Raw genomic sequence first — 259,716 nt, forward strand, 5'->3', positions numbered from 1 at the left:
AAGTTACTTTTAAAAGCTCACATACATAGTTTTATGGAATTTCTTATACCGAGGTTGTGTGTATTTTATTTTATTGTATTTTACCTTATTTAATTTTATTTAGCTTTAGTGTTGTAAAAAAATCAGCTGATGTTTATTTTATTTTATTTTATTTTTTGTATTCTATTTTTTGGGGGGCTTTCTATATTTTTCACCCATCCCAATTTAGTCGTTATGCCAATTCCCTTCCTGGTTGTTGCACGCATTGCCCCACTGTCAGCCTGGGGAGGGTGTAGAACTACCACATGCCTCATCCCATACATGTGGAGTCGCCAGCCGCTTCTTTTCACCTGACAGCGAGAAGTTTCACTGAGGGAACGTAACGCGTGCGGAGGTTCACGCTATTTCCCCCAGATCCCCTCCCTGCTGAACAGGCGCCCCGACCGACCAGTAGGAACCGCAGTTTACAACGACCAGGACACATACCCCACGGTTTCCCACCCGCTAACACTGCCAATTGTGTTAGTAGGGACGACTGACCAAACCGGAGGTACCGCTGACAGCTGGATTAGATCCCAGAGTCTCTGCGGTGGTAGGCGAGTTGCTGATGTTTTTTAACCTCACTGTGTTGAGTCATGTGATGTTGAAAACAGTGACTGTAGTGTTATTGACATTTGGACTTGAAGATACTGTACTGTGTGCCTGTATTGTACTGTGTTGCACAACTTGTAGTCTCGGCCTGAAAGACAGGGGAACTTGACCGTCTCAGCTATTCAAAACAACATGAGACTTCTGGCCAGAAAGGAAAACACATATCCTCATGAAGCACATGCTTGATGGTTGATTGATTGATTGATTGATTGACTGATTGATTTGTTGATTGATTGATTGATTGATTGATTGATTGATTGATTGATTGATTGATTGATTGATTGATTGATTGATTGATTGATTGAAATTCAGCTTCATCAGGAGACATCATATTATTGGAAATTGTCAAAAGGATGAACAAAATAAAGCCCAAGAGCTTATTTACATTGCTGGGAGGAGTATTTGCGTTTCTCATCTCCGTGTTATCTGCCTGGCTGTCAAAAGATTGAAACAAAGCAGCTGTAGTGGTTTTAAATAATTTATTTTGTGCAGAGCAACAACTTCTGGTAAAACTCTGAAGAGCTTCTCCAAACATTTTGAAATCTCACTTTTTCTCCCTCTTTTTTAAATTTCTTTTTTTACTTTATAGTTTTTAACCAAGTGCATAAAGCAGTTGTTTCTACTGTATATCAGAAAACAAGGTTTAACACACCAATGCAAACCAATGCGGACCCGAGCAGCCAGCTGCTCACTTTTGGTCCAATCAAGCTGGATTTTCTAATGACATTTTCCAGATCTCCAGTAACCAGAGCACTGTGTTGTGTGTTGTGCATGTTGTGTGTTGCATAAAGCTCACACAATACCTGTATCTGTTGTGATGGGCGGTGATGACGTGTTCGGTGGTGTTGCGGAGCAGCTTGTCTTTGTAAGCCCAGGTCAAGGTACTGGGCCTGGGGTAGGCCTCAAACTCTACCCTGAGGCTCAGGCTTTCTCCCTCTCTAACGTCGGTCTGGCCAGGCCCTGGGATCCCCACCATACTGATGAAGCCTCGGTCTGCAGCACAACCAGGGGATACACAGTATGTTGTGAAACGCTAAATCTGACTCAACGACCGCAGCAGACTACAGAGAGTGGACTTCCCACTCTCCAGGACATAACAAGCGTTGCAGGGCCAAGGCTAAGAGAATAACCAAAGACTCTCTAGTCACCCAAACAACTGCCTCTTTGAACTGCTGCGGTCAGGCAAGCGCTACCGGAGTCTCATGGCCAGTACAGAGAGACTCAGAAGGAGCTTCTATCCCCAGGCCATCATGATGCTCAATGACTCCATGTAACAACCCATCATCTACATTCTACACTCATTGCACACACATCCACATGCACACACTCACTTTTAAACAAACACTCACCTTAACACTCACTTTAGACACTTTAACACTACATTATATGTATGTATTATTAACTCATTCTGTGCCAACCACGTAATATTACGCGTTTGCTCGCCAACCGTTGAACGCCAAACACGTAAAATTACGTTTTTAGATAGTTTTTTCTTTTTTCCGATTTTAATATTCTATACTCTCTCACGGACCTCTGTTATCATTGGAACTCATTCTGAGACCCCGAGAGTGCAATGCCGGCCGAATCCTGCTAGGTGGCAGTATCGCCTACCCTTTGAAACCTTATTTCACACTGTGTGTTACATTTTATATGGTCCGGGCGGAGAATTTGGACCCAGGCAAGTGAAACGCTTCATTCGAGCACCTTGGAACATGTCCAGCACACTTGATGCATATTTTGTGCCATTTCATGTCAGGGACCCGATGGACATCAATACTGGAAATCGCGATCAGACAATTGGAATATTCATTTTGGAATAACTCCTAGCAAAGGTAAGGACTATATGACATCAATCCAATTTGATCCTACAATGATTTCACATCGATCGCAACGATCAACGTATGTATTCAAAACGTATGCCGTTGCTGACGATCAGAGCATCACAAAACGAACCCCCCCCCCCCCCATTGATGCTTTCATGATTAAACATAATACCTATTATATACCTTTGATTTGGAAATAATATCGTGTCCAGGCGAGCAACGCAAACGACTTTCGCAAAATGCACATGCACATGCTCCATAACTCAGCTTCCAGGAATTAGCACGGATCACTCTGAAACTATACAATATTCACCACGGGATAACACGCAAACGTATACATGAAAAAATTTACTATTTTTTACATATTGGACTACAAATAGTGTCTGTCAAATGAGCCGGACTATTTTCTCCATAGCTATAATATACAATATACAATAGATCCGCAAAGATCGTGACATGTTGTGAAAATAGGCAATGGAAAGCTGGCGCTAGAGAGCAGAGATGGGGCGTGGCTATGGCGTTGAATGAGTTAAAGAGATTTGCATTCATACATTCATACCTCATTTGCAATTGCACCTTACCTCAAAGTTTTGTACCTAATTTTCAGCATTGTACCTCACTGTTTACTCATTTTTACTCACTGTACTTAGACTGTACCTAGGTTGTACTTTAGACTGTATATTGTACTGTATATTGTATGCATATTGTATATTCCTCTTTACTTACTTTTTACTTACTTTCTTACTTACTTTTTTTACTGTATGAAGCACACTCTCAGGGGCTCATACAGAACCAAGCATTTCACCGTAAAGTATGTGTATTTTATTGTGATAATTAATAAACAAACTTGAAACAAACTTGAAACTTGAACTCAAACACATGGCAAACTGAACAACACAGAGAAGTATGAAGATCACATTCCTAGAGAAACACCCCCTATGACCCGCTGCACAGCATGCAAAAGACAAAGTTAATAATTCATAACTGAAAAATAAGTTGGTTAAAAAAAGAAAAAGCAGGTGAACTGCACTGAACTAGATAATAGCATGCACATGTGCACACGCACTCACACACACACATACACACACACACACACACACACACACACACATGCACACACACACACGCACACACACACACACACACACACACACACACACACACACACACACACACACACACACACACACACACACACACACACACACACACACACACACACACACACACACACAACAACCTTCAATGCTCACCACGGACATCCAGCTGTAGTGCTGCAGCAGTGGCACCTCTCTCATTGTGGGCGTGACATCGGTAGGTGCCTGAGTCTGATTGGTTAACTGCAGTGATCCAAAGGGAAGCAGAGCGTTTGTAACCACGGGAACCCGGCAGGATGTTTGAGGTGTGGGCTTTCAGAGGACTCTGCAGGGGGTTGAGTAAAACGGGGATTGGCACTATAAATAAATGTACTATCAAACATGATGTCCTCATTTATATGATTTGGCATATACATGTTGAATAATATGCAATCAACAGCAACATTATTGTAATAGTTAATGCTGCAGTAATTCTGACCACTAGAGGGTAGCAATGTAAACAAACTATTTTGTAAATTCAATACATTTTTGTCTTTCTCCCAAAATACAAACCTTGTCTTGTTTCACCAAAGTGATCATTGTAAATATATCTTCTTTGTCAACAAATAAATTCAATTTTAGAATAGATCAAGACTGGCTGCTGGTGCAGGGTTGACCCAGTAGGACATCATGACCCAAGAGACTTTCTGATGGCAGGTGGCCATAAACGTTTTGAAATTGTGAAATTTGAAAATAATTACAATTATTAATAAATAATAATTGCAGCATTTATTTTTCTTCCGTTTTATTTTATTATTTCAAAATGGTTTAACATGAAGGCCAATAAATCGATATAATCAAAAGCAAATATATTAGTATTAAATTCATACTACACTATAGATAACTCAAAAAAACTTTAGCTCACTGTCCATATACTTATGCTATTGATTGATGATACTGTCTATTGTATTTTGCAGTGATAAGTGCCCTAGTTGGGAAAAGGCAGATAAAGAACACTGTGGGGATCCAGTACAGTATTAATATTACAGTAACGTTACATAGAGGTTCATTAAGCACAGTCTCTGGAGCGTAACAGAAAGAAGCATTTTGTATAAAAGTATTCTGTACTTTATGACAACTAATAAAGAAACTTGAACTTGAATGGGCACTCTAGGAATTGTGGGTTTGAGAGAGAAACTGAAAGACTGATGGACAGACATACAGAGAAACTGTCTACCAGCTACTCAGCCATCCAGCCAGAATGATGAAGTAACAGATGGACAATTGGACATATAGATGGACAGACGGCAAAACACGGATAGACGAACAATAAGACAGCCAGTCAGCCACAGACTGACAGGTGGCCAGACTGACTGAGAAACAGACAGCTAGACAAATACAGAAGACAGCCATATACAGAAACAGACAGACAAACAAACAAACAAACAAACATGAGAGGTGTGACGCAACCATTTCTATCTGACCAGTGGTAGTAAGTATTTTTACTCAAGCACTGTGCTCAAGTACAGTTTCAAGGTACTTCTTCTACTAAGTACGTTCAATATCAAATACTTTTCTAATTTTACTTAAGTAGACATTTGAATGGAGGACTTTTACTTTGACCAGAGTACTACTATTTTATCTGGGTATTTCTAGAGGAACTGTGTACTTCTTCCACCACTGTATCTCACCGCCGCTGAGGGGACGTCCCATCTGAGGCTGAAGTCTGGGCTGACGTTGGATGAGCTGCAGATTACCTCAAACAGCTCTCCTCGCCTCAGGATGACGTGCTCCCTCTGGGACAAGAGGATCACTGGAGGCACCTCCGCCACTGGGTCAGGGAGGACAGGAAGGACGTGAAGAAGACACTGAAGTTGAATGTCAGAGTATGATAAAGGCTCAAAGGGGCACTTCGCCAAAAAAACAAGGCTGATTTACTTTGCACATAATCTCGACACACACACGTCCAAAAACTCCGAACAGGCATTTCGTTTGACAGTTGTTGAGAGTAAATGAGTTTGACTATGGCCACCAGTGATGTCATCAGGCACATTAAATCCGTAGTGTTAATTACAGCACCATGAAATTATATATATATATCCACTGCCCTCCACTCAGCTCTCACCCATCTGGACACAAAAAACTCATATGCCAGGATGTTGTTCATAGATTTTAGTTCAGCATTTAACACTATCATCCCCCAACAGCTGATCGTGAAACTGGACCTGCTGGGGCTGAGCACCTCGCTGTGCAACTGGCTGCTGGACTTCCTGACCGGGAGACCACAGGCAGGTCGGGTTGGCAACAACACATCCAGCACCATCATCCTGAAAACTGGGGCCCCCCAAGGATACGTGCTCAGCCCCCTACTCTTCACACTACTGACTCACGACTGCACACCAAAATATAACACCAACCTCTTCGTCAAGTTTTCAGATGACACAACTGTGGTTGGGCTCATTAACAACAATGATGAGTCTCACTACAGGGACGAGGTGAGCCAAATGACCATGTGGTGCCGGAACAACAACCTCATTCTCAATGTGGAGAAATCTAAGGAGGTTGTTGTCGACTTCCGGAGAGCGCACACCCAGCACCCTCCACTGACCATCAATGGACATCACAGAGGACCTCTCCTGGAACACCAACATTGCATCACTTGCCAAGAAAGCTCAACAGCGCCTCTACTTCCTCCGCAAACTGAGAAGAGCTGGAGCCTCAGTTCCCATCTTGTACTCCTTCTACCGGGGCACCATCGAGAGCCTCCTGACCAGCTGCATAACCGCGTGGTACGGCGGTTGCATGGCATCCTGCCCTGCCCTGCAGGAGAATGAGGAGCCAACGAGCTAGGACTAGCAGACTGAAAGACAGCTTCATCCATCAGGCTGTCAGGAAGCTGAACTCTCTCCCAGCTCCCCCCCCCCCCCCCCCCACTGACACACACACACACACACACACACACACACACACACACACACACACACACACACACACACACACACACACACACACACACACACACACACACACACACACACACACACACACACACACACACACACACACACACACACACACACACACACACACACACACACACACACACTTTACTAACTCACTGCCACTTTATGCCCCTTTATTTTATTTACTGCTGCTAGAATATTTGCACTAAGTTCTATTTGAGCTCTTTTATTTAATTCACTCATTCATTTAATTTTAGCTACTGTTTATATTGTACATGCAGTAGTCCTGTATATTGTGTGTTGTATATTGTGTCCTATATGTTACTTTATGTTTATATTGTCGAGATATTATTTATTTTTTATCTACTTTTTCTCCCATTTTTCTATTTTTCTCCCATCCCACTTTCGTATCGTCCAATTCTACCCTCCCCTGTCTCGAACGCTGTTAGGCCATGCCTCCCACAAGCCGGCTGCAATGTGGACTAAGCCTTACATCACGTGTCCCCTCCGGTACTCGAGGAAGCAGCAGTCGCATCTTTTCACAAGCACAGCGCAATCTCTCAGCGTCGGGGGTCTGCGTTTGGAGGGCACGCCGCCCCCGTCGCTTCCTGATTCTGCTGCGCAGGCGCACCAACCGACCTGTAGGAGTCGCTGTCCACAACGTCCGATCCCCACCCATCAGCTTCCCACCCCCTAATACTGCCAATTGTATTAGTATGAACGACCGGCCAAGCTGATAGCAATGCGGAGAGCTGGGCTCGAACCCAGCGTCTCCTGCATAGGTGGTGAGTGCCTTGCCCACTGCACCACCTAGCCGCCCATTGTCGAGATATTTTTATATACACCGTGAACGTAATTACATTTTTCTGTATGTCTTGCACATTATGGGAAATGACAATAAAGTTGACTTTGACTTTGATATTATGAAAAAATAACAATACCTCATAGGGACTGCTACCTTATGATTTAATTGAGCTGTAATTAAACAACACAATGATTCAATATCGCCGATGATATCACTGGGTGGCCGTATTCAAACTGTCAAAGTAAATTCATTTGTGCAAAACGGTTTAGAGTTTTTATGCGTTTGAGATTTTGTGCAAAATAAATCAGCATTGTTTTTTGGTGAAGTTCCCCTTTAACCTGCTGTTGTGTGGCAGTGAAAGGGTTAACCTTCTGTGTATTGTCACAGTGAAAGGGTTAACCGTTTGGTAGTGCGGCAGTGAAAGGGTTAAGGGACACCTTTAAGTTCATCATTTGGGATTCCTAGCCTTTCCTACTTACTGCTGTCAATTGGCAGGGTTTTCTCTCCACACACTCCATTCTGTGTGACATACTGGACACCTAGTTAGCCACAAAACTAATGTAAAGTAATGGGGCCACTCTTCTTCAGTCTGTACAGAAAACATTTTGTGGCTTTCAAATATGTGTTGCTAACAAGCAAGATCTGGGAATTGATAACACAGCATGGATTGCGCTGAGAAACCCATCGACAACATCATTGATGAGTAGGAAATGGGGCTAACTGAAAATCATGAACTTATCCTTTGAGGAAATCCATAGACGGCTTTTGCTATGTTTCACCCATTTCAGCCGAAACTGGCCCCACACGCTAGCAGGGCCCCCGGATTGACAAAGCAAATGCACCCTGGATTGAATGTGGATAATGTGGAATGTGTGGTGGCCAGTGGCCAGCTTCCCGCCAGATGCGACATTTTCCTAAATAACTTATATTTTCATTGGCTTCCAATTGTGATTCTGGGTAAGGTAGAATATAGTGCAACTTTTTTTTGCTTCATTTCATGTTGAAAATGGCCCTGTGAACCTTAAGGCTGGCTATGAGGAAATCCTGCACACTACTCTTGCAATACAGATCTCTTAATGTCTGTGTGGACTGAACGGCTAGTCTACTGATAAAACAGTGTTGTATTGTTGAGTAGTGTGCAGGATTTCTGAAATGTCAGCATAGATGCTTCATTCTGACAAACCTACATTGAGAGGGTTTGGATGTTTCCCTGTGTCTTAAAATGTCAGAGTGAAGGAAAAAGTTGATGGAATTTCTTAGTCAACTAACTGGTTGCCTTGGTCTTAGTTCATTAGTTGTGGTTTTTTGTTGTGGAAAATTACAAGCACATCTCTGATAAGGACAAGGTTTAAAGAGCTCTTTCTGCATGTGGCTAACATCGTTTTACAGAATTTGGCAATTAAATCAAGTAATAGATGAGTCATTCACAGTGTCACAGATTCTGCAATCTGTTAATAAACTTTTCAATCAATCAATCAATAACCTGCACAAACATGGATGCCAACTGATGATGGTTCGATTGTGTGTAGAATGGGATCGTTTTCACAATGTTTAACCTGCACAAACATGGATGCCAACTGATAATTGTGTGTAGAATGGGATTGTTTAATCCTATGTTTACCCAAAGCAGTGACTTTCATGCTGTTTCAAACCCTCATTCTTTCACAGAGCTGCTCTCCTCACTTGATCTCCTGCTATACATCCTCCCCATTTTCTCAGATCTCCATCTCTCTCTCTCTCTCTCTCTCTAGCTATTTCTCCTTCCCTCTTCCATATCATGTGAGCATGAGGGTTGGGGGGTGTTTGGGAAGATGTGGGCTTATACTGTATAACATCGCTCTCTGTATGATTGTGGAAGAGGAGACAGTTTTTTTGTTAGATAAATGTATCTAATTGTATCTAGATCTAGATCTAGATCTATTGTATCTAATTGTAATTGTATTGGATGTATCTAATTCATCTGTATTTACTGTATAGACAGGATTTATATGTATTACTGCAAGTTCAAGTTCAAGTTCTTTATTTGTCAAATACACAACAATACACGGGAATTGCAGATTTTTGTGTTTTGAGCTCAGACTCAACAGTGCACAATTAAGAAACAACAATGGGGCGGCTGGGTGGCGCAGCGGACATTGCGCTTGTCACCAACGCAAGAGACACCGGGTTCGAATCCGGCTGTCGGCGTTGCCTCCGGCTTGGGCCGGCCGTCATACTGGCTCAATTGGCAGAGTCAGCGGGTGGAAGTCGATGGGTGGTAATCTGGACGTTGTGGACAGCGACTCCTACAGGTCGGTTGGGGGACGCCTGCACAGCAGAGACAGGAAATGGCGGGGGTAGTGTGAGCCTCCCACACGTTACACCTCGCCAATGAGAGTCCGCTCTGGCAGGTGAAAAGATGTGACAGGCTGCCTCCTCGTGTACCGGAGGGGACACGTGATGCAAGGCTTCTATCCTCCCTACAACCGACCAGTGGGGGGCATATGCGAGCAACGTTCAAGACAGGGGAGGGGAGAATTGGAAACAGCGAAATTGGGATGGGAGAAAAAATAGAAAATAAAGAGAAAAAAGTGGATATAAAAAATAAAAAAGATTAATAGAAGAATAGTAACAATACGTAGTAGTAGTAAGATAAAATATAAAATGAGGTAAGATTAAATAGAATAGTCAATTATTTACAGAAAGTGTCCTGTGTATAAGTGTATGTGCATATACATGTGCAGGGTGCATGTGTGTGTGTGTGTGTGTGTGTGTGTGTGTGTGTGTTCAAGAGTTGTTAAGAGGTGTGTGTGTTCAAGAGTTTTTAATATCTCCTGTTCTTGTCCTTGTTCAGGAGTCTTGTGGCTTGTAGGAAAAAGCTGTCCCTGAACATACTGGTTCTTGTGCGGATGCTCCGGTACCGTTTGCTAGACAGTAGCAGAGTGAACAGTTATATTTCGTATGGCTTATCGCGTCCCGCTCAAGCCTATTGAGATACCCCTTATCTCCTGTACCTACTGTACTCCACCACAAACACAACGTATACACCCACACCTGACCGAGTCCCGCCTCTATGGAGGCGTAGCCTATAAGACCATGGTCCTGGTCACCAAACACCCTTCCTCTATTTTCGTTCCATCATATTGGATGCAATGCACCTTATGTAACTAGTAGTAGTATGAAAAAGATTGGAGGAATTGCGTAATGTTGAAAGCTTACCGGAGGTTTGCGTGCCCCTGGCATCTTCGAGGCATGTTTCAGCGACACGACGGGCCTATGTTGATGTTCTTCATCTGTCGGCAGCCAGATCAAGGTGCAGCGTACAAGGTTGGCTATCGAGCCGGGTTGTACAACGGTGAGCCCTGTGTCATTAGGCACGGGTATTAGTGTTAGTAATGCTGGGTTGTTGTTACACAACTATGTTGTGTGTCGGCGCCAGGGGGGGATGGTTTGGTGAACGTTCACTGCGGTGAACGGGTTCCAAACGGTCCTGCAAGCGTGCTGTTAAACAACTAATGCTAGCTACATGCTAATACTAATGCTACATGCTGAACTCTACTGCTACGCTGTTCTAATGTCTCCGCCGTGAGATGTTGTCACTTCTCCCTCCTCTTGCCCGGTTCATCAATGAAGGTCAGTCGGTAGCTGATGTGGGGGTTTTGGTGAGTCCTATTTACCTTTTTACGGGTAAATGGGTTGACAACAGGGTAGGCCGTGGCTAGGTAGCCTAGCCAGGTACGTTACCTTTGTGTTCCGGCGGGGTCTGTTGAACGGTGTCCCCATCTGGGAGCCGATGCATGAGCTCGGCGGTGTAGCAGTAGAGCTATACTACTGCAGGATGGGACTTAACGGCGGGTTAGGGCTCAGCTGGCTAGTTCCTATCCACATTGGCGTCGGGTAGTGGGGCTATGGGTCCAGCCGACATTGTAAACATGTTGCGTGTTGTGCGCAGGCGGTTGTTGATCTGGGTTCCATATCGCCTCACACTAGGCTGTAGTAGTGTAGTGGGCTACTGTTTTGTTCTGTCACTCTGCTATGAGAAGGTCTGTCTATGCTACAGCTTTCTCTCCTCTCAACCATTCATGCTGACGGTCAATCAGTGTCTATTGGGGGAGTATGCGGGGGGGGCTTTGTTTACCTTTTTTGGTAAATGGGCTAAGCTAGGGCTGGTGTGCTGTTGTGAATATTTTGAATGGCGGGACTAGTTCGCTCTGGTCCGCCTCCCCTTAACGTTGTGTATATGGATTTGCTCATTCTACAGTATTTTGTGGTTTAGTTCTTTATTCATTTAACCCTTTCATGGTGCACACCACAGTGGAGGTTGCTGTTTGCAACCACAAATGGTGCTCCGTGTTAACATCAGTCCTTTGCTTTTGACATATTGAAACAGTGCCCCGCCCGGCCGACGCCATGGGTGGGTCGGCCTGGCGAGTGGCTGGTGGGCTGCTAAAGCCTGTACCGCCACGGTATGGAATTGGCAGCGATTAGAACTGTGTTCGAATTGCTGTTTTTTCTATTAAAAAAATTGTGTCTGGTGGCGGGGCCTTGAGGGCCAGCCGACGTCGACACATCGCGCGAGGTTGTTGACGTTATTAGCTTTGACCCAGCCGCAAGCTATAACCGCTCAGGGTTCCCCTCTCCGCAGGGGATTTTGGTCTTCTGCTGGAGCGCGGGCGGTATTGTCCTAGGCCCCACACCGCCTCACACAGCCAGAAGAAGAGAGAGCACGGCCTCATCAGCGGCGATGACGAGGCCCTCGACAGGCGGCCATGTTTTCCCCCGCCGGAGGTATCCTGGGCGTTGAATCGACAGGTGTCCACAAGGCCGACAGCCTTGGCGGCCGAGGGATCGGCCATGTTGGATGGGTTCGGCTTGAACAACAAGCCGTCACCGTCCTGCCGCGAGCAGCCCGCTCTCCGATCACTCCCTTCCCCAACACCAGCGGAAAAAGTGGGCTCTGATTGTTTCCTTTGGCTGCGGGCCGCGTGCCTTCGTTGAAGCGCGGGCGGCCCCACTTTTCGCTTCTCATGGGGACAGGGGCTGACACCCAGTTGATGGCTGAGCCTGGGTCTGTCCGTGTCCCCCACACCATAAGCTGTGTTGGTTGAGCCTGGTGTTACGTCTGTCAACTATAAGTGTTGTCAGCAGGGGGGCTCGAAACCTTTTGAGGCACACAGTGCGGGCTTCCCCGGCCTCGCCTTCGCCAGGCCAGGTATCATGTTGGTGCCTCCCACTCCTGAAAGATTGGCAGTGGTCTCGCAGGCACGCGTGATTTGGGTGGTAGTAATATCACTGCAGGGCTACGGTGTGTAGGAACCCATGGGGTCCTTACACCTTGCATGTCCGGCTGCAGAACAACTCCTCAGCATGTTCTGGAGGGGTGTTCAGTGGGGGGGCTTTTTTCACCTAGAAAGCCCCCCGTATCAAACCAGCCCTTTCTGTCGGGGTCCCCCCTTGGGTGCGATTGCCTCATGGGTGGTGTCAGGGTCAGATGTCCCGACACGGAACGCTCTGCTCGCACGGTTCCAGGGTTGGCTACGCACAGCGGGTGGGACCGGGCCAACTATCTACAGTTCCTGGCGGACCTGCGCCACATGGCGGCGGGTGCGTTGGGAGTGTCATCACATATGACGACGGCAGTACCATATGTCGAGGTGGATGGAGAGATCGCTGAGGCGGGGACTTGTGTTTACACAACCCCACCCGTTTTCGGGTTTGGTACAGACCCTATTGTCAGGGTCTCCAGCAGTGACAGCTCTGGTCAACGAGATCCAATCTCTGTGGACGAAGCAAGCCATCGTCGTGGCGTTCTCCTCCCGGTGTTCTCTGGTGCCTGAGAAATTGGGAGGGGGGGGGGTGTCAGACCCAGGCTGGACCTGTCCCATGGGAAGGTTCAGCATTTTTTGGATCGTCTCCTACCTGTTGAACACTGTCAGGTGGGGGTCTGGTTCTCCTCCATAGACCTGTAGGATGCGTATGCGCATCTCCGATCTTCCATCCTAGGGCTTACCTACGCTTCCTTTGCAGGGTTAGCGTATGAGTACCAGAGGCTGCCGTTCGGTTTTCTCTGGCTCCCCGCATCTTCACCAAGTGCGTGGAGGCCACACTGGGGCCTCTGCGTCGTCAGGGGTTACGGAGTGTATTCTGCCCTGACGACGTTCTGGTCCTTCGCGGTCAAGGTGGATCGTCAGGTCTCGTACCAGGCAGGTCCCTACCAGCCTGGGGTTGCTGTAGACTGGAAGTAGAGTACTCCTCTTCCCAGTCGACGGTTGGAGGGCTATGGGCATCCCTCTCAGAGCGTGTTGTCCTAGGACGGTTACGGCGCTGTCTCACGTCACGTTTTTTACCGACGCCTCCCTCGCTGGTGACGCGTCGGGCCAACGCAGTAGGGGGCAGCTGGCAAACCATGCTGCCCGGTCTGCGCTACGTTCAATGTGTTGGTGTTGAAAGCGGTCCTTCTGGTCCTCAAACGGTGTTGATCAGGACGGACGATACGACGTTCTTGATCCTGATGGTGTTACCGTCCGGAATGCGCATGCTCCCTCCACTGTCACGCTTGTTGACGTATGTTGACGTATGTTCCAAGTGTGGTGTAAGGCGGGGGGCCGGGACCCAGTCTCCTGCCCCCTGGATGCTGTCCTTAGTTACCTCCAGTCTCTCCTTGATAGACTGTCGGCTTCGACAGTGAGGGTATATGCAGCAGCTATATCCTCCTATCATGAGGGATTTGAGGGGATGTCTTGTTCAGCCACCCTCTTGTGAAGCGTTTCCTGCTTGGCGCTCGACGCGTTAAGCCGGTGCAACGCTCCTTGGCTCCGACTTGGGATCTTCAATTGGTCCTCGGTCGGTTGTCCTTGGCCCCGTTTGAGCCACTCGAGCAGGCGCCGTTGGAACAGCTGTCGTTCAAGACCGCGTTCTTGCTGGCCGTCACCTCCGCTGACGCGTGGGTGTGCTTTGTGCTCTCTCGGTACATCCAGAGTGCCTGTCTTTCGTCCGATTGCGGTGCCACTCTGCGGCCTAATCCTGCCTTCGTGCCTGTAAATATCCGGAGTTCTTCCGCTCCAGGGATATTGTGGTTCAGGCGTTTCATCCGCCTCCTCACGGTAGTGAGTTAGATGCGGGCCTTCACCTGTCATGTCCGGTCCATGCTTTGGGAATTACCTCAGCCGTACTCAGGACCTCAGGGTCACCGTTCAGCTTTTTGTCTGTCACGGTGGTTCTCATGCCGGTAAGGCACTATCGAACAACGCCTGTCCCATTGGTTGTGCGAGGGCATTGCCCTCTGCTACACGTTGGCTGGGCAGGATCCCCCTGGGGGCGTCAGGGCGCACTCCACTCGTGGGGTGGCTGCCTCTGCCGCTCTCCTGGGTGGGGCTTCGGTGGAGGATCATGGTCCTCCCCGGGCCCCTTTGTAAGGTTTTACCTCATGGACATGACCGGGGGGTTCTGTCTCCAGGCGGTTCTGGGGTCTGTGGCCTTTCCTGCTTCCCGTCCTTTGGTAGGGTAGCAGGAGTGTGTGGGTATGGGCCACAGTGTGTTAGGTCACACGTGGTTCCGCCTGTGCTGTGTGTTCAAGGGGTTCTAGTTCCCTCTTGTTCGCACTCAGGTGGAGTTGACTGCGCCCCCCCTTCGTTAGGAAGGATGGGGTGACAGGGCTCCCCGCACCCCTTGATGTGGGCTTACGGGTCCTCAGGGGGTACATCTGTCGGGTCTCGCGTCCGCTCTAACCCATATCTCAATAGGCTTGAGCGGGACGCGATAAGCCATACGAAATATAACGATAGGTTATGTATATAACCTAGTTATATGAGTATTGGCTGAGCGTCCCGCTCTAATCGGCCCTGAGTTCCCTTTTGAGGGATCTTTTACTGGAACGGGATTTTGGCGAGGAAGGGCGTTTGGTGACCAGGACCATGGTCTTATAGGCTACGCCTCCATAGAGGCGGGACCCGGTCAGGTGTGGGTGTATAAGTTGTGTTCGTGGTGGAGTACAGTAGGTACAGGAGATAAGGGGTATCTCAATAGGCTTGAGCGGGACGCTCAGCCAATACTCATATAACTAGGTTATATACATAACCTATCGTTTGTGACTGTGGTCTCTGATAATGCATAGGTGTCACAACTGCATGATAAAGGCTTGTTAAAACTCAACCCTCCCCTCCCCAGCAGACCTTAAGTTAATTAGCCCCTATTCCACTTTTAAAGTCAAAGTCAAGAGCTGGATCAGGAGAAGCAGAACCTGGGTTTAATTATATTTTATTTATCTTAGTTTGATTTTATTTCATTTTAAGGTATTTCAAAAAAAGATTACTGTATTTTATCTCCCTATGTTTTCCTCCCACAGTGCACAGTTTGGTTCTAAAGCTAGAAGATGCCAACCCCCATGTAACTACCCCCATGCCAAGGTGTCTGGAAAAGAGAGGGCCAGCACCTGCTAGCTGCCATGAGTGTTGGCCATGAAGGCAGTTTATTATTTATTAGAGACACACTTTCTGGGCGGCGTTTTTTGTGCGACACTGGGGCCACTATGAGCGTTGGCCAGAGGCCGCTCCCTGCCGACATTGCACGAGCATTCATCGGCACCTGGGTTGCCCGTTTTGGTGCTCCATTGAGGGCCTCAGTTCACATCGGAGCTCTGGAATGCTGTGGCCCAGGGTCTCAGGGTGAAGCTGCACCGCACAACAGCTTATCACCCTCAAGCCAATGGACTGTGCGAGAGGTTTCATAGGTCAATGAAGGCCACATTCAGGGCCAGTCTCCGGGACAATGGGTGGGTTAGACTTCCGTGGGTCATGCTGGGCCTCCGATCAGCCCCTAAGGAAGATCTTCAGTCCTCCTCAGCCGAACTGGTTTATGGGCAGCCATTGCGAGTCCCTGGGGATTTTATACCCAACACCACAACGCCTTGGACTGCTGGCCACCAACGGTCTGTTTTCCTGGACAATGCCAAGGTATTAAGGCCGGTGCCTACGTCACAACACATTATATTCCACCTGATCTCCATACAGCAAAGTACGTCTTTGTCCGCCATGATGCCCATCGGTCGCCACTACGGCCACCATATGAGAGGCCTTTTTGTGTTCTGGAAACAGGGGACAAGTCATTTGTAGTTGAAATAGGAGGGAAACCGGACCACATTTCAGTGGACCGTCTGAAACCAGCTCATGTGGACCTGGACCGTCTGGTTCCTGTAGCTCAGCTGCTGCGGCACAGCCGCCCTCCGGCCATCAAAACCTCAGACCACCCTCCGGGGTCTACGGGTTCCACCATGACACAGGGTGTTCCCGTCGCTACACAGACTCTGGACACCCGAAGCCGTTTCGGCAGGATTTTACTGGGTCCTCAACGGCTCATGCTGCCAGTTCTTGTGAATTCTGGGGGGGACGCATGTGGGGGACAATAATGGACAATAGAATTCACATTCACATTCTGTCACATCCACGTTCAATGTTATGCACAGGGTGTGGTTAGAGGGCATTGACGTTGTGTATGTAGTCTCACACGGGTTGACGTGATGACATATTAGATTGTATTAAGGAAGTGGAAGTAAACATTGCACTTCACGTGTATTGCATCTAACAACCGTCTGGCAGTCCGTTTGTTCCGCACTCCTACATTCTACATCCGACCTACAGTGTAGATCATTACACCTGGGTAAAACAGAGTCCATTCTCTTCGGCTCAAAAAACAAACTCAGCAAGACCGACGGCTTCTCAGTTACAGTGGGTGACAATATTGTCACAAGGAAAGATGAAATTACATACCTGGGTTCCATCCTAGAGGCAAATCTTTCCTGTGACAAAATGGCATCCAATGTAATCAAAAAAGTCAACCAACAAACTAGATTCTTGTATCGGATCTCCTCTCTGGTAAACAAGAATACCCTGAATACTCTGGCAGGAGCACTCATTCAAGGGTACTACGACGATGCTTGCACCTCATGGTACCAAAGTACCTCAAAGGCACTAAAAACAAGATTACGAACATCACAAAACAAACTGATCAGACTACTACTTGACCTTACTCCTAGAACCCACCTCACCCCTGCCCACTTTGACAACCTAGGATGGCTTAGAGTAGACGACAGAGTACAGCAACTTGCAATAGGCCTGGTCTACAAGATACACTACACGACTAAGGTACCCATGTACATGTCAAAATACTTCCCAAAGGTCAGTGAATACCACGACCACAACACCAGAGGGAGCTCCACAAATCATGTTCATCAATGTGGAACGCCCTACCCAAAGCTGTAAAGGAATGTGAATCACTACCCACTTTCAAAACCACTCTCAAAGAGCACCTACGGGAGACTGCAATTTGAAACTGGCCCCTGTAAATGTCCTAACCCAAACCCCTCCAATGTACAGTAAATGTCCTAACCCAATAATACATGAGACCCTTTTCTTGGAACCAAGTAAGGTTTTGTCGATATTCCAATGTACAGTTTTTCTTGTACAGTTGTACAGTTTCCCCCACCCCGCCTACCCAACCCCCCCACCCACCCCACCCACCCAACCACCTCCAATGTACAGTTACCCCCAACCTCACCTACCCAACCTCCTCCAATGTACAGTTTCTTCCCCCTCAAATGTATATACTCTCTTTTATAGACTCTTTTTGTATCACAAACAGTACTGTATTTGTAAATCTGGTATGTCATAAATGTATAGATGTAGCAGTACTGTCTATCTGTATGTCGTGTATGTCATATATGTTATGATGAATTGAAAATGGGGGACCCTGATGTAAACAAGACGAAAGTCTTTCTCTGGTCTGCATCCCCTTAACAATTGTGTGTATTGAGCGGTACTGTATTGTACCCATTCTGCAATCTGTTAATAACATTTTCAATCAATCAATCTGAACCTGCCCTGTTCTAACTTTGCTCTCTGTGTGTAGGATCGCACAACCCCGGACTACTCCACACCCGTGGACGTCTCCAGCCTGGACGCTGCCTGGGATCACATGGAGTGACCTGCTTCTGTACATTTCATTATTTCACCTTGTCAATGCCTGGTACCTAATTAAATACCCTAAACCGCCTCATTCTCCTGTGCCTTATGTTCTGCTCTTGGGTTCCAACCTAGACGCCACCCTAACACATGACAGTAAGGATAGTTAGGGTTAGATGAGGCATACACTCACCAGTGCATATTACTCACAGACATCTAAAGGACCGCAATGGAGCTGTAAGCTGTAAGCTTTCTTGCGTTTTTATCCCTTTGATAATGGTGGGCCTCTATATGTATATTATGTTTATTATCAATAAAGATCTCTCTCTCTCTCTCTCTCTCTCTCTCTCTCTCTCTCTCTCTCTCTCTCTCTCTCTCTCTCTCTCTCTCTCTCTCTCTCTCTCACTCACCGAGTCGCACGTCCACCGTGTACTGGCTGGACTTCACTGTGGCCCTGCCGAGACTTCCCACACACACATAGCAGCCTTCATACTCCTCCTTGGAGTTGGTGATGACGATGCCTCGCTGGGGGTTGCTATGGTAATGCAGGTTGGAGGGCAGAGGGCGCCCGTCGCAGGTCTCCAAGGCCAGCAGGGTGACGTCAGGGTCAGTGACCAGACAGGGAATGGTGCAGTTCTCACCAGCACGGACCAGTATGCCGTCCACCATGGTCCGCTGGAAGGCATTGAGGCGGTCTGAAGGGTAGGTGGGGAGAGAGAGAGAGAGAGAGAGAGAGAGAGAGAGAGAGAGAGAGAGAGAGAGAGAGAGAGAGAGAGAGAGAGAGAGAGAGAGAGAGAGAGAGAGACTGATTTTATATATAGGGAGAAGCACATATCATTAACCTATAGGCTACAGATCAAAACAAACAAATATCATTAGAGTAAAAGGTAGCCACACACACGCACGCACGCACACACACACACACACACACACACACACACACACACACACACACACACACACACACACACACACACACACACACACACACACACACACACACACACACACACACACACACACACACACACACACACACACACACACACACACACACACACACACACACACACACACACACACACACACACACACACACACACCATCCCCCACCTCAGACTCACCTTTCACATAGACATAAATGGAGCGGTGCTCCAGTGTGTTGTTGTTGACACACACGTAACGGCCCATGTGGTAGGCCTGTGCCGCGGACACCTTGATATAAACCACTCCCCCCTCCTCCACCTCTCCGTCCAGCCTCCGGGGCCTCTCCCTCTGCCACATTACCCCCGCTGTGGCGTCATCGTCGTGGCAACGCAGCTCCAGCCTCCCGCCCCTGGGAACCACCGTGTGAGGCCCATTGGGGGAAATGACCGGAGTGGACCAGCCTGGAGGAACAGAGGACACACAGAGCATGTTATGGTGTAGGTATTGTTTAGGTTATGTTGTGATACATCTCTGAACAGAGGACACACTGAGCATGTTATGTATGGTGGGCGTATGGTTTATGTTCTTTATGATCTCCTTGTATTTCTTGAGCAGTGTATGAAATGTGCTATATAAATAAACATGACTTCCCTTGCTTTCTGATTTTAAATTCTATATAAATTCTATAAATTCAAATTTTTGTATTCTTACAGGTGCAGCTCGATAAATTAGAATATCGTGGAAAAGTTATTTTATTTCAGTAATTCAATTCCAAAAGCGAAACTCTCGTAGATTATAGATTAATTACACACAAAGTGAAACATTTCAAGCCTTTATTTGTTTTACCTAATTTAGATGATTATGTCTTACAGCTCATGCGCCCAAACTTCTGTATCACCAATACAAAATTAAAAATAAATTTATTTTTCTTTTGTATATAGAAATGTCGGCCTTCTGAAAAGTATGTTCATGTATGTTCACTCAGTACTTGGTTGGGGCTCCTTTTGCACAAATGACTGCATCAATACAGCTAAATATATAGACTTTTCCACGATATTCAAATGTATTGAGCTGCACCTGTATAAGCGTGTTTGTTAGAGGCGGATCCCAGCCCCTCAGGTGAACTTGTCTGTTCAGCAGTAGACAACAGCAGAATAGAACAGAGTGCAACCTCTTAAGGCAGGCTACTATCATGACGACCATGGCTCATTGAAGGATCAATAATGACCTTTCTACCTCTGAGTAATCATCAAGAACCCAAACCATCAATAGGGAGGGGGGCTATGTGAACATCTGCGTCACAAGCAGAGTCTCTGCTTCCTCTTTTGTAGATTTTCACAGGATGCGGCTCCATTCCAAGAACAGAACATCCATGTGACTGTTGTGCCTTCGGGCCAGGCAGTACAGCAAAGATGCACACAAAGGAGGAGAGAATTCTACTAAGTAGAATATGGCCCACATACTCTATATTCCATGTTACTGGCCTCCTGTAGCTACTGTAGCGTAGCAGCCATAACTGTCAATAGTTTCTATTTTTCATTAAGTCATTGTATGTAATTGAATGATTGATTGATTGATTGATTGATTGAAAACTTTATTAACAGATTGCAGAATGGGTACAATACACAGCTCAATACACACAATTGTTAAGGGGATGCAGACCAGAGAAATACTTTCGTCTTGTTTACATCAGGGTCCCCCATTTTCAATTAATCAGGAATAAAGAGTCAAACGGTAAAACCAGACGATAACCCATTGATTGATTGATTGATTGATTGATTGATTGATTGATTGATTGATTGATTGAAAACTGTATTAACAGATTGCAGAATGGGTACAATACAGTACAGCTCAATACACACAATTGTTAAGGGGATGCAGAGTTTGCAGACCGAAAGACGTTCGTCTTGTTTACATCAGGGTCCCCCATGATGACCAAACAAAAACTCCTGTGTTTGGTCAATTTAGTCTAGACTATTATAGTATAATGGCCTACACCTCAGGCAGCGTGAGAAGGCGCGCAATGTAATTTCACCATAATAAATAATAAATTGCTCACGTCACGCAAATAGGTGCACACACACACACACACACACACACACCTGTTGCCCAGGGGACCCGGACGTAATGAAATGAGCCAACAGGTCGAGCAGCTTACCGTTGAATATTTAACTATGTAAACATCAAACACGTATTCCAAGAAAGCGTGTGGGAAGGAACCCTAATGATAGCCGTAGATAAAACTGCGTGCGTGATCGTGGTGACAGATTTAGCCAAACAGTGCCATCACCTCCTGGTCACCATTAATTAACCAACCGTTATTTTAAATAATTAAGTCACCTATTGGGGTGATTGTTGTGGTTAAACCCATAGATAGCACCTGCATGCTGTAGTTCCTACCTGTACAGGGTAGCAGAAGGAAAGATGTGGCAAATATAATCCAGTAGTGTCCCATGGTAAAAAAAAAATGATATTGTTCTACCCCATACGTTTCGGAAAGCAGGGGCTAACCAATCTGATCATAAATGGGATTCCGTAGCTGAAAGGTCCCTTAACAACAGCAATGAGGGCACACAAGCACAATTAAGCAACAGCCAGCCCAGTACACTAGCCTACATGATACGACTCCCCGATGAATACCAGAGGTTCTTACTGTAGATGCAGCAGCGCCTCTCCTTGCTCTCTGTGTCGCCCCCTCCCTCCCTCCCCATCTCTACACAGCGCTCTGCGCCGCATTGGTTGGAGACCTGCCAAGCCCAAGGAATGAGTCCGTTATTACCGGAAAAATAATAACTCGCCAACAGTTTTAATGTGGCGCGATCGTCGTAAAAATAATATCACCGGAGAATAAATGCTCAATTAAAATCTCACAAGAAGAGTCTTCTTGGACTGTGCTGTCCTGTGATCTGTTCCCCTATTCGTGTGTTGTCCTACTGTCCTACTCTCTGAATACTGTCTTGTCCTGCTGTGTCTTTTTGTATTTTTGTATTTTTGTATTTTATATTAGGACATTGATTTTAATCATTGATTGTACAGCACTTTGGTTGGCTCTTGGGCTTTTAAACGTGCTATATAAATAAATTACTTGACTTGACTTGACTTGACTCTGTGAGGAGATACATATTTGTGTCGTTGCTGTGCCTTTGACTGCATGGTCCCTAGAGCTTGTTATGCGGTTTCACGTTCCTTCTTTAATCAATATTGCTTTTAGAAAGTGGTATGTGTGATTGTGAAAGCGTGTGAAAAGAGGGGTTTCTTTTGGGTGAAGTTAGTGTTTAAAACATTGGAATCTTTGTAGCCTATTCTGTGAGCTCTCTCCCACACAATTACATAGGCTATACTGTACTTCATGTCCTCTGGCACTTAGATGCCATCTACATGGGGGTTAAACTGACCAACATTTGCAGAACAGTACTTGCTTTGTCGGTGTATGTTATTCTATACAAAAATAGATATCTCCCCTATTTCAGTTCAACATCAATATTAAACCAATACATTATCAAGAGACTACTCCAGTCAACAGAGAAGCAAATTTACACACATTGACTATAGATTTTTGTACTCTCTTTAATGCCACCCTCTGTTCCTAGCCCTATCTACTTCCCTATAAGGTACACACTACAGAGAGGTGGACGGTCTCCTCTCATAAACAATAAAAACAAGAGAGAAAGCAATTCACACAATCTTGGAACATGTCATTGTTTTAAGCGCTTGCGCCTGGACAGCTAACAATGAAACCATTGCTCTCAATCACATGTGCTAGATAGCCTGGTATGACCCCCCACCCCGTGACCCCACCCCCTCCAAAAAGAGAGAGGGACTATCCAATAACAAACCACGTGGGTTATTATGAAATATGTTTTTGATGATGGCTGCTGTAGTGGTTCAATGTGTTTATTTCATAGCTGTATTACAATAGGTTTTGTTGTTTCACACATTCATTTAACATTAAAGGCCCAATCTGTGATTTTTGTGTGTGTGACCATATAACTTTATTCACACATATGTTTGAAGGGTTCTGTCTGTAGATGGAAGATAAACTATTTAGAACTTTCACAGTGTGTACATTAGAATATAGATCTGTTTTTACAAGCAAACCATTTATATCCACAAAATATAGCAAATTAATGAAAAACCCATATCTACCTATTGTCTAGTGTGAGTATGTCAAGAGAATGAAAACATGTCTACATTTCTATTTCTCAGTTTGGTTAGCCTAGTACAATGAATGGAAGCGGACATGACCGGTTTCCCTTCGGGAGAGGTGTTAATTGGACAATGCCTATAGGCTAACCGGCCATGTCCACGTCCATTCATTGTGCTAAGCTAGGCTAACATGCAGCCAGATAGTTTTTCTACTGAAGGCACAGAGAGGAAACTGGTATCTATCTTCATGTCTCTCTGGAGAAGATGATAAGATGATTTCCCCAAATGTTGGCGTGTTCTTTTAAAAGCCCAATCACTGATTCAAACCAAAGAAAAAATCCCAAACTGAGAAATAGAAATGTAGACATGTTTTCATTCTCTCTAAAAACTACTTTACCCAAATGTATTGGAAGTGCAACCCAGTGCACTATATTTCACCCTCTGTAATATAATTCATATTTAAATGTATTTGAATCTCTTTATTGCCAAGTACATTTTTACATGTACCAGGAATTTGCCCTCTGTATTTAACCCATCCTAACTACTTAGGAGCAGTGGGCATGCAATTTTTCGCTAACCGCTACTCCAATGAGTAGTTGAAACTATTAGTGAGATTCTGTCACTACCACATTATAAACGGTTCATCAGAGTAATCTCTTGTATGTCCTGGTCAATACATCTATTGAATAATAAGTAACAAGTTCCCTTCAGACAAAGGCAAACTGCACCTTCAAGTGTTAAAGCACACCTATTCAGCACAGGCCAGCTGCTCATAATATTCTGGTCGATGAGGAGGTCATTCAGTCTGTGTGTGTGTGTGTGTGTGTGTGTGTGTGTGTGTGTGTGTGTGTGTGTGTGTGTGTGTGTGTGTGTGTGTGTGTGTGTGTGTGTGTGTGTGTGTGTGTGTGTGTGTGTGTGTGTGTGTGTGTGTGCGTGTGTGTGTCCATCAGGTTTAACCATATGCCCATATGCCTCTGTCCACTGCGTCTAACATTAGATGTCATTTGAGCAGTTTATATGCCTGTCTCTTTTGCATTATTTATTACTGAGGTGAGCGTCAACGCTGACTCACTATGATTGTGCACGTGCGTGTGCACGGGAGTGTGCGTCTGTGCCTGCAGTGTGACTCACTCTCTGCTTTTAGACAGATGAGGATGGCTGTCTCACAGAGGGCAGAGGAGGTTTTATGCAAGAAAAATAGCCACTTAGATTAGATTACATAATAAAAATCTCTCCCTCTCCCTCCATTTTACTCTCTCCCATAATCTCTCTCTCTCTCTGTGATGCACATTGTAATTTAATCATATATGAATGCAGCTATCTCTCACACACGCACACACCTTCTTTGCCCCCCAACACACACACACACACACACACACACACACACACACACACACACACACACACACACACACACACACACACACACACACACACACACACACACACACACACACACACACACACACACACACACACAGTCACACACACACACACACACACACACAGCTAAATGTTAAGCGTATCATTGCTTCTGATGGAATCCAACTCTGTTCTCTGTCTGGCTGTCTGCTGACTGTGCACTACAGTACAAACCTGATATCAATGTCCATTTGTTTAGCCCTCCTTTAATATTGTCAGTGTGGTGAACGCTATTCGACCCATTCGCTGTGGCGGCTAAGTGTTCCTCCATGGTTAAACTGTGGTCATAGTCACGTCATTCATGGCCCGTTGGAACTGAACCGACCCTATGGGCGTTCATTTCCAAAACCTTTCCTCTGAGGAACACGTCAAAGGCCTTCAATTCAGTTCAATCAGATCCAGTTCTATTCAATTAAATTCTTGTTTATTCAGCCTCCATGTCCGTGGATAGATGAAAAACAGGGGACAAGGGCGGCCGGGTGGCGCAGTGGGCAAGGTGCTCGCCACCAACGTAGGATATACTGGTATCGAGCCCAGCTCTCGGCGTTGCTTCCGGCTTGACCGGCCGTCGTACTAACACAATGTGTTAGAGGGTGGGAAAGCCGGTGGGTGGGTCCTGGTCGTTGTAAACAGCGACTCCTACAGTTCGGTCGGGGCGCCTGCTCAGCGAGGAAAGGATCTAAGGGGGGTAGTGTGATCCTTCCACACGTTACACCCTCTCAGTGAGAGTCCGCACTGCCAGGTGAAAAGAAGCGGTTGATTGGCTACACATGTGTCGGAGGAAGCAGGTGATAGCCTCCACTCTCCCAGACCGACTGTAGGGGGTATGTTATGATGGGGTGGCGAGAGAGAAGGAAAGGAGAACACAATATGCGGAATGGAGTGGAAGGAGGAAACGGAGACGGCAGTTTGCTCTTCTCAAACACTGTGTTCTTTTTATTATAAGAACCACAAGATCGATAATAGGTCACAAGACCAAAAACACAAGTAACGAAGCAGATAAATAAACAAACATAAAGATGGGCGAAGGCACGTTACAAAAGAACATAAAAGGATCGAACTGAGAACTCGAAAATAAACAGGCAACAAAACGGAACACTAATATACACTTACTTAGACAGTACAACACTACAGGGCAAGGACGACGTCGACAGGAACAGGGTTAACGGAGGAATGTCACCACACAGAGAAGCAGACCGAACACACATATATACACAGACTAATTACAAGTGGCCACACCTGGCCAGGCCAGTCTAAAACACGCAACAACCAACTAAACACAAAAGCAATTACAAAACCACAAACAGACAGGGGAAACACATCACACAAGGGAAGGGACATTCAATAACACACACCATGAAATAACATTAATTATATTCATCAATATAGTCAATATCGGTGTGATGATTGCCTGCACCATTTGGGTCATCTGGCCACTAGAGGGAGGTAGGAGACCAGGTAGGAGACCACTGTTCCCACTGTGACCACAATTTACATTGTGGCCACTGTTTCCATTGTCCTCCCTGGAACCGTTACAGGGTAGGTGCGCAGCGACCAGGAAGGGGATTGGGAATTGGCATAACGACTAACATTGGGATTGGAGAAAAACGGAAGAAAAAGGAGGGGGGAAAAGATTAAAAAAAATAATAATAATAAAACATTGGACATTGTCAGGTTACCCAGTTACCCCTAAATTACACGTTTCTTGTGGACCAGCAACACAAGACCAAAATGAATCACTATAATCACATATGTTAGTTATGTTTAGAAAAAACAACTGTTTCTCTAATCATATTTGCAACTTTGGCTGGAATGAGTCCACGCATCACTTGTTATAAACAGATGGATCTTTGTATTTCCAAACAAAAGAAGACAAACTGTCATACTGTATGAAAGGCCCATGCATGGATTTGCACTTGTAAACAAAGTTAAGCAGAGATAACCATATGCTTGATCCACAGAGATGGTGCGGATTGAGAAATGTGGTAAAAGCAAATGTCTGAGTAAGATAATACCAGTGTCTGTAATCACACATAGTCCAATGATCGCCCTCCCTCTGGATAAACATGATTAGCATCGACTAGACTGTAATCTACCCTAATCCGCCGCTATGAGAGAGGGAGGGAAGGAGGGAGGGAGATGGGAGGGGGCAGAGTAGAGATGGTGGAGGGAGTGTGATGGAAGGGAACGGTGGAAGGTGAGATGGGAAGGATGAAAAACAAAAGAGGGAGGGAGAGGGCAAGGCAGAGGAGAGGGAGAGGAATACAAGGAGACAGGGAACAGAGTAAACTATGGATAGGATAACAGGAGAGAGAGAGAGAGAGAGAGAGAGAGAGAGAGAGAGAGAGAGAGAGAGAGAGAGAGAGAGAGAGAGAGAGAGAGAGAGAGAGAGAGAGAGAGAGAGAGAGAGAGAGAGAGAGAGAGAGAGAGAGAGGGAGATGATGGAAGAGAGGCTTAGAATAAATACATAAGGAGAGTAGAAGAGGCAGAGGAACAAAACATGATGGAACTAGGTTCTGGAATTTGCATGAACAGTTTGAGTACAGCATTATTTGCATTATCCGTGGGTGTGTGTGTGTCTGTGTGCGTGCGTGCGTGTGTGTATGTGTATGTGTGCACGTGCATTTGCATGTTGTTGCACTAAGGTTAATACAGGAGTCAAGCTCAGACAAGCGCTCACAGGTATTACTGAAAAGTGCATTAACATTTTTGTTTCACCTAAAGGGAAGGGGGAAAGCTATAGGCCCATTTAGCAGTAAGGATTAAAGTGGAACTCCCTGGACACTACAGTATCCATAGTGATTTCACAGAGATATGGGTACCTTTTCTAATTTGGATGTAATAGCTCAAACAAAAATTCTATGAGCCCACAAAATCAGTCACCAATGACACTTGATGACATCGCAAATTCAAGTCTTGAGGCTCTTGTTTGGTAAACAGTTGCTTAAACAAGGAACACACCAACATGTTGGCAAATTAGCTTACCATCTTCTCCAGAGAGAGACAATAAATATGCTAGCCTAGCTTAGCACAATGAATGGAAGCGGACATGGCCGGTTAGCCTAGGCATTGTCCAACTAACACCTCTCTGGAAGGCTAACCGGTCATGTCCGCTTCCATTCATTGTGCTATTCACGGTCTATACAGAGTATCTTGATGACATCATCACTAGAGTCATGCCTTTCAGGTTTGTTCATGTTCACAAATCAAAATTAAGCTATACAATATAATAGAAATAATATAGGCTACTGTATGTGAATTATATTTTAGGGTGTACCTCCCCTTTAAAGTAATAATCTAAAAAAATGTCATATAAATAAATGTCTATTTTCCCACTCTCAATCGCCAATTGATATAACACAATAGTGATTCTACCTATAACCACTTCATGTTTTTACATTTGCTGTTCTGGGCTGTTCTAAACATTTGTGTCTGGTAGGACATTCCTGGCAAAATCATCCAGTAACAGCAGTTTATTTGGAACGAATAGAAGAGTAACTCAGTAGTTAGCATGAATCGCAGATTCAGCCACTAGAGGTCACTAGAGCACCAACATCTCAGACCAAAACCTGACATATAGCATTTTAGAATGCACTACTTCATAATCATAGCTGTCAACATTGGGATTTGAAAAAACGGGAGATTTCGCCCCACCCCGCCCCCCTCCCCCGCCCCCTCCCAATGTAGTCTCCTCCCCCTCGTATATATATATATATATATATATATATATATATATATATATATATATATATATATATATATATATATATATATATATATATATATTATATTGTTGACAGCTGCTCTCTGCTGAGCTGCCTCGTCGCTGCCATCTGCTGGTCAAAACCTGTATGTACCCAAGGAATGGGTGAACTACTAATTGCTACATTAAATTAATCAGATACCTGGTTGAAAGTGAAATGCTGTGTACATCCCTGCATTAAATGAATGGAAGTGTCAGTGTTTCTGTTAGAGGAGATGGAACGCCTGCTCTTGTCGGCACTGCGCAGCCGTGGAATCGCAAGGCCATAGATTTAGAATAAAATGAAGGGCACATTGTGGTGTATCATAATTAATTTGTTGAATACAATAGGATTTTTATAACGTTGACACAAATTAAGGAATATTTACACTAAGTTCTCTTTTACCTCTTATTTAATTCATTAATTAATTTAATTGTAGGTACTGTTTATATTGTACATAGTCCTCTGTGTTGTATATTGTGTCCTATGTTACTTTTGTGTTTATTGTCTCTTTCTATATACACCGTGGGAAGGGGGGCACATAATTGAATTTTTCTGTATGTCTTGCACAAATTGGAAAATGACAAAGTTGACTTTGACTTTAACATGTGTCTATTGTGTCAAACACTAATTGTAATGTTAAAAACGGATACTGCTGTAATATAAAGTGAAATTCTACCATGCCTCAATGTATCAACTTTAAACATACACTAAATGTTAATGTTAGAAATGTTCATTTCCATTATTTCCACCATGTGCAACATTTCCTAAGAACAGCAATGTCCATTCTATCAACTCCAAATCTGTGCTATGAGCTCAATTATCCCGGTGCATGCAGAAGTAGAATTGCTGTCTTGTTTTGGATGAATGAGTAGAAATGAAAAATGAATGAATGAATGAAAACTTTATTTAACAGATTGCAGAATGGGTACAATACAGTACGGCTCAATACATACAATTGTTAAGGGGATGCAGACCAGAGAAAGACGTTTGTCTTGTTTACATCAGGGTCCCCCATTTTCATTTCATATTGACATTTATGACATACTCAACATACATGACATTTATGGCATAGGGACATAGGTATTTAGTACTGATACATTTGTGACATATACGGTATTCAAATATACAGTACTGTTACTCATAGATCCTGACAGAGTATATACATATGGTGGGGAGGGGACTGTACATTAGGAGGGGGTGGGTGGGTGGGAGAGAAATATACATATACGGCGGGGAGAGAATATATACATGCGGTGGGGAGGAGACTGTCTATTAGGAGGGGGTGGGGGTGGGGGGTTTGGACATTTACGGTGGCCAGTTTCGAATTGCAGCCTCCCGTAGGTGCTCTTTAAGAGTGGTTTTGAATGTGGGTAGGGATTCACATTCCTTTACAGCTTTGGGTAGGGCGTTCCACATTGATGTGGCATAATTGGGAAACGTGTTTAGTCCCTTGTTTGAGCCGAATCTGGGTTTAACATGATTTGTTGAGCTTCCTCTGGTGTTGTGGTCGTGGTATTCACTGACCTTTGGGAAGTATTTTGACATGTACATGGGTACCTTAGTCGTATAGTGTATCTTGTAGACCAGGCCCATTGCAAGTTGCTGTACTCTGTCGTCTACTCTAAGCCATCCTAGGTTGTCAAAGTGTGCAGGGGTGAGGTGGGTTCTAGGGGTAAGGTCAAGTAGTAGTCTGACTAGTTTGTTTTGTGATGTTTGTAATCTTGTTTTTAGTGCCTTTGAGGTGCTTTGGTACCATGAGGTGCAAGCATAGTCGTAGTACCCTTGAATGAGTGCTCCTGCCAGAGTCTTCAGGGTATTCTTGTTTACCAGAGAGGATATCTGGTACAAGAATCTAGTTCATTGGTTGACTTTTTTTATTACATTGGATGCCATTTTGTCACAGGAAAGATTTGCCTCTAGGATGGAACCCAGGGCCCTCATTTATCAACGTGACGTACGCACAGATATGTGCGTAAGCCGTGCGTACGATCATTTCTAAGCAAAGTGTGGGATTTATCAATTTGAACTTGTGCTTGACTTTGTGCGTATATTTAAGCACAGGTCGGACCATGCGTAGTTGGCGCCCGGTGGTAGAATATTTTTACAACGCGGAAATAAGCACTGACTGTGCTCCGCGTAACTCAACTCGTTATTATTTTGCGCATATATTGCAGAAATACGGGAACGTTTTGATTATATTTAAAAGGCTTTGCCATTGTTAAACGTAATAAGTGGAACCCCGAAGCTGTAAGCAGAATACAAGTCATATGAACACCCACGATATAAACGCATTGCAACGAGAACAGACAGAGGTTATTTGTTGAGTGTATGTGTATACAAAACCCTTGCAATAAATGTGTCTTAAATGAATGAAAAGCATACATGCTCTGGACACAGAGCATATATCGTGTGGGTGATATCATGACTTGTATTCTGTGTCAAAGCCTAAATCAAAACGTCCCCGTATTTCTGCAATCTAGGCGCAAAATAATAACGAGTTGAGTTCTAACAAAGAACGTATTACATGCTGGTAGGCTGATAGAGTAAACTATGATATGAATATGAATATGATATGATATAAAGGTATACTGGTCCGTCCGCGAGGATATCGAGGACTCGAGTTGGGGGACCCTGATGTAAACAAGACAAAAGTATTTCTCTGGTCTGCATCCCCTTAACAATTGTGTGTATTGAGCCGTACTGTATTGTACCCATTCTGCAATCTGTTAAATAAAGTTTTCATTCATTCATTCATTCAGCCATTAAATGCAATTTGAGAATATAGGCTAAAGCGACGGCCTATAGCCTATACATATTATTTAATGTTTTCATAAGCGTAAAGATACAACAGCTAGATTAATGATCAAGTTAGTTTACTGTATGCAGGCTTCGCAGGGCTGTGTGTTATTATATGCGCAAGTTACTGTTGCATAATGTAGGCTATGGGCTGGCTGCTATTATATGTACTTCATATAGGCTGCCTAATACCAACAACAAAATAGATTGTATCATATGCCTCTACACACATTATATTATACACATCATATTATATCTTGGTTCGGCAGCGCCTCTGTGAACAATCTCTCAGAGTTTGCTCCATCAGTAATCAGTAATGTGAACGGGATTCCACTTGGTCAATGTACAGATAATCTGCGATGCGCATTTTGGCTGATAATGTGCCGGTGGCCGGAGTCTCATTCATATTCACTTAAATGCAGATCATAGTTATCCACTGAAGCCATATGACTCTGACCAGAACGGGCTCATGACGAGCGCACATAGGCATTAGAGCGCAGAGTTGTCTGTGAACTTGGCAACTTCATTGGATTTATTTATTCTCTAAAAATATCTATAATCATACGATTAAATATTGTTTAAAATAAAACGCTAAATACTATTATTCTGTGTGTCATGTTTCCAAATAAGATTGTTCACAACGGGAAATGCTGTATACGTTCAATTTGTTGGTTGGACCTCGGTGATCAATCTCGCTCTCAGTGAAGTCTCTCAGAGTTCGCTCGGGTTAGTCCACTTTTCCACATTTCATGGGGGTGTTCCATTACCGTATATGGTTAATCGGGGCGGTTCTGGTATGCAAATACTTAAAACAGTGCACAAGCTCAAACGTAGGATCAAAGTCATATTTATCAAGACAGGTGTGCGTAGGACCTGTGTACGCACGTGTGATAAGTCCCGTTTTTTTTGTGCGTGCACACATTCTAAATTCTGTGCTTACGTATGAAAATAGAATGCTGTTAGAGAAAAATTGATAAATGAGGGCCCAGGTAGGTAATTTCATCTTTCCTTGTGACAATATTGTCACCCACTGTAACTGAGAAGCCGTCGGTCTTGCTGAGTTTGTTATTTGAACCGAAGAGAATGGACTCTGTTTTGCCCATGTGTAATGATAGTTTGTTATCAGCGAGCCATATGCAGATTTTGCCTAGTTCCGAGTGTGACGGATCAAACTGAGTCTGCGTTGTGTTTGATGTTAAATGAGAATGTCCCGAGGGGGAGTCGAACAGGGGGCTCCCGCGTCCGCGGGCGACGACACAGGCCGCTGCACTAAGAAGTGAATTCACTCCTAACTACCGTACCTATGCGTCTGTTAACCCTGTTATGGGGAAGTGAGTTTAATTTACGAGCCCGCACTGCCACAGTCACTCGTCAACACACCTGTTTCCGTGACTGTGGACATACCCACGGGCTTCCCCGTTACACTCACCTCCCTAAACTCACGCCCCTCAGGACATCCGGGTCACTGGGCACCACTGTGACGGATCATACTGGGTCTGCGTTGTGTTTGATGTTAAATGAGAATGTCCCGAGGGGGAGTCGAACAGGGGGCTCCCGCGTCCGCGGGCGACGACACAGGCCGCTGCACTAAGAAGTGAATTCACTCCTAACTACTGTGGTATAATATAATGTCCTCATATAAAGATATTCCCCGCCCCTGTGTCCCCTTACCTGTGCCCCCCCCCCTCTCTGTGGAATAAGACAACCCCCCCCCCTTTCTCCCCAATCCTGTGCCCCTCTCCCCAAACCTGTATCCCCCCCCCCCCCCATTTGACCTATCAAATGGGGCCACATCCCCCCCTTGTTAACTATATAAGTCTCCTCCCGAGATCAATCCAGGTCTTCTTACCTGGGTGATTTCAGCTGACCACCTGGGGAGAGCCCTCAGCCATTCTCTCTATGTACTCATGTATATTTCTATCTGTCTGGATAATAAACCATATTATCTTGACCTCGGTTGACTGAGAACATTCTTCTTCAGGATATCCACAAATATCCCACACTACCGTACCTATGCGTCTGTTAACCCTGTTATGGGGAAGTGAGTTTAATTTACCAGCCCGCACTGCCACAGTCACTCGTCAACAGTGATGCCACAGATTACTTGTAAAAGTAATCTGATTACTGATTACTGATTACTCCTTTAAAAAGTAATCTAAGTTACTTTACTGATTACTTGATTATCAGAGTAACTTAGTTACTTTGAAAGTAACTAGGTTACGAAGTCGTCGTCGTTCCCCCAACAGTTTTTTTTAAACGCTTTATTGAAAGTGCATAAATAGTTTTTAACTTGTTTCTCTGCACATAACGTAAATTGTTAAACTAGTGCTTCAGCTTCTGTACCATCAAGTATGGTAAAGCAACAGTCTATGATGCTCACAGCATTAGAGCAGCCAGCCAGTGGTTTTACAAAACCAGTGTATCACATCTAACAAATGCAGGCTGAACTATTCAATTATATCAACTGTAACTATTAAATTGTTTTTATAAATGTCTCTCTATAAACATACAATCAGTCTCTCTTTAACATGTAAATTAACTGTAAATCTGGCAAATAAGAGCTTTTGCTCTGCCACCATCAACCCTCCTGTACCTAGTCGAAGCGTCGGCTAGTGTTGTGATTCCAGATGCTTTCAATGCAATTGGATGTGCTGTTTTTAGCGGTAGACAGTATTTTGTTTCCTCCGCCGTGAAGTAGTGACTGAGGCTACGTTTAGACAAGCGTTTTGGGGTGGAATTCTGAACAGAAACCGCAAAAGTCATCTTGCGGTTTCACTTTTAATTTTGCCAAGCGTTTTGGGGTGGAATTCTCCGACGACGGAGCCCTGCTGTCACACGATTGGCGCATATGTCACATGACGTGCTGTGAAGACCCGCCCTACTCTGCCTCTGATTCGCAGACTGTGGATGGGGAATGTGATTGGACCAAAGCAGAGTCACTCAAAGACAGAGGGACCAGTCACGCCGCGGGACACATTCTTGTATTTAACCCTTTCACTGCCACACCACGTCACTCCCAAAAGAAAAACAGCTCAAAATGTATTTTTGACTGTTGAAAACGAAATAAAATACTGCATTCCGCCTGCATTATGAATTTATAATGAGATAGTAACGAAATAGTAATGCACAGCCACTTGGACAAGTAACTGCAATCAGATTACTGGCTTTTAAAGATTAACGCGTTAGATTACTATTTTCGGGGAAAAGTAATCAGATTACAATAACGCGTTACTGGCATCACTGCTCGTCAACACACCTGTTTCCGTGACTGTGGACATACCCACAGGCTTCCCCGTTACACTCACCTCCCTAAACTCACGCCCCTCAGGACATCCAGGTCACTGGGCACCACTGTGACGGATCATACTGGGTCTGCGTTGTGTTTGATGTTAAATGAGAATGTCCCGAGGGGGAGTCGAACAGGGGGCTCCCGCGTCCGCGGGCGACGACACAGGCCGCTGCACTAAGAAGTGAATTCACTTCTAACTACCGTACCTATGCGTCTGTTAACCCTGTTATGGGGAAGTGAGTTTAATTTACCAGCCCGCACTGCCACAGTCACTTGTCAACACACCTGTTTCCGTGACTGTGGACATACCCACGGGCTTCCCCGTTACACTCACCTCCCTAAACTCACACCCCTCAGGACATCCGGGTCACGGCACCACTGTGACGGATCAAACTAGGTCTGCGTTGTGTTTGATGTTAAATGAGAATGTCCCGAGGGTGAGTCGAACAGGGGGCTCCCGCGTCCGCGGGCGACAACACAGGCCGCTGCACTAAGAAGTGAATTCACTCCTAACTACCGTGCCTATGCGTCTGTTAACCCTGTTATGGGGAAGTGAGTTTAATTTACCAGCCCGCACTGCCACAGTCACTCGTCAACACACCTGTTTCCGTGACTGTGGACATACATACCCACGGGCTTCCCCGTTACACTCACCTCCCTAAACTCACGCCCCTCAGGACATCCGGGTCACTGGGCACCACTGTGACGGATCATACTGGGTCTGCGTTGTGTTTGATGTTAAATGAGAATGTCCCGAGGGGGAGTCGAACAGGGGGCTCCCGCGTCCGCGGGCGACGACACAGGCCGCTGCACTAAGAAGTGAATTCACTTCTAACTACCGTACCTATGCGTCTGTTAACCCTGTTATGGGGAAGTGAGTTTAATTTACCAGCCCGCACTGCCACAGTCACTTGTCAACACACCTGTTTCCGTGACTGTGGACATACCCACGGGCTTCCCTGTTACACTCACCTCCCTAAACTCACGCCCCTCAGGACATCCGGGTCACGGCACCACTCTGACGGATCAAACTGGGTCTGCGTTGTGTTTGATGTTAAATGAGAATGTCCCGAGGGGGAGTCGAACAGGGGGCTCCCGCGTCCGCGGGCGACGACACAGGCCGCTGCACTAAGAAGTGAATTCACTCCTAACTACCGTACCTATGCGTCTGTTAACCCTGTTATGGGGAAGTGAGTTTAATTTACCAGCCCGCACTGCCACAGTCACTCGTCAACACACCTGTTTCCGTGACTGTGGACATACATACCCACGGGCTTCCCCGTTACACTCACCTCCCTAAACTCACGCCCCTCAGGACATCCGGGTCACTGGGCACCACTGTGACGGATCATACTGGGTCTGCGTTGTGTTTGATGTTAAATGAGAATGTCCCGAGGGGGAGTCGAACAGGGGGCTCCCGCGTCCGTGGGCGACGACACAGGCCGCTGCACTAAGAAGTGAATTCACTTCTAACTACCGTACCTATGCGTCTGTTAACCCTGTTATGGGGAAGTGAGTTTAATTTACCAGCCCGCACTGCCACAGTCACTTGTCAACACACCTGTTTCCGTGACTGTGGACATACCCACGGGCTTCCCCGTTACACTCACCTCCCTAAACTCACGCCCCTCAGGACATCCGGGTCACGGCACCACTGTGACGGATCATACTGGGTCTGCGTTGTGTTTGATGTTAAATGAGAATGTCCCGAGGGGGAGTCGAACAGGGGGCTCCCGCGTCCGCGGGCGACGACACAGGCCGCTGCACTAAGAAGTGAATTCACTCCTAACCACCGTACCTATGCGTCTGTTAACCCTGTTATGGGGAAGTCATTTGCATAAATTAGGAACAGTAGCGGTCCTAGTATGCTTCCTTGTGGAACACCACAGCTCACTGTGAGGGGAGGGGATAGAGTACTGTTTACCTCCACCATCTGTTCTCTCCCCTCCAGGTAGGATTGCATCCAGCTCACTGATAAACTATCAAAACCAATTGCTTTTAGCTTGTCAATCAGAATGGAGTGATTGACAGTGTCGAAGGCCTTTTGTAGGTCCAGCATGACCATGCCGCAGTATTTGCCCGCGTCCACCTCTTGTTTGATGTGGTCGTTCAAATAGAGAAGGCATGTGTCAGTGGAGTGGGATGTTCTGAAGCCAGATTGGAATTCGTAGATTCGATTTTTTTCCGCCAGGTACTTTTCGACCTGTTCGTAGACTATTTTCTCCATGACTTTCGAGATGGAGGTAAGAATAGAAACAGGGCGGTAGTTGCCTGGGTCTAATTTGCTGCCCTTTTTGTGCAGAGGGGTCACTCTTGCCATTTTGAAGTCCTTGGGGACGTGTCCCTGTTTTATGGAGAGGTTTATTATGTGTGTGATGACTGGGGTGATGGCGGCTGCTGCGTCTCTGAGGAATTTGTATCACTGTCACTCGTTATTGTGATATTGTAACTGGGATTAAAATGTCAGAGGAGATGCGCTGTTTGACGGATTTGATGACGTGGACGTGACTTGAGAAAATGAATGAGCAATTGCAAGCCTTTGACATTTGATGTATGAATTTGAGAATATGCATTTATCTGTTCAAGCACTGTTATCTGATGATGAACAAGAGGGTGATTAACATGACTGGTGTCACTGGTATAAACCAAAGGTTAATCAATTCAATGCATGTATGTGTAGCAGGGTGGATTATCCCTGCTTCGTGGGAACGGTTGCTGGCAGTCACGAGGTAGCTGGACACAGTAGAACTCTGTCTGACTGCACCCTCGTCTTTGGGCCTGGGGCATCGACTGGAGGCTGGTAGTGTGAGTGGATGGGGCCCGGGATTTACCAACCTGGTCTGGTACTCTGGTCTTCCTTCCCTGCAGCAGGGCGGTCAGCAGTACTCCCTAACACGCTCCCACTCCCCCCAGTTGCTCCTTAAATCCTCCCACACCTTGTGATTGAATTGTAATTAAATACTCTGAGTTCCCCCCGCATGCAGTACCCTCCCTCAATGACCCTAGAAACCTTACAATGAAGAGGGAAAGGTGGAATAGGAAAGGGTTAATTATATTAACGTACCCACACCAAAAGAATTAATACTGGGCACAGGAATGGACACGCACACAGAACCCCATTCAAGTCTTTATATTAATTATACTGTCAGTTACAATTATTTAATAGGAGTGGTCGAATGGACTGAAGTCCTACTATAGCTCCTGTGTGTAACTCAATACCTCATAAACACGTATATTATACACCCACCTCTGGGTTAATATCAGGGATAATATACTTCACTGTGTTTGACTCATCACCCACGTCTGGGTCTTCACCCTGTATAATACCTCAAAAGGCTTTAATTATACGGCCAGAATAATACCTCAAAAGGCTTTAATTATAATGCACCAGGTCTGTAACTTCCCCACAGGGAAAGGGTTAATTGAATGGGAAAATATTATTAAACACACATGTTATCACGCTCAAAGGAAAGGAACGAAAACAAAAGTGTGGGCCCACTAATACCTTGCAAAAAGCCCTATTCTAATGCCGGCATATATAGTCTGGGGTACCCCTTAGACACTGGTTGTTAGTGTTCACTTCGCCCGCAGGCCGCACCACACTGTGTAACGTGCAATAGATCCTGGGCACCGAAGCCCTAATGTTACTCTACCAAAATGGCGGCCGCGCCGCTCCACCACCGTCCTGGTGGCAAGATGGCGTCGAACGCTCTCGTCGCAGGTGCTAGCAGGCGGAGCTGGGCAGAGAGGCAGTGCTGGCTGAGAGTGTGTGCTGGGCGATGACGACCTCTGCTGGACGGGACGACTCCCGTGCTGGCTGCTCACAGCCGGTGCAGAGCTGATGCAGAACGCCGGTGAAGACAGCTGCTGACGGCCGGGGCAGACTGTTTGTAGATCTGCCCCTGCTGGTCCCGCCTGCCAGCTCCACAGGGAAAAGGACTGTAGAATATGATCCAGTAATGTCATTTATAATCCATCTTCCAGTGATAGAAGAAGGAGACGCCTGTGTCATTGTTCGTGCGAATATAAATGAAACCAATTCGAATGTCTTGGTGTACAAAGGGGAGGTAAAAGGCAAGTTAGCACATCTGAATAATAGACTATTTTCAGGTCGCTACATATGGATGATGTACGAAACAGATTAAAACCTGATTAATAGTGAAACTGTATAGCAAGCCTCTCTGACACGTTATTTCGGGGGTCGCGCCTTGAAAACTTTGGGAACCATGTATTTATATAGTGCATGATACCTAACCACATACAGTACAGATATCCTCATAAGTGTCTATTAATTCGTATCAATTAGATATTCTTTGGGCTTGTTTTTAATCTACTTATTCTGAAAGAGTTGAACTAATTATTTTCGCTAGCAAGATCTCATTTGATTATTCATTCCATTAAGCCTACTGCCAGCAGGCACATTTAAATAAATATAATCTGATTGATTGGGGTAATGAGGGACTTAATATTAGCCTATAGATTATGCATTTAACTTGTCGGCGAGGCTATTGAGCCGTACTATATTGTACCCATTCTGCAATCTGTTAATAAAGTTTTCAATCAATCAATCAATCAATGCCGTTAGAAAATCAGGATTTCTGCGATCGACACCTGCTGTCTTTTCAGGTGAGGCGGCCGCGCGCAATTTTCCTGAGTATCAAGTCTGGTTCGAATTAACGAGACTGAATCTGCGTTCGAGGAACAGGAAAAGCCTAGATTCAAACATCAGGTTAATGGGACTTTTGATCGACTTAGTTGAACTAGGTACGGGGAATAGGGCCCTGGTAGGGGAAATAATAAACCAAACTACAAATAAAACACTAACAAACAAGACGGACTGTACACGAAAACAAAAGGTGGAAAACAGACTAACACTAGGAACCTTACTATGAGACGCACAGGATCACAGGAGACAGAACAAGAACATGGACAGTTGGAACTGTTGAAATATGACACGTATATCACGTAAATTTATAGCAGAGACATTCTCCCATTATTACACTATACAAAGCCTAGTTTGTTCCCTTAAATTCTCTCTCTCTAGCCCAGCCAGATGGCCACTCACAGATTCTTATCAGTGACCATAAAAACTCACACACACACGCTGTAATATCCTCATCTGCCCCCAAGACACAAAGACACATTTAAACAGCTCCGGAACATATAGCCTTAACTCAACTGAAATGCCACAAGTGACTAAATAATGATTTGCCTAGGATTATCCCGGGATTAGAAGACAGGGCCAGGTAGAGTTTAAGTACCAACGATAAGACACATACACATATAAATCTCCCTCCCACTCTCTCCCTCCCTTTATCACACAGTCAGGCCAGAACCCCCACTTTAACTCTCACACACACACCAACACACACACACACACACCAACACACACACACACACCAACACACACAGACACACACACGCACGCACACACACCAATTATATGATGTGCCATGGAGAGGGAAGATAAGGACACAGACGGAGAGGATCTCTTCACTTTTTCATTTTGGAGCACACTTGGCCGGCCGGTCAAATCACTCTGTGTTCGAGAACTAGTACTTTGTTTATTTCACCTATTATACCTTATTCACTTTTATACCTTGTTCATTCATTTTTTATATAATAAACTACTGAAGTATTATCCATTAATATCTATCATCTCTGTGATCGTATAGTGGTATTTACCCTTCTCTCTGCATTAGTTGCATTTCAATTGTTCGGTTTCAGGAAGGAAGCGCGGACGAGATGTTTTTGAATAAAGCAAAGCTGTGTTTATTCCATTTCAATAAACACAAACTAGATGAATCAAATAAGTATTGGATCTTCTTTCTATATCTAATCATCGTCTTCGGTTTGGCAGTCGATCCATGTCTGATCGGCTGATGCCGCTCCGTGATCTCAGAGCTGGGGGGAGAGCTCGTTTCGTCTTCTCTCTCTGTGGATCCCTGCTGCGAGTCGCCTCTGTCTCCGTCTGTGTGTGTGGCTGTGTGTCTCCATCAGCTTCCACCTGCAGTTAAGAAGAGAAAACTCCTCCCCCTTTTCCTGCGCCGTTCTGTGACGTCAAACCAGAGACCTCGCTTCTCTATTGGCTGAATACTTATAGAAGGTATCCCTTTTAGTGACACGTCATCCTGGTCTTGCGAAACGGCCTTACAAGGTTTTCATCAATTCACTTGTTTTATGAAATGCATTGTTTTATACGGAATTGCATGTTTAGATTTCTGTCTATTTAGTAACTAGAGTAATACCATTCTTTCTTCCGTTTTCTATAGCCCAGTATAATCTCTTTTAACCTGTTTTTATGGATCTGATTAAACCTTATGTTACATGGTGATAGCGTATTGAGTATTTTGGATCGTGACCCCCTTGTTTCTAGGAGAGCGACCCTCGTGTCATCATCACCAAGTCTGGTTTCACCAAAAATGCCTGACCAGGGCCAGACAGCAACTGCGATTACAACACCGGAGGATAAACTGTCTCTGGGCCTAGGAGTAACCTGGATGAAGAAAATAACGCTCCAGAGAGGAAAATGGGACGCTATAGATGACGGCCAACGATCTCAGTTATATGCAGGAAATGGCAGAATGATGACAAATGAAGAGCTTAAGTCCCCAGCCAGTTGGCCTGACATAGTGGGAATAAAACCCGGGAGAAGACCTTATTCTGACCCTTTCACCAGGATGCCGTACGAGGACTTCTTCTGCTTGGACGCTGCGTCAGAAGAGAGAGAGAGAGATGTTCTGGTGGGAGGTAACTGGGCCGGTATCCTCCCGGCCTGGGTGAAGATCTACATGGTTACCCGAGAGGGTGACACAAATCTCGGCAAGACATGGGCGACCGTCAAGAGCTGGGGAAACAGCTGCGAATATTATAGGGTGGATTTGGTCTTTTACCCTAAGATGAGCACGTGTAACATCAATGTTCTATCTGGAATCCGTTATGCGCGGAGGGATCCGAAGATTTATCCTGTCCTGCCCTCCACCGAGCACAGTAGTGTGGTCGGTCAAGAAGTCAGGGGAGGTGAAAAAGGTCAAAGCCTGCCAGACCCAAGATCCATGGCCTCTCGACCCGGGGGGTCAAGACAAGAAGTCCCCAGTACAAGTACCTCGCCACCATCTACCAGAGGCTGGGCGGACTACGAGAGGCCGAAGAAAGCACGAAAGTCATCAAAATATCCAACAACACCTTACCAATGACATAAAAATGTTGGTAGAAATATAATCAAAAAAAAAGCAAGAGCCCTGTTCTCTAAGAAAGAACAGTGATTACTATTTTTAAAAGCAAAAGCCCTGTTCTCTAAAAAAGAACAGTGATTTCTATTTTGATTTTTTTTTGTTGTTTATGTAACAATATAGCCCTATTTACCTATTTTTCACATGTAATCATATGCTTCATTTTTTCAATTATTCAATTGACGATGGACAAAGACCTCACAGGATGGCAGAGTGGGTGTAAAGTGTCACAAAACAAGTGACACCTTTTGAAATAGACATCCTGATTCGTTCCAATACAGCCCTATATATCTATTTTTCACATGTAATCATATGCTTCATTTTTCCATTATTCAATTGACGATGGACAATGACCTCACAGGATGGCAGAGTGGGTGTGAAGTGTCACAAAACAAGCGACACTTTTGGACAATGACATCCTGAGTCGTTCCTGTGTGACCAGTATAAATCTTTAAACTGAACTCTGGAAAAATAGCTCTATGATGGCTCTACTTATAAAAAAATGGAACTGAACCTTTAATATCTCCATAAAGAGAGGTCTGTTCTCCACAGTTCTTCACAGGCAAAAGGGAGGAAACCTGCGGAATGTGGGCCCCAGCAACAGTGAGATAGAGAGCTGTAAGATGTTAACCCTTTCAGACAGGAAGGGGATTAAGGGTTGAGGGTTGAAAGACGGAGTCCGGAAACTTTTGAGGAGATTGTTGTGGAAAGGTTGTTTAACACAGCAGGAGACGATATTTCCAATTGTAACAAATAGGTAATTTATTTAAGAAAAGAAGTTCTTTAACAGCAAGAGCTATGGGTCAAAGAGGATCACCACGGCTTGAACAAAAAACACTCTACCCTGGATCCCTTTGCCTGTCCCTAAATCCCCTCTCAGTCCTGCCCCCCCATGACAGATATGATGACGTATAATATCATGTCAGATCTGACATGACGTACATTAAGATGATACGTAGATTTAACATCGGAGAGAGAACATGAAGAGAGATAAACAAGATATGATGTCCACACACGATATGATGTAGAGAGTGAGATGTGTGTGTGTGTGTGTGTGTGTGTGTGTGTGTGTATGTGTGTGTGTGTCTGTGTGTGCGTCTGTGTGTCTGTGTGTGTGTGCTGTGCCTGTGTGTGTGTGCTGTGCCTGTGTGAAAGAGAGAAAATAACAAGATATGAAAGCGATACAATGTCCGAGATTACCAGCACACAATGTGCCGTACTGAAATGTCCCTCTGTCCAAGTTGTTTTAAGAACATCAGCCAGACCGTCTTTCAGCACTGCTAGTTGACCTATATTAAACTAGTCCACCCCATACATTTTCCCCAACATTCCCCCATTTGGGGCTATCCCTAGTCCCACCCAAATCATATAACCAAGAAAATGTGAACGTCTAACTAAACGAGAAACCATATTTCATTCACTGGACCCCTAACGGACCAACAAAGGCTGACTACCGTTCTCACAATAAACACAAAACCGCTCAAAACAAGAGTAATAATAAAACATCAAAAAAAAATACCCCAATTTATAATCCTAACCTGACAGACAAATCCCCCCAACCTCCACCGCTTACCAAATGAGCCACAGTTCCGGCCGGAAACCGCGACTCTCATCAGGGAAAGGAGAAATTGACCGTCAGAACTAAACATAGAACATCCCTCCCAAAAAAAATGACATTGTCTCTTCCATAACATTGAGTCCCAGTGTCCATCGCTCAGCCCCCCTTCCATGCCCACGCCATAGTCTCCTCACCGTATTGCCAAAAGTCACATTTTGCCAATACAGCAACCACCACGCCACACCTCCAGTCCTCGTAGAAGCATGTCCCCATGCCTGGACGGGAGGCGCTGGTACCGACCTCACCACGTGTCCCCCCATCTTCGACGGGAGGTGCCCATCTTGCCCACTGCGTTAGCCCCCCCCTTTGTCCCTCCAGTCCCCAGAACCGATCCCCAGACCACTTCTTCTCAATGCTTCCTCAGGCTCAGAACCGACACTCTGCCGATGCCCCTTCCCATTCCGGTTTGACCAGGACCACAAGTAAAATAAACAAAAAATAATAAAAAAATAAAAAACAATGCAATGATTTTCAATGGTTGCAATCTCTATGCCGAAGGATCATTAGAAAATCAGACTAAAATTCCTAGTTAAAGGAATAAACCAACAAAACTGCACTCAGACCATCCCCCGTCACTCTTAAAGGAAAGAACCAACAAAAAGAAAATGTCCCTACCTCACCATACCCCTAATCCTCTATCCCCTCGTCTCCCTCCAAGGCAGCATAAAGCTGAGGATATGGCCCGATTTGTGGCTCAATCTCTTTCTGTCCCACCATCAGCATTTGGCTCGTTACGTGTGAAGTTACCAGCCTACCCAAGAGAGGCATACCACAACAGAAAAGGAGAACCAATATCAACCCTGCCACCCCGATGGATATCCCCGTCTGCATCACTATGCTTCCCCACTGTCCCAATCTTTCCAACACCCCACTCCCCCACCATTCTTCATTCCGGCCAGAATTCCCCCTCAACTCCTCCCTCAAATCCTTCAGCTTAGCCATGGCCTCGGAGAACTTTCCCCCTGGCCCCACATTCGTCGGAATGAATGTGCAGCAGTACTGTCCAAACATGGAACAGACTCCACCCTTCTCCGCCATTAACCAGTTCAGAGCCTGTCTATTCTGCCACGCCACCGTACTGGTCGCATGCATCTGGTCCCCCATTGCATCCAACGCCTCCTCGGTGTAATTGAGATACCGCTGCTGATTGTAAAACAAATAGTTGATCGACCCGGTGTTCTTATTGACCGATATCCATGGCAGAATAGACTCAAACCCTGCCGCAATCTCATTCTTAGCCATGAACTCGGCTGGAATGCCCCTTGGCTGTCCTATGCTGTCCAGATACACCCTTGGGTCTGCCTTGTAGCTACGCTTCGTTCGAGAGATAGGAGACTCAGAAGGTCCTTCCGTCACTGATAATGGTAGGACCACCATTGGCATGATCGCCTGAACCCGGGCACATCTACCTGACCAATCTAAAGGAAGTGTATTCCTCAACCTCCTACCGCCGCAGAGCCAGTATTGGTCCGCCAGTGCCATATCCTGGACATGAAAAGGGCAAGCTACAGGCCGTGGGTTGGTATCCACTCCCTTTAACACGACCCCGTGTCCACACTTTCCTTCTTTCGTACAGTTAGTCGTGATGCTCCAAATAGTAGTGCCCCGCCCCTCTGCCACCTCCCCTACATCCCGGGTCCCCTCCTTTTGCAAGCACTCGAAATCCTTGGTCAGCCATAGTTTGACACCTCTGGGTATTGGCAACCCCGTCGCTACCCCCTGCACACGTACATCCAATTTCCTACAACGTTCCCGCATAGTGACATCCTTGAAATCCGTGACGTTTCCTGCCGCCTTAAAACGACTAGAGCCGAGAAACCCCAAACACTCTGCCTCGCACCAAGGGCGACTATTATGGGGCCCCTCCCATGCCTCTGCGTCCCTGTCACACTGAGCCCAACTGAACTTCGTGCCCTTCACCAGCAGCCTATCCGGACGTGCCTTGGAGCAGACATAACAATCCTCTATCTGATTCTGCGCGCTCGTGTACTGGACCCACTTAAACCACTCATTCCCTAAAGCCGCCCTATACATCGGGTCAGCCTCCGGGTCTTCCTCGTCATAGTCATAGTCGCCCCCATCCTGTTCCCCGGAAGGAAGCAAACCCCTCAACCTGGCCCAGAGTGAGCCCACTGAGTCCCTCAACGTTCCGGCTGTCCTCTGGAACATATCCTGTCCCCCCACATGTCCACAACCTTTTCCATTTCGCCCCGTATGTCCACTGGCTTCATATATTTGACACGGACTCCGTGCTGTGTCCTTTGCGGGTCACCCTTGGGTATGAATTTTTCCTTTTCGTACAGTAGTATCAAGTCTTTTGGGGATAACAGGGGTTCCGAATTAGGTGGTCCTACCACTCCTGATATCCCATGCTTCTCCCCTGTTCCCATGAGGGCTCTGGTCCCATTACCTAATTCCACTTCTATGGATCCGGTAATGGGTGTATTTACATGCAGGGAAATTTCCGCTCCGGTGTCTACTAGGTATTGGTCGTTTCCCACTTGACACGTTAACTTCCCATCCGTCTCCTGTGTCTTGAGTGCAATAGCATTCAGTAGGGGCCTCTCCTGGGGATCTATATTGAGGGTTAATAGACTCTCTGTCACTCTGTCTTCTTCCCATGTTCGAGTGTCATGTGTCACATCACCAGGAGGCCAGGATTCTATTCTCTCTCCTTCCGGGATTTGAATTCCTCCCTTGTTGCCCTCCTTTCTGCTTGCTTTTCTGGGGTTAATGCGGCCCACTCGTCGGGAGGTAGGTACATGTAATTCTTCTTCCCTTCCTTGTCCTTGGTTATCCTCGGGGGGAACTCCTGGGAGCCCCCCCTTTTGTCGTTTTTTGAGTAGGTAGGTTTAACGTTAGCCGCTGGCTGTTGCTGGGCTCTGGGAGGCCGAATTTGAGCCTTCTCCTCTCGTGGGTTCTCCCCTTTCCTTTCACTTTTATTGTATTTGGTTTGAGAAAGCATTTTGACTTGGTCATACAGCATGCATTCCGTCCGTAACTGATCTCGGGACCATGCTGCGCATTTGGCTGCAAGACGGTTACCCCCTGGTACTCCTATGAACAAAACGACCGTTCACAGAAAAGCGAGGGCTCCCTAGCCCAGAGACACTGTTTGTAAGGAGGGGAGTGTGGATGTGAAGCGAAGTCAAAACGACCGTTCACAGAAAAGCGAGGGCTCCCTAGCCCAGAGACACTGTTTGTAAGGAGGGGAGTGTGGATGTGAAGCGAAGTCAAAACGACCGTTCACAGAAAAGCGAGGGCTCCCTAGCCCAGAGACACTGTTTGTAAGGAGGGGAGTGTGGATGTGAAGCGAAGTCAAAACGACCGTTCACAGAAAAGCGAGGGCTCCCTAGCCCAGAGACACTGTTTGTAAGGAGGGGAGTGTGGATGTGAAGCGAAGTCAAAACGACCGTTCACAGAAAAGCGAGGGCTCCCTAGCCCAGAGACACTGTTTGTAAGGAGGGGAGTGTGGATGTGAAGCGAAGTCAAAACGACCGTTCACAGAAAAGCGAGGGCTCCCTAGCCCAGAGACACTGTTTGTAAGGAGGGGAGTGTGGATGTGAAGCGAAGTCAAAACGACCGTTCACAGAAAAGCGAGGGCTCCCTAGCCCAGAGACACTGTTTGTAAGGAGGGGAGTGTGGATGTGAAGCGAAGTCAAAACGACCGTTCACAGAAAAGCGAGGGCTCCCTAGCCCAGAGACACTGTTTGTAAGGAGGGGAGTGTGGATGTGAAGCGAAGTCAAAACGACCGTTCACAGAAAAGCGAGGGCTCCCTAGCCCAGAGACACTGTTTGTAAGGAGGGGAGTGTGGATGTGAAGCGAAGTCAAAACGACCGTTCACAGAAAAGCGAGGGCTCCCTAGCCCAGAGACACTGTTTGTAAGGAGGGGAGTGTGGATGTGAAGCGAAGTCAAAACGACCGTTCACAGAAAAGCGAGGGCTCCCTAGCCCAGAGACACTGTTTGTAAGGAGGAGAGACTGGATGTGAAGCGCAGTCAAAAAGACCGTTCACAGAACTGCAAGCTAACTAGCTCACCATCGGCTAACAAGCCAGTGCTAACACCCATGAGCTGGCCCTAGCCAGACGGAAGCTAACTAGCACGACATCGGCTAACAAGCCAGTGCTAACACCCATGAGCTGGCCCTAGCCAGACGGAAGCTAACTAGCTCGCCATCCGCCAACTAGCCAGGAGTGAACTGAATGCTAACTGGATGGCTACCTAGCCCGAGGCTACGTGACACGAAGCCAGACGGAAGCTAACTAGCTCACCATCGGCTAACAAACCAGTGCTAACACGATGTCTCACAATCATTCCCACATCATAGAGGAGGAATTACCCTCGGAGGAGGGATTGGGAGTGTTTATACCCGACCTGGGTCTGGACTACCCAGGAGAACGGGAGGAACGCCCTGAGTCCCCTGATACGTTTGCGGGAAGTGAGGAATTCACAGAACCAAGCGAATCCCTATATCCAGAGCTGCCAGCTGTACAGCAGGCCGTAATTGGAACACGAACGGTCCCGACGGCTACGGCCCCTGCATACTGGCCCGAAGGCCTGGGACTTCAGGGACAGTGGAGCCCCCTGCCCCAAGTCCCTACAACAAACTCTACGCCAGAAGAGCAGACCATGCCCCCTGGCATGTCAAGGTTGAATGAAATCTCATGTACTATCAAACCCAGATCTCAACCAGGAAACCCTAAGCATATACAGCACCTATGGGTCTGCTCCATATGGTTACAAAATTTTGTACCAAAAGGAAACCACACATTTGTGGTTAACCCAGCCAACAGAGGCCTACGTAATGGGGGGGGAATGGCAAAAGCCATACAAGACATGGCAGGACCCGGCTACGCCGACTGGTGTGCAAGAGAAGTGGCCAGACAACCTCATAACCTCCTTAAGGATGGCACAGTGCTGGTAGGAGTCCCCTACCTACTTAAAAATAAGGGTTACGAGGGGATACTGACAATTGCCATGCAAGACATACTGCCCGGAACAGACCTTGAAGGCCAAACCCGAGTACTCCTGGCATATTACAGGAGCATTTTCAGACAAGCCCAGAGAGTAGGCATAACAAGCCTAGTCATGACACTGTTCGGAACAGGGATTTGGCACTATGACGTCAACACGAGCATATGGTGCTTCTTGGAAGCCTACCAAGAAATACCGGCTGCATCCATGGCAGTGGTCTTGCTAGTCCCGGACAAATACCAAGCAAACACAGTGCGCAGAGCTCAAATGGAGGCATGGCCATCACATTACCGAAATGGCTGGGGAAATCTGTTCGAAGAAATTGAGCCCACTATGGTCGGAGACCTCACACAGGTCATGAACGAGGTGGCATACAGAAACCAGACATGGTCTGGTCCTCAGGGAACACCGCGGGAAGCGAGTCACTCAGAACAGAGGGCCCAAATCACGTGGCCCCCGTCTGGACCCGGGAGGATGTATGAGGAAATACCAGACACTCGGCCTCCCAGCACTGAGAGAGAAGGCTCAGGGGGTTTCACTAACCCTGGAAGCCCTGCACTCCAGTTTTCCGGTGCGAGGCACACCCAGGAGGGGGTGATGCAGGAACGTAGTCAGGACTCAGGAGCAGACGCAGACCAAGCACGGCCTGTACCCCCTCACAAGTACATCAGCCAGAGGGAACCCCGCTCCATTAGTGACCCCTCTGGATGTGAAATGAGGGAAGTTACTAGCGGGGGACAACTACAGACGCTGGGGGGATCAGCTACACCAATGGCTACATCAACCCCAGGGCGAGATTACTCCCTGGGGTACTTAAGCCCAGGACCACGTGTTCACGAGGAAGTGAAACAAGCGAGAGCAGCCTACACCTCTCGCCGTGGTGAACACTCAGGGGCGAGAGGAATATCTACAGACTCTCACAAAGAAACACCAGACATAACAGTCACTAACTACCCAGTCTGGACCGACAACTCTGACGCACCATGGTCAATTCTCACCTTCACTGGACCATCTTTGACGAGCTATGGTAGATGGGAAACGAGCATGGTAGCGGCAGGAGGCGCTTATTACCGGAACCTGAGGAAACAGTTGATGGAAATAAGGACCAAAGAACCCCTAAAACCGGGCAAGGCAGTAATCACTGAGTGTGATTATAATGTGTTTCACGCGGAGAAAGTTGTCCATGTGACACTAAGCCAAAACAGGTACAATAAAGTACAGTCCTCACAAAAGAACTGGGACAATCTGGTGTCCCGGATGAAGGATCTACTGCAGAGAAGAGAAATCTATGCTGGCCATGGTACCAAGGACATGCCCTACCGACTAGCTATAAACCTGATGTGGGGCAGGTCTCGAGTATATGGCCAAAGAGGCATATGGTTGGGGGAGGCAGTAGTCCGCGCAATCTCAACCATAAGAAGTGCAAAACACACGGAAATCTGCCTCATGGTAGAACCCAAGGACCATGAGGGAATAACCCAGGCCTTGACTGAAGCAGGAGAGAGTGAGGAGGATGAGGACAGTGAACCGGCATCGGTACCCCTCGATCCCCCTCCAAACCCTAAGGGGTCGGGAATTGGACCCAGGAAGGAAAAGTCCAATTCCCAGAGCTCCTCCCGAACAACAGAAAGAGGGAGATCATCCACTCCCCGGAAACCAACAGTACAGTTTGAACCAGAAAGGGATGGACTTGCCAAATCCCCGGCTAAGAGTATTCTTAGACGACTAGGCTGTCCCCAGGAGTCAGGGGACGACCCGACAGATAGCGGACCGGAGTATACTGATCCAGATCAGGACTCAGAAGAAGAGGGAGACCGGGATCGGTCAAGCTCCAGAGCCTCCTCAATGTCCTCATCTCGGTCAAGATCTAGGGAGAGAGTTCGGTACCCAAGGGGCGAACCTCCTAGGCCTCGGAACAAGAGAGCCAAACCGGTCAAACTGAGACCTATAGGCCCCGGGCCCCCCCTGAAGGGCACCGCCTTCCAGTCACCTTCAGGCTTGACCTGGAGCTCAGGATTGGAGGACGTCTCCGACGAAAGTGAAGGAGAATTGGCAGGAGAAGAAACAGGGGATATTATGCCAGCATATCCCGTGACATGGAGGAAGGCTCGGGCCTTAGCACGGTCACCTGAGGCAGAGAAAGTGTTGTCTCACCCGGGAATAACGGAACCATACAAGCATGCATATTTACATGCTGGCTATGACGTACTGCGCGAACAAGTGTACAAACGGGACAGGGCCATGGCCGAAATAGCCAGGAGAGAAAGACACTGGTTGAACAAAGCCCCGTCCATAAGCCCAATCCGAGCCCTGAGACACAGCACAGAGGAACACCGCCCGGAGGTAAGCCCTCACTCCATACTGGCCCAATCTCCCGGAGACATATACCGACCAAGAGGAAAGAGTTTACATACCGACAGGAGTCTGTATGACAGTGCCCAATATGGAGAAAGCAACAAAGCACAAGAATTATTGAGCAAAACCCAAGTGCTCAAGAAACTGGCCCCAGAAATGAATCATGGGGAGACCCAGGCTGCTTATATCCATAGGATTGCTCAGATTTTCCATGGGTCCCCTCTCTACGATGACCCGGATGCCGCTCGCATTTTGCGACACCTCAAAGGACTGGAGATCCCCGAAGGGGCGTCTATGGCCCAAATGATGGAAATAGAAGTGAGAACCCCCGGTCAAGATCCAGGGGAAAATATGGTGGAGAAACTAATCCCACAGGTGAGAGACGGGAGTGTGTCTCTCACTGTTGCAGCGGAATCAGTCATACGTGGAGGACCTGTGCAAGGATCAGGCTTACTACTTGAAAAATTGTTCATAGGAGTACCAGGGGGTAACCGTCTTGCAGCCAAATGCGCAGCATGGTCCCGAGATCAGTTACGGACGGAATGCATGCTGTATGACCAAGTCAAAATGCTTTCTCAAACCAAATACAATAAAAGTGAAAGGAAAGGGGAGAACCCACGAGAGGAGAAGGCTCAAATTCGGCCTCCCAGAGCCCAGCAACAGCCAGCGGCTAACGTTAAACCTACCTACTCAAAAAACGACAAAAGGGGGGGCTCCCAGGAGTTCCCCCCGAGGATAACCAAGGACAAGGAAGGGAAGAAGAATTACATGTACCTACCTCCCGACGAGTGGGCCGCATTAACCCCAGAAAAGCAAGCAGAAAGGAGGGCAACAAGGGAGGAATTCAAATCCCGGAAGGAGAGAGAATAGAATCCTGGCCTCCTGGTGATGTGACACATGACACTCGAACATGGGAAGAAGACAGAGTGACAGAGAGTCTATTAACCCTCAATATAGATCCCCAGGAGAGGCCCCTACTGAATGCTATTGCACTCAAGACACAGGAGACGGATGGGAAGTTAACGTGTCAAGTGGGAAACGACCAATACCTAGTAGACACCGGAGCGGAAATTTCCCTGCATGTAAATACACCCATTACCGGATCCATAGAAGTGGAATTAGGTAATGGGACCAGAGCCCTCATGGGAACAGGGGAGAAGCATGGGATATCAGGAGTGGTAGGACCACCTAATTCGGAACCCCTGTTATCCCCAAAAGACTTGATACTACTGTACGAAAAGGAAAAATTCATACCCAAGGGTGACCCGCAAAGGACACAGCACGGAGTCCGTGTCAAATATATGAAGCCAGTGGACATACGGGGCGAAATGGAAAAGGTTGTGGAAGAGTCCGAAAGCCACGAGAAAATCCTCATACGAGAAATACTCAAGAGAGGCTTATATGCTGCCCACAAGAACGACGTGGGAAGGGTGGACCCCAAGTATACACACACTATAAAGGGGACCATACCACCGAGACAAGCACAGCACAGGGTGGACCCGAGGTGCAAAAAGGAGCTGACAGAAACCATCGCGGAATTGGAAGAAATGGGCGTGTTGACTATGTTGGACTCTGCTCTAACAAATACCCCTGTAATGGGAGTCCCCAAACCTGATGGGTCATGGAGATTAGTGCACAACTTAATTGCCCTGAATGCTAGAACATGCTCAGATACCAGGACAATGATAAACATAGCACAGACAACCAGGAATCTGCCCAACAAACGTTGGAAGTCTAGCATTGACCTGGCTAATGGATTCTGGTCAGTACCTATCGACCCCCTATCCACCCAAAAGACGGCGTTCACCTGGAACGGGCTGTCCTATGGATGGACAGTTTTACCACAGGGGTATAAAAACTCCCCGAATGTGTTCCAAGGAGTCATAGAGGACATCCTAAGAGGCCTGGACGTCACCATATACATCGACGACGTGTATTGGACCAATGACTCGGAACAAGAACACTTGGAACTACTGGACCAGGTAGTGACCCGCCTCTCCAGGGCCGGGTTAAAGATAGGCCTCAAGAAGTGCGAGATCGCGAAACATACCCTGAGGTATCTGGGTTTCAACATCACGGACACCGGAAAGTCAGTCAGCAGGGAATACCTGGATCAGGTAGCGGCCATTGAGAAGCCTGTGTCCCTGAGTCAGCTGGACTCTGCCATGGGAAAATGCGGCCACATTATGACCCATGTGCCTGGCTATGCGACAAAAGCATCCCCGCTCCACAAACTGAAAGGCAAAGCTCTCGAGGGAAAAAACCCTAGGAATAGGAACATCCCCATAGAGGAAGTGGAGCCAGGCTGGACGGTGTTCAAAACCCATGTGCTGGAAAACTGCAAAGATCTGGAAAAAAGAGACCCCACCAAACATCTAGAAGTATTCCCACAAGTGGAGGGTACGCAAGGGATAACTCTGAAATGTCAGAATAGAAAGGGGAAGACCCCTTGTCTACTTTTATCCATGCAGTTCACCAATACGGAGGAGCGGTATACGGAAGAAGAACGAATCCTATGTGGAGTATTTAGATTCTGGAATGCCCTGAAGGACTTGGCTCAAGACAAAGATATAATAGTAACCACAGAATTTCCTGCCCTGCAGAGTGCCTCGAAGGGAACTATTACAGGCTCGAGGGCCATGACCTCACGATGGGGACATTGGTCAATGATGTTAACAGATCCTAAAATGAGATTTATCACAACAGGAACCAAGTGTCCCCTAGAAACGAAAACCAAGCTCACCGAGCCTGAAGCCGAACCCAACTGGGTACTCTACACAGACGGAAGTCAGCACAAACAGGACGGAACAAAGGCCAAGTGGGCCTATGTTCTAAAACACAACAATGAGAACATCAAAACAGCGAGTGGCTGGACCGAGGGATCAGCCCAAACGGCGGAGGTAACAGCTATACTGGAGGGCATAATAATGGCCAAAGGGAAGCACATACCGAAACTACTTATTGTAACCGATAGCCAATACTGTTACAACGGAGGAACAGAGAACCTGGAGTACTGGAAAGCGAAAGGATATGAAACCAGCACAGGCAGACCAATGGCCCATGGTGACCTCTGGGCCCTCATAGTGGAACAATTCCGAGGCATGAAAATAGCTTGGAAATGGCTAAAAAGCCATACGGAGGAAACCGGGGTCCACTACCAGGGAAACAAAGAAGTCGACACCCTGGCCCAAAACCGCCCTGAGGTCAGCGGGCTAAAACTCAAAAGACTGGCCTTAGTCACGCCCACTGCCTGGGAAGACAACGGCACGGTGAGAGTACCGGAGGACGAGGCTACTCACATGATCCGACTGGTACATGATAACCTTGGACATGTTGGAAGTAAGAGGATGTTGGTATACCTAAGAACCAACCACATTCACATACCTAAAGCGAAACAAAGAGCGATAACAATCCGGAAGGCCTGTGAACAATGTGCGCTGGTGAGAGGGACAAAACCTGAGCCTGTGCCACTGGGACAAATAGCAGTATCGGAAGCAGGGCTGCATTTTTCCGCCGACGTGTTTGGACCCATGTCGGAGGGGACGAAAAAGAAACACAGGCAGGGACTGGTGATAGTGGACAATGGGCCAGGTAGACTCAGAATGTACCCTATCCCCACTCCGACGGCTGCAGTAATATGCGACTGCATATCACAGTTCCTAAGGGAAGAGCCAAGGGCTACATCGCTCAGGATGGATAATGCCACCTACTTCACTCACGGAACAGTGAAGACACTACTGGAGGAAGCGGGTGTAATGGCCCAATACTCGGTGCCCTACCAGCCCAATACGAACGGAGTGGCCGAGAGGGCTGTGCGCTCTATAAAAGAGCAGATAATCAAGGAGGATATGTTGCGATCCTGGGATGAACCAATCTCTCTCCTTAGGATACACCAAGCTGTGAACTTGGGAAGAGAGGATAAGAGATGTGTTTCAGAAGATAACACGGCTGTCTCTTCTCCCTTCTCCTTAGGTGAAGCCGTGTGGGTGCTCCGAAAACCCCTGGCAGGAAATCCCAGCAAGAAGTGTGAAAGCAAAGATACCATCGTTGAAATACTTAGTCCCAGGCGATTTAGATTACAGGACCTAGGTATAGTGCACGTAAATCAAGTCCGCAAAACCGGGTGAAGAAAGGGAAAGATGGCTGGGATCTCAAGCTCTACGCCACAGAAAACGGGAAGCAAGATGGCCCAAAGGGGTGTACCGGGACTTAGAGAATCCATGCCTTTCGCCTTGGAGTGCGCCAGGCACAAAATATTGATCTGTATGGCGCCAGGATTGTCCCCTTTGAATGGGGACGCTGGAAACATACGAGGCGCCAGCGTTTTTATGGGTGTGGCTGATGGAGCAGTTAAGGCGGCGAAAAAGGGGTATCTGTCGGATAACAGATCACTAATACGTCACCCCGACACCCCGGAAGCAGAACCTGTGGAGGGACCAGGAGGAAGTATAATCAGATGGACGAAATGGGGACACAACCTGGATAAATGCACCTTGTGCCTCGTCCAGGTGACTAACCTACTATGGCAAGGACCATCACGGAATCGTCCAGAACAGGTCCCCACGGATCACAAACCTCTATATCGCCCAGGCGATGATACCTACACCTTTGGGCCAAAAGAGGGCCCGAGGGGATGCAGAATAATTGTCTGCCAAGCATGTTATATGGAATACGGACCCTGTATAGTACTGGCAGCGTACCCTCCTATGACCCCACAGTTAGCATCCAAGTGCGGGTGCTCATGGCTGGGTTATGCTCTAGCCAAATGCCAAGACCATACGGAAGTGAAACTAGGGTCAGGAATATACCTGACAAAGGGCAGTGGATACCTGCAAGATGGGGATGCTCCAGTCCGCAAAGGGGCCGCGGGCCGAGGAGGTATAGCCTTCAAGGGCAGCACGGAAAACCTGGCCAGCCTGATGGAAACCTATCTTGAGAAAACCATAAACACCTGTTTCCCCAGGGCAATGCCTTCAAGGGGGGATAAGATGTTCCTGGTGAAAGGACCAGACACATTCTGGGTGAAGGATACGGAGGAGAGGTCAAGACTGTTCACCAAGGGACAGGAGGTCATGACCAATGATAGACTAAAAGTAAATGACCTTCTACTGGATGTAGCCAGCCTGGTGCGCATGATGTTGGCTAAAAGGGCTGTGCTACTAACCTCGGGACTGATCTCCTTGCCCTTCCCCAGCTCTGGACACAGACACGGTGGTGAATTCGATTGGTTGACCACTATAAGTGGAGAGCTCAGAGAAGGGTTCCGTGAAACCCTATCACTAGAACTACTGGTGAGGGACGGGCCTGGAATAACTAAAACGGGCACGAAAGGGAAGTCTATATCCCCAGGAGATACAGAGAGACCCGTGAATGGGAAAGAATACCAATGGGTGATACTCTCTGTCACGCTGAGTGTGGGGCATATGCCACATCCTATCAGAGGCCTCTCTGTGGAGATTGCCCCGGGGAAAGACACTCCTGTGATCGGAAGCATTAGGAAGGGGTCCATGATCAAACCAAAGAGGGTACACTACCCCGACGGCATGGGACCAGGCTCGAGGGCGCCCAGTATATGGGATCGCATCAGGCGAAGATCAGAAGCCTTGACCAAGTAGTACATGCTCGATGCGCACAGGCGATAACCGTCTCACCTTTTCTTCTCAGGCAGCGAAGGAAAGGCGAGAGGGAGGAATATGGCCTACCTGAAGAACCCCACAAACACCTATAACCTGGTAGCCCCGGAGTACGGGGAACAACCCATACCCATGCGCAGTGGGCCTAGTCCCGAAGACACACTGGGGCCCAGTACCCAGACATCAGAATATTGGGCACCACCCAACCCAAAATACCATGACCTGCCAGTCATAAGCAGACAACCAACGCATATGGGCAGGGACTATATATATGAGCACATGACCTGTCTAAACAAAGGGGCATATGCGGTGCCCCGCCCAAATGATGAATCCGCTCGAAGAGAGATCATGACCTGCTTGACAATGGATATAGACCGGGAATGGGAGCAGTCAGATTCTGACAATGAATCCGAGAACAGGGCCGCTCCCAACATAGAAGAGATATCGCCAAGCCTGGCGACTCAACCCAAGAAATCCGCCAAGGCTGTGGCAAGTAAATGGATACTAAGAGTGACTCTGGTAGTACTCGTCATCACACTAACCCTGGGATTTATAAGGGCAATTGATTATCCCAGGACTCGTACTGAATGGGAGTTTGAAGAACCAACGGTTAAGGACACTCCTGAGGAATACCAGTGACCCACTATAGGATGGTCACTCAGGTCCCGTGTGAACCAAGAAACGCATCAGAGAGATGGGAGGCCTGGTCGGACTATATATCTACCTCTTTTAGTGACACGGGTCAGGCCAAGGAACAATTCCCTGACTGCTCACTGCCTGATCCGGAACCACAATGCTGGTTACTAAACCCAGAGGAGGGATGTAATCCATACATGACATGGAAAGATTTGGCCGCTCAGAGGGACGAGATATGCCTCGGTGCGGCAGGAGCGGAGGTGACAGCAGTATACCCTTCTAGCCCCAGAGGCGAAATCTCAACTAAATTGAAACTAGCCAAGGGAGAGGCACGGATATACCCCTGCATCAGGGTCAGAGCACACTCCAGGTATCAGGGTGACCCGGAGTGGGGGCCTTGGGAGGAATTATCTAACTGTTCTACTACAAGACTGAATGGGACCCGAGCAGTAGAAGTGACCCTGGGCAGGAAACCCAGTGATGACACAGGAGAATCAACCTTGACCAAGGTGACCCTGTATACAAAATGGCCCCCGGCATGGGAACGAGAGGTTGAGGCCTTTTTTGGGTTCTTGACCCCCAGACAAGACACTCAGCCGGAGGCTCAGGTCCAGGAACGGCCTGAACAGGATATACCTCTCACAGCTACTGACCAAGCAGGAGGATGTCCTTTTCAGACTACCGCTACATGGTTCAAATGGACTGTGGCGGTAACCAACCCAGGACGGGTAAAAATCAAACCATACCCACCTACACTTCCATGGGTGCGCGGTCTCCCCCTGGCGGGGGGGAGGACCTTATGGTACACAGACGTCCCAACCTTGACCCCGAGCCAGGTGGAGAAACTTGAGGGAAAGTGGGGCACGCAAATACTAGACTCTCTCCTCGATTGCCTATCTGATAACCTGGCAAAAACTGACGAGGTATGGAGGGGTCTTACCACCATTGAAGTGGGAAAAAGAATGATGAGAGAAGCGGGTGAATTAGTCCCTATATGCCGAGAAGCACGGAATATGGGGGTCCCACGCCCATACTCGAATGGAACTCTGGGCCAGGAAGCCACCTGTCGTGTGAATTTCAGGAATTATTTGAGGAGGTATAGAGTATACCCAGAACCCTCAAAATTCAACAGATACCACAGCAGGTGGGCAAAACGGCCCCTCAATGAATGGAAGGCCTATGCAGGAATAGGCCTCACGGATGAGGAGGTCAACCTGGTGGCGGCATGCTGGCAGAAGGAGCCAGATACGGAAGAGACCAAGTTGACCCTGTTCATCCACCAACAGTTAGCTGCTCAGGTTTTGGGGTTCCAACTAAATGTGGGTAGGCATATAGACCCAAATTCCAGCACCCCATACCCCGGAGCATTGGTAGTGGCGGTGGGGAGCAATAACAAAGATCCCCCAAAAGAAAGCAAACCTAATCCAAACCTCAATCCCGATGGATCAGAAAAAGAGGATATATTGGAGTGGGTACACGATTGGAAAGAAAAGGATCCACAGCTACCATTCACTATGGTAAACATTAAAGAGAGACAATTAGGCGAAATCCTACTACCCCCACCTCTTATTCTCACTAGAAAGACCTCTAGTGGCTACATAATGAGGTGGGGTCTGGAACCAAGCTTCAGAGCGACGGGGGCCCAGCTCGGGGCCTACCCCGGAACTACTTATGGTAAATGGGGGAAACAGTATTGTACGCAGAATGATCAGAGTCTGTGTACAGAGAAGGATACTTATCCGCACCTACATGTGGAGGAAGCTACCTCAGCTATGGTAGACCTAGCTTCTACTAGGACCCTGACTAGGGGGAGATCCCGGGATGGGATTAACAGTACGTGGATCCATTGGGGCACTCTCCCTCTGGCTAAGGCTCAGGAGATAGGATGCGACCCTCGAAGAATGGTAGAAAGGTACTACATTGTGCGTAACCCTCCGCCGCAAGAACATGCATGGAGTAATATGCACTGGTTTGACTCTCCAACCTCACGGGACACCAGTGACCTAATGAGATGGAGGGCAGTTTCGGGGGAGGGTGGAACACTGTATTATGACTCAAAATTCCCCCGGCAGGTGAGCATCCCCTTGATAGTGGCTAACTGCTACCGCTCTTCTCCCACTGCGCGATGGGGAGCTAGACAGAATGAAGCCACATGGCAGGCAAAAACTTCAAAATGCGGACCCCTAGCAACGCTGTTTGAACACACCCTGGATAGAGGATTCCCCTACTATTGGCCACCGGAGGCATACCTGTTGAACCGATGGAATTTCATCAATACCCAGTACTGCAATAACAGACGGGGAAACAATCAACATCTGTTTAACACCTGTACGGGATGCAACAAGGCCCTGTTTGACTTTGTATCCCCATGGAAACCCATATCTGATTATTTGGAAACGGGAGGAAAGCTGAGTCCAGAGTTTGGCTGGACAACAAGAGGATTCTACCTGGATGGTGTTTTTCCCATTTCGCATGCTAACAACATGACAAACGGGTCCTGTTCACAGGATCGAGCACCGCATGTGGACGAATGGAGCAGGAGGAGGGACATAACTCAATTTGCGATAGTACTCGGTACCATTATCGGGCGTGCAGCTGAAGATATAGGAGGGGCCGTGGCGGATGGAGTGGGTGATGTTTGGAATTTTGCCACTTCCATGGTACAAACAGCCAGGGCGGTGATGATGGGGATTGTGAGGTGGGCCCTCCCCTGCATTGTGATAATAGGGGTCATTATTACAATAAATCTACTACGTCGTATGGGCCTCCTCTCCCGGTCAGGGAGGGCCGTAAATTATGCAAAAAAGAGAATGTGGCCTTCAACTATGACGGAGCCTCTTCTGAAATGAAGATAAAAAGGACCAGTGCTGTCTCTCTCGCACACTAGTCAGAGACGCTGGGACGCATAGACACCACAACAACTAACGGAGAATGGCGGTTAAGGAATATACCATCTCAGACGAACTTATGTTACATGGTGATAGCGTATTGAGTATTTTGGATCGTGACCCCCTTGTTTCTAGGAGAGCGACCCTTGTGTCATCATCACCAAGTCTGGTTTCACCAAAAATGCCTGACCAGGGCCAGACAGCAACTGCGATTACAACACCGGAGGATAAACTGTCTCTGGGCCTAGGAGTAACCTGGATGAAGAAAATAACGCTCCAGAGAGGAAAATGGGACGCTATAGATGACGGCCAACGATCTCAGTTATATGCAGGAAATGGCAGAATGATGACAAATGAAGAGCTTAAGTCCCCAGCCAGTTGGCCTGACATAGTGGGAATAAAACCCGGGAGAAGACCTTATTCTGACCCTTTCACCAGGATGCCGTACGAGGACTTCTTCTGCTTGGACGCTGCGTCAGAAGAGAGATCCAGTGTCGCCCATGTTCTGGTGGGAGGTAACTGGGCCGGTATCCTCCCGGCCTGGGTGAAGATCTACATGGTTACCCGAGAGGGTGACACAAATCTCGGCAAGACATGGGCGACCGTCAAGAGCTGGGGAAACAGCTGCGAATATTATAGGGTGGATTTGGTCTTTTACCCTAAGATGAGCACGTGTAACATCAATGTTCTATCTGGAATCCGTTATGCGCGGAGGGATCCGAAGATTTATCCTGTCCTGCCCTCCACCGAGCACAGTAGTGTGGTCGGTCAAGAAGTCAGGGGAGGTGAAAAAGGTCAAAGCCTGCCAGACCCAAGATCCATGGCCTCTCGACCCGGGGGGTCAAGACAAGAAGTCCCCAGTACAAGTACCTCGCCACCATCTACCAGAGGCTGGGCGGACTACGAGAGGCCGAAGAAAGCACGAAAGTCATCAAAATATCCAACAACACCTTACCAATGACATAAAAATGTTGGTAGAAATATAATAAAAAAAAAGCAAGAGCCCTGTTCTCTAAGAAAGAACAGTGATTACTATTTTTAAAAGCAAAAGCCCTGTTCTCTAAAAAAGAACAGTGATTTCTATTTTGAATTTTTTTTGTTGTTTATGTAACAATATAGCCCTATTTACCTATTTTTCACATGTAATCATATGCTTCATTTTTTCAATTATTCAATTGACGATGGACAAAGACCTCACAGGATGGCAGAGTGGGTGTAAAGTGTCACAAAACAAGTGACACCTTTTGAAATAGACATCCTGATTCGTTCCAATACAGCCCTATATATCTATTTTTCACATGTAATCATATGCTTCATTTTTCCATTATTCAATTGACGATGGACAATGACCTCACAGGATGGCAGAGTGGGTGTGAAGTGTCACAAAACAAGCGACACTTTTGGACAATGACATCCTGAGTCGTTCCTGTGTGACCAGTATAAATCTTTAAACTGAACTCTGGAAAAATAGCTCTATGATGGCTCTACTTATAAAAAAATGGAACTGAACCTTTAATATCTCCATAAAGAGAGGTCTGTTCTCCACAGTTCTTCACAGGCAAAAGGGAGGAAACCTGCGGAATGTGGGCCCCAGCAACAGTGAGATAGAGAGCTGTAAGATGTTAACCCTTTCAGACAGGAAGGGGATTAAGGGTTGAGGGTTGAAAGACGGAGTCCGGAAACTTTTGAGGAGATCTTAAAAAATAAACTATATAACAATTAAATGTTTGATGTGTACAGTAAAAGTTTTCAAAATGGCATGCTTATAATTGACTGTCAGTAGAGAATAATACTAAAAGAATAATGTGTAAAAACTGTTTGTCTGGAGGGATTCTTTAAGAGATACTATGGAGAGGCCTCGTGCATGGTACGATGTCACGTGGTCACCACAGACAAAGCCGTTGTCTGTTTTGAAGGAAAAAGGGACTTTCTGTTACTTAAAAATCACTAGGTAACTAGCAGTAACGATAGTACAAAGAAGGAGGAGTCCATAACGAATTATGTATTGTATGTTGGTTTGCTAAACAGAAATGACGACCATTTGACATCACTGTGTTTAGACCAATCAGAAATACGGTACAATGTCAAATAAAAGAGACGGTTGCCGATTCAAGAGGCAGACTTTTTTGAGAGATTTTGAGGAGATGACTGAAACCTGATATATTGTAAGCTGAAAACTTGTGTACTTATATAAATGAAACTGAACCTTTAAATGTAATTTTCTACTGTTAAAAAATAAAAACAATCTTCTTTTGGAAACAACGTTTTGCTTCTATTTTTCCCAAAAAGACGGGTAAGCATGGAGATGTATTTTTGCATTGTAACTTTACCAGTAATAATAATAATAATAATAATAATGATAATGTGCCTGAATGTGCCTGTAATGTGCCTAATTTATGATGTAAAAAAGAACTTTATGAGTGTGGTTTTCCCCAGACGGAGGAGGAGGAGAAAGTATATCATTGTGATTAAGGAGAAAGGTGGGTTCGGCAAGCCTGGTTTTATCAAGTAATGCCATACAGTAAACTCAACGGCGAACCGAGTAAATTAAAGCAAAATTAAGAAAAGTAAATATACCCCCTTCTTTTTATGATGTAAAAAACCTCCTGAGTAAGGCTTTAGCCAGACGGAGTATTAATGATGTAAAGATTCTAGAAGTGGGGCTTTATCCATACGGAGTCCTAAGAGAGAAATATATATCAAGTAAAGCCATATAGTGATAATACGTGTAACGGATTAGGGAAATGGACCTCCTCTGAATATAGAGAGTCCTTCCCAGTGCAAATAAAATAAAATATACCCCGCAACTCCATTCAATCAACTGTATTACTGGAGGGGACGGGGGGTGCCTGTGTGTGAGCCGAGGTCTGCTGAGTTTAAGCCCTGAACGTTATAGACAAATTGAGTCCTAGATGTCCCACACTTCGCGGGACGCTGCTTGAAGCTGGGATTCGGACTAATGAGTTATGGGATAATCAATCTGACCTCGGTTTACGACCGGTGCTTAACAATTTAACTTTTATTTATCCCTGTTTCTCCAACTACTCATGCTTTTCTAAACAATAGTCTAATGTGATTCTATGTTTTGTTTTACATCTTACTTTTAACTCTGAATTGATCCATATCCTTCTATTTTAGTTCTAAACTAAAATGGTTTAGTCTTCAGATTATTGGTTCTATTGGGCAGAATATTTCCTGATCATTCTGTCTTTATTATTTGTATTTAGATTAGTTATAACACTATTTTACCTCTGTTTTCAGCAGACAGAGTCTCTCCTGAGTTTTACTGTTGATCCAACTTGTAGTCACTTACTTAAAATAGTTTCCTTTTAGAATGAGTCAACCAGGTGTCCCTGAACGCGGCCCCCATAAAGCTTGAAATAGATTATCTACTCAAACCTAACAGTGGGTATTTCAGAGTGGCCTGTTTGGTCTTCTAGCTAAAGTAAACAGAAACTCTTCCCTGCTATCTCCCTCCGGCCTTCAGGCTGCCATTTTCTGACCTAAAGTTAGTTAGTGGGCCTACTCAATCACTCTCCGTTGGGTGAGGGAAGATTTTCCTCCTAGTGGTATTTGTTCTGTTTTATCTGTGGCCTTGCTATAGAAGCTATGTGAACGGGGGATGGTTGCACTGTTAGCTTTTGGCTTTCCTGTCCTGCTCCTTTTGGCAAAGGAGACAGCTAGATGAGTTTGGTCCATATTCCTTACAACTTACCACTTACAACAGCATGATCCCCTGCACATGTACATTTCCTTGAGATTTTACATGTTTTATTTTGATAATTCACAACACTACCTCAAAAGTGTTTCATTCTTTACTTCTTTTTTAAATCTTATTACCGATCGGGTTTCAAAGTTTGCAAACTCGACAGAACACAACAGTAACAAACGATGAACCGACAATGGAGGGTAGGGAACACACCAGATATAGTGGGAACAATTAACACTAGAGAGACAGCAGGGCAATTAGGAAAACGAGACGCACATGGGGTGAGACAACCAGGAAGGAAACACACAAGAAAAGACTGAACACCCTGGGGTAAAATACTGAATAACACCACAAAACACACTGGGGACAAAACACTAAAGACAATAATCACAAGCTATACCAGAGAAGAGAAAGCAAGAGGTACACAGGAGTAGACAGCAGGATGGTGAGAACACTCAGAAAGACAGACCGTTTGAGCAGACATAAATGTACAAGGTGCAATGTTGAGAATTGTCCATGGAAAAGTATGAGCAAAGGTGGGGGCTGTTTTTTTTTTAATTTTACCTTTATTTTACCAGGTAGTCACTTGAGATCAAAGATCTCTTTTTCGAGCAAGACCTGGACAGGTGGACCCTTACAGTAATAGTGCAGTGCAATAGTGTAGTGCAATAAAACAGTCAAATAGAATAGACAGAGTAAAATAATGCAATAGTGCAGTTCTGAGAATAGACCTACACCAAAATTGAATAGACACAAACCACATATTGGTGCTTAAGGACTTTAAACCATATTGTTTGTTGCTTGAGGACTTTAAACCATGTATGTACTTATATGTGTGTGAGTGTAAGTGCAGATGTGCACACCATGTCTATGTCAATTTCTCTTAGACACCATAAAACAAGATACATATCAATGTTGTGTTTGGGAGAGAGAGTGACAGAGAGAGAGAGATAAAACAACAAAACTATAGATTTCTTCATAGTCCACTTACGTGGGCTATAGTGGCCCCACTTAGCTGTTCGATGATCATGAATGCATTAACAACCCTCTGTGCATTATAGAGCATCCTATCTTCCACACAGAACCACAAAACTAATGAGCAGTCAGCTTATTGCTGATGACCCTACAGTAGGTCTCTTTGCATTGATGTAGGCAACAGTGGCTAAGGAGGTAGAGCGGTCGCCTGGTAATTGGAAGGTTTCCGGTTTAATTCACGGCAGCATGTTGAAGTGTCCTTGAGCAAGACACTTAACCCCTAACTGCTCTTGATGAGTTGGCACCTTGCATGGTCGTCTCTGCTGTCTGTGTGTGAATGGGTGAATGTGAGACACAAGAACCACAGTGGTTCATCATCAAATGGATAAAAGCATTATATGAATGCAGTCAATTCACCATTTACCATAGTACCATGTCTGAAAAGTTATCAAACTAGGCATTGCAGATCAAATATGAATCAAGATCCAGCAATTGTATGTCCTTTCCAGCATAATATGCATTTATTGAATCAGGTGCATTCCACATGGGGAAATGGGAAGTAGGGAGACATGTATACATATATATGTACGCGTGTAAATCTTTGTTGTTTTCCGCTATATAAATGTTCAAAATCTCAGATTGTAGTACACTAGGTACCATGTCTGAAAAGTGCAGGGGGAAAAAAGATTCCCCAATTTTCTGGGGACCCAGTGGAACCTCCTAAAGGGCGGCTTGCTGAGAACCACTGCTCTACCCTACTTGTTTTGTGGTGCAAGGGTCAATGTTGGCAAGACAAAAGAGCAGGTGGTGGACCTCTGGCGAAACAGGGAGCCACTGATCCCAACATCCAGGGTGAGGATGTGGACGTGGTGCAGACCTACCCGGGGGTCTACATCAACAATAAACTGGACTAGTCTGACAACATTGACGCCCTTTACATTTACATTTAGTCACATTTTACATTTAGCTGGCACTTTTATCCAAAGTGACTTACAAGTTCTGTACTCTTTCAGCTGAGTAACAATGTTCAACCAGTGCTGAAACTTGGGTGGTGCAGTGTTGAGTGCATAGTTGTAAAGACATATTATTAGTATAGTAGGAAGAGTGCATGATAGAGGACAGTAAGAAGGTTATTTTTTTTATTTATTTTTTTATCCATTTCAGATATTTATTGAAGAAGTGTGTTGGTCGATGGCGAAAGATTGGTCAGGTTTCGGCTGTCCTAACTGTGGTGGGAAGTCCGTTCCACCATTGTGGAGCGAGGTCCGAGAATAGGCGGCTTCTCTTTGATGACCTTACCGGAGCTCGGATAGGAGTGGGTCAGAGGATGTAGAGCGGAGGGGTTTTGAGGGTGTGTAGTTAGAGACCATTGACCGGAGGGAGCCAGTGCAGGTCCCTAAGAAGCGGGGTAACAAGGAAGGACAAAGCAAGATGAAGCTCATTCAACACATGGCCATTCTACTCTTTGCCTTTGTGTGCTGGGAGGGTAACATCAAAACAAGGGAGGCCAACAGGCTCAACTAACTGATCAAGAAGGCCAACACAGTGTAGAGACTGGACACTGTGGAGGCTGTGGTGGAGGAACAGGTCCAAACTAATCTCCATCATGAACAATGCATTTCCTGGTGAAGCCAAGGTGCTCCTTCAGCCATAGACAAATTACCTCAAGGTGTGCCAAGGAACGCTTCAGGCACCCATTTGTACCATATGCAATGTCTCTACAATAATACATGTGGCAATGGCCCTGACCTTAGCCAGCTGGGGTGCCAGTCTGTAGCCTGGACTTCATCAGTCACACATGCACACGCACGCACGCACGCACGCACGCACGCACGCATGCACGCACGCACGCACGCACGCACGCACGCACACACACACACACCCACACACACACACACACACACACACACACACACACACACACACACACACACACACACACACACACACACACACACACACACACACACACACACACACACACACACACACACACACACACACACACACACACACACACACACTTTTATTATTAATTCTGGAATGGATAATAAAAAACAAATTGATTCTGAATGTAGGAAAGACTATGATTGAAAATGTTATTAACAGATTGCAGAATGGGTACAATACAGTACGGCTCAATACACACAATTGTTAAGGAGATGCAGACCAGAGAAAGGCTTTCGTCTTGTTAACATTCATAATGAATTGTAAGTAAGGGTGCAATTAGCACCGTGCAATCCATTCTTTGTGGATCCCGCCCTAAATGTATAATTTTTGGCTCAAACCATGTATTGAGGCTTCAGAACCAATTAAAATTATCCATCAAAGGCAACTATATAGAACAGGTTACTGAGGCTAAACTTCTAGGAGTCTTACTTGATGAACAGCTAACGTGGCAGAATCACATTGACAAGGTGACTAGTAAAATGGGGAAAGGAATATCCATGATAAGAAGATACTCCTCTTTATTAACGCCACTTACCCTCTTACAGGTTATTCAAACCTTGGTGTTATCACACCTTGACTACTGCCCTGCAGCAATCTGGTCAAGTGCAGCAAAAAAATATCTTAAAAAACTTCAGATTGTGCAGAATAGAGCAGCTCGTCTTGCACTCTGTGTTCTATGAGAACAGGTGTAGACCAAATGCATAGGGATCTTGCGTGGTTGAAAGTAGAGGACAGATCGACACGCAGCCTACTAACACTATTCAGAAATATAACTGTCTAAACAACCAAGCTGACTGTACTCAAAAATAGCCTTTTCCCAAGACAGACATGAGCCTTCGACACTGTCAATCACTCCATTCTGATTGACAAGCTAAAAGCAATTGGTTTTGATAGTCTATCAGTGAGCTGGATGCAATCCTACCTGGAGGGGAGAGAACAGATGGTGCAGGTAAATGGTACTCTACCCCCCCCCCCCCCTCTCACAGTGAGCTGTGGTGTTCCACAAGGAAGAATACTAGGACCGCTACTGTTCCTAATCTATGCAAATGACATGTCGTCAGCTTGTGACTGCAACTTGTTCTTATTCGCGGACGACTCAGCCCTGCTGGTCTCTGACAAGAACAAGTTACAGGTTGAAAAAACCCTCAGCTCAGAACTCGGCAGAATCTGCACCTGGCTCGCTGATAACAAACTATCATTACACCTGGGTAAAACAGAGTCCATTCTCTTCGGATCAAATAACAAACTCAGCAAGACCGACGGCTTCTCAGTTACAGTGGGTGACAATATTGTCACAAGGAAAGATGAAATTACATACCTGGGTTCCATCCTAGAGGCAAATCTTTCCTGTGACAAAATGGGCATCCAATGTAATCAAAAAAGTCAACCAACGAACTAGATTCTTGTACCGGATCTCCTCTCTGGTAAACAAGAATACCCTGAAGACTCTGGCAGGAGCACTCATTCAAGGGTACTACGATATGCTTGACCCTCATGGTACCAAAGCACCTCAAAGGCGCTAAAAACAAGATTACAAACATCACAAAACAAACTGGTCAGACTACTACTTGACCTTACTCCTAGAACCCACCTCACCCCTGCCCACTTTGACTACCTAGGATGGCTTAGAGTAGACGACAGAGTACAGCAACTTGCAATGGGCCTGGTCTACAAGATACACTACACCATACAGGTACCCATCATCCATGTACATGTCGAAATACTTCCCAAAGGTCAGTGAATACCACGACCACAACACCAGAGGGAGTTCCACAAATCATGTGCAACCCAGATTCGGCACAAACAAGGGACTAAACACATTTTGCAATTATGCCACAACAATGTGGAACGCCCTACCAACAGCCGTAAAAAGATGGGAATCCCTACCCACATTCAAAACCACTCTTAAAGAGCACCTACAGGGGCTGCAATTCGAAACTGGCCACCGTATATTGTCCAACCCCCCCCCCCCCCCCCTTCTAATGTACAGTCTCCTCCCCATCATGTATATATCCTCTGTTAGGATCTATGGGTAACAGTACTGTATATTTGCATATCGTATATATCACAAATGTAACAGTACTATATACCTGTATGTCATGTATGTCCCTATGCCATAAATGTCATGATGTCATGTATGTTGTGTATGTCATAAATGTCACTATGAATTGAAAATGGGGGACCCTGATGTAAACAAGACAAACGTCTTTCTCTGGTCTGCATCCCCTTAACAATTGTGTGTATTGAGCCGTACTGTATTGTACCTATTCTGCAATCTGTTAAATAAAGTTTTCATTCATTCATTCATTCATTCATTCATTCATTCATTCATTCATTCATTCATTCATTCATTCATTCATTCATTCATTCATTCATTCATTCATTCATTAGTTCATTCATTCATTCATTCATTCATTCATTCATTCAGGTGATATCATCAGAGAACATAATGTAGGTTTCCATAGCTATGCGGATTATACACAACTGTACATATCTGCTGAACCAAATTATACAGCGATTAACTCCATTACAGACTGCTTACTGGCAATAAATAAATGGATGAGTAAGAACTTCCTGAAACTAAACGAGAACAAAACTGAAATTCTAATTATCGGCCCCAAAACAAAAAAAGAAACGTTAATAAAGAACCTGGGAGGACTAACCCCTTGGATAAAATCTGAGGTCACTAGTCTCTGGGTTATCATAGATTCAGAACTGAACTTCAATTCTCATATTAGCAAAGTGATGAAAACATCGTTCTTCCATCTCAGAAATATAGCAAAAGTACGACCATTCATTAATCAAAACAATGCTGAGAAGCTAATTTATGCATTCATATCTAGCCGGTTAGATTACTGTAATGCACTTTTCACAAGTCTCCCTAAGAAAACCACAGAGAGGCTTCAGCTAATCCAAAACTCTGCAGCCTGACTGCTAACTAGAACCAAAAGGAGAGAGCACATTAGTCCAGTCTTAGCTGCTTTACACTGGCTTCCTGTAACATTTAGAATTTACTTTAAGGTCCTTCTCCTTACATACAAAGCTCTAAATGGACAGGGACCTAGCTACATCGCCAACACTCTAATAAATTACAGGCCAGCAAGAAGTTAAGAACACTGCGATCATCAGCTGCTGGACTACTAGAGGCTCCCAGAAACAGTCAAAAGAGAATCGGTAATACAGCCTTTATCAACTATGCCCCAAAACTGTGGAACAAACTACCCCAAAACATCAGGGAAGTCAACTCGCTAGTGTAACCCAGGGTTCAGATTCATAACTATTTAGTCATAGGGACATAAATAGTTAATGCTATTGTAAGAACAATATGTAAGTGTGGCGGGTGGCATTAATGATAAAGGAGGAGGGGCCTCATTAAAACACCGGTTATTGTTATAACTCTGTCTCTGGTCTACTATTCTTTTAATTGTGCATATTACTCCTCTCCTCATTCGAACCTAGAACTGTGCCCGTGGTGAACAGCTGTTACTGTTAGTGACACAGGTGCTACACTTGACATCTTCAAAAGACAGCTTAAAAGCTATCTCTTTGCTCAGGCATTTCAATGAAACATCAGGGATATCCTGACAAATTGTACCTTACCTGCACTATTCTTACCCTACCTACTTTCATACACATCCAATCAAATTCATATGTCGGTTCTATGATGTTAGAGCGATGCTCTGTTGTTGTGAGCGACGCACTGCTCTGTTGTTCTATAAGGTAATTTAGAACTGTACTTTGTAAAGAAACTCAAATTGTTAAGAGCGATGGACTGCTCTGTTGTATGTTAGAGCGACGGACTGCTATGTATATGTTAGAGCGACAGACTGCTCTGTTGTATGTTAATAGTGACGGACTGCTCTGTTGTATGTTAGAGCGACAGACTGCTCTGTTGTATGTTAGAGCGACAGACTGCTCTGTTGTATGTTAATAGTGACGGACTGCTCTGTTGTATGTTAGAGCAACGGACTGCTCTGTTGTATGTTAGAGCGACAGACTGCTCTGTTGTATGTTAATAGTGACGGACTGCTCTGTTGTATGTTAGAGCGACGGACTGCTCTGTTGTATGTTAGAGCGACGGACTGCTCTGTTGTATGTTAGAGCAATGCTCTGTTGTATGTTAGAACTTTGTAAAGAAACTCAAAGTGTTAAAAGCGATGCACTGCTCTGTTGTATGTTAGAGCGATGCTCTGTTGTATGTTAGAACTTTGTAAAGAAACACAAAGTACTAAGAGCGATACACTGCTCTGTTAAATATATCTTTTTTTTATTGAACAGTCTTATCACACTTTTTTACTGTCCGTTCTATTTTATTATTTTTAGCCTATTTTAAACTGAATCAAACCGCACTTTTTTACTCTATCTAATCTATTCTATTTTATTATTTGTATGACTGAAGAAGTGTGATTTGCCTTACCTTGCTCTTTGTATTTAAATTTTAAATTTTTTATGCTAGGTTATGCCTGTATTTTTTACTGTTGTGAAGCACTTTGAACTGCAACCTCTGTATGAAAAGTGCTATACAAATAAAGTTATTATTATTATTATTATTATTATTATTATTATTATTATTATTATTATTATTATTATTATTATTATTATTATTATTATTATTATTATTATTATTATTATTAATTATTATTATTAATTATTTATTATTATTATTATTATTATTATTATTATTATTATTATTATTATTATTATTATTATTATTATTATTATTATTATTATTATTATTATTATTATTATTATTATTATTATTATTATTATTATTATTATTATTATTATTATTATTATTATTATTATTATTATTATTATTATTATTATTATTATTATTATTATTATTATTAATTCAGCACAGGACAAGACAAGTTACCATGGGCCATGTTTCAATTCCTCTACAGAGATCAAATGCAATGAAAATAACTGCTATGTATAGGGCCATCTCACAGTGGAATAGGTTGCCATATGCAATTACTCAAGCAACAAGCAAAGAAAGCTTTAAAAAGCAAGTAAAGAGGTTACTTTTGGGTACAGGCACAATGCTTGACATATAACATTTCATTATTTTACATTACAGTATAAATAAATAATATGTATAGTGTTTCGTATGTTTGTTATTGTTGGTTTTATTTTTAATTATGTTTGTTTGTATTTATTGTTTTCTGTGGACCGGAAGAGTAGCTGTTGACATTTGTAACAGAACAGGTACTGCATTCAAGGGGGCGCTGTCGATTTTCCAGAGACACCAACCTTCAACATCTCAATCTGCTTCCGGGGCACATCATCCCGTGTTGGAGATGAATGTATGAAGGTATTGTTTTTTTGCACATTATTATTGCAACATTCAAGGAGCCCTTGAAGAGATACCCTACACGTATGTCGTCTTCTGTTATCAATAAGCGTCGTTGAACGTCTTGCTGATACAGTATCAGCTTGTAGAGCTGTTTGTGCTGAAGGAAGTTTTCTGAGCAGCGCGAGCTAAAGATGTCTGCCGAAGAAGCGGACAAAACAGCCACCACAGATGCAAGTGGTGGCGACGAGGAGGAGGAATGGCTTTACGGAGGTAACAACATTATTGGGTAGCAAATGGAGATCTCGAAGAAGTACGCAATTGACACTGTTAATGGCTAACTAACCTCAACAACACGAAGACTAGCACGTTAGCTTTAGCCACAGCAGCAGAGGCGCGCTCTTTCCGCGCGACGGTGCTTTAGCAAGGCACTAATACTGTAGGTGCATTTAAAACCATTTCCATGATTTATGTTGTTGATTTGGATGCTGGCTTACAATTCAGGAAATACACCTTTTCTAATGTAACGTTACCTAGATATGTCCATTGAGACGTGTTTAGCTTAGCCCCTAATCGAGACAACTGAGGCCAATCCTTGCATGGACCGTTTATTTATTTATGTTCCTGATTAATTGAAAATGGGGGACCCTGATGTAAACAAGACGAAAGTCTTTCTCTGGTCTGCATCCTCTTAACAATTGTGTATTGAGCTGTACTGTATTGTACACATTCTGCAATCTGTTAATAACGTTTTCAATCAATCAATCAAGTAGTTATCTTCCCGTATGGCTGCCTGTGACCATTGGTAACCACTTTCAATAGAAAATGCATTCTTTTTGCAGTGGTAGAGCAGGTAAAACACTGGAAAAACATGTTTTAATGGTGGCCGTTATGGGCCATGCAATACATTCATAGTACAAGTATTGGGATTGGGTTTAGTCATCGAGCGGGTTATCGTCATTAGGGAACAGGTATCTTGTGTTTTATTATAAATTCAAGATCAAGTAAAGTATATAAGTAAAAACCAAATTATAACTTTTTGTTTTATTTATCATATATGAACACATAGCAACCATAGTCAATTCCACTAACATGTAGAAAACATTAGTTGATATAAATGGACAGCATTTATATAATGCTTTTATCCAAAGCGTTTAACAATTTGTTCCTCACATTTTACCCATTCACTCACACACTGACGGCAGAGGCAACCGTGGGGTTAAGTGTTGCTCAAGGACACTTCGACACGCTGCCCAGGAGGAGCGGGAACCTCCAGGATTACCAGACAACTGCTCTAACTCCCGAGCCACTATTTTACAGGCAGCCATGTTGGAAGACAACTACACAAGCATTACATGCAAGGGCTCTATTGACAAATCTTGATGGACGCTTGATGTACACAGTTGTTTCTATGCAGCCATCTCTTCTGCATGGAGGGAATGCTAACCCAATCTCATCCTAGATCTTTCCTCCTCCCTTGCAGCAACTGTACTCAAAGTTCCTTGAGTTGACGTTGTACAATATCAACCTGAATCTACTTTTAATCTCCTTAGTTAGCTAACTGTTACCTTCAGGGGGCACATACCCTTATTTTGCCTCTTCACAATAAAAAAAAATAACGTTAATCGCACAGTTATCACATATTAGAACTCTGACAGTTCTCTATTGCAGTTATAATGCATTAATTGATCATCAGCTATTTACAGATTCGAACAGATAATTACTTGTTATTCATCAGTATGAAATTCAAATAATACATATCATTTGGTATATCTGAGAAGTGTGCGCTTCCCAACAGTTTGCTGATTAAGGACATGGTAAAGTACTGAAAGTGTAAAACATTTTGATTTTTTTTTGATTTTTTTTTTGATGGGCTGGGATTGTACAACCTTAAAGTGCCTTCTGAGCCAATTAGCATGTGAAAGACTGAGGCTGAGATGCAGTTAGCATTCCTTCCACACAGAATAGATGGCTGCGCAGAGACAACTGCGTAAGCATCCACCAAAATGTACCAATAGACAGTTGTCTCTATTAGGGGCTATGGGGTTAGCTCAGCATGCATTTAGCTCGCTATCTTCAAACTCTAATGACTGTTGCTGCTAACGTCCTCAACTGCAATTCAGTCAGGTACTTTGTCTTTCAGATGAGTCCGAGAGTAAGGACGAGGACGAGGAAGCTAAGTTGAATGCAGCAATCAGGTAAGTTACCTACACTACTATATAAACCAATAGTAAATTGCTTGTTTTTTTGAGTAAGTAAGTTTGGTAAGTGTTTTGAATGGAACCCTCCTTCTCCATAGTACACCTGCCGACGCCCCCCTTCCAGCAACACAGGAAGCTCCTGCCACTGGGAATGGAGTGGCCTCTGAGGTAGGCAGTTTACACACTCACACCCAAGGAAACTATAAAAGAAGGAAGGGTCATCACGTCAGAATACCAGTGTTCTATGGTCTGATTGATGCCAGACCTTAGTGCCAGTTATATTGCCATAAAATACAATGTAGGTTGTTTCTTTACCTTTCTGTGAACGTCTAGAAAAAGACAGCGTCTCAATCTGATGAAAAATAGTGGAGCTATTTACATTATAAAAAATTAACTGTACTTACAGTAGATTTAATTCACAGTCTTTGCTGCCCTGTACTGGGTGCCTGGTGGTACTAAATCCAGATTTAACTATATTCTATATTCATATTTGAAATTGCATTTGAAATTGCAAAATTCAGTACTGTATCTACAAAAAAACGTTATTATATATATATATTTATATATAATAAAAAAAAGAAGATATATATATTAGGGCTGGGCGATATGGAAAAAAATCATATATATATAACGATATGATAATGTTATCATATTTCTCGATATCGATAATTATTGAATTGTTATAAGTAGGCCTATATAATTTTTTTTATAAAACAACAGATGTATGTTTATTTAGCAGCAATTCTTTGTCATTGCCGCCATCTTTAGTGTTACATCCCCGCACACTCCAGTTCTCAGGCTGCAGCTGGTTTAAAAGCGAAAGTAAACCGGCTTCTCTGCTGGCTGTGGCTCCAGGGGAGTTGAACAGTTCTGGCTCTGCTAGTTTATTTTCGATCTTTTGGCGCTTTTTTGGTGGACAAACCACCGCACATGTGCACCGTGACTCGTGACTGGAGTCTAGTTCTGCTAGCACACATAGCCTACTGTGTACAGACGGTTTCAAACTGTATTTTAAATTAGAAAGCAAACAAAATAAATGGACAAGAGAAAAATAAATCTCAATTTGGTCAGTATTGTCATTTGGACAAGCAAAGCCAAGAAAGACAAGTCTGTCCACTGTCTCTGGTTTTAAAACTGCCCTGTTGCAGGTCACAAAAAAAAAAAAAAAAAAAAAAACGATTTTTCGATTTTTTTAAAAATTTTGATATTCGATATAGATTATTAAAAAATATCGCGATATTTATCGTTATCGTTATATCGCCCAGCCCTAATATATATATATATATTCTCATTTGGTTCATTACAATTTACTCAAGCCTTGTAACGGACACAATATTTCTGACACTGGGAATACATTCCCTGAGGTCCATAGATGTCCCTAGATACAAGGACATGCAAATGGACCTTGTAGAAGTGGAGCAATCTTCCATTTACTTGGGTATGTACTTTTAGGTGAATTTTCTGTAAATATGGCTAGGGCTTAAGAGGTTAAATTACATCATAAAGGAGGAGATAGCTGATCCCATTCAACTCAATGTCAGCCGTAGCCAATTCAACAATACTTTGTCTAATTGTACTATGTTTGTGTGTTTTGTTTAGTCTGTATTGTACTGTATTTATGTTGAGCCGTTTTGTGTTTGTATTACAAACTATTAACACTTTAACTGCCACACACGAGATATCTCGGGTTTCCGATAGTTATGTTGAAAGCCACTCACTCACGAGATTTCTCGGATTTTTTTTAGCGATCTGAAATCATATTTCATCACGCAAGCCTACCCGAGTATACACGAGCGCCGCCGGCGATCATATGTGGAAAAAAACGCCCCCTATCGTCTCCCAGATGACATAAGGGATTTTGGAATGGACTCAATGAAAATGGATGGGGGGAAAAAATCCGGTACTCCACATTTTCCAGTCCACTGATCCAGCCGGGGTTACCACAGTTCATTCTGGAGCCTCTCAGCCCCGTGGAATCATGTGTACTACTGTATCACGTTGGATCCATACACTTATCGATTTTTTTTAATGGTGATCACGAATTGGAATATACCAGTTGGATACATCTGATGTCGGGTAAGGAATCTATGTTATCAGTGTTAGGATAATCACACTAATTTTGATGAAGATATTGGCTGTTATGTGAAATGGGCTCTTTCGGTTTTACTGAAACAATCCATGGGGAAATGAACGCGCCGATTATCCGTGCGCGGCGCGAATGTGCTTGCGCGCACGTATAATATTGATCATCTAGCGTTTATTTGAAAACGATTCATAAATAGGCCGACGAATATCAGCGTTCTGGAATATTCCAGTAAAAGACGATTATCACAGAATGGTCTAGAATGAACTGTTTTTTATTTCAAAACGGGTGCTTTTCAAAATGCTCTGAAACGGAAATGAAGCGATAAAAAACCAATCTGCCTTGACAGCACTGACTGGAAAATGATTATTTGATAAGTGACGGGCAGATTAGACACATAGCCATAATTTAAAACATAGATTAGGCGATATTAACGTTAACATTGAAGTGGACCGTGGCACCAAGGGGGTAAAAAGGAAAACCCGGCGTGGCACTCAAAGTGTTAATAATACATTTTTTTTTAAGTCAGCCGAACTGAAAGTTTCTACACTTGGAACTAATGTGCGTTCATGCAATACACAGTGATGTGATGGTTTGATTTGTAGCTTGCATGTTTGTGTGTGAGTAGGTGAGTGGAGGACGTGGAGGGTGGCTATGTGAACGATTTCCTCATTCAGTGTCCATCTTTCTCTCTCTGTGTTGATGATGGTGGTCATATGTCTCCCCCTCCTGTTCTCTCTTGTCAGCCATCTGGAGAAGCTGCCGGTGAAGATGAGGACAGTGACAGCGACAGCGATGATGACGATGATGATGTCCGCGTCACCATCGGCGACATCAAAACCGGGGCGCCGCAGTACACGTAGGTCCTGTTATTCAAGGCACCCCGGTGTCTAGTTGCTAACGGGTGTTGATGCACAAATGCTCACTGACCTTGCAGTTCAAGTACATCAATTAAAATATACAAAACATTATTTATATATATATATACTGTATATACGGTATATGATAGAGAGGGTATACAGCACTTCATTTAGGATTGTTATATATACATATATATATTAGGGGTGTAACGGTAAAAGCCACGGTTCATATGTACCTCAGTATATATATATATATATATATATATATATATAGAGAGAGAGAGAGAGTAAAACAGCACTTCATTTAGGACTGCCTTTCTCTTTGGTTGATAGTTTTCTGACCGTGTTCTTTTTACTCAGACCGTATGGAGCACCACCTGTCAACCTCAACATAAAGACTGCAGGCAACAGACCCTATGGACAAGGTACACTGCTCAACACCTTCATCCACTGTTCTTCTGTTTTTACAGAGGTCTTCTTTCTCTTCTCTGGGGCCTACATGTGTGATTCCTTTTGCAACTCTTGATTCTAACTGTGGTGAAATTGGAATTATTTGTGAGAATTGCATTTAGTATTTTTATTTAACACATTCAGCGCCAGATGTCGCTGTGGGCCGTATATGGCCATGTGTGCCAGCGCTGTAATGAATGGGGCTACATGTCGGTGTTTGCAGTGCTAAAACTATATTAAATATTATAGCTATGGATCTAATAATATAGTCGATTGTCATTGAGTTTCTTCCGGTCAAGATGCAAAAAACAGATAATTATTTCATCCATACATTCCCGTTTTATACCGTGGTGAATATGAGTATAGTTTTAGAGTAATTCTGTGTAATCCCAGGAAACGCTGCTAAACAGCGTTTAGTGCATGTCACTAGAAACCGTGCCATTCCTCGCTTGGATCAACAATCAATTTGAAATCAACGCTATATTATCGGTATTATGTTTCATCATGCATGCATAAAAGGGTGGGGGTGGGTGGGGGGGTTGTATGCTTTGATCGTCACCAACGGCATACGTTGTGGAGTAACGTTACAATAACACTTTCGGATCACAACGAAGGCATGCTCGGATTAACGCAAGATTGATACCATATAGCACTTACCTTGACTAGGATGTACTGCAAAAAGAATATTCCAATTATCTGATCGCCATTCCAAGTATTGATGTCGATCGTGGTGCCAACGTAATCCACCAAAGAACATGAATCGGCGGTGGTTGAGTCTCCCCAATCCATGTGTTATAAATGTTACTCATGCCCGACAAGGAAAACCCGGACCGGAATTTTTAGATCGACGTACAGGCTGAGCCAGAGAGTTTCCAAGGATGTGCAATACCGGCCGCAAGGCTTTGGGTGGCGGTATTGGACGTTTGCGATCTCAGACCCATTCCCAATGATAACATCAGGCTTCCTGCATGTTTTATGAATGGAAATATCGAATAAAATAAATAACGATGAAAACCCGACTTTTCTCGGGTTTGGCGCCCAAGGGGGCAAATCGTCCTCAAGAGTATACGGGGCCTTGCACATTCGTTTTTATTTCTACGGCACAAATTGGCTTTTGTCCAGTAATAGACATTTAATACCAGAGCATAGCAGCATATTAACAGGATACCAGCAGGACAGTGAGATAAAATCACCAGAGTATAGTAGCATACATTATGATTATGGTACTGTATATATCCAGCAATGAGAGATATGTGAACAGAGTTTTGTAATGCACCTCTTAATAGCTTATTGTGTTTTCCCCAGTAGCAAAGATGAAGGGAGTGGACCTTGAGAACCCAGGGAACATCAATGGAGTTCCAGTAATGGAGGTGGACATGGAGTCGTTTGAAGAGAAACCCTGGAGGAAGCCAGGTGTGTGTGTGTGTTGAACCCTTGCACTGAATAACCATAATATAATATAATATAATATAATATAATATATATATTATATTATAAGTCCATTTTGAAGATTTTCTGACGGCTCATGTATTTACAGTTGTAAAATCTGTCCAAATTACTTGGGAGTTGTGAATGTGATATATATATATATATATTAATAACAAATGAGACACAACCCTGTAGAATTTAAGCTATTAGCTATATCACCCGTTTGGACTATTATAACATAATAACACCTGTTTAAATAAGTCTGCTTGGCCGCTTACAAATTGTCCAAAATGCAGCGGCTAGACTTTTAACTAGAAATAATAAGAGGTCTCATATCACACTTATTTTAGCCTCCCTACACTGGCTCCCATTAAGTTTGAGTTTATTTTAAGGTGCTGCTTCTTACTTTTAGAGCCCTTCATGGTCTATCACCTGGATACATTGCAGACCTTCTTACACCTCAGTCAACTAACCGGGCCCTTAGATCTTCTGACAAACCGTTACTGTCTGTCCCTAGAACACGTCTTGTAACCCGGGTGACCGGGGTGCATTTCAGGTAGCTGCTCCCAAATTGTGGAACGCCCTCCATTTCTCTTTGAGATCAATAGAGTTATGCGACTCTTTCAAAAACAGCTAACAACTATTTGGTGTGTTCGATTTGTTCTATGTATATGCTGATGTTTTGATATTTTTACTGGAAAGCACTTTGTGATCCTGTATCTTGAAAGGTGCTATATAAATACATTTACTTACTTACTTACTTACTTACTTACTTACTTACTTACTTACTTACTTACTTACTTACTTACTTACTTACTTACTTGCTTGCTTGCTTGCTTGCTTGCTTGCTTGCTTGCTTGCTTACTTACTTACTTACTTACTTACTTACTTACTTACTTACTTACTTACTTACTTACTTACTTACTTACTTACTTACTTACTTACTTACTATCAGCTAGCTATCTTAACTGGTTGATGATGGCTAGGATTGTACTTGATAACATTACAATTGCCAACTAGAAATAACATTTTCTCTGGAGTTTATTTTTAATTTATACATAATATTTAGTTAATTGGCCACATGGAGCGCTGGACGGCTATGCCAATGTTGTGGGAGTGAATATTTACCAGTACCGTGTTTGTAGGAGCGGACCTGTCGGACTACTTCAACTACGGCTTCAACGAGGAGTCGTGGAAGGGCTACTGTGATAAGCAGAAGAGGCTGCGCAATTTGGGTCTGGAGGTCGCCACCATCGGCTCGGTAACAAGCAAGATCACCGTAAGAGACCATCAGGCAGTCTCCATCACTCCCTCTCATCAGCTCTCTCACTCCCCTTTATTTCAAATGCCTCTTAATCTCAAGCTGCTATTTCCTACATTTTTTGATGATATTTAAACAACTTTTGGAGCTGTCGTCATTCAGTGGCTTGTCTGTTGTTGTTTTGATTACTTTGATTGTAATGTTACACCTGGCTGTCTCTCGTTGGCTGAGCTGCAATGCTGCTTTAGGATGAGCCGACATGATCCAGTGCTTTGCACCAACACCACACTCATCCAAAACAACATAGCTATTGCTTTCCACCACTGGGAAGCTCTCAGAAGATATGGGATCCAAATTAGCCCATTCCCCCCCTCCTTGTCTTCCCCTTAGCGAATCCTCTGGTGATGAAGTTCCTGACGTACAAGTAAACCCTTCAGTTTCTCTGAGGAAGGGCAAGGAAACTCCACCAGCGGAAAGCAAACAGCCCTTAGGTCTCTTTGGAATATGTGCAATATTAAAGATACAGTACAATGAAAATCTTGTTTTTCAATCTCATTTGCATTTCTTTTACAGAAGGTATGTTGATGTAACATTACCCAAAATGTTAGAAGTGTTGTGGAAATGAGGTCTAAAGCCCTTTGATATCTATCCCCCCCCCATGATCAACAAAATCAAGCCATTTCAGATATCCAATTAGCTTCCTCTGACATATTGCATAATACTCACGGGTTACTCTTGGCCCATCTGTCACATCTAGTTGCTCTGATCAGTCACATTTGGTCCTGCTCCTCTGCATCAGAGTTGGCGTCTTATCGAGCATCTATAGTGTATAGTGAACCGAAGGCTACTGAGAGTTGGCTGTTCAGAGAGGTGACCCAAAACACCTAGAATAAATCAAATGATGCATCTGTAGCTGAAATAAATGCTACTCATGACATTAACATTCCACAATTAACACTTTATGACTGAATTAAAACATCATTGTACTGTATCTTTAACACATTGTCTGCCATGCATTGTACCCATCCTTATGCCCAGTCTGCCAGTGCTGTAACCCTATGGAGATGTTTACCTTCTTTGCAGGGCTATAACTTTTTAAATATTATAGCTATATCGACATTACTATGGCCCATTCAACATCGGGTATCTATCGTTCCGGATGTGGGAACGTTATATTTTTTCATTCATACATTGTCGTGTTAGTACCGTCGAGAATATACGTATGTTTTTAAGGTTTTCTGCAGTAATTCCTAAAACGCGAGTTAGGCCCTGACGCATATGATAGATTATCGATTGGCGTTTCTTTCCTATACACGCTATATTAAAAAATTCAAATGTATATGATCGGTATACATTATGCTTCATCATGCGTGAAGGAAAGGGGGGGGGGGGGGGGGGTCGTTTATAATTCCTTGATCGTCAGTAGCGGCTTTATTTAGTATGGGTTGATATGTTGATCAGATGGATTGCCGTGAAATGAATAAACAATCGTGCTGAAAATAACGTTATATTCCTTTTACCGTTCGCCGATGAGACTGGAGGAAAAATATTCCAATTATTTGACGTCGATCTGCTAGATCATTTCCCGTTTGTATGATGCAATGAACGCCGAAATCATATTGATTATTGCTTTTCGAAAGCGATCCCATGCACTCGAGTGTGTATCTAGATCCATGTTACAATATATTACTGCCGGAGGAATTTCCTTAATGCACAGAGTGCCACTTCCGGTTTGGCTTGGTGTGTAACTCGCCCGACATCCACCAGGCGGCGGTATTGAGGCGTTGCAATATCAGACAGGGTCCAGCTGCAGTCCCGGAGGGAGGCTGGATGAATTATGAATGCAATGGCGAAAAAATGAAATATTGATCCCAAAAACGAGTTTATTCGTTGTTGGCGCACAACGCATGGCGGGCAATAACGAATTATCATGTTTTTGGCGCACAATGTGTTAAGCTTTTATATTTATTTGTTTTGTTTGTGTTTACAACCGGAGTGCCTTCAAATGTATGCAGGATATGAACAGACAAGTAATTCACTTTAAATAAAGAAACAAATATCAACTGAAAGTTAAATATATATATATATTATTCACGATTGCCATCATACTGTTGTTTGATTATGCATGGATCCAGGGACTTGATGGAGCATTCGATTGTTGGATACACTGCATGTAGGAAGCTATTTTATACCCTTCAAAGAGGCGAGGAAAAATGAGGGATCAAGGGAATGTAAATGCTCCCTTCCTTCCCCAAAGTTGGAACCGAATCCCACTTTCCCAATGTTTAGGCATTTTTCATCTGGGCATTTTGGGTATTCCCCATCGAATCGAGGGACGACGACACTGAATACAGTGTATCGAGGGGTGAGAGATTATTAGTATGTTTAGTTGGTAATCAAATGATGCATCTCCAGTGATGACGGGTGTCACAGAAAGTTATTTACATTTCATAAAATGTGTGCTCTAGGTCTCCTCATTTATCTCCTCCCTCCTTTCTTTGCCCCCTTCCTTTCCCGCCTATATTCTTTGTTGTAACATGCAGCCCAATATTGACCTATCTCAAACCCGCCCTCTTTTGTTGCTCCTCCAATCACAACTGTTGCTTTCTCGAGGCAACCATTGTGATTGGAGAAGCAACAAAAGAGGGCGGGGATTGAGATGGGTCAATTCAGTCTAAAAGCACCTAAAACAGTAATAAACAGAGATGTTTGACTCCTTCGCAGGTTCAGCAGGGCAGGACGGGTAATGAAAAGGACATGTTGTCCAATCCTTCTGTCCACACGTCCAAGCCAGACTTCACCACTCCAGCCACCCTCTACAAGCCAGGTCACCAGGTCAGCCAGGTCACCAGGTAAAACATCTGGAGCATCTTACCAGACGATCGGACTGAATTAAATAAATTTGTCAAGAAAATAAACAACAACAAAGGCTTAACGAAAAAAAGATACAGTCTGATGTGACTTGGAGGTTAAAATGGAGACACATTGATAAAACAGAACTAAGTATGAAAAATGATGACTCTCTCCCCCTCTTCTGTTTTGGAATGGTAGGATCTCCCCCCCTCAGTGGTCTGGCCCGCCTGTCCAAGACATGTCCTATTATACGTAAGTGGGTGAAATGGGCATGAATATGTCCTTGGTGAGAAGTGCCTGTGTGAGGCCTGGAGTTTTTCTTCACCGAAATTCAACAGATGGTTAAACTATTCACAGTATTCTCATCATTTGTTTTGATTATAATCACCTGTTTTGCGACCAAGTTGTCTGCGATCGAATACTATGAATTGTTATATCATTCTTGATTTGTAAAGAAAAACACCAGTTTCTCAAATGTTTTTAATAAACCTTTATAGATAAGAAAAGTAAGCCTTCGGTAATATAAACATGATTATTTAAGTTGGTTAAAAGTTGTTGGTCAAACATAACATGATCCATCATCGATGCTGTATCAAGTTTTGATAATTGAAATTGAACACTCATAATTTTCTATTTAATATTGAAAGCGTTACACCCCTAGTATTGCTGCAGTGGATTATCTTCCCAGCATATTATACAGTCAGGGCCATAAATACTTGGACATCAACACAACTTTCTTAATTGTGGCCCTGTACATGTATTTTAAATGAAACAATGGACCATTGGTTTTAGATGAACTTCACCTTCTACCTGTTACATGAGGCATAACTAGAATGAAGTGCATTGATGATGGCATTTGTTTTGTGACTAAATGTGTGTGTGTGTGTGTTAGGAATGCCACGGTTCTCAATATAATATTTGACTGTACGGTGCGCCATCCACGGTTCAATGCGCACCTGTGAATTGCGGCATTTTCGGTTTTGCAATTACATTTCATGTTACTAGTTTCCATGCATTGTATTTCTCTCCCAATTGGCTCTGTATGTGTCTGTGTCAACGCTCTGGGATGAGGAAACCCCTCCCTGCTCAGATGTTGGGGTGACGGCAACACTGGAGTCAGATTTCACACTTGAACATGGCGAGTGGAGTCGAGAGGCAGCAGTTTGAGGACATTTCGGTTTTAGAGTTGAACAGAAACAGAAAAATCTCTCTACGAGCATTGCTGCTTCACACGTGTCTCCTACATAAATGGAAACATTTGAATATTATAGATATATAGTGCTGTCAGGCGATGTATCTAATGTATCTAATTAATTACAGGATTTGTAATTAATTAATCTAATTAATCACATTTTAATCGCATAACCATTTTAGGCCTGATATTCTATATTCTATAATCATATTTCAAATGGCATGTGTCCGGATGGCAGAATTCAGTACTGTATCTACAAAACCTTCTGTTTAATCATCTTCCATTTATTCATTTGCTTCGATTTTTCAGGCCTGGTCAATTTTAGCATGGTGTTATTCACAGTCAAAGATAAAAAAATGTTTTATTGATATTCTCATTTGTTTCATTACAATTTACTCAAGCCTAGTAACAGACACAGTATTTCTGACACTTGGAATATATTCCCTGAGATCCATAGATGTCCCTAGAATCAGATACCAAGAACATGCAAATGGTCCATATTAAAAAAAAAAGTCTGTAAATGTGTATTCTACGTTCTTATGGAATTAATGAGATTAAAAAAAAATATATATATATATATATAAAAAAAACGTGATAATTTGCGGTGTAATTAATTAACGCCATAAACTGACAGCTCTAATATATATATATGTGGCACCACCACCCAGCAATATCACTGTCTGGAAGCAGGACAGTCGAACAGTAAGAACACAGTCACTGAAAAAACAGCAATCACTCTAATGCCTTCCAACAAGCCTGTCCTACCGGTTCAGAAAAACACTAGAAGATAACAAGTGCAGTGGGGACGTTCATTTCGGTGGTTAGAGATGTGGGCTTTCGTCACCTAATGAAAATGCTCAATCTGTGTTACACTGTGCCCTCTCATACTCTATGAAACAACGCACAAAGGCATTGAAGAAGAATTGGCTAAATCACAGAGCCTTGAACTCACCACAGATAGTTGGACTTCTCGGGTAACAGTTACCTCACTGTGACGGCCCACTGTATGTCGCGTTGGGAGATTCCACACTCCTCCCATGTATGAAAGTCATACAAGCGCTCACTCGGCAGAGGAATTGACAAATGCAGTGACTGTGTGAAAGCCAAACATGACACTTTATTTTAATTAGCAAAATAAAGACATCATTTTAGAATAAATAAATAGTAGCATTCCCCCCCCTCCTTACACACAAAATGGAACCGAAACCGTGACCCAAAAATGGAGGTACGTATTGAACCGTGGGCTAACTGTTGTTGCATCCCTAGTGTGTGTGTGTGCGTGCGCGCGCAAGTCCACGTCACTACATCCTGTGTCTTTTGAGTATTGCTCAGTGTGCTGCTGTTGTTTCACCTCCCAGGAAGCCCAGTGGTACCATAGATGTTATTGGTGGAGGGACGGCCACCATCAGCAGGGTAGAGGGACGACGCAGACACAACCTGGAGGGCAATAATATCCAGGTACACACACACACACACACACACACACACACACACACACACACACACACACACACACACACACACACACACACACACACACAAGCAAACTTGCACTTTTCTGCTGCTGACCATAGCTCTTTTGTAACTTTGTATGTATTTATTTATGCATATACAAGTAAGGGATAATGTATAGCTACGAGGTCATGGTAGCAAAATAATTGACCGACACAGAGTTTAGAACACCAAGGCGCAGCCGAGGTGTTTTAAACGTCAGTGAAGGTCAATTATTTTGCGACAATGACCGAGTATAGGCTATACATTATCCCGCTTATTACATGGCTAACTTACTAACAATATACCTAATTCATCGACAAGACGAGATCAAATGCAGACACAGTTGTTCTGTGGCTCTGTCAGCCCAAATAAAGTGATTATTATTATCGGCAGCCGGCAGGTCTGGTCTGTGGTCTGATTGCATGACTGAGTGCAGCTGTGCATATGCTGAGCAGCACTGATACAGTGTGTGTAGTGGGCTTGATTGGTCCAGCTGCGCACAGCGGTCATTATTGTTCGGCAGAGGTCCGTTATCGAGTAATATCGGACCTCTGGCGAGTGCTATTGACCAATCACAAGCAAGCATTTCGGCGAATGTGAAAACGCCATGTAATAAAGCTCTATAATGAACCGCCACAGATTTAGTCAATAACTCTTCCTAATTATTGCAAGTTCACATTGTGTTTTTGAAGGGATCAACAAAAAACAGTCTTGACAAAGGCCGTGGGGTGAAAACACAAGCCGCTGTAAATACAGTATAAAATTACCCTTTTCTCTCCGAAGTCTCCTTTCAAATCCTCCAGCCGAGAGGATTACCGGAAATGAACAGCTCGGTTGGAGGATTTGAAACGAGACTTTGAAAGGGTAATTTTATTCTGTAAATCTTCTGGTACTCTCGGATTGAAAAAGTACTCAAAACACCCTTTTAAAGTCTGTTTTATGATCTCTAATCATGTTATTTGTTTCATTACTTATTCATTTTTAATTATGCTTCAAATATTTTTTTCTTATGCTCCTTTTTAAAATATTGTTATTGTACTGTATTTTGTTATTGTACTGTTTCTTGAAAAGTGATTCCTAAATGTATTATTATTAAAAGTCAAGGTCCATAAAATTCTATATACAGATAATAATAATAATAATAATAATAATAATACACTATTTGTATAGCACCTTTCATACAAGAATTGCAGCTCAAAGTGCTTCACAGCAGTAAAAAAAAAAAGCATAAAATGGGCACAAAATTGGCAGATCAAGAGCAGTGCATAAAGTCCAGACTTAAAATATAAAAAAAAGTATAAAATGAGCAACAAAATAGACAAAGTCAAGGGTAAGACATAGAAGACTAAATCAGTTCTTTGTTTATTTTTTTTATTTTTATTTTTTAATTATCTTTTTCCGATTTTTCTCCCATCCCAATGTTTAGTCGTTATGCCAATTCCCAATCCCCCCTTCCTGGTTGTTGCGCACTCTACCCCCTACCGTCGGTCTGGGAGTGCGGAGACTATCACATGCTTCCTCCGACACATGTGTAGCCAGCCCACCGCTTCTTTTCACCTGGCAGCGCGGACTCTCACTGGGAGAGTGTAACGTGGAAGGTCACACTACCTCTCCCAGATCCTTCCCTTGCTGTGCAGGCACTCGACCAAACTGTAGGAGTCGCTGTTTACAACGACCAGGACCCACCCACGCCGGCTTCCCACCCGCTAACACTGCCAATTGTGTTAGTATGGACGGTCGGCCAAGCTGGAGGCACCACAGCCGGATTTGATCCCACTGGCTCTGTGGTGGTAGACAGACGCTTAGTCCGCTGCGCTACCCGGCCGCCCCACAGTTCTTCATTTTAAGATCTAACATCCCAATAGGCCTCTTTGTTTACGGTTTGATCATCACACATAATGTAGACAATTTTAAAATAGGCATCAGTTGTATATCGGCACAATTTACCTGAAACCTGCACTCTTTTTTTTAGGTCAATAACGATTGTGCTGTTCCGCAGGTGATCTCTGAGCACTCGACGTCGGAGTCGGAGCCCCCCCCGGCCAAGATGCCTCCCTTCTTCCCCCCCGGACCCCTGCCCCCTAACATGCCCCCTCCTCCCTTCCTCCCCCCTCCCCCCAACGTCAGCAATGCGCCCCCACTCATCCCCCCACCAAGTAAGTTCACCTGCCTTTCTTCTCTCTCTCTGTTTGTCTTCTCTGTCTGTCTTCCCTATCTCTGTCTGTCTTCTCTCTCTCTGTTTGTCTTCTCTCTCTCTGTTTGTCTTCTGTGTCTTCTCTCTCTCTGTCTGTCTTCTCTCTCTCTCTGTTTGTCTTCTCTCTCTCTGTTTGTCTTCTGTCTGTCTTCCCTCTCTCTCTCTCTTAGTATGTCTTCTCTCTCTGTCTTCTCTCTCTTAGTATGTATTCTCTCTCTGTCTGTCTTCTCTCTCTGTCTGCCTTCTCTCTCCATCTGTCTCCATCTGTCTCTCCATCTGTCTTCTCTTTCTCCATCTGTCTTCTCTCTCTGTCTATCTTCTCTCTTTCCATCTGTCTTCTATATGTCTGTCTTCTCTATCCATCTGTCTTCTCTCTCCATCTGTCTTCTCCATCTGTCTTCTCTCTGTCTATCTTCTCTCTCCATCTGTCTTCTATATGTCTGTCTTCTCTCTCTCCATCTGTCTTCTCTCTCCATCTGTCTTTTCTCTCTCCATCTGTCTTTTCTCTCTCCATCTGTATTCTCTCTCCATCTGTCTTCTCTCTCTCCATCTGTCTTCTCTCTCCATCTGTATTCTCTCTCCATCTGTCTTCTCTCTCTGTCTGTCTTCTCTCTCTGTCTGTCTTCTTTCTCTCCATCTGTCTTCTCTCTCTGTCTGTCTTCTCTCTCTCTCTGTCTGTCTTCTCTCTCTCCATCTGTCTTCTCTGTCTGTCTTCTCTCTGTCTGTCTTCTCTCTGTCTCTCTTCTCTCTGTCTGTCTTCTCTTCGGGGCGACAGTGGCTCAGGAGGTAGAGCAGTCGTCTGGTAATCTGGAGGTTCCCGGTTCGATTCCCGCTTCTCCCGGGCAGTGTGTCGAAGTGTCCTTGAGCAAGACACTTAACCCCTAATTGCTCCCGATGTGCAGGTTGGCACCTTGCTAGGGCTGACCCCTATTAGTCGATTAGTCAACTAATCGGTCGAAAGGAGCCGTAGTCGACTGCCAACCTCTTAGTCTAATACAATTTTTTTTTTCTTTTTAATTTTTTTTAATCATTCTATCCAAAAGAAAAGAGGCCCACATGGCTAACGCTAATGGCACGCATACCAGAGGCTAACTGCCTAAGAAAACAGGCACAGAGGCACTGAAAGAGGATTTCACCCATTTAATGAACACACTAGACTAGACAAATATCAAGATGTATCCATCAGTGGACCAATTGCTGACTAACGGCAAATTTTGGCCAATCATAGTCGACTATCCAAATCCTTAGTCAGTGACAGCCCTACACCTTGCATGGTTGCCATCAGTGTGTGAGTGAATGGGTAAAATGTGAGGAACAAATTGTAAAGCGCTTTGGATAAATGCGCTACATAAATGCAGCCATTTACCATTTATTCTCTCTCTGTCTGTCTTCACTCTGTCTGTCTGTCTTCTCTCTCTCTCCGTCTGTCTTCTCTCTCCATCTGTGTCACGTTGTATTTCAGTCACTGTTTCTAAATTGTTATTAAAGTTTTTAAAGATATTTATGCCCTTGTTTTGCTCTGCTTTTATCAATATATTTAATGTAATGCAGCAGATCATACTTTTATGTCACTGTATGTAATCCATTCATTATTTGGTCTCTTTCTCTCTCCTGTCTTATTCTCTGGCTGCTTATTTGTTTCTTATGTCTTTCTCTCTCTCTCCCCCCCCCCTCTCTCTTTCTCTAGGATTGCCCATTAATGTACCTCCTCCCGGGTTCCCCCCTCCCCCTAGTGGTCCCCCTCCCTCTCTCATACCCACTATGGACAGGTAACACACACACGCACACACACACTTACTTAGATTAAGACATATAGATATGTAGTTGATGACCTGTCTTGTTTTTGTGTATTGTAACAGTGGCCACCCTGGAGTTTATGATGGGCGCTCTGTCCCGCCATATCCCTTCCCACAAGGTAGGGGGCGCTATGAGACCTATGCTCTTCATTCATTGTTTCAATTGAATTCCTACTGAATTCAAGAATGTGGGTTTTCAGTTTTATTTTCTTGCATTCCTTTCTTGTGTCTACATGATGTTCTGAATGAATTAATGAATGTCACTCCAACAGAATACCTTTAAGTAAAGTATAATGTCACTTCAACAACATAATACCTTTAACCTCTTGTACCTATGACATCACGTGATAAATCATTCTCTCTAGACTGTCTGACATAATTATCGGTTTTCTTTTCAAACGTATTCAAGAGTAAACATCCTAACCATGTCACAACAGCAGTCATAGTGTATATTTTCAGCAATACGTTTGTTTACCAATAGGTTAAAGTGTTATTAGTGAGATTTTAGTTTTTGAAATGTGTTGTTTTGATCGCGGAGATCCGCTATTTTGAATTAGCGGCCGTCGCTGAATGATGACGATTGTAGTCATTTTGAGAAGAGGACATCCAGAGCTCTCAATGAGTGTTGGAATTTCTAAAAACGACACTTCCCAACGGATTCTAGCTGCCTTCAAGCAAATTACTTGTTTATGAATTTCTTTTATTTCTCTTATTACTTGGGATTATATACCACAAAACTGAACGTTATTGGCATATATTGGAGCGCAGTTAGTTTGAATCCCCTATTGTGAACATTTAGCAACCATCCGATTTGAAATCAGTTTCAAAATGGCGGAGCTGTCGCAAGAATAAGAAACCTACTGTACATACAGTAGATTTCATTCTCTGTTCTTCATGCACTGGTGATACTAAATCCAAATTGAAATTGAAAGTTGGCTATAATAAGGTAATTTATAGGCCTCATATTCTATATTCTATAATCATATTTCAAATTGCATGGGTCCCGATGGCAGAATTCAGTAATGTATCTACAAAACCTTCTGTTTAATCATCTTCCCTTTATTCATTTCCTTCGATTTTTCTTTTGTACACGTGATCATAATTCATATTCTCCTTTGTTTCATCACAATTTAAGCAAGCCTAGTAATATACACAATATTTCTGACACTGGGAATACATTCACTGAGGTCCATAGATGTCTCTAGATACAAAGAACATGCAAATGGACCTTGTAGAAGTGGAGCAATCTTCCATTTACTTAGGTATGTATTTTAGGTGGATTGTCAGAAAATAGGGTTCCGGGCTTAAGTTTAACCTGTTAAGCCCTAGCCATATTTTATACCCAAGGAAATGGAAGATTGACTTCTACAAGGTCCGTTTACATGTTCTTGGTATCTAGGGACATCTATGGACTTCAGGGAATGTATTCCCAGTGTCAGAAATATTGTGTCTGTTACTATGCTTCAGTAAATTGCAATGAACCAAAGGAGAATATAAATTGGAATACATTTTTTTCCATCTTTGACGGTGAATAACACCATGCTAACATTGACCAAAAGTGAGACTTTTCAAATCTAAGCAAATGAACAAAGGGCAGATGATTTACAGGGTTTTTTGTAGATACAGTACTGAATTCTGCTATCCGGACACATGCAATATGAATATAGAAATATCAGGCCTATAAATGACCTTATTATGGCCAAGTCATACATCTATGGATCGGCCCAAATCAGAGTTTAATCTGGATTTAGTACCACCAGGCGCCCGGTACAGGGCAGCAAACACTGAATGAAATCTACTATAAGTACAGTTAGTTTTGTATAATGGCCATAGTTCTGCAATTTCTTTTTACAGATTGTGACACGTTTTTTTCCCCTAGACGTTCACAGAAAGGTAAAGAAACAATATACGTGGTATTTTATGGCAATAACGTTGAGGTTTGTTCGACCCGTGCGATATAAACACGACAATCACGTCAATATTTGTAAGAGAAAAATGGTTAGCCTTCCTATGTCTGCGGCTGGTGTGAGCTGGGTAGTGTTGTTTTATGAAATTTCGACGTCCATCAAAAGCCCTGGGTCTCCTCTTTTTTAGGACTGCAACGATTTCATGACGGCTTCCTGTCCTCACGTCTAAATCATCCGGTTTCCATTGCAATGCTTGCGCAGAGATTTTTATAACTCATATTTAGCTAATAACACTTCAAATTATTGCTAAACAAACGTAGTGCTGAAAATATACATGTTGACTGCTGTTTTGATAGGGTTAGGGTCTTTACTCTTGGGTTACATTTGAAAAAGAAACGCAACATCACTTAATACGGACTGTATTGATCTATTTGTGACGTGAAATAAATCTCGGCCCGGTACCGGGTAAGAGGTTAAGTACAGTATAATGTCACTCCCAACAAACAGTCAATCGGAAACAGTCCAACCTCTCAAATCTAAGTTTATTTTAAATATTCAATTTGTTATAATTTTCAGGATTTTAACATTAACTTCATTGTGTTACCCTCTGAATCTTAATGAATTGTATTTTCCGCATTGTATGTCCCTTTTTTAATATATATTTTTTAATGTCAAATAAATCGAATAAAACAAAAATGTCCCAGTGCACATTTCAATAGTTTCCCTAGCAGTGACAGTCTTGCCCTTCCTCGCCCCTCCTCTTCATCTCTCAAGGTGCATACCCTCCCCCCATGCCCAGTGCTGTGGCTCCCCCTTGGCCCCCGATGATGGACAACACCAAAACCTGGGACTACTGTAACTACCCTCGCCGAGAGGAGAAGAGGGAGAAGGAGCGAGAGAGGCCCCGGGAGAGGCCGCATGAGCGCGAGAGAGAGAGGGAGCACAGCCCGTCCGCTATGGCCTACAACAGGTGAGAGTTTGTTTATCAACCTGATCATTCCTTTCACCTTGCCTTTGAAGTAATAATCTCAAATATTTTCATATAAATAAATGTCTATTTTGTCACTCTCTATTGCCAATTGATATAACACAATATTGACGAAATACGATCGCCAGTCACTGATGGACTTAAACTCCGGCCTGAAAGACGGGTTTAACAACACTTTTTGCCAAAACTGGCCACTGGAAATTCGACGAGACAACAACAACAACAGAGACAATGGCGGTGCGATCAAACGGAAACATAGAGGACGCAGAAGCGGAATTAGGAAGAGACTGAAAAGTTCTCCTTACCGGCCGGCGATTCCCTCAATTCTGCTGGCAAATGTCCGTTCGCTGGAGAATAAGATGGACGATCTCCGTGCGAGGGTCCACTTCGATCGAGACGTGAGAGATTGCAACATTATGTGTTTCACAGAGACATGGCTGAAGGCAACAACTCCAGATCACATCATCTCTCCATCGGATTCCTTCTCCGTCTTCCGAGCGGACCGTACAGAAGAATCCGTTAAGAGCATTGGCAGGGGACTCTGTCTTCTGACCAACAACAACTGGCTTAACCCGAAGGAAGTAAAGAGGGATGCCCCGATCGATCGGCCAGCGATCGGTATCGGCTGATATTCAGTATAAATATGAGATCGGTGAATTCCGATAATGCTTTATTTTCGCCGATCGTGAAAACCGATCGAAAAACATGATCCAATTCTTAGCGGAGATCTCACTCGCTGAGTTCTGTCTCAGACATACGGAGCTGCAAACTGCCGCTCCTCTCCTCCTCCTGCCCCTCCCTTCCCCGTGTAAACAAGCTCCAGCAATAGTCTGCTCTAGTGCATGCAACCTCTGTGAGCTAACGTTAGCTACCGTTACTGTTTAAACAAAATTACCCAGTCAACTATTCACTTTTAGTTTAATACATGAGGCATTGTTAACGGTATCTAGCCGGCTAGCTACTGATAGCTCCTGATATCAACAAATGCTCCAGCAATAGTCGAGTGCATGATAGCTCACGTTAGCTCACGTTAGCTCACTGTTCAAAACGAAATGTCCCATTCAACTAAATAGTTCACTGAGGCGTTGTCTTAACGTTATCTAGCCGGCTAGCAGTAGCTACAGATAGCTCCTGATATCAATGTCTTATAACATTGATTCGATGCGTATTCGAGCTGAGGGCACGCTGAATGTGATCAATAGGGTCCAGCTGCAGCGCCGGAGAATCCTGGCCGTAGCTGGAGGCTACTCGAGTACACACAGACAGTGGAGCTGTTTGCAGATAGCGAGCATTTTGACTTGTTGCGTGGTGGCGATGTCTCTCAGATAATACAACTACACGTATGATTATATAATATATATTTTTTATTAAAAAAAAGAATAATAATTATATATAAAATATATTTTTTTATGCCAAAACGATCGATATTGGTATCGGCCGATATGGCTCAAGACGATCAGTGATCGGTATCGGTGTCAAAAAACGTGATCGGGGCATCCCTAAAAGATACTTTCCCGTTCATGCTTGCCGGACCTGGAACATCTGTCCATACAATGTCACCCGTTCTACCTCCCCCGAGAATTCACCGCCATTATCATGACGGCAGTGTACATCCCACCACAAGCAGATACCGCCAGGGCCCTGGCGGATCTACAGGGACATCTAAACAAGCAACAGATCAAGCACCCAGACGCAGCAATGATCATAGCCGGCGACTTCAACCAGGCGAATCTGAAGAAGGTGATGCCAAACTTCTTTCAGCACATCGCTTGCACCACCAGGGGAGGAAATGCGCTTGATCATTGTTACACCCCGTTTAGAACCGGTTACAAGGCAATACCAGCCCCTCCATTAGCTGGTTCAACAAGCACATCGGATCACGACGCCATCTTGCTTATCCCCGCCTACCGGCAGAGATCACGTAACGCTGTCGTGTCACGTGAGGTAAAGAAGTGGTCCGCCCAATCAGAGGCCACGCTACAACTCAACTCCTTCTACGCGCGGTTCGGTGCAAACAGCGGCGACGCTAGCTCACCGACTAATGACGTCACTGACGCGCCGGCCGTCATGGAGGGTGGGGGGGCACTCTCTCATTGACGGAACACAGTGTGAGAAGAGCATTTATGCGGGTGAACACCAGAAAGGCAGCTGGCCTAGATGGGATAACAGGACGTATACTTAAGTCCTGTGCTAACCAGCTAGCCCCAGTGTTCACCACCATATTCAATCTATCCCTGGCTGAGTCCATGGTCCCTGCCTGCTTCTCTCTCTGTCAACGTGTCTACGTGTCAGCTTTGTTTCCTAGTCTGACTCAACCCGGAAGAACCCCCAGCTATAAAAGTATTTCCTTAGCAACGGCTATTAGCCATAGCAACGCCGCTCTCTCTCCCTCTCTGTCACCTCTGACACACTCTAACGTCTCTCCTATCTCTTCCCCATAGCAACGGTTTCTCCCCTCCCTAGCTGGCCAGCTATCTCTGTTGATATTAACACCTCGGCCGATGACCTTGGCTCTATCCCTCGCAGGGCCTGAGTGAAGACACACACTGGCTGTCTCCTCATTTAAGATCTATAGATCTGTCAGAGTAGATGTCATCTACAGATATTTACATTATGTACACATCTGAAAAACAAGTGCTATTCTTTCACCCTTTAACCTAGTTCATGGCGACACACTCACTCCATGTCGTTGAAAGTTTTTTTGTTGTTGTCCTGATCTCCATAGCGACGAGGAGCGGTACCGTTACCGTGAATACCCTCCAGAGCGCGGCTACAGGGCGAGCCGGGAGAAGGATGACAGACACAGAGAAAGACGGCACAGAGAGAAGGAAGAGGGACGCCACAAGTCCTCGCGCAGGCAAGTTGTTTGACTTAAAACACACACACTCACTCACTCACTCACTCACTCACTCACTCACTCACTCACTCACTCACTCACTCACTCACTCACTCACTCACTCACTCTGATGCTCAGGTTGGGATTTCTTTCCACCCTGTTCCCAACCTGAGCATGACATACAGTAAGAGCAAAATCACATTTGTTTTAGTCCACCCAAGAAGCACTATAGTATGTTCCAAGAATCTTATTGGAATTTACATTGTTGGTATTTGTTAGCAATGTAATGTAATTGTTTTTTTTTAGAAACATGCTCCATACCCCCATTTTCTGTTTCCAGTATCTCAACAACCAAAATAGTTGAGTGTTAAGAGTTTTGGGATGGACTGACTCTCAGATTATGATTATTGATCTTCAAAAACAACTATCATCTTAAAGGAACACAAGTCAAGTCAAGAGTTTTATTTGTCACGGCATACAAGCATACAGTGAAATGCGGGATTACACGCCAACATTATAGGAAATGCGCTTACCGTCTTCTCCAGATCTGATCCGTATCGGCCTCCATTCATTGTGCTAAGCTAGGCTAGTTAGCAGCCGGATAACTTTCTACTGAACGCACAGAAATTGTATCTTGTATCTTATTCTCTGTATCTTCTTGTCTGACTCTGTAGAACACTATGCACATTTCCCATAATGTTGTTGTGTTCCTTTAACACAAGGTGGTGTTTAGAGCAACTTATATTTTTCTCTCTAAGAAATAAAAAGAATAGTAATCCAAGATGTATCTGTTTTTCTCCATCTCTCATATTCTGCCCCATTCCCCCTCCTATCAATCTCCATTCCATCCTCCCACCTCCTCCTCATCGCTTCCACTCCCCCTCCTCTCTCATTCCTCTTCCCCTCCTCTTTCTTTCTCTTCTTTCACCCTTCTCTCTTTCTCCATCTCTCCCCCCACCCCCCACCTCCTCACGCCCGTACCGTCCGTACCAGCAGCAGTAGCAGGAGGCGACATGACAGCGAGGAGGGCGACAGCCACCGGAGGCACAAACACAAGAAGAGCAAGAGGAGCAAGGAGGGCAAGGAGGCCGGCGAGGAGGCCGGCCCCGACCAGGAGAACCAGGAGGCCATGGTGTGATCGCTCCAACTCCACCCGTCTTCATTCATCCCTTCCTGTCCTCCCCCCTCGTCTCGCTCCACCTCATCGTCTCATGTCTCTCTGATCCCTTGTCCTCTCTTCTCTCCATACCTCCCAGAGGAGAAAGGAGGCTAGAGAGGAGGTGACGCCATAGGCCGTGGAGTGATGTCCTTCTTCTCGTTCTTCACCTGTATGTCCCTCTCCATCTTTCCATCCTTCACTGAGAACTAAGGAGACATTAATCCCCCCACAACATTAGATTATGCTCAGAGATTCCTTGTTGTTTCCTATTCATTTTGTAGTCAGGACAAACACTAGCTCTGTCTTTTTCTGTTGCTTTTTTTGTTGTCCCTTTATCCTTGTTCTGTATTAAGACTCTTGCATACATTTGTCAAATTTGTTAAAGTGGATAAAAAAAGAAAAAAGAGCTTTTGATAAGATTTGTTGTGCTGTCTTTTGTTATTTATGCTTATTTGGATGCATTCTCACTCAACACTGCAGGATGCATACTGTGATATAGCATATTGGAGCGGTTTTAGAACAAGGCGCGTCAGAGTACTACACTAGCTAGGACCAGATAGAACAGTGTGCCATAGGGGGCATTCGGGAAGATGAGTGGAGACAGTTGTTAAACCCTATTGAATTAGTTTTGCTAGGGGAGGCTGTCATTTTAATTTAGAACGTGAAGAATCTGGAGCAAATGACCTAGCCTACTGTTTTTAGCTAAACTCAGAATCCAGTTAGAATTGACATCTTTGTATTTATGTATTTATAAATACAGGTGACTAACTGTAAATCATGTACTAATTATAAAGATCCGCTCCATTCAAAAACATGTTTTCCCCCCAGGGGGCAGGACTGGTCACTCAAACGTTTGCTAGAACACATGCGCAGGTCATGTAGGAATCAAGGCACAGCATTCTGAATGAGCTGTAGCTGCCCAAGTACTTTTTTGGGCATATCTGAAAAGAGACTATTACATTAGTGGAATTAATAATAATAATAATAATTTATTCTTAAATGTATATAGCGCCTTTCAAGGAACCCAAGGCGCTTAACAGAAGAGTTAAACAAACTAAGGGGAAATAAATCAGAGAGACATATGCCTATCATATAAATAGGGAGATAAACTAAGGGGAAGGAAATCGGGGACTATTGGGTAAAGGAAGGAAGTCAGGCAGAGGAGTTAATACATTTGGTGAAGAGGTGCGATTTGAGTAGTGATATAAATGAGTCCAGGGTTGTAGCGTTGCGGATGTCTGGAGGGAGGGAGTTCCAGAGGGTGGGTGCGGCAACACCGAAGGCTCTGGGAACGGTTGGTGGTAGGGATGGAGAGGAGACCAGAGTCAGAAATGAAGGTGTGAATTTGTAAAAAAGAAAAAAGTCTTGTTTAGACGTGTATCCTTGTGTGTTGGATCCCAAAGCTGTCTACAAGATGGAAAACTGTTTTATAATCAGATTGTGATTTGTTGCAACTTCAGATTAGATTAATTATAACCGGTGAGAAACACTGAAAGAGGTAAGACCACGGATAACCTATAAACTTATAACCATACCATGTGGGTTCCAAGTGAATTCTTGCCTTGATACAAAACTCAAGATGCTTTGTTTAGAAGTTATTTCCCCCATTATTTTCTCCTGGTCCACCACTGCCATAGGCTTCCATTTGATCTGGAAATGTGTCAAACACCACATAAACCCACGAAAGTCACCTTATCTGACAAAAATAATACCACACTATTGACATCTGATTCCACCAGTTGTTTTCCGTGGTCTACCGGGTCTTTTGGTGTTGCTAAACCAGTGTTCTTTCTTTTGAACAATGTTTAAAACAGCTGATGTGATTGCTATCTGAGCGTGTTTTATTGTTTTAGTTTTTCAGCCTACTGATGGCTTACTTTTTTGATTGATTGATTTTTATTTATCTCGAACCAACACACAAAAATATCACAACAAATTGATAAAAGCAAAAACAATATACATATATCTACAAACACATACTGTACGTATACACACAAACACACTCACACATACAAATAAAAAGAAACCAAAACATAGAATTTGGTTCGAGAAGGGGCAGAAAGAAGCAGTGCTTATCTAATCCTGCCCCTTCCTTACATCACACAATTTACAGATTCTTGCTCTCTTATCTATAGTAAATGATAAAAAAACAGAAGAAAAGAAAGCAGTATTTGCAAGGAATAGAATGTCATAATCATAACAAGTAACATTACTTCTCTAGAGTTTTGAATATATATCCGCAATTGCCTCAATTATTACTTCACTGATAGTGACAGCTCTGGACTTCATATTGAGAGTTGACAGCAACAGATTCCAAATGAAAATACGAAGTAAAAGATTATTAAAAAAAAGAAGCGTGCCTTGATTTTTGTATCATGGCAAGAATGACATCAGGATGTGTCTGGTCTGGTCCGGTCCTTTAAAGAGTCTGGTCCGGTCCTTTAAAGAGACATTTGTACATGTTGAGTAGTTTACACAGAATACGGGCTGTCGGAAAAACTAGAAATTATTAATATATAATAAATGTTTAATAAATCATTTGTTAAACATAAAAGTCTAGTGGTGGATGTTAAAAGCACAAGTAATGTGCTCATTTGCTGTTAAAATGTCTTCAGAAACTAAATTATGTAACTGTTTGCACCACTCTCCTGGGTTGTTATAAGATAAGATATTCCTTTATTGATCCCCTTGGGGAAATTCAGGCATCATAGCAGCATGGGGGAGGGGGGGGGGGGTACAGGTAGTAAAAACAACACAAGCAGTGTAAACAAATAGGTCAATATAATTTACTATCTAACTGAAAAATATATTCAGTGTCACATAAGGTGCAGTATGCATAAGGTAGTGCTATAATTTGCTATCTACTGAAATATACATTATTCACAGTATCACAGTATCCACTGAAATATACATTATTCACAGTATCACAGTATCCACATAAGGTGCAGTATGCCTAAGGTAGTGTTATTGTCCTCCTTGGGTTCTTATTAGTCCTAGGTCAATGTCTGGCAGCAGTCGCTGCCCCCTGTTGTGGAGCCTGGAGGCCGCTGGTATGAAGGACTGTCCGAGGCGGTTAGTTGGGGGGGGGTATGAGTCTGTGGCTGAACGAGCTTCTCATCTTGACTAGCTCGTCGTAGAGGGGGTGGTAGGGGTTCTCCATGATGGCAGCCAGCTTCCTTCTCATCCCCCTCTCTGCCATCACCTCTAGTCTAGGTAGCTCGACTCCCACCACGGAGCTAGCCTTCCTCACCAGCTTGTTGAGCTTGTTGGTGTCCCTTGAGTTGATGTAGCCTCCCCAGCATGCCACAGCATAGAAGAGGACGCTGGCCACTACAGACTGGTAAAATGACTGCAGCAGTCTATTGCACACGTTGAAGGACCTGAGTCTCCTCAGGAAGAACAGCCTGCTCTGTCCCTTCCTGTAGAGGGCCTCTGTGTTATCCGACCAGTCCAGTTTATTGTTCAGGTGTACCCCAAGGAACTTATATGAGTCCACCACCTCCACCCCTCGGATGGTGATGGGAATCGGGGGGGGCCTCTTCTTGCCCCTCCGGAAGTCCACCACCAGCTCCTTGGTCTTACTGGTGTTGAGTTGGAGGTGGTTGCTGTCGCTCCACCCCCAACAAGTTATGGCTAACTTGTACTGACATTTCTAAGATCGTTCAGAGTAAGTGGTGAGATTACTGTAAAATGTAAGATACTGTACAAAGTATCTCAGCACATAGGTCATAGGTCTCGAAGTAAGTGGTGGGATTAAAAGATTTACAGTTTTCTTTCGATTGCATGAACACTCAAATCAAAAGTATTACACAATTATCAAAACCTTACACTCAAGGAGCAAAACATGGGACCAGATTTGCACCACTATAAGCACAATTTCAGTCTCACTTTTTGCAAAATACAATAAAAAGCTGTCAAAAACAATAAACAGTGATTTGCAAAACACTAAACACACTTGCATTACATTAGACACAGAATGTCAAATTACCACACATGAGCCAATTGGTTAAACACAGCCATCAGGTGCACAAACTAATTATTGCTTAATTGTAGACACAGCAATCAGGTTTAAGCACTATACAAACGCAGCAGGTGAGTTCACCTGTCTTCAACCAAAATGGAAGGAGAGTGAAGTACAAATATACAATACAGTAGATTCACCAAACACTACACAAGACCAATGCTGCAGACTGATGAAAATATAATACATTTCTCTCCATATACCCAAATCTGTCAACATGGAGAATCACAACAAAACATTGTCCCAGTTTGTTAACAGAATTCGGCTATAGGGCGACAATAATGTGGTCAAGAGGCATGGTTTCTATCTTGAGCCTTAACTGGCGTGGTTTATTTATTCACATGAAGAGCAGCAGTTCTACAGGTCTTATGTCTTCTCTCACTGAGAGACATGGGGGGAGAGAGAGAAGTGGGAGGAGACATAGCTACTTATACTCGCCACCTGGTAGTACTCCTGAGTGTCTCCTGAGCGCCCTCTAGTGGACACAGTTATATATGCAGGTAGACAGTTAATAGTGTGAACAGTTATATATGCAGTTAGACAGTTACTAACAATCCTACACAGAACCTCTGCCTTCAACACAGTTTCCCATAAATTCTCTGGCCAGATCCAGCTAGGGCTATAGGCGATGAGATAATGGCTAGTATTTTCTGTACTCTTATTTAATTTTTGTTTTGTTTTTGTTTTACTGTAATTGTAACGTGTACTCGATACAGTATTTTATGTGTGTTCGATATTTGCTGAGCTTACGGTGTTATACATACTACTGTAGTAGCATGGAAACTGGGACATGTTTTGTTGTGATTCTCCATGTTGACATTGTCACAAACCGGCCATACAGCAATGACAAAGAGGGAGACACAGACAACCAAAGTCAATTAACAAATGATTTATTTAACTACTAAAGATAAGGACAAGGAATAATTAACAAAACTAAACTAACAGTGGCATATGAAGTCAGTGAGATCAGTAGTGTAAGTGAGTGCATGCATTGTAAAGTGTATAGGTGTCATGTTGTATAATGCAAACACAAATCATAAACACTAAACTAACTAACGAGAGCCCCCAGCAACTAAGACCACGAGTGTTTTAAAGGGAGCATGGGGACACCGGGCCGCGTGAATACTTTCGGCAGCCAACATACCCTTCCGCGTTGCTCTGATTGGCCGAGCGCGCGCATGCGCATGAGCCACGACACGCTCCTCTGCCAGGCAGGAATCTTAACGCAATTTATACAAATGGAAGTATTGATTTCGCCGTAACGAATCATTAAAAAAATATACCGTTAACTGGAATATGTTGTGCCTTTACACATATGTTGGATTATGTAATTGGTTTGTCATGACAAACCAATAAAAAATCGCGAATTAACCGGTGGCTACAACAACACACAGTAACTACATGCATCATTGTTTACAATGAATGGAAGGACTGGACACGGACGCGTTAGTTGTTCACCAACAATCTACAGACACAAACAAACACAGAACCGGACTGTTATATTAAATGACTTGATTGCTGTTTAACGCGTCCGTGTCCAGTCCTTTCGATTAGCCCCACCGTTCATTGTAAACAATGATGCATGTAGTTACTGTGTGTTGTTGTAGCCACCGGTTAATTCGCGATTTTTTATTGGTTTGTCATGACAAACCAATTACATAATCCAACATATGTGTAAAGGCACAACATATTCCAGTTAACGGTATATTTTTTTAATGATTCGTTATGGCGAAATCAATACTTCCATTTGTATAAATTGTGTTAAGCGGAGCTTAGTATTCCTGCCTGGCAGAGGAGCGTGTCGCGGCTCATGCGCATGCGCGCGCTCGGCCAATCAGAGCAACGCGGAAGGGCATGTTGGCTGCCGAAAGTATTCACGCCACCGGGCCCAGGTGTTTCCCATGGTGCTGATTAGTGCTCCAGCCACGCCCACCTCCAGTACCGGTCAACACAACACGCAATAGGCGGACAATGGAGACAGAGTGGAGGGGGTCATAACATAAGACGGTGGTCCATAGGAGAAAGAACGAGAGTTGAACTACATTAGCACTTTGAGATTTTCACAAATATAAAGTGTGGTACAAATTGAATTTATTATTATTATTATTATTATTATTATTATTATTATTATTATTATTATTATTATTATTATTATTATTATTATTATTATTATTATTATTATTACACTGGAGCTCGTGACAGTGCGTCTGCAACCACATTGTCACCGGTGTCGGATGTCCAGATAGGCCGCACAGCCAGCCAGACCAGCCACCACACGGTTCATTAAATGTTGAAAAGTAGCTGGTGCATTTTTCCATCTGGGCCCCGTTCCATGTACCGGGATAACCGAGTTAGCCGGATAACTTTATCTGGATAACTGTGTTAGCCTGACTTTCCGATTTCATGTACGTGGATTTCCCAAATCACCATGACAACATATCCAAAAGTTTGAGCCTGCTCGAAAGCAGAGTTCAAGTTCAAGTTAGCCTGAACTATCGCCACGCCCCCGCAAAGAAGTGACAGCCCGTTTCCTGAAACTATTCCCACAGTCTACGATCTGCATTATACCATTCTGAATTACGTTTTTGTGCTCCATTCTTCCAGAGGGGGCTTTTGAAATGTAAAATAGACCCAAAATGCTGATATTCAATTCACTTTGTCCTAAATAATGCACGTTATATATACCGTGGCGACGGTGGCGCTCGCTCGTGCGATGTACACATGATGTGGTTATTTTAATTGTAACTGGGATTAAGATGTCTGATGAGATGCGCTGTTTGACGGATTTGAGAAATTGAATGAGCCGTTGACGTCACATTAATGAATGAGGATAAAGAGATAAACTTCATTCAAAACAACGGATATTCTAAACACGGGTCTCTCGTTCATTAATGTATAAACAATGAATTTATCCCATCTGGCCCAGTGGCCCAGCGGTAGTGCTCATGCCTGCCAATTCAGCGACCGGGGTTCAAATCCCCGTGTTTCCAATATGATTTTTTTGAATATAATATTAATGATTATACGCCAAAGTAGCCTGGTTTTAAGTTAAAATATTATAAATCTACATGCATTGAGGATGTCATTCTTTATATAGCTCTCAACGTGCACCAAATTGAATTATTCCTATATTGCAAAAAGAAGGAAAAGACTAGGGCCTTGAACCCCGGTCGTCCGTGTGAAAGTCAAAAGTAGAACCCGTTACACCACAGAGAAGATAAGTAAAAGATTGACTATACATCAATCAATGGGTAAGAGAGCCGTATCGTAATTCTGTATAACAGTTAACTAATAATTTTCGCTAGCAAGATCTCATTTGATTATTCAATCCAGCAGGCAAGTTTAAAGAAATATAATCTGATTGATTGAGGTAATGAGGGACTTAGAATTAGCCTATAGATAACGCATTTAACTTGTCGGCGAGGCGATTGAGCCTATTGCAATCTGTCAATAAAGTCTTAAATCAATTAATCAATCAATGCCGTTGAGAATCAGGGTCTCTGCCATCGATACGTGCTGGCTTTCCACCTAAAACGGGAGCGCGCATCTAGCCTGACTTGAGCCTGACTCTCAAGTCTGGCTTGAGTTAACGAGACTGAATCCTCCTTTGTGAAACAGGAAAATCCCGGCTTTGAACATCGGGTTAACTGAAGCTGGATAATGGACATGTTGATCGACTTAGTTGAACCACGTACATGAAACAGGGCCCTGAAGGGCATCACTTTGTTGACCTTTCGGAAGTCTGAACAAAACCTTGGTGTTTTGTCACTCTTAGGCACCAAAAGAAACAGAGAAGCGCAGCTTGATGCTGAAGGCACCGCAATATCATTGTCTTTTTTTTATCCACTTTTTTCCTTATTTTTCTCCCATCCCAATTTCGCCTCGCCAATTCTCCCTTCAATTCTCCCCTCCCCTGTCTCGACCGTTGCTAGACTATGCCTCCCACTGGTCGGCTGCAGTGAGGACCAAGCCTTGCATCACGTGTCCCCTCCGGTACACAAGGAGGCAGCTGTCGCATCTTTTCACCAGACAGCTCGAACTCTCAGTGGCGAGGAGTAACGCGTGGGAGGCTCAAGCTGCCCCCGTCACTTCCTGATTCTGCTGTACAGGCGCACCAACCGACCTGTAGGAGTCGCTGTCCACAACGTCCAATCCCCACCCACCAGCTTTCCCACCCCTAACACTGCCAATTGTGTTAGTATGAACGACCAGCCAAGCTGGTAGCAACGCAGAGAGCTGGGCTCGAACCCAGCATCTCCTGCGTTAGTGGCGAGCGCCTTGCCCACTGCGCCACTTAGCCGCCCTGCAATATCATTGTCAACCATGTATTTCACCTCTGCGTCTAAATATTTACGCTTCTCAGGCAAAACTCTGTAGAAATGCTGATGTATTCGTCAGCCAATCCCGCAGCCTCTGTAACAGTTATTTTTTTTACGTTCATTAAGGTATGTGGCAAACCCGCTGGGCAGATCGTTTTTAAACTGTTCCAAGGTGACCAAATCACACAGATTCTCAAAATCATTCACATTCGAGGCCATACGCCAACGATTTAAATGACTTATCAGCTCTCTCGCAAACTCCATATGCGTTTGATTTACCCCCTTTTCCCACGTCCTGAAGCACTGCCGATATGCCTCTGGGACCAACTCAGGCCTTCAGTACCGCAGTCTTAACTGACGGATAGGATAGATTATCATTGCCTAAAGCCGCATATGCCTCCTGTGCTTTTCATGACAAAACACACTGTAATAATAATGGGTAACACTTTATAATAACACTCAGTTATAAGACCTTTATAAGGTATTTGTAGATAATGAACTAACCATGAACAAATCATTTATATACATTCGTAAATTATTATTAAATCATTTATAACTATATTTGTATAACATTTACAAATTAGTTCTACATTATTTATAACTCATTATCTACATTGTTTGTACTTGATTTGTTCATCATTAAATAGTGTTGTTTAATGTGTAGTAACACATTTGTAGATGCTTTGAAAAATGGATATGAAAAACTACTATACTGTACCTCCATTTATTTGTTCATGTTCAACAAATGATTTGTTAAGACATTCATAAAACATCTATAAATCATTTGCAGATGCTATTGTGTGCCCTAATCTGAAGTGAAGCCTATTCATCATTAACAAATGTCTAATACAGTTAATTATTTGTTTACTTTTTCATCACCTGTTACAAATGTTTTGATTGATTGATTGAAAAGTTTATTAACAGATTGCAGAATGGGTACAGTACAGTACAGCTCAATACATACAATTGTTAAGGGGATGCAAACCAGAGAAAGACTTTCGTCTTGTTTACATCAGGGTCCCCCATGTTGTAGACAGCTTTCGGATACACCCTTCTTTGTGACATCAAACAGTGACAGAATTAGGACTATAGATAAATGCAATTTTATTAACATATAAAATACATGTGCATGACATATAGTGTGACGTGTGGGGGGCACTAGGACCCAGGAGTACCCTGGCCAGGGATTGACAGAGTATGTAGACAGAAGTCTCACGTGAGTGAGACTTGACTTCGACGTGTGTTGCCGTCTGTTGAATGGAAATCTATTCCATCATTTCCGACCTACAACTCTTGTTGTGTAGACGTACTTGATGTGGTGGGCGCTAACGTTACATTTGAATTATGTGTTTGTTCCTAATGTGTGCTCAGTATATTGCGATATGTGATGTGGTGCCAGCTGCCGCTGCCTGGAAACGTGCTATATAAATAAAAATAAATAAATGATGACACGACACAAGGGTAATAATTATTTGTATTTTCAGGCTGTATAGGCTCCGATACAGCCTGAAAATACAAATAATTATTACCCTCGTGTGTCATGTCATCATCACATATCGTACGTCTACACAACAAGACTCTAACAACGACGAGAAGGCCTACCGGGAGGAGGTTGATGTACAGCCTACTCCTGAACATTGGTAAAACTAAGGAGCTGATCATGGATTTTAGGAGAATACAGCCACTGTGGATAAATGGGGCTAACGTAGACAGGGTGAGCAGTTTTAAGTACCTGGGAGTCCACATCACAGAGGACCTGACATGGACAACACACATAGACTCTGTGGTAAAAAAGGCGAAACAGCGCCTCTATCACCTGAGACAGCCTCTTAACATGCAAGGGCCCACATGTGGGCCCTTTTTAGGACGATTTGCCCACCGGCACTTTGGCGACCACTAGTGGCTCGGGTGTGCATTGTCGATAGCCCTTTCAGGTGACGAAATCCGTTCAGCGGTTCTCGAGTTACATGCCGGTATTTGAGGCTTGTGCAAAGTGCACGGTATTGCGAAAATACCACTCCCGACTCTTGGGGCTCTAGTTCCGTCAATCATTTGGCAATCTCAAAAATGATTGTGGAGGGTTGTAGCCAATGAATGTGGCTTTCCAATGATACCCCAGCTGGGGGTGTATGAATCAGGGATCTAGGTGAAAAAGTAACAAGCGAAAACAGGAAGAGAAAAACAGCCGAATTAATTGAAGTCTATGAGAAGACTGAGTTTTTATTTTGTACACAGTTTACCAAAACCACTCCTAATCACTCATTTATGAATGGATCTTTATGAAATTTGGACATGTACTACATAAGGCTTCAGGCTATGGGTCCGTGTGGAACTGTAAGCCATATCAGACATATGTTACTCTATTTCATTAGCACTAAAAGTGATCTCTCTTTATTGTATCATAAACTTCAGAATGTTATCTTTCAAAAGAGACCAGGCTCATGCATGTGCTATAAGGATAAAGTATAGTATTTTGGTTTGCAAAAAAAGTATGCAGTCCTCAAAAACGAAAACAAATGGCAACTTTTGGGGGCGCAGGTTAAGAGGTTTTAAGGAAGTTCAGAGTATCGGGGAAGATACTCCACTCCTTCTATTCCGGGGCTGTAGAGAGCATTGTGACTGGAAACATAACTGCCTGGTTTGGAAACAGCACGGCCCAGGACAGGAAGGCCCTACAGAGAGTGGTGCGCTCAGCAGAGCGTACTACGCGTATTGCACTACCACCCCTGAAGGACTTATATAACAGGAGGTGCAAATCCAGAGTGTGTAGAAGAATGAAAGACCCCCACCACCCCAACAACAGCCTGTTCAAGCTGCTGCTGTCAGGCAAGCGCCTACGCACACACACAACAAGAACAGAGAGACTACGGCTCAGCTTCTTCCCCCAGGCCATCAGAACACTGAACACTGAACTCTCCACACACACATGACACATGAGCACACACACAACACACATGCTGCAATCGCTCACACAAACGGTCACTTTAAACAAAATGGAAAGGACACTTTAAAGGAACGAGGAAAATAAAGGTCACTTTAAGGAAAGAACCGATGTGGTTCTTGTATAGTATAGTTTTAGATATAGCAAGTATAGCATAAGGATATTAAGTAAAAACTGTATATTGTATAGTAGTGTACATAGGACCCAGTGCCTTAATTTAAATCCGTAGCTAACATTGTATTGCACTCAGGACTTTAGCATGTCTATTTTATCATGCCCATTATGTCTTTTTATTACCTGTCTATTTTATTATTAGTATTATTGCACAATCAAAGCGGGCATGGCCACCCGCATTTCACTGTATGCCCTGGTATTTATGTGACAACTAAAACTCTTGAATCTTGAAACAAAATTCCAAAACCAACAGACAGTGCTGCCAAGTCAACTAGTACGTACAAAAGGAATACTGGTGTGGAAGTCCCTCTCTACATAGACTGCCTATCAGAAACTACACTACACTACATAGACAGCTCTGGATGTGTACCCGAGGCAACTGCTCTAACCGCACACCACACAAAAATAACAAGTAAAAAAATAAAACAACGAGTCCACGGACTGCACTACTAATGCCTACGCAGAGCGACTCACACACAAGCCCAAATAATATATAATGCAGGACTTAGGAAGTCTTTATTTGGCATGCAAACGACACACACATGCGATGGGTGGCACACACACACAGGAACACACACATGCAATTTCTTGGGTCGCCGATGCGATTGAGTCTCTGCACTTGACCCATCCCGTCGTCCTTCCCCCCAAGGGCAGCCGGGAGCAGATAGGGCGTCGGCGTGGGCCACGCCCCGGGGACCAATCCAAGTGATCCTGCCCGTCTTCGTCAGGGACGCGACAGCGTTAGCGATCTGTTGTTGTGCATGTTTTTCCATTGGGTTTTATCTTATCGGGGGGGAAACCCTTACGATCACACACAAGCCCAAATGTACGCACCAGCGAACCCTACAATCACCACTGACAGTTGACACCTGCTCGCCTATGCCGACTGCAGGACAAACTCTGCTTTACCTGAAACATAACCAAACAAAAATAGCCAAATCAAACAACCAAATCAAATGATCAAATCAAATGTCCGCTCCAAACTGCATCTCCCACTCAAAATGTAGAGCAAAATACTACCGCAAAAGAAAACCAAATAAACGGCGTCAAACAAATCAAAATAGGACGAGCCCCCACTTGTCACAAACCGGCCGTACGGCCATGACAAAGAGGGAGACGCAGACAACCAAAGTCAATTAACAAATGATTTATTTAACTACTAAAGATAAAGACATGGAATAATTTACAAAACTAAACTAACAGTGGCGTATGAAGTCAGTGAGATCAGTAGTGTAAGTGAGTGCATGCATTGTAAAGTGTATAGGTGTCGTGTTGTATAATGCAAACAGAAATCATAAGCACCAAACTAAACTAACAGCGTCCCATGAGGAGAGCGCCCAGCAACTAAGCTCCACAAGTGTTTTAAAGGGAGCATGGGGACACCGGGCCCAGGTGTTTCCCATGGTGCTGATTAGTGCTCCAGCCACGCCCACCTCCAGTACCGGTCAACACAACACGTAATAGGCGGACAATGGAGACAGAGTGGAGGGGGTCGTAACAACATGTTGACTGATTTGGGTATATGGAGAGAAATTATTTATGTTTTCACAGTCTGCAGCAGTAGTTTAGTGTAGTGTTTGGTGAATGTATAGTATATTTGCACATTCTCTGTGTACTTCACTTACAGTACTCTAATCACTGAGAAGTAGAATTGCTAAAAGTGTTTTAGGTTAAGCACAGCAGTGTAACTGGTTCAAACTGAATTAACTCATGTGAAACGTGTGTTTCATATGGTAACAAAATGTATATATATTTTTTTATTATAAATTAGTGTATAGTTTTGTATAATTAGTGTATACAGTTTTTCATTTAGCAAAGGGTCTGAGGTGTTCTGCTAATTGTGTGCGTGGTTGTGCTAATTGTGTGTAGTGTTTTGAAACATTCGGCCCGTTTAAAAAATCGTGCTTAAGCAATCGAAAAAAAGCCTGTAAGATACTGCTCTCTCTCTCTCTCTCTCTCTCCCTTGCTCTCTCGTTACATCATTTCCGTAAACATTATTTGCCTTGAGAGGCCATGAAGGAGGTGGAGTTAAATAGCTTCATTTGGGCATACAACAGAGACATTGTAAGTTTGTTGCACGGGTAGTGAGGGTTTAGATTAAGGCAACAGGAAAAGAGGAATTTAGAGGAATAACTAACTGGAATACACAAAAGACATACAAACTGAGCTGGAAGACATTGACAATATAGAGCCATGATGAGGATCTTGTGTGTTCCTGTGATGCTGTGCCTCCTTCTCTCAGAGGGTCAGTCTGCTCCTTTCACCAGCTGTGAGAGTCTGCTCAAACCAATACAAATAAGCAGCCAACAGGTAAATCCATCATGATTATCTTCATCTGTTACGTAATGAAACTGAATCCAACTATATTATTACTATTGTTATTGTGCTATTCATATAATTTGGGATCAAACACAATTAGGGTAAAAAGTCACATGTCAAAAAGGGGAGTCCTTTTAATCACTTCACATTACACATACAAAGTTAAAGGTACTGTAAGTGGTATTTATTTAGTTAAATTAAGTAGCATGCGCCGACCCGCATATGGGACGTTTTTAGGATGATTTGCCCACCGGCACTTTGGCAACCCCTAGTGGCTCGGGTGTGCATATTTTGTAATACAATATATAGATCGAATTGAAGGCTTATTTGTTGCCTGTCGATAGCGACAATATCCGACAAAATCCGTTCAGCGGTTCTCGAGTTACATGCCGGTATTTGAGGCTTGTGCAAAATACCACTCCGACTCTTGGCGCAGTAGTTCCGTCAATCTAGATCCGATCTCAAAAATGATTGTGCATTTTTGTAGCCAATGAGTGTGGCTTTCCAATGATAACCCACGGGATATATGAATATAAAAAACTAAAAAAACAGGAAGAGAAAAACAGCCGAATGAATTGAAGTCTATGAGAAAACTCAGTTTTTCTTTTGTACACAGTTTACCAAAATCACTCCTAATCACTCATTTCTGAATGGATCTTTATGAAATCTGGACATGTACTACATAAGGCTTCAGGCTATGGGTCCGTATGGAATTGTAAGCCATAGAACCCTAGATATTTTTACTTATTTCAAGAAATCTTGCCAAGCCAAATTTGCTTACCGCACTGGCTCAAATATTCTATCCATGGCACTATGGATTATCTATTGTGTTCCATATGGCTGAAAGTTGGAAGGCCCACCCTCTGCCCCTTTGTCGTACCACCTTCTGGATTGTGTCAATTGATTTCCCTTAAATGTTGTTAATCATTGTCATCCCCTCTTTAAGATATCCATGAACAGTGACACATGATACAGAAAAGGCCCCCTGGACAGTGTTTGTCAATGACATTGTATGCCGTCTCTCTCTTCCAGATGTTGGGACGTTGGCTGTACATCGGGTCGAGCTCCAACCTGCCAGGGAGTCGTTCCCTGGGCCACCTGCTGACCAGCGCCTGGGTGGACATCACTCCCACTGCACAGAGCAATGTCCTCACCCTCATCCAGACCCAGAGAATGTAAGAGAACCTGACACGCTGAAACCACAGAACTAATCACTATTGACATGTACTGTAAGAGAACCTGACACGCTGAAACCACAGAACTAATCACTACTGACATGTACTGTAAGAGAACCTGACACACTGAAACCACAGAACTAATCACTACTGACATGTACTGTAAGAGAACCTGACACGCTGAAACCACAGAACTAATCACTACTGACATGTACTGTAAGAGAACCGATAGGTTATGTAGATAACCTAGTTATATGAGTATTGGCTGAGCGTCCCGCTCAAGCCTATTGAGATACCCCTTATCTCCTTGTACCTAGTGTACACCACCACGAACAATTTATGCACCCACACCTGACCGGGTCCCGCCTCTATGGAGGCGTAGCCTATAAGACCATGGTACTGGTCACCAAACACCCTTCCTCGCCAAAATCCCGTTCCAGTAAAAGATCCCTAAAAAAAAGGGAACTCAGGCTCAGCCAATACTCATATAACTAGGTTATCTACATAACCTATCGTTATATTTCGTATGGCTATCGCGTCCCGCTCAAGCCTATTGAGATATGGGTTAGAGCGGACGCGAGACCCGACAGATGTACCCCCTGAGGACCCGTAAGCCCACATCAAGGGGTGCGGGGAGCCCTGTCACCCCATCCTTCCTAATGAAGGGGGGGCGCAGTCAACTCCACCTGAGTGTGAACAAGAGGGAACTAGAACCCCTTGAACACACAGCACAGGCGGAACCACGTGTGACTTAACACACTGTGGCCCATACCCACACACTCCTGCTACCCTACCAAAGGGCGGGAAGCAGGAAAGGCCACAGACCCCAGAACCGCCTGGGAGACAGAACCCCTGGTCATGTCCATGAGGTAAAACCTTACAAAGGGGCCCGGGGAGGACCATGAAGCTGCAGCACAGATGTCCTCCACCGAGGCCCCACCCAGGAGAGCGGCAGAGGCAGCCACCCCACGAGTGGAGTGCGCCCTGACGCCCCCAGGGGGATCCTGCCCAGCCAATGTGTAGCAGAGGGTAATGCCCTCGCACAACCAATGGGACAGGCGCTGCTTCGACAGTGCCTTACCGGCACGATAACCATCGTAACAGACAAAAAGCTGATCGGTAACCCTGAGGTCCTGAGTACGGCTGAGGTAAATTCCCAAAGCACGGACCGGACATGACAGGTGAAGGCCCGCATCCAACTCACTAGCGTGAGGAGGAGGACGAAACGCCTGAACCACAATATCCCGGGAGCGGAAGGAACTCCGGATATTCTTAGGCATGAAAACAGGATTAGGTCGCAGAGTGGCACCGCAATCGGCCCGAAAAGACAGGCACTCTGGACGTACCGAGAGAGCACAGAGCTCACCCACGCGTTTAGCGGAAGTGACAGCCAGCAGGAACGCAGTCTTGAAAGACAGCCGTTCCAACGGCGCCTGCTCGAGTGGCTCAAACGGGGCCAAGGACAACCGACCGAGGACCAATTGAAGATCCCAAGTCGGAGCCAAGGAGCATTGCACCGGCTTAACGCGTCGAGCGCCAAGCAGGAAACGCTTCACAAGAGGGTGGCTGAACAAGACAGTCCCCTCAAACCCCTCATGATAGGAGGATATAGCTGCCGCAAATACCCTCACCGTCGAAGCCGACAGTCTATCAAGGAGAGACTGGAGATAACTCAGGACAGCATTCAGGGGGCAGGAGACTGGGTCCCGGCCCCCCGCCTTACACCACTCTTGGAACGCACGCCATCTGCCCGCGTAAACCGCGACAGTGGAGGGAGCATGCGCACGCCGGATGGTATCAACCACCGAAGGGTCCATCCTCTCCAGACTCACCCTCCCACCAGCCACACCAACAGCCGTTGGCCCAACGCCGGAAACTGGAACAGTGACCCGTCGTGCTGTGAGAGGGCCATCGCCGACCAAGGAATGACCCAAGGAGGAGCGACCAGAAGCTGGATCAAGACCGGGAACCATACTGACTTGCCCCGGTCCGGCGCGACCAGGATCACCGTCCTGCGCTCCCTCCGTATCCGCTCCAACAGCTGACTCAACAGATGTACAGGAGGAAAGGCGTACAGAAGACCGGGCGGCCATGGAAAGGTCGAGAAGGCATCCACCCCCAAGGGGGGATGATCTGCTCGACTGAGCGAGAACCACAAGGGGCACTTGTGAGAGCATCGGCACGCAAACAGATCTACCGAGGCCTCCCCGAACCGATCCCAGATCTGTCTGACTATGTAGGGGGGAGTTCCCACTTGTCGTAATGAGGACCGCCCCGAGACATCATCTCCGCCCCCACATTCTCTGTACCAGGAATGTGGAGCGCCCTCAGACTGCGCAGCCTGCGAGATGCCCATAGCCAAAGTTCGACCGCCGCCCGGAGCAGGCGGATGGAACGAGTCCCACCCTGCCTGTTGATATACGCCGCTGCCGTCATACTGTCTGTCCTGACCAAAACGTGTTCGCCTACCACCAGATGGTCGAACCGTTTGAGGACCAGGAGGACCGCCTTCAACTCCAACACATTGATATGCGGGGTAGCTGGGCCAGCATGACCCGTCCAGCTGCCCCCCACTGCGTGGGTCTGACACGTCCCTCCCCAACCCGTGAGAGAGGCGTCGGTGAAGACCGTGACGTGTGAGCTCCTGCTGCCTATGGGGACCCCAATGGTGAGGATACCCAGCCTCCTCCAGTGGGCGAGATCTCCCCATATCGACAAAGGAACCGTCAACCGTTTCCATTTGTCCCTCACCGGATCTATTCTCATAGAGAGAAACCACCTCTGTATCCTCCTCATGAAGAGGAGGCCAAGAGGAACCACCGTGTGAGCAGATGCCATAATGCCCAGCAGACGCATCACTTGCAACGCCGTGACGTCCCTCCCAGACGGAACCCCCTGAGCGCGTGACGGAGAACCACCCGACGCTGCTCTGAGAGGGTTGCAATCATGGGCCTTGACCTCAACGTCAAGCCCAAGTACTCCACCTGTTGACTGGGAAGAGGGGTACTCTTCTTCCAATTCACAGCAAAACCCAGGTTGGTGAGGAATTCCACCACCAGCCTGGTATGAGACCTGGCAACCTCCTCCGAACGACTGAGGAGTAGAATGTCGTCGAGATAGAATAGAACTCGTAACCCCCGACGACGTAAGGGCTCCAGTGCAGTCGCCACGCACCTGGTGAATGTGCGGGGAGCCAGAGAATAACCGAACGGCATCCTCTGGTACTCGTACGCTACGCCCTGAAACAGGAACCGTAGGAATTTCCTGTGAGGAGGGTAAATGGGGATGTGAAAATACGCATCCTTCAGGTCTATGGAGGTGAACCAGTCTCCCCTCCTGACAGCAAGCAGAAGGAGTTTGACGGTCAACATTCTGAACGGTCTCGCTACAATCAACCGATTGAACGCGGACAGATCCAGTATAGGTCTGACCCCCCCTGTTTTCTTGGGCACCAGAAAATAACGGGAGTAGACGCCTGACATCGCGTCCTCTCTCGGAACCACGACGACGGCCTGCTTCGCCAACAGAGATTGGATCTCGTCGGCCAGGGCTGTCACTGCTTCTGACCCTGACAATAGGGTCGGCACCAAACCTGAGAACGGAGGGTGGGGTTGTGCGAACTGCAAAACAAGCCCCCCCCTCAACGTTCTCTCTATCCACCCCCCCAAACGGCATTCTTGTCGCCAATTGTGAAAATAATCCCACAGCGCACCCGCCGTCAACTGACACTGGGCCGCAAGGAACAGTAGATAGTTGGCCCGGTCCCTCCCGCTGTGCGACACACCCAAGGGGGGACCCCGACAGAAAGGGCCGGTTTGATACGGGAGAAGCTGTCATCAAACTGGTTGACACACACCCCCCCCCGAACACCCCTCTAGCGCATGCTGAGGAGTTGTTCCGCAGCTAGACACGCAAGGCATGAGGACCCCATGGGCTCCTACACGCCGAAGCCCTGCAGTGATATTGCTACCACCCAAATCACGCTCGCCTCTCCTTTGCAGACCACTGCCGCTGTGACGGGAGTGGGAGGCACCAGCGCAATACCCCGCCTGGCGAAGGTGAAGCCGGGGTAACCCCTGCTGTGCATTCAACAGAAGAGGCCTCGAGTCCCCCAGCTGACCACTGTCGCCAGTGGCAGCTATAACACCAGGCTCATCCAACACACAACGTGTGGTGCAGGAACCGCGCAACGGAACATTCTCACGGACAGACCCAGGCTCAGCCATCAACTGGGTGTCAGCCCCTGTCCCCATGAGAAGTGAAGAATGGGGCCGCATACGCTTCAATGATGGTTCGCGGCCCGCAGCCAAAGGAGAACGATCAGAGCCCCGCTTCCGTGGGTAACAGAGAGAGGATTGAACGGGGAGCGGGCTGCTTGCGGCAAAGTGACGACGGCTTGTTTTACCAAACTGGAATTCACCCAAAATGGCCGATCCCTCGGCCACCAAGGCTGTCGGCCTTATGGTACCCTGTTGACTCTCTACCCAGGGCACCACTGGTGGGGGAAACATGGCCGCCTGTCGAGGATCTCGCCACAGTCGTTGACGAGACCGTGCTCCCACCTCTGGCTGCACAGCGTGAGGCGATGTAGGACCCAGATCAACAGCCGCCTGCGCCTCCACAGAATGCCCAAAAAGACTATCTGTGGAAAAAGGAGTCGTGAGGAGAGAAAACCTATCCTCTTCCTCAAGAGGAGATTGCTCCAACCAAACATGCCTAACAACAAACATTGATAGCATCCTAATCCTCCCCGCAGTTATAGCTTGCGACTGAGTCAAGATCTCTATAACACCACAAACATGCAACATGTTTACAATGTCGGCTGGACCCAAAGTCCTACTACCCGACGCCAATATGGATAGGAAACTAGCCAGCTGAGCCATAACACTGGCCGCCGCCAAATACCATCCTGTAGCAGTATACAACTCATCCGTCCATACTGCCACCCTCCGAGCCGATTCGCTATCAAGCATCGGCCGGGCGGGACGTCGTTCATCCCCGCCGGGGCACAGGAACAAAGCTACCTGGCTGCTTAGCCACGGTACACCCGGCCTGCACCCTGTTGTTAGCCCGTTCACCTGTAAAAAAGGTAAATAGGACTCAGCGAAACCCCCCACATCAACCACCGACTGACCTTCATCAATGAAGCTGGTAAGAGGAGGGAAAAGCGGTATCCCGCGGCAGGGATTATTAGAACAACGACCCATTTCAGCGTCAACGTTAGCATTAGCATAAGTAGCAGTAGTAGCATTAACGTTAGCAGCGTGCTCCAGGATTGCCAGGAAACCGTCCACTGCAGTGGAACGATCACCAAGCCGCCCCGGCCCTGGCGCCGAAACATACTCCACAGCATTACCAATAATGACATTGATGCCTAATGACACAGGCCTTACCTTTGTACAAGCCGACTTGATAGTCAAACCTTGTACGCTGCCCCTCGGTCTGCCGTCGTCAGCCGAGGAAACATCAGCACCGGCCCAATGTGTCGCTGAAACATGCTCCGAAGATTACGAACCTTCTCTAATCTTTTCATACTACTAGTTACATAAGGTGCACAGCATCCAGTATGATGGAACGAAAATAGAGGAAGGGTGTTTGGTGACCAGTACCATGGTCTTATAGGCTACGCCTCCATAGAGGCGGGACCCGGTCAGGTGTGGGTGCATAAATTGTTCGTGGTGGTGTACACTAGGTACAAGGAGATAAGGGGTATCTCAATAGGCTTGAGCGGGACGCGATAGCCATACGAAATATAACTGACACACTGAAACCATAGAACTAATCACTACTGACATGTACTGTAAGATAACCTGACACACTGAAACCACAGAACTAATCACTACTGACATGTACTGTAAGAGAACCTGACACGCTGAAACCACAGAACTAATCACTACTGACATGTACTGTAAGAGAACCTGACACGCTGAAACCACAGAACTAATCACTACTAACATGTACTGTAAGAGAACCTGACACACTGAAACCACAGAACTAATCACTACTGACATGTACTGTAAGAGAACCTGACACACTGAAACCATAGAACTGATCACTACTGACATGTACTGTAAGAGAACCTGACACACTGAAACCACAGAACTAATCACTGTACTGACATGTACTGTAAGAGAACCTGACACACTGAAACCACAGAACTAATCACTACTGACATGTACTGTAAGAGAACCTGACACACTGAAACCACAGAACTAATCACTACTGACATGTACTGTAAGAGAACCTGACACACTGAAACCACAGAACTAATCACTACTGACATGTACTGTAAGAGAACCTGACACACTGAAACCATAGAACTAATCACTACTGACATGTACTGTAAGAGAACCTGACACACTGAAACCACAGAACTAATCACTACTGACATGTACTGTAAGAGAACCTGACAAACTGAAACCACAGAACTAATCACTGTACTGACATGTACTGTAAGAGAACCTGACACACTGAAACCACAGAACGAATCACTACTGACATGTACTGTAAGAGAACCTGACACACTGAAACCACAGAACTAATCACTACTGACATGTACTATAAGAGAACCTGACACACCGAAACCACAGAACTAATCACTACTGACATGTACTGTAAGAGAACCTGACACACTGAAACCACAGAACTAATCACTACTGACATGTACTGTAAGAGAACCTGACACACTGAAACCACAGAACTAATCACTACTGACATGTACTGTAAGAGAACCTGACACACCGAAACCACAGAACTAATCACTACTGACTGTAAACCCAACACACTTCAAGATTGTTTATTGTCATGTGCACAGTTAAACAGACAGTTTGCCATACAATGAAGATCTTACTTTGCTAGTCCGCCCTTCACACAAAATCACACAATACTTAACTAAAACATATTTAAATACAAGCGAGTGCTAGAAAATAAGTGAAACCTGACTGACTGCTGAGTCACTAAGTAAGTGTTTTGAGTAGAGCACAAAGTCTCACAATAACAATATTTACATTTACATTTACATTTAGTCATTTAGCTGACGCTTTTATCCAAAGCGACTTACAAGTTCTGTACGACAAGACAGCAAGAAGGGTACAACTCTATCAGCTGAGTAAAAATGTTCATCAAAGTGTTGCGTGTTACAGTGAAGGTTAGTCAGGGTTCGATTTTTTTTTAATTTTTTTTTTATTATCATTTCAGATAATGGTTGAAGAAGTGAGTCTTTAGTCGACGGCGAAAGATTGGACGGGATTCGGCTGTCCTAACTGGGATGGGTAGTTCATTCCACCATTGTGGGGCAAGGACTGAGAATAGGCGGCTTCTCTTTGATGACCCTCCGCGAGCTTGGATAGGAGTAGGTCTGAGGCGGCCAGAAGATGCAGAGCGTAGGGGTCTTGAGGGTGTGTAGTTAGAGACCATTGACCGGAGGTAGGCGGGAGCGGTTCCCTTTGCCGCACGGTATGCTAGGTCGAGGGCCTTGAAGCGGATACGTGCAGCAATGGGGAGCCAGTGCAGGTCCCTAAGAAGTGGGGTGACATGGGCCGACTTCGGTAGGTTTGAGATCAGGCGGGCCGCTGCGTTTTGAATGAGTTGAACTGAGCTTGGTGGCAGTGGCCGGGAGGCCAGCTAGCAGTGCGTTGCAGTAGTCGAGGCGGGAGATGACTGTTGATTGGACGAGGAGTTGGGTGGCTTCTTTTGTCAGGAAGGGGCGTATCCTTCTGACGTTGCTCAGGAGGAATCTGCAGGTTCTGGTTGTCGCTGCAATGTGAGCAGAGAAGTTCAACTGGTCGTCGAGGACAACACCAAGGTTCTTGGCGGTCGGGGACGCGGTCACAGCTGCATTCTCGACTGTGATGGAGAGGTCGGTCAGGGGGGAGGATTTGGCCGGCAGGTGGAGCAATTCTGTTTGGCTTAGGTTCAGTTTGAGGTGGTTGGTCGTCATCCAGGCGGAGATGTCGGACAGACAGGCCGAGATCCGCTCAGAGACGTGGATATCTGAGGGAGGGAAGGAGAGAAAGAGTTGAGTATCATCGGCATAACAATGATATGAGAAGCCATGAGACGTGATAATGTTACCCAGTGATTTAGTGTAGAGGGAGAAGAGAAGGGGTCCTAGGACCGAGCCCTGGGGGACACCCGTCCGCAGGGGGCGGGTGGCCGACAGAGTCCCTCTCCATGACACTTGGTAGGAGCGGTCGTTGAGGTATGATGTCAGCCATGTCAGCGCAGATCCAGCCACTCCCATTCCTGCGAGGGCCGCGAGGAGGATCTGATGGTTGACTGTGTCGAAGGCTGCAGATAGATCTAGGAGAATCAGGACAGAGGAGAGGCCTTTCGCTTTTGCTAAGTGAAGTGCCTCTGTGACCGCAATGAGGGCCGTTTCTGTGGAGTGGCCAGTCCGGAAGCCAGACTGATTGGGGTCTAGGAGGTCATTCTATAAGAGATAAGCAGTAAGTTGGTTGGATACAGCACGTTCAAGTGTTTTAGAAAGGAAGGAGAGAAGAGAGACAGGACGATAGTTGCCTATGACGGTGGGGTTCAGGGTTGGTTTTTTTATGAGGGGCGTGGCTCTGGCTTGTTTTAGGGAGGTGGGGACCACCCCCGAGTTGAGTGAGGAGTTGATGGTTGCAGTTAGGAATGGGAGGATGTCCGGTGCTATGGTCTGGAGGAGTGGGGAGGGTAGCTGGTCCAGCTGGCATGTAGTCGGACGGTTCGACGTTACCAGTGTCAGGGTCTCGGCTTCTGTAATGGGAGAGAAAGATGACAGAGTGAAGGATGAGGTTCTCGATTCAGTGTTTGGAATGGGTGGGGGTTGGGAGAAGGAGCTGCGGATGTTCTCCACTTTTTCCTCAAAGAAGATCGCAAAGTCTTCGGCAGAAAAAGATGAGGGAGGAGGGGGTGGGGGGGGGGGAGTGAGGAGGGAGGACATGGTAGCATGCAGTTTGCGAAGATTCTTGGCAGAGGCCTCGATCCTATGGTGAAAGAAAGAAGCTTTGGCATTAGTAATGGTTTTGGAGAATGTTAACAAGAGGTTGTGATATGTGTCGATGTCAGCAGTGAGGCGTGACTTTCTATACTTCCTCTCAGCCGCTCTCAGGACCTGTCTTTGTTCTCTCACTGCATCCGTCAGCCATGGACTGGGTGGGGAACGGCGGGCAGGTTTCTCAACGAGGGGACAGAGCTTGTCGAAGGAGGTTGCAAGGGCTGAGAGGAGGGTGGAGGTTGCCATCTCTGTGGGGAGAGCAGAGAAGGTGTCACTCAAAGGTAGAGCGGATATTATGTCAGAGGAGAGGGTGGAGGGGGATAGGGAGGGCAGGTTGCGTCTGAGTGAGACGGTTTGAGTTGGGGTGAAGACCTTTCGATTAAGCATGAGAGTTAGTGAGAAGGATATGAAGGAATGGTCAGATACATTTAGGGGAGTTACCGTGGTGTTAATGATGCTGGAGTTACGGGAAAATATGAGATCCAAGGAGTTGCCTGCTTTGTGGGTGGGAGGCATGGCAGTGGGAGTCAGGTCAAATTGTTGTAGGAGGGAGATCACTCAGATGAGTCAGGCAGGTTGAAGTCGCCCAATAGAAGGAGAGGGGTACCATCTTCCGGTAAGGAGCTTAGAAGCATGTCCAGCTCATCTGTGAAGTGATCGAGGGGACCTGGAGGGCGATAGAGTGTAACAATGGTGAGATTGAAAGGATTAGAGACAGATACTGCATGATATTCGAGGGAGGAGAGTGACAGTTCTGGGAGTTGTGTTAGGTTTGTAGCCCATGAAGGAGATGTCATGAGGCCAGTGCCTCCATATTGACAGGGCCAAGCAAGCCATTGGCTAGATGTCATTTAGCTGACGCTTTTATCCAAAGTGACTTACAAGTTCTGTACAACAGGTCAGCAGGACGGGTACAACTCAGCTGAGTAACAATGTTCATCAAACAGTGTTGAAACTTGGGTGTTTTATTTTCTCTTTTTCTCCTTCATATCAGATATTGATTGAAGAAGTGTGTTTTTAGTCGACGACTAAAGTTCAATTAATGTTTGTACACATACACACAGCTGCCCTTGGAACACCCATGCCTACCAAATTGCCGTTTACATATTTTTTTTGCCCTACTTGAGTTCTACTTTGATTCTTTTCTTTCATTTTACTGTTACTTGTCTCTCTCTAAATTGAGGATTCTTTTGTGATGTAGCCCAGTGTTACGACCCGGTCTTAGGGTAAAAGACCCAGGTGCAACATTAATCTCCCCTCTCCCATCTCCCCTCTCCCAAGACCCGCCAGTGATAAGGTGTTGAAGGTTTATTTCTAACAGTAGCGTCAGCCTAATGGCAAAACAATAAACAGAAAGGAACTAAACACTATTAACTACAAACAATAAAGAAAAAGGAACTCAGGCTAAACAACCTAGAATTTACTACAAACAAAATAATAAACTAAAACAAACTCAGGCTATTAACTACAAACAATATCTCAATCTAACTCCTAACGCAATAAAACAGGAAAAAACCCATGCCTACTGTTACAAAGGATCAGATTAAACCGAATATATATATTTATTGATTGATATATATTGCATAATATTTGTATATCGTTTGATATCCCTTGTATATTCCTTGTACATATACACGGAATATCCCTTTAGCCTAGTACAGACCATAATATTTCATTCTCCTATTGGACAGCGGTCCACAGGCGCCAAGGCCATGCCTCCAGAGTCAGGTTCAAAGCCACCGTCAAGACATGTCTGTACATGCCCGGCCTTGCCCAAGAATACGAGACAGAAATGAGGTTGGCACTAGATTGTTCGCCGTGCATATAAATATGGCGCAGGTGAATACAGAAGCACTTAGAGAAACTTAGTGTTGTTACCCAATAAGTTGAAGCCTCACCCACGATACTCCGTGCGGTGAAGTATGGCCTGTTTGGCCCCAAATAAGAGCATTGAGACCGCGTGCGAATTAATAACTGAATTGTCAGAGTTTTTTATATTATATACATATTTCTATTAAGTCAGTAATAGTCTATTTGTGTATAGTGTATCGTGCGGTTAAAGTTCTACAGTGACCAGCATCACCAACGCTTCCTCGTATCAGCTAGAGAGCTTATCCAGGCTGGGCTGCTTTCATGGCGCTTTCACCCGAGGAGCCCTAGACGAGAACCGTGTGGACATGTACACTGGATTAATCTACCCGACGACTACATAGCCCTTTGCGGCTGGATTATATTTGCTTTTGGTCCTGTGATTAATGGAGCGGAGAATCGCCGACGCCTACACGTGTGTGGGATTTACCCTGTGAGGAGCCACGTCGAGCCTGCGCCTCAGAGAGCCTGAGGCAGGCTAGCTTTCTTCCCTGTGGATCTACAGGCTACGGAGAACAGCTGTATTCGTCTGTGGATCAAGATCTTATTGCACCGTCTCCCGTACTAAGAGTCTCCTTATCATCGTTGACCCAGGCTCTACTACCGACAGATCCTCTACCCCTGCTGGCTTACAACCGGGGGGACCCTTCCAGTATCTCCCGCTATATATTACTAGTGTACCATAGATATAATTCCCTAAGATTCAGGTTGTATAATTACCTCCTGCGTAACCAGAGAATGGACATTCATTATTGATTTGCCTACGCACATTCCTTTGCCTTATAAGCGCATCCAAAGTAAAATAGAGAAGTATATTATGTACCTTTTGCTGCAATAAATACTTAATTACAACTTTGTGTGGAACCGATTCATTGTGGGAAGTGTTCATCATATTTATATATCATGTACTGTATGGCCAGTAATTAAAGTACATAAGACGGTAGTGGTTTAATGATACCATACTTATCAATACAGTCAGGGAATTGTACCCCTCAGTTACAATTGGTCCTTCGAGCCGGAGGGTAACTAGTGTAATATTAATATAGTGGTATTAATATTGACATGGCCAATGATGAACACTCCACAAAACGGTTCTCCTAAAGTAGATCGCCCGCAGCGTAGACGGCAGACACCTCAGTACTTAGAGGATTACGTTGCCAATATACTACCTAGCTTTCTACAGACGGTAAACGCGGAAAAAGTAGATAGTAAAATTATGTCCGACCCTATCGACCAGGCTACCCCGCCAATAGAGGCCCTAGTGGGTTCTAACGTAACTGACCAAGCTCACGGTAGGGACCAGGAGGGACCCGACATGACTTTACCCCCCGCCAAGACCGAAGAAGTAGTCCCCGGAGAGCTCCAGGATAAAGACAGCCCTCCAGGGATGGAACTCGACCCGCTACAAGAAGAGGCGAGCACCCCGGAGATGGATCTCCAGGACTCGCCACAGGAGAACAGATCTCCAACGAGTACTGCCAGGAGCGGATCACCTCAACCAGCGTCTTCCCCCAGCGAGGCGGACAAGATGCTGGCACAGGCATTCCTCGCCAGCCTAGCAGCCTCAACAGAGCGCGATCGACTCCAAGCACAGACGCTTAGTGAGCGCGAACATTCTTCCATGGAAAGAGAACGCCTTCAAGCGCAGCAACGGAGCGACGAAGATCGTATACGTCTAGAGATTAGACGCCTTCAGACGGAAGAGAATATGGTAAGGGACCGGGCCGAAGCCCAGCGCGCCGCCGCCGAAGCCCAGCGCGCCGCTGCCGGTGCCCAAAGAGAAGCAGAGCGCGACCTCGCTCTCACCAAGCGCGAAGCCGAGCGCGACCGATTACAAGCGCAGATAATGGAGCAGCTGATCACCAGGGCAACACCCCCTCCCTCCGCACGGGGTTCCAGGGCCTCGTCAAGACAAGGGTCAAGGGCACCCTCCCCTACCCGATCAAGCGACCATGAGCCCGACCACCAGAGAGAGCCTATACCCCCCTCCGAACCCCTTCCCCGACCGGTCCAAGTGAGACCCAGCTACAAGGAAGAAACGGTCTACACCGCGGAGAGGATAAATAGATGACTACAGGATCTAGAGCACCTGCCAGAGGAAGAAGAAGAGGGAGAGGAGGAGAGTCAAGCCCGACAGCAGCACAGTACTCCACAGGACCAGGAGGTCCAGTACAGCCCAGGCTCTACCCCCGCGGCTCTGCGCTACAGACCCCCGACTCAATTCACGGGTGAGCTTGACGCACGACCAGCCCCGAGGAACAGCACCTGGATACGCGGGCCATGGTACCCAGCAGGTACCAGCCCACCAAGAGGCGTAAGAGGAGACTCGCCTAGGAGGCCTCTCTTCCAACGCTCACCGATGTGCCAGCCATCCATGGCATCATACATTGGCACACCGACGTTTCCGGACTTCACCCACGAGAACAGAGCACAGTACACGGAGCTACGAATGTGCTTAGAGACAATGATGTCCGATGTAGCTGATGAACCGTACAAGTATGCTATCCTACTGAAGCACCTCAAGGTGCCCCGAGCGCACAATATAGCGCTGGCCTATGCCACCTCTACTACCCCATACACAGCGGCTCTAGCAGCACTCGACCAAAGATATGGACGCATATGGGACTACGTAATACAAGAGATAAGGCATATTGACCGCCTACCCCCAGCCACAGACAATCGCTCACTAGATGACCTGTCTATCAAGGTACAATCCCTGGTAGGGATGCTGGGGGCGCAAAGAGAAAAGGGTATGCACGAACTGTACGCAAACTCTAATATCGAGAGGATTTTAGAGAAGCTTCCGCCCGCCCGACAAGAGCGCTTCAGGTGGCAGAGAGACCACCGTGATCCTAACGGTCCCGAGCCATCCCTCCTAGACCTAGCCGACTTCCTGGCGAGAGAAGTCAACAGCCTACGGTTGGATACGTTCATGCGGAGCACACCAAGCTCCAGAGAGGGACCTAGGAGAGCAAACGATGGCCGCAGATTGGTGACCGTCATGCACCAATCAGAATCAGTACCGAGCAGCAAGAACCACAGTACCCCCTCGATGAAAGAGAAGTGGAAGATGGTGTGCCCGTACTGCGAAAAGGAACACTGGTTGTCACAATGTGACACGTTCAAGAAGATGACCGCCGACGAGGTGAGTCAATGGATAAAGTCCAACCGACGCTGTTACCGATGTGCGCGCAGTCACATGGCAGCCGATTGCCGCTTAAAGAAGAGTAACAGAAGAAAGCCTGCACCCTCAAGCAGCACAAAGGCAAGTGTTATGTACATTGACCCCGCCAGCAGCGGGGGCGCCCGGGTGCTCTTAAAGGTGGTCCGCGTAACACTGAGTTACCAAGATAAGGTCATGGACACTTACGCCGTCCTTGACGACGGGTCAGAGAAGACCCTTCTCCTCGCGTCCGCTGCGGCCCAGCTGGGGCTGCGGGGGAGCGAAAACCAGATGACGATTCGGACAATAAGAAGAGATCTAAAGACGATAAAGGGCGAGAATGTCTCCTTCACTATCGCAGCAAGCGGGCAGCCAGAGAGACGGTATAGGATTACTAACGCTTTCACCAGCCAAGAAATAGGCCTGTCGCAGTACACCTACCCCATCGCCAAACTGATGGATAAATATGTGCACCTGCGTCAACTACCTATACCGCTCATAGACGGTGCCACCCCGACCCTGCTGATAGGCTCCGACCATGCAGACCTCATCGTCCCGATAGACCGGGTCCACACAGGGCCCAGAGGCTGTCCTGCAGCAGTCGAGACCCGCCTAGGATGGACATTACAAGGCCCCCTCGCTAAGTCTCTTAACCGAACAGCAGCCACTAACTGCCTCCACTCCAGAGTGACAGAAGAAGACACCACCCTCCTACAGCATGTCGAGAGGCTATGGACACTAGAGACAATGCCCTTTAAGAACGAAAAGAAAGACATTCGTTCCAAGGAAGACATTTACGCTATAGCCCTCCTCGAGCAGGGGACAAAGAGAGTCAAAGTCAACGGAGTGATGAGATACGCAACTCCACTCCTGAGGCGAGAGGGTATGCCTACCTTCCACGCCCCAAAAGAAGCGACGGAGCGGTATCTATTGAACACAGAGCGGCGCCTAGCCAGAGACCCCGCTCAAGAGACTGTGTACCGCGCTGAGATTAACAAGCTAATCACAGCGGGACACATAAAGAAAATTGACATTAAAGAGGCCGATCAGACGACCGAATCATGGTACGTGCCGCACCACAAAGTCCACCACAACGGCAAGGATCGTATTGTGTTCAACTGCAGCTACCAGATCGGATCACAAAATCTGAATAAAGAGCTCTTGCCCGGCCCAACACTCGGCCCCTCTCTACTAGGCGTGTTACTACGTTTCCGCCAAGACAAGGTGGCCATCAGCGGAGACATCAAAGGGATGTTCCTGCAGGTGAGACTAGTGGAGGAGGACAAGCCCCTGCTGCGGTTCCTATGGAGAGAGAGGATCGGGGATGAGCAACCAGCCATCTATCAATGGGAAGTCCTCCCTTTCGGAACCACATGCAGCCCATGCTGTGCTACGTTTGCACTGCAAAAGCACGTCGCAGAGGATCCAGCAGCTGATGAAGAGGTCCGACAAAGTGTAGGAAATAGTTTCTACGTGGACAACTGTCTGCAAAGCGTCTCGATGCCAGAAGAAGCCGAGGCCCTTCTACTCAAGCTCCGCGCCTCCCTGATCAAAGGCGGCTTTGATCTCAGGCAGTGGGCCAGCAGCGACCCGCAAGTATTGCGCAGCCTCTCCCCCGAGGACAAGGCAGCAAGCAGCGAGACCTGGATGGCGACCATCCCAGGAGAAGCCCAAGAAATGACATTAGGACTAGTCTGGCGCATGGGCGGCTAGGTGGTGTAGTGGGCAAGGCACTCGCCACCAGTGTGGAGACGCTAGGATTCGCGTGTTCGAATCCAGCTCTCCACATTGTTTTCAGTTTAGCTGGTCGTCCGCAGTAATACACATTGGCCGTATTACAGGGAGGGAAACTGAAGGGTGGGGATCGGGCGTTGTGAACAAGCGACTCCTACAAGTCGGTTGGTGCGCCTGCGCAGTAGAATCAGGAAGTGTCGGGGGCAGCGTGAGCCTCCCACGCGTTACTCCTCGACACTGAGAGATCGAGCTGCGCAGGTGAAAAGATGCGACTGCTGTTACCTCAAGTACCGGAGGGGACTTGTGCTATGTATGACTTAGTCCACATTGCAGCCGGCTTGTGGGAGGCAAGAAACAGCGTTCGTGACAGGGGAGGGTTGAATTGGATGATACGAAATTGGGATGGGAGAAAATATAGAAAAATGGGAGAAAAACTGGATCAAAAAAAAAAGGACTAGTCTGGCGCTTCAAAACAGACTCGCTCCATTATAAACACACACTCCTGACCAAGGAGCAGGGAAGGTCGACTGCACTACCGACCACCAGACGGAGTGTATACAGAACACTCGCCAGACAATATGACCCGTTGGGATGTATTCTACCTTACACCACCAGGGCAAAGATGATTGTAAGAGCGCTATGGGACAAGGACCAGGGCTGGGACGACCCCATACCCGAGCACCTTGCGTCCACATGGAGAGAGTGGGAGACGGAACTCAGCTCACTCCCAGGTGTCAACATACGCCGCAGCTACTTCCCACCCACAGTGAGGCCGGAGACGTGCCAGATGGACCTGCACGTCTTCAGCGATGCCTCCGAAGTAGCCTACGGTTCGGTGGCCTACTTGCGTGCCCGAGAGGAGGGAGGAGAAATACATACTGCTTTCATCCTGGCTCGCTCAAGAATAGCCCCACGCAAGCATCAGTCTATCCCGCGTCTAGAGCTCTGCGCAGCCCTAGCAGGAGCGCAACTCGCCACGCTAATCCAACGTGAACTCACCATTCCGGTGCAAAGAACAATCTTGTGGTCAGACTCCACGACAGTACTCACATGGATCCGGTCTGATTCGTGCAGATACAAGGTCTTCGTGGGAGTCAGAGTCACAGAGATTCAAGATTTAACAGAAGTAGCAAGCTGGAGGTATGTGGACACAAAACACAACCCAGCTGACGTCATCACCCGGGGAATGTCCCTGGATGACCTCACCCGTCACAACCTATACAGTGACGGGCCAGAGTTCCTCAAGCTCCCGGAAGAAGAGTGGCCTACACCCACCCCACGGGAAGCGAGTAAAGAGGAGGCCGAAAACAAGAAATCTATGTTCTGTGGATTGAACACACTCGTCTCCACAGACCCCGACATAGACGATTGCCTCACCCTAGAGAGTGCGCAGCTAAAGACATTCCTGTGGCACCACCCAGAGGTTCAGCTCACTACTGACATTACAGCAGCTGACTACGAAGAAGCAGAACTTCTTCTACTACAACGAGCCCAGAGAGACTCGTTTCCCGATGAGCTAGACTGTCTACAGGGAGCAAGGCCCGTCCCATCAGACAGCAGACTGCTCCACCTAGCCCCCGAGAGCGACGCCCATGGTCTCATCAGAGTGGGTGGTCGTCTGCGGAGAGCTCCAGACTTACCGGATGACGTCAAGTACCCGATAGTCTTAAACAGCCGACACAAGGTCACAGAGCTGATCATAATGAAATACGACGAGGATGTGCATCACGCCGGGGCAGAGAGAGTCTTCGCGGAGATCAGACGTCGTTATTGGATACTGCAAGGGAGAGAAGCAGTGCAGCGCTTCCACCGAACCTGTCTAGACTGTCGTAAGTGGCGAGCGCAGCCCAGTATACCCCGGATGGCTGACCTACCTCCCTGTCGCCTCCGACTCGGCGACAAGCCTTTTCACTCCACCGGTATGGACTGTTTCGGCCCGCTGTATATAAAGAAAGGAAGAGGAACCGAGAAGCGGTGGGGTATTGTATTCAAATGCATGACCACCCGAGCGATGCATATAGAACTCCTTCCAACCATGAGCACAGACTCATTCCTTATGGCCTTCCGAAGATTCACATCGCGGAAAGGCAAACCGTCTATACTATTGTCTGATCACGGGACAAACTTCAAAGGCGGAGAAAGAGAGCTGAGAGAGAGCTTCCAAGCTATGGGCCCAGAACTTAAGACCCACCTCGCTCCATCCCAGATTGACTTCCAGTTTAATCCCCCGAACGCACCTCACTTCGGTGGAACTTGGGAACGAGAAGTACGTTCAATAAAGACAGCCCTGTACGCCATGCTTGGGGCCCAGACCGTGGCGGAAGAAGTCCTAATGACAGTCCTCACGGAGATCGAGGGAGTATTGAACTCAAAGCCCCTCGGTTACGTCTCAAGTGATGTAGCAGATGTCGACCCAGTCACCCCCAACACACTCTTGATGGGGCGGCTGGACCCCGCGCTACCACAGACAATGTACAGGCCTGAAGAAGCGAACGGCCGAAGAATGTGGAGGTACAGTCAAGTATTGGCTGACAAGTTTTGGAACAGCTTCCTACTCCACTATCTACCGTCTCTACAGACCCGCCAGAAATGGGTGAAAGAGAGAGACAATTTGACAGAAGGGACAGTCGTCATGATTATCGACCAGTCACTACCCCGAGCTATGTGGCCGGCTGGCCGCGTAAGCAAAGTGATCACCGGTGCCGACGGAAAGGTCCGAGCAGCCGAAGTGCTCGTCCAGGGACGGATCTACACCGACCCGTGGCGAGGCTAATAGAACTGCCAAGGCTCCCCGATACTATCGATGACGACCATGACCCCATGACTTTGTGAACTGCCCGACCCCTCACAACAGACATTGAGTAGTGGACAGTGAGGTTAATCTGTCTCTGCTTAGCTAATTAGGTGGGACTAATTAGGAGGCGGCTGTTACAAAGGATCAGATTAAACCGAATATATATATTTATTGATTGATATATATTGCATAATATTTGTATATCGTTTGATATCCCTTGTATATTCCTTGTACATATACACGGAATATCCCTTTAGCCTAGTACAGACCATAATATTTCATTCTCCTATTGGACAGCGGTCCACAGGCGCCAAGGCCATGCCTCCAGAGTCAGGTTCAAAGCCACCGTCAAGACATGTCTGTACATGCCCGGCCTTGCCCAAGAATACGAGACAGAAATGAGGTTGGCACTAGATTGTTCGCCGTGCATATAAATATGGCGCAGGTGAATACAGAAGCACTTAGAGAAACTTAGTGTTGTTACCCAATAAGTTGAAGCCTCACCCACGATACTCCGTGCGGTGAAGTATGGCCTGTTTGGCCCCAAATAAGAGCATTGAGACCGCGTGCGAATTAATAACTGAATTGTCAGAGTTTGGCGCTATACCGTCGAGTGCGACATATTTCTATTAAGTCAGTAATAGTCTATTTGTGTATAGTGTATCGTGCGGCTAAAGTTCTACAGTGACCAGCATCACCAACGCTTCCTCGTATCAGCTAGAGAGCTTATCCAGGCTGGGCTGCTTTCATGGCGCTTTCACCCGAGGAGCCCTAGACGAGAACCGTGTGGACATGTACACTGGATTAATCTACCCAACGACTACATAGCCCTTTGCGGCTGGATTATATTTGCTTTTGGTCCTGTGATTAATGGAGCGGAGAATCGCCGACGCCTACACGTGTGTGGGATTTACCCTGTGAGGAGCCACGTCGAGCCTGCGCCTCAGAGAGTCTGAGGCAGGCTAGCTTTCTTCCCTGTGGATCTACAGGCTACGGAGAACAGCTGTATTCGTCTGTGGATCAAGATCTTATTGCACCGTCTCCCGTACTCGGAGTCTCCTTATCATCGTTGACCCAGGCTCTACTACCGACAGATCCTCTACCCCTGCTGGCTTACAACCGGGGGGACCCTTCCAGTATCTCCCGCTATATATTACTAGTGTACCATAGATATAATTCCCTAAGATTCAGGTTGTATAATTACCTCCTGCGTAACCAGAGAATGGACATTCATTATTGATTTGCCTACGCACATTCCTTTGCCTTATAAGCGCATCCAAAGTAAAATAGAGAAGTATATTATGTACCTTTTGCTGCAATAAATACTTAATTACAACTTTGTGTGGAACCGATTCATTGTGGGAAGTGTTCATCATATTTATATATCATGTACTGTATGGCCAGTAATTAAAGTACATAAGACGGTAGTGGTTTAATGATACCATACTTATCAATACAGTCAGGGAATTGTACCCCTCAGTTACACCTACCAAACTTGAGCTGTCAGTATAGCACACAGTTATATAGCGTACTTGCATCGCGTCCCGCTCTTAAGCCATACCGAGATATACCTCATCTCATGTACCTATTGTACTCCATCAACGAAAAAACCAAATACACCCCTCACCTGCCAGGCCCCGCCCCTAGTGGCGTGCTACTTAGTACTGGGCATGGCCACCACTCACTCTTCCTCTAATTTCGTTTCCATCATAGCGGATGCAAGTCGCCCTATGCAACTAGCTGTTCGAAAAGTTTAGATAATATTGAGTGCTTACCGAAGATTTGCCTACCCCTGAAATCTTTGCGGCATGTTCTGGCGGTTCTGCGACTCTGCAGCGGGATGCATTTTCGATGCATCTCAGCGTCGAGTTCGGTAGTTTCCTTGTCTTGTTGACAGCAGACAGGGGACAGCGTGTGAGGTGTAGCTATCGAGCTACCTCGCACAAGGTAGGACTTACGCCACTAGGCATTATCGCTGGTGTTAGTAAATGCTGCTTGTTGTGAGTTGTATTTTGCGCCAGGGGCAGGATGTTTGGGTAAACGTCCCTCTAAGAGGTGGACGTTTCCCAGGCTGTCCTGGAGCGCGCTGCTAATACTAAAATGCTATAAATGCTGGGTCAATGTTCTACTGTTCCCCGCTGTGGGATGTCACTAGGCATGACAAATGCTGGCGTTTGTGATGTGCTCGGGTTGTCCCGAGAGACAACCGAGTGTGTATTGGCGCAAGCGGCGGGATATCTGGGTAAACGTTGTTGTTTTCCCCGTTATCCTGAAGCGCGCGGCTAACGCTATGCTATTTTTGGGCTACTGTTTCTATTCTGTCTCTCTGCTACGGGAATGTCTGTCTATACTACAGTTTTTCCCTCCTCCCAACCATTCATGCTGACGGTCAATCGGTGTCTACTGGGGGAATAGTGCGGGGGGGGGGCTTTGTTTACCTTCTTGGGTAAATGAGCTGAGGTCTAGGGCTGGTGTGCTGTTGTGAATATTATGAATGAATGCGGGACTGGTTCTCTCTGGTCCACCTCCCCTTAACGTCGTGTGCATGGGTTTGCCCATTCTACAGTATGTTCGTGGTGTTAGTTCATTTATTCATTAACCCCTTCATGGTGCACACCACAGTGGAGGTTGCTGTTTGCAACCACCACTGGTGTTCCGTGTTTGCATCAGTCCTTTGCTTTTGTCATGTTGAAACAGTGCCCCGCCCGGCCGACGCCTTGAGGTGGGTTGGCCCGGCGAGTGGCTGGTGGGCTGCTAAAGCCTGTACCGCCACGGTATGGAATTGGCAGCGATTAGTAACTGTGTTCGAATTGCTGTTTTTTCTATAAAGAAAATTGTGTCTGGTGGCGGGGCCTTGAGGGCCAGCCGACGTCGACACATCGCGCGAGGTTGTTGACGTTATTAGTTTTGACCTGGCTGCAAGCTATAACCGCTCAGGGCTCCCCTCTCCGCAGGGGATTTTTGTCTTCCGCTGCAGCGCGGGCGGTATTGTCCTAGGCCCCACACCGCCTCACACCGCGCAGCCAGAAGAAGAGAGAGCACGGCCTCGTCAGCGGTGATGACGAGGCCCTCGACAGGCGGCCATGTTTTCCCCCGCCAGAGGTATCCTGGGCGTTGAATCGACAGGTGTCCACAAGGCCGACAGCCTTGGCGGCCGAGGGATCGGCCATGTTGGATGGGCTCGGTTTGGAATATACAAGCCGTCGCCGTCCTGCCGCGAGCAGCCAGCTCTCCGATCACTCCCTCCCCCAACACCAGCGGAAAAAGGGGGCTCTGATTGTTTCCTTTGGCTGCAGGCCGCGTGCCTTCGTTGAAGCGCGTGCGGCCCCACTTTTCGCTTCTCATGGGGACAGGGGCTGACACCCAGTTGATGGCTGAGCCTGGGTCTGTCCGTGAGAGTGTTGTGCTGTCAAGCGGCTCCCACACCATAAGCTGTGTTGGTTGAGCCTGGTGTTATGTCTGTCAACTATAAGTGTTGTCAGCAGGGGGGCTCGAAACCTTTTTGAGGCACACAGTGCAGGCTTCCCCGACCTCGCCTTCGCCAGGCCAGGTATCATGTTGGTGCCTCCCACTCCTGCGAGATCGGCAGTGGTCTGAAAAGAAAAGGTGCGCGTGATTTAGGTGGTAGTAATATCACTGCAGGGCTACGGTGTGTAGGAACCCATGGGGTCCTCACGCCTTGCATGTCCGGCTGCAGAACAACTCCTCAGCATGTTCTGGAGGGGTGTTCAGTGGGGGGGCTTTTGTCACCTAGATTGATGTCAGCTTCCCCCGTATCAAACCGGCCCTTTCTGTCGGGGTGCGATTGCCTCGTGGGTAGTGTCAGGTTCCGACCCGACTCCACGGAACACTCTGCTCGCAAGGGTCCAGGGTTGGCTACGCACAGCGGGTGGGACCGGGCCGACTATCTACAGTTCCTGGCGGACCTGCGCCACATGGCGGCGGGTGTGTTGGGAGTGTCATCACATATGACTACGGCAGTACCATATGTCGAGGTGGATGGAGAGAACGCTGAGGTGGGGACTTGTATTTACACAACCCCACCCGTTTTCGGGTTTGGTACAGACCCTATTGTCAGGGTCACCAGCAGTGACAGCTCTGGTCAACGAGATCCAATCTCTGTGGACGAAGCAAGCCATCGTCGTGGCGTTTTCCTCCCGGTGTTCTCTGGTGCCTGAGAAATCGGGAGGGGGGGGTGTCAGACCCATGCTGGACCTGTCCCATGGGAAGGTTCAGCATTTTTTGGATCGTCTCCTACCTGTTGAACACTGTCAGGTGGGGGTCTGGTTCTCCTCCATAGACCTGTAGGATGCGTATTCGCATCTCCGATCTTCCATCCTAGGGCTTACCTACGCTTCCTTTGCAGGGTTAGCATATGAGTACCAGAGGCTGCCGTTCGGTTTTCTCTGGCTCTCTGCATCTTCACCAAGTGTGTGGAGGCCGCACTGGGGCCTCTGCGTCGTCAGGGGTTACGAAGTGTATTCTGCCCTGACGACGTTCTGGTCTTTGGCGGTCAAGGTGGATCGTCGGGTCTCGTACCAGGCAGGTTCCTGCCAGCCTGGGGTTTGCTGTACACTGGAAGTAGAGTACTCCTCTTCCCAGTCAACGGTTGGAGTGCTATGGGCATCCCTCTCGGAGCGTGTTGTCGACACGCTCTGGAGGTTCCGTCCTAGGGCGGTTACAGCGCTGTCCGTGATACGCCTGCTCGGTATGATGGCATCTGCTCATTCCGTGGTCCCTCTTGGCCTCCTCTTCACCCCAGGAGGGGGTTACGGAGGTGGGTTTTCCAGTATGGAAATAGACCCGGTGAGAGGCAAGTGGAAGCGGCTAAGGTTCCCGTGTCAGTACTGGGGGACCTTGCCCTGGGGGGTTTCCTCACCAGGGGGGTCCCCATGGGCAGTAGGCTGTCACACGTCACGTTTTTCACCGCTGGAGACGCGTCGGGCCAACGCAGTAGGGGGCAGCTGGCAAACCATGCTGCCCGGTCTGCGCTACGTTCAATGTGTTGGTATTGAAAGCGGTCCTTCTGGTCCTCAAACAGTGTTGATCAGGACGGACAATACGACGTCAGTGTCGTATATCGACAGACAGGGAGGAGTACGCTCCCCCCGTCTGCACCGGGCGGCGGGCGGCTGGCTATGGGCGTCCTCCATCTGCGCGGCCTGAGGGCTCCTCACATCCCCGGCAGGGTGAATGTGGGTACAGGTGTAATGTCGCGGGGCGGTCCTCATCCTGACGGGTGGGGATTACGTCTGGACATAGCCAGGCAGGTCTGGGACCGATGCCGTGCCGCCTGGGATTCTTTCCCCATACATCTGTTAGGTCAGTTGTTGGGACGGGTATGTTGAGGAGCGCAGGTCCTTGATCCTGATTGCGCCAGACCGGGGTGCAGCTGTGTGGTTCCCGGTCCTGATCCAGCTACTGGTAGCTCCGCCATGGCCTATTCCTTGGTCAGCGAAGGCCCTCACTCAAGCACACGGGTCGCTGTTCAGCACCCGGTGTTGTGCCAACGTCTGATGGTTTGGCTGGTGAGAGGGTAAGTCTGGAGAGGATGGACCCTTCTGTGGTTGATACCATCCGGAATGCGCATGCTCCCTCCACAGTCGCGCTTACGCGGGCAGATGGCGTATGTTCCAAGAGTGGTGTAAGGCGGGGGGCAGGGACCGGTGTCCTGCCCCCTGGATACTGTCCTTGTTACCTCCAGTCTCTCCTTGATAGACTGTCGGCTTCGACGGTGAGGGTATATGCAGCAGCTATATCCTCTTATCATGTGGGATTTGAGGGTGATGTTTTGTTCAGCTACCCTCTTGTGAAGCGTTTCCTGCTTGGCGCCCGACGCGTTAAGCCGGTAAAACGCTCTTTGGCTCCGAGTTGGGATCTTCAATTGGTCCTCGGTCGGTTGTCCTTGGCTCCGTTTGAGCCTCTTGAGCAAGCGCCGTTGGAACAGCTGTCGTTCAAGACCGCGTTCTTGCTGGCCGTCACCTCCGCTGAACGCGTGGGTGTGCTTTGTGCTCTCTCGGTACGACCAGAGTGCCTGTCTTTCGTTCTGATTGCGGTGCCACTCTGCGGCCTAATCCTGCCTTCGTGCCTAAAAATATCCGGAGTTCCTTCCGCTCCAGGGATATTGTGGTTCAGGCGTTTCATCCACCTCCTCACGCTAGTGAGTTGGAGGCGGGCCTTCACCTGTCATGTCCGGTCTGTGCTTGGGGATTTACCTCAGCCGTACTCAGGGCCTCAGGGCTACCGATCAGATTTTTGTCTGTTACGGTGGTTCTCGTGCCGGTAAGGCACTATCGAAACAGCGCCTGTCCCATTGGTTGTGCGAGGGCATTGCCCTCTGCTACACGTTGGCCGGGCTGGATCCCCCTGGGGGCGTCAGGGCGCACTCCACTCGTGGGGTGGCGGCCTCTGCCGCTCTGCTGGGTGGGGCCTCGGTGGAGGACATCTGTGCTGCAGCTTCATGGTCCTCCCCGGGTCCCTTCGTAAGGTTTTACCTCATGGACATGACCGGGGGTTCTGTCTCCCAGGCGGTTCTGAGGTCTGTGGCCTCTCCTGCTTCCCGTCCTTTGGTGGGGTAGCAGGGGTGTGTGGGTATGGGCCACAGTGTGTTGTGTCACACGTGGTTCCGCCTGTGCTGTGTGTTCAAGGGGTTCTAGTTCCCTCTTGTTCGCACTCGGGTGGAGTTGACTGTGCCCCCTCTTCATTAGGAAGGATGGGGTGACGGGACTCCCCTTCCCCCTTGATGTGGGCTTACGGGTCCTCAGGGGGTGCATCTGTCGGGCCTCGCGTCCGCTCTACCCCATATCTCGGTATGGCTTAAGAGCGGGACGTGATGCAAGTACGCTATATAACGAGTTATAGTACTGGCTAAGGGTCCCGCTCTTAGCGTGCCCTGAGTTCCCTTGGGGAAACTTTTCTTTGGAAACGATTTTTTCCGAGGAAGAGTGAGTGGTGGCCATGCCCAGTACTAAGTAGCATGCCACTAGGGGCGGGCCTGGCAGGTGAGGGGTGTATTTGTTTTTTTCGTTGATGGAGTACAATAGGTACATGAGATGAGGTATATCTCGGTATGGCTTAAGAGCGGGACGCTTAGCCAGTACTCATATAACTAGGTTATATACATAACCTGTCGATAATCACACACAAAAAAGGTCCTCATAATGCTGGCTGGCAGGCTGGCTGGAAGTGGAGAGGAGAGCCCACATGAGCCAGGGGAAGCCCGCCCTTAAAGGAAAACTCCAACATTTTGGGAAATGAGCTTATTTAACATCTTCCCTGGAGTTAGACATGCATTAGGCTTAGGGAACGCCCGCACCTTTAGCGTAGCTTAGCTTCATCACTGGAAATGGGTCAGACCTTTACCCTGAAGTTCCTTACAGTCCCCTACAAGGCCTACAGTCACGAAATACACTCCAAATACAACTCCAAAACGTTCCTGTAAACATGTTGTAACTTGTGACCTGTGTATTTACCACGTGGAGAAATAAAAAATTATTGAATTCGACATTTACATTTTCTAAGCAAATATACTCGGAACAATTTTTTGCCGAACTACTCCTCTCTGGGCTCAGTGATTTCACGTCACCAGTGCTACTTTCTAACGTGAGAGCAGTGTTTGTTTACATTTTCATTTCATTCAAAGGATCTGAACCGATTGAAGTTTATGGATACCATGACTGTGGTAAGTTTTAAGGGGCTAGCGTTACACAATAAATGAGTTATAATAATACCACAAGTGTGGATTCACTCGCCCAAACCCTGTAGCCGTGCATCGCAGTCATGAAAGGGGCTAACTAGGTCGATAGTCCAGCAACGTTGTGACTGTCCTATTCATCAATCTCACAATATTCGCTAACGTTAGACAGATGGAATACAGCCTTCCATCTAAAAACATAAAGGAAAACTTACCACAGTCATGGTATCCATAAACTTCAATCGGTTCGGATCCTTTGAATGAAATGAAAATGTAAACAAATACTGCCCTCACGTTAGAAAGTAGCACTGGTGATTTTTACAGGAATGTTTTGGAGTTGTATTTGGAGTGTATTTCGTGACTGTAGGGGGACTGTAGGGAACTTCAGGGTAAAGGTCTCACCCACTTCCAGTGATGAAGCTAAGCTACGCTAACGGTGCGGGCGTTCCCTAAGCCTAATGCATGCATGTCTAACTCCAGGGAAGATGTTAAATAAGCAAATTTCCCAAAATGTTGGAGTTTTCCTTTAACCCACAGGCCTGGAGGCTGGAACCAATCAGCTCCCTGGAATCTGACACACTCACACAGTCCAATCATTCACTCAACCAATCACCAAGAGAGAAGGCTTCTACCTTTGGTGTCACATAATATCTAGTGCTGTCAGGCAATTAAAAAAAATGATCTAATTCATTAAAGGATTTGTAATTAATCGCATTTTAATCGCATAACCAAAAAACGGCGTTGCAATCTGATGAAACATGGTGGAGAAATGTACATTATAAAAAAAGTGTACTTACAGTAGATTTCATTCACGGTTCGTGAATCACGCCTGATGATACTAAATCCAGATTGAACTCTGCCATTGGAAAGGGGAGATTTGGCCCGATCCATAGATGTGCGACTTGGCCATAATAAGGTAATTTATAGGCCTAATATTCTATATTCTATAATCATATTTCAAATTGCATGTGTCCGGATGGCAGAATTCAGTACTGTATCTACAAAACCTTCTGTTTAATCATCTTCCCTTTATTAATTTGCTTAGATAATGTAATTGATATTCTTATTTGGTTCATTACAATTTACTCAAGCCTAGTAACAGACACAGTATTTCTGACACTGGGAATACATTCCCTGAGATCCATAGATGCCCCTAGAATCAGATACCAAGAACATGCAAATGGACCATTTAAAAAAAAGTCTGTAAATGTTTATTCTACGTTCTTATGGAATGAATGAGATATATAAAAATATATTTTTTTTTAATAGATTTTGCGCAAATTTTCATAACGCGATAATTTGCTGTGTAATTAATTAATCTAATTAACGTGATAAACTGACAGCCCGAATAATATCATAACGTTTACCTCTATTCTTCTGCTCACAGGTATGGGCAGTGCTCCAGTTTGATTTTCAATGTGACGTTTGAAGACAGCACTATGTTGATTGGTGAGTACTGAAGCAAGAAACAATGTGAATACTTTAAAGTAGGGCTGTCAATCCATTAAAATATTTAATCGCGATGAATCGCTTGATTGTCCATAGTTAACTGTGATTAATCACATATTAATTGTGAAATTTGTATCTGTTCAAAATGTACCTTAACTCATTCAGCGCCAGCTATTGGTCGGGGCCCGCTGTAACTAGGCTGTGCTTTAAACGATAGGAGTGCGTCACCTTGTTTGTAGAGCTATAACGATAGGTTATGTATATAACCTAGTTATATGAGTACTGGCTGAGCGTCCTGCTCTTCGCCATCGAGATATACCTCTTCAGTACCTAGTGTACTCCATCAACGAATAAAAAACAATACACCCAGCACCTGCCAGGCCCCGCCCTAGTGCTACGTACTATATAGCACTAGGCGTGGTCACCACTCGCTCTTCCTCGGAAAAATGTTTCCCAAGAAAAGTTTCCCCAAGGGACCTCAGGGCAAGCTAAGAGCAGGACGCTCAGCCAGTACTCATATATCGTTATATTAGTCGTACTGGCGAATCGCGTCCTGCTCTTCGCCATCGAGATATGGGGACAGAGCAGACGCGAGAACCAACAAATGCAGCCCCTGAGGGCCCTAAAGCCCACATCAGAGGGGAGGGGAGTCCCGTCATCCCATCCTTCCTAATGAAGAGGGTGCGGCAGTCAACTCCACCCGAGTGCGAACAAGAGGGAACTAGAACCTCTCAAACGCACAGCACAGGCGGAACCACATGTGACACAACACATTGTGGCCCACACCCACACACTCCTGCTACCCCACCAAAGGACGGGAAGCAGGAGAGGTCACAGACCTCAGAACCGCCTGGGAAACAGAACCCCCGGTCATGTCCATGAGGTAAAACCTTACGAAGGGACCCGGTGAGGACCATGAAGCCGCAGCACAGATGTCCTCCACCGAGGCCCCACCCAGTAGAGTGGCAGAGGCCGCCACCCCACGAGTGGAGTGCGCCCTGACGCCCCCAGGGGGAGCCAGCCCGGCCAACGTGTAGCAAAGGGCAATGCCCTCGCACAACCAATGGGACAGGCGCTGTTTCGACAGTGCCTTACCAGCACGAGAGCCACCGTAACAGACAAAGAGCTGATCGGTAGCCCTGAGGCCCTGAGTACGGCTGAGGTAAATCCCCAAAGCCCGGACCGGACATGACAGGTGAAGGCCCGCCTCCAACTCACTAGCGTGAGGAGGCGCCTGAACCATAATATCCCTGGAGCGGAAAGAACTCCGGATATTTTTTGGCACGAAGGCAGGATTAGGCCGCAGAGTGGCACCGCTATCGCAACGAAAAGACAGGCACTCTGGCCGTACCGAGAGAGCACAAAGCTCACCCACGCGTTTAGCGGAGGTGACGGCCAGCAAGAACGCGGTCTTGAACGACAGCTGTTCCAACGGCGCTTGCTCAAGAGGCTCAAACGGGGCCAAGGACAACCGACCGAGGACCAATTGAAGATCCCAGCTCGGAGCCAAAGAGCGTTTCACCGGCTTAATGCGTCGAGCGCCAAGCAGGAAACGCCTCACAAGAGGGTGGCTGAACAAAACAACACCCTCAAATCCCACATGATAAGAGGATATAGCTGCTGCATATACCCTCACCGTCGAGGCCGACAGTCTATCAAGGAGAGACTGAAGGTAAATAAGGACAGCATCCAGGGGGCAGGACACCGGGTCCCTGCCCCCCGCCTTACACCACTCTTGGAACATACGCCACCTACCCGCGTAAAGCGCAACAGTGGAGGGAGCATGCACATTCCGGATGGTGTCAATCACCGAAGGGTCCATCCTCTCCAGACTTACCCTCTCACCAGCCAAACCATAAGAGGTTGGCGTATCACCGGGGGCTGAAACAGCGACCCGTGTGCTTGAGAGAGGGCCCTTGCCGACCAAGGAACAGGCCACGGCGGGGCTACCAGTAGCTGGATCAGGACCGGGAACCACACCGCTGTGCCCCGGTCCGGCGCAACCAGGATCACGGTCCTGCGCTCCCTCCGTATCCGCTCCAACAACTGACTCAACAGATGTATAGGGGGAAAGGCGTACAGAAGGCCGGGCGGCCATGGATACATTGAGAAGGCATCCACCCCCAAGGGGGGATGGTCTTCCCGACTGACCGAGAACCACAAGGGGCACTTGTGAGATTGTCTGCTCGCAAACAGATCCACTGAAGCTTCCCCGAAGCGATCCCAGATCTGCCTGACTACGTCTTGGCGCAGTTCCCACTCGCCGGGACGAGGACCGCCCCGAGACATCATATCCGCGCCCACATTCTCCTTGCCAGGGATGTGGAGCGCCGTCAGACTGCGCAGCCTGAGAGCTGCCCATAGCCAGAGTTCGACCGCCGCCCGGTGCAGGCGGGTGGATCGTGTTCCACCCTGCCTGTTGATATACGCCGCTGCCGTCATACTGTCCGTTCTGACCAGAACGTGCTCGCCTACCACCAGGTGGGCGAACCGTCTGAGGACCAGGAGGACCGCCCTCAATTCCAACACATTGATGTGCAGGGTAGACCGGGCAGCATGGATCGTCCAGCTGCCCCGCACTGTGTTGGTCCGACACGTCCCTCCCCAACCCGTGAGGGAAGCGTCGGTGAAGACCGTGACGTGTGAACACCTGCTGCCCATGGGGACCCCATTGGTGAGGATACCAGGCCTCCTCCAATGGGCGAGATCCCCCCATATTGACAAAGGAACCGTCAACCGTTTCCATTTGTCCCTCACCGAGTCTATTCTCATACTGGAGAACCACCTCTGTATCCTCCTCATGAAGAGGAGGCCAAGAGGGACCACCACGTGAGCAGATGCCATCATACCGAGCAGGCGCATCACTTGCAGCGCCGTGACCGTCTTTCCAGGACGGAAACCCCAGAGCGCGTGGAGGATAGACACCCTCCGTTGCTCCGAGAGGGTTACAATCATGGGCCTTGACCTCAATGTCAAGCCCAAGTACTCCACCTGTTGACTGGGAAGAGGCGTACTCTTCTTCCAGTTCACAGCAAAACCCAGCTTGGTGAGGAATTCCACCACCAGCCTGGTATGAGACCTGGCGACCTCCTCCGACCGGCTGAGGAGCAGAATGTCGTCGAGATAGAATAGAATTCGTATTGACCTGATGACGTAGAGGCTCCAGCGCAGTCTCTACGCACTTGGTGAATGTGCGGGGAGCCAGAGAATAGCCGAACGGCAACCTCTGGTATTCGTACGCTACGCCCTGAAACAGGAACCGTAGGAACTTCCTGTGAGGAGGGAAAATCGGGATGTGAAAATACGCATCCTTCAGGTCTATGGAGGTGAACCAGTCTCCCACTCTGACAGAAAGTAGCAGGTGTTTGACGGTCAACATTCTGAATGGTCTCGCCACAATCAGACGATTGAACGTGGACAGATCCAGTATAGGTCTGACCCCTCCCGTTTTTTTGGGCACCAGAAAATAACGGGAGTAGATGCCTGACATCGCGTCCTCTCTCGGGACCACGACTACGGCCTGCTTCGCCAACAGAGATTGGATCTCGTCGGCCAGAGCTGTCACTGTTGCTGACCTTGACAATAGGGTCTGCACCAAACCTGAGAACGGAGGGTGGGGTCGTGCGAACTGCAAAACAAGCCCCAGCCTCAACATTCTCTCCATCCACCCCACCAAACGGCATTCTTGTCGCCATATGTGATAATAATCCCAGAGCGCACCCGCCGTCAACTGACGCTGGGCCGCAAGGAACAGCAGATAGGTGGCCCGGTCCCTCCCGCTGTGCGTAGCCTCTGAACCCGCCAAAGCGGACAGGGCGGTCGCACCCAAGGGGGGACCCCGACAGAAAGGGCCGGTTTGATACGGGAGAAGCTGCCATCAAACTGGTTGACACACACTCCCCCCTGAACACCCCTCTAGAGCATGCTGAGGAGTTGTTTCGCAGCTAGACATGCAAGGTGTGAGGACCCCATGGGTTCCTACACACCGTAGCCCTGCAGTGATATTGCTACCACCCAAATCATGCGCGCCTCTTCTTTGCAGACCACTGCCGATCTCACAGGAGTGGGAGGCATCAACGTGATACCCCGCCTGGCGAAGGCGAGGTCAGGGTAACCCGTGCTGAGCATTCATACGAAGAGGCCTCGAGTCCCCCTGCTGACCACTGTAAATAGTGGCAGCCGTAACACCAGGCTCACCAATCACACAACGTGTGGCGCGGGAGCCACGTGACAGCACAACATTCTCACGGACAGACCCAGGCTCAGCCATCAACTGGGTGTCAGCCCCTGTCCTCATGAGAAGCGAAATGTGGGGCCGCATGCGCTTCAAAGAAGGTTCGCGGCCCGCAGCCAAAGGAAAACGATCAGAGCCCCTCTTCCGCTGGTGACAGGGGAGAGGAGTGATCGGGGAGCGGGCTGTTCGCGGCAGAATGACTACGGCTTGTAACTTCCAAGCCGAGTACATCCAACATGGCCGATCCCTCGGCCGCCAAGGCTGTCGGCCTTGTGGACCCCTGTTGACTCTCCGCCCAGGGTACCACTGGCGGGGGAAACATGGCCGCCTGTCGAGGGCCTCGCCACAGTCGCTGACGAGGCCGTGCTCCAACCTCTGGCTGCATAGCATGAGGCGGTGTGGGACCTAGATCAACAACCGCCTGCGTCTCCGCAGAACAACCAAAGAGTCCCTCTGTGGAAAAAGGAGCCGTGAGGAGAGAAAACCTTTCTTCTTCCCCAAGAGGAGATTGCTCCAACCAGAAATGCCTATTAACAAGCGTTGATAGCATCCTAATCCTCCCCGCAGTTATAGCTTGCGACTGAGTCAAGATCTCTATAACACCAAAAACATGCAAAATGTTTTCAGCATCGGCTGGTCCTGTAGCCCCACTACCGACGCTAATGTGGACAGAGAAACAGTCAGCTGAGCCACAACACTGGCCGCCGCAAAATTCCATCCTGCAGCAGTATAACTCTCATCAGTCCATACTGCCACCCGCCGGGCCGACTTGCTCTCAAGCGTCGGCTTCCGGGTGGGACACCGTTCAACCCCGCCGGGGCACAGGATCGATGCTACCCGCCCTGCACACCCGCCCTGCACCCTGTTGTCAACCCATTCACCCATAAAAAGGGTAAATAGGACTCAGCAGAACCCCCCACATTAGCTACCGACTGACCTTCATCAATGAACCGGTTAAGAGGAGGGAAAAGCGGCAACATCCCACGGCGGGGAACATTAGAACAGTGACCCAGCATTATAGCATTAGCGTTAGCATTAGTGTTAGCAGCACGCTCCAGGATCGCTTGGAAACCGCCCACTTCAGGGGAACGTTCACCAAAACATCCCGCCCCTGGCGCCGACACACAACTCGGTTGTGTAACAAAACAACCAGCATTACTAACACTAGCATTAATGCCTGATGACACAGGGCCTACCTGTGTACGAGCCAGCTCGATAGCCAAACCTCGCACACTGTCCCTCGATCTGCTGTCACAAGACGAGGAAACATCAGGATAGACCCGACGTGTCGTTGGAACATGCCGCGAAGATTCCAAGGGTAAGCAAATCTCCGGTAAGCACTCAATATTACGCAATTTCTCTAAACTTTTCATGACAACTAGTTGCATAGGGTGCACGCATCCGCTATGATGGAAACGAAAATAGAGGAAGAGCGAGTGGTGACCACGCCTAGTGCTATATAGTATGTAGCACTAGGGCGGGGCCTGGCAGGTGCTGGGTGTATTGTTTTTTATTCGTTGATGGAGTACACTAGGTACTGGAGATGAGGTATATCTCGATGGCGAAGAGCAGGACACGATTCGCCAGTACGACTAATATAACTATATTCTATATTATAGCTATGGATACAATACTATGGCCCATTTGACATCACCTATCTATCGGAAAAAGAATACATTTTTCCATCCATATGTTCCCATGTTATACCGTGGTGAATATAAGTATGGCTTTAGAGCGGTCTAGGGTCATTCATGAAATGCTGAGTTAGCCTTATACGTCAATTCCACTATAGATGTTGCCATTTCTTGCCTGTACACGCTATTATTCCGAAATCAAATCTATATCATAGGTATTATGTTCCATCATGAATGCATGAAAGGGGGGGGGGGTCGTTTCTCATTATTTGATTGTCAGTAACGGCATTCGTATTCACTAAAAATGCTTATCAGCCCGATCGGTATAAAAGCATTGCAGGATCAAGCTAAAATTGACGTCAGATCGTCCTTACCTGCAGGCATGTGCACACATAGAGCCCAAGGGGGGCTTGAGCACCTGCCTTTTTGAGCCTCATAAAAAAGTGCCCCTTAAAAAAATATATATATATATAATTTTTTTTTGCCGTTACGCATATAGACTGCCCTTCCAACTGAAAAATGTCAGGATAGAATCAAAATATTAGGTAAAGAGAGAGAGATGCCCCATATTCCATTACAGTTTGCACGGCCTCCTCAGCGTGCCTCTCCGCCGACCTATATTCTATGCATAGCGTGGGTGGTGATGATGATGATAATAGAAACCGCTGTGGCGCATACAGTTGAATGCTGGTATTACACTCATTGAGGGACACGAAGAAGTCAAGTCCGATGGGATTTGGGAATCTCAAATACAAATCGGGATTGGAATAAAAAATGCATTTATATTAAACAATACAGAATATACAGCACTTCTTGGGGTCTGTAGGGTAAGCACTTATTCCCTCCCCCCTGAACATTTCTGGAGATGTATGGGCCTTTTAAGTCAGTGATAAAAGTGTCTTTCAAGGATAAGTGAGCTCCTGCACTGATTATTATAGTTCAATATTCAATATTTGATCACCAAAACCCCCCCGCCCGAAAAGGGCCCTTAAAAATCGGGCTCGGTTAAAACACACACAGGTATAGTGCCCTTTTCAGCCTTTGAGCACCTGCCCCTCTAAAGTCCTGTGCACGTCCCTGCTTACCTGTGATTGGGAGTATTACAAAAATAATATTCCAATTGTTTTTGGATTTATGCAAATGTATGTTTATTACATAAGAACAAAGGTACTGCATTTAGCATAAAATAAATATGCTGCAAATAACCATAACATGGCAAAGCCCAGTAGGCAAAAACAGATGGCCATATTGACCTGCTAAATGTAACATTACTCAGTAATATGAGTACTTACACAGTAGTGTCCAACTTTACTCTTATAAAGGTTCACTAAAACATCCCCTGTTTTTGTAACCATTAAAACCAAATGATGGACCTCAATACATTACAACAACAGACACACTGTACAACAGGTACATTGGTAAGCTAGACTTTCCATTACTCAAAGATCATTCCCTGAATCCCTCACACATCTAAAGCAAATCACACAATGTAATTGTGTCCAACCTCACATGGGGAAAAATAAAGGGTCACAAAAACATCCCTTTATACTACATGGAATCAAAACAGTGTCACAAATCCAACTGAATGGAGTCCAATGTTAATCTCTTGCCAACCTTTTACAAACTAACTTATTCTTGTACAGTAAAACTTAAGTTATCGCTCTCACACAGTATCATGTGAGAGGTTATTTTCATTGTCTATCATTTCTTTTTTTTATCTACTTTTTCTCCCCTTTTTTCCGTATTTTTCTCCCATCCCAATTTAGTCGTTAGGCCAATTCCCTTCCTGGTCGTTGCACGCTTTTGCCCCCTACTGTCGGCCTGGGGAGGGAGAAGACTACCATATGTCTTCCTCCGATACATGTGGAGTCAGCCAGCCGCTTCTTTTCACCTGACAGCGAGGACTCTCACCGGGGGAGTGTAATGCGTGGGAGGATCACACTATCTCCCCCTGATCCCATCCCTGCTGAACAGGCGCCCCGACTGACCAGTAGGAGTCGCTGTTTACAACGACCAGGATACATACCCCACCGGCTTCCCACCTGCTAACACTGCCAATTGTGTTAGTAGGGACGACTGACCAAGCCGGAGGTACCGCTGACAGCTGGATTCGATCCCAGAGTCTCTGCGGTGGTAGTCGAGCGCTTAGTCCGCTGCGCTACCCAGCCTGCTATGACTGAATGTTTGTACATTTTTACAATTAAATGTTTTTTTGTTGTAGTTTTTTTTAATGTTGTTATGCATCAAAAACATTTGTCGTTAACATTATTAGCATGCTAACAGCCCTACTTTAAAGCCATAATGATTAATTGTGGTGCCTGCTGGCCATGAGCGGTACTGTCACAGTGTTTACAATACATTTACCATGAGCTCTGTTGCATCTGTGTGCTTGCAGACTTTCTGTTGAGCTAGTTCTTGATTTCTTGGCAGTCAAGGCGGCTGAATATTCGTTTTCCAAAGTTGCAAAAAATCCCCTGCGTTCTGTGTGCAAAGAAACTATCAGGTGTCGTTCGTTCTAGACATACATGTACATACGTCTGGTATCGCGAGAAGGCTGACCAAGCTGGTCACGCCTTAATATTGGAGGCCAGAGCAGCGAAATAGTGTCGAAGTGACGGTGGTCTCAATTTGTTCTGTACACGCTCCGTAACTAGATTTTTTAAATGGAAAACATTGTTGCTTATACATTATACATTGTTGCTTAAAAAATAAATATGCAGTCATTCACATACGTGTGTGTGTGTGTGTGTGTGTGTGTGTGTGTGTGTGTGTGTGTGTGTGTGTGTGTGTGTGTGTGTGTGTGTGTGTGTGTGTGTGTGTGTGTGTGTGTGTGTGTGTGTGTGTGTGTGTGTGTGTGTGTGTGTGTGTGTGTGTGTGTGTGTGTGTGTGTGTGTGTGTGCATTTGTGTTTCACAGTGGAGCCGTTCTACATGAAGGAGGTCTACCTGAGCAGTGACTGCCCCGACTGCTTGATTATCCATGAGGAGTTAATCTCTGGCAAAGATACCTTCACGAGTCTTATGCTCTTTGGTAAGCAAACATGTTTTAATTACATATCTTTATTGAGACATTGGTTTGAATCCCAATGTCTGAACTCACCAAAGACGTTAGTATGCAAAAAACTAGAGTATGCACTTCCTATCTACTAGGCCTGTCCCTGACTAAGGATTTGTATAGTCAACTTTAATTGGCCAAAATTTGCAGATAGTCGACTGGTAGTAAACAAAAATATATATATATATATTTTTTTTTATCATTCCATTTGGGCTGTGGGGGGTGCTTAATGTCTGAGTCGACTGAAGGCTTCTTGTCCTCTGCGAAAGCATGCAATTGGTCCACTGATGGATACATCTTGATTTTGTCTAGTCTAGTGTGTTCATTAGACAGGTGAAATCCTCTTTCAGTGCCTCTGTGCCCGTTTTCTTAGGCAGTTAGCCTCTCTGGTATGCGTGCCATTAGCGTTATCCACGCTAGGCCTCTTTGCTTTTGGAAAGAATGATGTTTTTTTTCTTCCATTCGACTAAGAGGTTGGCAGTCGACTACGGCTCCTTTCGACCGATTAGTCGACTATTCGACTAATCGGGGTCAGCCCTACTATCTACATGTCATGTATATCTGTATGTCATGTATGTCATGATTAGTTTAGATTAGATGATTAGATTCGATTTTTATATCTGTATATCTGTATGTTGTATATGTAATAAATGTCATTATGAATTGAAAATGGGGGACCCTGATGTAAAGAAGACGAAAGTCTTTCTCTGGTCTGCATCCCCTTAACAATTGTGTGTATTGAGCTGTACTGTACTGTACCCATTCTGCAATCTGTTAATTAAAGTTTTCAATCAATCAATCATACACAGTACAACCAACGCGTTCTCACTTCTACCGAGCCATTAGAGGCAAATTCATAAATCTACCTTCAGCTGCTTTCTACCCAGAAGACAACACTGCTTCTTCCTCATTCGAGATGCAGTGGTGGTTGGAACTGTTATGGTTTGTAACCGACCCCAATCGCACAACACAAGACAGGTATGATGGTTTGCCAAGAAACAGATATTTATTTAGAACAGGGAAAAAGGGCACTGTCCCTTTAAGGGAGAAAACACAAAACACTGGAATAACACAAGAGGGGAAGGTAAAGTGCCTTTAAGAGGCGGGCAGGAAAAGGGAACACTATGGGAAGGTAAGGGAATGCCTAAGGGAAGGTTAAGGGAACGCCTAGGGAACAGAGGAACTAGAGACTAGGAGAACTAGGGAAAGAGGACTAGGGACTAGGAGAACTAGGGATAGAGGACTAGGGACTAGGTGGAACTAGAAGGGGAGAACTTGGGACAGAGGGGACTGAGGCCCGCGGAGGCGGGCTGGGGAACAGGGAGGAACTGGGGACAGAGAACCGCGGAGGCGGGCTGGGGACAGGGAGGAACTGGGGACTGGTGGGAAAACATCTGGGCCGCTCTGCAGAACAGAGGAGAGGGTTAATATTCAAAGGGAACAAACAGAGCAGATGCAGAACAGTCCAAATAACAAAGTAACAAAGTAAATACTATCTTCGTGTGAACAAACACACAGTGGGAGATGAAATGTCCAAAATAATATCCACGAGAGAACAAAACAGAGTGGGAGATGAAATGTCCAAACTAATAACTAAGTGAGAACTAAAGGAGGCAATACGCTGGGTGAGTGACATCACAATCAAAACTCACCCAGGTGTATGCGTAATGGTGCAGGAACAGCAGCGGGACTAGGGCAAGGGGCATTACGCTGAGTGAGTGACATCACAATCAAAACTCACCCAGGCGTATGCGTAAAGGTACAGGGACAGCAGCGGGAACGGGGGCAAGAGGCATTACGCTGAGTGAGTGACATCACAATCAAAACTCACCCAGGCGTATGCGTAAAGGTACAGGGACAGCAGCGGGAACGGGGGCAAGAGGCATTACGCTGAGTGAGTGACATCACAATCAAAACTCACCCAGGCGTATGCGTAAAGGTACAGGGACAGCAGCGGGAACGGGGGCAAGAGGCATTACGCTGAGTGAGTGACATCACAATCAAAACTCACCCAGGCGTATGCGTAAAGGTACAGGGACAGCAGCGGGAACGGGGGCAAGGGCACTACGCTGGGTGAGTGACATCACAATCAAAACTCACCCAGGCGTAAGCGTAATGGTACAGGGACAGCAGCGGGGCGAGGGCATCGCCACCGGGTGGCTGGCTGTCCGAGCCGAGGGACAGAGTGCTGGAACAGTGGCGGTGGCGAGGGTGTCGTCCACCGGGTAGCCGACTGTCGGAGCCGAGGAACAGAGTGCTGGAACAGTGGCGGTGGCGAGGGTGTCGTCCACCGGGTAGCCGCTGTCGGAGCCGAGGAACAGAGTGCGCGCCACACCTTGGTGTGCGCGTCGGAACAGTGGCGGTGGCGAGGGTGTCGTCCACCGGGTAGCCGCTGTCGGAGCCGAGGAACAGAGTGCGCGCCACACCTTGGTGTGCGCGTCGGAACCGAGAGACGCATCTGGTGCGTCTGCGTGGAGGAGTGTGCCAAGCAGGAAGGTCTGGAAGATGCACGTCGGCGCGCTGAGGTCTGGAGAGCGTGCCAAGCTCGAAGGTCTGGAAGATGCGCGTCTGTGCGCTGGTACGGAGGAGCGTGCCAAGCTCGAAGGTCTGGAAGATGCGCGTCTGTGCGCTGGTACGGAGGAGCGTGCCAAGCTCGAAGGTCTGAAGTGGAACACTGGAATACCTCCCGTAGAGGATTAGAGAGCGCAGTACAGTGTCTCCCTCCAGGCAAACGGCGGCAGGTGGCGAAGGCTTGAGCGCATCTGGCGCGCTGGTCTGGAGTGGAACACTGGAATACCTCCCGTAGAGAATTAGAGAGCGCAGTACAATGTCTCCCTCCAGGCAAACGGCGACAGGTGGCCAAAGCCCTTGAAGATGCGCGTTGCGCGCTGGTGACTGGAGAGCGTGCCAAGCCCTTGCAGATGCGCGTTGCGCGCTGGTGACTGGAGAGCGTGCCAAGCCCTTGCAGATGCGCGTTGCGCGCTGGTGACTGGAGAGCGTGCCAAGCCCGAGGGTCCGGGAGATGCGCGTTGGTCTAGATGTGCGTCAGGACGAACAGCTGCGCTGGGGTCTGCAGTGGAACGCTGGGGTGCCTCCCGTGGAAGTTACAGGGAGCGCAGAACAGTCTCCTCCACAGGCTACGGCGACAGCAGACGAAGGCTGGAGCAAAACATCTCAAGGCTGGAGAAATCCATATACAGCATTGGTAGACCAGAGGATCTCCCGAAAGAGTCTAGATGTTAGAGGAAATGACTCAGCATGAATACAACACGACCCCACGCCGAAAAGAGGGGAAGAGCCCTGGTATTTAAAGCCCACAGGGGAACTAATTAGCCTGCCACCACAGGTGCGAGAGGTAATTGATAATAGTCCAGGTGTGGCCACTGAGAGTAAACGAGAGTAAAGAACGAGAGGGTGGGGGCTAGAGAGAGTGAGTGAGAAGGGAATTTCTAACAGTAGGCTTTAAAGAAACAGAGAAAAGGTGGTGAGCAGCGGGCAAAACCTCACAGGAACACTGGATTCTTCCACATTACTACTACCTGTAGCGTCTGTGTCACTTGCCTTTGGGTGAAGTTCCCATTTAATTGAAATATTTAACGTAATACATGGTTGCTGAGCCAATCTTTTTTTTATAGAAAATTATATTAATAATAGTGAAAACGAGCAAGGGTATGTGCATGCGGTAACAACCGTGAGACCTCTCCGTCACCCATACCTTGATACCTTGATTGCAATAGCCTACACCTGTGCCTTTATTCAAAACCCATGCGCTCCGCGCTGCCACACAGTGATGAACTTAACAACTACAGACTTAACACAAAAACAATCAAATAACTCCTACACTACCACTTAGTGGAAAGAGTGACAGGGATCTGTAACCTATTTACAGAATAAATCAGAACCTCCAGGGGGCGGTGTACAGTCCATTTACCCTACTTGCGTTTTAGAGGTATCTGACTCAAATGCCGTCGGGTTATTATTAGGAATAGTATTTTTGAAAGGTATGCACTCTGTTCATCTCTATGGGCCTCACAGACTTTGAGTCACGTCCAATAGTCCATGAGGGTTCTGAAACATTAATATGCTATTCACCCTGATGATATATATACATTTATTTAATTAAAGTAAAGTAATTCAGTAACGCTAATGGGAACCAGTACTCATTATATTACATCATGATGCTCCACAATGTTGGAACCACAGTCAGGACAGCTGAAACCACCACAGTCAGGACAGCTGAAACCACCACAGTCAGGACAGCTGAAACCACCATAGATGGGAGGCCGAAGGTCTCTAGAGGCTTCCGTTAATGAAATGATTGATCTGGTTTTACAGAGTATATGTTATTGTAATATGAACTACATAATATACTATAATAACACATTTCCGTTTGTTGGCAACGGTTTTTGGGTCATATCTTTATGAAAATTAATGTGTTAAGATAAAAACGACCTACGTTTGTGAAAAGGGGCGTTGCTGCGGAACCAATCAAAACGCGTTACAACATCAGGTGACTTGATTTCTCCCAATGACATTCCTCAAGCTCCGGAAACTAGGAAGTAAATTTGCGACTCGTCTGTTGACAACACTGGATTTAGCTCTGCATCGGTAAGCTCTCAATACTCATATACATTACTATTGAAATGCATTTTTACTTAACTTTACAGCATTATTCAAACGTGATAGGAAGTTATGAGTCATCAGCTGTTTATATGCAGTCCGTTTTGACTTCCGATTACACATTGGAAAATGTTGTAGCCAGCTCACAGACTAACGTTACGTTAGCATTTTAACTTTCTCAGATAGCAATCTAACATTACGTTAGTGTAAATCAAACAACTCTAACCCAATACTAATAATAGTAACTTGTTTCACATCTATTTATGACATACCAGATTTGTAAATACAGTACTGTTTGTCACAAGACGTTGTCACAACCGTTACATATGTACAGAATATACTGTCTCATAAATATACTCTTCCAATATATAAATATACATATAAATATATTGTTTTAGATGCTGTTGTCACTATGAATTACAAATGGGGGGCCCTGATGTAAACAAGTCTTTCTCTGGTCTGCATCCCCTTAACAATTGTGTGTATTGAGCTGTACTGTACTGTACCCATTCTGCAATCTGTTAATATGATGAATAACGTTATCTATTGTAGTAACAATGTTCCAAAATGTATTGATTGTTTTTCTGTTTCCCCAGATGCTCAACCCTGGACCACACGACAGATATATTCTAGGCCTAATTAACCCTAGCCTGAGGGTTCTATAGTAATCAATCATGCAAGCTCAAAGATTGAGCTCTTGAGGTGACTGGCCCTGCTCTATATCAAGAACCATTATCAGAGTGGCAACTGCAGGACCTGTATTTCCCAAAACAATGAATATCATGATTGAATGAGAGGCCATGGTAAACAGCACAGTGAATAAACAATGTGCAGTCCCCTTATATATTGTTCTGGATAGAAGTGGGGCCAGGCTAATCTGCAAGAGCTCAACTTTTGAACAAGGATGGTCATCCTCTCACATAAGCTGTCCGGGGACGACTCACACAGCTCTCTACTCTCTGGGCCCTGGACTGGACACCCCTCCACTGTACTAGTTACACATTACACACATACAAATGACAATAACACTTTGTAACAACCATCAAATGCACTCACAGCACACACATCCACACGCACACACTCACTTTAAACAAACAACTGACTGCAGCACCCACTTTAGAACACCTAAACACACTTTATATTTATTGGCAAAGAATTTGCACTACAACCCATACCTCATTACACCTTACTGTAAATTGTACCTCATCCCATTTCTGCATTGTACTGTATAGTATATTGTATTGTAACTCAGTTACTTTTCTACTCTGCATTGTACATTGTATGTATATATTGAACACTTGTCTACGTACTTGACTTCTATTTTATACTTATCTATTTTTATCTAGCACAATCTCTGGAGCAAAACAGAAAGAAGCATTTTATATAAAAGTATGACAACTAATAAAGAAACTTGAACATCAAAAAATCAACATTCTGTTCTCTATGCCAGGCTAGATCTGACCTTGACTCATGTTACAGGATTAATACACACTTTATACACAAATTGCATATAGCATTCTCTTTGATAGCATTCATTCTGTGTTTATTGTGTCATACTGGGGAATAATATTAATATTATTATGTCCTATTGGGGACATAATTTTAAATTCTGAGCAATTCAATCGTTTTTTTTATAGAGGACGTCTGACATTGATTGAAAACGGTTAACAGATTGCAGAATGGGTACAATACAGTACAGCTCAATACACACAATTGTTAAGGGGATGCAGACCAGAGAAAGACTTTCGTGAGAGACCAACAAAGTGAGGTATGTAATACATTTCGAATCAAATTGTGGTCGGTTAGATCTAACGTTAATATCACGTTATCCATCTAATGGATAGCAAGCTCACCTGACGTCGGTATGGCTTGCGAAATACAATCTTATAGTAAGAAACAAAACACAAGTTGAACATAGTTTTGAACGTTTTATTACAATAGTATTTAGGTCGGACCGTCGGATAGATCTAACGTTAATATCACGTTAACCATCTAAAGCTCATCTGTGACGTCGTTATGGTTAATACAGTGCGAAATACAATCTTATATAGTAACAAAACAATACACAAATTGAACATAGTTTTGAACGTTTTATTACAATAGTATTTACTGTCTCATGTTGTGTATAATCCAGCTAGCGTTCCAGTCAGATCCATTCTCCGTTGTTCTTGTTGACAATTTTGGGGTCCCGAAATCCCGTTTCTGTATCCTGATTGGTTTATCAGCTAGAGGTGTCCAAAGATATGCATGAGCAAACATTTAATTTAAATGTAAGATTACGAACACCGATGACCAACAGACGGCTGGCCAACAAACGTATTTTGACTCAACATAATAACTAGATATCACACACAAAGAATTGTGTAGTCTGCCAACATGGATCAATCAAGTTCACTTTAGACAGACTCGGCCTCCCATCTACCACAGTCAGGACAGCTGAAACCACCACAGTCAGGACAGCTGAAACCATCACAGTCAGGACAGCTGAAACCATCACAGTCAGGACAGCTGAAACCACCACAGTCAGGACAGCTGAAACCACCACAGTCAGGACAGCTGAAACCATCACAGTCAGGACAGCTGAAACCATCACAGTCAGGACAGCTGAAACCACCACAGTCAGGACAGCTGAAACCACCACAGTCAGGACAGCTGAAACCACCACAGTCAGGACAGCTGAAACCACCTCAGTCAGGACAGCTGAAACCACCACAGTCAGGACAGCTGAAACCACCACAGTCAGGACAGCTGAAACCATCACAGTCAGGACAGCTGAAACCATCACAGTCAGGACAGCTGAAACCACCACAGTCAGGACAGCTGAAACCACCACAGTCAGGACAGCTGAAACCATCACAGTCAGGACAGCTGAAACCATCACAGTCAGGACAGCTGAAACCACCACAGTCAGGACAGCTGAAACCACCACAGTCAGGACAGCTGAAACCACCACAGTCAGGACAGCTGAAACCACCTCAGTCAGGACAGCTGAAACCACCACAGTCAGGACAGCTGAAACCACCACAGTCAGGACAGCTGAAACCACCACAGTCAGGACAGCTGAAACCACCACAGTCAGGACAGCTGAAACCATCACAGTCAGGACAGCTGAAACCATCACAGTCAGGACAGCTGAAACCACCACAGTCAGGACAGCTGAAACCACCACAGTCAGGACAGCTGAAACCACCACAGTCAGGACAGCTGAAACCATCACAGTCAGGACAGCTGAAATACTAACAGCTCCTTCCCAAGTCTTTCACCACCAAGGCGAAGACCACAGGGTCCTCAGTGAGTCCGGCGCAGAGCGCCGCTATTACTCATATAACTATGGTTATAGGATAACCGTATGTTATATATCGTATAGCTTACGCTCTGCACCTACTGGAATACAGGAGCTGAGCAGAGCGGAAGCTCGACAAATGTACCCGCTGAGGCACCCCACAACCATCAGAACTGGGGAGGACCCGAGCCCCCGGACCCCCCTAGTGGAGGACGGGAGGGAATCGGATCCGACTGTGCGAAGAAGGTTTAGCAACTCAAACGCACAGGGTGAGCAGACCGTGGGACTTACCTTCCCACAGAAGAACCCACGACTACACAAACGTGCAACCCACATGCCACTAGGGAACGAACGGGAAGAAACAAAACCCCCATCACAACCCCTAATATCACGGGGTCAAGGGCAAAAACCCAACCCTGTGGCAAGGCCGTAGCAACGACGCCGCAGCATCGAGACGGTCACTAGTGACACCACCCCCCACATCGCCAGCGTATCGGACAGGGCCCATCCAAGAGCAGGCCCTTCCCCCCTACAGCACGCCACCCACAGCGGGACCAGGCAGTACACCGGGGAGACAACCCCCAAAGAGGTCAATCCCTCAATCCAGGTAACGGGTCAAAAAGACTCGACCTGAGCCTGGAGCACTACGGACTAGACAGGCGCCAAAGGGGTCTGCTGAAAACAGCACCCTGGCGGAAGGGGCGTACGGTATGCTGTGCACCATGTCGCAGCCTCCACAAAAAAAACCTGACCCTCTAGAGGGGCCGAGGCAGAGAAGGCAGACACGATTGGCAGACGTCATGGTAGGTGCGGGGGCACACTCACAGGCAGACGGGGTCAAGCCTGGCCTAACCCGAGAGTCGACTCCGCTACCAACACACCTGGAAACCAACCACCACCTAACAGGAGGCGGTCGTTCCTATAACCCCCCCAAGAAAAAACTCCAAAACACAACTGCGGGTATACACCGGCTATACAGCAGTACAAGTGTTTCAGTTCTCAAGAAGGGGTTAACCCAGGCCAACAGGTAGACGAGAACGAGTCCGGACCTGGGCCCGGCGGACCGGGACGTACACAGGGATGCCAGAGGGGTACAAGAACCACCTCGACAGCCCCCTCCCAGCCCCGCCAAGCAGGAGAAGAGAGGGGCGAAAAATAAATGGGGAAGGACCAGGCTCCTTTAGCACAGCGCAAGGTACAACACAATATGGACCAAGCAACAGTGAAGGATAACACGCAGTGACATAACCACGAACCCCCCCCCCCCCCCTGAAAAAGCACAAGTCCCTCAGGGTACCAGAACAGCAGATCTGCGCCCCGGCGGACAACGGGTTAACTGACCTGGTCCGGTGCGACCAGAACCAGTCCTGTGTCCTAATCACACCGCCATCCCCAGTCCCAGGAGGGGGGTAGGTACGCGTATCGATCTAAAACATCACAGAGGGCGCCACCAAGCCGCTCCCGGTGGCCCACCCCAAAGGCGTGAGACCCCTCCGCCAATGCTTTGATCTATTCCGTTATCTCCCCCCAGAGATGAACGATAATTCATAGAGACTAACCTAGTACACTGGCGCTCGGAAGAGACAAAACTCCATCCTAGTTGCCCCATGAAAACACCGTTTCAATGATGAGCAACCAAGGCGCGCAAGCCCATGCGTGGTTCCACACAGAAGCACCCAGGGCCAGCACTATGTACACGTCGAGACCCAAAACATATCAATGGTAATTCTCCCAGATAACGTTCCCTCCAAGCCGCCTGGGAGAGCGGCAGGAAGCCGGCCAAGACACAGATATGGGTCCCATATGACGCGTCCGAGGGAAAACACCCCTGTCAACCCTGCCCTATAAAAGAGAGGAGACAGGGAACCCCCAGAGAGAGACTTCCCACGTGAGTAATAATTGAAAAGATATATGCAACATTGAGCTATGTGTCCAAAAAGATTCATGTAACAATTGGACTAAGACTATCTGAGGAGGAGGCTCTGAAACTCTGAGGAGGCTCTCTCACTGAGAGGGAGGTTCTGAAACTCACAGAGGAGGCTCTGAAACTCCCTGAGGAGGAGGCTCTGACCCAATATACACTACTAGTAGGGAGCAGAGCAGAAGAACAAATTGTCTCTACTGCATTGCATCACCTACCAAGCTCAAGACACATACAACAGAGCGCAGAGAAGAACTTCTTTTTAAGTTCTCACGCACCGCATAACTCATCATGACAATAACAGAGGTCCACAACATGGAGCCTGGAAAGAACTCACGGAAGTCTCACAACCAATAGAAACGCACCCAGTGACGTACTCTATGGCGGGGAAAATTCCGGGACCCACCGCCCAAATATGGCGTGGGACCAGGGAACTCCCCCCCCCCTCCCTACCTTGCGACGTGCTGACCCAGCAATGTGACAGGAGGTCCAACCCCCTGACCAATCAGAAAAAAAGGGGAGGGAGGGTTTATCAGTTCACCCCCTCATGACCCCTCACCCCTGATACGATGCAATGACAAAGCAGAGCCATGACACCAGTCATAGCGTGCTACATGAAGCGCATGTATACCTTTCAAGGTAACAGCTTCACATAGGCTCATGTACGAACCTGCCACCTGAATTTTTACACCTTTTCCTAAAGGAAGAAAGAAAACACAGACCAAGAGAGGGCCAAGGGCCCTGGTACAAGAGCTTACACATGTAACTTCTGTAGGCCAACACCTAACCCAGTTGAGGATCTTAAATGTGAAACGACACACACAACCCTCCATCACAACAAAAAAGGGCGAAAGTACACTCTCACTACTGTAAGAGGAACGCCGTTTTCCATGACGAGAGAAGACACAAGTCCTCGATTAAGTATTGCTCACAGTCCACATGACAGCGACCAAACAATTTTCAGAAAAAAATTGCCTCTCTAAGCAAGAGCACAACCCCAGCAGAAGCTGAGGGGTTACACCGTATCCCCAAAAACATAGTGAAACAACACACATATTGTAAACAAAATCATGTTTGAGGGGAGGGGGGGGGGGGGGGGCCCAGGGGAAAACCGGGGAAAACCGGGGAAACCCACCCCTCACCACCTTACCCCTGATACGACGCCAATGTGTAGAGTAAGCTTTACATCATGCACGCCAGCACAGCCGAAGACCTTGTTTGAACAGGCACAGCCCTGTTCATGTGTGAAAAAAACTTGCCACTTGTTATTGTCAACACAAGCTGAGAGAGGGACTCATCCCTCGATCACATGCCACTATGCACAGCATTATAGGGTAACCCAGCCAGTTGTGGGCTCAGCCACGTTGTCTAACATTACATGAACACACACAACTTCTCATCATACAACAAAAACCCAGTTCATTTTACTCGCGTAAAAAACAACGCTGTTTCTAGGTAGAGAGAAAAGCACAAGCTTTGGTCAACGTTAACCAAGCTATACAAGCGACCAAGACAATTCACACACAGCACATGTCGTATCTCCAAATGTAGCGAAGTAACATACGTTTTGGAAAAAAACATCGTTATCAACAAAACATTCGGGAGGGGAAGGAAGGAAGAGTGGGGTAATGTCCAATGGACATCTTACCTGCACCAAGGAACGCAGGACGAAAAGGCCGCAACACAGGCTGGTCTCCACGTTGACGAAAGGCCTCTCGCTGGCGGGGCAAAAAGAAGCTATGGCCGGAGCCTCGCTCCGGCGAGACACCCCCTTCCTGCAGCCGGTCATGGTGCAGGCCCAACTACATCTTCAGTCAAAGATGATGTCGTAGTCAGAGTGCCAGGGCCTGCTATTCTCACGGCTAATGTTTAATGGTTGTAGCACAAGCTAACAGCTAACTCTAGGCTAACTGATAGCATCAAGCTAACGTTCCCAGCCGAGCGAACGTAACGGGCAGCTAACGTCATAGCTAAATAGCTAACTGGCTAACAGTTAGCTCAACCCAGCTAAGAAGCAAGCTAAGTGGCTACCACTGAACAACAGTACAACGTGAGAAAGCAATACAGGCCAACACTTCAGACAGCCGCTATCTTTCCCTCTTCTCATCCGAAGAGAGAAGAGAAAAAGAAGGCAACACGTCCCACTACAGAGCGGTGTTTACCAAAGCGGTGCCGGCAACAAGTCTCTCGCGGACTATAGCTGACTTGAGCATGGAGATATTCTCATAATGAAACACCAAGCTCACCTCCCTCGCACCGGGTGCTTTTCATCTTTGAAAATCGGGGCCAGCGCGGTGAGGGATTTGGGGTGCTTTTTCAATGTATGTGATGTATAGATTGGGGGAAGATGGTAGCATCTAACGGTGCCAGGTCAGAGAGGGCAGAAATGTGTTTGGCTTAGCAGAGGTTGGTTCAGAGCGAGTGAGCACCACACTGAGCAGGGTGTTTTGTTTGTTGACATTCCTCGTAAGAACATCTGAGATAAGAGCGAGTGTCTCCCAGAGCAGGAGGGAGAGAGGTTCATCTTAATGAAACGTGAAATGTGTGTAAAGGTTATTAACGCAGTTGTCATGACAACACGTCGCATGACAACCAGAAGGCGGGGCCGTCGTTGCGACGACGAACATCTATAAGTCGAACGGTGTTTCCGGGTGTAAGGCAGACTAGAATCTGACCAAGAGCGAGTAGGACTGAGATCACACAGAAGACACTCTCTCCTCTCATTGAGAGGGGGGGGGGGGGGGAAGAATGCCACATCATCATTAGCTCCGGCTAACGCGAGGAGGGTTAGGCTAAAGACCAGGCCTGAACACTATTGGACTGAATAACAAAAGGACGATAGACGAACACACCGAAAGATCATTAGAATAGACTCTTCAAGGACGATACAATTTGATAACATCTGATAACATCTGATTATGAGGTTCTGTTTATAGCAATAAAACGACGCTTTTCCTCATAAGGTATTTCACGGTGTCGAAGTGTCGAATTCTTACGGAGGTGGAGAATTAGTATGGTTTATGGATTGCACTAACGGGGGAGATAAGGATCTTATCAGCCAGTGTCGGAGAGACGTCAGGACAATTAAAATGACACAACGCAGAGGAATTGGATGGAGAGCCAAAACAGATGAAGACGTGATACTGGCCAGTTTGATCAGGATCTTACAGCGGCGACAGAGGGTATCCGTTTGTCCAGAGACCCGGGGAATTGAACCGCAGATTCGGAATCACGGTACCAGTAAAACAAAGCTCCCAATGAGGAGCTCATGTTAACATGGGCATCAAACCAGAACCCTCTCCACGCCGCTAAGAGGCAGCAAAAAAAGGATACCAGCCTGGAGCAGGACCTTCGTAAGCTGTGTAGCTGTTCCCCCCACAACCAACACACCTGGCGCCCGTGTTGCAAAAACATCCCCCGCCCCAGAGAGGCCGCCAGCCCTCACACTGCAGAGCGCCTCCCAAGCAAAGTGTCCAGCTGCAGAGCCGGAGGTAATGCCGGCGGGGATTGCTCAGCGACGTGAGCCCCTACTACGAAGCTCCAATGGAGGTCAGAATGATCACCATCTTCTATCTAGACACTCCGGTGGCGAAGACATTGTCGCTGTATTTCCTCTAAAATAGTGAGAGAGAAAACAAAGATATAATGTCAACGCAGCTCCTTCTCTTCAACGTAACTCCTTTCCAACCATTTTACACTAAACTCAAGTGGTGTATACAGACACTCGCCGTGGTGAAAATAGGGAAGGAGCTGTTAGTATGGCCACAGGCGGATGGGTGTGTATAGGTACATAGGTATTTATTCAGTATATAGACTAATATGGGATATATTCCAGTAGGCGCAGAGCGTAAGCTATACGATATATAACCAATGTAGTGACCACTGTTCAAGTTTCAAGTTTCTTTAATAGTTGTCATACAGAAGTACAGAATACTTTTGTACAAAATGCTTCTTACTGTTGCGCTCCAGAGACTGTGCATGACAAGATAAGTATGAAATAAAAACATAGTAAAAATTAGAAGTAAAAAAAGAGGTCACAGTGTTCAGTTTAGACATATGTACAATGTTCGTAGACGTAGTTACCATACAATATACAATACTGTGCAGTGTACTAATATACAATACTATATAGTGCAAGGCATAAATGGACGAGGTGCAGTTTAGGTACAATTCACAGTAGGTGAACGAGTTGTAGTGCAAATCCTTTATCAATAAATATAAAGTGTAAGTGTGTTTGTGTGATCTAAAGTGTGGAGAGTGGGTGCTGCAGTGTGTTGTTTGTTTGAGTGAGTGTGTGCGTGTGGGTGTGTGTGCTGTGTGCATTTGATGGTTGTTGCATAGTGATTATTGTTCGTTTAGCGATTATTGTTCGTTTAGCAGCCTGATGGCCTGGGGATAGAAGCTCCTTCTGAGTCTTTCTGTGCTCGCCATAAGACTCCGGTATCGCTTGCCTGACGGCAGCAGTTCAAAGAGGCAGTTGTTCGGGTGGCTCGAGTCCTTAATAATTCTCTTAGCCTTCCCCTTGCACCGCTTGTTGTAAATGTTCTGGAGGGTGGGAAGCCCCCCTCTAATTGTGCGTTCGGCTGAACGTGTCACTCTTTGTAGTCTGCTACGGTCTTTTGCAGTGCTAGCAGGATTCTATTTATACGAATGAAACGTTTAGAATGCTAGTCCCAGTCAGCCTCAGAGTTGTTTATTTCCACATCGGTGACTAAATCTTTGTAATATGTAAACCTTGAATGGGACCACCCATGGCCACCATAAAGCATTTTCCACCATTTTAGTCTGTTTTGAAAAACAGTTTTCTCCCCAAAGGTCTTAAGACTATTGCCCCTATGAACAGAAAATTTGGTGCAAAGCCTCTGGGGATAAAATGGTCTGCATACTGTATGCACCCAATCAGATACAGTAGATCAGTGATTCTCAACCTTTTTGGTCCATGAATGAATGAATGAATGAATGAATGAATGAATGAATGAATGAATGAATGAATGAATGAATGAATGAATGAATGAAAACTTTATTTAACAGATTGCAGAATGGGTACAATACAGTACGGCTCAATACACACAATTGTTAAGGGGATGCAGACCAGAGAAAGACGTTTGTCTTGTTTACATCAGGGTCCCCCATTTTCAATTCATAGTGACATTTATGACATACACAACATACATGACATTTATGGCATAGGGACATACATGACATACAGGTATTTAGTACTGTTACATTTGTGACATATACGATATGCAAATATACAGTACTGTTACCCATAGATCCTGACAGAGTATACATATGATGGGGAGGGGACTGTACATTAGGAGGGGGTGGGTGGGTGGGAGAGAAATATACATATGGTGTTGAGAGAATATATACATACGGTGGGGAGGAGACTGTACATTAGGAGGGGGTGGGTGGGTGGGAGAGAAATATACATACGGTGGGGAGAGAATATATACATGCGGTGGGGAGGAGACTGTCTATTAGGAGGGGGTGGGGGTGGGGGGGTTTGGACATTTACGGTGGCCAGTTTCGAATTGCAGCCTCCCGTAGGTGCTCTTTAAGAGCGGTTTTGAATGTGGGTAGGGATTCACATTCCTTTACAGCTTTGGGTAGGGCATTCTACATTGATGTGGCATAATTGCGAAACGTGTTTAGTCCCTTGTTTGAGCCGAATCTGGGTTTAACATGATTTGTTGAGCTTCCTCTGGTGTTGTGGTCGTGGTATTCACTAGATTCTTGTACCGGATCTCCTCTCTGGTAAACAAAAATACCCTGAAGACTCTGGCAGGAGCACTCATTCAAGCGCGATTTTTAACCCTGGTGGTTCTTAGGGGTGCCCATGTTGTTAAGTATTGTTGTAAATTTGGTTTTGAATCCAAGCCATGTTTCTTCAACCTGTGTACCACTGAGTTCATCTGACCAATCCATGCTCTCCAGTTCTTGGTTAAAGGCCTCTCTACAGGCCATGACCCCTAAAAACAGAGGAATGCTATACCTACATAGTCAATCATAGACAGAATGGTGACATACAGGCCTGGACTGGCCATCTGACATACCGGGCATTTGCCCGGTGGGCCGATGCATATTTGGGCCGTTATGATTTGATTAAAAAAATATATATAAAAATAAAAAATATATATATATTTTTTTGTCAACAACCGGTCCACTACTAGGCTGGGACAGCGGCCCATTGGTACTGACTGACACTGGGCTGGCCCAATCACATATCTTACTAAGCACTCCCCCACCAGTCGTGCAGGTACATGACTGAGAGGGGGGCTGGTACATGACTGAGATGGGGCTGTGGTACATGACTAAGAGGGGGCTGTGGTACATGACTGAGATGGGGCTGTGGTACATGACTGAGAGGGGGCTGGTACATGACTGAGAGGGGGTTGTGGTACATGACTGAGAGGGGGCTGGTACATGACTGAGAGGGGGCTGGTACATGACTGAGAGGGGGCTGGTATACAGGACTGAGAGGGGGCTGGCTGGTACATGACTGAGAGGGGGCTGGCTGGTACATGACTGAGAGGGGGCTGGTACATGATTGAGAGGGGGCTGGTACCATGTATTGGTACTGACTAACACTGGGCTGGCCCAATCACATCTCTTACTAAGCACCCACCCGCCAGTCGTGTGTGGTACATGACTCATAGGGGGGCTGGTACATGACTGAGAGGGGGCTGTGGTACATGACTGAGAGGGGGCTGGTACATGACTGAGAGGGGGGCTGGTACATGACTGAGAGGGGGCTGGTATACATGACTGAGAGGGGGCTGGTACATGACTGAGAGGGGGCTGGTATACAGGACTGAGGGGGCTGGTACATGACTGAGAGGGGGCTGGTACATGACTGAGAGGGGGCTGGTATACAGGACTGAGAGGGGGCTGGTATACATGACTGAGAGGAGGCTGGTACATGACTGAGAGGGGGCTGGCTGGTACATGACTGAGATGGGGCTGGTACATGACTGAGAGGGGGCTGGCTGGTACATGACTGAGAGGGGGCTGGTACCATGTATTGTGCATCGATGGTACTCGTCGATTCTGGTGGCCCACCATGAGGAACGACGTCAAGGAGTTTGTACTGGCCTGCGTGGTCTGCGCCCGCAGCAAGGCCTCCCACCAGGCACCCTCCGGGCTATTGCAGCCGCTTCCCATTCCGAGCCGCCCTTGGTCCCATGTGGCGTTGGACTTCGTCACGGGTCTTCCTTCTTCCCAGGGGAACACGTGCCTACTGACCGTGGTGGATCGGTTCAGCAAGGGGGTTCACCTTGTGGCCCTTCCCAAGCTTCCCTCGGCGGCCGAGACGGCGGACCTCCTGACACGTCACGTGTTCCGCCTCCATGGGTTTCCCCAGGACGTCGTCTCGGACCGGGGGCCCCAGTTCACTTCCCAGGTATGGCGGGCTTTTTGCAAGGGATTGGGGGCAACGGTCAGTCTTTCCTCTGGTTATCATCCCCAGACTAACGGACAAACGGAGAGGATGAACCAGAGCGCGGAGTCTGCTCTTCGGTGTGTGGCTGCCGAGAAACCCGCTTCTTGGAGCCGGTTCCTTCCCTGGGTCGAGTACTCCATCAACTCCATGGTCAGTTCCGCCACCGGCCTCTCACCTTTTGAGATATCCCTGGGCTACCAACCGCCTCTTTTCCCTGCACAGGAGTCGGAGGTGGCAGTTCCCTCCGTACAGGACCATCTCGACCGGTGCCGTCGGGTCTGGGAGATCACTAGGACTGCGCTGCTATATCAAATGCAAAGTACATTTTTCTGGGGGGGATTATTACAGGCTAGGCATGTGTCAATGATTAGCAGCAACACATATTTTGATGGATTTTTTGTAATGTCAGATTTAACACCAACTCTTTTCAGAAAAGTGGGAGTATTTCATTTTTTATCTGACATTACAAGAAATCTAAAAATAAATGGTTATGATCAGGGCTGAAGTTGAATTAAAGATGTATGACTGTTTAGACTGCATTACTCTCTGTCACAGTGATCTCCTGGTTGTTCCCCACTTAGATTATCTAACTATCGCGCCGTCGCAACCAGAAACACTGGCCTGGCCTGCTTCTAAGTTCAGTGGCCTGACTGCAAAAAAATAAAAATAAACATTTCCAAAAAAGCAAAAAAAAAAAAAAAAAAATTTGGCTTTTTTGGAAATGTTTTCAAGTACCACCAGCAGTACCATCAAGTACCACTAGTGGTACGCGTACCACAGTTTGAGAACCACTGCCTTAGAGTACAGTTTGATATCGGTTCCGAGGAGGCTTAAGGGTCTATAACTACCGCACTCGGTGGGGTCTTTGTCTTTTTTAAGGAGGACTGTTATGAGTGCAATATTGTCGTTCTTATGGAAGTTCCCCTCCTTGACTGAGTATAAAATCATATTAAGTAATAGGGGTCCAATTATGTCCCAGCATGAGAGGTACATTTCTGGCGGGATACCGTCTCTTCCAGGAGCCCTACCACTTTGCATTTCGGATATGGCCTTCCTGAGTTCCTCTAGTGTGATAGGTGTTTCTAACTGTTTAGCGTCATCCTCCGAAAGTTTGGGGAGGTTAATTTGATTAAGATATGTGTCCATTTTGTTTTGATCGAAGGTCGTTTCTGATTTATACAAGTTGGAGTAGAACTCTTTGAATGTCGCGTTTATTTTTTTAGTGTCTGTTACAGGTCCTTGTTGTGCTTTAATGGTAGTTATATCTGCAAATTTTGCGTTAACTCTTAATCGCATAGCTAGTAGGTGACTTGGTTTCGAACCTTGAGAGTAATACTGTTGTCTTGTGCTACGTAAACAACAGATTGTTGTTTATAAATGGCGTTAATCTCTGTTTTTAGTACATTAACTTGAGATTACAGTCGAACCAAGTCGTTGTATTGTAAAGAAGTAAATAACGTAGAGTAAAGCGTTTCCAGTTCCGCCAGTTTTGAGCATCGATTCTTGCGTATTTTGGAGGATTTCAGTGAAATCCTTGATCATTCCCTTTACCGACATCCATAATATTCTAGGGTCCGGCACCGATTTCACATTCTCTAGTAGGAATACTGAAAGAGCTTCTTTGAGTTGTGTAATGAATTCCTTGTTATTCAGCAGTATCGTGTTAAATCGCCATCTTGGGGCTCGGGATGACAGTATACCAAATGATCCTTTTAGGAGTAAATAACAGTGATCTGATAATGCATTGGGTACCATCTCCACAGCATAGTTATCAAATAGTCTCGGGGTTGCGAAAACATAATCTATTCTGGATGTGTTTTATGTCTTGCTGATCGACAAGAGTACTTCCGGGTCGTGGGGTTGAGTGATCGCCATAGATAATTTACACCTGTATTCTTCGACCAATCCTTTAACGCGTTAGATGCATTTTTTTGTTCGTTGGAAAAGATGGGATAAGATTTATCCAACCCAGGATCCCAGATGGCATTAAAATCCGCACCAATTATAAATGAGTATTCTGGAAGGTCTAACATTTTTCTGGTAAGTGTAGTGTAGAAATCAGCTTCGTATAGATTTGGGGCATATACCGCTACCAACGCTATTTTCCTATTGTTGTCTTAAGATTAAGAGTTAATCTCCTTTTTCAACATTTTAATTTGAGACTCCAGTCGACACGAGTAGTTGCGTTGTAAAGAGGAGAACAACGAAGAGTGAAGCACTTCCAGTTCTACCAATCTGGAGAGACGTTTCTTGCGGAGGTTGGAGGCAAAGATAGTAGTGTTATTCCTGATAAAACCCTTTACAGAGTTCCATAAAGTTCTGGGGTCTTGTACCGAACCCGCATTAAACTGCAGGTATTCAATGAGTTTATCTTTAAATTGCAGGATGAATTCATTGTTTTTCAACAGTGTCGAGTTAAAGCGCCATCTTGGGGCTCGGGATGTCATTCTACTGAATGAGGCCTTTAGGAGTAAATAATTGTGGTCTGACAGTGCAATGGGCCCCAATTCAACGTCAAAGCTATCAAATAGTCTAGGGGATGCAAAAACATAATCTATTCTAGAAAATGTCCTGTGTCTTGCTGAGAAAAAGGAAAACTCTTGCGCCGTTGGATTGAGCAATCGCCAACAATAATTTAATATTCAGGGAGATTTAGCATCGCTCTAGTGAGTGAAGCGTAGAAGTTAGCGTCATAAACATTAGGGGCATAAGCCGCTACCAAAGCAATTTTCCTGTTAAAGTAATCTATCTTGGCAATAGTTACTCGACCATCTGCATCAGACCACACGTCCAACAATTTAATATTCAACTTCCGTTTCACTACTATAGCTACACCACGGGATTTGGTGTCAAAGGAGGAGTAGCTTATGTTTTGATATACTTTATCCGCCAGCTTTACATTGTCAGCCAATAAAAGATGTGTTTCACTTAAAAGAGCCACATCAACCTGTTGTCTTTTCATCCATGTTAAAACGCTTGTGCGTTTATGTTGAACATTAAGACCCCCAGTATTCCAAATCAAGATATTTAAATTAGCCATAGTCTAAACAGGTTGCAGTATGTCTGAGTGTAATTCGTCTGGAGTAGCATTTCATAATAGATATATATCCAACTGTTAAGGTCCTGTTGAGATCCGAGCTTGAGCATAAAAACAAACATATAAAACAAAAAAACATATAATCCCCTATTCCCACCCCCCTCCCACCCTTTAAAATACTTAACCAGTATCCCCATATTGAGCATATCAACCATAACCACCCTATGCAAATTGCCATAGGGTATAAACCTCTCAAATCTACCATAAGTAGATTATTCTCTCAGTGGCTGCTGGCCACACTCCCTTAAAATAAAAATAAAATAAAAATATATAAAATGCCTCAAAAAGTAGAGTACATTCACTTAAACCTTATATGAACATGGCTAAGTTTAAACAAGAAGAAGAAAGAGTAAAAAGAAAAAAGCCTAGAATAGAAATTATTGCAAAAGAAAGGGGTGGGGGGTGGTTATAATACGTGTGCAGTGCGTCCACCAGGCCAGGGGAGGGCGATGTTCAGCTGTGAAGTCTGTTGTTTCCTATGATTCATAGAGTAGAGGTTACAAAATATTCCAGCATTGTCACAGTGTAATTAGACCTCCGTGCCAGAAGAGGCGCTGTACAACAGTTCGTCTTATTTTCTTTTTTATCGACTAGTGGTCACAGAACATTCCGGCCTAGTAAAAGTGCAATTAGACCATCGTGTCAGGTGAGGGCGCTGTGCAACAGTTTCTCTGACATTTTAGCATCTTCTCTGTGTAGTTCCAATTTTAGTATATGTCTAGCCGGAGATTCTAGTATGTGAATGAATGAATGAATGAATGAATGAATGAATGAATGAATGAATGAATGAATGAAAACTTTATTTAACAGATTGCAGAATGGGTACAATACAGTACGGCTCAATACATACAATTGTTAAGGGGATGCAGACCTGAGAAAGACGTTTGTCTTGTTTCCATCAGGGTCCCCCATTTTCAATTCATATAGACATATATGACATACATGACATACAGATAGTCAGTACTGCTACATCTATACATTTATGACATACCAGATTTGCAAATACAGTACTTTTTGTGATACAGAAGGAGTCAAGAAAAGGGAGTATATACATTTGACGTAGAAACTGTACATTGGAGGAGGTTGGGTGGGGGGGGTTGGGTACATTGGGATATTGACAACCATACTGGGTAATTTACATTGGAGGTGGTTGGGGGGGGGGGGGGGGGGGGCGGGGGGCACACTGTATAAACAAGCAAAACTGTACATTGAGGGGGGGGGGGAGGAGACACTGTACAAACAAACACAATTGTACATTGAACTATTGACAAAACCATACTAGGTAAATGACTGTACATTGGAGGGGGTTGGGTTAGGATATTTACAGGGGCCAGTGTTGAATTGCAGTCTCCCGTAGGTGTCCCTTGAGAGAGGTTTTGAAAGTGGGTAGTGATCCACATTCCTTTACAGCTTTGGGTAGGGCGTTCCACATTGATGTGGCATAATTGCGAAACGTGTTTAGTCCCTTATTTGAGCCGAATCTGGGTTTAACATGATTTGTGGAGCTCCCTCTGGTGTTGTGATCGTGGTATTCACTGACCTTTGGGAAGTATTTTGACATGTACATGGGTACCTTGGTCGTGTAGTGTATCTTGTAGACCAGGCCCATTGCAAGTTGTTGTACTCTGTCGTCTACTCTAAGCCATCCTAGGTTGTCAAAGTGGGCAGGGGTGAGGTGGGTTCTAGGAGTAAGGTCAAGCAGTAGTCTGACCAGTTTGTTTTGAGATGTTTGTAATTTTGTTTTTAGCGCCTTTGAGGTGCTTTGGTACCATGAGGTGCAAGCATAGTCGTAGTACCCCTGAATGAGTGCTCCTGCCAGAGTCTTCAGGGTGTTCTTGTTTACCAGAGAGGAGATCCGGTACAAGAATCGAGTTCGTTGGTTGACTTTTTTTATTACATTGGATGCCATTTTGTCACAGGAGAGATTAGCCTCTAGGATGGAACCCAGGTAGGTAATTTCATCTTTCCTTGTGACAATATTGTCACCCACTGTAACTGAGAAGCCGTCGGTCTTGCTGAGTTTGTTATTTGAACCGAAGAGAATGGACTCTGTTTTGCCCATGTGTAATGATAGTTTGTTATCAGCGAGCCATATGCAGATTCTGCCTAGTTCCGAGCTGAGGGTTTTTTCAACCTGTAACATGTTCTTGTCAGAGACCAGCAGGGCTGAGTCGTCCGCAAACAGGAACAAGTTGCAGTCACAAGCTGACGACATGTCATTTGCATAAATTAGGAACAGTAGCGGTCCTAGTATGCTTCCTTGTGGAACACCACAGCTCACTGTGAGGGGGGGGGATAGAGTACCGTTTACCTCCACCATCTGTTCCCTCCCCTCAAGGTAGGATTGCATCCAGCTCACTGATAGACTATCAAAACCAATTGCTTTTAGCTTGTCAATCAGAATGGAGTGATTGACTGTGTCAAAGGCCTTTTGTAGGTCCAGCATGACCATGCCGCAGTATTTGCCTGCGTCCACCTCTTGTTTGATGTGGTCATTCAAATAGAGAAGGCATGTGTCAGTGGAGTGGGATGTTCTGAAGCCAGATTGGAATTCGTAGATTAGATTTTTTTCCGCTAGGTACTTTTCGACCTGTTCGTAGACTATTTTTTCCATGACTTTCGAGATGGAGGTGAGAATAGAAACAGGGCGGTAGTTGCCTGGGTCTAATTTGCTGCCCTTTTTGTGCAGAGGGGTCACCCTCGCAATTTTGAAGTCCTTGGGGACGTGTCCCTGTTTTATGGAGAGGTTTATTATGTGTGTGATGATTGGTGTGATGGCGGCTGCTGAGTCTCTGAGGAATTTGGAGGGGATGTTGTCATGGCCAGTGGCCTTGTTAGGTTGGAGGGCGCTCAGTTTATTGAGTACCTCATCTGTTGTTACCATTTCCAGCTTGAAGTCGTCCTTGCGGACCCCTAGGTTTTTGTAGTAAGCTACTATGTGTTCTACCCCATAAAGCCCTGAGTGGGAGGGTAGTTTGTTTACCAGTGTTGTGGCTATGTTTGTGAAGAAAATGTTTAAGTAATTGGCTACATCCAGCTTGTCTGTGATGAGCGTGTTGTCCGTTTTTATGTTTATGTTTGAGAATCTGGTTTTAAGTTTTTTACTGCATCCTAGTTGATTATTGAGTAATTTCCAAAGTTCACGTGGTTTGTTTTTGTTTTCCTCAGTTTTGTCATTGATGAAATTCTTTTTTGCAGTTTTGATCATGGAGTTTACGTCGTTTCTTAGTCTGTTTCTTTCTAGTTTGAGTTCAGTCACGTGGGCTTGGAGTTCACTGCTGTCCACAACAAGTGAATGGTAGATGATGAGGCTGGTGGTGGACACCACTATATTCCGAGTGAGTGGCTGGTGGAACGTGTCTGAAACGATAATGGATCTTGAAGTCCAATAAAAATATGTACACACACAAAGAATACATTAAAAAAAAACTTCACGGACCCACGGAGGTATTAAGCCAAGTCATGGCTCGACGTAAATGACATGCATAAAAGTCATAGATCATTTAAACAGAGCAAACGTTTATCTCCCCAGCCTTAGTGGACGTTCAATGATTATCAAAATAAAACCGACCAAAACCCCCCTTATATCAGATATAGCGAAACATTTAAATAAAGTATCTAGACGATATCCAGCATCACATAGTTAACCTATTTATAAAAACAAAGTTATCGAAATTATATGACGCCGCTTGGCGTTTAAGCCATAACGAAGTGCTAACTGCACAAAAACAGTATACTGTAGCCTATGACGTGGTGTCCTCTTGGTTCTTCAAGAAGGTTGTGGCTTCCTTAGGCGAGGGAATATGTATCCTCGCTCCGTCTTTGGTGATGAACAGCTTCGCAGGGTACTGGAGAGAGGTTTGAAACCTAGATTGTAGAGTGAGGCCATGGCGGCCTTGTAGCGGGAACGCTGCTCCATGACTTCGGGGCAGTAATCTTCATAGATTTGGACTATGTGCCCTCCGTATACCAGTTTACCCCTCCTCGTCCGTGCCTCTCGAACAATTATTTATTTTATTCCAATTTGATGTAAGCTAGCAATAACTACTCTAGGCCTGGTGTTATTTGCAGCTTTGGCCCCGATTCTGTAACACTGATCCAATTCGGGTGTCGTAGGGAAGATCCCCACCCCCAGAATTTCAACCAGTACCTTTGCAAACAAGACATTGGGTTGGTCGCAACTCACGGACTCATCCAGTCCTATTATGCGAATATTAGGTCGACGGAGTCGGTATTCGACGTCGGCTAGCTTAGCCATTCGCTTATCGTTGATTCCTTCTAGATCTCCACATCTAGCATCTATCACTTCCACCTTGTCAGTACAAGTACTCAAGCCAGTTTCCATATCGTTTAGACGAGCGGTCTGTGCACCAACCGTTTCCCATAGGTTGTCGATTTTGGATTCGATAGATTCTTTGGTAGAGGCAACCTGGTTGGTTAGGGAGTGTAAACCGTCCATTAAGGTGTGCTCGAGCTTAAGCTGGGATTGCGTGAGCTTGATCTGGGATTGCGTGAGCTCTTCGATTAGCTTAGCAATGGATTCCATATCGGTGGAAGCGTCATCTTTCTTTGTTTCGCTTGTTTTCTTCGGTGCCATTGTGGTTCTTTCAGTCAATATAGTTAGTTGGAAACCTAAGGTGATGTATACACAGGGCCGTAGCCAGGGTTTAGAAATTAGGGAGGTCCATTTATTTTTTTGGCCCAGACCGGCCCACTATAATCGGTCGGACACCACCCACCAGTACACCATCCTTACGGTCCCCTTAAATATGCGTACCTACTGTACTATCCCCCCCCCCCCCAACCCATTACAAAGCTGGGTAGTAAGTGCCATGGACAAGTGGACCAGTGTACTCACTCGCTCTTGGCTGAACCTTGTTTTGGGTGGTGATGTAAAAACACCTGCATCATAGCAGGCTCAGGATGGGCAACGTAGTCTATAGCCTGTTCATCCCTGTCTCTCTCCTTCATAACCTGGCTTGACTAGACATAAGGAGAGAGATGATTACAATTAACTGGTACATTCAGGTCCAGAATTGTTGGAATCCCCTGACAAAGATGTGCAAAAAGCTGTACAATTTAAACAATACCATACTGGTAATGAGAAAATAGTTGTTTATTCAATGAATGCATGGAGCAGTTCCATCTTATTTCATTTGATACTAACTACTCAGTTCATACAGATTTCAAGTATTCAAATATCAATGATGAATATTGCATAAGGTTTACACAGTTAATAGATCACCTTCTTGTTTTATATTCATCTTATATGGCAATTAAATCAATGGTGTGTTTGTTTGGGGAGTTTGACCTATGTGCCTACCACGTGAAGGTGCATGATCAATGGACAGCACAAAAACAATTTGTGTAGGTGGAGACTAGAGCTACCACAGATAGTAATAAGTTATTAAGAGTAAGTAATCCATAACATATATATCCTAATAGTTACCTTATTACCATACTTGGCTGAAAACAAACTTTGCTGCCTGTTGTGAATGTGTTTTTCCCTGTAGGCTAATACATAAGTAGGCATACATTTTTGCAGTTGAGGAAAAATTTGCAGTTGAGTAGGCTATAATGTGCTGTGTTTTTATGTCTTCCATCGAGGACCACCTTGGAAATAAGTGTTAATGCTTGTTAATGAATGCTTTTAGGTGATAACCTCAGGAATACAAATTGGTCAAGATCATTTGTTTTTATGATGTGTTTTTAATTTCCAAATAAATCTAATCAAATAAAAAAGCAGTTTTTGCAGTTGAGCTACTGGTGTGAATGAATGAATGAAAACTTTATTTAACAGATTGCAGAATGGGTACAATACAGTACGGCTCAATACATACAATTGTTAAGGGGATGCAGACCTGAGAAAGACGTTTGTCTTGTTTCCATCAGGGTCCCCCATTTTCAATTCATATAGACATATATGACATACATGACATACAGATAGTCAGTACTGCTACATCTATACATTTATGACATACCAGATTTGCAAATACAGTACTGTTTGTGATACAGAAGGAGTCAAGAAAAGGGAGTATATACATTTGACGTAGAAACTGTACATTGGAGGAGGTTGGGTGGGGGGGGTTGGGTACATTGGGATATTGACAACCATACTGGGTAATTTACATTGGAGGTGGTTGGGGGGGGGGGGGGGGGCCGGGGGGCACACTGTATAAACAAGTAACACTGTACATTGAGGGGGGGGGGGGGAGGAGACACTGTACAAACAAACACAATTGTACATTGAACTATTGACAAAACCATACTAGGTAAATGACTGTACATTGGAGGGGGTTGGGTTAGGATATTTACAGGGGCCAGTGTTGATTTGCAGTCTCCCGTAGGTGTCCCTTGAGAGAGGTTTTGAAAGTGGGTAGTGATCCACATTCCTTTACAGCTTTGGGTAGGGCGTTCCACATTGATGTGGCATAATTGCGAAACGTGTTTAGTCCCTTATTTGAGCCGAATCTGGGTTTAACATGATTTGTGGAGCTCCCTCTGGTGTTGTGATCGTGGTATTCACTGACCTTTGGGAAGTATTTTGACATGTACATGGGTACCTTGGTCGTGTAGTGTATCTTGTAGACCAGGCCCATTGCAAGTTGTTGTACTCTGTCGTCTACTCTAAGCCATCCTAGGTTGTCAAAGTGGGCAGGGGTGAGGTGGGTTCTAGGAGTAAGGTCAAGCAGTAGTCTGACCAGTTTGTTTTGAGATGTTTGTAATTTTGTTTTTAGCGCCTTTGAGGTGCTTTGGTACCATGAGGTGCAAGCATAGTCGTAGTACCCCTGAATGAGTGCTCCTGCCAGAGTCTTCAGGGTGTTCTTGTTTACCAGAGAGGAGATCCGGTACAAGAATCGAGTTCGTTGGTTGACTTTTTTTATTACATTGGATGCCATTTTGTCACAGGAGAGATTAGCCTCTAGGATGGAACCCAGGTAGGTAATTTCATCTTTCCTTGTGACAATATTGTCACCCACTGTAACTGAGAAGCCGTCGGTCTTGCTGAGTTTGTTATTTGAACCGAAGAGAATGGACTCTGTTTTGCCCATGTGTAATGATAGTTTGTTATCAGCGAGCCATATGCAGATTCTGCCTAGTTCCGAGCTGAGGGTTTTTTCAACCTGTAACTTGTTCTTGTCAGAGACCAGCAGGGCTGAGTCGTCCGCAAACAGGAACAAGTTGCAGTCACAAGCTGACGACATGTCATTTGCATAAATTAGGAACAGTAGCGGTCCTAGTATGCTTCCTTGTGGAACACCACAGCTCACTGTGAGGGGGGGGGGATAGGGTACCGTTTACCTCCACCATCTGTTCCCTCCCCTCAAGGTAGGATTGCATCCAGCTCACTGATAGACTATCAAAACCAATTGCTTTTAGCTTGTCAATCAGAATGGAGTGATTGACCGTGTCAAAGGCCTTTTGTAGGTCCAGCATGACCATGCCGCAGTATTTGCCTGCGTCCACCTCTTGTTTGATGTGGTCATTCAAATAGAGAAGGCATGTGTCAGTGGAGTGGGATGTTCTGAAGCCAGATTGGAATTCGTAGATTAGATTTTTTTCCGCTAGGTACTTTTCGACCTGTTCGTAGACTATTTTTTCCATGACTTTCGAGATGGAGGTGAGAATAGAAACAGGGCGGTAGTTGCCTGGGTCTAATTTGCTGCCCTTTTTGTGCAGAGGGGTCACCCTCGCAATTTTGAAGTCCTTGGGGACGTGTCCCTGTTTTATGGAGAGGTTTATTATGTGTGTGATGATTGGTGTGATGGCGGCTGCTGAGTCTCTGAGGAATTTGGAGGGGATGTTGTCATGGCCAGTGGCCTTGTTAGGTTGGAGGGCGCTCAGTTTATTGAGTACCTCATCTGTTGTTACCATTTCCAGCTTGAAGTCGTCCTTGCGGACCCCTAGGTTTTTGTAGTAAGCTACTATGTGTTCTACCCCATAAAGCCCTGAGTGGGAGGGTAGTTTGTTTACCAGTGTTGTGGCTATGTTTGTGAAGAAAATGTTTAAGTAATTGGCTACATCCAGCTTGTCTGTGATGAGCGTGTTGTCCGTTTTTATGTTTATGTTTGAGAATCTGGTTTTAAGTTTTTTACTGCATCCTAGTTGATTATTGAGTAATTTCCAAAGTTCACGTGGTTTGTTTTTGTTTTCCTCAGTTTTGTCATTGATGAAATTCTTTTTTGCAGTTTTGATCATGGAGTTTACGTCGTTTCTTAGTCTGTTTCTTTCTAGTTTGAGTTCAGTCACGTGGGCTTGGAGTTCACTGCTCGTGCTTTTAGTAAGCTTTGACTGACTTTTACGAAACTCAGAGCATTTTTTGTCTCTGGTTTTCATAGCGGCCAGTATTTCGGAGTGCATCCACGGCTCAGCGCGATTTTTTACCCTGGTGGTTCTTAGGGGGGCCATGTCGTTTAGTATTGCTGAGAATTTGGTTTTGAAACCAAGCCATGTTTCGTCAACCAGTGTACCATTGAGTTCATCTGACCAGTCCAGACTCTCCAGTTCAAGGTTGAAGGCCTCGCTAGAGTAGGTTTTGAGGTCTCTAGATGTGACTGTTTTGTGGCAGCCAGCCTTTTGTTTTAGTTTTTTTCGGGTACAGAATATCATATAATGATCACTTAACCCACATGCTATAACCCCTTTATTTGAGATCTTGGACTTGTCGGAGGTCAGAATGAGGTCAATGGTAGTCTGAGTTGATTCACATACACGTGTGGGTTGGGTGATTAGCTGGCTGAGGCCATGCAGATCACAAAACCTACTGAAGGCCTTGAAGACGGGTGCATCTTTTCGTTGCATATCCGTGTTCCAGTCTCCAATAAGAATTTTGTCTACATCCTCAACTCCAGCTAAACACCCATCCAGTGTATCATAAAAGCCACTATGATCTGGCGGCCTGTAGACTGTGCCAACCAGTAGGGATTTCGCCCTTTCGAATAGGATTTCCACTCATACAGTTTCAATTGATTTATGATTCAGGTCATTTCTGTTGATGAATTTGGTGTCCTTGTGTATGTACATACAGACACCACCTCCATGTTTGTTCCTATCATTCCTGATTATTGAGTAGTTCTCAATCTCTATCTCTGGATCTTTTACAGAATCGTCGAGCTTAGTTTCTGAGAAGCACAGTATGTTTGCCTTACCATTTATGAATATTTGTTTGATTTCATCCAATTTGTTTTTTAAGCTGTTAATGTTAATGTGAAAAATGTTCAGTCCATTGGCGTTGGTTATTTCATTGATGTTGGCAGGTTCGAAGTATTGTTCGTTTGTGATCTGTTCCTCTGTGTTGTTGTGGGTGGGAAGGGGGGAGGGGGGGGTCGGGTCCCGCGCCGTGCTGGAACAACAAAGAAGGGGGGAGGGGGGGGTCGGGTCCCGCGCCGTGCTGGAACAACAAAGGAGGGGGGAGGGGGGGGTCGGGTCCTGCGCCGTGCTGGAACAACAAAGGACTCGTTCCTGGTTGTTTTCGTTGTTAGCTCTGCTAGCTAGCCGGCTATCGGGCGTCGAGATGTTTACATCCCGCGTCGAGATGGTCGTCATGGTTTCGACCCTCGGTTCACCTCCTCTCGTCACTGCCTCACGTGTGCTCGTCTGCTGTGGCGTCATTGGGGGAGCTTCGCCGCCCGCGCTGTGGATGTAGCCACAGGTTGCGTTGTTGATGCTGTTGGTCGCGATGGGAACCTCCATCGCTTCTTGCTGTAGTCTCTGGTTCCGTGTCATTACGGGACCAGGGTTCTGATGTATGTCACCCGACATGAGCAGATATAATAAAAACATTGATCTCTTATTACACTTGCCTGCCGGGGGTAATTTCTTTCGTTCCGGATTTGCAGTAAGTACTGCGTGGATCGCCGTGGCTCCGAAGGCTGGATGTTTCCTCTCCGTGCCCGTTAACAAGTAGAAGTCGCAATGGGACTGCTGATTTACGTTTTCGCTACCCTCCACTTCTGTCTGGAGTTGCTGCTTGAGTTGTGAATTCAGGTACAAATCCATAATCCACAGGAGGGAAAGTAGAAAATGCGCAAAGTACTTTTTTGTTGTTGCTCTGTTGTGTTGGTTACGGGAGCTACGTAAAATGCGACCGTCCATGTTGAAGCCGGATGTAATGTCCTGGTGTTGTATATTATACAGCCTTTTCATGCATCTTTATCAAGGGAACCCTTATCCTAATGATTTTTAAAAAAAAAATATTATTTATGATGATACGATATGGACCTAGTAGTTGGGTCATCTGTGGCACTTCGTTTCTCAATGGATTTTTTAAAAAGGCGGGGGAAATTTGTGAGAGACCAAAATCCAAAATGGCTGCCATGGAAATTAACTTTTTAATGGTTTGACCTACAATGATGCCCATTATACAACGGCATGCAAATTTCTCGATTCTGATTGGCTGAAACAGTCCATTTACACGTCTTTATTGGCAACAATCCACGGTCCTGGGCTCAGGACCCGCCCACAACCGAATCACATATCACTCCCCGGCTCACTCCGGGAGAATGTTGATAGCGCCAGAATGTTGATAGCGCCATAACGACTAAATATGAAGCGATTCTGTCAAGGGGAATGTGTTAGTCCTTTAAACAATGTTGGATGATGTAATTGATGGGTCTTGAGTCAATCTAGAACAAAAGAAAAATCGCGGATTGATTGATTGATTAATTGATTGATTTAAATTTCTACTTCCTTCCCACTGACTGCAGCGTTCACTCTCACACTGTCCGACGCTGGCGTACCCACAAACACACACACACACACACGCACACACACACACACACACACACACACACACACACACACACACCTACACACACACACACACACACACACACTGTGACACACACACACACACACACGCACACACACACACACACACACACACTCTTGTCTGCAACAGCGGGGGAGTCAGACTGAGAGAGAAGCAGCGCTGTTTTAAGTGAGCATGGTCTAACTATTGAATTGATTGATTGGTTGATTGCTAATTTTATTACTGTACCCCTGGTTTCCAACTGGTTAAGTTTAGGCTAAAAGAAATAAATAAATAAATAGGGCGAAGAAAACGTTTTTTTCCTATAGGGCAAAGAAAACTTTTTAATTTGTTTTACCTACTTTATATAGACGCATCTAAGAATGAAGTTCTATGGAAAGTAGGTCTGCATTCCCTTAACAATTGTGTGTATTGAGCCGTACTGTATTGTACCCATTCTGCATCTGGTAATAAAATTTTCAATCAATCATTCCAATAATACACAGTTGGATGTGTTAGTTGGTTGGATGCACTTCAAGCTGCTTCCACATGAGGCAACTTCTCTCAATCATTCCAATAATACACAGTTGGATGTGTTAGTTTGGTTGGATGCACTTCAAGCTGCTTCCACATGGAGGCAACTTGTCTTTTTTGTAGTTGTGGGAACTACTTTTTCTGGCGGATGGTTTTTTCAATAAATCTTCGATTAATGTGTGTTTATTGTATAGAAATAAGGTTGGATGAATCTGGCAGTTGTATAAAAGCTTTACACCACTTGCAGTCGTGATTTGTGAACAATAAACCATGCCTAGGGGGGTCTAACGACCACCCCTAGGCATGGTTTATTGTTCACAAACCACTCCTGCGCGTGATGTAATGCTTAAATACATGGTACCAGCCCCCTCTCAGTCATGTACCAGCCCCTCTCAGTCATGTACCAGCCAGCCCCTCTCAGTCATGTACCAGCCCTCTCTCAGTCATGTATACCAGCCCCCTCTGTCATCTACCAGCCCCCTCTCAGTCATGTACCACAGCCCCATCTGAGTCATGTACCAGCCCCCTCTCAGTCATGTACCAGCCCCCTCTCAGTCATGTACCAGCCCCCTCTCAGTCATGTACCAGCCCCCTCTCAGTCATGTACCAGCCCCCTCTCAGTCATGTACCAGCCTCCTCTCAGTCATGTACCACAGCCCCATCTCAGTCATGTACCATAGCCCCATCTCAGTCATGTACCACAGCCCCCTCTCAGTCATGTATACCAGCCCCCTCTCAGTCATGTACCAGCCCTCTCTCAGTCATGTACCAGCCCCCTCTCAGTCATGTACCAGCCAGCCCCCTCTCAGTCATGTACCACAGCCCCCTCTCAGTCATATACCACAGCCCCCTCTCAGTCATGTACCACAGCCCCCTCTCAGTCATGTACCAGCCCCTCTCAGTCATGTACCAGCCCCCTCTCAGTCATGTACCACAGCCCCCTCTCAGTCATGTACCAGCCCCATCTCAGTCATGTACCAGCCCCCCTCTCAGTCATATACCTGCACGACTGGCGGGGGGGGTGCTTAGTAAGAGATGTGATTGGGCCGCGTGTAACTGTTCCGCAACAGTAAGTGACTTCCGGGGTAGGCCTGATTGGCCCCGACAAGGCACGTGACGCGCAACTTTCTCTGCCGCGCGGCACGCTCCGCGGAGCCGAGCGGCAGAGCTTACGGAATTACGTAACCGTCCAAATACGCCATGACTCTCATTCGGCGCTATAGTTCACCTGGCAGAGCAGCGGTCCTGCGATCCTGCGGTCCGTTGTTGGTGAGTTCGAATCCCATCAAAACTTTTTTTTTTAACGTGATTTTTTTTTTAACGTGTATTCTTTCGCCGGTTAAGGTTAGGCATGGTTAAGGTTAAGGTTAAGGTTAGGCATTGTTTCGGAGTTGGTTAAGGTTAGAACGGTTAAGTTTAGGCGCTGTTAAGGAGCTGGTTAAGGTTAGAGTTTGTCTTAGAGAATGGCAATATTCTTTCTATCATGGTTAAGGTTAAGGTTAAGGTTAGGCATTGTTTCGGAGTTGGTTAAGGTTAGAACGGTTAAGTTTAGGCGCTGTTAAGGAGCTGGTTAAGGTTAGAGTTTGTGTTAGAGAATGGCAATAGACAGCCTATTTCCGCGCGACAGCTCTCAGCAGCCTCGTTGCGCGTCCTGAGTTTGCCGCGTCACGTGCCTGTCGGGGCCAATCAGGCCTACCCCGGAAGTCACTTACTGTTGCGGAACAGGTACACGCGATTGGGCCAGCCCAGTGTCAGTCAGTACCAATGGGCCGATGTCTCAGCCTAGTAGTGGGCCGGTCGTTGACAAAAAAATATATATATATATATAATTTTTTTTATAAAAAAAAATTATATCATTTTTTTTTTTTTTTAATAGTTACAAATAGTTATCGAGGTCCGGACCTCGGTGACCTCATAGCTGGCTACGGCCATGTGTATACATACAGGTTTAACCGAGTTGAGAGTATAAAAAGAGGCTTTTAAAATATATAAAAAAAGGGAGTAGCAGCTTACCAGAATGCGACCTCACATCCTCGACCCGGAACCAGAACCCCCTGGATTACTTACTCTTATAACTTATTACTATCTGTGGTAGCTCTAGTCTCCACCTACACAAATTGTTTTTGTGCTGTCCATTGATCATGCACCTTCACATGGTATGCACATTAACTGTAGGTCAAACTCCCCAAACAAACAAGCACACCATTGATTTAATTGCCATATAAATCACATACAAAGATCTAACTATTACTCCTCTCTGAACATGAATATAAAACAAGAAGGTGATCTATTAACTGTGTAAACCTTATGCAATATTCGTCATTGATATTTGAATACTTGAAATCTGTATGAACTGAGTAGTTAGTATCAAATGAAATAAGATGGAACAGCTCCATGCATTCATTGAATAAACAACTATTTGCTCATTACCAGTATGGTATTGTTTAAATTGTACAGCTTTTTGCACATCTTTGTCAAGGAATTCCAACAATTCTGGACCTGAATGTACCAGTTAATTGTAATCATCTCTCTCCTTATGTCTAGTCAAGCCAGGTTGTGGAGGCGAGAGACAGGGATGAACAGGCTATAGACTACTTTGCCCATCCTGAGCCTGCTATGAGGCAGATGTTTTTACACCACCCAAAACAATATTCAGCCAAGAGTGAGTGAGTACACTGGTCCACTTGCACTGGTACACTTGTCCATGGCACTTACTACCCAGCTTTGTAGTGGTTTGGGGGAATAGTACAGTAGGTACGCATATTTAAGGAAACCGCAAGGATGGTCAAGTCAAGTCAAGAGTTTTATTTGTCACGGCATACAAGTATACAATGAAATGCGGGTGGTCTTGCCCGCAACGATGTGCAATACAGTAGTACAACATATAATAGAATCCAATAGACAACATTGTGCAATAAACAGGTAACATAGTGGGACATCACAGTATTTGTACATAGTTATTTACAGAGCATGAAGGACATGCTAGGTCCCTTGGTAGTGCAATACACTGTTACTATTCTATTTTTAAAGTGACCTTTCCGTTGTGGCCATAAGTGTGGGCGTATGCAGCATGAGTGAGTGCTTTCTCATGTTAAAGTGGCTGCTAGTGTGCGAGCGTGCACAGCGTGTGTGTGTCGTGTGTGTGCTAATGTGTGCTTGTGTGTAGGGTTCAGTGTTCTGTGACCCTCAGTGTTCATTGTTCAAGGCTCTGATGGCCTGGGGGAAGAAGCTGAGCCGAAGCCTCTCTGTCCTAGTAGCTGGTGTTCACAGGCGTCTGCCTGACCTCAGCAGCTGGAACAGGCTGTTATTGGGGTGGTGAGGGTCTTTCATTATTCTGCAGGCTCTGGATTTGCACCTCTTGTTGTATAGAACCTGCAGGGGAGGTAGTGCAATACCCGTGGTACGCTCGGCAGAGCGCACCACTCTCTGTAGGGCCTTCTTGTCCTGTGCCGTGCTGTTGCCATACCAGGCAGTGATGTTTCCAGTCAAGATGCTCTCTACAGCTCCGGAGTAGAAGGACTGGAGTATCTTCCCCGATACTCTGAACTTCCTTAACTGTCTCAGGTGGTAGAGGCGCTGCTTCGCCTTTTTTACAACTGTGTCTATGTGTGTTGACCATGTCAGATCCTCTGAGATGTGGACCCCCAGGTACTTAAAGCTGCTCACCCTGTCCACGGTGGCCCCGTTTATCCTCAGTGGTGTGTGTGTCTCCTGCTGTCCTCTTCTATAATCCACGATCAGCTCCTTGGTTTTACCAATGTTCAGGAGCAGGCTGTTGTCCTGGCACCAGCGTTCCAGTACCTCAACCTCCTCCCGGTAGGCCTTCTCGTCGTTGTCCGAGATCAGCCCCACCACCACCGTGTCGTCTGCAAACTTCACTATGGAGTTAGAGCTGAACTTGGCCACACAGTTGTGTGTGTATAGTGAGTACAGCAGGGGGCTCAGAACACAGCCCTGGGGGGACCCGATGCTCAGGGTGATGGTGTTGGAGGTCTGACCCCCCACCCTGACCGCCTGGGGTCTTTCACTCAGAAAGTCCAGTACCCAGGTGCTCAGAGCGGAGCTCAGACCCAGCTCGATCAGCTTGTCCACCAGTCTGGTGGGGACTATGGTGTTGAACGCTGAGCTGTAGTCAATGAACAACAGTCTCACATAGCCCCCCTTCTGACGGTCCAGGTGAGAGAGGGTGCTGTGCAGTACTTGGGAGACCGCATCGTCAGTGGACCTGTTTGGCCTGTATGCAAATTGCATAGGGTCCATATCACTGGGGAGGGAGGCACAAATGTGATCCTTGACCAGCCTCTCGAAACATTTCATGGCCACAGAGGTGAGTGCCACCGGTCTGTAGTCATTGAGACCTGCTGGGGAGGGTTTCTTTGGTACCGGGATAATGGTAGACATCTTGAAGCAGGCAGGGACCACTGACTCCTTCAGGGATCGATTAAATATGGTGTACTGGTGGGTGGTGTCCGACCGATTATGGTGGGCCGGTCTGGGCCAAAAATGCCAGGGCCGATTTTTGGTCCCAGTCCAGCCCTGGTGACATATAATAATGTTTTTTATTTCCACTTTCAGGCAAGGAATGATTGGGGCAGGGGGGCTTTAGACTTCAAATATTCATTATTTCACAAGAACAATTAATCTAGACCAAACATTATAAACACAATAACGTATTTGTATACCTCATCATGACCATCATAAATGGCTGCATTTATATAGCGCTATTATCCAAAGCGCTTTACAATTTGTTCCTCTCATTTTACCCATTCACTCACACATTCACACACCAAACGGCGGAGGCAACCATGCAAGGTGCCAACCTGCTCATCAGGAGCAATTAGGGGTTAAGTGTGTGTGCTACCTTGAACACAGAGATTCCGTCATAGATGTATTGTTCCTCCTGACTTTGCTGCTTTGGGTTCCAGGGAGGAGGAGGAGCGCCTTGGCCCCTGCCCTGGAGACGCTCAAGAAGCAGGCAGAGTGTCTCAAGTTGCCATCACTGCTAATGATAGACCAGAACTATGGTGAGAATATTGACTGATCTTTTTCTTTATTCCTTCAACGTGTCCAGCAGACAGAGTGATGTTTGTTAAATCAAATCAAATAAAAATGTATTTGTAAGGCCCGACAAGACACGTTAATATCCCCATGGGCCGGACATGTCTTCTTTAAACAAGTCAAGAAGGAACATCACAATAAATCAAGAACAAAACAAAAAACACCATGAAATCCAAAATAAAATGTAAAATAAATAAATGCAACACTCCCAGACATACCCCAGCGAAGGTAAGGAAAAACTCACCAAAAACCTAGCAATAGGAAAAAAGCACCACAGGCAATGTGGAGGGGAGAAACCTTAGAAGGACCGTTCAAGAGGGGATCCCCCCTCTTGGATGTCGGTGATAGTAGTGTTGCTATGGATGATCAATGGGTGGAGAATAAAACAGGCAAAATAGTTGGTATGTATGTATATACGTGTAATAAAACACAGATATGTACATGCAACTGGGGTACATAAGAACATTTTTGAAAGATCGAAATAGAATAGAGCTAAGAACAGCAAGAACAAAAGGAAAGCATAGGGAAATGAGCTATGTTAGGATAACGGCTAAATGTCAAGGCTCGGAGCTCAAAATATCAGTCATATTCCGTTTGCACATGAATATGTATTCCCTTCTGATCCATTTGAGGTATGGGGGTGACATAGAGAGGATCGTATCCTCTTGGCCATCACCACGGGACGTCCACCGCTTTGGTCATCACCATGAGACATCCATTCACAGGGAGACAGGGAGACAGGGAGACGGGGACAGTTAAGTTACTGATGGTGATGTCTCTCTCTCTCTCTCTCTCTGTGTGTGTGTGTGTGTGTGTGTGTGTGTGTGTGTGTGTGTGTGTGTGTGTGTGTGTGTGTGTGTGTGTGTGTGTGTGTGTGTGTGTGTGTGTGTGTGTGTGTGTGTGTGTGTGTGTGTGTGTGTGTGGTGTGTGTGGTGTGTGTGGTGTGTGTGGTGTGTGTGGTGTGTGTGGTGTGTGTGGTGTGTGTGTGTGTGTGTGTGTGTGTGTGTGTGTGTGTGTATAATCAGATATCTGCCCTGACCCCATCTCACCCACTGATGGTCTGGCTGCCCTCAACTCTCTATTGGCAGCTAAAATGGGGCATGGAGTTGCGAGGCTGCTGGATTCATTTTTCGACATGTTCGTGAACTGAGGCCTGTCTGGAACGCTGACCTTTACCTGGCCTGCTTTTAAAGGAGACTGACTTAAGAAATTGTAATAGATGTTTGGAAATGTACAATGAATGCGACCTATGTGAATTCACTTCCCCTTTTTCACTTCACTTCACTTTTCAATTTCACTAATCTGACTAATGTGATACTATCAAATATAAAAATAGGGAAACAATGTCCAGGGACGCACTCCAGGTTTTTCCAAATTTATTGGCAGCCTGTAATCATGACGTTTCGGTGTGAACACACCTTCTTCAGAATGGCTTGCATCTATCAAATAAAAATAATCTATCAAATAATGGATTCCCGTTTTCTCCTCTCTGTCCTTTATAGCCCGGTGAGTTTGTTCTTATTTCATCACTCACTCTCAGTTCTCTACAAGACACGTTACAGTGCTCTTACATTTCATGTAGCATCAATTTACTGCCTGAATTGTTATAGTGTATTGTTCATAAATGCAGGAAAACAATCATCTACTGGACAATTTGGTTAAATTCTAATTGGATCAACTGGCACATGGTGTCCAAAAGCCGGCCATGGATTACTTAGTAGGATCAGCCACAAATCAAGTCTCAATGTCACACGGTGGCCTATATAAATCTCCAATGGAAATGTGTGGCCATGGCAAATTGATGTCAGATTTGGCTTTTGTGGGAGCTAATTCTATTGACTGTGGGACAGGGTCCAAACCAAAGAGAGACTCTGTTACAGTCACTGTTTTTGCTATTATCAAGCTATCTTTCTCAGTCCCTCTATTGATAACAAATGAGATTAGATTTAGATTAAAATGTATTGTCATTATACAGCACAAGTACAAGTGGGGCAACAGTGGCACAGGAGGTAGAGCGGTTGTCTGGTAATCTGGAGGTTCCCGGTTTGATTCCCGCTCCTCCTGGGCAGCGTGTCGAAGTGTGCTTGAGCAAGACACTTTACCCCTAATTGCTCCCGATGAGCAGGTTGGCACCTTGCATGGTTGTCTCTGCCGTCGGTGTGTGAGTGAATGGGTAAAATGTGGGAAACTAAATTGTAAAGCGCTTTGGATAAATGCACAATTTACCATTTTTACCATTTACAAGTACAACAAAAGAAGATTGACATCCAACCAGAGTGCAAATGTAACAGTAAAGTGCAATAGTGATATACAATGTACAGGTGATTAAACTGGGTATAAAATATATAAATGAGTACTACTGAGTGTAGTGTTAATCAGATGCATGTACACTGTACAGAGTTGTAATATTAATATATACAGTGATACAGGTATAAAGACAGTATGGTAGTACAGATACAGCATAGTAGAGCGTGGCCTTACATGCACAATAACAATACTTAACCAGACTCTGATGCAGTTGGTGAATATGCTTTCTATGGTGCACTGGTAAAAGTTCACCAGAATCTCAGGAGACTTTCCTCAGTCTCCTCAAGAAGAAGAGGCACTGGTGACCAGTGACGAGGTGTCAAGGTTCCAAGAGAGGTCCTCAGAGATGTGGATTCCCAGGAAATTGAAGCTGGAGACATGCTCAAACTCCATCCCGTTGATGTGGACGGGGCATGCCCCTTGTTCTCAGTTAACTGTTTTATTCATATTGTATATTCATATTTCTATTACATATGTATATCAATGTATTGTCTTTCTATTACCCTACTCATACCTGTACCTCCCCCCTCCTGCTATGATGCCTGGATTTCCCCCAAGGGGATCAATAAAGGAATATATTATCTCATCTTATAGAAACACATGACACATAATTCAAATCGTTACTCTCTCACTCTCTGCCAAATATTACTCCAGGGTAGTTATTTTGTACAGATTACAACACACATATAAACAACCCAGATTCCTGTCCTACAGGGTGGGATGAGCTTTTAAGAAGTTTGAAACATTAGTTTGAAAGCAGCTCAGTCAACAGAGGAGACATGTGTATAATAAGAAACACAGTTATTCCTTTAGATAAAGAAGATCTAGTGAGACATGATGAGGGTAGTTTGTGTTGCTCTTGTTCAGCTGCTTCTATAGATCCGTCAGAGTAGATCCTGTCATCTACAGATATTTACATTATGTACACATTGAAAAACCAGTTGGATCTCACAAGCTGCTGAGTCTTCTGTCAGTGGGTCAGTCTGATCAGGCCACTGGAGAACCCAGGCCTAGATATGGTAAGACCTGCCTTATTCTCTCTGAATGTTTTTCAGCCCCTTGATTTAGCTAGTATCCATTTGTTGGTAAGCCTAATAAGACCCCCTCCCCAACTCTCTCCATGCTTGTTAGATTTCACTATATATATTTTTTCTTTTTTGTGTCCAAACTACTTTAGGATCTCATCTATTTTATGTTTCAGATGGTAGGCAAGTGGATCTACATAGGAGAGAGTTCTGGGCTTCCATGGGTAATGGGCTCGGGGAGGCCTTTGTCGAGAGTGGAACTGTAGATGCCACCACTATTACCAACAATATCCTCCATGTCTGCCAGGTCAAAGAAAATGTAAGATGAAGCCTACTTAATTATTGACCATTTTATACTGATCCACTGGCACAACATCCAACAACTGATTTGTGGATTTCACTTATGAGTGTAGATTTTAAGAATCTTTCAGGGTGGTTCAAAGCTCAAGGTCGGCAGTAGGTGCCACATACACCATTGGAAAATTGGTACCCTGAGGAATCATTTGAGATGCAGCTCAACACTGTATATTACTATTTTATGCAAATAAATGTTTTGAATCTGGCCTATTCAAAATTCTGAAAATTGTTGAGTGTATATAGGCTTGCAACATTTATGATTAGAGGGATTTATAAAGCAATTCAAGTAGTGAGTAGGTGATACACTAGTGATACAAGTGGGAATAGATTAACAATATAATGGTCAACGGAATCAACAAAACTAGTTAGAAGGCTAGTTGTAGTCCGGACCGTCACTAAACTACGTTTAGCAACAACACCTAGGTTCCAATTCACAGGTCTATAACCCACAACTAGGCTACAGAAAAAGCATTGTCAAAATCGGACTCAACCCCTCATTTTACTGCATGGGATTAGCATAAATTGGCAGTGTCTGTAAAGGATGTAACCCACTCTAAAGAGGAGAAAGAGATATTCCAAAGAGAGGGGGAAGTTCAGCTACATCTTTTAATTTAGATCATTCAAACCCAAATTATGCTCAATACTAATTTAGCAGACCAACTGGTTATGCAAGCACAATGGTAATTTCAACACAAACTTGTAAATCCAACTGGCTTGCCAGGTTGTCCTTAAGCACATTGTAGTAACTAGAAAGGAAAGACAGACACATAGCATTGTTTATGGGTAGTTTATTTCTGTACATACACCTGCTCATGGGTCATACACACACACATATTACATCTCTCACACATATACATTCAGAATATTCTACAGATTATATAAAAAGGATCGACTCTCATTCGCTGGGCAGGGTCCAATCATGGACTGTGATCTACTGAGAACATTTGTGTCCATGTCCGCAGAAGTACGCACACACAACTATCTGCATATTATGGCCTTACACCTTGATTTATAGGGGGATCAGACAGAAAGGTAGAACAGTGACGTTTGCACCAATACGCAACACAGAGGTCATCAGGTCAATGAGCACATTAGTTTGAAGAAAGAAAAAAATATCACATTTCTGAGACTACTGTATTTTCTTTGTAAGAAAAAAAGATTATTACGAGTGGGCCATTTTACATCCTTAAAAGGCTAGGTTTCTTCCTCTTTGGGCATGTCAAATTCAAACATGCTACAAATAATTCAAGATTAAAGTAATGTGCGTTGTTGAGTACATTTGACACTCGTATTTCTGAACATACCCTAAAGTGAGATTTTCTAATGCTACATTGCAGTTTTAGTTTTTTACTTATAATAATCCCCGTAGTGTGACCCATACCATCAACACAGTAGAGCACCGTAAACCTCAGTGGCTTTATTCATATTCTTATAGTTAATATACTGTATATCTGGATGCATTTCTAAATACTTGTGTATTGAGTTGGGAAAGAGATTAGCTGAATCCCATTTAAAAATGGCCTCCTCTCCTAATTATTCATTTGAAACTGGCACAGTAATATTGCGTTGCACTTTCATAACAGGCATGAATTCACAACAGGTGAAACCTTTTTGCGACAGACCACACCCATTGCCACACTCCCCTTTAATCAATTGGCATGAACACACACACACACTTGACCTCCACGGCCAATTTCAGCCTCCTAGGGCGAAACCTGTGGCCGTTAGTGGAGAGGTTTTTGTGGACCGACTGGAGCTTGCAGCTAAAACCAGTGAGATATTGCCTGATAAAAACAAAAGAGGAGCTGACACGCAGTCATCCCAGACCAATGGAGGAGTAGTACGTTAGGGCAAGTCAGATGAACCCTTCTGAAATGGAACACATCCAACCTTGAACAAACACACACACACATAATAGGCTGAGGTCAGCAGACAAGGAGAGGAGGCAGAGTGAGAATGCTAGGGACAAAGCCACAGTGTGCTTTAGTGTTGACACAGGACCACAGTGCATCAGAGCCCAAAACATAACAGCCATACCATACGTTATGCAAAAAACAATCCAGACCCATTTATTGAATACATACATTGCACAAACATGCACGCAAACACACACACGATGAACAAAAGTAACAAAATCAGTTATGGCAAAGTGATATTTCAAAGACAAAAACCCTGCTTCAGCAGTTTCAGCAACAAGGTTTAAGAGTATGTCCACGTCTGATTTGTCTGTTTTAACTAACATCCTCTCAAACTCAAACAAACACACACACACGTCCCCCTTTCACTGAACAGGTAAACAAAACTAAGAATACTAAAAAAAGCAAAACAAAAAAGATTCTGATCTGCATCACATATGAGCTCTTCTTCCGCTCATAATATTCAGCTGCCACATAGCAGCAGTTGCCAGGCAGCCAGAGACTATGGCCCGTCACCTGGATGCAGGTAATGTTAAAACTATATTGTTCCAGGTTCAGGTGTAGCATAGAGGTCCATACGTCTTATGAAGAGTACAGTCAGACAGTGTGATTGTCTCTGGATCGAGTGACGCACAGTCAAAGTGGTGCAGGGGGGAGGATGAGTCGATAGTAAGAGCCGAGGGGGCGACGATTTCGTTGTTTTTTTCTCCTCCTCGGCTGTTGGCCTAAGCTGTTCCTATAAGGCTGGCCAGTTTGCTACAAAGCTGTTCTGAATGGAGGTTCCTGGATGTTCTGAGCACGAGGACCACAGAACGTTGTTCCGATGAGCGGATCCACAGCACCAATTCAACTGCTCCCGACAGCACTGGGGGTCTATTTTTTTCTTTTGCGAGTAGAGATGGGGTAATGAAAGGGACGTGAAGATAGTGTTTCAAGAGTTTTCTCATGTTCAGATTGTGCCTTGTATTCAGGTCAGGGAGGGGGGGGGGGGGGGGTGAACAGAATTCCAGTTGTAGCACACAGAGAACCCACTTCAGGAGTCCAAAATCTCCAGTTCCAAGTTCCATCATGCTGGCCAAGGCTGGGTCTCCCTTGATGACCCGCAGGCTGATGCCAGACAACATGGCTCAAGGGTGTCAGAAGGTCACGGCTCCTGCGAGGGCTGCGTGGTGGGTGCGCTGGGCTTGTAAACAAGAGTAGGGAAGGAATGAACGGGTGTGGGGGGGGTGTTGGTCGGGGGAAGAGGGAACATGGTACCCTGTAAACAGAAAATGGTGGTGTGTTTGAGGGGCATAATGGCCATTGTGGATCTGTGATGGAGCCCAGAAGAGAGGCAGCACGGGAAGGTCTTCACTGGGCCGCAGTTTGGCTAGTCTGGTCTGAAAATGGGGATCTTGGGTAGGAACTCTATTAGGATCACCTGGTGGTGAAAAGAGGGATGATTAGTGGCGTGTGTGTGTGTGTGTGTGGGGGGGGGGGGTGCAGAATTGTGGGATATGCTCGTCTGACACCAAAACCATGGTTACTTACATATTCCATCATGTTGTTGGTTTCACACTTCCTCTTGCTCAATCTCCAATGCAAGCATAACTGTGAGAGAGAGAGAGGGGAGGGGGAGAGAGAGGGAGAGGGAGAGAGGGAGATAGAACAACACGAGAGGAAGAAATAGTTATCAACAAAACTGCCCACATCCTTCCCACTCTCTCACACCTGCATACACACACAAGAATTATGGTCCTTTTCCATTACCTGGTACCGGCTCAACTCAACTCGCCTTGTTTGGTTTTCCATTGGGCAGAGGTTGTGGATACAGTCCTGGTACTTCTTTTGGTATCGCTGTCGCGGCTCCAAGCGAGCCGAGGTGAAACCAGAGGGCCTGGGGCCCTCACCAGGGGGGTCCCCATGGGCAGTAGGCTGTCACACGTCAAGTTTTCACCGACGCCTCCCTCATTGGGGACGCGTCGGGCCAACGCAGTAGGGGGCAGCTGGCAAGACCATGCTGCCCGGTCTGCGCTACGTTCAATGTGTTGGTATTGAAGGCGGTCCTTCTGGTCCTCAAAAGGTGTTTTGATCAGGACGGACAATACGACGTCAGCGTCGTATATCGACAGACATGGAGTACGCTCCCCCGTCTGCACCGGGCGGCGGTCGGCTGGCTATGGGCGTTCTCCATCTGCGCAGCCTGAAGGCTCTCCACATCCCCGGCAGGGTGAATGTGGGTACAGGTGTGATGTCGCAGGGCGGTTCTCACCCTGACGAGTGGGGATTACGTCCGGACATAGTCGGGCAGGTCTGGGACCGATGCCGTGGCCGCCTGGGATTCTTTTTCCCCCATACATCTGATAGGTCAGTTGTTGGTGCGGATACGTCGGGAGCACAGGACCTTGGTCCTGTTCGCGTCGGACCGGGGCACAGCTGTGTGGTTCCCGGTCCTGATCCAGCTTGTTAGCCCCGCCGTGGCCTGTTCCTTGGTCGTCGCGGGCCCTCTCTCAGGCGCACGGGTCTCTGTGTTAGTTCCCTGTGCTGGGCCAGCCTCTGATGGTTTGGCTGGTGAGAGGGTGAGTCTGGAGAGGATGGACCCGTCTGTGGTCGACACCATCCGGTACGCACATGCTCCCTCCACTATCGCGGGTTACGCGGGTAGGTGACGTATTTTCCAAGAGTGGTGTAAGGTGGGGGGCTGGGAACTGGTGTCCTGCCCCCTGGACGCTGTCCTTTTCCTTCCGTCAGTCTATTTTGGCTTCGACGATGAGCCGTGGCTATATCCTCTTGTCATGAGGGGTTTTGAGGGCGTTACGTTGTTCAGCCACCCTCTTGTGAAGCGTTTCCTGCTTGGCGCTCGCCGCCTTAAGCCGGTGAAACGTTCTCTGTCTCCGAGTTGGGACCTCCAACTGGTCCTCGGCCGGTTGTCCGAGGCCCTGTTTGAGCCTCTTGAGCAGGCGTCTTTGGAACAGCTGCAAGACTGCATTCCTGCTGGCCATCACCTCCGCTAAGCGCGTGGGTGAGCTCTGTGCTCTCTCGGTGTGGCCTGAGTGCTTGTCTATTCGTGTCAATAGCGGTGCGACTCTGAGGCCTAATCCAGTCTTCGTGCCAAAAAAAATATCCGGAGCTCTTTTCGCTCCAGGGATATTGTGGTTCAGGCGTTTCATCCGCCTCCTCACGCTGGTGAGTTAGAGGCGAGCCTTCACCTGTCGTGTCCAGTCCGGGCTTTGGGGGTTTACCTCAGCCGGACTCAGGACCACCGATCAGCTCTTTGTTTGTTACGGTGGCTCTCGCGCTGGTAAAGCACTGTCGAAACAGCGCCTGTCACATTGGTTGTGCGAGGGCATTGCCCTTTGCTACACGTTGGCTGGGCTGGCCCCCCCTGGCACTCCACTCGTGGAATGGCGGCCTCTGCCGCCTTGTTAGGGGGGGCCTCGGTGGAGGACATCTGTCCTCCCCGGGTCCCTTCGTTAGGTTTTACCTCATGGACATGACTGGGGGTTCTGTCTCCCAGGCGGTTCTGAGGTCTGGACTTCCCCTGCGTCCCGCCCTTCGGTGGGTTAGCAGGGATGTGTGGGTGTGTGCCACGAGGTGATGTGTCACACGTGGTCCCGCCTGTGCTGTGCATTTTAGGGGTTCTAGTTCCCTCTTTTTCGCACTTGGGTGGAGTTGACTGCCGCCCCCTCTTCGCTAGGAAGGGGGGGGTGACGGGACTCCCCTCCCCCCTGGTGGTAGGGCTTGCGGGTCCTCAGGGGGTACATTTGTCGGGCCTCGCGTCTGCTCTGCCCCATATCTCGATATGGCGAAGAGCGAGACGCGATTGCCAGTACGAGTATATAACGATAGTACTGGCTGAGCGTCTCGCTCTTAGCGCGCCCTGAGGTCCCTTGAGGGGGTTTTTTCCTGTTGGAAAACTTTTCCTGAGGAAGGGCGAGTATGACCACGCCTGGTGACTTATAGGAGGTCACTGGGGCGGGGCCTGGTCAAGTGCAAGGGTGCTTTGTTTTCGTTCATGTAGTACAGTAGGTACTGGTTCTCTTCCTACCTTGCTGATAGGGTGCAGCGGGTTGAGGTCAGTGGCACTATGTCAGAGGCCAAGCCCATTGTATGTGGGGTCCCACAAGGAAGCATGCTAGGACCTCTCCTTTTTTTACTGTACATAAATGACATGTGAGCAGCATGCTCATGTAACTTGTTTTTATTTGCAGACGACTCAGCCCTGCTAGTCTCACACAAGGATCAGAACAGATGCTAGGTGAAGAACTTGCAGGGGTCAACAGGTGGCTTTCGGACAACAGGCTTTCTCTTCACCTAGGTAAGACAGAGGCAGTACTATTAGGCTCCAAGCCCAAGCTCAGGAAAGCACAGGAGTTTAACATCCAGCTAGGAGCTGTAACCCTAAAACAGCAAAAAAAAAGTATCTAGGCTGTATGATAGACGGGAGCCTAGATGGGGAGGCTATGGCCTCCCAAGTACTGGGCAAAGTCAACGCCCGCACCAGGTACTTAGCTAGGAAAGCCAACCTCCTTGGCAGAGATAGCCTCAGGCTACTAGCAAATAGCCTAGTACTCTGCCACTTTGACTATGGTAGTGTGTCGTGGTTTGAGGGCCTGACAGTGAACATAAAAAAGAAGCTTCAGGTTTCCCAAAATAAGCTGGTAAGGGTGGTAATGGGTCTTGGCCCTCGCACCCACATAGGGAGGAGTCACTTCCAGGAGCTTAACTGGCTTCCTGTGGAGGCCAGAGTTACCCAGCTCAGACTGAACATAGTGCACAATATTGGTAGTGCACAATATCATAAACCAAAGGTCCCCTAGATACCTCCAGAACTACTTCACCCCGGTCAACGAATCCCACAACCACAGAACTAGAGCAAGCATAGCAAACCTGAAGCCTGTTTCTTTCCGATCCAAACTGGGCCAGTGCTCCCTTACTTTCTCTGGAGCCCAGGATTGGAACAAGCTGCCTATCCCCATCAAACAGAGCTTGAGCCTCCACAGCTTCAAGAGAAGCGTCAGGAAGTGGCTCATGGACAGAATAGAGGAATAGACCCCTATAGTTTGAATGGGTTTCCAATCAGTTTTTAGTTATTGTGGGGTATACAATTTTAGCGATAGGTTAGTCTTTTAATGTTTTAAATGTATGATTTTTGTGTTATTGTCAGTTTTTAGTTATTGTGGGGTATACAATTTTAGCGATAGGTTAGTCTTATAATGTTTTAAATGTATGAGTTTTGTATTATTGTCGTGTTTTTGTTGTGGCCTAACAGCCCTGGGACCATGACGGAAATAAGGGTTTTACTCTCTCATGTTATCCTTTGGATCCTTGTTGTGTGTTTTTAATCCATCAATAAAATAAAATAAAATCAAACGTTATCAAACGAAGAGAAATGGCCTCCCCCTCCCCTCATCCTAAATCGGTACTAGAGTAATGATTTTTTTTACAAATTAAGTGGTAGTTACACAAGCAGCTGCACTGTTTGTTGTACAGAACTTGTAAGTTGCTTTGGATAAGTTGCTTTTTTAGTATCAGCTAAATGACTAAATGTAAATGTAGACGAATCAGTGACAGACATCCCTGCAAAACCCACCCCCATTGACTGGGGTTCTACCTACAGTGGAAAATGAAGTAACTGATACCAAAAGTGAGTAGATTCGAGTAGAGCCGGTACCATGTCATGGAAAAGCGCCATTATCTTGCCTACTCACCTTGTGGTAGAGTCTGCTGTTCTCCCACTCCAGCAGCTTCTCTATGGATCTCCCTGTCTGCAAGGTAAAGAGTGATACAAATAGTCAGGGCCATACATATTTGGACATCAATGCAATTTTTGCTCTGTACACCACCACAATGGATTTGAAATGAAACAATCAAGATGTGCTTTAAGTGCAGCTTTAATTTGAGGGTATTACATCCAAATCAGGTGAACGGTGTAGGAATTGCAACAGTTTCTATATGTGCCTCCTCCATTTTAAGGGACCAAAAGTAATTGGACCATTGGCTGCTCAGCTGTTCCATTGCCAGGTGTGTGTCATTCCATCATTATTTCATTTATAAGGAGCAGATAAAATGTTAATTTCAAGTGTTTATTTGCATTTGGAATTGTTGCTGTCAACTCTCAATATGAGGTCCAAAGAGCTGTCACTATCAGTGAAGCAAGCCATCATTAGGCTGACAAATCTAAACAAACACATGGACAACACAAAGAAGATCATGGCCGACCCCTCCCACCCCGGCATCTTCACCCTGCTGGCCTGCTACCCTATGGGAGAAGGCTGCGGATACCGAAGGCTGTGAAAGCCCGACATAGACTGAGCTTTTTCCCCTCAGCCGCCAGGCTGATCAATGACTCAGGCACCCGCGCCGCCAATTGACACTGGCAAAATACTGCACTGGTCTTTACTGGAACTCTGCACTTTACACATATATATATATTTATTAGTGCTGTCAGGCGATTAAAAAAAAATCTAATTAATTACAGGATTTGTAATTAATCTAATTAATCGCATTTTAATCGCATAACCATTTTATGCCTGATATTCTATAATCATATTTCAAATTGCATGTGTCCAGATGGCAGAATTCAGTACTGTATCTACAAAACCTTCTGTTTAATCTTCCATCTATTAATTTGCTTAGATTTTTCAGGTCTGGTCAATTTGAGCATGGTGTTATTCAGTCAAAGATAAAAAAAAATGTATTGATATTCTCATTTGGTTCATTACAATTGACTCAAAATAAAAGTTTCATTCAATCAATCACCGCGCAGATTGATTGATTGAATGAAAATGTTATTAACAGATTGCAGAATGGGTACAATACAGTACGGCTCAATACACACAATTGTTAAGGGGATGCAGACCAGAGAAAGACTTTCGTCTTGTTTACTTCAGGGTCCCCCATTTTCAATTCATAATGAATTGTAAGTAAGGGTGCAACTTGCACCGTGCAATCCATTCTTTGTGGATCTAGCCCACAGTATTTCTGACACTGGGAATACATTCCCTGAGATTCATAGATGTCCCTAGAATCAGATACCAAGAACATGCAAATGGACCATATTAAAAAAAAGTCTGTAAATGTGTATTCTACATTATTATGGAATGAATGATACAAAAAAAATTATTAAAAAAAAATACATTTTTTTGTAATTAATTTTGAGTTAATTTTCATAACGCGATAATTTGCTGTGTAATTAATTAATCTAATTAACGCGATAAACTGACAGCCCTAATATTTATTTAAATGATTAATCCTCCACTACACTGTTTTTGTCCTGTTGTTATTGTGAAAAAAAAATAAGAAAAATGCATACACTACTGTAATGCCGCAACAATTACCTATGTGTTTTACACAAATGGCTTAATAAAGGAATCTGAATCTGACATCAGAGAGATAGCAAAAACATTAGGGGCTAGATCCACAAAGAATGGATTGCACGGAGCAAGTTGCACCCTTACTTAAAATTCATTATGAATTGAAAATGGGGGACCCTGATGTAAATAAGACGAAAGTCTCTCTGGTCTGCATCCCCTTAACACATTGGTAGCTAAAAACGGCGTAAGTCATTATTGCCCGCCATGCGTTGAACGCCAACAACGGCGTAAATCGTTTTTGGGAGCAATATTTCATTTTTTCGCCATGACATTCATAATTCATCCAGCCTCCCTCCGGACTGCAGCGGCACCCTGTATGAGATTGCAACGCCTCAATACCGCCGCCTGGTGGATGGTCGGGCGAGTTACACTCTTGCCAAAACCGGAAGTGGCGATCGTGCGTCGAGGAAATCCCTCCGGCAGTCATATCTTGTTACGTGGATCCAGACAAACACTCTAGTCCATTGGGATCGCTTTCGAAACGCAATAATCGATATGATTTCAGCGTTTATTGAGCCATACAAACCGGAAATGGATATAGGAAATCAACGTCAAATAATTGGGATCTTTTTCCTCCAGTCTCATCGGCGAACAGTAAGAGGAATATAACGTTATTTATAGCCCGATTGTTTATTTATTTCACTGCAAACCATCTGCTCAACATATCAACCCATACTAAATAAAGCCGTTACTGACGATTAAGGAATTATAAACGACCCCCCCCCTTTCCTTCACGCATGATGAAGCATAATGTATACCGATCATATACATTTGAATTTTTTTATATAGCGTGTATAGGAAAGAAACGCCAATCGATAATCTATCATATGCAGAAAAACATACTTATATTCTAGACGGTATTAACACAACAATGTATGAATGAAAAAATATAACGTTCCCACATCCTGAACGATAGATAATCGATGTTGAATGGGCCATAGTAATGTCAATATAGCAATACAATTTAAAAAGTTATAGCCCTGCAAAGAAGGTAAACATCTCCATAGGCTTTCAACTGTGGCAGACCGGGTACAATGATGGGCACAACCCCCGGCGCCCAATGTGTTAACAATTGTGTGTATTGAGCCGTACTGTATTGTACCCATTCTGCAATCTGTTAATACAATTTTGATTCAAATCAATCAATCTGCACGGTGATTGATTGAATGCAAATTTTATTAACAGATTGCAGAATGGGTACAATACAGTACGGCTCAATACACACAATTGTTAACACTTTCAGAGCCCTTGCTTAACCTTGATTTACCTGTTGAATGCCACCATCCACTTCAATGTTAGCGTTAAAAACGCCTAATCTATGTTTTAAATTATGGCTATGTGTCTAATCTGCCCGTCGCTTTATCAATGACTCGTTTGCAGTCAACATTGTCGAAGCGGATTGTTTTTTTATCGGTTCATTTTCGTTTTATAGCATTTTGAAAAGCCCTTGTTTTCAAGAAAAATATAAAGATTCCATGATAAAAGACATTTACTGGAATATTCTAGAATACACAAAAACTGTCATTTTTCGGCCTATTTATGAATCGTTTTCAAATAAACGCTAGATTATCGATAGTATATGTGTACGTATGCACGCTATAGACGCAAGCTGAAAAATCGATTCTCTTATTTCCTCATCAGCGATCGCACACACAGACACATCACACATAGGGCAAATGCTGAGATCTCAGCGAATACAACTCTGATTATCCCAAGACTGGTAAAATAGATTCCTTACCTCAGATCAGATGTTCTCCAAAAAGATTATTCCAATTCCTGATCGCCATTCCAAATATCGATCACGCTTATTGATTGATTATTGGCTGCTGTGAATATATATTCCAGGCTGATTCCCGTCCCGCGATGACATCCATGTTGATCAGACTTCTTGCCAGCACATTGAGCCAGCTGGCTCCGCCTCTACAGATCCCAGGTCAGTCTAAGCGACTGACCTGCAGTTACACAGGGATAGACGATAGGGGGCGCTTTTTTCCATTCTGAGCTCCTGTAGGGGCTGGTGTACCAACGGGAGACTCAGTTGATGAAATATGATTTCAGATCGCTAAAACGATATTTGTCGTCGTGGGCACTCAACGGGGGGGCTGATCAAACGAGATATGTCGTCCGTGGCACTGAAAGGGGTTAAGGGGATGCAGACCAGAGAAAGACTTTTGTCTTGTTTACATCAGGGTCCCCCATTTTCAATTCATAATGAATTTTAAGTAAGGGTGCAACTTGCTCCGTGCAATCCATTCTTTGTGGATCTAGCCCCTAGGTGTGGCCAAATAAACCGTTTGGTACATTCTTAAAAAGAATGAACACCCTGGTGAGCTTAGCAACACCCAGAAGACCCCGGAAAACAAATGTGATGGATGACAGAATAATTATTTCCCTGGTAAAAAAAAAAATCCCTTCACAACAGTTGGCCAGATCAAGAACACTCTCCAGGAGGTAGGCATATAAAAGACGGTTGAAACGGGTATGTCAACCGGCAGTGGAATGGTTTCTCTGGAAGCCCATGGTGTTACCAGGGCCGGTGATGGCCAAACACTTGCAATCATGCCAGTTTCCAAGAGAAAAAATTATAAGAGAAGACGGAGCAGGGAAACCTGGGAAAGCCGGCTGAGACTTCCTGATCGACTTACCGCGGACAGTCCTGTTGACCCTGATAAAGAACTAGCACGTTGGAACGACCGATCAGTGGGCTATGCTTACTGGTTCCTGCCTCAGAATAAGGCATGTTGTATAATTAAAAAAAAAAGGAAGGCATTATTTCTTTGGCTCGAATAGATTTAGTTTGTTTATATTTTTAGAACAGTACCCATAATAATGGAACCAGTTCTTGGACCAAAGCCTGACCAACAGCCTAATGCTTTGAAATACTTTGAATGTTATTGAAATACCTTGACTGTTATTTGAATCACTAACTATTTGTTCTTCCCATGCACAGGGACAACAAGTGGAAACCAGGACCCAGTCAAGCTTATTTGTGTTTAGAACTATGATTTGAAATTGGTTATGTCTGTAGCTTCTTTGATATATATATATATATATATATATATATATATTTTATTTTTGTAATTGTGTTTTAATGCACAATTAAGGGGCGGTATGTAGAAGCAGAAACCAACTTGGTGGATTTATATTGTTAGAATATTAGAACTTACATTGTTTAGACTAGAGGTTGTTTTATGTTTGAACACTAGGGGGCACACCACCTCCATTATAGCACCTCCTCTATAAGTAAAGTAACCTAGCCGATTACTGTAATCCATGCACCCGTTATGGAGATTAGTTTTCCTACCTGTTTCACTGTTTGGAACTGATAGACAGAGCAACTGACAACTGCTCTAATTGAACCATTTATTCACTATCATTCACCTTTGGACAATAAAACCCTGTAAACCGTACCAGCCGCAACTTGGGACATTCTTCTATATTTACATCACAAATTTTGTTACTGAGTAGAGAACTAATTATGGGTGCATCGTGACTCCTGTCAGCACATTCGGGGAGTGACAGTCGGCCACTACAATCATGAGAAGACTTCAATAAAGTAAACCATTGGAGAGCCTTAAAAACAGGAAGACCAGATTAGAGTTTCCCAGAAAACATGAAAAAAAACATACAGTTCTGGAAGAACATCCTATGAACAGATGAGATAAAGATCAACTTGTACCAGAATGATGGGAAGAGAAGAGTATGGAGAGGAAAGTAACTACTCATGATCCAAAGCATATCACCTCATATCAGTAAAGCATGGTGGTGGTAGTGTTATGGTGTGAGCATGTATGGCTGCTAATGGAACTGGTTCCCTTGTATTTATTGATGATGGGACTGCTGACAAAAGCAGTAGGATGAAGTGTTTCTGGCAATATTATCTGCTCATATTCAGTCAAATGCTTCAGAAGTCATTGGGCGGTGCTTCACAGTGCAGATGGAAAATGACCCGAAACATACCGAGTTTTTTAAGGCAAATAAGTGGAATGTTGGTCACGGATTTCACTTGCTGAAGACAAAACTGAAGGGGAAATGCCACAAGAACAAGCAGGAACTGAAGACAGTTGCAGTAAAGGCCTGCATGAAACCCAGTGTCTAGTGATGTCTCTGGGTTCCATACTGCAGTCTGCAGTCATTGACTGGAAAGGATTTTCAACCAAGTATTAAAAATTACAATTTGATCTATGATTGTTAATTTGTCCAAATACTTTTGGTCCCCTTAAAAAGGTGAAAGCACATGTAGAAACCTTCTTCGTTTTTTTTATTCATATGGTGTTTTATATGGTGTTTTAGCAGATCTCAGCTTACCTTACTAAACATGCATACTGCTATTGATGTTGAAAAAGGGTTGAGAAATACACTACAAGACTTTTAAAGTTGTTTGAAAGTCGCTAGGCATGTGGGTAATTCACCCTTGTGACAACTAGGGCTGACCCTGATTAGTCGACTAATCGGTCGAAAGGAGCCGTAGTCGACTGCCAACCTCTTAGTCGAATAAAAAAAAATATATATATAATTTTTGTATCATTCTTTCCAAAAGAAAAGAGGCCTAGAAGCGTGGCTAATGGCACGCATACCAGAGGCTAACTGAACAGGCACAGAGGCACTGAAAGAGGATTTCACCCATCTAATGAACACACTAGACTAGACAAATATCAAGATGTATCCATCAGTGGACCAATTGCATGCTTTTGCAGAGGACAAGAAGCCTTCAGTCGACTCCTTCAGACATTAAGCACCCTCACAGCCCAAATGGAATGATTTAAAAAAAATATATACTTTTTTTTCTTTTTTTAGTCGACTAACGGCACATTTTGGCCAATCATAGTCGACTATCCAAATCCTTAGTCTGGGACATCCCTAGTGACAACCACCGAGTGGTTTATTTGATTAACGACACGCTACGTTACTGTACGCTCTGCTACAGTACAAGCCATTCAAATCAGCACGTCCAACTTTCACTTTCAGTTGCTATTAACACATCAAGTGCCGTTCATGGATCCGAGTGGCTTGTAGCAGTGATAATGTATACTAGTCAGTGGTTTTCAAAAGGGTGAATTGCCCATGCCTAGTAAGACCTGCTAAAACACACAGGGTATACACTTATGAACACAAAATTACAATAGTAAAAGTAAAAATTAGACCAGTATGGTCCTTTAACTATTTCCCTACACTGTTTGTTTATTTGGTTTTTCTATGAGATAACCCCAAAGGCACATGAATATCATGGTGGTTATGTTCAAGCATTGGGGCACATATATGCACGTGTGTGTGTCTGACCCTTTTGCTGAGGCAGATGACTGGCCAGAGGCTGAAGCCCAGTGTGCAGCAGCAGCAGAGGCAGCCACACAGGAGCCAGCGCACATTCACCGGTAGCGTCTTCTTCAGGCAACCATTCACGCGGTTGATACTGGCCTTGAACTCCTCTGGTGCCACCTAAAGATGTGGTTGAAATAACATAAGCCATTTTGGTGGTCGCTTTCTTTCCAAAGCGCCTTACAATAACGAGTGTGTATACATTTCAAGCACGAGTGGCCCCCAGTGTGAACGGTTGTCGTGGATAATGGTGCAATCAAAATGCTCGCATATACAAAATGACAGACACAAAAGTCTAGTTGGTTTGAATGTATTATTTTACGTCCATTTCTGTATTCCTTATATTGTTAACATAATCAAGTCACACTAAAAAATAGATCTCAGCGTCATTGATATTAATCAACAGGGCTGCATGAATAATCGCATCCGATACTGCAACCCAAAATCTTTGAGAGGACAGACGAGCCCGCCTTGCAGGTTCCCGTCAGCGATCATCTAATATCAATGCAACACTCGACTGAGAAGGTCCAGTATGAATGTTTTGCTACAGCCCCCACCCCAAAAAGTGTCAATCGGGGTCAGGTTTCAAGATGGCCTGTAAGGCTGCCAGTGCCAACCTCATCATCAATTAATGTCTTAATTTGTCACACATTTTGTTAGACAATTAGTCTCATATATATATGCTGTCATCACATGAGCACTAAAATTAAAGAGGACCCTGCCTTTGCATGACAAGATGTAGGAAATACAAAGATGCATCAATTAAATCAACTAACCAATTAGTTGGACAAAGTTCACCAATACTTGTTTTAGTCAAAGACAGTCCTATTGGTCTGAGCTAGAAGATAATGCAACAACGCCTATGGACCGGTGTTCAGATAGGTAGGTACATATTGGACACTTACCTTCCCTGTAAGTGCTGAGGGAAACTCGGACTCAAATTTGTTACTGAGTCCAAACCTGTGAGCAGGGAGACAATGATTATATTTCAATGATAAAAACGTTACAGTTAGTTAACCTCGAAGATAAATAACTAAATGAGCCAGCAGCCAGTACCATGGCTCACAGCGGTGCTATACAGCGTTAGTTAGCTTACAACATAAAGTTAGTAGCTAGCGTTAGCTAGGTGACCGGATCACGTTATGGAGGACGACATACAGTCAGCCAACTGTCTTGGTTTGACATGAACACATCGGTACTTTATTTCACACAACAATGTTACTTTACACACACGACTAAATTGGCCAAGGCCTTGAGAAACGAACATTAATGCAAGCTAGCCACTTAACCACATTCGAGGTTGTTAGCTGGATAGCTGCCCCTCACCAGGAGGTAGGTGATCGTTAGCTTGGCTAGTTTACAAGCCGCTATCCCACAGCAAGGTAATCACTTTGTTATCATTTCACTGTTAGTTTTAAATCGTTTTTCAATCCTCGTAAACCCCGTCGGTTGCTTACACGGTGACGTGGCCGGACCCTCGCACCACCACCGGGTCCGGAGCGTACTTTAGCAGCTGCTCCTCCGCGGCCCTGTCCTCGTCCTCCTCCTCCTCCTCCTCCTCGTAGATCTCGTCAAAGTCCTCCATCATCGCACGACTCGGCCTCGCGCTTCCCGGGAGAGGCGCCGGGAGAGACACGGTGCCGCCTTTTACAGTGAATCCTTACCCGAGAAACGATTACAAAAAAGAAACGGGAACGACAACAACCACAAAATCTCCGTCCAGCAGCGACGACAGTTCACATCGTTCGATCGGTAAGTTTCAGGCTCCAAAACAAAACATCAACATCCGCCGCAGTACCCAGACGACACCGGAAGGGGGACCGACGTGCTTGCGTCATCAACTCCAGTCTAGTAGAGCGTGAGCCACTCTCTAGTCAATGGGGTCCAGCTGCAACGCCGGGGAATCCTCTCACTGGGCAAGCCACGAACCTACTTTCTATAGAAGCAGATTGATTGATTGATTGATTGATTGATTGATTGATTGAAAACTTTATTAACAGATTGCAGAATGGGTACATATTGATTGATTGATTGAAAACGTTATTAACAGATTGCAGAATGGGTACAGTACAGTACAGCTCAATACATACAATTGTTAACACTTTCAGTGCCACGAGGTGGCGCCAGAGTTAGCTCTTGAATGCCACCAGCGGCGCCAATGTTACGCTTAATATCGCCTAATCTATGTTTTAAATGTGTCTAATCTGCCCGTCGCTTATCAAAGAATCCTTTTCCAGTCAGTGCTGTCAAGGCAGATTGGTTTTTTATCGCTTCATTTCCGTTTGAGAGCATTTTGAAAAGCACCCGTTTTGAGGTAAAAAACAGTCCATTCTGGATCATTCTATGATAATCGTCTTTTACTGGAATATTCCAGAACGTTGATATTTGTCGGCCTATTTATGAATCGTTTTCAAATAAACGCTAGATGATCAATATTATACGTGCACGCACGCACATTCGAGCCGCGCACGGATAATCGCTGTGTTCATTTCATCTTGGATTTTTACAGTGAAACCGATAGAGCCCATTTCACAAAACAGCTTATATCTTCATCAAAATGAGTCTGATTATCCTAACACTGATAACATAGATTCCTTACCTGACATCAGATGGTATCCAACTGGTATATTCCAATTCCTGATCACCATTCGAAAAAATCGATAAGTGTATAGATCCAACGTGATACAGTAGTACACATGATTCCGCAGGGCTCAGAGGATCCAGAATGAACTCTGATAACCCCGGCTGCATCAGTGGACTGGAAAATGTGGAGTACAGGATTTTTTCCTCCATACATTTTCATTGAGTCCATTCCAAAATCCCTTATGTCATCTGGGAGACGATAGGGGGCGCTTTTTTCCACATCTGATCGCCGGCGGCGCTCGGGTAGACTAGGGTAGGCTCGCGTGATGCAATATGATTTCAGATCGCTAAAAAAAGAAAAGAAAAAAATTTCGGAGAAATCTCGTGAGTGGCTTTCAACGAGATATTAATAATTCCGAGAAAACTTGTGAGTGGCATAGAAAGTGTTAAGGGGATGCAGACCAGAGAAAGACTTTCGTCTTGTTTACATCAGGGTCCCCCATTTTCAATTCATCATAACATATATGACATACATGACATACACATAGACACAGGGAGCGAAATTAAAGCCCGCAAAGCGCCATTGGCGAGCAGATTTTACGTTTGGCGGGTGGGACTGAGAGGTCTGTCCGCCATGTGGCGGGCAACGAAACAGTCATGTGAAAACCGATCGAATAACATGATCCAATTCTTAGCGGAGTTCTCACTCGCTGTCAAGCACACAGACATGCAACGCGCTGCTCCTCCCTCCTCCAGCCCCTCCCAACCCCATGTAAACAGAGAGGCTAGAGTCTAACGTTAGCTACCGTTACAAAATGACCCAGTCAACTATTCACTTTTAGTTTAATACAAGGCATTGTCCGTTATCTAGCCGGCTAGCTACTGATAGCTCCCGATATCAACAAATGCTCCAGCAAGTCTAGTAGTGCATAATACCTCCGTTGGATAGGTAGCTACCTAGTACACGTTAGCTCCAGTAGGGTCCAGCTGCAGCGCTGGAGAATCCTTGCTGGAGCTGGAGGCTACAGTATAGGGTCCAGCTGCAGCGCCGGAGAATCCTTGCTGGAGCTGGAGGCTACTCGAGTATACACACAGACAGTGAACATTTGCAGATAGCGAGCATTTTGACTTGTTGCGTGGTGGCGATGTCTCGCAGATAATACAACTACAAGTATGATTGTATAATATATATATTTTATAAAAAAAAAATTAAAAAAATTGGCTGGTAAGAAATATGCTTGGCGGATAGATTTTTCTCATCTACCAGCCACTGGCCGGTGAGTCAAAAAGTTAATTTCGCTCCCTGCATAGACAGTACTGCTACATCTATACATTTATGACATACCAGATTTGCAAATACAGTACTGTTTGTGATACAAAAAGAGTCCAGAAAAGAGAGTATATACATTTGACGTAGAAACTGTACAACGGTAGGTGGGGGGACTGTACATTGGAGGTGGTTGGGTGGGTGGGGGGGGGGAGGTTGGGTAGGAGGGGTGGGTGGGGGACAGTTGTAGTACAAGCAAAACTGTACATTGGAATATTGACAAGACCATACTTGGTCATTTACTGTACATTGGAGGGGGTTGGGTTATGACATTTACAGGGGCCAGTTTCGAATTGCAGTCTCCCGCAGGTGTTTTTTGAGAGTGTTTTTGAAAGTGGGTAGTGATTCACATTCATTTACAGCTTTGGGTAGGGCGTTCCACATTGATGTGGCATAATTGCGAAACGTGTTTAGTCCCTTGTTTGAGCCGAATCTGGGTTTAACATGATTTGTGGAGCTCCCTCTGGTGTTGTGATCGTGGTATTCACTGACCTTTGGGAAGTATTTTGACATGTACATGGGTACCTTGGTCGTGTAGTGTATCTTGTAGACCAGGCCCATTGCAAGTTGCTGTACTCTGTCGTCTACTCTAAGCCATCATAGGTTGTCAAAGTGGGCAGGGATGAGGTGGGTTCTAGGAGTAAGGTCAAGCAGTAGTCTGACCAGTTTGTTTTGAGATGTTTGTAATTTTGTTTTTAGCGCCTTTGAGGTGCTTTGGTACCATGCGGTGCAAGCATAGTCATAGTACCCTTGAATGAGTGCTCCTGCCAGAGTCTTCAGGGTATTCTTGTTTACCAGTGAGGAGATCCAGTACAAGAATCGAGTTTGTTGGTTGACTTTTTTTATTACATTGGATGCCATTTTGTCACAGGAAAGATTTGCCTCTAGGATGGAACCCAGGTAGGTAATATCTTCTTTCCTTGTGACAATATTGTCACCCACTGTAACTGAGAAGCAGTCGGTCTTGCTGAGTTTGTTATTTGAACCGAAGAGAATGGACTCTGTTTTGCCCATGTGTAATGATAGTTTGTTATCAGCGAGCCATATGTAGATTTTGCCTAGTTCTGAGCTGAGGGTTTTTTCAACCTGTAACTTGTTCTTGTCAGAGACCAGCAGGGCTGAGTCGTCCGCAAACAGGAACAAGTTGCAGTAACTGAGAAGCCATCGGTCTTGCTGAGTTTATTTGAACCGAAGAGAATGGACTCTGTTTTGCCCATGTGTAATGATAGTTTGTTATCGGAGAGTGCGCTGTTTTAAGTGAGCGTGTGTTATTGGATTGATTGAACATTTTATTAATGTCCGCCTTGTTTCGAATTGGTTATGCTTAGAGTTTATCTTTAGTAGTCTGGTCAGTTTGGGGCAAATATGGGGTCAAGGCTGAAAATCATGATTAACATTTGAGCCAATGTTTTTCTGTTCATTTAGGGTCCAATAAAGAAAAAAATGCAAGGAGCCCAAAAAATTAGGTAGGCGAAGTCTCTGAAACGACCACGCCCACTTTTTAGACCTGAAATTGTGTATCTTGGCTCCTGGAGGTCCCTTTTTTTTTCTCTGAATTGATCAGCGCCCAAGCCACTTCAGCCAAATCTGCTCATGAAGGCCATGCAGTTAGTTTGGGCCAAAGTTCTAAATCTACTCTCATGGGGCATACTAGTGTTTAGGTTGAGGCTTTGTTATAAGATGAGGACCCCAACAACCACCCAAGAAACAAAGCAAACCACTTGAAGTCCAAAAAAGCGTACATTTTTTTCTCCACTTTTTCTATTTTTCTCCCATCCCAATTCCACTGTGCCAATTCTTCCCTCCCCTGTCTTGAACATTGCTCGCATATGCCCCCCACTGGCCGATTGTAGGGAGGATAGAAGCCTTGCATCACATGTCCCCCCGATACACGAGGAGGCAGCCTGTCACATCTTTTCACCTGCCAGCGTGGACTCTCATTGGCGAGGTGTAACGTGTGGGAGGCTCACACTACCCCCGCCATTTCCTGTCTCTGCTGTGCAGGCGTCCCCAACTGACCTGTAGGAGTCGCTGTCCACAACGTCCAGATTACCACCCATCGACTTCCACCCGCTAACTCTGCCAATTGAGTTAGTATGACGGCTGGCCCAAGCCAGAGGCAACGCCGACAGCCAGAGTCGAACCCGGTGTCTCTTGCGTTGGTGACAAGCGCAATATCCGCTGCGCCACCCAGCCGCACCCAAAAAACTTGATTTGAACACATCACACATCCCATCACACAGGATTCAAACACTTGCTGAGGCATTTGGAATAAATGAGACATTTCATCCCCCTGCCAGCACAAGAACATGAGGTGCATTTATTAGATCTGCAGCTACACACCCTTGTTACTTGAGACAATGCGTCTCCTGCGGAAACTGTGCTCCACTTGACGAAGAGTTTCTCCCCATCGGTAGTCCATCCCCATTCAACAACTGGGGGACAAGGGAGTTGTAGAAGGCTGTTCCCCCACAGCCATCCTGCCTGGACTGTATCTCTCAACAGATGCTAGAAGTGCATCCTGGCTTGGGGGCAGGTCTCGCAGCTCATCTTTAACTGACTGCTTGAACAGCTGGAATCTGAGTCCATCTATACTTGCACAGTCGTACAGTCCAGCCTTGTTGTACCAGCTAATTACCCAGGGTTCAATAACTTCCATGCTGTTCTTAACAGTCTCAATACTAGGGCAGCAACTTAGTCCTCTCAATGCAGCAGTGAGCTCTGTCAACTTACTGTGGTTCATCCAGGCTTTGAATTGAGCATTCTTTGAGTGGCCAAAGAAGGCGCTCACAGAATCACAGCCACTGAAATAATGGAACACAGGCATGGCATCAGCCACATCTCCACCAAGCTTCTTGTGTGATTGAGTAGAACTGGCATTTGTCCCGAACAGCAAAGTCGATGAAGTTGCAAATCACAACATACTGACAGGAACTTTGTAGTGAACCCTAGTAGGATGGCAACTACATCGGAGTCGACTGTTCTAACCATAACTGACTTGATCCCCTTGTTTAGCATGTCCATCTCATGGCAAATGATGCGGTTGTTAGCCTCCTCAAGCATCTCTATGCGGTCATAAAGCTGGATCTCAACATTTTCGCCAACGTTTGCAAGGATCTTCCTGCCGTAGGTGATGCTGAACTCCTTGCTCCAGTTCCATGCATGTTCTTTAGCAATCCTGGCAAACATTAAATTCAGGGCTACCTTGTTGTCTTGATTAGACAGAAAACCTTCAAAGAATTGCTTAGATTCCGGCACGGTGTCATTCTCGCTGAAGGCCATCTGTGAACTACCTGCTGACCCCCGATTATTCCTTAATGTTCATAGTTCATAGGTAGAGGTCAGCCACAATGTCAATACGATTTGCTCACTTCTCATGACCAATCTTGGCAACGCTGTTCAACACCTTGATGACAAAGTCCCGGAATGTCATGCCTTTGGTGAGAGACTTCACCAGGATTCATACTTGCACAGATAGATCTATCACAAGTCCCTCTGAGGCTGTAGATTGAACTTATACTCCGATGTCCTTCAGGATTTGAGACTTTTGGCTGTGATAAATGTCTCCATCCTTTCTTGACAGGGCTTCTGGTAAACCTGTGATTGAAATGAATAGTTTTACCAAAACTAAATTAGCACTGTCAAATCAATTCACTTATAAAATGAATAATTGAACGTCACTGTATCGAGAATCTGGTAAGACGAAAGTTGCCTGCGTCTAAAACATTGAATAACTTTGAAATTATATCAACTAGATTTACCTGTGAATTCACCACCAAAGAGCCTCCTTGTCTCTGTTTCTCTTGATCTGTAGGCCTCCTTCAGCTTTGCAAAGGTTCCTTTAGGTGGCTTGATTGCAGGGCTAGCAAGCTGGACTTTTGCACCTGAACATGGGAGTTTCAGGGCATTTCGGGAGATTTTCGAACTAACATCCTTCTGAGCATATACAAATTGCTCCTGCACAAATTGGTCATGCTGTGTTTTGCCAACTGTAAAAACAAGGCTGGCATCTTTAGTTACCACATCTGGGAAGGGAATGGATGAGTTCAACCTCATGAACTGAGCTTGGTTGAAGGGGTTGGTAAGGATCCCCTGATACACCTTGAGAGTGTGGCTTGAAAACGTTTCCTTGAAGGAGTCCAGCATTTCTTTGTGTCTGTGTGCTAGATCTTGACCTTCAACCTCAGCTAGGTAGCACTAGATTTCGGGTAGGGCAAGTTCGAGTTTCCTGAAGAATTCCTGATCTTCCCGATTGATGATATCGACGTATCCAGTGTCAGACTTGATGACCTTTATATTATGCTCCTGCTTTTGATCATATGCAATCTTCGAAAATCGGTTACCTCTGGTGTTTACTGCGAAAGAGCCTGATATAAATTCCTTGAACAACTCTGGGTGTCTCCATTTGAGCTCTTTGATATCCTGAAGAAACACTGATGTCCATCTGGCATAGTGTGTAAGATAAAGTGCAAAGTAAAGAGGAATGAGCTGCTCAAGTGCACTGACCATCATGATGAAGTTGGCCTCCCGAAAGTATCTGATGAAGATAAGATCCTTCTTGATTGCTTCAAGGACATTGGTCCAGTAGTGAAACATGGGTCTGTTTTCATTGGCCACCCAATTGCTCCAAATCAAACTGTTGTCCTCTAGATGTTTTGCCTGGAATGCCTCGTCTCTCTTATTGGCCAGGACCACAGCCAGGATTTGAATGCAGTATCTAGCCTTCTTTATGGAATTCACATCACATACAGTAGTTGTCAGACCACTGATGTTCAGATTAGCTGAGGTTAAGATGGTATCCAGGCCAGTTCCTTTTATCAACTGGCCAACACAGACCAGAGAAACCTTCTCAAGGTGCAGGCCACCCATAAAAGCAAAGTATGAATGAGAAAACTCTTCTCCCATGATACGCGATACACCCAGAGCGGTTTTGAATTTCGGCCGTAGCCAAAACGGGCGTGGCGGAATGGCAGCGATTTTTCACAAATATCTGAAAAAGTTAAGGTTTTAGGGCATATGTTTGTTCATAACACTAATATAAATGTGGTGTTTCCGCAACTTTTGAGCCCAAAATCAACTCTCTGCGACCTTCAGGAGCCGAGATACAAAATTACAGGCCTAAAAAGACGTGGCCGTTTCAGGGACTTCGCCTAGCAAATTTTTTGGGCTCCTTGCATTTTTTTGTTTATCAGGCCCTAAATTAACAGAAAAACATTGGCTCAAATGTTAATCATTTTTTGCAGCCATTATGCCTAAACTGACCAGACTATAGAGCAGGGCGATAGACCACCAACCCTGATTCCAAACTCTAAGCATAACCGACTTCGAAAGAGGGCGACTTCCAAAGGGGGCCTAAGCACAGTGATGCGTTCCTCATGGGATGGGGTTGCACGCAGTGCAGCCAAAGTTTTGTGAGCAGAAGCGCGCGCACGCACATGCACGGATGTGCACGGCACGCGCGTGCACACAGTAATGCGCTGCACTTGCCAACTCGCTAAGTACCCACCTGGCCTACTTTGCATATCAATAGTGCCGGTCGTCAGGTGTGTTAAATACGTTCTCAGATACATTCACACAGAACTTGTGAATGAAATGTGTTACATTCCATTCGTAGAGGCAATTAGGCACTGTCTTTAGTCTGTGCTTAAACGAGGGAAAATGTATGCGCACGCGCCCGGGAGCGCGCGTCATTAGCGTGCGTGCAATACTGCCTAAGCATAACCAGTTAGAAACAAGGCAGACATTAATAACATTTTCAATCAATCAATCAATCAATCCAATAACACACGCTCACTTAAAACAGCGCACCCACCCAACCACCTCCAATGTACAGCCCCCCCCACCCACCCACCCAACCTACCCAACCTCCTCCAATGTACAGTTTTTACATCAAATGTATATACTCTCTTTTCTGGACTCTTTTTGTATCACAAACAGTACTGCATTTGCAAATCTGGTATGTCATAAATGTATAGATGTAGCCAGTGGTGCAGTGCTGGGCAACCGCGGTCAAACGGCGTTTGGGCTTCGAAGTGCGTGCATCCTATTATTATGCAAAGTCTAGGTGATAAGTGCCTAGACTTTGCATAATAATAGGATACCGTTTGGCCTCCGCCCATATTACGACTGCACCCCTGGATGTAGCAGTACTGTCTATCTGTATGTCATATATGTCCTGATGAATTGAAAATGGGGGACCCTGATGTAAACAAGACGAAAGTATTTCTCTGGTCTGCATCCCCTTAACAATTGTGTGTATTGAGCTGTACTGTATTGTACCCATTCTGAAATCTGTTAATAAAGTTTTCAATCAATCAATCAATCAAAGTAGGTTCGTGGCTGCCACAGGCTTGCCCAGTGAGAGAATTCTCCGGCGCTGCAGCTGGACCCTATTGCTCTAGTTTGCATTTGAAAGGCAGCTTCTTCCGCATTTCTACTTTAGGCAACTTTGTAAGCAGCTATATTACTGTGGATATCCACAACATTACACGACTAAAATGATCTCACGGGCTGTTTTCAAAGACGTGGCTCACCAATTCAAAGGATATTGCGCCTCTAGCCTTCCTGAGATCACAAGTGGCATTCTAGCGTTAGTCTTGTTATCCTGTGGTTTATTTGCGATCAAAACGTATTTCACTTTAACCCAGGACGTATTCAGTCTTGACGCGAGCGTGTTTTTGAACGGACATGTGCACAAGCTCCTCACATACTCCTACTACCACAAGACCAGTGTACAACTTCTTCTGAGCATCGGCGCTCTGGTGCTCCTCTGCGGGGGCGTGGAGAAGAGCGTCGGCACCGTGCGGTTCTTGTTCCTGTTCGTGCTGCTCTCGACCTGCACGGGCTTCTGGTTTGCCTTTGTGAGCGTCTTCCAGGATAACATCAGCACCACACGAAGCCACGTCGAGGGGTTTGTTCCCATAACTCTTGCCCTGGTGGCAGTGACTACTATGCACACTCGTATGGCCAAAGGTTACCTCTTTGGGGTCAGTTTTCCCACCATGGCTCTCCCGTGGGTGTTTCTCATCATCATAACACTCGTCATTCCCCACAGTGTGCTCCTCTGCAATGTCATTGCTATTTTGACCGGATGGATCTATGGCAAGGGATGGTTCTCCTTTCTGGAGATGTCCGAGGCCAGGGCTTCTGTTCTGGATAAGAAGATGCCTTTCAGACTGCTGAGGAACATCGGTGGCGTTCTGTATGTCCCAGCTTCCACAGAGGAGAGAAGGAAGACCCTCCATCCACCGATCAACCCGACCCCAGGCTCCTACCCGGTCCAAGCCTATGCTCCATTGTCCAGCATCAAGACTGAGACCCCATCCACGACGTATGAAGGCTGGCCCCACTCCACCTATGCTCCATCTAGTCCTGTCCAACATGGACATGGCCCAGCACAAGCGGATAGCTTTGGCCACAGCTGCAACCACAGTCATAGTCATGGACACGGGCATAGTCATAGTTCTGACCAGCTATAATTATGGTCATGTTTGCCCTGCAAAGTTCCACTTGGTTATTTTAAATATTCTCTCCTCAGACAAGCAATTTGTCCTGCATCTATTGCTCAAGTATGCCAGTCAGTGGTATTCCATCGAGGGGCACTACTACCAGAAACGAATTCTTGCACATTTAATTCAATTTAGCCTTCTTGGATTTTTTTTGCCTGCATCAATATTCCTGGTTGATATGCATAAGACAGGCTCTAAATGTTGAGGGTTAATGCTTTACAGATTTTATATGCATATTTATTTATACTTATCTTGCATCTTTTGTATTTTGTGTGTGTGAATAGGCAGCCATGCACAACTATGCAATTTGAATCTTTACAACACTCTTTGGGGGGCAGGGTACTTGTATAGTCCTGCTCTTCTTTCCATTTTTACCTTTGTAACTTTTTTGCTGCTGTAAAATAGTCTACTTTTGCTTTTGTTAGAGAAATATAGCATATCATCTTGTGCATAATATATCTCTGAATATTCAGTCTCACTAGAGATGGGTATTACAGCTTTGGAATTTAACTGCAGAAGAAGGTATTACTAAGATGTTGGAAGCAGTCCCTTCTTTTGAAGAGTGGACAGGGTCTATGTTGAGTGGGCCGGCTTTGACATATTTAAAGGAACACTAACATTATGGGAAATGTGCTCAGTCTTTTTCAGAGTCTGACAAGAAGATGGATACCAATGTCCTCTGTGCGTTTGGTAGAAAGCTATTTGGCTGCAAGCTAGCCTAGCTTAGCCTAGCTGTTGGCCAAAACACCTCTCCTGGGGTTTTATGCCATGTATATATTTTCTGTTAGTATCTCTGGGTAACAGTACACTGTATATTTGCATATTGTATATGTCACAAATGTAACAGTACTATATACCTGTATGTCATGTATGTGCCTATGCCATAAAGGCCATGACATTGTTATGTATGTTGTGTATGTCATAAATGTCACTATGAATTGAAAATGGGGGACCCTGATGTAAACAAGACAAAAGTCTTTCTCTGGTCTGCATCCCCTTAACAATTGTGTGTATTGAGCCGTACTGTATTGTACCCATTCTGCAATCTGTTAAATAACGTTTTCATTCATTCAGGCTAGTGGTCTGTATCCACTTCCATTAATTTGTGCTAAGCTAGGCTAGCTTGCAGCCAGACAGGCTTCTACTGAATGCACAGAGAGGAAATTGGTCTTGTCTGATTCTGGAGAAGACAGTAAGTGCATTTCCCATAATGTTTGTGTGTTCCTTTAAGCTACTTAGGTTGGTTATTAGTTTATTTGAATCCCAATTGAATATAGGTATTGGCCCATTTGAATGGCTCAGCCATTACAGGAGTCTGTCTGCCTTCTATTACATCAACAGGAAAGGCTTAGGGTTGGAAATTACATTATTACTGTGTTAGGTTAGGTATGTTATGTGTTCTTTATGCAATTTCGTTTTCAGGATTTAATGTGTAAAACAGGCTCTGAATGTTTTGCAGCTTTTACATTAATTAGTGTACTGTATATATATATAAAATTATATACATTTACATTTAGCTGACACTTTTATCCAAAGTGACTTACATGTTCTGTACGACAAGTCATCAGGAAGGGCACAACTCTATCAGCTGAGTAACAATGTATATATGCCTTTTTTATCTTTTGTATTGTGTTTCTACAATTACTGAGATTTCAATAAACAATTGGGCCACTTCTTGGCCTTGCTGTGTAGAAAAAAATACTTCATAACTTCTTCCTGCTGTACTGTCGCCTAATCCACAAATTATCAAATGTGCCTCATGCCATTTGAAAGCTTTAGTGGGACCAGGATTGGGTAGTAATGTATTACATGTACCTTGATTACAGTAAATACAAAAATGTGGTAATCAGTTAGTTACTCAGAAAAACCATAATCAGATTAGATACTTTTGAAAAACTAGTGATTAGCCTTCATGTTGGATTGCATATACAATTTTAATCATGCACCTTTTTGGTTCATGACCCCTAAAAACAGAAATGCCTGTTTGTGATCCGCCTACATAGTCAAGCATAGAAAGAATGGTGAACTGTGAGACAATGATTTATATTTAAAATGTTCATTAATTTGAAACTATAAATTCTCTACCATAAAAGTTATTCCCCATACACAAAAATGCTAAATTAGTCATGTTGGAGCAATGTGGTTTAATTGACTCATCGCAAACATTCATACAATTTCAAGTTACTTGCGACTAAAACAACCAATGGACATAGTATGTACAGTAGAATCCGCGATCCCAGCCAGGTAAACGTGACTCAATCCTCCCATGTGTCCCCATACATGTTCTTCTTTGCTGCAATAAAAAAGAGAAGGGACTGTAAGAGTGACTAACATCTGTTGTTGCAAGGACCCAACCTATACTGAGAGCAATGTCACAAATTAAATGTTTGTGTTCAGATCCTCCCTTGTAAAATGATCCTTGTACCTGGCATGCAGATGTCCAAAAGGGAAAATGTGTTGTTGAATTGATTGATTGAAAAATGTATTAACAGATTGCAGAATGGGTACAGTACAGTACAGCTCAATACATACAATTGTTAAGAGGATGCAGACCTGAGAAAGACTTTCGTCTTGTTTCCATCAGGGTCCCCCATTTTCAATTCATCATATGACACACATGACATACAGATAGACAGTACTGCTACATCTATACATTTATGACATACCAGATTTTCAAATACAGTACTGTTTGTGATACTAAAAAAATCCAGAAGAAGAGTATATACATTTGACATAGAAACTGTGCATTGGGGGAGGTTGGGTAGGTGGGGTGGGGCTGTACATTGGAGGGGGGGGACACACTGTACATTGGAATACTGACATACATTTGACATGGAAACTGTACATTGTCATAAATATAATCCAAAAACAGCCCATGTGTAGTCAGCCCTACAAAGGCAAATGGCAGTAACTTGTGTGAATGGTGAAACAAGAGAAATAATGACATCAATGTTTATCCCCTCTCTCTTTCTCTCTGACTGCACGTCATTGTTGGTACAAAAGTAGATAGTACAGTAGTACAGTATTATTTAGTATCATTATATAGTACCAACTAATGTACTGAGAATACATTTGAGACGGGAGATAGCATTTGAATACATTTTGCTCTGTTCCAGTATTTGCGACTGTTTTATGCTTTGGCCGCTCACAGTCTGTGTTCAGTGCAGGTCTCTCTGACTCCCTCTCAGGTGTTGGTTTGAGCAACGTCTCCGCTTTCTGGGTGAGCGTGACCTCGTAGTTCTCCCTGTTCTTGGTTCTCAGGTCCTCGTAGAGGATGGGCCTCCTCCTGGGCTCCTCCTCCTCCACCACATATGATTGGGCTAGAAGGGACGGGGAGAGGGTACAAGGCTCAATCCCATTGGCTGGAATTGGGGGCTCAGACTTCGAAGCACATTCCCATTAACCCTTTCACCACCTCAGTACCAAAGGGTTAACCCTTTCACTGCAACAACACAGAAGGTTAACCCTTTCACTGTCACCTGACAAAGTGTTAACCCTTTCACAACCACACTACAGAAGGTCAACCCTTTCACTACCACACTTACAGACGGTTAACCGATATGATATTCTTTATTCTATTGACATACAGCTTGCCATTTCATTTTACATAATGTATATGCATAACCTGTGGCTTTATTATCATCCCATATACACAATTTCCTGTAGTTCTGTCCACTCAATACATTTTTACAACAACATTCTGATAGTGTACTGCACAGATGATTCTGCTGATTCAGAGGGGGAGGGGCTGTTCCAAATACTCTCCCTACTGGAACCATTTTACCCTCTTGGGCTCCTGAAATTCCAGTTATTTTCAACCCTATTTTGCTACTGTCTTCTGGAATCATACTGATACATTTCGACCAAACCACTATTGAGCAAGTTTTGTATTTCTGGGCAAGGTCATTGTTGTTCAATGTTGCTGCTGTGAGCTCAGTTTCTTAAAAACATTTAGACACTAAGATCAGCGTTGTCCACTGGCTTATAGAGGAAGGAAGAAAGATTATTAGCATTATTATTATTATAATTATTATGTTCTACTCTTATTATTATTACTATTATGATCGTTTGTCCTGCCTGTACCTCACTTCCCCCTCCCCTATGCTGCTATGCCACCTGAATTTTCCCAAGGGGATTAAAAAAAAAAAACACTTGACTTGATGCACTTCATGTTAACATGTTTTTGATGGTCGTCTACATTAACACACCTGGAGGGTTGAAGTCATCTACCCTGCTTGTCTGGGGTGGCTCTGTGTCGTATCCGTGCCCAAAGTCCCCGGGAGTGGGAGAGATCTGGGAATCGGACTCCGCTGGCAGGAACATGTTGTCAAATGATTGGCTGTCTGGGTCACTCAGCTCAGACTGCGGGCCCATGGAACTAGGAGAAAGAACATAATGAGTAATCAGTAATTCAGTAATCTGAAAGGCTTATGAGAGAGTAAGGTGAAAGGGAGGAAGACTTGAGTTCAACTAACACAACCCCTCCTCACACTACGGTGGCTAATTTAAGCATTACATCACGCGCAGGAGTGTGTTATAGGAATTAGATCATGCCTAGGGGTGGTTGTTAGGCCCGACGCACAGCGGAGGGTTGTTAGACCCCCCTAGGCATGATCTAATTCCTATAACACACGACTACAAGTGATGTAATGTCTTTTATACAATGGTGGAATTCACCCAACCTTATTGCTATAGAATAAACACACAGTAATTGAAGCATAATGGAGATTTATTCACAACCATCCGCAGAAAAAGTAGGTAAAAAAGAGAAAAAAAGTTGCCTCCGTGTCTAGAAGCAGAGGGAGGTGCGGTGCTTCAAAGCATGCCACCTAACAACAAACTTCATATAAATCCCGCAATGTATTATTGTTTTGACAATGGGTCATGACAAACCAATTACATAATCCAACATTGTGTAAACAACTAACATTCCAGTTAACTATCTTTTTAAAATGATTCGTTACGAATATATCCATATATATCCGGGACACCCAGTGAAATCGCTTCGTGCAACAGTGTCCTTTTGCAGAGGGAGGTTGCTACAAAGCATGCAATCTAACTACAAACTTCATATAAAACTCTGCTATAGAGCCACACTCCGTTATGCACAAGTTTACAGACATACATGACATACAGATAGACAGTACTGCTACATCTATACATTTATGACATACCAGATTTACAAATACAGTACTGTTTTTGTAGGGTGATTATGGTTTATTTACATTGAGGTTCTGGGGTCACGTGGAGTGTGTTATACGAAATACCCCCCCCCCCCCCTCCACCCCACCTACCAATCTCCTACCTACCAACCTCCTCCAATGTACAGTTTCTTCGTCAAATGTATATACTCTTCTTGCATCACAAACAGTACTGTATTTGTAAATCTGGTATGTCATAAATGTATAGATGTAGCAGTACTGTCTATCTGTATGTCATGTATGTCATATATGTTATGATGCATTGAAAATGGGGGACCCTGATGTAAACAAGACGAAAGTCTTTCTCTGGTCTGCATCCCCTTAACAATTGTGTGTATTGAGCTGTACTGTATTGTACCCATTCTGCAATCCGTTAATAACATTTTCAATCAATCAATCAAACAACAACCGGACCGGTAACATCACTGTGCTTCTTAAACAATGATTGGTGTAAATCGTGTCGGTGCCCACGGCTTTACATATTCGGGGTAACATCATACATGTACATAGATCAACATGTACAATGATAAGTTCGTTTGTCAAAGTATTTTTTCCTTCTCCGGCTTCTCCGGTTGTATAAGTTTCCACACTTATATTATTCAATGAGACTGCCAGCCAGATTTTGCGCGACGGACAGAGAGCACTCAGCCTCAGAACCACCCGCGATTTATATTTTGTTTTACAATAGGTCATGACAAACCAATTACATAATCAAACATTGTGTAAACAACTAACATATTCCAGGTGAATGTATCTTTTTTGAATGAGTCGTTATGACGCAATCAATACATCCATTCATAAAGATTATTGTCCGCCATCTTGGTTTCATTTGGAAAAGACGAATGGCGGATTCATTAGAAAGAAAAGTAATTCGGTTGTGGGTGGGTTCTGGGGTCACGTGGAGTGTCTTATACTAAATAACAACCGGCAACTTCACTGTTTCAGCCAATCAGAATCACGAAATTTGCATGCCATTGTATAATCGATCACACAAATGGCCCCTCCACACCACCAAAACTGAACTGAAACCATGACCCAAAAACGAGGTACATATTGAACCGAGGCCTAACTGTATTGTTGCATCCCTAGTAGTGTGTGTATATGTGTGTTACTGACTGTACAGCTGGTTTTCCTGTCCTCTGTCTCAGGGCATCTCCCAATGGTGAGTTTTTCAGCTTCTTAAACTTTTCCTCGCACACCCGCATGTACGACAATCTCCCGGCAAGGTAGCCACAGAAGCCGGCAACTGGAAAGACAAATATTACATACACACTTTGACTGTCAAAATAACCCTGAAAATTAAACCGTCTTGGATGCTATACAAGTATATAACTACCTTGAAAAGGGAGACTTACAGACAACTTTGCGGAGAGACCCGTACTTTCCAGACGCAGAGAGAATTCCTATAGAAAGATACAGGAGGAATCTAAGAATTATAATGGCTTTTGGAGTAGGCCTCCCTTCTAAATGCATTTTTGTTTCCCCTCATGTTTTTGATATTTGGATGGACACTATTTCAAAAGCCACAATTTCCAATCTGGCTGACCGACGGTGCTTTCACATAGGACACGGATCTGAGCTGCCGTTGAGAGCACTGGGTTCAGCGCACATCTCACTACAGTAGATCTCACGGAGGAGAGAGCAAAATGGGCAGGGTTTTCAGGAGAAGAGTAGAACGATAATAACATGTACATTGCATTGGTCAAACATACCGGGCATTTGGTTTGAAATCGGGAAATTGTGATAGTATGATAGTATCAACGTTCCCTCCTCTGCCTGGATGGATGCCTTTCAAGTCTATTGTTCTATTGGTGTTAGAGCCAAATGTATGATTTTGAAATTAACTATTATGAATTATTAATGTTTATTATTGGTATGAATGAAGTCATGACTTATATAAATAATGGGTTTTGTGATCATGTATTGTTGTGATTATTATATTTTTGATAAGCTAATTATGGAGATGCCAATTGGGATGCATGTGGCTAATTTGGGGAAACAGGCATCAGGTGTTTAAAATGGGCTGGCCATCACACAGCCAGTGTTCTAAAAATGTTTGGTATGTGGCGACATGTTTTTTTTTTACCGCTGCAGAGCAGCCTATGTTTTTGATTGATTGATTCATATTGTAAGATATACATTTCCTAAATTTCATTGTGGGGATTATTGGAATCCGAAGATCTGCAAGGAAAATCTGAAAGGAAAATAAATGGCATATAAAATCCGATCTCCAGAGTGCTGCTATCTGAGCGTGTCAACCAAGTGCATACCAGTATAACCAGAAGGCGCATTTACGTTGAACAAGGACTGCATCTTTAATTGGAGTCACATGAATTTGACAGCATGCAGTGCTCAAAGTTCAACCTAGGTGAACTGGGCGCTCTCTCGCCAATTGGATGCTAACTGTCATTTTTCTGTAAGGGCCAAAAGTATCATTCTAGCATCCATAGGGGTCGCTCTGTGGTTGCTCTAACTTGCTGTAAAAGTCCTACTACTTTGTGTACTGTTACAGTTTAGTTGTCATTTGGTGATTAATGGTCTTAGTTTTTCACTATTAAATTTTGTGGCACAACATTTTAAGCTGATAGGCACACGGAAGATGTCAGAAGACACAAAGTGTCAAAGATAAGCTTCAGGGTTATCTACCTAGTCTGATACATGCCACTCTCTGCCACTTTTTCAGAGTATAAATGGTACTTGTCCTGACTTCCATGCATTCCTGTATATAGAGTGTCACCAGGAAACCTGCATCACCCGGTATCATCCTAGTATTGTGCCACAAAAGTTCCTATTGTGAAAAGACTAGGCAATGGAGCATGGACTCAACAAACCACCCCTAGAGCATAGGTGAGCTAAATTGAAAGCTGTGGCTTTGGAACAGTGTCATCCAAATATCACCAAAGGCACTGCTGGCAGTTACATCGTTGATGATGTGTTACCTTTAACAACCAGGGCCTGAGTGACAGCCATGCTGGTCAGTGAGAAGGGTACACCTACAGGTAAGAGAAGGAATGGAGAGACAGACATGTCAGAATCACCTGAAGAAACATGCTTGAAACATGAGTGCTTGCCACTTTAGTATGTCATCATGGTTATTTTATTCAGTTTCAGATAGAACAGATGAATGAATGAATGAAAAATAACAGATTGCAGAATGGGTACAATACAGTATATTGATGAATATGATTAATTGAAAATGGGGGAGATTGATTGATTGATAACTTTATTAACAGATTGTTAAGGGGATGCAGACCAGAGAGACTTTCGTCTTGTTTACATTAGGGTCCCCCATTTTCAATTCACCATAACATATATGACATACACGACATACAGATACAGTACTGCTACATCTATACATTTATGACATACCAGATTTGCAAATAGAGTACTGTTTGTGATACAAAAAGAGTCTAAAAAAGAGTATACATTTGACGTAGAAACTGTACATCGTTTCTTGAGCCTGATGTAAACAAGACGAAAGTCTTTCTCTGGTCTGCATCCCCTTAACAATTGTGTGTATTGAGCCACTGTATTGTACCCATTCTGCAATCTGTTAATACAATGTTCAATCAATCAATCAAGTACGGCTCAATACACACAATTGTTAAGGGGTTGCAGACCAGAGAAAGAAGTTTGTCTTGTTTACACCAGGGACCCCCATTTTCAATTCATAGTCAAGATACAATAGAGTTTGTGTGCATGTGTGTGTGAGAGAGAGAACGAGGGAGCCTAACTTACACCTGGACCAAAAGCTCTCCCGGTAGCATTCTTTCATGACCCTTTGCTCATCTTCCGTCAGAATGTACCGCGGCTGCTCCGCGACCGACGAGTCCGACATCCCCTGTCAACACGCACACATTGATACATGTTACATGAGACTAGTTAATAACAAGTCCCAGCAAAGACATTGTCTAACGTTAGCAGGCAAAGTGACTGTTGCAGGCAAGGCGACATCGGGACTACAATTCTACAGTTAACATCAGTAGGAATTTAAGGTTAGCTAGTTCAGATTGACTTGCTAATTAATGGGCAATATTTACCCGTGGTCCGTCTTGACGTTCCTCCGTAAAAGCTGTGGTGACGATGTCAGCTCCCATTTATGCTTTCAAACCATGTGAATTAAAGTTTAAGTGTACGCCACACTTCGGACTGAGCTACTAAACATTTTGGTACAATGTCATAGCAAAAACGGCCGTGACCCGGAAACAAATGAGACATTTGTAAACTAGCTAATGTTAGCCATAGATATATATACAAACATTAGATGACTCACCCGCGCTGCTGGCCAACGGAGACCGACCGGCGTTGCCACAAGGCGGCCATCTTGCTGCAGGGCAGCACACCCACTCATAACATGAACGTATAGTGCACTGCATGTACTATTGAAATAACCATAGCGTGCTAAAATTTCAAACGTTTGTTAAAAATGTCAGAGATGTAGTTATCATACTGCATACTTCCATGCATGTCCATACTTATATGGACTTTCATATAAAAAAATGTAATACAAATTATTCCAAGCAAGAATCATAGCCACGTTAATAACATTTGTACAGTTCGTAAATCTGTCAAGATTTCAGCGAGTTCAGCGAGTATTTTTGTTTGTGCAGATCATTCACCATAACAGAATAGTCCACCTAAGCAAGATGGCCGCCCGTGAACTAGGCTGGAGACTCCGCCTTGAGCCATCTAGTGTTTATATATATATCTATGATGTTAGCTAGCTAGGGTCAGGAAAACCTTTATTATTTATTTCAGAGCTATACAAGTACGTCTATTCTTACATCCTATATATTGTATTTATTTTTCAAAACATAATGCAAGATAGTTAGCTAATCGGATGAGTGTCCAAAAAGTGGACTGCATTTTTATATGAAGGGAGCTTTTATTTTGGAAAGTTATCACTCCACATGGGTCATACCATGGGTCATACAAGGACGGTGCAGCTTTTAAGTATGGCAAGTCTGTGAGGGGAGGTACGGGTATAGGTATATACTATATATAGGTACTAAGAAAATATTAATATTTCAAATGTCCATCTTCTGTGGCCTGTTGCTTCTATTGTTTGTTTATTTTTACATAATATGAACCCCTCTCCTTCCAATGATTTCTTTTGAGGTATGATGAACAATGAATGTCAGTGTGAATATGGGTACAGGCTATTGATGTGCATTAGACTAAAGCTGTATTTGGCTGGCTGTGTCTGTCCTATGCTTTTCTTATTAGATTAGATTCCAATTTATTGTCATTATACAGCACAAGTACAGTACAATGAAAATAAATATACAATGCACAGGTGATTAAACTGGGTATAAAATATATAAATGAGTACTAATGAGTAGTGCTAATTAGATGTATGTACAGAGTTGTGGTATTAATATGTTATCGTGGCACAGTGTTCAGGGAGATGACAGCTGAGGGAAAGAAGCTGTTCCTGAGACTGCTTGTCTTGGAGCGGAGGTTCCTGTAGCGTCTCCCAGAGGGGAGGAGGGCAAACAATGCTGACAATCCTTGACAATGCTGCGTGCCTTCCTCAGACACTGTTTGTGATGGATAGTGTTGACAGAATCTGGCTATGGGGCGACAATAATGTGGTCAAGAGGCATGGTTTCTATCTTTAGCCTTTGGCATGGTTTATTCATTCACATGGTATGAGCAGCAGCACATGAGTTCTCCTCTCACTGAGAGGCTGGTGGAGAAAGAGGTAGAGGGGGAGGAGACATCTCTTTTTATACTCGCCACCTGGTGGTATCATGAGTGGCTCCGCTTAGAGCGCCCTCTAGTGGAAACAGTTATATATATGCATGTTACACCCGCTAAGTTCCTAGCTTTAAGAAAGACACAAGAGTGTAGGTTAATTTAACAATAGTATTTATTACATAAAAAGGGGTGGACAAAAATACTATAAGCCCACTTCAACCTCATGTCAGGAACCCCAATCAGCCTTGACCGGGCAGGGTTTGATTCACGGCAACCTGGTGATACTTCACACAATGAAGGAGAACGATATCAAATGTCAATAAATAGCACTTCACACAATGAAGGAAACTTTATCACACATCAATAAATACCACTTCAAGAACTGTATAAAAAGAGATATCAAACTTCTCACAATGAAGTAAACGGATATCATACCACTCAGTGATTCAACTTTATCAAACATTGGCACACGTGTGCATAACCACGGCATCCATATAATAATGGCACACTAGGCCTGCCCGTATTCACGTCTGAGAGAGGTACCTGGTACATGGGTTGGTGTTATGGTGGGGGGGGGAAACGGACACACAAATAAACAAACAAACGTAGATAAAGAAAACTAATCCGATCCCAAGGGCAAGACGAAATTCTTTTTGCCCGTCTACCGGCCCACTGGCCCGGGCGGATTAGACATAATCATAACTACCAAACAATAACTAAAAACGTGTTTCACGACAAGAGCAGCTGGACCACTGGTGCTCTGCCGGGAAACAAACACAACAGTATTAAAACACTTTATTATTAAAACAATAACACACATAATTATTAGACAACATTACATGCTAAAACAAAGTGCTACATTAAAATACCTGGTCCGTCGGTGGTCCTATTATCCTACCGACTACCTTCAATCCCGCTGGGAACCAGGCAAGTGATCTGGAACAAACACTCCATGTCACACCTATTGCACAGCACATATTAAAACCCGCTATTCCTAAACCATAATACTACCAATGCCTACCTTAGTGTGTAATGCTTGTTCCTGCATCCCGGAGTGAGGTGTGCACCTACCTCACTGCACCGGCCGCAACAAACAATTCCAACTAACGTTCCTCCCGCAGGTAGCCCCCTATAACGGAACCTGGCTCATTGAGGCCCCTCCTCCTTTCTCATTAATGCCACCCGCCACATGCAGTTAGACAGTTACTAGCAATCCTACATAGAACCTCTAACTTTAACAGATAGACTCAATTGCAGGGAGTGATGTACCGGTCAGAGGCAGTGCAGTTGCCGTACCAGACTGTGATGCAGTTGGTGAGTATGCTTTCTATGGTGCACCAGTAAAGGTTTACCAGAATCTGAGGAGACTTTAGAGGTGGGCTTTACTACACAATGTTTTAGGAAAGGCTACTTAGTTTATCTGATTTTAATCATTTCAGTTCATCCTAAAGGACTGAACTTACACCAGTGTTTTTTGTTTTGCTTTGTTTGTTTTTTACATTTTGGAAGTAGCCTATACATTTTTAGCACTTGTTTGCAATGTTGATACAGTCAATTGGGCATTTCATAATAAAAAAAAATACCACTTTTTGCTTTTGTCACTTTCAACTCAAGAACTGTCTCGTATACGCTCACAGCTTGTCTCGTGCTATTTATTTTATTGTAGTACACAATATAAAGTAGTAAGATTAGATATTCCTTTATTGATCCCCTTGGGGAAATTCAGGCGTCATAGCAGCATGGGGAGGGGAGACGGGAGGTACAGGTACATGGTAATTGTTGTGAAGGATCAGATTAAACCGAATATATATATTTATTTATGGATATATATTGAATAGTATTTGTATATCGTTTGATATCCCTTGTATATTCCTTGTACATATACACGGAACACGGAATACCCCTTTAGTCTACTACAGCCCATAATAGTTCATTCTCTTATTGGACAAGGACCTGGCGCCAGGGACAAGCCCCTTGGAGCCAAGTTCAATGGTACCGACGAAACATGTCCCTACTAGCCCCGGCTCTGCGCAGGAATACGGCTACCGAAAAGAGAGTGGCACTATTTGTTCACCGTGCATATAAATATGGCGCAAGTAAATGTAGACTTCTTCTTATCCCTTAGTCCTTTACCCTTCTACCCAACTAAGTAACAGAACGTGAAGCCTCACCCCACGATACCGCGTGCGGTGTAGTATGGCCTGTTTGGCCTTAGAATAGCATTGAGACCTCGTGCGAATTAATAGCTGAATTGTCAGAGTTTGGCACCGTATTTCTATTAAGTAATAATAGTCTATTATGTATGGTGCATCGTGCGGTTAGAGTTCTAAAGTGAGCAGCACCCCCATCGCTTCCCCGTGTTATCTAGAGTCTTAACCAGGTTGGGCAGACCACACGTGGTGCATTCATCCGAGGAGTTCTAGGCGAGGACCGAGTGGACCTGTACATTGGATTACCTACCCGACGACTGCTGAGCCCTATGCGGCATGGAATATATATTTGCTTTGGTACTTTGATTTGTGGAGCGGATAATCGCCAACACCGGTGAGTGTTGGATTTACCCCGAGAGGAGTCAAGGTGAGACGGCGCTCAGACCAGACTGAGGTCGCCTCGCTTCTTCTTCACTGTGGAGCTACAGCTACAGCTACAGCCTACAAGAGAGCCAAGGAGTATTCATCTGTGGATCAAGATTCTACTGCACTGTCTTCTGTACGTGAAGTCTCCCTAGACATCGTTGACCAGACGGGATACTGCCGACGGCTCTCCTACCCCCCCTACCGGCTTACAACCGGGAGGACCCTTACAGTATATCCAGCTATAATCATTAAGTGTGCCATCGTTATAATTCCCTAAGAGCCAGGTTGTATACTTGCTTCCTGCGTAACCAGAGATTGGACATTCAGTGTTGATTTGCCTACGAGTACTCATTTGCCTTACAAGAGCATTCAAATCATAAATGTAATGGTGAATATTATATGTACCTTTTGCTATATATTAAATATTTGATTATTACCTTTGTGTGGACCTGGTTTCATGGTGGGAAAGTGTTCATCATATTTAGATATCGTGTACTGTATGGCCAGTAGTTAAAGTACATAAAGCGGTAGTGGTTTAATGATACCATACTTATCAATACAGTCAGGGAATTGTACCCCTCAGTTACAATTGGTCCTTCGAGCCGGATGGTAATTAGTGTAATATTAATATAGTGGTATTAATATTGAAATGGCCTATGATGAACACTCCACGAAACGGTCCTCCTAAAGTAGAACGCCCGCAGCGTAGACGACAGCCACCTCAGTACTTAGAGGATTACGGTGCCAGTATACTACCTAGTCTTCTACAAACGGTAAACGCGGTAAAAGTAGAAAGTAAAATTATGTCCGACCCTATCAACCAGGATACCCCGACCACAGAGGCCCTAGTGGGTTCTAATGTAACTGACCAAGCTCACAGTGGGGACCAGGAGGGAACTGACACGACTTTACCCCCCGCCAAGACCGAAGAAGTAGTCCCCCAAGAGCTCCGGGAGGAAGACAACCCTTCAGAGATGGAACTCTGCACGGAACAAGATGAGGAGAGCGCCGAGGAGATAGAACTCCAGGACTCCCCGCAGGGGAACGCATCCCCGACCGGTACTGCCAGGAGCAGATCACCTCAACAGGCGTCTTCCCCCAGCGAGGCAGAGAGGATACTGTCACAGGCGTTCCTCGCCACCCTGACAGCCTCTACCGAACGCGATCGACTTCAGGGTGAACGCGATCGACTCCAAACACAGCAACGGAGCGAAGAAGAGCACATACGTCTGGAGCTGAGACGCCTTCAGACGGAAGAGAATATGGCAAGAGACCGGGCCGACACCCAGCGCGCCGCTGAAGGTGCCCAAAGAGAAGCAGAGCGCGACATCGCTCTCATCCAGCGCGAAGCCGAGCGCGACAGACTACAAGCCGAGCGCGACAGACTACAAGCGCAGCTAATGGAGCAGCTGATCACCAGGGCAACACCCCCTCCCTCCACAAGGGGTTCCAGGGCCTCGTCAAGACACGTGTCAAGGGCACCCTCCCCTGACCGAGCAGGCGACCTTGAACTCGACCACCCGAGAGAGCCTACACCCCCCTCCGAACTCCTTCCCCGACCGGTCCAAGTGAGACCCAGCTACAAGGAAGGAACGGCGGACACCGCGGAGAGGCTAAATAGACGACTACAGGATCTAGAAGACCTGGCAGAGGAAGAAGAGGGAGAGGAGGAGAGTCAAGCCCGACAGCAGCACAGTACTCCACAGGACCAGGAGGTCCAGTACAGCCCAGGCTATACCCCCGCGGCTCTGCGCTACAGACCCCCGACTCGATTCACGGGTGAGCACGACGCACGACCAGTCCCGAGGAATAGCACCTGGACCAGCGGGCCATGGTACCCTGCCAGTACCAGCCCACCGAGAGGCGTAAGAGGAGACTCGCCCAGGAGGCCTCTCTTCCAACGCTCACCGATGTGCCAGCCATCCACGGCGTCATACATTGGCACACCGACGTTTCCAGACTTCACCCATGAGAACCGAGCACAGTACACGGAGCTACGGATGTGCTTAGAGACAATGATGGTGGATGTAGCTGATGAACGCCACAAGTATGCGATCCTATTGAAGCACCTGAAAGTGCCCAGAGCGCACAACATAGCGCTGGCCTATGCCACCTCTACTACCCCATACACAGCGGCTCTAGCAGCACTAGACCAAAGATATGGACGTATATGGGATTACGTAATACAAGAGATAAGGCATATTGACCGCCTACCCCCAGCAACAGACAATCGCTCACTAGACGACCTGTCTATCAAAGTACAATCCCTGGTAGGGATGCTGGGGTCGCAACGAGAAAAGGGTATGCACGAACTATACGCAAACTCGAACGTCGAGAGGATTTTAGAGAAGCTGCCGCCCGCCCGACAGGAGCGCTTCAGGCGGCAAAGAGACCACCGTGATCCTAACGGTCCCGAGCCATCCCTCCTAGACCTAGCCGACTTCCTGGCGAGAGAAGTCAGCAGCCTACGGCTGGATACGTTCGTGCGGAGCACACCAAGCTCCCGAGAGGGACCTAGGAGAGTAAACGATGGCCGAAGATCGGTGACTGTCATGCACCAATCAGAATCAGTACCGAGCAGGAAGAACCACAGTACCCCCTCGATGAAAGAGAAGTGGAAGATGGTGTGCCCGTACTGCGAGAAGGAACACTGGTTGTCACAATGTGACCAGTTCAAGAAGATGACCGCTGAAGAAGTGAGTCACTGGATAAAGTCCAACAGGCGCTGTTACCGATGTGCGCGCAGTCACATGGCAGCCGAGTGCCGCCTCAAGAAGAGGTGTAGTCGGTGTGACGGAGCCCACCTAGATGTTCTACACGACAGTAACAAAAGAAAGCCTGCACCATCCAGCAGCACAAAGGCAAGCGTCATGTACATTGACCCCGCTAGCAGCAGCGGCGCCCAGGTGCTCTTAAAGGTGGTCCGTGTAACACTGAGTTACCAAGATAAGGTCATGGACACTTACGCCGTCCTTGATGACGGGTCAGAGAAGACCCTTCTCCTCGCGTCCGCTGCGGCCCAGCTGGGGCTGCGGGGGAGCGAGAACCAGATGACGATTCGGACAATAAGAAGAGATCTAAAGACGATAAAGGGCGAGAATGTATCCTTCACTATCGCAGCAAGCGGGCAGCCCGAGAGACGGTATAGGATTACTAATGCTTTCACCAGCCAAGAAATAGGACTATCGCAGTACACCTACCCCATCGCCAAGCTGATGGATAAATATGTGCACCTGCGTCAACTCCCTATCCCGCTCATAGACGGTGCCACCCCGACCCTGCTGATAGGCTCCGACCATGCAGACCTCATAGTCCCGATAGACCGGGTCCATACAGGACCCAGAGGTTGTCCTGCAGCAGTCGAGACCCGCCTAGGATGGACATTACAAGGCCCCCTCGCCAAGTCTCTTAACCGAACAGCAGCCACTAGCTGCCTCCACTCCAGAGCGACAGAAGGAGACACCACACTCCTGCAGCATGTCGAGAGGCTATGGACACTAGAGACAATGCCCTTTAAGAACGAAAAGAAAGACATTCGTTCTAAGGAAGATATCTACGCTATGGCCCTCCTCGAGCACGGGACAAAGAGAGTCAACGTCAACGGAGTGATGAGATACGCAACTCCACTCCTGAGGCGAGAGGGAATGCCCACCTTTCACGCCACAAAAGAGGCGACGGAGCGGTATCTATTAAACACAGAGCGGCGCCTAGCCAAAGACCCCGCTCAAGAAGCTGTGTACCGCGCTGAGATTTCCAAACTAATCACAGCGGGACACATAAAGAAAATTGACATTAAAGAGGCCGATCAGACGACCGAATCATGGTACGTGCCGCACCACAAGGTCCACCACAACGGCAAGGATCGCATTGTGTTACCAGATCGGATCACAAAATCTGAATAAAGAACTCTTGGCCGGCCCAACACTCGGCCCCTCCCTACTAGGCGTGCTACTACGCTTCCGCCAGGACAAGGTGGCTATCAGCGGCGACATCAAAGGGATGTTCCTGCAGGTGAGACTAGTGGAGGAGGACAAGCCCCTGCTGCGGTTCCTATGGAGAGAGAGGATCGGAGATGAGCACCCAGCCATCTATCAATGGGAAGTCCTCCCTTTCGGAACCACATGCAGCCCATGCTGTGCTACGTTTGCACTACAAAAACACGTCGCAGAGGACCCAGCAGCAGATGAAGAGGTCCAACAAAGTGTGACAAATAGTTTCTACGTGGACAACTGTTTACAAAGCGTCTCGACGCCAGAAGAAGCCGAGGCTCTCCTACTCAAGCTCCGCGCCTCCCTGATCAAAAGCGGCTTTGATCTCAGGCAGTGGGCCAGCAGCGACCCGCAAGTACTGCGCAGCCTCTCCCCCGAGGACAAGGCAGCGAGCAGCGACACCTGGATGGCGACCATCCCAGGAGAAGCCCAAGAAATGACACTAGGACTAGTCTGGCGCTTCAAAACAGACTCGCTCCATTATAGACACAAACCCCTGACCAAGGAGCAGGGAAGGTCGACGGCAATACCGACCACCAGACGGAGTGTATTCAGAACACTCGCCAGACAATATGACCCGTTGGGATGTATTCTACCTTACACCACCAGGGCAAAGATGATTGTAAGAGCGCTATGGGACAAGGACCAGGGCTGGGACGATCCCATACCCGAACACCTTGCATCCACATGGAGAGAGTGGGAGACGGAACTCCGCTCACTCCCAGGTGTTAATATACGCCGCAGCTACTTCCCACCCACAGTGAGGCCAGAGACATGCAAGATCGACCTGCACGTATTCAGCGACGCCTCCGAAGTAGCCTACGGTTCGGTGGCCTACTTGCGTGCCCGAGAGGAGGGAGGAGAAATACATACTGCTTTCATCCTGGCTCGCTCAAGAATAGCCCCACGAAAGCAACAATCTATCCCGCGTCTAGAGCTCTGCGCAGCCCTAGCAGGAGCGCAGCTTGCCACGTTAATCCAACGTGAACTCACCATCCTGGTGCAAAGAACAATCTTGTGGTCAGACTCCACGACCGTACTCACATGGATCCGGTCTGATTCGTGCAGATACAAGGTCTTCGTGGGAGTCAGAGTCACCGAGATTCAAGAGTTAACAGAAGTAGCGAGCTGGAGGTATGTGGACACCAAACACAACCCAGCTGACGTCATCACCCGGGGAATGCCCCTGGATGACCTCACCCGTCACAACCTCTACAGTGACGGGCCAGAGTTCCTCAAGTTCCCGGAAGAAGAGTGGCCTACACCCACCCCACGGGAGGCGAGTAAAGAGGAGGCAGAGAACAAGAAACCTATGTTCTGTGGGTTGACACACACACTCGTCCCCACAGACCCGGTTCTAGACGATTGCCTCACCCTAGAGAGTGCGCAGCTAAAGACATTTCTGTGGCACCACCCAGAGGTTCAGCCCACAACTGACATTTCAGCAGCTGACTACGAAGAAGCAGAACTTCTTCTACTACAACGAGCCCAGAGAGACTCGTTCCCAGACGAGCTAGCCTGTCTACAGGGAGCAAAGCCCGTCCCATCAGACAGCAGACTGCTCCACCTAGCCCCCGAGAGCGACGCCCATAATCTCATCAGAGTGGGTGGTCGTCTGCGGAGAGCCCCAGACTTACCGGATGACGTCAAGTACCCGATAGTCTTGAACAGCCGACACAAGGTCACGGAGCTGATCATAAAGAAATACGACGAGGATGTGCACCACGCAGGGGCAGAGAGAGTCTTCGCGGAGATCAGACGTCGTTATTGGATACTGCAAGGGAGAGAAGCAGTGCGGCGCTTCCAGCGAACCTGTCTAGACTGTCGTAAGTGGCGAGCCCAGCCCAGTATACCCCGGATGGCTGACCTACCTCCCTGTCGCCTCCGACTCGGCGACAAGCCTTTTCACTCGACCGGTATGGACTGTTTCGGCCCGCTGTATATAAAGAAAGGAAGAGGTACCGAGAAGCGGTGGGGTATTGTATTCAAATGCATGACCACCAGAGCGATACATATCGAACTCCTTCCAACCATGAGCACAGACTCATTCCTTATGGCCTTCCGAAGATTCACATCACGGAAAGGAAAACCGTCTACATTATTGTCTGATCACGGGACAAACTTCAAAGGCGGAGAAAGAGAGCTGAGAGAGAGCTTCCAAGCTATGGGCCCAGAACTTAAGACCCACCTCGCTCCATCCCAGATTGACTTCCAGTTTAATCCCCCGAACGCACCTCACTTCGGTGGAACCTGGGAACGAGAAGTACGTTCCATAAAGACAGCCCTGTACGCCGTGCTTGGGGCCCAGACCGTGGCGGAAGAAGTCCTAATGACAGTCCTCACGGAGATCGAGGGAGTATTGAACTCAAAGCCCCTCGGTTACGTCTCAAGTGATGTAGCAGATGTCGACCCAGTCACCCCCAACACACTCTTGATGGGGCGGCTGGACCCCGCGCTACCCCAGACAATGTACAGGCCTGAAGAAGCGAACGGCCGAAGAATGTGGAGGTACAGTCAAGTACTGGCTGACAAGTTTTGGAACAGCTTCCTACTCCACTACCTACCGTCTCTACAGACCCGCCAGAAGTGGGTAAAAGAGAGAGACAATTTGACAGAAGGAACAGTCGTCATGATTATCGACCAGTCACTACCCCGAGCTATGTGGCCGGCTGGCCGCGTAAGCAAAGTGATCACCGGTGCCGATGGAAAGGTCCGAGCAGCTGAAGTGCTCGTCCAAGGACGGACTTACACCCGACCCGTGGCGAGGCTAATAGAACTGCCAAGGCTCCCCGATACTATCGATGACGACCATGACCCCATGACTTTGTGAGTTGACTGACCCTTACAGCGGACATTGAGTAGTGGACAGTGCGGTTAATCTGTCTCTGCTTGGCTAATTAGGTGGGACTAATTAGGGGGCGGCTGTTGTGAAGGATCAGATTAAACCGAATATATATATTTATTTATGGATATATATTGAATAGTATTTGTATATCGTTTGATATCCCTTGTATATTCCTTGTACATATACACGGAATACCCCTTTAGTCTACTACAGCCCATAATAGTTCATTCTCTTATTGGACAAGGACCTGGCGCCAGGGACAAGCCCCTTGGAGCCAAGTTCAATGGTACCGACGAAACATGTCCCTACTAGCCCCGGCTCTGCGCAGGAATACGGCTACCGAAAAGAGAGTGGCACTATTTGTTCACCGTGCATATAAATATGGCGCAAGTAAATGTAGACTTCTTCTTATCCCTTAGTCCTTTACCCTTCTACCCAACTAAGTAACAGAACGTGAAGCCTCACCCCACGATACCGCGTGCGGTGTAGTATGGCCTGTTTGGCCTTAGAATAGCATTGAGACCTCGTGCGAATTAATAGCTGAATTGTCAGAGTTTGGCACCGTATTTCTATTAAGTAATAATAGTCTATTATGTATGGTGCATCGTGCGGTTAGAGTTCTAAAGTGAGCAGCACCCCCATCGCTTCCCCGTGTTATCTAGAGTCTTAACCAGGTTGGGCAGACCACACGTGGTGCTTTCATCCGAGGAGTTCTAGGCGAGGACCGAGTGGACCTGTACATTGGATTACCTACCCGACGACTGCTGAGCCCTATGCGGCATGGAATATATATTTGCTTTGGTACTTTGATTTGTGGAGCGGATAATCGCCAACACCGGTGAGTGTTGGATTTACCCCGAAAGGAGTCAAGGTGAGACGGCGCTCAGACCAGACTGAGGTCGCCTCGCTTCTTCTTCACTGTGGAGCTACAGCTACAGCTACAGCCTACAAGAGAGCCAAGGAGTATTCATCTGTGGATCAAGATTCTACTGCACTGTCTTCTGTACGTGAAGTCTCCCTAGACATCGTTGACCAGACGGGATACTGCCGACGGCTCTCCTACCCCCCCTACCGGCTTACAACCGGGAGGACCCTTACAGTATATCCAGCTATAATCATTAAGTGTGCCATCGTTATAATTCCCTAAGAGCCAGGTTGTATACTTGCTTCCTGCGTAACCAGAGATTGGACATTCAGTGTTGATTTGCCTACGAGTACTCATTTGCCTTACAAGAGCATTCAAATCATAAATGTAATGGTGAATATTATATGTACCTTTTGCTATATATTAAATATTTGATTATTACCTTTGTGTGGACCTGGTTTCATGGTGGGAAAGTGTTCATCATATTTAGATATCGTGTACTGTATGGCCAGTAGTTAAAGTACATAAAGCGGTAGTGGTTTAATGATACCATACTTATCAATACAGTCAGGGAATTGTACCCCTCAGTTACAGTAATAGTAGAAGACATAATACAGATAATAAAATTATAGTACAGTAGAAAAGTAAAAATAGGCAATGTAAACAATATAATTAACTCTATATAGTCATATGAGCAAGTAGGCAGTGTAATCAAGGTCCAGATGAGGGTCTGTATGCCCTATCAGTTATATTATGCATTACAATAAATATGGTTACAATATAATATATATTTTTTTAATCTACTTTTACTCCCCATTTTCTATTTTTCTCCCATCCCAATTTCGTATTACCCAATTCTACCCTCCCCTGTCTCGAACGTTGTTAGACCATGCCTCCCACTGGTCGGCTGCAATGTGGACGAGGCCTTGCATCACGTGTCCCCTCCGGTACACGAGGAGGCAGCCGTCGCATCTTTTCACCTGCACAGCGCGATCTCTTGGCTGCCCCCGTTGCTTCCTGATTCTGCTGTACAGGCGCACCAACCGGGAGTCGCTGTCCACAACGTCCGATCCCCACCCACCGGCTTTCCCACCCCCTAATACTGCCAATTGTATTAGTATGAACGACCAGCCAAGCCGGAGGCAACGCCGAGGGCTGGGCTCGAACCCAGCATATCCTGCGTTGGTGGCGAGCGCCTTGCCCACTGCGCCACTTAGCCGCCCCAATAAACACTAGAATCTAAATATAAAAATATGTTGTAGTCCGTTTAGGTGAGTCAGACACTCAGTGATCAGACATTCCTAGCAGTTCTCGAATTCTGCTGCCATTAGTCTCTGCCCACTGTTGTGGAGCTTGATGGCCGCTGGTACGAATAAAATCAAATCAAATCAAATTGTCTTATTATGCCTTTCACTCTTATTATGCCTTTCATTTGGGGATACAAAACATACTGTATTTCCAAAAATCACCTGTGCAAGCCTACAAATATGGGAGGCCTTGCCTTACCCATGTTTCAACACTACTGGCAGCCAATGCAAGAGCTCTGGTCTACTGGCAGGACTCATACCCTGGTGAGACCACCACTACCACCCCTGCATGGCTGGCCATAGAACAGAATGCTAGCAGTATCTCTCTCCCAGGAGTCCCAGCACTTCTCTTTGCAACAAAAAGATCCCTTGGGGCCGCTATAAGAGACAACTTTATGATAAAGAACTCGTTGAAAATATGGTACCAGATCAGAAAAGTCTTTAAATTACCAGAGACATCGGTCTGTACTCCCATCTGTCATAACCATGCTTTCCCCCCTTCACATTACAATCGGACCACATTTATTTCAAATGGAAGCAGGGGCGGTTCTAGCATCAGACCTTTAGGGGGGCTCAGCCCCAGAGCAGTAGCATAATTTTACTAAGGGGGCTTTCTCACAGCCATTCGTGGTGGGTGGGGTGGGGTGGGGGGGGGGGGGGGTAAAGGGTGGGTCCCCCCCCTTGGTGGATTTTTTTTGTCAAATCAGTTAATGAACAACTACAGTATTAAGGAGACAACTACAGTATGTAAGTAGTAAACCTATTATTATTTTTTATTCCAGTCGATCATAATGATCATGATCATATTACGGAGCGCTCACTGCGTTCGAGAGAGAGAGAGGGAGAGAAAGAGAGGGAGAGACTCACATTTTCGTGACATTACACACACTTCTGCAGTCCCTCCCGTCGTCCCTCTATCTATCTATCTATCTATCTATCTATCTATCTATCTATCTATCTATCTAGAATGTTCTATTATGACATCATACTGTGACATCACAACGGAACATGTTTGAGTGCCATTTGAATAATATAAATATTTGGTAAGGCTGTCCCCGAAGCCTGTTTTTGGGATTCAACCTTCGTCAGGGTTCTTCGAACGGACGTTCGAACCTTCGTTTTTAATTAAAAAAGTAAAATAATTTTTTTTTTTTTTATAAATTCTTTTTTTTTAAATATATATCCTCAAACTAAATCCTCAATTTGAATAAAGTGATTCAAACTTTGTCAGGGTTTTTCGAACGGATGTTTTTTTTAATACATATTTGTTTAAAAAAAGATTATATCCTCAAACTAAATCCTCAATTTGAATAAAGTGATTAATCTGATTTGCAGCAATTCTTTGTCGTTGCCGCCATCTTTAGTTTGAAAAGCGAAAGTAAACAGGCTTCTCTGCTGGCTGTGGCACCAGGGGAGTTGAACAGTTCTGGCTCTGCTAGTTTCTTTTCTATCTTTTTGCGCTTTTTTGGTGGACAAACCACTGCACATGTGCACCGTGACTCGTGACTGGAGACTAGCTCTGCTAGCACACACATAGCCTACTGTGTACAGACGGTTTCAAACTGTATTTTACAGAAAGCAAACAAAATAAATGGACAAGAGAAAAATAAATCTCAATTTGATCAGTATTGTCATTTGGACAAGCAAAGCCATTACTTTAAGTTGCAGGCAAGAAAGACAAGTCTGTCCACTGTCTCTGGTACTGTGTCAACCTTTAGTAAAGTCCTGTCTTTAGTTATCCTAAATAAATCTTATACAATTGATATCTTAATTATAACTTATTAACCTTAGTTGTATAGTGCATAATGAAACATTTGTCAATCTGTATTGTTCTAGAGAAAGAATGGGCCTTCATTCAAGTCAAAGTTAATTTATCATGGATGATTCCATCATTCCAAGCTGAGAGAGAGAGAGAGAGAGAGAGAGAGAGAGAGAGAGAGAGAGAGAGAGAGAGAGAGAGAGACACACAGACAGAGAGAGAGAGAGAGAGAGAGAGACACACAGACAGAGAGAGAGAGAGAGAGAGAGAGAGAGAGAGAGAGAGAGAGAGAGAGAGAGAGAGAGAGACACGTGGAAAGCGAACAGGCTCTTGGAATGAGTGTCTGGGAGGAAGTGGGGGGTCTTTCGATGTTGATTAAACGGCAAGCAACTAATGTCATGAGTGCAAAATTAAAGGACAATAAATCTAATCTAACTGAAATTGTGTAGCACAGACCTTTCTATGGATCAAAACCTCAATATTATTATGGTGTAGTTAATACTTCATGTATCCTTAATCCCTAGGCTAATGAGGCACTAAGATCATTACACATGGGCAAAACAGAGTCCATTCTCTTCGGTTCAAATAACAAACTCAGCAAGACCGACGGCTTCTCGGTTACAGTGGGTGACAATATTATCACAAGGAAAGATGAAATTACCTACCTGGGTTCCATCCTAGAGGCTAATCTTTCCTGTGACAAAATGGCATCCAATGTAATAAAAAAATTCAACCAACGAACGCGATTCTTGTACCGGATCTCCTCTCTGGTAAACAAGAATACCCTGAAGACTCTAGCAGGAGCACTCATTCAAGGGTACTACGACTATGCTTGCACCTCATGGTACCAAAGCACCTCAAAGGCACTAAAAAACAAATTACAAACATCTCAAAACAAGCGAGTCAGACTACTACTTGACCTGACTCCTAGAACCCACCTCACCCCTGCCCACTTTGACAACCTAGGATGGCTTAGAGTAGACGACAGAGTACAGCAACTTGCAATGGGCCTGGTCTACAAGATACACTACGCGACCAAGGTACCCATGTACATGTCAAAATACTTCCCAAAGGTCAGTGAATACTGTAATGTTGAATAATCACTCGGTTGGTTTAGTATAAACACTCTTTATTCAACATCAGGTATGGGTTGACTCGGAACACGACTGCATGCTTAGCCGGCTACTCCCCGGGGTGGTCCTGCGCATGCTCCGTCCTGTTATAGGCTGACTCCTGTTACACAGGTATCATGCACAGCGTAATATAGTCCCTGATGTTACTAGACATAACATTACATCTTCCCTCCTTTGAGTAGCTTAACCTGAGGGAAGTAAACCAATTAAACTATCTAGCAGTCCATGGAACATGACTACAATATTAACCTTAGCTATTTTAATTAACATATTATACTTATTATTAACGTTAGTGAATGCTTTTAGAGTTTCTTTTCAAGCCCTGTCACATGAACCTGAACTAGACTCCCGGGTCGACTACCGGTTGCCCACATAGGTGCCGAGGATTATTCTGCCTCATTGGCTCCCTACGCACTCACTATACAGTCTTTCAGGTGAAAAAGTCTTTCAGATGTGATGGCTTTTTAACCACTCTGCCTCTCAACGTGGTGACCGTGGCTGGTGTCTGGATTGGTGTCACCGTCTCTAGCTGTCGTTCGTCTGCTTCCTCCTCGATTACCCCGTCTGCTTCCTCTTCCTCCTCATGCTCGGGCTGGGGAAGTGGTGAAGTCAGCAGACGCAGGTGTCGCCTGTTCCTGCGAAGAACACCGCCTCCGGTGCGGATGAGGTATGACCTTGGGGCACTGCATTTGTCCAGGACAGTGGCAGTTGTAGTCCACCCTTTTTGACTGTCAAGTTTGACAGCAACAGCGTCACCCGGCTTGAGTAGGGGCAATGGGCGGCTTGAGTGACGTCTGTCATAGTGGTGTTTGTAGGCAGCCTTGGCTCTGGAGTCTGCTGCCCTCACCAGTCTGATGTCTGGCCACCGGGGAATAAGCTTTTCCTCCAATATGGGTACAGGAGTACGTATCTGGCGGCCCAGCATCAATTGGGCTGGACTGTATCCTGTTGCCTGGATGGGAGTTGCTCTGTAGCTGAGAAGAGCGAGGGCTGGATCCTTCTGTTTCAGAATGTGTTTAGCCGTCCTCACTGCTCTCTCAGCAGCTCCATTTGCTTGTGGGAAATGTGGGCTCGTTGTGACATGGTGAAAGTCATAGTCCTTTTCAAACTGCTGAAACTGATGCCCACAGAACTGAGGCCCATTATCCGTCACCAGGGTCGTGGGACAGCCCCACCTTGCAAAGATGGCGCTGAGGCGAGACCTCACTGTGGCGCTTGTCATGTCTGGTAGGTAGACAAGGTCGATATACCTTGAGAAGTAGTCGACTACAACCAGGTAGTTTCTTTTGTCCACTTCGCAGATATCCGCAGCCACTCTTGACCAGGGTCTGTCGGGTAGAGGCGTTGGCATGAGCGGCTCTCTGTTCTGGGTGGGTTTTGTCACCTGGCACTGTTTGCAGTGTTCTATCCACTTCTGCAGGGCTTTACCGACGCCCGGCCACCAGACGCTCTGCTTGGCGCGTTCACGGCACTTCACAATGCCCATGTGGCCGTCGTGCAGTCGTTCCACTATTACTGCCCTCATGCATTTGGGAATAACGATTCTGTCGCCATAGATGAGCAGGTTGCGGCATACTGAAAGGGAATCTTTCACTGCGTAGTATGGCATGATGTTGCTTGGCACTTTGGATGCGTATCTTGGCCAGCCATTTCTCACAAACTGTATCACCGTCTGTAGCTCTGGGTCTTCTTTTGTGCGCTCTTTAACCTCATCCAGACGTGAACTTGACATTGGCCATGCTGCCTGTGTGGCTTCCTCTAGAGCCGCTATGTCGTCTGACAGCTCAACCGTCTCCAGGTGCAGCGCTGCAGAAGGATGCCTTGAGAGCGTGTCTGCTACTACAAGCAGTTTGCCTGGGACATACACCGCTTTCGCGTTGAATCGCATCATCCTCAGGAGCAGTCGTTGACAACGAAGTGGCACTGCATCAATGTCTTTGAGGTTGAAGAGTGGGACCAATGGCTTATGGTCTGTTTGAATGGTGAAGTTGTCCAGGCCGTATAGGTATTTGGAGAACTTTTCACATGCCCAGACTGCCGCCAGACACTCCTTCTCAATCTGAGCATATCTTGTCTCAGCATCTGTCAAGGTGCGAGAACAGTATGCGACTGGCAATAATTGTCCACTGTGATTTTGAAGGAGAACACCTCCTAATCCATAGCTGCTGGCGTCGGCACTTACAACTGTCGGCTTGCTGACATCATAGAAGGCTAATATGGGCGCCTCTGTCAACATCTGCTTGACTTTAGTGAAAGCCTTGTCTTGTGCCGGGCCCCACACCCATGCTGTGTCAGCTTTCAGTAGGTCATTGAGTGGGTGTGTGACATCTGCTAGGTTGGGCAGATAGCGTCCAAGATAGTGCACCATGCCCATGACCCGCTTCAGATCTGTGGTGTTTCCAGGGGGCTGGATGTTTCTTATGGCCTCCACTTTTCCCATGTCAGGCCTGACACCACGCTTGTCCACGATGTGGCCTAAAAACTGGACCTGTGACTGTCTCAGTTTGCATTTTTCTTCGTTGAGCTTCAATCCAGCATCGCTTAGCGTTTTCAGTACCGTCTTCAGGCGTTGGTCATGCACCTCTGTGGTTTCTCCATAGACTATTATGTCATCCATGAAGGCTGCTGCACCTGCGTGGTCCTTGAGAAGATTATTCATCTCCCTCTGAAATATTTCTGGAGCGCTGGATATACCAAACGGAAGGCGGTGGAAGAAATATCTTCCGAATGGCGTGATGAACGTTGTTAATTTGGCACAGTCCTTTTCCAGAGGAATTTGCCAAAATCCTGTAGCAGCGTCCAGCAGTGAGAACATGCTTGAACCGGCCAGCTTGGGGAGTATATCATCTAGAGTCGGTAAGATATACTTCTCTCTCTGCACGGCTTCGTTGAGGCGATTTAGTCCCACACATATTCTCACTCGACCATTCTTTCGTGGCACAACCACCATCGGGGCACACCATTCAGTTGGTTCTGTTATTTCCTCAATAACTCCACATTTGACCATCCGCTGAAGCTCCTCCTTCACTTTAGGGAGTAAGGGTACAGAGACTCTGCGAGATGTGTGGACAGAGTAGGGTACTGCACCTTCCCTCAGTTTTATTTTCACTGGGGTTGTTTTTAAAAGTCCCACTGACTCGCTGGGTACCACTGCCTCACTGGGCACATTTGTCACATTTTCCATTCTCTGTATGAGACCCATGGCTACTGACACTTCTCTGCTCAGTAGGTTGTTGACTGTGGGACCTTCCACAACATGTATGTCGAAGCAGTACTCTGTCCCTTTGTGACAAGTGAATGTTTTGAACTTGCCTTTGTTAATTAGTCTGCCCCCTGGACCATCCAAAACAGTATGTGTATACACCAGCTTCGGCCTTGTCACCAATGCGTCATAGGTGTGTTGAGAAATAACACTGGTGTCAGCTCCACTGTCTATTTTAAACTCAACCTCACCTTCCCGGAGTTGCAGTTTTATTGGCCATGGCTTATTAGAGTCCTGCACAGTGATAGAGCCCAAGAAATAATAATCATCAGGTTCGGTTTGCTCTTCTGCATACACATCACTGACCTGTAGAGTGCGACACACAATAGCGTAGTGGCCCCTCTTACCGCACTTGCGACAGTCAGCACGTCTGGCTGCGCACATATCACTCTCGGCGTGCTGGTTGCCGCACCTGTCGCAGTTGCCTTGAGCTGCATGTCTTGTGCCTGCGTGCTGCTGCTGCCTGGGGGGTCTGTAGCTGCCTCTCCTCTCTGGTTGAAATGCGCCTCTCGGCCGCGCGGAGTAAGCTCGTCTTTGTGTGTGCGTCACCTCACACAACTCTGTGGCTCCACTCTGTTCGGAAATCTGTCCCTTGATCTGTTCCGACTGCCTGGCGTGTCTGCATGCCCTCTCTAGGTTTAAATCCGACATCATTTGAAGCTTTTGTGACAATTCTTTATCCAATACTCCTATAACGATTCTGTCCCTTACATTTTCATCTTTCACAGTTCCAAAACTGCACGTGCTCGCCAACTCGTGTAAACAGCGGATGTATTCCTCCATGCTTTCTCCGTGCTTCTGTGCACGCTGGTGGAACTTTGCTCGCTCGTGTATGACGTTAACTTTCGGCACAAAATATTTGTCCAGTTTGTCCAGCACAATTGCATATACTTTTTCATCTCCGTCGGCTGTATAAACGAAGGTCTTGACGATCGATTCGGCTTCACTTCCGAGCGCGTACAGCAGAGTGCACACTTGCACTTCTTCCTCCTCTTTGTCTAATTTGGTCGCAATTCTGTACCTGTGGAATCTGCGTTTCCATTCAGGCCACTGCTCCGGATGACTGAAGTCCAAACTGCTCGGCGGTGGGAACTTTGCCATGGTTGACTTCTGACACCATGTAATGTTGAATAATCACTCGGTTGGTTTAGTATAAACACTCTTTATTCAACATCAGGTATGGGTTGACTCGGAACACGACTGCATGCTTAGCCGGCTACTCCCCGGGGTGGTCCTGCGCATGCTCCGTCCTGTTATAGGCTGACTCCTGTTACACAGGTATCATGCACAGCGTAATATAGTCCCTGATGTTACTAGACATAACATTACAAATACCACGATCACAACACCAGAGGGAGCTCCACAAATCATGTAAAACCCAGATTCGGCTCAAACAAGGGACTAAACACGTTTCGCAATTATGCCACATCAATGTGGAACGCCCTGCCTAAAGCTGTAAAGGAATGTGAATCACTACCCACCTTCAAAAACACTCTCAAAAAACACCTACGTGAGACTGCAATTCGAAACTGGCCCCTACAAATGTCCTAACCTAGTTGTACAGTAAATGACCAAGTAAGGCTTTGTCAATATTCCAATGTACAGTGTAAAATGTGTGTGTGTCCCCTTCCCAACCACCCCCCCCCCCCCCCACCTCCAATGTACAGCCCTCACCCAACCCACCCAACCCCACCCCACCCAACCAACCTCCTCCAATGTACAGTTTCTATGCCAAATGTATATACACTCCTTTTCTGGACACTTTTGTATCACAAACAGTACTGTATTTGCAAATCTGATATGTCATAAATGTATAGATGTAGCAGTACTGTCTATCTGTATGTCATGTATGTCATATATGTTATGATGAATTGAAAATGGGGGACCCTGATGTAAACAAGACGAAAGTCTTTCTCTGGTCTGCATCCCCTTAACAATTGTATGTATTGAGCTGTACTGTACTGTACCCATTCTGCAATCTGTTAATAAACTTTTCAATCAATCAATCAATGTTAGTAAAAAAAAAGAACGTATGCCAATGACAGGAAGTAACGGTATATATGTGTCTGTGTTTGTGTGTGTGCGTGCACTGTGCACGAGTGCACATCTAGGGGCGGGGTGTAGATTTGGTCTCCCTGATGTTGACTCCTTAGCCACAGCCTTGGGTTGTTTAATACTGGACGAGTGTTTCATAACGGCCGGTGTGTGGGCTGGTGCGTCTGAATGTCCCGGGCTGAATTTGTGTCCCTGTCCGCCTGATTACTTTTACCAACGGATTTCCAGTTCCGCGTTCTGCGATCTGATTGGCCACTGACGTTTCTTGTTGCGCCAATCGTGTGACGCCTGTTTCTATCACCGGTTAAGCTTAGGCACTCTTTCGAAGTTGGTTAAGGTTAGAGTTTGTCTTAGAGCAGGGCTGATTCCAAACTCTAACCTTAACCAACTTCGAAAGAGTCGCGCTTAACCAGTGATAAACTAGGCGTTAGGTAGTTTGCAGCTGTTCGAGGCGGAAATGGGCGCGTCACGCAATTGGGCGCACATGTCACATGGCCAGAAACATCAGTGGCCAATCAGATCGCACCAGAAACGTCAGTGGCCAATCAGATCGCAGAATGCGAACGCGGAACTGGAAATCCGTTGGTAAAAAACTAGACGCTCCCAGTCCGCCCCTGTATCCATCTATGGGAAAAAGACATTTCCAGTGAGTGAAGGTTTGTTCAAATCATGAGGGAACAAAATACTAATAGGAAAATATTTTATGGCCTCAAAATATTTTTCCAATTTGAAGCCACAAAATATTATTTTGAGGCCCAAAATTGATTAATTTGAGGTAACTAAATACATTTTGAGGTAACAAAATACTATTTTGAGGCCACGACATATTTTTTTTCATTTTGCGTGGCAGCAATAAGCCTTTGTAGCAAGCAGATTAGCTGGGCTAGCTAGCTAACATTAGCTGAACTGACATTAGCTTGATAGCTAACTAGCGAATAGCATCAGCTAGCTAACATTAGCTAATGTTCTTTGACACTATTATTACACCCAGGCATTGCTGATTGGCTGACTGGCTGCATATAAGGTACACACGACGAGTCGAGTGCAGCGCGTTCTTGCGTGCACGCGCTTCTGCTCACAAAAGCTTGGTTGCCCGGCATGCAACCCCGTCCCATGAGCTTCAGCCCCCCTAAAAAGGGTCTAGAACCGCCACTGAATGGAAGGAAAAAGGAATAGTCTCTATAGAAAACCTTTACATAGATGGTCATTTTGCCTCATTTTCCCAACTCCAGCATAAATAAGAGCTCCCCCCCACTAATTTCTTTCGATATTTACAAATTAGGAACTATGTTCGTTTAAATATTCCAAATTTTGAAACTTATACACCAATTGCTGTGATATATTCCCTCATGACTACAGAGCCCAATATCAAAGGCCTGATATCCAAGTTTATAGACTCATTTACAACACTATATTCCATCTACACAATGCTTGAGGAGGTCCTGGGAGAGATATTCAGGTGGACATTCCAATAGACACCTGGGATGAGGGCCTCCGCAGTATCCACTCTTGTTCTATTAATCAGTTAATTCAATTTAAGGTGATGCATAGACTGTGAGGTTTGGTCCGCTCCCCGCCACACGCTCCGTTCCTTTAAGGTACTTTGTTGATTAATTGCATTCCCCGCCACACGCTCCGTTCCTGTAAGGTGCCGTGTTGATTGGTGCTCTCCCCGCCACACGCTTCTGGAGCAAGTATCAATTTCATCCCGCAGCTGTCACAGCTTGTAATCAGCGCCCTGTGGCTTTATATACCCTGATCCCCCTACTATCGATGTTGGATCGTTCTGAATACTCCTGCATTTGCCTGCCTTCCCCGTCGCTGTTTGCTGTCTTTTGCTCTCCAGGACTTTCGTGGAGAATCCCTGTGGAGAACCTGGTTTCCCGTTCTGAGCTGCGCCTCGTTATCTGCCCGCTTTACGCGTTGCGCTCTGTGAAAGCTGGGAGGATCTGCAGAGCCGCTTCAGACGTCACAAGCCATTTCCTCACCACCACCTACTGGGATTATCTGCTGAGCCGCAACAACCTTCACATGCCAGATTCCCCGTTTGTTCGGTTGCTCAACTTCATTCCATCTTGTAACTCTGAAAATAAATACGCCCTTGCTTTGGCTAACTCTGAACAACTCTCTCTGTGCCGTTGCGTTTGAGGTCGGTTACAAACCCTAACATTACGATCCAACCATGACGACCACAGCCGACACAGAGAGAGTCAGAACAGCGTTGGCAGTCCAGATAGAGTTAACCAACGACCACAGCCTACAGCTAGATGCGGCTGCGGCTGCTGTACAGGAACTCCGAGAGCAGGTCCTGCCTATTCAGGGGTCCCTGGGCTCTCTGGCTAGCCAGCAGTCTAATATTCTCCTCCACTTACAAGCGCTGAGTCAAACCGTTAACACCTTGCTTGTAACCCCACTTACTTCAGGAGCCTCGGCCGGAGCATCACCCGCAGCCCTGGCAGGCCCCGCGCCTCCCGATCCCGCACCTCGGGAGCCCCGTCTCTCCGAACCACGGTTGTTCGACGGTAACTTCGAGGATTGTGCCACATTCATCATGCAATGTGAGTTGGTTTTTCGTCATCAACCCAGTCGATTCACTTCAAGGGGAGCCCAAGTGGCTTACATGACTAACTTGCTCTCAGGCCGGGCAGCCCAGTGGGTCACTGCCTCCTGGGCAATGGGGGCAGATTTCTGTTTTTCCTACCCTGACTTCGTGGCTGAGCTCAGCAGGGTTTTCCACCACCCAGCCCGTGGCCAGGACCCTGGAGCCCGGTTGGGTACCTTCCGGCAGGGCAGTGGCGGGGTCACCGACTACGTGCTGGAGTTCAGACTGGCGGCAACGGAGAGCGGTTGGAATGATCAAGCACTTCGTCTCACCTTCATGAGGGGGCTCAACGACGCGGTCAGGGACCAGCTCGCGACCCGTGAGGAACCTGAGTCCCTCGAGGACCTGTTCAGCCTCGCCATTCGCATCGACGGACGCCTCCAGGAGAGAAGACGTGAGAGAACCCGACACCGACCTCCAGAGGTACTCCGGACCCCCCGTACTCGTGACGGTACTGCTGGTTGCCCTGCTCCCAACACGGCTTTTTTCCCTCCCGTTCGGTGCCCGAGGAGGAACCCATGCAGCTGGGACGTTCTCATCTTAGCCAAGCTGGACGGGAGGCGAGGTTCAGGTCCGGCCTTTGCCTCTACTGCGGTCGGGATGGACACCGTATCGCCAACTGCCCCACCCGGCCAAAAGACCAGGCTCGCCGGGACCCCGGGAGATCCTGGTGAGCCGTTTTTCTCGTTCCCAGAGCCGTGCACCACCTAGCCGTCTGATGAGCGTCACCCTGGCCTGGGCGGACCAACGGGCCACGGTGGAGGCACTCATTGACTCGGGGGCTGACGAGAGTTTCCTAGACTTCGAGTTTGCTACCCGGGCCAACATTCCACTTGAGGACCTAGTGAGGCCATTGGAGGTATTCGCATTGGACCAACACCGCCTGGCTGACATCACTCAACGCACCTGCCCTGTCCTGCTCACCATTGCTGGTAACCACATTGAGAGACTCCAGTTTTTTATCACCAGATCCCCTCTTGTCCCAGTAGTCCTGGGCCGGCCCTGGCTCGCGCTGCACGAGCCACACATCGCCTGGTCCTCCGGTACCATCAAGGGTTGGAGCTCCTCCTGTCATGCCCCGAGTACCACGACCTCATGGAGGTTTTCAGTAAGTCCAGGGCTCAGGCCCTTCCGCCTCACCGGCCTTACGACTGTGCCATCGACCTCCGCTCAGGCGCTCCACTTCCCGGCAGCCGCCTCTACAGTCTGACCGTCCCGGAGAAGGCAGCGATGGATCTATACATCTCTGAGTCCTTGGAAGCAGGACTCATTCGGCCTTCCTCCTCTCCTGTGGCGGCCGGTTTCTTCTTTGTTGGGAAGAAGGACGGATACCTTCGACCCTGCATCGACTATCGCCAGCTCAACGAGATCACCATTAAGAACAAGTATCCTCTACCTCTCATGAACTCCACCTTCGAGCCTCTCACCCAGGCTACCGTCTTTACCAAGCTGGACCTCCGGAGTGCCTACCATCTAGTCCGTATCCGAGAGGGCGATGAATGGAAGACCGCCTTCAAGACTCCCAGGGGCCACTACGAGTACCTGGTGATGCCGTTCGGCCTCACCAACGCTCCGGCGGTATTCCAGGCGCTCATGAACGACGTCCTTCGTGACATGCTGGAGGAGTTTGTGGTAGTATACCTAGACGACATCCTCATCTTCTCCAAGACCCTCGAGGAACACATCCAGCATGTCTGCCGTGTGCTGGAGCGCCTCCTCCACAATCGGCTCTTCGTCAAGGCGGAGAAGTGCCGATTCCATTCCGACTCCGTCGATTACCTGGGCTTCATCGTGGAGAGAGGCTTGACCCGAGCTGATCCTCGCAAGATCCAGGCCGTGGAGGAGTGGCCGGAACCCACCTCTCGGAAGGAGTTACAGAGCTTCCTCGGGTTCGCCAACTTCTACCGAAGGTTCATCCGGAACTACAGTCAAGTGGCGGAACCGCTTACCAGACTGACCTCTCCCGCCCTGCCGTTCGACTGGTCCCCAGCGGCGTGTGCTGCGTTCCGCTCCCTCAAGAAGAGGTTCACTTCCGCCCCGATCTTGCTCCATCCAGACCCCAAGAGACAGTTCATCGTTGAGGTGGACGCCTCGGATACTGGACTGGGAGCTATCTTATTCCAGCGGTCGGCAACAGACCAGAAGGTACATCCGTGCGCCTTCTACTCGCGTCGGTTCCTCCCTGCCGAGAGGAACTATGACATCGGCAATCGGGAGCTGCTGGCGGTTGTGGCTGCCTTGGAGGAGTGGCGTCATTGGCTAGAGGGGGCCGAGGAGCCGTTTACCATTTGGACGGACCACAAGAACCTGACGTACATCCGTGCTTCCAAGCGCCTCAATGGCCGGCAGGCAAGATGGGCCAGCTTCCTCAGTCGGTTCGACTTCTCGCTGACGTTTCGCCCTGGTTCCCGCAACACGAAGGCCGACTCCCTGTCCCGGTTACACTCCAAGGGGGCTCCAACCACTGAGGACCCGACTCCCATCCTCCCAGAGGCCAGGGTGGTAGGAGTCGTCACCTTGGGCATCGAGGGGGTGGTAAGGCGTGCCCTACGCTTCCATCGCGCTCCAGGTAATGTACCGGTTCATCGTCTCTTCGTCCCCGACTCGGTCCGGTCCCGGGTCCTCCAGTGGGGCCATACCAGCCGGTTCGCCTGCCACCCGGGCGTTCATCGCACGTTCTCCTTCCTGGCTCGTCGATTCTGGTGGCCCACCATGAGGAACGACGTCAAGGAGTTCGTACTGGCCTGCGCAGTCTGCGCCCGCAGCAAGGCCTCCCACCAGGCACCCTCCGGGCTATTACAGCCGCTTCCCATTCCGAGCCGTCCTTGGTCACATGTGGCGCTGGACTTCGTCACGGGTCTTCCCTCCTCCCAGGGGAACACGTGCCTACTGACCGTGGTCCATGCACATTCACCCCGTTTTCCATGTGTCCCGGGTTAAGCCTGTCTCTCTCAGTCCCCTGATGCCTCCTGCTCCGGAACCACCTCCTCCCGAGATGGTGGACCGTCACCCCCAGTGTCAGGTCTGCCGGTTGATGGGCGTTCGGCGGCGGGGTCGGGGGTTCCAGTACCTGGTGGACTGGGAGGGGTACGGTCCGGAGGAACGGAGCTGGGTCTCCCGCCAGCTCATTGTGGATCCCGGCCTGATCACCGACTTCCATCGTGCCCATCCGGGCGAGCCGGGTCGGCCTGGTCGCCGGGTGGCTCCCGTGGAGGGGGGGGGTACTGTGAGGTTTGGTCCGCTCCCCGCCACACGCTCCGTTCCTTTAAGGTACTTTGTTGATTAATTGCATTCCCCGCCACACGCTCCGTTCCTGTAAGGTGCCGTGTTGATTGGTGCTCTCCCCGCCACACGCTTCTGGAGCAAGTATCAATTTCATCCCGCAGCTGTCACAGCTTGTAATCAGCGCCCTGTGGCTTTATATACCCTGATCCCCCTACTATCGATGTTGGATCGTTCTGAATACTCCTGCATTTGCCTGCCTTCCCCGTCGCTGTTTGCTGTCTTTTGCTCTCCAGGACTTTCGTGGAGAATCCCTGTGGAGAACCTGGTTTCCCGTTCTGAGCTGCGCCTCGTTATCTGCCCGCTTTACGCGTTGCGCTCTGTGAAAGCTGGGAGGATCTGCAGAGCCGCTTCAGACGTCACAAGCCATTTCCTCACCACCACCTACTGGGAGTATCTGCAGAGCCGCAACAACCTTCACATGCCAGATTCCCCGTTTGTTCGGTTGCTCAACTTCATTCCATCTTGTAACTCTGAAAATAAATACGCCCTTGCTTTGGTTAACTCTGAACAACTCTCTCTGTGCCGTTGCGTTTGAGGTCGGTTACAAACCCTAACATAGACTTCATTATTCTTGTACAAGATTGCACTCAATATACTCCTCAGTCTCACCACTCTGTACCAGATGTAAATCTGCTGAGGGCTCACTGGGTCACCTCTTCTGGTTTTGCCCGAAGCGCCATAGGTTCTGGAGTGAGGTGTTCCAATGTTACTCAAACATTTACACCCATGACTTTCCCCCAGACCCAATAGTGGCTTTTTGGCTGGTCACATAATATGACAACACTCAATTACTCTGAGATACAGACTATACACAATATGGCATGGTAATTGCAAAGACATTTATTTTAATGCTGTGGAACAAAGAAACAGTACCACTTTTCCAAACCTGGTTGACAGAACTCATTAATATGCTACACATGGAGAGAATACGCTATAAGAACGCAGGGCAACCCAGCAAATTTAAAGACATTTGGCAACCTTTTCTTGACTATCTATCTTAAAACTAACAAACGACTAGATACAATACATACTGTAGATATAATGTGAACTTATAGAGCACTGTTTTTTTTTGCTATGTGATTGTTGTGTGATGTTTCTTCCCTCGGCTCATTGCTCTAAAAGGCATCAACTAAAGGGACTCTTGATGACCTGATGGTATTTTGTACAAAGACTATAACTGGACTATGTGGACTGAATGTCTATTATAGATATATATTCTCAATCTCTGATTTGATACGTCTATGTCTAACACTGGTAAGAGACACGAAGGAGTGACTGGTTGTCTTGTTTTTATTATTTTAATTTTTTGGGAGGGGGGAGGGTATATATATTTTTATTTTTGTCGTTGTGATGTCTTGATTTTGTCTGTCCTGTCTGCTTTGTTTGTATCTGTTAAAACATTGAATACAAATAATATCAAGAAATCAAATAAAATTTATTTGTAAGGCCTGACAACACACGTTAATGTCCCCATGGGCCGGACACGTCTTCTTTAAACAAGTCAAGAAGAAACATCACAATAAATCAAGAACAAAACAAAAACACCATAAAGTCCAATTTTTTTTTAAATAAATCAAATAAATGCAACACTCCCAGACATACCCCACGCGAAGGTAAGGAAAAACTCACTAAAACCTAGCAATAGGGAAAAATGCACCACAGGCAATGTGGAGGAGAGAAACCTTAGAAGGGCCGTTCAAGGGGGGGATCTCCCTTCTTAGATGTCGGTGATAGTGTTGCAATAAAACAGGCGAAACAATTGGTATGCACTCAAATGTGTAATGAAACACAGATAAGTGCATGCAATAGCAACTGAACATTTTGAAAGAAAAAAATAGAGCTGATGGCGGATCTATGTGAGGCATGGGAGCGGCACAGAGAGGGTCGCATCCTCCCGGTCATCATCACGGGACGTCCAACACTCCGGCCATCACTACGACACCACTCACAGTAGGCCGTATGGTGAAGGCTGAGAAGTGGCTATAGAAAACTATTCTCGTTCCCACCTCGGCGAATTACACAATTTTCACTCTGCAAAATAACCAACATGTTCCACAGATTCAAGGAAGTCCTATGAAATTGTTGAAAAGATACATAATGTATCCCCTTTAAAGGATGGAACACCCTATAGGCCCCATTTATATGTTATGGCTCGGTCACACACCAGTGCAAACATTTCTTCACCATCAATCCAAAACAAGTTCATGTTCGGGCTGCGAATGTGTTTTGCATTGTTCACTATGGGCAAAAGTTCAAATTTGTTAAATTTTGACCCACTAATTTGCATGACTCGCCAATGTTCAGCCCATCTGGGATCAGCTAAGAAGCATTTCAGCTTTTGACCATATTCACAAGGTGGTCATTTTGCTCTTATGTCATGATCAGGTTAGGATTTCTTTCTACCCTGTTCCAGTAGAAATAAATCCCAAACTGAGCATGACATAAGAGCAACTTAAGGGAAACTCACCCATTCACTTACATATTCACACACCGAAGGCAGAGGCAATTGTGCAAGGTGCCAACCTGCTTGTTGGGAGCAGTTATGGGTTAAGTGTCTTGCTCAAGGACACTTCGACACGCTGCCGGGAGGAGCTGGACCCGGAATCAAACCGGGAACCTTCCGATTACCAGACGACTGCTTTACCTCCTGAGCAATTGTCGCTGACTAGCCTACTCTACAGATAGCAATCTGGTTTTAGAAAATTTTATTCAACCTATTCTTGTCTACTCTAGAAATTGTCACTATATATGTACCCATATCCCGGTGAAATCAGCATGGCTATTATTTACCTCTGCTAAATCACATTCAATAAACGTGCTATTAGTGTTTTGTGATAAAATTATTGATGTTTGTAAAATAAATAAACCATTTTAATGAAGACATGAGTATAATAAATCATGTTTTTCTTCAATAAATATAAATGAAACAAGGTGGAGGCACACAGTGAAGGCACAGAGAATATTTTTGTTAAATCTTTTCATGACTTGTTTTCACCAATAATGTCCACACTTTCAGGTGTGTGTAAAAATGTATAAGAATGACTTCTGATCATAGATTATCAGCCCAGCTACAGTATAGACAGTGAAAGAACAAAGTAAAAGAAAAAGACCAAACACTATACAAAATATACAATATGCAAAACTAAAGTACAAAATGCTAAACAAAATGCAAGAATGAGGTAGAGGTGCAAATATAATGTGCTTTTATTTCTTATGTGCCCCCCCCCCATTTTAATAACATTTAACTCTTTCATCACATAGACGTGTGTGTTTTAGTATACACAGATGCCTCAAAAAACAACCAGTAACAGAGTGGGGGTTGCATTTATAAGCCCAGAAATAAATATCATGGTAAAGAAGAGAGTGAGTAATAAATTATTAGTGCATGGGAGAGTTGATGGACGAGAACCTTACGTTTAAATCTCACATAGACAAACTTGTGTCAAAGCTGAAGCTTAAACTCGGCTTCTTTTTCAGAAACAGGTCCTGTTTTTCACTTAAAGTGAGAAGTCACCTGATCTCGACCACCTTCTTACCACTACTCGATTATGGTGACTTACTCTATATGTATGCACCTGATCAGTACCTTAGAAAGCTTGATACTGTGTACCATTCTGCCTTACGCTTTGTCACGGGATGTGGAAATCGAGTGCACCATTGCACCCTATATACCATTGCAAGTTATCCATCTCTACAAATACGACGATTTTCTCGATGGCTCTCTCTGGTGCACAAAGCTCTGCTTAAACTGGTTCCCTCGTACCTAAGTGTGCTTCTGTGCACAAAGCAATATAAGTATGCCCTTCGTTCTCAAGCTGTTCTAACACTGGAAGTTCCCCATATGAGAACTGAATTGGGAAAAAGGGCTTTTAAATATGCTGCTCCTTCATCTTGGAACAAGATACAGGAGGACCTAAAATTACCAGGACTGGTCACCCTCGGAGAATTCAAAGCCATTTTAAAATCCTACGAACTCAGTTCCCTTGGTCAGTGCAACTGTGTTTGATCATTTGCCTGTTTGATAACTTGCCTGAAATTGGAGCTTGATGTAAATGTTTTATCTGTATTTTATTGTGATGTTCTTTTTTATGTTGAAACTTTCTGCTGCCTTGCTTGGCCAGATCGCTCTTGAAAAAGAGATTTTAATCTCAATGATGCTTATCTGGTTAAATAAAGGATTTGATTGATTGATTGATGGCTATTTTGCTAGCAATTAATTGGGTGGGAACAATCAAGCCAACAAGGTGTTAATAGCGTCAGATTCAAGCAGTGCATTAATTAGTATAAAACATACACAGTCAGAAACAAGACAGGACATTATTTTTGGAAATAGCACAGGCGATTTTTAGGGTGAGGGGAATGAATGAATGAATGAATGAAAACTTTATTTAACAGATTGCAGAATGGGTACAATACAGTACGGCTCAATACATACAATTGTTAAGGGGATGCAGACCTGAGAAAGACGTTTGTCTTGTTTCCATCAGGGTCCCCCATTTTCAATTCATATAGACATTTATGACATACACAACATACATGACATTTATGGCATAGGGACATATAGGTATTTAGTACTGATACATTTGTGACATAGGCGGTATTCAAATATACAGTACTGTTACCCCTAGATCCTGACAGAGTATATACATATGATGGGGAGGGGACTGTGCATTAGGAGGGGGTGGGTGGGTGGGAGGGAAATATACATACGGCGGGGAGGGAATATATACATGCGGTGGGGAGGAGACTGTCTATTAGGAGGTGGTGGAACATATGTGGGATTGTGGGGTTAATTTGGGTGCCAGCACATATAGGGGTGGAGGGGAACAAACTGGCGGATAAGTTCACAAAGGAAGCAGCAAATAAAACAGAAATAAATATAGATGTGAGTTACAGCAAGGCAGAAGTCAAGAGCATAATGTAAAATGAAAAATAAATGGCAGGAGGAGTGGGATAAAGGAACTAAAGGTGCATTTTACAATGTCCAGAGGGCAAATGAGAGATGTGGGCAGAAGAGGGAAGAAGGTATTGTATCAAGATTGAGATTTTGACACATTGGGCTAAATAGCACACTTAAGATCATGGGCAAACATGAGACTGGTATGTGCGAGTACTGTAACAGGCGGGAAACAGTGGAGCATGTGTTGATGGATTGTATCAAATTAATACCAACAGGAGAGACAGATCCTCAAAGACAGGTTGGAGAGAAACCACATCAAGCTGGAGGTGAGAGAATTGTTAACGACTGAGCTCAGGGAATGTGGGGTACAGGGGGGGCATTTAAAAATGTCTAAATGGGACAGGTTTGAGTGGAAGGATATAGAGTACAGACTAGAGTAGTCAGTAGTTATAGTCACTAGTCATTAATGTGCATAACCCATCTCTGCACACTCTATTTCAGAAGGTGGCGGTAATGCACCAAAAAGTTTGTGCCAACCGCCAATAAAAATCAGAAGAAGAAGAAAAAGAAGAAAAGGAAGAAGAAGAAGAAGAAGAAGAAGAAGAAGACGTGTGTTTGTTTGTGTGCGCGCGTGGCGTGGGTGTGTGTTTGTGAAGGGTCGCCAGAAACAAGCGACGTCGCCCTTTTTGGCAGCGTTGGCGGTTCGTCCAAAATGCACTGACTGATCCAAAGTACACTAGACACTAAAATTATATCATTCCGTGCTCTAACGTAAGATTTCGGTACCGGGTAAGTTCTGTGTCTAAACTGTTTTATAGACAGTGGTGCATGATTACACTAGATCATTTCTCGACCGTAAACTGAATTCATGAAACAATTCGCGGATCACATTCAGCTACACTGAATGAATGAATGAAAACTTTATTTAACAGATTGCAGAATGGGTACAATAAAGTATTGATTGATTGATTGAAAAGTTTATTAACAGATTGCAGAATGGGTACAGTACAGTACATCTCAATACATACAATTGTTAAGGGGATGCAGACCAGAGAAAGACTTTCGTCTTGTTTACACCAGGGTCCCCCATTTTCAATTCATCATAACATATATGACATACATGACATACAGATAGACAGTACTGCTACATCTATACATTTATGACATATCAGATTTGCAAAAACAGTACTGTTTGTGATACAAAAGTGTCCAGAAAAGGAGTGTATATACATTTGGCGTAGAAACTGTACATTGGAGGAGGTTGGTGGGGTGGGGTTGGGTGAGGGCTGTACATTGGAGGTGGGGGGGGGGGGGGGGGGGGGGGGGGGGGGGGGGGGTTGGGTAGGGGACACACACACATTTTACACTGTACATTGGAATATTGACAAAGCCTTACTTGGTCATTTACTGTACAACTAGGTTAGGACATTTGTAGGGGCCAGTTTCGAATTACAGTCTCACGTAGGTGTTTTTTGAGAGTGTTTTTGAAGGTGGGTAGTGATTCACATTCCTTTACAGCTTTAGGCAGGGCGTTCCACATTGATGTGGCATAATTGCGAAACGTGTTTAGTCCCTTGTTTGAGCCGAATCTGGGTTTTACATGATTTGTGGAGCTCCCTCTGGTGTTGTGATCGTGGTATTCACTGACCTTTGGGAAGTATTTTGACATGTACATGGGTACCTTGGTCGCGTAGTGTATCTTGTAGACCAGGCCCATTGCAAGTTGCTGTACTCTGTCGTCTACTCTAAGCCATCCTAGGTTGTCAAAGTGGGCAGGGGTGAGGTGGGTTCTAGGAGTCAGGTCAAGTAGTAGTCTGACTAGCTTGTTTTGAGATGTTTGTAATTTGTTTTTTAGTGCCTTTGAGGTGCTTTGGTACCATGAGGTGCAAGCATAGTCGTAGTACCCTTGAATGAGTGCTCCTGCTAGAGTCTTCAGGGTATTCTTGTTTACCAGAGAGGAGATCCGGTACAAGAATCGCGTTCGTTGGTTGACTTTTTTTATTACATTGGATGCCATTTTGTCACAGGAAAGATTAGCCTCTAGGGATGGAACCCAGGTAGGTAATTTCATCTTTCCTTGTGATAATATTGTCACCCACTGTAACCGAGAAGCCGTCGGTCTTGCTGAGTTTGTTATTTGAACCGAAGAGAATGGACTCTGTTTTGCCCATGTGTAATGATAGTTTGTTGTCGGCGAGCCATATGCAGATTTTGCCTAGTTCCGAGCTGAGGGCTTTTTCAACCTGTAACTTGTTCTTGTCAGAGACCAGCAGGGCTGAGTCGTCCGCAAACAGGAACAAGTTGCAGTCACAAGCTGACGACATGTCATTTGCATAAATTAGGAATAGTAGCGGTCCTAGTATGCTTCCTTGTGGAACACCACAGCTCACTGTGAGGGGGGGGGATAGGGTACCGTTTACTTCCACCATCTGTTCCCTCCCCTCCAGGTAGGATTGTATCCAGCTCACTGATAAACTATCAAAACCAATTGCTTTTAGCTTGTCAATCAGAATGGTGTGATTGACAGTGTCGAAGGCCTTTTGTAGGTCCAGCATGACCATGCCGCAGTATTTGCCCGCGTCCACCTCTTGTTTGATGTGGTCGTTCAAGTAGAGAAGGCATGTGTCAGTGGAGTGGGATGTTCTGAAGCCAGATTGGAATTCGTAGATTAGATTTTTTTCCGCGAGGTACTTTTCGATCTGTTCGTATACTATTTTTTCCATGACTTTCGAGATGGATGTAAGGATAGAAACAGGGCGGTAGTTACCCGGGTCTAATTTGCTGCCCTTTTTGTGCAGGGGTGTTACTCTCGCAATTTTGAAGTCCTTGGGGACGTGTCCCTGTTTTATGGAGAGGTTTATTATGTGTGTGATGACTGGGGTGATGGCTGCTGCTGAGTCTCTGAGGAATTTGGAGGGGATGTTGTCATGGCCAGTGGCCTTGTTTGGTTGGAGGGCGCTCAGTTTTTTGAGTACCTCATCTGTTACTATTTCCAGTTTGAAGTCGTCTTTGTGGACGCCTAGGTTCATGTAGTATGCTACTATGTGTTCTACCCCATACTGCCCTGAGTGGGAGGGTAGTTTGTTTACCAGTGTTGTGGCTATGTTTGTGAAGAAAGTGTTTAAGTAATTGGCTACATCCAGCTTGTCTGTGATGAGCGTGTTGTCCGTCTTTATGTTTATGTTTGAGAACCTGGTTTTGAGTTTTTTACTGCAGCCTAGTTGATTGTTCACTACACACAATTGTTAAGGGGATGCAGACCTGAAAAAGATGTTTGTCTTGTTTCCATCAGGTTCCCCCATTTTCAATTCATATAGACATTTATGACATACACAACATACATGACATTTATGGCATAGGGACATATAGGTATTTAGTACTGATACATTTGTGACATAAACGGTATTCAAATATACAGTACTGTTACCCCTAGATCCTGACAGAGTATATACATATGATGGGGAGGGGACTGTACATTAGGAGGGGGTGGGTGGGTGGGTGGGTGGGTGGGAGGGAAATATCCATACGGCGGGGAGGGAATATATACTGCGGTGGGGAGGAGACTGTCTATTAGGAGGTGGTGGGGGTTTTGGGCATTTACGGTGGCCAGTTTCGAATTGCAGCCTCCCGTAGGTGCTCTTTAAGAGCAGTTTTGAATGTGGGTAGGGATTCACATTCCTTTACAGCTTTGGGTAGGGCGTTCCACATTGATGTGGCATAATTGCGAAACGTGTTTAGTCCCTTGTTTGAGCGAATCTGGGTT

At 45.8% G+C, this 259,716-nt stretch overlaps 7 protein-coding genes across 10 annotated transcripts in view; 4 read left to right on the plus strand and 3 right to left on the minus strand.

Moving 5' to 3' along the window:
• The window catches only part of kitb (KIT proto-oncogene, receptor tyrosine kinase b), a 50,609-nt gene extending 28,854 nt beyond the window's left edge, over positions 1–21,755 (minus strand). For all 4 annotated transcript variants that reach the window (XM_084319134.1, XM_084319133.1, XM_084319132.1 and 1 more), the window contains exons 1-6: positions 21,559–21,755; positions 19,356–19,619; positions 18,642–18,926; positions 5,221–5,360; positions 3,707–3,875; positions 1,434–1,623 (exon numbers count right to left, since the gene is read on the minus strand). In XM_084319134.1, the coding sequence (XP_084175260.1) occupies positions 1,434–1,623; positions 3,707–3,875; positions 5,221–5,360; positions 18,642–18,926; positions 19,356–19,619; positions 21,559–21,613 (1,103 nt within the window). In that variant the 5' untranslated portion in view covers positions 21,614–21,755. The remainder of the gene's footprint in view (positions 1–1,433; positions 1,624–3,706; positions 3,876–5,220; positions 5,361–18,641; positions 18,927–19,355; positions 19,620–21,558) is intronic.
• A 50,056-nt stretch (positions 21,756–71,811) lies between these two features.
• On the plus strand, positions 71,812–96,943 carry fip1l1b (FIP1 like 1b). The gene is made up of 16 exons (XM_084319146.1): positions 71,812–72,095; positions 73,966–74,020; positions 74,122–74,191; positions 76,853–76,965; positions 77,327–77,391; positions 78,725–78,829; positions 79,990–80,123; positions 82,830–82,957; positions 83,157–83,210; positions 85,509–85,608; positions 87,644–87,800; positions 89,526–89,607; positions 89,698–89,753; positions 92,316–92,511; positions 95,255–95,386; positions 96,362–96,943. Exons 1-16 carry the CDS (start codon positions 72,017–72,019, stop codon positions 96,501–96,503), a joined length of 1,668 nt encoding a protein of 555 aa, XP_084175272.1. The 5' UTR covers positions 71,812–72,016; the 3' UTR covers positions 96,504–96,943.
• A 13,106-nt stretch (positions 96,944–110,049) lies between these two features.
• On the plus strand, positions 110,050–186,161 carry LOC311232371 (uncharacterized protein). The gene is made up of 6 exons (XM_084319151.1): positions 110,050–110,289; positions 111,331–111,473; positions 139,094–139,155; positions 147,939–148,052; positions 184,648–184,746; positions 185,806–186,161. The coding sequence occupies exons 1-6, from the start codon at positions 110,173–110,175 to the stop codon at positions 185,928–185,930; spliced, it is 660 nt and encodes a 219-aa protein (XP_084175277.1). The 5' UTR covers positions 110,050–110,172; the 3' UTR covers positions 185,931–186,161.
• Positions 186,162–189,241: 3,080 nt separating this feature from the next.
• Positions 189,242–204,823, minus strand: chic2 (cysteine-rich hydrophobic domain 2). Its single transcript, XM_084319152.1, has 6 exons — positions 204,514–204,823; positions 203,962–204,016; positions 203,021–203,176; positions 196,076–196,132; positions 191,916–191,975; positions 189,242–191,805 (listed from the first exon to the last, which is right to left on the minus strand). Exons 1-6 carry the CDS (start codon positions 204,642–204,644, stop codon positions 191,755–191,757), a joined length of 510 nt encoding a protein of 169 aa, XP_084175278.1. The 5' UTR covers positions 204,645–204,823; the 3' UTR covers positions 189,242–191,754.
• An 8,592-nt stretch (positions 204,824–213,415) lies between these two features.
• rhbdd2 (rhomboid domain containing 2) lies at positions 213,416–216,223 on the plus strand. The gene has a single exon (XM_084319149.1). It carries the CDS (start codon positions 213,464–213,466, stop codon positions 214,442–214,444), a length of 981 nt encoding a protein of 326 aa, XP_084175275.1. The 5' UTR covers positions 213,416–213,463; the 3' UTR covers positions 214,445–216,223.
• A 137-nt stretch (positions 216,224–216,360) lies between these two features.
• On the minus strand, positions 216,361–223,862 carry LOC311232370 (OCIA domain-containing protein 1-like). The gene is made up of 8 exons (XM_084319150.1): positions 223,716–223,862; positions 223,414–223,516; positions 222,615–222,668; positions 221,031–221,078; positions 220,792–220,921; positions 218,683–218,852; positions 217,624–217,794; positions 216,361–216,767 (listed from the first exon to the last, which is right to left on the minus strand). Exons 1-8 carry the CDS (start codon positions 223,770–223,772, stop codon positions 216,730–216,732), a joined length of 771 nt encoding a protein of 256 aa, XP_084175276.1. The 5' UTR covers positions 223,773–223,862; the 3' UTR covers positions 216,361–216,729.
• A 32,733-nt stretch (positions 223,863–256,595) lies between these two features.
• The window catches only part of fggy (FGGY carbohydrate kinase domain containing), a 65,569-nt gene continuing 62,448 nt past the window's right edge, over positions 256,596–259,716 (plus strand). Inside the window, exon 1 of the mRNA XM_084319148.1 lies at positions 256,596–256,742. The gene's annotated coding sequence lies outside the window, so the exon portion shown is untranslated. The remainder of the gene's footprint in view (positions 256,743–259,716) is intronic.

Source organism: Notolepis coatsorum (assembly GCF_963971535.1).
Source record: "Notolepis coatsorum genome assembly, chromosome: 7".
NCBI classification, from domain to species: Eukaryota; Metazoa; Chordata; class Actinopteri; order Aulopiformes; family Paralepididae; genus Notolepis; species Notolepis coatsorum.

Coding starts and splice junctions, on each gene's coding strand:
- fip1l1b (XM_084319146.1), top strand. CDS start 72,017: ATGTCTGCCGAAGAAGCGGACAAAACAGCCACCACAGATGCAAGTGGT. Junction 72,096..73,965: donor GGAGGAATGGCTTTACGGAG/GTAACAACATTA, acceptor TTTGTCTTTCAG/ATGAGTCCGAGAGTAAGGAC. Junction 78,830..79,989: donor GAAACCCTGGAGGAAGCCAG/GTGTGTGTGTGT, acceptor CCGTGTTTGTAG/GAGCGGACCTGTCGGACTAC.
- LOC311232371 (XM_084319151.1), top strand. CDS start 110,173: ATGATGAGGATCTTGTGTGTTCCTGTGATGCTGTGCCTCCTTCTCTCA. Junction 139,156..147,938: donor AGACAGCACTATGTTGATTG/GTGAGTACTGAA, acceptor TGTGTTTCACAG/TGGAGCCGTTCTACATGAAG. Junction 184,747..185,805: donor AATGATAGACCAGAACTATG/GTGAGAATATTG, acceptor GTGTATAATCAG/ATATCTGCCCTGACCCCATC.
- chic2 (XM_084319152.1), bottom strand. CDS start 204,644: ATGATGGAGGACTTTGACGAGATCTACGAGGAGGAGGAGGAGGAGGAG. Junction 204,017..204,513: donor GGGTCCGGCCACGTCACCGT/GTAAGCAACCGA, acceptor CCCTGCTCACAG/GTTTGGACTCAGTAACAAAT. Junction 191,976..196,075: donor ACAGCAGACTCTACCACAAG/GTGAGTAGGCAA, acceptor TCTCTCTCACAG/TTATGCTTGCATTGGAGATT.
- rhbdd2 (XM_084319149.1), top strand. CDS start 213,464: ATGATCTCACGGGCTGTTTTCAAAGACGTGGCTCACCAATTCAAAGGA.
- LOC311232370 (XM_084319150.1), bottom strand. CDS start 223,772: ATGGGAGCTGACATCGTCACCACAGCTTTTACGGAGGAACGTCAAGAC. Junction 217,795..218,682: donor AGATGACTTCAACCCTCCAG/GTGTGTTAATGT, acceptor CGTCCCTTCTAG/CCCAATCATATGTGGTGGAG. Junction 216,768..217,623: donor ACCTGCACTGAACACAGACT/GTGAGCGGCCAA, acceptor TTTTTATTGCAG/CAAAGAAGAACATGTATGGG.